Raw genomic sequence first — 288,358 nt, forward strand, 5'->3', positions numbered from 1 at the left:
TCATCTTCTCCCGCTTTTCCGTTACCGGGTCGCGGGGGCAGCAGCCTCAGCAAAGATGCCCAGACTTCCCTCACCCCAGACACTTCCTCCAGCTCTTCCGGGGGGAGTCCGAGGCGTTCCCAGGCCAGCCGAGAGACATAGTCTCTCCAGCGTGTCCTGGGTCTTCCCCGGGGTCTCCTCCCGGTGGGACATGCCTGGAACACCTCCCTAGGGAGGAGGGACATGCCTGGAACACCTCCCTAGGGAGGAGGGACATGCCTGGAACACCTCCCTAGGGAGGCGTCCAGGAGGCATCCGGTACAGATGCCCAAGCCACCTCAGCTGACTCCTCTCAATGTGGAGGAGTAGCGGCTCGACTCCGAGCTCCTCCCGGGTGACCGAACTCCTCACCCTATCTCTAAGGGAGCGTCCAGCCACCCTGCGGAGGAAACTCATCTCGGCCGCTTGTATCCGCGATCTTGTCCTTTCGGTCACTACCCAAAGTTCATGACCATAGGTGAGGGTAAGGGCGTAGATTGACCGGTAAATCGAGAGCTTCGCCTTTCGACTCAGCTCCCTCTTTACCACGACGGTCCAGTACATCGACCGCATTACTGCGGACGCTGCACCGATCCGCCTGTCAATCTCACGCTCCATTGTTCCCTCACTCGTGAACAAGACCCCGAGATACTTGAACTCCTCCACCTGAGGCAGGACTTCTCCACCCACCCGGAGAAGGCATGCCACCCTTTTCCGGTCGAGAACCATGGCCTCGGTCTTGGAGGTGCTGATTCTCATCCCTGCCGCGTCGCACTCGGCCGCAAACCGCCCCAGCACATGCTGGAGGTCTCGGTCTGATGAAGCCAACAGGACAACATCATCTGCAAAAAGCAGAGATGAAATCCTGAGGTTCCCAAACCGGATCCCCTCCGGCCCCTGGCTGCGCCTAGAAATCCTGTCCATAAAAATTATGAACAGGACCGGTGACAAAGGGCAGCCCTGCCGGAGTCCAACATGCACCGGGAACAAGTCTGACTTACTGCCGGCAATGCGAACCAGACTCCTGCTTCGATCATACAGAGACCGGACAGCCCTTAGTAGAGGGCCCCGGACTCCATACTCACTCAGCACCCCCCACAGAGTGGCACGAGGGACACGGTCAAATGCCTTCTCCAGATCCACAAAACACATGTAGACTGGTTGGGCAAATTCCCATGAACCCTCGAGCACCCTGCGGAGGGTATAGAGCTGGTCCAGTGTTCCACGACCGGGACGAAAACCGCATTGTTCCTCCTGAATCCGAGGTTCGACTATCGGCCATAATCTCCTCTCCAGTACCCTGGCGTAGACTTTCCCCGGGAGGCTGAGAAGTGTGATCCCCCTGTAGTTGGAACACACTCTCCGGTCCCCCTTTTTAAACAGAGGGACCACCACCCCGGTTTGCCACTCCAGCGGTACTGTCCCCTTCCTCCATGCAATGTCGCAGAGGCGTGTCAACCAAGACAGCCCTACGACATCCAGAGACTTGAGGTACTCAGGGCGAATCTCATCCACCCCCGGTGCCCGGCCACCGAGGAGCTTACGAACCACCTCGGTGACCTCGGCTTGGGTGATGGATGAGCACGCCTCCGAGCCCCAACCCTCTGCTTCCTCAGTGGAAGGCATGTCAGTCGGGTTAAGGAGATCCTCAAAGTATTCCTTCCACCGTCCGACAATGTCCCCAGTCGAGGTCAACAGCTCCCCACCAGCACCATAAATGGTGCCGGCAGAGTACTGCTTCCCCCTTCTGAGGCGCCGAACGGTCCTCCAGAATTTCCTCGAGGCCGACCGAAAGTCCTCCTCCATGGCCTCCCCGAACTCCTCCCAGACCCGAGTTTTTGCCTCCAAGACTGCCCGAGCCGCGGCCCGCTTGGCCTGCCGGTACCTATCTACTGCGTCAGGAGTCCCACCGGCCAACATAGCCCGGTAGGACTCCTTCTTCAGTCTGACGGCATCCTGTACTTCCGGTGTCCACCACCGGGTTCTAGGATTGCCGCCACGACAGGCACCGGAGACCTTGCGTCCACAACTTCGAGCCGCCGCGTCGACAGTGGAGGCAGAGAACATGGTCCACTCGGACTCGATGTCCCCCGCCTCCCCCGGGATCCGAGAGAAGCTCTCCCGGAGGTGGGAGTTGAAGATGTCCCTGACAGAGGGCTCAGCCAGACGTTCCCAACAGACCCTCACAATCCGTTTGGGTCTGCCCGGTCTGTCCAACCTCCTCCTCCGCCAGCGCATCCAACTCACCACCAGGTGGTGATCAGTTGACAGCTCAGCCCCTCTCTTCACCCGAGTGTCCAAGACATGCGGCCGAAGGTCAGATGAAACGACAACAAAGTCGATCATTGACCTCCGGCCTAGGGTGTCCTGGTGCCACGTGCACTGATGGACACCCTTATGCCTGAACATGGTGTTCGTGATGGACAAACTGTGACTCGCACAGAAGTCCAACAACAAAACACCGCTCGGGTTCAGATCGGGGAGGCCGTTCCTCCCAATTACACCTCTCCAGGTATCACTGTCATTGCCCACGTGAGCGTTGAAGTCCCCCAGTAGAACAATGGAGTCCCCAGTTGGAGCACTATCAAGTACTCCTCCCAGGGACTCCAAGAAGGCCGGGTACTCCCCACTGCTGTTCGAGCCGTCTGTAAGAAATGTCCAAAACTGGTACTGCAGTCACTTTCAAAATATTGTTGAGCGGCGTGTACCCTCCCCCTCCTCCCCCCGACCAGAGGTTGCCAGGTTTTTCATCCAACACGTTCGTAGCGGCTGCTGCCATAATTAGAGCCGAGCTGGCAACCCGGATGCCGAAACAATACTGACTTGGTGATTGGGAGATAGGTGGAGGGTGGAGCTTCAGAAACAATACTGACTTGGTGATTGGGAGATAGGTGGAGGGTGGAGCTTCAGAAACAATACTGACTTGGTGATTGGGAGATAGGTGGAGGGTGGAGCTTCAGGCCAAAACAAAAAATGACAACATAAACATCAGTTGAGGGCTGCAACTCCCCTTTTTAAACTGGAATATCCTGGCTTGAGTGCTGTTGTCAGTGACATAAGTATTTGAAATGAACATGATTTTTAAATGTCTGTTGACATATCAGGGTCATTTTATGATTCGTTTTATTATTGCTCTTACATACAGCTCCTTTAAGTATTCCAATACCTACTTTAAAAACTTTTGTCACACCCTTTGAGGTAGTGCATGGTCGCCCTCTCCAGCTCCCTTTATGGGAAGGGGAACCATGGCAAGAGAAAGCCGAAGTGGCGAATCCACTCTCAATGTGGATGAGTAAATTGTTTGCTGAAAAGATGTTCAAAGTTCTTGTAAGCTGCCGCTTTCTCCTCTCTCTCCTAAGCAGGAATTGCTAAAATCAGGTGACCAGATCCTGATTTGAGTGGTGAAACGAAAAACATGGTCATCACCCCGTTGGGACGGCCCCTTTGTGGTCCAGATTGCGACACCGACAGCAGTGAAGATTGCTGAACGATCTACGTGGGTCCACCAGTCACAGTGCAAGCTAGTAGAAAACTTTCCAGGCCCTGAGTAGGCCGGAAGTCGGACGTTATCAAAACCTTTGTCTGCTGAAGAACTCACCTGACGCCTACTCACCAGCCACGGGCCTGAAGAAGATGACTACCCCAAACTGACTGGCTACAACAGACTGGAGAGGAGTCCGAGAGATGGAGGAAACCTTTCCAATAATGAGTCATGCTGACATGTTAGGAATTGTTCCTCAAAACTCTTTACTTACATTGTTGCTGTAATTTAGGAACAACGTTCTCTGATTAAACTGGTGCTGAGGGTAATGTTACCAAAGCTATAGCCAAATTACGTCAGTTGGCCAAAGTCATGTCAGAAGACAGACGCTCAGCAGGCACCACTTTTTGGTCCTGGCTGACTTCCGGCCCCTGGACTGACATAATGACTAAAATTATGATTCCGATTATTACTGTCCTTGTACTGTTCTGTGTTTTCATTACCTATATCATGCCGTGTCTCCGTGCAATGGTCCAAAGAACCATCCAACTTCCTTAGTCCAGTATTCTGAAGTCTATTGCCGACAACTCCAACGAACTCTAACTGATGACAAGGATGTTTATGATGACACTGGAGTGTAGACTGTTTCATCTTGTTTACTGTGAAATGTTTTAAGCTTGTACGTGTCTTGGCCATGAGCGATCGCTCACTAGGATGGTCGGAGAGGAATTTTGCCCCATATAGCCTGGGCTTTTAGCCTCTCCCTTGACATATGATTACTCGTTAACAAGCTTGTATTAAGTGTGTTATATATATTATTCTAAGCCTAATGGACGGATATTAGTTGAAGTTTCAAAAGGACAACATGAGGGAATTGTGAAGTTAATCAACCTTTAAACTTGTTTTTGTCCTTCTGAAACTGTCACATGCTTTGTTAACAGATGTCACAATGCCACTTCCTGATCTACTCAGGGTCTTGGACTGTCCTGGTGACATCTGTCCACTGTAATGTCAGGAATCAATCACACATTATCACTTCCACCCATTGTCTGCTGTTCACTGTTCACTGTCCTTATTTGGTCAGCTCCTGTCAAGTTTCTCAATAAAACCATCATGTAGAGGGGAAGCATTTGCTGTCAGGGGCTCTGCCCCTGTTGCTGTGATCTCCCCCTTCTGCAGAAGTGTGTTAAAAGACCATTCCAAAGCAGTCTCTGTGTCTTTCCTCGTTACGAACTTATGTAATGTTGATTTAGACCTAACAATAGGCAGACCTTCGACTATCCTAAAAGTTCATGACCAGGGGTGGAAAGTAACAAATTACATTTACTCACGTTACTGTAATTGAGTACTTTTTATGAGTAATTTGTAATTTTCTAAGTAGTTTTTGAAATATGTAATTTTTACTTTTACTCGAGTACATTTTGACCCAAGTATTTTACTTGGAAAATCTTGTGGGCATTTTATTGGTTTATTGGTTTATTGTGAATAGCAGGATCCTGCGGGCATTGGGCACTTTATTTTGTGTTTGAATACTTTGATTCTGGTTTTACTGTTGTCGGTTGGACAATATGTTTGCACTTTACAGTACAGGTTGTGACTGTCCTTTTGGTCCTGTTCTGCGGAAGTAAAAGGATCATGTTACTGAGCTCAGCTGAGCTTTTACAAGTGTGGATGTGTACTTTAATACGCCTCGAAGTTAATTAAAACAACTTGTGCTGGATTTGATTCGTAACTCATCCTTTTTTTGCATTAAATAACTGAAAGTAACTTACTCAAATTACATTTTAAATGAAGTACTTTTGTACTTTTACTCGAGTAAATTTTTAGATGAGTACTTTTACTTTTACTTTGAGTAGGATTTAAGCAAAGTAAAGATACTTTTACTCAATTACAATTTTTCAGTACTTTTTCCACCTCTGTTCATGACAAACTGTCCGGGTCTTCCTCACCAGTTCCAGGATTTAACCACGACTGTTAATCATACCTGAAGTGAAGTGCGACTACGGTCGGCGCACGTGATCAAAAAGTTATCACTTTTATCATAATTATCACTTTCATACACAACCGGTCTCTCTTTTGTCTTTTGGACATTGGGTGGCGGAAAAAAGAGGTCATCTAATTTCATGCCTTTCCGGAAACAGGATCTCACATCCAGGTACCGGGACCGGCAAAGAGGGGACTGCAAGTCTGGATCCAGACCCTGGGGGTCATCAGAGGAACCCCAGGTCTGGATCTGGGGGGGTTGGGGGGGCGACTCCAGTCAGCTGGTGGCAGCTGTGAAACTGAGAACCAGAGCTTCACGTCTGTCTCTTTGTTCTCCAACGTTCCCTCCATCTCTGTCGAGTCTCAGACAAACAAAGACCCTGGTGTTGTTCCCCCCCCCTCCCTCATATCAGGGAACCAGACCACGCTCCATAAACCGGGGACTCCATCATGGCCTTTCCGAGCCATTACATGCTTTTTACTGTTAATTAAAACTCCATTTGCAGGAGTCGAGTCTGGAGGAGGAAACTGCAGCGTCAGCATCCGGGACGAGTGATGGACGAGTGACGGACGAGTGACGGACGCCTCGGAACCACAGAAGAAGAACGCCGTTCGGAGGCAGTTATGACAGAAACGGCGATTTACATCCCATAATTCACCGTTACGACAGAGATCTCAGCGTCTCGTATCCAGGCAGCTGTAAACACCTCAGACGGGACAAAACCCTCGTTTATGGATCAGGTTCAGGTCTCAGCCCCAGAGGACATGTCTGGTTTCAAGGTAGGGATGGGCGGTATGGACTAAAAATCAATCAATCAATCAATCAATCCTTCCTTCCGCTCTCTCCTTCCTTCTTCCCTTCCTCCTTTCCTTCCTTCCTTCCTTTCTTCCTTCTTTTTCCCCTTCCTTCCTTCTTTCCTCCTGCTCTCTCCTTCCTTCCTTCCTTCCTTCCTTCCTTCTTTCCTTGTTTTCTCCCTTCCTTCTCCCCTTTCCTTCCTTCCTTCTTTCCTTCCTCTTTTCTCCCTTCCTTCCTCCTTGTTTTCTCCCTTCCTTCTCCCCTTTCCTTCCTTCCTTTCTTCCCCCTTCCTTCCTTCCTTCCTTCCTTCCTTCCTTCCTTCCTTCCTTCCTTCCTTCCTTCCTTCCTTCCTTCCTTCCTCCTTTCCTTGTTTTCTCCCTTCTACCCTTTCCTTCCTTCCTTCCTCCTTTCCTTGTTTTCTCCCTTCTACCCTTTCCTTCCTTCCTTCCTTCCTTCTTTTTTCCCCTTCCTTCCTTCTTTCCTCCTGCTCTCTCCTTCCTTCTTTCCTCCTGCTCTCTCCTTCCTTCCTTCCTTCCTTCCTTCCTTCCTTCCTTCCTTCCTTCCTTCCTTCCTTCCTTCCTTCCTTCCTTCCTTCCTTCCTTCCTTCCTTCCTTCCTTCCTTCCTTCCTTCCTTCCTTCTCCCCTTTCCTTCCTTCCTTCTTTCCTTCCTCTTTTCTCCCTTCCTTCCTCCTTGTTTTCTCCCTTCCTTCTCCCCTTTCCTTCCTTCCTTCTTTCCTTCCTCTTTTCTCCCTTCCTTCCTCCTTGTTTTCTCCCTTCCTTCTCCCCTTTCCTTCCTCCTTGTTTTCTCCCTTCCTTCTCCCCTTTCCTTCCTCCTTGTTTTCTCCCTTCCTTCTCCCCTTTCCTTCCTCCTTGTTTTCTCCCTTCCTTCTCCCCTTTCCTTCCTCCTTGTTTTCTCCCTTCCTTCTCCCCTTTCCTTCCTCCTTGTTTTCTCCCTTCCTTCTCCCCTTTCCTTCCTCCTTGTTTTCTCCCTTCCTTCTCCCCTTTCCTTCCTCCTTGTTTTCTCCCTTCCTTCTCCCCTTTCCTTCCTCCTTGTTTTCTCCCTTCCTTCTCCCCCTTCCTTCCTTCCTTCCTTCCTTCCTTCCTTCCTTCCTTCCTTCCTTCCTTCCTTCCTTCCTTCCTTCCTTCCTTCCTTCCTTCCTTCCTTCCTTCCTTCCTTCCTTCCTTCCTTCCTTCCTTCCTTCCTTCCTTCCTTCCTTCCTTCCTTCCTTCCTTCCTTCCTTCCTTCCTTCCTTCCTTCCTTCCTTCCTTCCTTCCTTCCTTCCTTCACACACACAAAAACATCAACGGGAATTTATCGTTTTTACCGTGAGATACAAATTCTTACCGTAGGGAATTTTTTTGACGGTTTATCGTGAACGGTAAAATATCACCCATTCCTATTTCAAGGGTTCGGTTCGGTGCAGAAATAAGAAAAACTGCAGGTCCTTTACTGCGCGAAGTTATGGATAATCCCTGAATGCAAATTGGTTTAATTCACCGTACGAATCGGCACAGATTACTTTTGTAATCCTGTATTTGACTCGGTCTTTGTACGTTTTGACCGTTTAGAAACGTAATTCTCGTCAGTCTCGTCGTCTAATGACAATAAAGAGAATCTTGAAATAAGACCTGGAAACAGGCATTGTGGCAGAGAAATCTCTAATTGGTTTAATTCACCGTACGATTAGTTACAGATTCCGGTTCTTAGTCAGTGGAAACAGAAAACCCGGACCCAAACTCTGGCCCAGAACCAGAACCCGCTGGAATCGGTTTGGGGGGTGCAGAAGAACTGCAGCTTTTGGACCTTCCTGGATGAACGACAGAAACATTCCTCTTCTTCCTCCAAAAACTCCAGTATGGAGTTCTACCGGTTCCAATTTCACTACACGAATCCCAAAATAGTCCTCTTTAGGAAATAAAGCTGACTAGGAAAAGCAAATAAATAACTTGGCTTAGAGCTTAAACCTGAGTATTTTCTATTTCTGCCTGGTCTTGATCCGACCGCCCAAGACAAAGAATGAGCTGAGATAATCAGAGACGTGTAATCCTGGAACCCTCATCTCCGTCTCAGCAGAGCGGCTTACGGCAGGTTCTGGCAGATGTGGAGTCAAACTCCGGTCACGGCTCGTCAGCGGCTCGTCTGCAGAGCTGGGAGTGTAGCGGCTCGTCAGCAGAGCTGGGAGTGTGGCAGCAGCAGAATCCCATCGTCTCGTTTCATCTCTGGGAGGAGAGAGACGTGATGCTGCGACGGCGGGTTCATGTGGAGGCCACGATAACGAGGGGGGGGAGACGCTCTGATCCTCCGGCTCTGGATCTGGAGTCCTGGGAGACACAAACATCCGCCGGGGAGAAGCTGAGTTCACTGAGGCTGCCGCCCCCCCAGGTCTACTAGTCCTGGATTCAGTTCTACTAGTCCTGGTTTTGGGTCTGGTAGTCCTGGTTTTGGGTCTGGTAGTCCTGGATCCCCAGACCGGATCCCCGTCCACCTCTCAAACCGTTTTAGATCATTAAACCCTGGAACTAAAGCCGGTTTCTGCCCCCCCCAGAACTGGTTTCATTAAGACCATGAAGTTTACAAATGTTAATAAACCTCTTTATTGCTGCAGTTTCAGCAGCAGAGCTGAACTTCTTCCTCTGGTCCTACGGCGCCCCCCGGTGGCCGTGGTGGGAATCACACACACAAAGGTTGCGGACCCCCTAGTCCAGGGGTCTGCAACCTTTGTTATCAAAAGAGACATTTCTACAAAAAATATTGTCGGGAGCCCCAAGAAATAACAGAGATTGTAAAAGTTTTCCTCTTTTAGTTATTTTAGCTGTTACAACCAATAAATGTAACAGAAGTGCTGTGTGCATTTGTAGGCGTACTTTGAAATAAATTAAATTGTGAACTGTAGGCCTTTTTATAATAAAAAAAAATAAAAAAAATAAAAATTAATTCAGAATCCGGTGTCACAGGTGGAGGTAAAACTGGTCTGAGACCAGCAGAGACCAGTAGAGACCAGCTGGCGGAGTAATAAGGAGTTTTTTAAGATATTTTCTTTGGAGACGGGGGTGGGGGGGGGGGATCTGAAGTCTGAAATCACAGTCTCTGAATTATTGATGAGTCGGAGCATCAACGACATGAAAGGCTTCGTTGTCGAGAAACGGCAGGATTTACGACCGTCGGAGGAGAAAAGTGACAGGAAATTAGCAGAGGGGGGAACGAACCCCCACTGTGTATCCAGGTGTGCATGCCCGCCGATAGGGGGGGGACAAACGGGTCTGTTGTCCCGGGCCCAGGGTAGGGGGGGGCCAGAACTGACAAAAAAAAAAAAAAAAAATTCTCATTAAATTATGGAATCATTTTTCAAAATGTTTCAAAATATTTGTGGAAAAATATGTAGTATTTGAGTTACATAAAAGCTTGTTATTTGTTTTCTTCCTAATCGTCCTTGTGGTCAAGAACCCCCAACACAAAAATGGTTTGGCCGCTGATCAAAATTTGACGGTATCATTTAATTCAACCATTAGAATGGTCAAAATGTCCGGTCAGCACAAGTCCGGTGCTCAGAAAAGAAGAAGAAAATAGAGGCCTCAGAGATTCTCTACCCAAATATTTTAAAAAGGTGGTGACGGTGAAGCTGGAATTAATAAAGTCAGCGTAGAGCAAGGTAAGAAACCTTAGGAAGAGCAGAGGGAGAGGAGAGAAAGAGGAGAAGGAGAGATCCGGGCGCAGGGGGGCCCATCTTAGATTATTTTGTCCGGGGCCCCGGCAGGACTGTCAGCTGGCCTGCAGGTGTGTATCTGCAGATCTGATGGGATGAAAGTCCACTGAGAAGCAAGAAAAGAGCCTGAGAAATAAAGAGCAGCAGCACCTCCTGCTGTGGACACACGACGAAGTTCTGCTTCGTTACAGCTCCTCCTTTTAACACCCATCACTGTAACCTCGACTCACCTTAACCGGCTTCCACTTCCCTCCTGTAGACGATCCACTGGAATCACTTCATCTACAGAACCATCACTGGAAGATTCATATCTGGCTCATTACTGAATATCAACATCAGTAATCTGAACCTCCGTTCCAGCAGTTACATTAACTAATTACCTACTTTGGCCAGAATTCATTCCAGTTGCTGCTGGTGATTGGAATCATCTGCAAACACTTAAACTTCACACATTCATCCCATTCTCTTCCTTCAGAAACACACTCCAACATTCACCTGGGATCATTACACATGTTTGTAACTCTTCTGGACCAGCGCTCGCAGGCGGTGGGTTTCCTCCCTCCTACTTCTCCCCTCTGTGGGGTTGCTGGTGGCCTGGGTTGCGGGTTCTTCCGTGTCGGCCTCTGGTTTCGCGGGTGCCTCCCTCCCCCCCCACTATAGACACACTTCAGGTGGAGCTTTGATTGGATTATCACACACACACACACACACACACACACACACACACACACACACACACACACACACACACACACACACACACACACACACACACACACACACACACACACACACACACACACACACACACACACAAATAGCCACACAGACATGTAAATACACACGCACGTACACATATACATACACACTGGCTTGTTCACCTGCATGCTTGCTCTGTAGTTTTTGGGGTTAGTTAGCGGTAGCTTAGCCTAGCCTAGCCTAGCTTAGCTCAGACTGTGATTGGATCTGGAGATTTGGGTCGACTGCTGCTCGTGTTTTGGTCGGCTCCGTGTTGGTTTTGTGTTTTGTTTGTGGTTTTTGTTGCAGATTTCCAGTGCTTGACGTGAGGCCTCCGTGTGTTCCTGCTTCCTGGATTGGCGATATGTGTGTATGTGTATGTATGTATGTGTATGTATGCATATATATGTATATATACTAAATACAGTAATAAAGCACATATGTACGCCTCTGGTTTCTACCGGCATGGTATCAATCATTAATATGTGTGCAGACAAGGTTAAAGGAGCTGTATGTAAGAGGAATAATAAAACGAATCATAAAATGACCCCGATATGTCAACAGACATTTAAAAATCATGTTCATTTCAAATACTTATGTCACTGACAACAGCACTCAAGCCAGGATGTTCCAGTTTAAAAAGAGGAGTTGCAGCCCTCAACTGATGTTTATGTTGTCATTTTTTGTTTTGGCCTGAAGCTCCACCCTCCACCTATCTCCCAATCACCAAGTCAGTATTGTTTCTGAAGCTCCACCCTCCACCTATCTCCCAATCACCAAGTCAGTTTTGTTTCTGAAGCTCCACCCTCCACCTATCTCCCAATCACCAAGTCAGTTTTGTTTCTGAAGCTCCACCCTCCACCTATCTCCCAATCACCAAGTCAGTATTGTTTCTGAAGCTCCACCCTCCACCTATCTCCCAATCACCAAGTCAGTATTGTTTCTGAAGCTCCAAAGGAAATGAGAAACTGTTCTCAACTGACTTACCTGGTTAAATAAAGCTTTAAAAAATGGACCCTGGTTCTGGTGATAGACCTTTTAGCACCCTATAATGTAATAATTTCCTATAATGTAATAATGCCTGAAAATGTAATAAAATTTGCATTTAACTCAATCGAAAATGTAATAAAACCCAATAATGTAATAAAATATCCTGACGGATATTGTAATAACATTTTTACAGACAATGTAATACCTTATTACGTTATTGGGAGTCACTTCGAGCAGCTTTCCACCGAACGAAGAGGACCCAAGTGCTAATTTTCACGACTTATAGAACGGTGCGACTCTGGTTTGGTTTATTTTATTTCAAATGTCTTGCTGAAAGCCCCGCCCCCAAAGCGCTAAGCCCCGCCCCCAAAGATCTAAGCCCCGCCCCAAATTGGAGGCGGAGCTTAGAGCTGCTGAACCTTCATGTCGGCGGGTTTGATTGATGAAGTGAAGAAAGACAAAGTAGAACAGAGGCGATGCGTAGATAAAAAAACACTTTATTATTGTTGTAAAGTAAGAGAACAACAACATGCGTTTACCACAATAAAAAAGAAAAGATATTGCACTGGTTTTACTCTGAAACCTGCGGCGACCCTCGTCTTCCCCACAGACTCCGCCCTCGTCTCCCACGGTGATAAGCCCCGCCCCCTCAGTGGGGATAAGCCCCGCCCCCTCAGTGGTGATAAGCCCCGCCCCTGCAGTCAAGCACTCAGAGAAACTGAGGAAGAATTCATCGTAAAAACCTCCAGAACCCGACGGGGTTAAAACCTTCACCGACATCCGGTTCTGAGGATATTCAGTTAAAATGAGCCGGAGAAAAACGCTTATTTATTTACACTTGTTGTTTCTGAAATAACTGATTTTAAAGATGAAGATGTTTATATTTCCTATTTTTAACGAGAATGTTGCTGATTTCACTCAAACATTTAACAACGTTGCTGCAAAACCTGCAGAAAAGCTCGATAAGTTCTGCAGGAGAAGAAGAACCGGGAAAGAAAAACAGATGCTGGAGGTTTGTGGGGGTTCGACCCGGGGGGGTGGACCAGGATCCTGACTCAGAACTCAGGATTTTTCTAATTTTGGTGAAAAATATTTTTGAAATTTTTTAATTCTGGATTTAAAAAAAAAAAAGGGATTTTGAGGGAAATTTTTCCGGAATTTTACAATTCGGAAAAAAGAACCCGTGACCCAAAATTTGCGACTTGTGGATATCTAGAAATTGTTTTTTAGAATGTCGGAAAAAGACAAAATTCTGAAAAAATTTCGTAATTCTGACTTTAACCTCGAGTTTTAGGGGAAAAAAAACTTTTGGTGAATTTTTTTTTAGAAATTTGGGAGAATTTCAGAATTCTGGATTTTAAAAAAGGGATTCTGAAGAAAAGTTTATTTTTCGTGAATTCTACAATCCTGAAAAAAATAAATCGTGACCTAAAACGTGCAACTTGTCGACTAGTCGTTTCTAGAAATTCTTTTTTTGAATGTCGGAAAAAGTCAAAATTCTGAAATTCTGATTTTGATCTCGAGTTTCGGGGGAAAAACCGCCCTGAATCCCGACGTTTGTTCCCTGCTCTTCTCTTGTTCCCTGCAGCTTCAGTCTTCAATCGGAAGGAAAACGGAGTAAAAACCAGGTTATTTGATTAAAATCAAGCAGTTCTTTTCCTCTGATGGATGTTTGAACCTGGTTCCTCAGGAGAGAGGAGGTCCGGTTCTTCAGAACCGCTCTGGTTAAACTGGACTGCAGGAACCACGGCAAGTCCAGTTCTTGCGGTCAGAATCTACTCGGATCCACATGAAAACCTCAGGAGAACTTTCAGGAAGTCGGCGAAGCGCTCGACCGTCGGCCGTCGTCGTCCGGGACCATCGACGACCAGGTCCGGATCGACCCGTTAGGCGCCGTGGTCACTACGGGCGACGGGCTTAACGCCAGAACAGAAAGTCGTGTAAACGTAGAACCGGAAACGCGAACGAGGTCCGATCTGAGCTCAGGAACCGGATCCACGTCCTGGAACATTATCGGGTTCAGTCGGTTCCGGCGCGAGAGAAAAAATCTAATTTAAAGCAGAGATCCGGTTCCCCCCCTGAGGCCCGGTTCTCCCCCCCCAAGTCCCGGTTCTCCCCCCTGAAACCCGGTTCCGGCGCAGCTTAAAACCCGAAACACAAACACAACCGGTTCTGATTCTACACTAAAGTAACTGGAACTTCCGGGTCGGTCCAACACAGTGAGTCGGTCCAAAGTGAAGCGGCTGCAGAAGAACCGCTGGTCCGTGACGCCGCCTGCTGGTACCGGCCGGTACCGGGAGGAGTTCTGGAGAACCAGAACCGTCTCTCAGAACCACTGACCGGCCCGTTGGGCTGGGTTCTGACGGGTCACCGATGCGTTTCTCCGGGCCACAGCGACCCCTCACAACGCAGGTCTGCGTGGTCCAACAGAACCAGGGAACCCGGACCAGGTCTGGGTCTTCAGAACCAGGTCCGGGTCCTGGACTCTGGGACACGGTGGTTTAGACGTGACATCATCGCTTGCAGCTGCAGAACTTAATGATCAATAGATCAATAAACCTCTCCAGGTGATTTCTGCTAACCCGAGCGTTCGGACCTTTGACAGTTTGGGTTTAAGGTCGGATTTAAAAAAGGGATTTTGAGGGAAATTTTTCCGGAATTTTACAATTCGTAAAAAAGAAATCGTGACCCAAAACGTGCGACTCTTTTTAGAAAAAGACAAAATTCAGAAAAAATTTCGTAATTCTGATCTTAACCTCAAGTTTCGGGGGGAAAAACCAAAAATCCAGTCGGACGTGATACCGGGGTACTGGGGTACCGACACCGACCCGTCGTGAGTCGGGTCGGCACTATTAAGGCCCCAGCTGTCTCAGATTCAGGTGAGTAAAAATCAACGTTTGAGGTCGGAAAGGAAAAGAACCGGCAGCTGGAACCAACATCTGGACCGGAAACGTCTCGGAAAGAAGTTCTGCAGCTGCAAATGAGGAGTAAGTTTGATCCACCGCAGGAGCAGCTGCAGCTACAGGTGCACCTGCTGCTGCAGGTGCAGGAGCAGCTGCTGCAGGAAAAGCTGCAGGTGCAAAGGCAGCTGCAGCTGCAGGAGCAGCTGCAGCTGCAGTCCCCCCTCCAGCCCCCTCCGAGTGTCTCTCTGGGTCTACGCAGGTGGGCGTGTCCACGGACCAGCATGCTTCAGTGCAAACCCCTCGCACGTTGGGGAAACTCCTCGAGTTTAAAACTAAAAGCGGATCAGCAGAAACATGAAAAAGCACAGAACAGCTGGAATGCAGCTACGATTCACGCGTCCGTCGGCTCGTCTGCAGTCCCAACTCCGAACTCTGCGAGCGGCCGACGCGTCGCCTTCCCATCATGCAACATGTCCGTGTGAATCCTAAACCCCAAACACCTACATTATTGTAATCCTGTAATGCTGCTCGTCTGCTGCTACGTCTTCTTGCTGGTTCCTTTGCCTTGTTGGGGAGGGGGCGGGGCGTTAGTGGGCGTGGCGTTAGTGGGCGGGGCGTTAGCGGGCGGGGCAGCCGCTGCCGTCGGGGGGTCGGACCTCCGCCGTTGTGGCTCCACCGCTGCAGAGCTGGGTGGGTTGGTGCGGGGGATGGGCGGTGCACCGGCTGCAGGAGCAGGTGCAGGAGCAGCTGCAAGAGCAGGTGCAGGTGCAGGTGCACCTGGCGAGGGTCTCTCTGGGACGCGGGACGTCAGCGGTTTGCTCAGCGAGGCGCCACATTCAAGATTCTGCCCGCCGGAGGACAGGTGAGGGGATGGCGGGGCGACCGGGGCCGGGGCCGGGACCTGGGACCCTCCACCGGGTGGTTTCTGCTCTTTGGGGCTCACGTCTGCAGAGGTGCAGAGCTTGACGGGACCCAGGACGCTCTTGGTGACCGTTGCATGCTGGGAAACGGCTCCGTCCTCGGCGCAGAGCCTCCGGTTGTCGGCCTCCTTCTTCTGCTTGGGGACGCCCGGCGAATGGCAGGAGGGGCGGGGCGTTTCCTGGGGGTCGGAGGACCCGGAGGAACCGGAGGGACCGGAGGAACCGGAGGGCGTCGGGGCGGCGGCTCTCGGGGGTTCCGTCCCTTTAAGAGTCTTGGGCGGGGGAGGGGCCGGCTTGGGGAACGAGTCTTTGCTGACGGAGATGAAAGCACTTCCTGGGGTGGAGAAAAGGGGCGGGGCCGGACCGGGTTGGACCAGGTCCTTGGTCTTGGATGCGGCGAGGGCGGGGCTGGGCCCGGGCCGCCCCCCCGCGGCGGCGGCGAAGCTGGCGTGGCATGCGGAGGGCAGCGTCCCCCCGGGGCCCGTCCTCACCGTGGTGGGCCTCAGCAGGGGCGGGGGCATGAAGGGGGCCCCCCGCCGCCCGTCCTGGCTGTCCTCCGAGCCCTCGTCCGTCTCGTCCTCCGACGAGTCCACCTCGTGGATGGCGTCCTGCTTCTGCAGCGACTCGCGGCGCTCGGCGCGGTCCTGCCGGATGGCCGACAGCTTGTCCTTCAGCCGGGTCTTCCCCCCCGTGGGGAACACCGGGCCCAGGCCGCCGTCCCCCTCCTGCCGGCCCAGCTTCCTGGAGGACGGGGGGTGTTTCTGCAGCAGACCCTCGCTGGCCGACTCCTGGGGAAGAGAAGAGACTTAGGAAGACGCCCAGTGGGTCGCAGGGAGAGTACACATGCTTTCTTTTACAGTCCAGTTTCACTTTAATTAATGGGTAAATATCAGGTAATTATTTCTGTACTTAATGAGGAAGTACCAGGTAATATTATGGAAACAACACACGCTTTCTTTTACAGTCCAGTTTCACTTTAATTACTGAGTAAAAGCCAGGTAAAAATGTCTGTACTTATTGGGTAAATACTTAGGAAATAGAATTACTGGGCAAGTAACTACAAGGTAAGTACCTGGATTACCAGGTAAAACATGGTAACTATCAGGTTAATTACAAGGTCAATAGAGTCATTTACACCCTCGGGGGTTCCTGCACCAATCCATTGATAATACATAAATCAATAATGAATGGGTAATTACCCGGTAGTTATCCATGAAATGTAGAGTAAATACAAGGTAACTACATGGTCATTGAAGTGTAATTAGCTGGTAACTACCTCAAATATAGGTTATAATTTCCTGGTAGTTTGCAGAAAAATACTAGTAATTACCTGGTACTTACTTAGAAATAATTCCTGTAATTTCAGAGTAATTACATGGTAAATTGACTGGTAGTTACTAATATTAACCTAGTAAATACCTGTAATTTCCCTCATAGTTCCCATCTAATGTCTTTGTAATTACCTAGTAATGTTTAGTTTAAACAACCAGGTATTTACCATGTAATTACATGGTAAATACACATAATTACATGGTACAAGAAAATACCTAATAATTACCTAGTACTTACTGGGTAAATTACCCGGTAGTTACCATGTAATTACCTTGTAAATACAAGGTACTACTAGGTAATAACAGCGTAATTACCATTGTATTACCTGGTTATTACTGTACTGTAAAAGAAAGGGTTACCGAAACCTTTTCTGTATACTAATATAGATGTTTTTCCTCGTTTTTTCGGGTGTGTTTTATTTTTGGGGGATTTTCTTTTCCACATCAGAGCGGGGTCATGCTGTACACCCGCTGGTGTGACGTGGGACTTTTGCAACTTTAGCTTGTTAGCTAAATGCTAGCAACATTGCCCTTCAAGCCGTTTTGGACAATTGCAATATGGTCATGCCACTACTTGACATGACCATAATAAAAACTAGAAAATTTCTGGAAATTTTGATATGGGCATGCCCTACGGCCCATTCGTCCCCTCTCGCTGCTTTGGTTTGGGGCTGTAGTGTTTGTGTTCGGGGCGGTTCTATGTCAGTTTGAGGTGTTTATGGTTGTATTGCATTCATTCCTGTGCTCCCTATAGTTATTAATGGGGTGCGCTTTTTGGCATCCAGCGTCCCCACGGCAACGCTTTTGACTGAGGAAAGTAATGCCCATCGAGGCACGATGGAGAAGCATCTAACGATGTATGCCATGCATGGGTGCACGTTCCGGTTCAGACTATGTTAACGGATAGGGGTTTTTTTTCACCATGGTAAAAAACCCCATCCGAATGAATGGGACCACTTGGCATGGATTTTAACAAAAAATTTCCTTAAATCCCAGCTTCATGAAATTTGAATATGTTGAAGTCCACAGCGTGCCAAGTTAGCGAACATTTGTACGATGTCTCTATGATAACCTGTTGCCTAGCAACAAGCGTCCAAAGTCAAACGGAAATTAAAAAAAAACCTGAAAGGTAAATATCGCAAAACTGTAATACTTGGCATAATGAGCTTGTACGTACCTATAGGGACAATCGGGCTGAGTGTTTGAAAGTTTGAACGATGTCGCTACGACAAAGTTCGGCCGAGCAATAAGCGTCCAAATTTTTGCCTTTTTTTTTGCTTTTTGGCAACTAGCGTTGCCACGGTAAGCCCTATTACTGAGAAATGTAATGCCCATCGAGGCACGATGGAGACGCATCCAACGGTGTATGCCATGCATGGGTGCACGTTCCGATTCAGCCTACATTAACGGATAGGTCTTTTTTTCACCATGGTAAAAAACCCCATCCGAATGAATGGGGCCATTTGGCCTGGATTTTGACAAAAAATTTCCTTAAATCACAGCTTCATGAAATTTGAATATGTGGAAGTCCACAGCGTGCCGACTTAGGCAATATTTGTAAGATGTCTCTACGATCACCTGTTGCCTAGCAACAAGCGTCCAAAGTTAAACAGAAATAAAAAAAAACCTGAAAGGTAAATATCGCAAAATCTGTAATACTTGGCATAATGAGGTTGTACGTACTGTTAGGGACAATCGGGCCGAATGTTTGAAAGTTTGAACGATGTCTCTACGATAAAGTTCGGCCGAGCAATAAGTGTTCGAATTTTCGCCTTTTTTGTTTGCTTTTTGGCAACTAGCGTTGCCACGGTAACCCCTATTACTGAGAAAAGTAATGCCCATCGAGGCACGATGGAGACGCATCCAACGATGTATGGCATGCATGGGTGCACGTTGCGGTTCGGGCCGTATTAACGGACGAAAAAAGAGTGCGGAATAATTATAAAAAAAGGGAAACCTTTTCTGTATACTAATATATCGCCTTCATTTTTCAGGTTTTTCGGGCCGTGTTTCCCTTTTTGGGGATTTTTTTTTTCCACATCAGAGCGGGGTCATGCTTTACACCCGCTGGTGCGCTGTGGGACTTTTGCGACTTTAGCTTGTTAGCAAAATGCTAGCAACATTGCCTTTTGGGCCATTCTGGACGATTGCAATATGGTCATGCCACTACTTGGCATGCCCATAACTAGAATGATAGCTTGACTCAAAGACTTGACTAAAACTCAAATTGAAACTATGTTGTCATGGCCGCAGCAGAACCACCGAGGTTTCTGAAGTGTGTCTCACCTGGAGGCTCTGGAGACCCGGCTCCCGCTGCAGAATCTCCTTCTTGAAGTCCGAGTGCGAGACGTCCAGGCCGTGTTTGCGGCCCGGCCCGGCCCCGCCCACAGCTGAGGCTCCGCCCCCGACCGAGGCTCCGCCCCCGACCGAGGCCCCGCCCCCCCCGGCGGAGGGCGGCGCCGGGCCCGTCAGCGAGGCGGCCAGCTTCTCGGCGGACTGCACCCTCTTGAGCAGCGGGGAGCGCGGCGGCTCGGCGCTCTTGGGCCGGGCCACCTGGCGGGCCAGCGGGGGGGAGGAGTGCAGCTTGACGGGGGCGTGGCCCGGCAGCGGCGAGGGCGAGCGCTGCGGGGAGCTGCTCTGCGGTGTCGGGGAGGGCGTGCGCGCCAGCGGCGACAGCGGGATGTTGCTGGCAGACTTGCGGCGGGGGGAGCGGTACTGGCGCTGCAGCTTGGGGGCCAGGCCCTGCAGGGAACTGGGCCGGATGTGGCCCCCGCTGGCCGGGCTGTTGGGGGTGCTGGAGCTGGGGGAGCTGCTCTGGGACGAGGTGCCGCCCACTGGGGAGAGGGGGAAGAGAGAGACATCAGAGACCTGGACCTGGTCTAGACCTGAGACCTTAGACCTGAGACCCTAGACCTGGGGTGTCCGACCAGTCAGAGACTAAGAGCCAACCCCAATGTTCCCCCTACTTTCTACCACTGGCCTTAAAAATTAAGTCACAGACTTTAGGGTCCTTGTAATGTTCCCTAGGGATTGGGACACCACTTGCTACGTCACTGCGTGGTTTACGTTCGGGTACGTAAGCGACTGCGTAGTTACGTTTGCACATAACCCTAACCCTAACCCTAAGTGAATATAAAGTGAAATTTTCTCTGGCCCTCCAGAAGTTGCGAAGTTTTTTCAGATCTGTCCAGAATAAAGGCTGATTTAAGGTTCCGAGTTAAATTGACGCGTAACCTACGCCGTAGGCTCTGCGTTGGTGTTACGCGGAACCATAAATCAGCCTTTATTCTGGCGAGATCTGAAAAAACAACGCAACAACGAGCAAGCGAGTGATTATGTACATTCACTGAGTGAATTTTGGAAGTAATATGAAAGTAATTATGAAAGTAAAATATATATTTCTTGCTAGAAATGAAATCAAAATGCATTTTTATGCAGAAACTAACTCAAAATATTGATTTTATTCACTAAAAATGAGAAATGTCCATGTTTTTTGTGTTTGATTCAGTCTGCAAATGATGACGTAAAGCATTCTGGGAAATTTTTCTGGCCCTCGGTCAGCGAGTCAGAATCTGAAATCCCTCACTGTGAAGGGGCTAGATTCATACACACTAGCCCTGCATGCAAAGAGGAATTGGGACACCACTACCCTCACGGGAACGCTCAAAATTTAGGGGTAGGACTGAAAAGTAGGGGTAAGGGGGGATTGGGACTGGTCCTAAGAGCCACAATTGGTTCCTGTGTTACTTTAAAGAGCCACATCAACTACCCATGATCCCTCACTCCCTGCTCTCTCTGAGACATAAAAATACCATTAGAAAACGGTTGTTAACTGTGGTATAATGATCTTATACCACGGCTTCTATTCCAAAGCCATTGTGTCAGGGAAGCAACAATGTATCCAACAACCAAATGACAACAACCAACTGTTACATCTTTTTTGACGGTTACAGCAGGTTGCAAAAAGTAGCTGGTGTTAAAGTTTATTTTTTTATTTTCGTTAACAATTAATTAGGCATGTTCATGCTAAACGTTGATCTCCGGGGAGGAGCTAACGATGAACGAATGGATTGAGGAGTTCCTGTCTCCAAGAAAAAAGACAAGCAAAAGACGACATGCGGAGCTACATCTGGAGAGATGGGACTATTTTTTTCCCCAGTGGGGCTATTTTTACTGGATATTTATATGTATTTCTGATTAATTCAAAAGTACATAAAATAGATTGTGTATTCCTCTTTCATATTTACATTATTAACTGTTTTATAAAAGCAATACATCACTTGGCGTCGGGCCGGAGACGCCGCTCAGCTGCGATATAATGAGCGTGTACCACGGCCTGGCGTTTTTTCCCTGCCATTTTGAGAGTTAATTTTTTTCCCTCCAGGTTATTTCCGTCTAGGGTTGCAAAATTCCGGGAATTTTCAAAGTTGGAAACTTTCCATGGGAATTAACGGGAATATATGGGAATTAACGGGAATAAATAAGAAATTTACAGAATTGAAGGTTGGCCCTTAACAGGGAAGTTAAATATAGTTGGGGGAAATATATTGTAGCATAGTCTTGGCTAAAACAACCAGATTTAATGCAAGTACACTCCTCAATCACATGCACACAGCACATTGCTTACTGCAGGGCTATTGAGGCCACGCCCCCTACAGGCACTGTGCATTCCTCCATCACATGCACAGGTGATTTCTTGAAGCCTGGAGGCCACACATTTGAGCTCAAAGCACAAGACTATTGAAGCCACACATTTGAGCCCACGGACTATATAAAGTCAAGTAAGTTTTGATAATATTATGGGGTAAATATATTTGATCTATAATGGTATTAATGTTTAACTTGCAAATATTAAATAAATACATTCATGTTTTTGTTGTTCATTAAAATAATTGTTCATACAAGAATAAAAACTAAAGTTCTACTCAAATAAATCTGTTGAAATGTCATGTTTTTGTATTATCTTGCATGGATATCTGCTTATGACAAAATAAATATTTACATTCATGTTTGGATATGATACAGTTTGTTTAAATTACCCCCAATTTCCAGTTAATTCCCATAAATTCCCATACATTCCCAATAATTCCCATAAATTCCCATGGAAAATGTCCAATTTGGAATATTTCCAAAATTCCCCAGCTTAACTTCCCATGGAAAGTTTCCGGAAAGTTTCCGGAAATTTACCAGAAATTTTCCACCCCTTTGCAACCATATTTCCGTCACAAACACGAACGTGCGCCCGTATGGCTCAACGTGTTGAGCAGGCGACTTATGTAAACCTTCCCCTGTACAGCGACGCGGGTTCGATTCCCGTCGCGGCATATTTTGCCTCCACTTCCTACGTGTCCGTCTTTCACTGCACCATCAAATAAAGTCTCAAGAGCCGCATGACACCGAGCAAAGAGCTGTATGTGGCTCGCGAGCCGCGGGTTGGAGACCCCTGCCCTAAACCCTAGACCTGAAACCCTAGATCTGAAACCCTAGACCTGGTCTAGACCAGAGACCCTAGTCAGGTGTGAGGTCTCACCTGAGTGGGCAGGGTCTGACTGTAGCGTTAGGTCTAGGTGCGTCTCACCTGAGTGGGCGGGGTCCGGCAGGGCCCGGTATCCCTGCGTGGGGCTCCGTGGTGAAAGGTTGTGGGTCGGGGACCCGGGGCCGCTCTCCCCCGACGACAGGGACCGGTTCAGGGAGGACAGAGACCGGCTGGTGTGGAGCAGAGAGGCCTGTTTGGTGATCCTCCGGAACAGGGACGGCCTCTTCTTACTGGGGGAGAGATGCAGGTGAGACCGGCAGGTAAACCAGGTAAACCTCTGCAGGTAAACCTCTGCAGGTAAACCAGGTAAAACCCTGCAGGTAAACCAGGTAAACCTCTGCAGGTAAACCAGGTAAACCTCTGCAGGTAAACCAGGTAAACTCTGCAGGTAAACCTCTGCAGGTAAACCTCTGCACACCTAGACGGCTGCCGTCCGGCTCACGGACGAGTCCACCTACCTGTCCTGCCCGTCCTTGTTCCGGGACTTCTTGTTGCGTCTCGCCATCTTGGACTTGTGTCCCGTCTTGCGGGCGGGGCCGACTTTGATTGACGTGTTTTCGAACGGCGTGGCGGAGATGGAAACTTTGGTTCCGCTCTGAGGAGAGAACGACGGCGTTACTTTCATTTCCTATTATCTGATATCTGATTCGTAGTACTTGATTTGTGCGTATTATTAGATTTACGTAACGATAATTAAGAATTCAAAAAGCCATCCATCCATCCATTCGTCAATGAAAATTATGACTAAATATTGTCGTCAAATTAAATTTGTAATTTTGTCCGTAACTTCGAGCAAGTAACGCACAAATTTAATAATACGCACAAATCGGATAATATAAACACACAATTTTTGAGTCGATTTTCTCTCCATAATTTAACCACAAGGGTGTGTGTGTTTATACGCAGACGATACTCTGATTTACACCAATAAAGTTTAACATCACAACCGTGCTCTTTTCCACCCCCCAGCCCCCAGAGGATCTGGACTAGGAACAGAGAAAGGAGCCAGCGTGGAGTCGTCGGTGCGTCGGTACCTTCAGGATGAGCTCCACCACCTCGGTGTGGACCAGACCGTGCACCGCCTCCCCATTCACGTGGGTGATCAGGTCTCCCTCCCGGAGACCCGCCTCGTGGGCCGGGCCCCTGTCCTCCACATGCTGGGGGAAGAAAGACGGAGGGTCAGACACGACCTCAGGGGAACAGCAATGTTTAAGACAACAACAGTAAGAACAAATACAGAGGGCAGATGTATCTGTTTTAGGAGTGAAACTGTGGAACTCAACAGACAACGACCTTAAATTAACAAACTCAATAAAAGAATATACCGTATTTTCTGGACTATAAGCCGCTACTTTTTTCATAGGTTTTCAACCGTGCAGCTTATACAAAGGTTTCTATTCTGTGGATTTTTCTTCCACTGCTCGGGGCGCTCTAACCGGAATTAGAATCAAAACTAAGACAAAACAAATGCAAAGAAGAATACGCTACTTCTTCTTTAGCAGATAGAAGTAGGTAGAAGCAGATTTCAAACAGATGAATAGATAACTTTCTCGACATTTCGACTTTTTTCTCGACATTAAAAAATTTTTTCTCGACATTTTGACTTTTTTCTCGACATTGACTTTTTTCACAAAATGTTTACTTTTTTTCTCAAAATTTCGACTTTTTTCTCAACATTTTGACTTTTTTTTTCGACATTTCGACTTTTTGACTTTTTTCTCGCCATTTTGACTTTTTTTCTCGACATTTCGACTTTTTGACTTTTTTCTCGACATTTTGACTTTTTTCTCGACATTTCGGTAAATGCTCGGGGCGCTCTAACCGGAATTAGAATCAAAACTAAGACAAAATAAATGAGAATGAGTAAAGAAGAATACACTACTTCTTCTTTAGCAGATAGAAGTAGAAGCAGATTTCAAACAGATAAATAGATAAATAAATAGCGGTTATTTTCTCTTGGTTCTGTCCCGTTTTAATCAGCAAAGTTGCTGCCGTGTTAAAAGACACTGTTAGGAAAGATCTATTTAGGTACAAACATGTACATCATTTACAGTTCAAAATCCTGCTGTACATGTAGTAAATATCTAATCTAACAACAGAAATATCTGCGGCTGAAATATTTTTATTTTTTTTTTTTAAATAGAGCGGATGCGGGTTATAGTCCAGAAAATACGGTAAGATATTATTCAAAGCAAAGGTAATGGACACGTATATAGAAGCAGAATAAGCAAACAAAGAATAATGTACACATGTGTGCGTGTAGGTGTGTGTGTGCCGTATGAACATATGCATGTATAGTATGTAGGATTTGATGTATAGACACAACACACATGCATGAGATGAAATGACAACTTAAATTGGTTTTGTCGGTTTCTTTAGCATCTTTTTTACTTTCTGTTTTCAGAGCTATCATTATTATTATTATCATTATTATTACTATTGCTTACTATTATTATTATTACTATTATTATTACTATTATTATTATTATCATCATTATTATTATTATTACAGTTATTATTATTATTATTATTATTACAGTTATCATTGTCATTACTATTATAATTATTATTATAGTTATTACAGTTATTGTTATAGTTATTACAGTTATTATTATTATTATTATTATTATTATTATTATTTTGTGTAGCCTCATGATACTTCATTTGTTCTTTTTGTATATTCTATTATGTTAAAAGGCAAGATCAGCTTTATGCTTCAAGCCCAGACCTTTTCGGTCAAAATAATCACCATGTTGACCAAAGAAAAACCTGTAAATGTTTATTATTTTGCTTACTGATTTTCATGCTTAAAATTGACCAAAATAAAGATGAACTAACTAACCATCTGACTCCTGATTCGCTGCAGTTCCTCTACTGACCACTAGGGTCTGGATCCAGACCCCAGTGGTCAGCAGGGGAAATGCAGTTCCTGTAACTTCCTGGTAGTTTCAGTTTTCTCTAAAAGCCGGGCCGGTCCTCACTAGAGCTGGGGATCGATTCAAATATCAAGAATCGATTCGATTCCGATTCTTAAGATTCAGAATCGATTATCACGATTCGATCCGATATTGATTTGGGTTACTGTTAATAAAACTGTTTTTTCAGCTGTTGCATGAATTATGACTGTAGTTCTGCAACATATGAATACTAGTATTATATTGAGATTCAACAGCAAGTATTGCAGCTAATGATGCTGTAAGGACCAATCAGCTCCCAGAATGCTGATAGAACTGAAACAGAAACATCGTGGGTCAGAATTACCAAACAGATCCAGGGAGGAAACAGAGACGCATGAAATTGCTTTTAGTTTTTCCCATTTATGAGAATTTGGTTTTTAACATTTATGCAAATGTAACCCCAAGACAGTATATAAAGCAAAGAAATATAGACAATTTATGCAATTATAACTGAAAACTTTAATGTTTTCATACCTTTAAACATATTCAAAGGCAAAAACATGGCACCAGGTATTCTCGTGTCCAACAAAATATTCCTTTTTTGAGCATAAACAAAAAAGTACCAAACGTTGTAATGTAATGATGAAAAAAAAACATTTTTTTTTTTTTTTAAATCGATCTTTAGACATATGAATCGATTTTTAGGAATTAATATGAGAATCGATTTAAAATCGGAGAATCGATTTCTTTCAACACAGGCCTAGTCCTCACCCAGACCATGTGGTAGTTTCAGCTCTGGAGCCGGTACTCACCCAGACCATGTGGTAGTTTCAGCTCTAAACCCGGCTGGTACTCACCCAGACCATGTGGTAGTTTCAGCTCTAAACCCGGCTGGTACTCACCCAGACCATGTGGTAGTTTCAGCTCTAAACCCGGCTGGTACTCACCCAGACCATGTGGTAGTTTCAGCTCTAAACCCGGCTGGTACTCACCCAGACCATGTGGTGCAGTTTCAGCTCTAAAACGGGCCGGTACTCACCCAGACCATGTGGTGCAGTTTCAGCTCTAAAACGGGCCGGTACTCACCCAGACCATGTGGTGCACCGTGTAGATGTCCGAGTCGCCCATGTACACCCGGATGGCCCTCAGGGTGAAGCCGTACTTCTTCCCCGCGCGGTGGATGACGATGGCGGGCTTGACGTTGGTCACGGCGGGAGACAGGTCTCGGCTCGGGGACGAGTCCCGCGAGGACGGGTTGGACGACAGCGAGTGGGGAGACATGGGGCTGGCCAGGGGGGACGCCCCGTGGTGGTCTGGGGACACACGGGGAACACAGTTTATTCATTTAACCTTTATTTAACCAGGTTAGTCAGTTGAGAACAGTTTCTCATTTACAACGACGACCTGGACAAGAGGCAGCACCAAGAGTCAAACACATATAATCAAACACGATATATAAAACACACAACACATAAAAAATATGAGTAAAAAGTGTTAGCGCTGGTCGGGAAGAGTTACAAACATGTGCAATGATCCCAGATGAATGTTGGGAGTGTGTTTCTGAAGGAGGAGAATGGGATGAATGTGTGAAGTTTAAGTGTTTGCAGATGATTCCAGTCACCAGCAGCAGCAACTGGAATTAATTCTGGCCAAAGGAGGTAATTAGTTAATGTAACTGCCTGAACGGAGGTTCAGATTACTGATGATGATATTCAGTAGTGAGCCAGATATGAATCTTCCAGTGATGGTTTTGTAGATGAAGTGATACCAAATTTGATATTTAATGGTTTGCATTAATGGGCGTGGCCTAATGGCTCAACAGCGCCCCCTAGAAAACTGTGTACCTCAAGCCCCACGATACGGTTTGACGTACATGCACGAAAATCGGTACACACCTGTATCATGTCACAAATTAAAGAAAAGTCTCTTGGCGCCATGGCCCAAACCCAACAGGAAGTCGGCCATTTTGAATTAATTGTGTCATTTTGGCGCAATTTATGCCATCTCTTCGACAGTTAATGGGACCCGAACCGTAACGTGCATCCAGGTGTGTTATACATCAAAATGTGCGTCTCCATCCTGCGACGATGCACATTTTTCTCTTTCAAAAGTATTACCGTGGCAACGCTAGACGCCAAAAAGCGCGCCCACCCTTCATCTGATTGGTTCATATTTGATAGTTCCTACTTTCTGCCATAACTTTTGAATGGTTTGACATAAAGAGTCATGGTGGTTTCATCGGACTCGGTTTTGAGTCCTTGACTTTTATTGGTGAAAATTGCACACGTGAGGGCCCGTTCATCGCTGCTTGCAGCTTTAATTATTATTATTATGGTAGTTTATATTATTATTATTGTGGTAGATTATATTATTATTATTATTATTGTTATCGTGGTAGATGATGTTATTATTATTATTATTGTGGTAGATGATGTCAAGTTTATTGAGAAGGTTTTGAAGGCAGACTTATATCACCATAATCTAGAATTGGGAGGATTGTCATTTTAACCAGAGCTTTGCAGAGCGAGTGAAAGATGCTTTATTGCGGAACAAAAAAACAATTCTAGATCTGACTTTAGAAAGTAATGTATTAATGTGGACCAGATACCCAGATATTTATAGGAATTGACTAATTGGAGCAGTGATCCGTCCAGGGAGGAAGTGTTGAAAGGTGATGCGTGGTAGATTCTGGTTGAATATGATCACTTTGTGAAGTGAAGGCGAAGATTGGAGAAAGCGTGTTGGATATTGTTGAAGGTAGTTTGCAAGGAAGTCAAGGCAAAAATAAATAAGTTGTAAACTCAAATGAGAGTCTTCTGTATCTGGAATGAATGTATTCTTGAGTCTATAAGGTAACAATAATATAATAATAAGATAACCTTGTTTGAATTGTAAAATGTGTTTGGATAAATACAATCTTTGACTAAAACGAGACTAAAATGGTCCTGGACAATTCTGACTAAAATAAGACTCAGACTTTTAGTTGACTGAAACTTGACACGACTAAAAGGAGAATGAACGTGACTAAAACTAATAAAAACTAAAATGATAGCTGGACCCAAAGACTGGAATAAAACTAGAACTGAAACATTGACAGAAACCACACTGACCTGCAGGGATCATGAGCGACAGCGTGGTGGCCGATGCCGACTTGATGACCTTGTTGAGCGGCCTGGAGGTCGTGTGTTTGTCCGAGTCTCCGGACAGCAGGCGGTGTCGAGCCCGGCGAGCCGCCAGGTCGCTGATCGCCTTGGGAGTCGACGGAGACCCGGCGGTGGCGCCGCTCGCGGCCACGTTGCCGCCGTCGCCGGAGCTGCCGGCTGCATCGGGAGAGAAACACGGAGGTTTGCGGGTCAGAGGAAGGCGTGGTCTGAACGTGGTCTGGACACCACCGCGGCAGCGGGGAGCCTGTACTGACCTGTGGGCGTGTTCTTGCTGCTGCCGGAGCTCGGCGTGGCCGGAGACTCGTCCATCTTCAGTTCCCGCTCCAGCGGGAGTTCTGGGATGGAGACGGGGAGCTCGTCGCCCCGCGGGCCCCTCGGACCCCCCAGACCCGGACTCTTCCTGCTGCCGGCGGCTCCTGAGGGACCACAGGGGCGTTAGCGGGGGCGGAGCCTCAGTGGGCCCAACAGAACCCAACCCTTCTGGATGTTTCACTGATCTAAATCTGGCCTGAACACCTGCCGGGTTCATCAGTCTGAGCCGGTCGACCCAGGAGGAGCCTCACCAACATCAGCTCTTCATTGATCCGGTCATCGTGAGAGGTGAACGATCAATGAAGTACTGATCAGTTCTACCAGGAGCTTCCATCATTGATTGGTCATTCAAACCAGTAAAGCCTGGATTACATATACACACACGCGCGCGTGTGTGTATATGTAATATCTGCCCCCACTGCGCAAGAAACTGTGGATCAAGGATCGGCCTCCACAGCCACCTGAAGACCCACAGATGACCAGACTCACCGACAGGAGGACAATCATACTGGTTTTGAGTGATCGCCGATGATGATGGTGTGTGTATGTGTGTGTGTGTGTATATGTATATGTCTGAGTGGCTGTATGTGTGTGTGAGCATGCATATGTATGTGTGGCTATGTGTGTGTGTGTGTGTGTGTGTGTGTGTGTGTGTGTGTGTGTGTGTGTGTAGCTGTGTGTGTGTAGCTATGTGTGTGTATGTATGCATGTATGAATATATGTATATGTGTGTGTATATATCTATGTGGCTATGCGTATGTATGTGTGTGAATATGTGTGTGTGTGTGTGTGTGTGTGTGTGTGTGTGTGTGTGTGTGTGTGTGTGTGTGTGTGTGTGTGTGTGTGTGTGTGTGTGTGTGTGTGTGTGTGTGTGTGTGTAAAAATCCTATCAAAGCTCCACCTGAAGTGTATCTATAGTGGGGGAGCAACCCCGCCACCCGCGAGACCAGAGGCCGACACGGAAGAGCCCGGAACCCAGGCCACCGGCAACCCCACAGAGGGGAGAAGTAGGAGGGAGGCAACCCAGGCATCCCATTCATTCATCCATTCACCTATCCGATATCTATACTAATAATAATATGATATACTATACACAATAATAATAATAATAATAATAATAATAATAATAATGATAATAATAATATTAATAACCATCTTTGTATAGAAATAATATCAATAAATTATTAAAAATTTGTTGTCCTGCCGATGGAGGCCCAAATCCTCCATGGCAGGACCCTTCCATACCACATTCTCACCGACAAAGATGCACATTCATGCACCGTTTCCCCCTCCCCGGGGGGTCCAGCACCGCCAGAAGGCACCCCAGGCTGCACGGCGAGCCCCGCCAGGCCCGGGTATCCGACCCATCTATCCCAGGCCGGTGAGGGAACGCGGGTGATGTGGGACCCCCTCCCGCCCCTGGTGTTGAGTGCATGTGATTAATGCCATAAAAACAGGGAGGGGGAGGGCAAGGTATCAAGCTGACAATGATCCCACCCCCTCCAGAACTAAGTATCCTTGTTAAATGTATTAAATGTATTAAATGTAAATGTGTAAATGTGTAAATGTGTAAATGTGTTAAATGTATTTATTAAATGTTGAATGTGCAGTGTCTACAGTGTTATTAAAACCGTGAGGCGGGGAGTGCCGGGCCACGCGGGACAATGCCCCCCACGCCCCGGACCCACCGCCCCTTCGCCTATGTGCGTAAGAGTCATGTAAGGGGGGGAAGGAGGGGGAGCAGAGGCCGAAGCTAGGAGGCAGGACCAGCAGAGCCGGCCCTGGAAGGACGCCCACGCTCCCGCACCGGCCATCCAATTGACGGGGGCCAGATCCCCTCAAATATAGCTTGGTGGTAGATATGCTGCTATAGGCCTATGCTGCAGGGGGGCACCGACATGATCCACTGGGCGGTGCCTCTCACCCTTCTTCTCCTCTCCTCTTCCCTTCCTCTCTTCTCCATTTCCATTTTTATCTATTATAAATATCTCATAGCTATCATTTTTGTCCATCGTACCTGTAGTTTCTTGTGCCGGCCCCCCTTTTTTCTCTTTTGTGCATGATTGCAGGCTGGAGCCTCGGGAGCTGCGTTCTGGCCTGCGGTCCCGGTCCCCCCCCCCATCCCCGGTCATCCCGTTGCTGCTTCCACCTGCCTGCTGTGCTGTTGCCGTCCCTGACTCCCCCAGTCTGGCCTTCGGCAGGAGGGTCCCCCCTTATGAGCCTGGTCCTGCTCAAGGTTTCTTCCTCCTAAAGGGGAGTTTTTCTTGCCACTGTTTGGCTTAAGGTTTTTCTCCCACTAGGGGAGTTTTTACCTGCCATTGTTTATATAATAATTGCTCGGGGGTTTATGTTTATGTTTATGTTCATGTTTATGTTCTGGATCTCTGGAAAGCGTCTACATCTGTTGTATTAGACGCTATATAAATAAAATTGAATTGAATTGATTTGAATTGAATTGAATTGAATATACACAACTACATACACGATAGTTGTCCTCATCTCTTTGATTCACTGTGACCGGAAAAAAACGGAAGCTAAACAAAGTATCAGCTAGTGCTCTGGGGGGGTTTAGCACCGCGGAGAAATGGAATGATGGAGAAGTCCGGAGGGTTCACGACGGCGTCACAGTAACGGAGTAGGTTCTGCGTTGGTTTAACGCAGAACCTTAATCCAGGCTTAGGAGAGTCTGAGAGGGTTTCACAAAGGTAAACCGTGATTCGGACCTGGACCAGAAATGTGGACCATGTACCCGGGTCTGTGAGGCCTACGAACGGACTAACAAAGACCCGCAGACGGACCCGTCTGGGGCTGATTCTGCCTTCCACTTTCAACCCACAGATAAACTCTGGCAGGATCCAGCAAGATCCAGGATCCATCAGGGTCCAGTCTCACCTGGTCCCCCCTCCTCCTCCTCCTCCTCCTCACCTGGTCCCCCCTCCTCCTCCTCCTCCTCCTCACCTGGTCCCCCCTCCTCCCCCCCCTCCTCCTCCTCACCTGGTCCCCCCTCCTCCTCGGAGGAGATGGCGAAGCGCGGCATCTCGATGATGGCGGAGCAGCAGCGGCGCCGGACCGTCAGGGGGGGGCTGGAGTCGCTCTCCGTGTGGGACGACTCCGACACCGACAGACGCTTCCGGAGGCTGCGGGGGGAGAGGGAAGAGGTTTCACATCTTTCATTTTTTCACGGTTCCAGGGACGGCGGAGGAAACTAGCGGCCCACTCACATCTCCGGGGATCCCACCAGCCAGGACCGGTCCCTGGACTTGAGGCCCCCGAGGCCCCCGAGCCCGTCCAGGCGGTCTCCGGCCTCCTCGCTCAGGCTGCGTTTGGTGGGCGGGGGCGTCCTCTTCTCCTCGTGCAGAGACAGACGCTCCATGCTGCTGTACACCTGCAGACAGTCCTGCACGTTAGTGGACCTGCTGACCCGCTCAGACCGGGTTTATCTTTATTCTTTTTATTTTATTCTTTATTTCATTCATTAAAAGAAAAACAAAACAGTTCAATATAATTACAACAAATCTTCCTTGAATGAAAGGGAACAGAAAGAAGACTAAGCTTATTTTATTCGTCTCTTTTTCCTAAGAAATCAAATTTCAATTAATGTAATAATAAAAAAATTACAAATTACGCAAATAAAAAAAATCCCTTTCGAATCAACGTAATTTAAAAAAACAAAAACTACAACAAAGTTGTAGTTTTGTAGTCTTATTCTTTTTTGATTCAAAGAAAAAAAAATATGACAATGGTGCTAAAAAGAGAGAGAGAGAAAAAAAAACCCACCTAACTTAACAATTATATTTCTTCATCAAACCGGCTTTTATTATTCTTTTAAATGTAATGTTTGATTTGCATTCTTTGGCTTCTGTATCCAGATTGTTCCATAAACTGAAACCTTTTACAGAAACACAACGTTCCATTAATTTTGTCCTGAATTTTGTTTTTTTAAAGATCTCTGTTCTTTTTAAGTTATACTTATTTTCTCTTTTTTCAAAGTTTTTCTGTATATTGATTGGCAAAATGTTCTTATGATCTTTCCACATAATTAGCAGAATTCTGTGGTTCCACTAATTCAAGAAATGTCCACGGTTTTAACTGAAGGAATGATGGATTTGAAGGATGACTACCGTTTTCTACTAATTATTCTGATACAGGACGGATCAGAATTTCGTGGTGTGAAGTTTTCATTCCCACCTTGTTGAATCGCGGCGAGCAGGACGAGAACTGCCGGATCTCCACGTGCTCCTCGTCGTTGGTGTCGTCCTCGTCCTCCGAGTCCAGGTGGTGGTACCGATCGGACCGGGCTGAAACAGAGGAGAGGTGAGGCCCAACGGCACCGCGGCAGACAGAAAACACAGACTACGTTTCCATGCAGTCAAAATCCGGGTTACGGCCAATATTCCGGTTACTGAAACATTCGGATCAATGTGTTTCCATGCGTGAGCCATCAGGGTTATCCCTGTTTACATGGTGATTAATCATTTATCTGGATCAAACCAGCGACACACGGAGAACATCATGACGCAATTCCCGTAATTTCTGCTTCTTCTTCCTGTATCCAAATCCAAAACAACAGCAATAACCAGCGTGTTTTTGAGTCTTCCGGTCAAGTGTCTTCCAGTGAAGCTTGATCTGGTCTGGCGTTCCTACAAATGCTGCTTCACCCAACTTTCCTCTCTCCTTCTTGTAAATCTTCTATCCCGGTACTTTCTACCGTCTACAAATGCAGAAATGTTCATATCCTTCATTACATTTATGAAGTGATTAGTCTCCTCCTGGTCTTGGTTTCTCCGTGTTTAGAAGAACTTCCTGGACTCAAAAGACAAGGATTCCTTGTGAACAGAACATGTGCAGAAAACTAATTCCTGTTCCGTTTGATGGAGATATTCTGTTTGGCGTTTACATGACCCAATATACCTAGACTAAACAGGACCTGTTAGTCCAGGGGTCGGCAACCCAAAATGTTTTAGAGCCATATTGGACCAAAAATACAAAAAACAAATATGTCTGGAGCCGCAAAAAATGAAAAGTCTTGTATAAGCCTTAGAATGAAGGCAACACATGCTGCATGTTTCTATATTAGTTATAACCGGGGGGAGATTTTATTTTCATTATGCACTTCGAGAAAAAAGTCGAAATGTTGAGAAAAAAGTCAAAATGTCGAGATTAAAAAGGAAAGGAAAAAGGAAGAAAAAAAGAGAAAAAAAAGGTCAAACATTTTTGAAAAACCTCCAGGAGCCACTAGGGCGGCGCTAAACAGCCGCATGCAGCTCTAGAGCCGCGGGTTGCCGACCCCCGTGTTTGGTGTTTACATGACCAAATATTCAGGTTAGAAAAGGAGTAACCCAGGGGTCATATTCGGGTTTTTAAAAACCTGAATATGAATATGTTATTGGTGTTTACATGGCCGTGCAAAACCGGGATATTGCTAATATTCCGGTTAGAAAAGGGTTATTGATGCTGGAAACGCAGTCACAGCCGAGCATGAATCAAAAACACCTACTGTCGAAGTAGCTGGTGTCGTCCTCCGACTCCAGCTGGGGGATGAACTCGGCTTTCTGCCTCAGCAGCCCGTTCCAGTCCAGGTCTGTGAAGAACGAGTGCTGCTTCACCTCGTAGGCACTTCCTGGAGACACGAGGTCAGAGGTCAGAGGTCAGAGGTCTTCTGCAGGATTACAGCCGGACCGTGAGCAGGAACCGTCATAATACATCCTGAAAGCGGTTCTGGGTCTGGTACCTGTTCCCAGCCGTTCCAGAGGGTTCTGCCGGAGCAGTTTGGAGATCAGGTCCTGGGCGTCCTGAGGAAGAGCGTTGTCGTCCTCCGGCCACGCGATCTCATCTGAGAATCACGAGACAAACAGGAACAGGACGTCTACAGGTTAGACCAAGGTACATTTAAGACTTTTGTACAGTTTTCAAACCAAAGAAATCGAAGAAATCTAGTGCTGAGGTCGAGGTTGCCAGATCTGACCGGTTCCAGCCCAAACACGATGAAAAACCCACCGAAATAATTAAAAACCAGCCCAAATCATAGATTCTCTATGTTAAAACCGTAATTTATTGAATGCGAAATAAATTTCAAGTCATAAGCAAATGAAGCTTCACAACACCACTAAATAGCCCCAAAAAGTTCAGCCTCTAAACAAAGACTACAATTAAATTGAGCAGATTAAACCAAATATAATATTATTGTATCTATTGTATCTGTAGGAATTGTTATTTTTATTATTTTTATTTTTATTCTTCCGACGAAATGAGGGTCTTTTTTCCCCCTAAACGTGCCCCAAAAGTCACCAAATTTTGCACCAAGCCAGGCCTGGTGATAAATTTGATATTTTATGTTTTGCATTAATGGGCATGGCCTAACGGCTCAACAGCGCCCCCTAGAAAACTTTGTGCCTCAAGCCCCACAATACGGTTTGATGTACAATCAGTACACACCTGTATCAATTTATGCCATTTCTTCTGCAGTTAATACGGCCCGAACCGTAACGTGCACCCAGGTCTGTTATACATCAAAATTTGCGTCTCCATCCTGCGACGATGGGCATTACTTTTCTCGGTCAAAAGCGTTACCGTGGTGACGATAGACGCCAAAAAGTGCGCCCCCCCTTCATCTGATTGGTCGATATCTGATAGTTCCTATTTTCTGCCATAACTTTTGAATGGTTTGATATAGAAAGTCGTGGGTGGTTGCAAAAAACCCGAAACATACCCGAAAATAACCCGGAAAAACCCGAAACACACCCGGAAATAAACCCGAAAAAACCCGAAAAGCACCCGAAAAAAACCCGAAACACACCCAAAACAAAAACCGAAACTTACCCGAAAATAAACCCGAAAATAACCCGAAAAAGAACCGAAACACACCCGAAAAAAACCAGAAACTCACCCGAAACACACCCGAAAATAACCCGAAAATAAATGTCCTCTAAATGTCCAGTCCTGAAGAATCTACATCAAGTCATACAAGCTTCCACTGCAGCCTGAACGTGCACAAGGGTGGAGGAACGTTCATCGCTGCTTGCAGCTTTAATTATATTTATTTTTTGCTCTGTCTTATGATTGTATGTTGTATTTCTGTGTGTTTTATTCTGTAAAGCACTTTGTCTCACCTACAGGTGGCTGTAAAGGGGTATAGAAATAAAGTACATTTACATTTTACCAGAGCCACGTTTGAGCCGTTACCCGGTGACCAAACCGAGGAATGAAGCGGTAAAAACTGAAGGGATATCACTGCTCACCGCTGATGACCTGGCCGAACAGTTCCTCCGGCGTGTCTCCGAAGAACGGAGCGCAGCCCACCAGGAACTCGTACAGGATGACGCCCATGGCCCACCAGTCCACCGGCTTCCCGTAGCCCTGACGCAGGATCACCTCGGGGGCGATGTACTCCGGAGTCCCGCACACCTGCAGGAGAACCAGACAGGAAGTCAGTGGGACGGGTTAGAGAGAGAGCCCGGATCCACAGACGAGAGGCAGGACCTGCTTGTCCAGGAACTCTCTGGTGTCCTTCTCGATGTGTCCTTCGTACAGGTTCGTGGTTAAACTCATCAAACCGATCTTGGAGAGGCCAAAGTCGGTCAGCTTGATGTGTCCCAGGGACGTGATGAGGAGACTGCAGAGACACAAACAGACACTTAACACAAGTATTTCTGCAGGACCAAACAAACATGGCCGACTCCGATCACCAGAGCAACCCGGGGTCGAATGTCTTCATCTACAGCCGGTACCATTAAACCCTCGTAGTAGTAGACCCAACTTCCTGTTTTTATCTCAGTTTGTTCATGTAATAGTGACATGTGCAAGTTGTAGCGCCCCCTATGGATGGACTTTTATAGAAGCAGATTTGGTTGGAAAGAATGTCCCAGTGATTATCAATAACATTCATTAAGTTTGGATCAATACATCACAAGACACCAGCAAAGAACAACTTTGGGCCATGTCCAGATGGATGCCCAAAGGAATACAATGGCTGGGTTTTGTTAAGAACCTCACGATTCAATTTCGATTCTTTAGGTTTTGATTCGATATCGATTCAATTCAATATTGATTTAAATGCTTCGATATCGATTCAGTAAGACGTAGAAATACACAAATACCTGTTGGTAATGTTTCATTATTTTTATTTTCATGCCTATAACACGTGGCTTGTTACTTCACATAGAAATGAACTGAGCAATTAAACTTAGCAGCACCAGAACGGCTCACTTGTGCATTTGTACTGTAGTACAAAAGTTACAATAAAAAAAACATATGACAGTTCTGTGTCAACATGAAAAATAAAGTGCATGTAAACTTAAATAAAATGTCTTTCCTCTTGGACATTGTAATAGACCTCACAACATCTGATATAAAACATTACCAGTACCATAGTAACGCTTATGCATATGTAGAACAAAAGTAAAAACACAAAACAGTTTTGGGTTTTAGCCGTAGCTTGTTGCATCAGCATGGTGTCGGCTTAAGTGATTACGCAGGTTTGTCGTGTTGCTGTTGTGTTTCAGTTCTGCCTGGCAAAACTTACACACCTCCCTACTTTTGTCCGTTTCTCGTCTTCCTTCTTTAAATGGGAATTCAAAATGAGTCCAAACGTCTGATATAAAGATTTTCCACTTGCCATCGTCGCCATTTTATTGTTGTTTGGTCGCGGCAGACACGTCATAAGAAAATGTTGCCTACAGCGCCCCCACTGGCCAGGAGGGGAATCATTCAGAGGCTTTGATTAATCCATATTGAATTAGGGCGGGGATAAATGCGATGCATCAATTTTTTGATATTTTTACCCACCCCTAAGGAAAACCCTGATGAATACCCAGAGGAAAAACCAGGTTATGGTCGGGTACGTATGAACTGCAGTTGTTGCTGGCAAGATATCACTAAAATTACAACAAGCTGCTTGGATCCATCTCTTCATCATCCATCCATCCATCTTTCCATCCATCATCCATCCATCCCTTATCTACTTCCTCCAGTCAGTGCTTTGACTGGGTCACAGGTCTATCTTTAGATGGTGGTCTCTCGTCGGACTGCAGGTCCATAGTTAGTTTTATCATAAAAAGTGCAACTTCATTCTCATAAAAGTTCTAATTCTCTACTGGATGCATGGAAGTTGAAAGAAGGTGAAGAGTACAAATGACCATGATAATGGTTCCAATCGTGACTTACTTGTCTGGTTTGAGGTCTCTGTGGACGATGCCGTAGTTGTGCAGGTATTCCAGCGCCAGCACCGTCTCAGCGAAATACATCCGGGCCATGTCGACGGGCAGCGCTCCGATGTTCTTCAGCAGCGTGGCGCAGTCTCCCCCTGGAAAGACCGGTGAGACAACTCAGTCCCGCTGGCGCTGACGCCATAACGGGCCGAGGCCGGAGACTCCTTACCCTCCACGTACTCCATCACCATGCAGAGGTGTCTCCGGGTCTCAAACGAGCAGAACATGGACACCACGAACGGGTTCTCTGCAAACGTCAGGATGTCCCGCTCCACGAAGGCCTGCTGGATCTGGTTCCTCAGGATCAGGTTCTGCTTGTTGATCTTCTTCATGGCGAATCGCTGCCGGGTTTCCTTGTGACGTACGAGGTACACAGCCCTGGAAGAGAGGAAAGAGAAGAGGGAGGTTTATACTCCCAAACTAGAACATTCCTTCATCTATGGACAGTATGAGCACCAGATATTTTATGTCAACTTCGATTAATTTTTGTGATTGATTGTACAAACTCAGAGGCCCAAGTCTTAGGGTGCTACCTGTTCCTCATAGCACCTGACAGACCTGTAACCCACACCTGAACGAGACACCATGATCAGTAAGTGTGTGTGAGCGGTAAGTCTGTGAAAAACTTCGCCCCAGAGCTGCTCCTTAGCCATTGTCCTTGATGTTATCAGTCGGTTCGGTCAGTTCTGAAAACAGGTCCAAAGATGTTCCTGGGAGAGGGGGAGGGTTAGTGGGGGCAGGGCCCCTTGTTTACATTCCACCAGGGAGATTGTGACTGGAGCAGCAGGCCAAGCTGCCCTGTCAAGGCCAGATTATAGAATCAACAATTGTGAAAGAAAGGAAACAGGCAGACTCCAGTCATTTTCCGTCTGCCGTTAAGTCTCTGATTCCTCTATGGCGACTCCAAACAGACGAATTTGTGATCAATTCCCGGCAAGCTGAGCTTCCAACTTCTCCAAGGTCTTATCCATCTTGCCAATGAGCTCAAAGACGCCGCCAGCCTGCAATTCTGTTCAAGAATCACATCCAGCTTGCGGCTTTGCTCTCCCAGCGTTAAAGTTTGAGTGCTGATCCCCGTGCTTATTCCTTCAGCCACGTCCGGCAGCTCTGAAAGAGCCAAAACAACTGTCGACAACTTACGCGTTTGTCGGTAGGCCAGGAAAATCCCCACTCCAATTAGAAGAAATCCTGCTATCATAAATCCAATTATGAAGGCAACTTCAACGTCCTCGACAGACAGAATCACCAAACACAACGGTTTCCAATGTTTCCAGGAATCCATTGTGTATCCAGCAAAAAATGTCCCATCGGGGCAGGAGGGCTCCCTTACCCCCTGACTTCTTGTAGCAAAAATTTGGTCAATTGTGCTAAGAGACCAGTTAATCAATTCCATGATTGTAGAGTTTCGGAGGAGTGAAAATGAGAGGCTCTGAAAACATGACAGGACAAAAGCAGTAGCAGGGAAGATTGATAAGGGAGAGGAGCAGAAAAAGCGTCCGCCTTCGCCGAGAGCCGGAAGAAGTCTACACGATAACGATCCAGTGGCTTCTGGTCAATACAAATGTCAGTTTATATGCAGATGATGCTGAATTATGTTCCCAATCAGAATTCCAGAAGATCAGTATTGGAAGAAAAGATCACAGTGTCCTCTGGACCAAAGAGGAAAAGGATCATCTGGACTGTCTGGACTTTTATCAGGAACCAGAACCCAAACTCTGTGATGGTCTGGGGTTGGGAGACACATTTGCAAGGACAAGACTGAGGAAGAAGAGGCTGGAAGAACAGGACAAAACAAGAGGCTCCACATTGGCCACGGTTACATGATGTTTTTTAATACGGAATAAATTATTCAGAATTCAACTATTTTCCTTCGAGTTTACATGGAAATAGTAATTCTGAATTGAGGTTTACATGGAAAACATGTTTGATGGTCTTTCTCCAATTCCTCTCCAGGTCTGGGGGTTGGGAAGGTTCTGATTGGATAGGGGGGGGACCGGAAGTTAAACTACCGGGAGAAAAACTAACTTAGCCGCTACAACTTTGAAAAGCTCACAATTTTTGTTTCCTGCCATCTGTTCTTTTAATTATTTCCAGGTCCTCCAAGCTATTTATTAAATAAATGGTCTCTGCTCTTGACCAGCGTTTACTGCTGCTGCATCTTGAAACTTTGTTAGGAAAACCAGCCCAGTGGAATATAAGATCATGGAGACAGACGGGCGAGGGAACGAGCAGAAAGAAAGACCGGAATTAATTTAAAGAGGAATGAGTGTAAACATGATCTGGAATTATTCTATTCGGATTTAAAATCTGAATAAACCAGCCACTTACTTCAGAATTAAGTTTAATTCGGAATGGCCATTTTCATTCAGAATTAGGTGTTTACATGGTAATTTTTACTCATTTTAAATCGGATTTAATTTTAATTCTGAATTAAAGAGGAATCAAACTTCCCATGTAAACGCACTCAATGCTGGTTTCCTCAACACCAGAACACCTTTAGGATCCAGCGAACAGAAACTAAGTTTGACGGACGCGGCCGTACCCGTAGGCTCCGTTGCTGATGAGCTTGATGTTCTCAAAGTCTTCCTCTCGCGGGGTTTTGGGTTTGGTCTGGGCGGCTGCAGGAACCGCGGTTCCTCGGCCCTGAAACCACAGAAGAAGAAGAAGAAAGAGTGTTAACAGGAAACGGGTCTCAAACCGAGCAGTTAGTTATTCTACGGAACAGTATTAGGGCCATGCAGGAGAAAAAATATTTGAGAGGGGAAGATTTTTTTTTATTGTGCACTTCCAGAAAAAAGTCGAAATGTTGAGAAATAAGTTGAAATGTCGAGAACAAAGTCAAAATATCGAGAAAAAAAAAGTCGAAATGTCGAAAAAAAGTCCAAATGTCGAAATTAATGTTAAAATACAATTTCAAGAATAAAGTTGAAATTTTCGTGAATAAAGTTGAAATTTCGAGAAAAAAGTCGAAATTTTTCTCGACATTTCGACTTTTTTCTCAAAGTGCACAATAAAAAAAAATCTTTCCCTCTCAAACATTATTTGTATTTTTCTCTGATTCTCTTCTGTATTTATTCACACATCAAAAACACAGAAACTTCAGCCACTCACGTCCACAGAGTCGTCGGTTTCCGGGGTTTCTGGGTTCCCACTGTCGTAGCTGCTCAGCTGGGTCATTTCTGAAAGCCGACAGTATTGATCAGTATTGATGAGTATTGACCAGTATTGACCAGTATTGATCAGTATTGACCAGTAATGATCAGTACTGATCAGTATTGATCAGTATTGATCAGTACTGATCAGTACTGATCAGTATTGATCAGTATTGATCAGTACTAATCAGTATTGATCAGTACTGATCAGTATTGATCAGTATTGATCAGTATTGATCAGTGTTGATCAGTACGGATCAGTATTGATCAGACTGGGGGGAAGTGAAGCCTCACCCTCCAGGGGGTCCCTGGTGAGGCCCAGCTGGCTGATGATGTAGCGCGGGATGTCAGACTTGATTCCCTGGCCTTCCTTAGCGTGACCCTCGGCCGCCTCCAGCAGGTGGTAGAACTCCTCCGGGTCAAACTCCTGCAGGACGGGAGGTGTTACGTTAGTTACTAACTAGTTACTAACTAGTTACTCCTCCAGCAGGTGGTAGAACTCCTCCGGGTCAAACTCCTGCAGGAGAGGTGTTCAGTTAGTTACTAACTAGTTACTAACTAGTTACTCCTCCAGCAGGTGGTAGAACTCCTCCGGGTCAAACTCCTGCAGGACGGGAGGTGTTCAGTTAGTTACTAACTAGTTACTAACTAGTTACTAACTAGTTACTCCTCCAGCAGGTGGTAGAACTCCTCCGGGTCAAACTCCTGCAGGACGGGAGGTGTTCAGTTAGTTACTAACTAGTTACTAACTAGGACTAACTAGTTACTCCTTCAGCAGGTGGTAGAACTCCTCAAATTCGTCTGTTTGGAGTCGCCATTGAGGAACCAGAGACTTAAGGCAGACGGAAAATTACTGGAGTCTGCCTGTTTCTTTTCAATACAATTGTTGATTCTATAATCTGACCTTGACAGGGCAGCTTGGCCCACTGCTACAGTCACAATCTCCCTGGTGGAATGTAAACAAGGTGACTCTGCCCCCACTAGCCCTCCCCCTCCCAGGAACATCTGTGGACCTGGATCAGAACTGACCGGGCCGACTGATAACATCAAGGACAATGGCTGAGGAGCAGCTCTGGGGCGAAGTTCACAGACTTACCGCTCACACACACACACACTTACTGATAACCACCCCCCCTCATCTTCAACGCCTTCCCTGGCTCCAGCTCTCCTCTTATCAGCCCCCCTGACACGGTCGCCGGGTTCGAGCGCCACGAAGGCCGCGGCCCTCACTTGGATGAACTGTGCCGGGATCCCCCCCCCCGACTTGCCCACCCCCCAAACCCATGCAAGTTATGATGTTGTTTTGTTGTGTGTATGTTGCTTTCCTGTGCTGAGATGTTTTTTTGCACCTTGACACTAGGTATTAATACACAGTGTGAAGATGCCTTTTTTTCCCTCCTCCTCCATCCCAGTGTCATCCTTCCTCCAAGAAATGGCGTCCGTATAAATGGTGACATCGGTGTGAACCGGAGTCAAGTTCTCTCGTCTGATTTATGTCTGACTTGGCAATAAAGCTTTTTCTGATTCTGATTCTGGGGGTTCATCAGCATCTGGTTTATACACTAACTAGTTACTAACAAGGATTAATTAGCACTAACTAGTCACTAACCAGCACTAACTAGTCTCCTCACCAGCACTAACTAGTCACTAACCAGCACTAACTAGTCTCCTCACCAGACACTCCAGCAGCCGCGCCGGTCTGGCGATGATGATCATCAGTTTCCTGACGAGCTGCGTGACGAAGGTCAACTCCACGCTCTCGGAACGCTCGTGGGCCTGGAGACGGGAGACAGTTACCACCATGTTACCATGGCAACAGAGACAAGACAGGAGACAGTTACCATGACGACAGAGACAAAACACCAGGTAACCATGACGACAGAGACAAGACAGGAAACAGGTAACCATGAAAACAGAGACTTCATTAAACCATCACTTACAATCAACCACATCATCTTCCATATCATTTATCAGAGAAATAAGTTTATATTATAAGAAACTGAGCAGAAAACCTTCAGTCCGACCCAGAAAACCCCAGACGTTTCTGCAGAAACATCTGCAGAAACATCTGGAACAAACACCAGCACGTTCTCGTGTGTGAGTCAACGCGGGACGTTTAGACCCAGATGTTTGCAGATGTGAGTTAGCGCCCCCCCCCCAGGTCTCCCCAGGTTCCAGCAGGCCTGGCTGCAGGTTTCCATGGCGACAGCCAGCCGGGTCACTGGGAGAGGTGGACAGATGGATGGATGGATGAGGGTGGAGGTGGAGGAGAGATGAAAGACGAGAGGAGAGACGGGCTGGATCCTGCAGGGTCTGGAATGAGGTCCTGACCCCGGCAGGACAAATAAAACCTGCTGAAATCCCAAACCCAACAACCTTTAAAAGTCACTATTAATATCTGTTTTATTATTTATGTTTCAGGTTGACGGTTCTGAGACGAACCGTCACCAGAACCAGAACCAGTCACACCGGGTCATACCAGGTCAGCTTCCAGAGAGATGCCGTCTTCTTTGTGTAACAGAGTTGGAAAAAATAAATAAATAAATAAATAAATAGAAAAAAAAATAAATAAAAAATAAAAATAAAAAAATAAATAAAAAAATAAATAAAAAATAAATAAAAAAAAATAAATAGAAAAAAATAAAAATAAAAATAAAAATAAAAAAATAGAAATAAAAATAAAAAATACAAACAATAATAAAATAAAACAACTAATTGAGATAAAATTCAAAAATATTCAACAAAATCAATAAATGAGAAATAAAATCCGCAAATACAATTTGAAAAAAAAAAAAAAAAAATTATTAATGTGCATTTTCCAACTCTCTTCCATTTGTTCTGATTGATTGATTCCTGAACGGATCGTTGATTCCAGATCCATCATCCTTCCTGAGATACGTCCTCGTATATAAACACCCACAGATCAGCAGCTGCTGCACACGGAGCTTCAGTTTCGGCTGATTTCACCTGAGATCTGAATTAAAAGCTAATGAGAGAAAACAATCGCTGTGTTTTTAAATCGACGGCTTTCTGAGCTGTTAAGTTTAGTAACGGATCTGGAGACAAAGCTCAGCTTCTCCTGAGTCTCCAGGAACTGGTGGGTGACGTCACATAAACCCCTTTTCCACCAAACCGGATCCAGTTCTGGTTCTGGTTCTCAACTCGTTCCACTAGGAACCAGCTGAGAACCGGTTTGTGTTTCCACAGCTCGGGTTCTAAGAGGAGCCACGTCAGTTACGTCTCTGTAAACGTCAGTTACGTCTCTGCGTTGGCGTGAAAGTTGCAGCAACAACCAGGTATTTGCTCTAATGGCGCTTTTCCACCAGCACCTACTCGGCTCTCCTCTCCTCGGTTTGGTTCTTTCCTGGTGGATCTGGTGGTTCCTTATCTCCGTCTAGATCTTTTTAATTCTCTCCTGGACAAAAAAGTCAAAATTTTGTGAAAAAAGTCAAAATATCAAGAAAAAAAGTCAAAATTTTGTGAAAAAAGCCGAAATGTGCAGAGAAAAATCTCATTACACTTAAAACAAGACTCATCACTGGAAAAAAACTACAATTTTTACCTGTTTCAAGTAGATTTTCACTTGAAATAAGTAGAAAAATCTGCCAGTGGAACAAGATTTTTTTGCTTGTAATAAGAAGATAAATCTTGTTCCACTGGCAGATTTTTCTACTTATTTCAAGTGAAAATTTACTTGAAACAGGTCAAAATATCAAGAAAAAAAGTCAAAATGTCGAGAAAAAAGTCGAAATGTCGAGAAAAAAAGCCAAAATTTTGTGAAAAAAGTCAAAATGTCGAGAAAAAATTCAAAATATAGAAAAAGTCAAAATTTTGTGAAAAAAGATCTGGTGGTTCCTTATCTCCGTCTAGATCTTTTTAATTTTCTCCTCAGCACCAGGTTTATGAACATCTGCACCTCAGAGTTCGATCAGAACAGACTTCTGCTGCCGTTGCTGCTGGAATAAAATGAACCAGAATCTCCGTCAGAGTCTCTTTCTCTGATGTCACATCCTGACTCAGACGTCTGACTCCAACCCCCCGACCAATCGGTGGCCTGTAGTGTGATGACATCACAGCCCGACTCAGCAGCTTAGAACCTCGGCAGAATAGTTACAGGAAAAGTATCTACTGGTAGTTAGACCCTAGTGGAGAAAGAACCAAACCGAGTGGAGACAAGTCGAGCTGAGTAGGTAGTAGTGGAAAAGCTCCATAACTTTACTAATGTCGAGACGAATTGTCATGCAAGTTCCAGTTTCCTGAAAACCCTGCAGGGGAACGACGCCTTGCAGGGTGCCCCAGCCTCATACCCCGCTTGACCCATCGTCACACAAGTTCCGGCGTCCTGCATCCCTGCTGAGACGGCACCGTGGAAGTGTCTTTGACTTCCAGCTCCTGCAGAGACGAGGACTTGATCCACGGAGACGCCATATCATGGACTTCCTGACTCCTCAGGGGTCAGTTCCAAACAGAACGATCACACCTGACTGTAAATTACTTTTTGTCTCTCACTTGGCTTGTTTATTCCTACCTTTTGTTGATTGAACTTCTTGTATAAAAACCCTGTTGTAAAATCTCTCTGGGTTGGCACGCCAACTCAGACCTGATCTGTGCTGGTCCTGCTCACCGCCGGCTGAATAAAAACTCACTATACCACGAGCGGACTTATGAACTGATTTTAAATTCCTCAACACTAACATATGATTTTTTAAAGCCTGTAGACGAGGTTGAGGGCAACAACTCTGCTGTAAATCCTGACGTCGCCATGGCGACGGAGATGGAACCACTCGGGTACCAAACCGTCATCATCGACCCGGAAAACCCGACTGAATCAAACTGACTCAACTGCAAAGTCCCTCTCCTCTTCCTCCTCTTCCTTCTCTTCCTCCTCTTCCTCCCAGCGGTGGGTCGGCTCCTTCCAGGTCCTGGTCCTCCTCCTCGTCACCTGCTCCAGGACCTGGAGCAGGACCTGGACCTGCTCCTCCTCCAGGACTTCCTCCTCCTGCAGCCTCCGTTGCCAGGAGACGGGGTGCATGTCCGCCGCCGGAGACTCCCGGATCCTCCAGGATATTCCAGGAAAACCTCCACACCTCCGACCTCCGTCCACCTCCGTCCACACCTCCGTTTAGACCTCCGTCTCCACCTCGTCCACCTGCTCACGGTGATGTCATCACCATCACCAGCAGCTGCCCGGCGTCTGAGCCGACTGATCTGATCCGGGGGGGTCGTTTCCCTCCAGATGTGCCCAGGTTAGGCTCCTCCCCCTCGGCCCGGCAGCCAATCAGAGCAGAGGAATCCCCCCCCCCCCCCCACACACACACTCACACACACACACCTCGTCTGACGAGACTCATCCGTCAGCCGCCGGCGATCGCTGGGGCGTGAAATTAAAATCCAGGAGGTGTGTGTGGATGATTGAGACGTATTTAGTGAGGGGGTGACATTTTCAGAGTGTGTGTGTGTGTGTGTGTGTGTGTGTGTGTGTGTGTGTGTGTGTGTGTGTGTGTGTGTGAGACAGAAGGTCAACACGAGGCTGCTGGGAGTAAAGTCGCAATTGTTGGAAAACAGAGCTAATAGAGACGTCGCTGCTACTGCTCGTGTAATTGCGCGCGCGCGCACACACACACACACACACACACACACACACACACACACACACACACACACACACACACACACACACACACACACACACACACACACACACACACACACACACACACACACACACACACACACACACACAGGTGTGTGTAGGAATGCGTAGCTGCTCGGTGTTCTGGTGACATCACCGATGAGCCAGTGGGGGGGTTGTTGTCCCGCGGTAAACGGAGCGAGACTGACATCTCCATCAGCTCCGTTTCTCCAGACTAACAAGGAGATTCGGGATTAAATACACGCAGGAAGATCCCGGCGCTCCCAGCCGGGTCTGACCGGGTTTTTCTGGGTCTATTCAGGTTCTTCTGGGTCGGATTGACCCGGAACATCCTGGACAGACAAAGCCCCTCCAGTCTCCTCTGGATCACTGCAAAAACTCTAAATCTGAACAAGAATATTTGTCTTATTTCTAGTTAAAATGTCTCATTTTTAGTAAAAAAATCTCATTACACTTAAAACAAGACTCATCACTGGAAAAAACAACCATTTTCACCTGTTTCAAGTAGATTTTCACTTAAAATAAGTAGAAAAATCTGCCAGTGGAACAAGATTTTTTTGCTTGTAATAAGAAGATAAATCTTGTTCCACTGGCAGATTTTCTACTTATTTCAAGTGAAAATTTACTTGAAACAGGTCAAAATATCAAGAAAAAAAGACAAAATTTTGTGAAAAAAGTCGAAATGTCGAGAAAAAAGTCGAAATGTCGAGAAAAAAGTCGAAATGTCGATAAAAAAGTCGAAATGTTGAGAAAAAAGTCAAAATTTTGTGAAAAAAGTCAAAATATCAAGAAAAAAAGTCAAAATTTAGTGAAAAAATCCGAAATGTGCAGAGAAAAATCTCATTACACTTAAAACAAGGAAAAAATCACTGGAAAAATAACTTGTTATTTGACAATTTTCACCTGTTTCAAGTAGATTTTCACTTAAAATAAGTAGAAAAATCTGCCAGTGGAACAAGATTTTTTTGCTTGTAATGAGAAGATAAATCTTGTCCCACTGGCAGATTTTTCTACTTATTTTAAGTGAAAATCTACTTGAAACAGGTGAAAATTGTCAAATAAGTTATTTTTCTGGTAATGACTCTTGTTTTAAGTGAAATGAGATTTTTTGACTAAAATGAGACATTTTAACTAGAAATAAGACAAATATTCCTGGTAAGATGTTGAGTTTTTGCAGTGTGTCTGAGGGGAGTGGGGGGGCCCTGATCTCAGACTAGGAGGTCCGGATCCGGGACCACCGGTCCGGACCCGGTCCCCGTCTCATCCAGACCCACAGACCTGGTTCTGATCAACCAATAAGGGAGAGGGAGGGGAAAGTTCCCAGAACTGTTTGCTGGAAACATCCACTAATTAATCTAATTAATCAGAGTGTTAATTATTCCTAGAGGTCAGACTGCTGGACCAGGTCTGAGGACGGAGGACGATGGTTTTTCTGCTCGTTTCAGACCAAAGTTTCTGCTCAGGTTCTTCTCCATTTACCTAATTATTCATCATCTCTTCAACAGGGTTCCTACACATTTTTCAAGGTCAAATTCAAGCACTTTCAAGGGTCATTTTCTAAATCTTCAAGCTCCTCCTCCGACTCCTTTTCAGCCATGAAGGTTTATTTCCCTTTGATTTTGTTTAATGACTGTTTATTTGTATTCTTTTCTGATGTTTTGTGTAATTGTTTTTCTTTTTTATTTATAATATGCTCGAAATAAAGATTTCAATCAATCAATCAAAACCTTATCGCTGGGGTAAAATATCTACAGGATATACTCCTGTAGATATACTCAGAAATATTATCATTATTATTATTTTTTATTTCCGCTTTCTATCACAATTATGTTCATTGTATCGTGCTGTAAACATCTGGTCATGTTTCATCTTACTGATTTTATTTCTCCTTGTAATAACTAAACTATACAGTCTGGTCCCAATTTGGTGAAAGACACACTTATAATTTCAAGCACTTAAACTAAAATTAAAGCAATTTTCAGGCCTTGAAAACCCAACATTGAAATTCAAGTCCTTTCAAGGATTTCAAGCACCCGTAGGAACCTTGAAAAACATAACTAAATGTTTACAGCCGATACAATGTACATAATTGTGATAAAAAAAGCAGAAAAAAAATAATGAGTATAAATATTCCTGTAGATATTTTACCCCAGCGAAAAGGTGCTGGAAGATTTTTAAAATGACCCTTGAAAGTGCTTGAATTTGACCTTGAAAAATGTGTAGGAACCCTGGATTTATCGTACTGATTTTATTTCTCCTTGTAATAACTAAACTATACAGTCTGATCCCAATTTGGTGAAAGACACAGTTATAATTTCAAACACTTAAACTAAAATTAAAGCACTTTTCAGGCCTTGAAAAAACACAACATTGAAATTCAAGCAACTTTCAAGGATTTCAAGCCCCCGTAGGAACCCTGTATTTAATCAGAATGTTAATTATTCCTAGAGGTCAGACTGCTGGACCAGGTTTTTCTGCTCCTTTCAGACCAAAGTTTCTGCTCAGTTTCTCCTCCATTTACCTAATTATTTATCATCTTTTCAGATAATTAAGTCAGACTTTTGGCAGAGTTTGTGACTCACGTCCTGCAGCAGCTTCTCCAGGCTCTCCTGCAGCTCGTAGAAGTATCGGGAGGTGATCTGGTCGTCCCGGCTCTTGTCCAGACAGTCCCGGGACAGCTCGATGAGCTGGTGGTGGATGAAGCTCAGGACGCCGTCGGCCAGGACTTTCTCCGGGGCCGAGGAGGCCAGGAGCTCGGAGAGACGCTCCTCCATCTGGGCCGTCGCCTGCAGGGACGGGGGGGTGTAGAGACAATCACTGAATTATTGATCAGAACAGGAGATTATTAAACTGAAGTCGGGGAGAATGTTCTGTCTGTGGCGGCTGGTGCTGTATATTTCTGGGGGGGAACGAGGTGTAACGAGGTGTAACGGTACGCAGGAATCACGGTCAGGTACCAGCTTGGTACCATGGAGAAAAAAGGAATGTAGAAAATAATATTTGATATTTTATTTTATATATTATCATGATATATTGTTTTATAGGGTATAATTATATTATGAGATCTCATGGGATGTTATATTATAGTATTATTATATTGGTATATATTATAGTATGGTGATTTTGTTTTGTTATAATATTATATTATGTTATATTAGGCTATTATTATATGCTATTATAGTATTACATATATTACTTTATATTATATCGTGCCATATTATATCACTCTATATGACAATTATCTATTCATTTATTTATTCATTTTTCAAATTAATAGTCTTAATTTACTTATTTACGTTCATTATATTATTTACACACACAAAGATTTTTTTTATTGTGCACTTCCAGAAAAAATTCGAAATGTTGAGAAAAAAGTCGAAATGTCGAGATTAATGTTAAAATATAATTTCAACATTAATCTCGACATTTCGACTTTTTTCTCGAAGTGCATAATGAAAATAAAATCTTCCTTCTCTAAAATATTATTTTTATTTTTCTCGTACCTGGCCCTATCTTATTTTTGTGAGGGGGATACATATTGTTTTTTGCACTACCTTGTTCTCTACAGCTGATATAACATGAATTACTCCTATGTGGGATTGATAAAGTTCTTATTTTTACCATCTGAGAAAATTAAATATATTATATTTGGTGCCTAACTGTTTCCCAAGTATATTAGTGCGTGTGTGAATGAATAAATGAGACGTAAAACGTAGATTTCTTTGTAGAAAGATGCTTTATGAAAATAAGTCCATTTACTTGTATTAGTTTACAGCGCAGTCTTGAACATCCAATATGGCGGCGACGGTGACGTACGGCAGCAGCTCCATGGGGCGGATACGGATATATATATATGTCTATGGAAGAACCAGGGTGTGTGTGTGTGTGTGTGTGTGTGTGTGTGTGTGTGTGTGTGTGTGTGTGTGTGTGTGTGTGTGTGTGTGTGTGTGTGTGTGTGTGTGTGTGTGTGTGTTCACCTTGGGGAACCGTTCCTTGTAGACGTGGTTCATCATCATGATCTCGTGGTCGAAGGAGACGGGGGAACGACCGGGGCTGGAAGCAGAAAACAGGACAGATGTGAGAGGAGACCACATCTGGATGACATCACAACATCTGGATGACATCACAACATCTGGATGACATCACAACATCTGGATGACATCACAACATCTGGATGACATCACAACATCTATTCAATTCCATTTTATTTATATAGCGTCTAATACAGGGGTCTTCAACTAGATTATTCAGGGGCCACGTCTGCAAAAGGACTGTATGGAGAGGGCCGCACAATTTGAAAATGTGGGGGTTTTCAAAAGGTATTTTGCACTCAAAGACGAAGACGTATGTAAATATAATACATTTGTATTATACATTTGTATATATCTAGTTTACATATGAATTATGTATTAATTGTCTCCAGATTTAGTCATTGTGAATGTTAAATATAATATTCAGATAAAGAAATATTATTTTAAATGCAAGTTCATTTTGAAACCATGCATTGTGCAAACTTAATGAAGTTGATATTGACCTACTTTTAATAAAACACGCCATAATGACAAAGCACCACTTTCCACCAAGATTTCCTTATTGAGCATTGAGCACAACCATTTCAGACCATAGTACCCAGATTGATGTTATAAATAAGCAACCAAAATATCAACCATAAGCTCCTTATGACACAAAAAAAAATTTTAAAAATTAAAAAAGTTTTTTTTTGTTTTTATTTTTTAACAAACACCCCCTTTTTTGAAATATGACCAGGGGCCACATAAAAGCTCCTGGCGGGCCGCAAGTGGCCCGCGGGCCGCCAGTTGAATATCCCTGGTCTAATACAACAAAAGTTGTCTCTAGGATCTTTCCAGAGACCCAGAAAATGACCCCGAGCAATTATTACATAAACAATGGCAGGTAAAAACTCCCCTAGTGGGAGAAAAACCTGAAGCCAAACAGCCAACCGTTTACTGGACCGAGACGGTTTCGTTTGACGGGGTTCTGGAGAGGAACGTTGAGACTCTTCAGTTGTCAAACCTGTCATTGACGTTTTCCAGGAACCAAACTAAAAAAAAATCTGCTTTTTTTTTTTTATCTGTTATTCCTGTACCGTGACCTCTGTTTGACCTCTGGTAGTCCTGTCCATCATCTCCAATACTGTATTATAACTGCAATATCCATTAGTCACTTTATTGAATACTTATTGTCTTTATAATCAAAGAATATTTTAATATATACATGTTTCAGGGTTCTTACACATTTTTCAAGGTCAAACTCAAGTACTTTCAAGGGTCATTTTCAAAATTTTCAAGCACCTTATCGCTGGGGTAAAATATCTACAGGAATATATAAACTCATAATTAGTTTTTCCGCTTTTTATCACAGTTATGTACATTGTATCGTGCTTTAAACATCTAGTTATGTTTCATCTTACTGATTTTATTTCTCCTTGTAATAAAACTAAACTATACAGTCTGATCCCAATTTTGTAAAAGACAGAGTTATATTTTCAAGAACTTAAACTAAAATTCAAGCACTTTTTCAGGCCTTGAAAACACAACATTGAAATTCAAGCACTTTCAAGGATTTCAAGCACCCGTAGGAACCCTGATGTTTACTCTTTAATATTTTTTTTATTTCTTCTTTATCTTAGATATCTTAGTCATTTTTATCTCTTATTTTACATTTTCCACTTTTTCCCCACTGTGCAACAAAAAGGTTTTTCTTCTCCTTTAATAAATAAAGCCCACGACAACAAGTTAGACGTTCTTCGGAGGTTGGAGCTTCTACAATCATGTGATTTTTATTTGTTCTTTTCACAGAAAAATAAGCTTTTAAAAGAGAAACAGAGGCTGTTTATGATCAAATCAATCTAAATCAAGCTAAAAAAAAAGAAAAATAAATCAGTTTAGAGAATGGATCATCAGTATGAGTCATCCATGCACACACACACACACACACACACACACACACACACACACACACACACACACACACACGAACAACAACAACAACACACACAGATCATGTGACCTGGAGGATGAGGTAATGCTGATGTCATCGACACAGCTGAGAGTCCAATTACCAGGTTAATGTGTGACACACACACACACACACCTACACACGAACGTGCACACGCACACGCACACACACACACACACACACACACACACACACACACACACACACACACACACACACACACACACACACACACACACACGGCTCATGAGGTCAGAATATATTTTTACTCAGTTTTCTTTCTCTGTTTTAAAGTCAGAATTTGACTTTGATGAGGTCAGAATTTCTACATTTCTCTCCTAAAACATGAGAGAATGATGTTGACGCACCTGAAGGTGGCGCCGACACAATCCACGTATCTCCAGAACCACGTGGACGATCAGAAATGTTATAAAAGATGATATTATCGTCCTCTCGGAGACGAGAGACGAGGAACTCGGAAACTGTTCAGAGGACACGAGCCCTCCTTTTCGAAGGCTTTTATTGTGAAATATATAGAGGGAATGTTCATGACGTCACAGATGCGACTTCACAGCGGGTTATTCCCACTGAGTGTCAGAAAGACTGAGTGTCAGCATCAACTTTCAGTTTGAGCAACTGGAAAACATCTAAAATGGGAAAGAGCTGTTGTGCGATCGACTGTACTCATAGATTTAGCAAGAAATCTGAGTTATCGTTTAACAGACTGCCGAAAAATAAGCTTAAGAGAGACAAATGGATCACTGCAATTCACAGAAACAACTGGATTCCAGGAACCGAAACGTGGATTTGTGGTTCCCATTTTGTATCAGGTAATGTTGGATTTTTGGGTAGCTAACGTTAAACGGTCCAATCATAAAGTTCGGTGTCCTCATCACTTTAATTTCTACAACAAATCCTGCCTTGAAGTCGGACCAAGCGTCAAGACTTTTGTCTGTCTTCAAGCTTTGCTTCGTGTATTTCCCCGGCGTAGAAATTAAGTACATCTAAATATCAGGAAACTTGATTCGTGGCCAAATATTAATGTCCATGGACCACTGGTTCTTGGTAACTGTACCAAATATTAATGTCCATGGACCACTGGTTCTTGGTAACTGTACCAAATATTAATGTCCATGGACCACTGGTTCTTGGTAACTGTACCAAATATTAATGTCCATGGACCACTGGTTCTTGGTAACTGTACCAAATATTAATGTCCATGGACCACTGGTTCTTGGTAACTGTACCAAATATTAATGTCCATGGACCACTGGTTCTTGGTAACTGTACCAAATATTAATGTCCATGGACCACTGGTTCTTGGTAACTGTACCAAATATTAATGTCCATGGACCACTGGTTCTTGGTAACTGTACCAAATATTAATGTCCATGGACCACTGGTTCTTGGTAACTGTACCAAATATTAATGTCCATGGACCACTGGTTCTTGGTAACTGTACCAAATATTAATGTCCATGGACCACTGGTTCTTGGGGTAACTGTACCAAATATTAATGTCCATGGACCACTGGTTCTTGGGGTAACTGTACCAAATATTAATGTCCATGGACCACTGGTTCTTGGGGTAACTGTACCAAATATTAATGTCCATGGACCACTGGTTCTTGGGGTAACTGTACCAAATATTAATGTCCATGGACCACTGGTTCTTGGGGTAACTGTACCAAATATTAATGTCCATGGACCACTGGTTCTTGGGGTAACTGTACCAAATATTAATGTCCATGGACCACTGGTTCTTGGTAACTGTACCAAATATTAATGTCCATGGACCACTGGTTCTTGGTAACTGTACCAAATATTAATGTCCATGGACCACTGGTTCTTGGGGTAACTGTACCAAATATTAATGTCCATGGACCACTGGTTCTTGGGGTAACTGTACCAAATATTAATGTCCATGGACCACTGGTTCTTGGTAACTGTACCAAATATTAATGTCCATGGACCACTGGTTCTTGGGGTAACTGTACCAAATATTAATGTCCATGGACCACTGGTTCTTGGGGTAACTGTACCAAATATTAATGTCCATGGACCACTGGTTCTTGGGGTAACTGTACCAAATATCAATGTCCATGGACCACTGGTTCTTGGGGTAACTGTACCAAATATTAATGTCCATGGACCACTGGTTCTTGGTAACTGTACCAAATATTAATGTCCATGGACCACTGGTTCTTGGGGTAACTGTAACAAATATTAATGTCCATGGACCACTGGTTCTTGGTAACTGTACCAAATATTAATGTCCATGGACCACTGGTTCTTGGTAACTACCAAATATTAATGTCCATGGACCACTGGTTCTTGGGGTAACTGTAACAAATATTAATGTCCATGGACCACTGGTTCTTGGGGTAACTGTACCAAATATTAATGTCCATGGACCACTGGTTCTTGGTAACTGTACCAAATATTAATGTCCATGGACCACTGGTTCTTGGTAACTGTACCAAATATTAATGTCCATGGACCACTGGTTCTTGGTAACTGTACCAAATATTAATGTCCATGGACCAATGGTTCTTGGTAACTGTACCAAATATTAATGTCCATGGACCACTGGTTCTTGGGGTAACTGTACCAAATATTAATGTCCATGGACCACTGGTTCTTGGTAACTGTACGGGTCACTGTCAAGTCCAACTGACACTAATTTAAGCCGATAATCAGCTGTTATCCCGTCTTCTCGACTAGTTGCAGCCATTTTTGCTGATGTTTTGCCACTCAGTGAGAGTAAGGGGGCGTAAGTGGGGAAGTGACGTCAATGCAGACCCTCTATAGGGAGGAAGTTGATTCTGAGTGACAGCAGGAAGGAGGATTTGTGCAGCGATGGATCTGGTGCTGAAGCAGCTCCAGAACTTTCTTGTCTGAGAGGTTTGTTACACCTCAGACGACCTCGGATGTGCTGGGCGCCTCCGGCGGCCGTCTCTTCTTCTGCTTTGTTATTCCCGCGGTCTGGCTGCTATTAACATCCAGCTCAGACAAAGGCTCATTAGAAGACGGACATATTTCTGCGAAATGGGAAGCGAGAGCCGCCTGGAGGGCATCTCTGCGAGAAACATCTCGTCGTTACTGTGAGAAACAGCAGGAAGTTCTGGAGGATCAGACGTTGCAAAGGAAGAGCTGTGTTCATTAAAATGATGAGAGCGCTGGCAGCTGATTGGTGGAGAGAGTCGTGAATGTAAATCAGCAGAGGCGGCCGGCTGAAGTGTGTGTGTGTGATATTTAAATAAACATTTTTCATGGGGAGCAGAGCGATACCAGCAAGGACAGTAACACCAGTCCAACCTGGAACTATTTTATGTTTTATTATATTTGTGTGGCACACAAGTGATTAAATAAAATATGGATTTACACTGTCTCCCCCTCTTTTTATTTTGTTCTAAGTCATGATTGCCTCCCAACTGCTGTCAGATTATCTCTGGTAGGTATGTGTTATATGAATAATTTATCATACCATACATACTTTACAACAAGTCTTCAAATAAATGAAAGATCTGTACGACCACAGATCTACAGTCTTATAATGGTCAAGAGGTTTTTCCACTCCTACTAGTGTTTCCATGCGTGCTGTGATTGGAAGTGTTTTTAGCGTCAGTTGGTTCTCACTTGGACAGTTTTGTTGTAGCAGTTGGTTTTAAACAGATGTTCAGTTAAAACTGGTTAAACTGGCAAAGACACAAACAGTTTAAATTATAAAGTCAGAGAAGGGATATGTAGTAAATGTGAGATGAACTCCCAGGAAAACAATTTTGTTAAGACTTTACATCAACCAACCAAGAGAAAAAAAAGTGACTGACTTTCTTATGTCCTAGATTCTCTAAGGTAAATATGTTCCTAGAGCCTCTACGTTCCTAATGTATCTAAGGCAGTATGTTTCTAGTGTCTCTATGTTCCTAGTGTATTTATGTTCAGTATATCTAAGGTAGATATGTTCTTAGTGTCTTTTAAGGTAAATATGTTTTTAGTGTCTCTAAGGTAAATATGTTATTAGTGTCTCTTAAGGTAAATATGTCCCTAGTGTCTCTAAGTTAGATATGTTCCTAGTGAATCTAAGGTAGATATGTTCCTAGTGAATCTAAGGTAGATATGTTCCTAGTGAATCTAAGGCGGATATGTTCCTAGTAGTTAGAGAAATAACAGGCAGAAAACAGGTGAATCGTTCAGTTGCGGCTACAAGCACCAAAATTGGCACACATACTCCTTAGGGGTTGCTCTTTTGAAAAAACCATTGGGCCAAAAAAACCACACACAAAACCTCTAACAATACTAAAGTATACACTGCCATCCATTTTACCAGTGTCAATTATAACAAAAAAAAACTCAAATTTTGCAGACTATTAGGATTCTGGGACTGATATATGGTACAAAGAAGCCAAAGTGTAAGTCCATGGGTCCAAATTTAGATTCTACATAGTGAAAAGGTTATGATTTGACACCAAGATCATTCCAATAGGACAACTCTATTGGATTTTATTGCAAAATGCAATATTACTGTATATTCGATGGTGGCCATCTTGAAAAAAGGCCGCCATCTTTTTTTTTTGGCACAATGGTTTTATTAAAAGAGCAACCCCTAAGGAGTATGTGTGCCAATTTTGGTACTTGTAGCCACAACTGAACGATTATTCCTGTTATTTCTCTAACTATAGTGTCTCTATGTTCCTAGTGTATTTATGTTCAGTATCTCTAAAGGTAGATATGTTCTTAGTGTCTCTTAAAGGTAAATATGTCCCTAGTGTCTCTAAGTTAAATATGTTCCTAGTGTGTCTATGTATAGTGTCACTACGGTAAATATATTCTTAGTGACTCTAAGGTAGAAATGTTCCTATGAACCCAAGGTAGATATGTTCCTAGTGTCTCTATGTTCCTAATGTATCTAAGGTAGATACAGTATGTTCCTAGTGTCTCTATGTTCAGTATCTCTAAGGTAGATATGTTCTTAGTGTCTCTGAGGTGGATATGTTCCTCATGTCTCTATGTTCCTAGTGTCTCTATGTTCCTAGTGTCTCTATGTTCTTAGTGCAGGGGTAGGCAACCCTGGTCCTAGAGAGCCACAGTCCTGCATGTTTTAAATGTTTAAATGTTTCAGCTTCTCATCCAGGTCTGTACAAGTCTGTTAATGACCACCAGGGGGTGATGAAGCAAGGAAACACTTAAAAAATTCAGGACTGTGGCTTTGTAGGTCCAGGGTTACCTACCTCTGTTCTGTGTGTCTATGGTAGATGTGCTCCTCGTGTCTCTAAGATAGATGTGTTCCTCCTGTGTCTAAGGTAGATATGTTCCTCGTGTTTGTTTTTTTGTTGTTGTAGATTTTCCATTTTAAACGCATATACCCGTGCCATCCCACAACCTCCCAATAGACCTCAGAAAACCAGTTAAACAGGAAACCCTTAACAACATTGTGGGCATTCCAAACTACCCCCTTCAAGCTTCCATGGGATTTAAGAGTTGCAGCCAGGGACTGCTGGTCATCAGCAGGTGTACAGACCTTTATAAAAGCAGATGCTTTAACAGTTTGCTAGTCAGGTTTTAACCAACACCACCAGGGAAATATATCAGTAGCTGTGGCTGCACATGAATCTGGAAAGGGTTCTCCAACCCCGTGAAAGTAAACAGGCTTGTCAGGAGAGGTCAAAGGTTGTACCTGAGTGAGCGGGAGCGCGGCCTCATGGCGGGGGAGTGGCGGCCCTCCTCATCCGTGATGCTCTCTGAGCTGAAATGCTTGGTGAGGAAGTGCAGCTCGTCAGGAGTCGGCTGGAAGGGCAGCTGGTGCAGCTTCTCCTGGGATGAACAGGAGGACTGTGAGAGGAGGAGCACAAGATTACAACCAGCACCAGAGCTACCGCCGGGGATGCTGGGAAATCTGGGGCTGGAGATGGTTCTGGGGAACATTGGCACTGGGGCTACAGTTGGGGTTACTTTCATTGGGACTACAGTTGGGGTTACTGGGACTGGAACTACAGTTGGGGATACTGACATTGGAACTACAGTTGGGGTTACTGGGACTGGAACTACAGCTGGGGTTACTGGGACTGGAACTACAGTTGGGGTTACTATCATTGGAACTACAGCTGGGGTTACTGGGACTGGAACTACAGTTGGGGTTACTGGGACTTGAACTACAGTTGGGGTTACTGGGACTTGAACTACAGCTGGGGTTACTGGGACTACAGTTGGGGTTACTGGGACTGGGACTACAGCTGGGGTTACTGTAACTGGAACTATAGCTGGGGTTACCAAGACTGGAACTACAGTTGGGCTTACTGGGATTGGAACTACAGTTGGGCTTACTGGGATTGGAACTACAGCTGGGCTTATTGGGACTGGAACTACAGTCGGGGTTACTGGGACTGGAACTACAGCTGGGGTTACTGTCATTGGAACTACAGTTGGGGTTACCAAGACTGGAATTACAGTTGGGGTTATTGGGACTGGAACTACAGCTGGGGTTACTGTAACTGTAACTATAGCTGGGGTTACTGGGACTGGAACTACAGTTGGGGTTACTGGGACTGGAACTACAGTTGGGGTTACTATCATTGGAACTACAGCTGGGGTTACTGGGACTGGGACTACAGTTGGGGTTACTGGGAGTGGAACTACAGCTGGGGTTACTGGGACTGGAAATACAGCTGGAGTTAATGTCATTGGAACTACAGTTAGGGTTACTGGGACTGGAACTACAGTTGGAGTTAATGTCATTGGAACTACAGCTGGGGTTACTGGGACTGGAACTACAGTTGGGGTTACTAGGACTGGAACTACACTTGGGGTTACTATCATTGGAACTACATATGGGGCTACTGTCACTGGAACTTAAGTTGGGGTTACCAAGACTGGAACTACAGTTGGGTTTACTGGGACTGCAACTACAGTCGGGGTTACTGTCATTGGAACTAGAGTTAGGGTTATGGGACTGGAACTACAGTTGGGGTTACCAAGACTGGAACTACAGTTGGGGTTTTTGGGACTGGAACTACAGTTGGGGTTACTGGGACTGGAACTACAGCTGGGGGTACTGTCATTGGAACTACAGCTGGGGTTACTGGGACTGGAACTACAGTTGGGGTTACTGTCATTGGAACTACAGCTGGGGTTACTGTCATTGGAACTACAGCTGGGGTTACTGTCATTGGAACTACAGCTGGGGTTACTGGGACTGGAACTACAGCTGGGGTTACTGGGACTGGAACTACAGCAGGGGTTACTGGGACTGGAACTACAGTTGGGGTTACTGGGACTGGAATTACAGTTGGGGTTACTGGGACTGGAACTAGAGTTGGGGTTACTGTCGTTGGAACTACAGCTGGGGTTACTGTCGTTGGAACTACAGCTGGGGTTACTGGGACTGGAACAACAGCTGGGGTTACTGGGACTGGAACTAGAGTTGGGGTTACTGGGACTGGAACTACAGCTGGGGTTACTGTCGTTGGAACTACAGCTGGGGTTACTGGGACTGGAACTACAGCTGGGGTTACTGTCGTTGGAACTACAGCTGGGGTTACTGGGACTGGAACAACAGCTGGGGTTACTGTCGTTGGAACTACAGCTGGGGTTACTGGGACTGGAACTACAGCTGGGGTTACTGTCGTTGGAACTACAGCTGGGGTTACTGGGACTGGAACAACAGCTGGGGTTACTGGGACTGGAACTACAGCTGGGGTTACTGGGACTGGAACTACAGTTGGGGTTACTGGGACTGGAACTACAGCTGGGGTTACTGGGACTGGAACTACAGCAGGGGTTACTGGGACTGGAACTACAGCTGGGGTTACTGGGACTGGAACTACAGTTGGGGTTACTGGGACTGGAACTACAGTTGGGGTTACTGGGACTGGAACTAGAGTTGGGGTTACTGGGACTGGAACTACAGTTGGGGTTACTGGGACTGGAACTACAGTTGGAGTTACTGGGACTGGAACTACAGTTGGGGTTACTGTCGTTGTAACTACAGTTGGGGTTATTGGGACTGGAACTACAGTTGGGGTTAATAGAATTGGAACTACAGTTGGGGTTACTGGGACTGGAACTACAGTTGGGGTTAATAGAATTGGAACTACAGTTGGGGTTACTGGGACTGGAACTACAGTTGGGGTTACTGGGACTGGAACTACAGTTGGGGTTACCGGGACTGGAACTACAGTTGGGGTTACTGGGACTGGAACTACAGTTGGAATTACTGGGACTGGAACTACAGCTGGGGTTACTGGGACTGGAACTACAGTTGGGGTTACTGGGACTGGAACTACAGTTGGGGTTACTGGGACTGGAACTACAGTTGGGCTTACTGGGACTGGAACTACAGTTGGGGTTACTGGGACTGGAACTAGAGTTGGGGTTACTGGGACTGGAACTAGAGTTGGGGTTACTGGGACTGGAACTACAGCAGGGGTTACTGGGACTGGAACTACAGCTGGGGTTACTGGGACTGGAACTACAGCTGGGGTTACTGTCATTGGAACTACAGTTGGGGTTACTGTCATTGGAACTACAGTTGGGGTTAATGGAATTGGAACTACCGTTGGGGCTACTAAGACTGAAACTACAGTTGGGGTTACTGGGACTGGAACTAAAGTCTGGGTTACCGGGACTGCTGAGGGTACTGTGATTTGGCTGGAGCTGCAACTGGGACTGTAGACCAGTTCCTCTAGACGACCAGAGGAGCTACTACAACTACTACTAGTTTTATTTATCAGACATTTTCACCCAAAGTGACTCACATCTGATAGAACAACACAAGCAAGAAATCACATAGGAGGGTCCAGCATGGATAAGTGCTGGTCAGCCTAATGTGAGTCCAGTTGGACACAGGTGCTAGATTATTATCATTATTACTATTATTATTGTTTTGTTCCCTTCCCACCCAACACAACAGTGTTATTCAGTTATTCAGTTATTCAGCCTACGCCACCTTGGGTGCTACTGATTCTAAGAAGGGAGGAAAAGGATTCAGAAGAGCAGGAAGAAGTCGGAGGAGAGAGGAAATACTACAGAAGGATCTTATGTAATACAATACCCAGGCTCAGGAAGACATAAAGGTCTGTCAACATACATTTCATATGAATATATACAATAATATCTTACAGGTGGAACAAAAAACATTTCTTTATGGGATTCAGACATCACAGTAAAAGAAATTGAGGGACTATGTACCGAGACGGTGGAGCTGGGGGTGTTGGTTCCATACCCGGAGGAAGGTAGGGAGGCCAGAGACCAGCGTCGGCCATCCGTCCTGGAAAACAACCACAGACACCATTTCACTTCGGCTAAAGCTTCACGGAATCTTTAAAACTGAGAGCGAGGGTTCAAACATCCAGCAAGAACCGAACAGAGGCAGGAAGGGAAACACAAGGATCAGATGGAATCAACGATGCAGGAAAGGCTGAGTTCATCCGCGACGACTCTCGCCGATGGATGGATCAGTTTAACAGAAACCACTGTTCATCATTATGTTACGGTTAGCGAAAGCTGCGGCAGGATAGTTTGTGGTGGTTGAGCAGGACCCCCACGAACACAGAAACCCTCCTGGTCAGAGCGGAGAAGCTGCAGTTCAAAGAAACAGCCACATGGGCCTTCAGGACTCCACCAATGTGAAGCTGCATCTGAGATTTAGAGCTTAAATCACTACGTAGAGGTTGTTACTCCTGCTAGCACGACTTCCTGCTAGCACCACTTCCTGCTAGCACCACTTCCCGTCAGCACGACTTCCTGCTAGTAAGTAAGTAAGTACCGCATCACTTCCTGTTTGTACTGCTTCCTGTCACCACTACTTCCGGTGTGCTACTTGCTGCCAGCACTACTTCCTGTCAGCACTACTTCCTGTTAGCACTACTTCCTGTCAGCACTACTTCCTGTCAGCACTACTTCCTGTCAACACTACTTCCTGCTAGCACTACTTCCTGCTAGCACTACTTCCTGTCAGCACTACTTCCTGTCAGCACTACTTCCTGTCAGAACTACTTCCTGTCAGCGCTACTTCCTGTCAGCGCTACTTCCTGTCTGCACTACTTCCTGTCTGCACTACTTCCTGTCAGCGCTACTTCCTGTCAGCGCTACTTCCTGTCAGCGCTACTTCCTGTGTTCACTACTTCCTGTCAGCACTACTTCCTGTCAGCACTACTTCCTGCTAGCACTACTTCCTGTCAGCGCTACTTCCTGTCAGCACTACTTCCTGTCTGCACTACTTCCTGTCTGCACTACTTCCTGTCAGCGCTACTTCCTGTCAGCGCTACTTCCTGTCAGCGCTACTTCCTGTGTTCACTACTTCCTGTCAGCACTACTTCCTGTCAGCACTACTTCCTGCTAGCACTACTTCCTGTCAGCGCTACTTCCTGTCAGCGCTACTTCCTGTCAGCGCTACTTCCTGTCAGCATTACTTCCTGTCAGCACTACTTCCTGCTAGCACTACTTCCTGTCAGCACTACTTCCTGTCAGCGCTACTTCCTGTGTTCACTACTTCCTGTCAGCGCTACTTCCTGTCAGCGCTATTTCCTGTCAGCACTACTTCCTGTCAGCACTACTTCCTGTCAGCATTACTTCCTGTCAGCACTACTTCCTGTGTTCACTACTTCCTGCCAGCACTACTTCCTGTCAGCGCTACTTCCTGTGTTCACTACTTCCTGTCAGCGCTACTTCCTGTCAGCGCTATTTCCTGTCAGCACTACTTCCTGTCAGCACTACTTCCTGTCAACACTACTTCCTGTCAGCACTACTTCCTGTGTTCACTACTTCCTGCCAGCACTACTTCCTGTCATCACTACTTCCTGCTAGCGCTACTTCCCGTCCTGAAGTGTAAAATAGAAACGTTCATCCAGTTAAGTTTCCAGATTCGTAGTTGCAGTTATGGTTTCAGGATGTGTGTGTGTGTGTGTGTGTGTGTGTGTGTGTGTGTGTGTGTGTGTGTGTGTGTGTGTGTGTGTGTGTGTGTGTGTGTGTGTGTGTGTGTGTGTGTGTGCAGCCATGCAGGATAGGAAGGAAACAGGAAACAGGAAGTGGGTCAGAGCTGAACTGTTACCTGTCGGCCCGGTGTCCGTGACTGTGGAGGAAACAAGACAACGGTTTGATTTAGACCTTCGTTATGACACCGTAACAAATAAACTGATCTGATTGGCTCCCGGGACTTTAGGTCAACGTTAATGTTGCTCTGCAGGCGAGTTCTTCTTCTACACCTACAAATAAAAGCGTTTCCTAAGTTTAAATAAATCAATAAAACGGTTAAATTAATCCCCCGCAGAGCCGGCCGAGAACAAAGACCGGCGTGTACTTCCTCGCTCCGCCAGCAGGCGTCACTGTCGTCCCGGTGTTGGAGGGGGACCAGTTTCCAGCTGGTTGCCGTGGCGACGGCCCGACTGTTACCATGGAGACGACATCTCAATGAGGCTCAGGTCTGCTGGGGTTTGTTTTCATCGTCAGGAGTGAAGTTTAAATTAATACTCTGACACCAATCTGTCAAGTATGTGCACTAGTCCCCAACGCACACACACACACACACACACACACACACACACACACACACACACACACACACACACACACACACACACACACACACACACACACACACACACACACACACACACACACACACACACACACACACACACACACACACACACACACACACACACACACACACACACACACACACAGCCAGTAGCTGCTCAGGTGAGGGTTAATGGGTTAATGAATCCTGTTTGAACGTCGGCCTCAGTGCGATCGTCCCCCGTCGCCACGGCGACGGATCTTTGTAACGATGTTTCTAATGTCTCTAACGGTTTTATAAGATCCAGATCATCCAGACCTGAGCTTGTAATGTCATCAGTTTTCACTTCATGTCCCCGGATTCGGGTTCATCCCATCGTGTGTGTGTGTGTGTGTGTGTGTGTGTGTGTGTGTGTGTGTGTGTGTGTGTGTGTCTCTCACCTGCGGGCCGGGATGAAGGAGAAGTGTGCGGCGGCGTTGGGGGAGAAGTTGCGGGGACTGTCCAGGGGGCTGGTACCTGCAGACAGGAAGCAGAGAAGAAGAAGAAGGTTCAGCAGCTGCTCAGAACTCCCAGAATCCTCAGCACCAGTTTCCATGGTTACGTGAGGATGCCTCTTCAGTGATTCTGCTAACCAAAACTCCTCCAAGCTCCGGCACCAACACCTTTTTGTAGCCAATCATGTTAGCTAAATTGAAATGACAGGAAACGCAGGTTCAATGAGGAGTCCAATTCATATGAAAACCACAGACACAACTTAAGTTTGAAAATAATAATTTGTATTGCAATGCTTCACACAATAAGTAAACAAAATTCAAGTTAACACACAAGTCTCAAGTTCTGAGTTTTTGGAAGTTTCTCTTCCTTAAAGAGTTCTTTGTCCATTGAATCAAGGAACAAGAGTCAAGTAATGTTCAACAAGGTTTGATCCTGCCGCCAGTTGTGGAGGTTTAATTGAGTCCAAGGCAGCGCCATCAAGGATTGAAGAGGGATTGTTAGTCCAAACCCATTCAAAGGTTTCAACTAAAAAACCCTGACCGCTGATAGCTGAATATAAGCATTTTAAAGAGCCATTAAGGTCGCCGTCTGCCCACGTTGCTCCAGCCCAGCGTTGATCAGAGAAGTGGATGGAGGAAGAGGAAGTGACCCCAGGCTGACCCGGATATAAACACACTGATGTCCGGGTCGGGCTAATTTGTTCACAGGGCCAACCTTGGGTTACATTTTCCTTCATCTCCGGGTCTCAGAAGCTCCACACGGCGTCTTTGGATGAAAGGTTCTTGTGTCCAGACCGATTGCAGAACCAGAAATGAATCCGCTAGAACTACAGAGGTCCTGAGGAAGATGAAGGGAAGATGAAGCTTTTTCAGCTTTCGGGTCTGCAGGAGCTTCCTGCTGCTGCTCGCGTCTCCATGACGACGGCGTCCGGGTCAGAGACGACTGGACAGAAGCAGAGCGACGGGACGGCAGAGTTCGTCACGTCTGGAGCGCAGCAGACGGACGGATGGAGGCGTTACCATGGCAACACAGCAGCCACCGCAGGTTGGAGGACAGAGGGATGAGATGATGAGAGAAACCCTGGCAACACCTGTTCCAGATGTTGTTATTGGTCCACTTAATCCGTCTGGGGGGGGGGGGGGGGGGGGGGGGGTCCTAAAATCTGAGGGGAAGGTCCGGCTACTGTTAGAAGGACTGACCCTGGTCCACAGGAATAACTGTCCTTAACTCAGCTACACTTTTTGAGGAATGAAAGCTGATACAAGTCAAGAAAGAAAAGCAAAACATTTGATGTACATGGGTTCAAATGCTGGTAATCAAAACCCCCCAAGAGTCCCGTGATCGGGACCACAAAACGGTACAAGTTTCTTCTGAGTGGAGTCAGATTTTCGTCCCTGTGTCGAGTCGAGGTCGTCACGTGATCCCGCTGCACCAATAGGATGTTACTAGTAAACAATATATTCATATCAATAACCCAATATCAGCTACAGTTTGTCACCTCCACGACATGTATCGTGACGTTTTTGTATCGCGAAATTTCGTGGCACGGTATATTTCTACACCCCTAACATCCAGGGACAGGAGGACGCGTTCTGGACCTTGGTTGGTCCCAACCGTTCAGAAAGGTTTGGTAGGGACAGCGGCTCAAATACATTAAACACAGCTAAGAGCTTACGGCCGGATTAGTTCCTGGTAAGAGGTGGAGAAGAACCCGGACGGATGACCAGGCCGGTGAACTCTTCTTCCTTCTATAAACAAATCCCTAAGAGCCGTTTCAGCCGTCAGTCGCACAGGTGTGGTGTGTTTGGTGTTACCTGTGTGGTGTGTTTGGTGTTACCTGTGTGGTGTGTTTGGTGTTACCTGTGTGGTGTGTTTGGTGTTACCTGTGTGGTGTGTTTGGTGTTACCTGTGCGGTGTGTTTGGTGTTACCTGTGTGGTGTGTTTGGTGTTACCTGTGTGTTTGGTGTTACCTGTGTGGTGTGTTTGGTGTTACCTGTGTGGTGTGTTTGGTGTTACCTGTGTGGTGTGTTTGGTGTTACCTGTGCGGTGTGTTTGGTGTTACCTGTGTGGTGTGTTTGGTGTTACCTGTGTGTTTGGTGTTACCTGTGTGGTGTGTTTGGTGTTACCTGTGTGGTGTGTTTAGTGTTACCTGTGTGGTGTGTTTGGTGTTACCTGTGTGGTGTGTTTGGTGTTACCTGTGTGGTGTGTTTGGTGTTACCTGTGTGGTGTGTAAAATTCAGAATCCAATTTAAAATTGTATTACTTGCATATAAAGCCCAAAATGGCTGAGCTCTGCAGTATTTACAAGACCTGATAGTGCCTTATGTTCCTGGCAGAGCTCTCCGCTCTCAGAGTGCAGGTTTACTCGTAGTTCCTAGAGTATCTAAATGTAGATTTGGAGGGCGGGCGTTCTGCTATCAGGCGCCATTACTATGGAACCAACTTCCAATCTGGGTTAAGGAGGCTGACACCACCTCCACCTTTAAAACTAAACTTAAAACCTTTCTGTTTAGTAAAGCCTCTAGTTAGTGTTTAAACTCCTAGCTGGTGTTGGTAAATCTCTAGGTAGTGTAAACTCTAGTGTGTTAGAGTCAGTAGTCATAGTTGCAGCTATAGAACAAAACTATAATAGTTAGTTTCAAATATAGCTTGGTGGTAGATATGCTGCTATAGGCTTATGCTGTGTGGTGTGTTTGGTGTTACCTGTGTGGTGTGTTTGGTGTTACCTGTGTGGTGTGTTTGGTGTTACCTGTGTGGTGTGTTTGGTGTTACCTGTGTGTTTGGTGTTACCTGTGTGTTTGGTGTTACCCGTGTGGTGTGTGTGGTGTTACCTGTGTGGTGTGTTTGGTGTTACCTGTGTGTTTGGTGTTACCTGTGTGTTTGGTGTTACCTGTGTGTTTGGTGTTACCCGTGTGGTGTGTTTGGTGTTACCTGTGTGTTTGGTGTTACCTGTGTGTTTGGTGTTACCTGTGTGTTTGGTGTTACCTGTGTGTTTGGTGTTACCTGTGTGTTTGGTGTTACCCGTGTGGTGTGTTTGGTGTTACCTGTGTGGTGAGTTTGGTGTTACCTGTGTGTTTGGTGTTACCTGTGTGTTTGGTGTTACCTGTGTGTTTGGTGTTACCTGTGTGTTTGGTGTTACCTGTGTGTTTGGTGTTACCTGTGTGTTTGGTGTTACCCGTGTGGTGAGTTTGGTGTTACCTGTGTGTTTGGTGTTACCTGTGTGTTTGGTGTTACCCGTGTGGTGTGTTTGGTGTTACCTGTGTGTTTGGTGTTACCTGTGTGTTTGGTGTTACCTGTGTGTTTGGTGTTACCTGTGTGTTTGGTGTTACCTGTGTGTTTGGTGTTACCCGTGTGGTGTGTTTGGTGTTACCTGTGTGGTGAGTTTGGTGTTACCTGTGTGTTTGGTGTTACCTGTGTGTTTGGTGTTACCTGTGTGTTTGGTGTTACCTGTGTGTTTGGTGTTACCCGTGTGGTGAGTTTGGTGTTACCTGTGTGTTTGGTGTTACCTGTGTGTTTGGTGTTACCCGTGTGGTGTGTTTGGTGTTACCCGTGTGGTGTGTTTGGTGTTACCTGTGTGTTTGGTGTTACCTGTGTGGTGAGTTTGGTGTTACCTGTGTGTTTGGTGTTACCTGTGTGGTGAGTTTGGTGTTACCTGTGTGTTTGGTGTTACCTGTGTGTTTGGTGTTACCTGTGTGGTGTGTTTGGTGTTACCTGTGTGTTTGGTGTTACCTGTGTGTTTGGTGTTACCTGTGTGTCCATGCAGAGGTGAGTGCGGCCTCGGCAGGGTGGGGGAGGTGCTGGACGTCACGATCAGGCTCTTCCTGTTGCTGGCTCGACAGCTGAAGAAGAAACAGCTTCAGTTCAGCCCACGGAGACCAACACGTCCAACACGTCCAACACGTCCAACACGTCCAACACGTCCAACACGTCCACAGCAGCAGAGCAACGAGCCTCACACACCTACACTTTCCTTTCATCTAGGTTTTTATTTTCAGGATTTTGACCTCAACATGGTTTCCACAATTTCAGAACCATCAACGCCCAGCAGGAAACCTAGACACACTTTTGTCTAATCAAATCTTCTCTTTCTTCTTGTAAGTAAATAAATCTTGACGTCATCAGAAGAACAGTCAAAAGAAATATTATATTTACATTATATAAAACAGCAAGGATTGAAACCTGCATGGGGGCCGATACGGAGCCTTGAGGTACACCACACCACAAAGAGAAGGAACGGCCCTCTCGGTCCGGTCTGGCTGAAACCAGTCCAGAACTGAACTTCTGACCACAACAAGTTGTTCATGTCTCAAAAACATCATGATCAGATCTAAAAGCACAAACATTGGCAGAGCTGAAACCAAATCAAACCAAATCAATCTTTATTTATGTAGCGCTTTTCATGCATGTATAAAATGCAACACAAAGTGCTTTAAATAAAACGTTAAAAAAAAAACGTAAAACGTATTAATGCCCCCCCCCCCCCCCACACACACACACACACACACACACACACACACAGACGTAAGCACACTATAGTTCACACAAGTTACACACACTGACTATGTTTACATGCAGTCAAAATTCAGGTTATTGCTAATATTCCGGTTACTGAAACATTGGGAATATTCCGTTTACATGGTAATTAATCATTCAGGATATCTGGATCAAACCAGCGACGCACGGAGAAAATCATGACGCAATTCCCGTCATTTCCGCTTCTTCTTCCTGGATCCAAATTCAAAACAAATGCTGCTTCAACTTTTCTCTCACCTTCTTGTAAATCTTCTATCCCGGTACTTTCTACCATCTACAAATGCAGAAATGTTCATATCCTTCATTACATTTATGAAGTGATTAGTCTCCTCCTGGTCTTGGTTTCTCCGTGTTTATAAGAACTTCCTGGACTCAAAAGACCAGGATTCCTTGTGAACAGAGCATGTGCAGAAAACAGATTCCTGTTCCGTTTGATGGGGATATTCAGTTTGGTGTTTACATGACCCAATATTCAGTTTTAAAAGGAGTAACCCAGGGTTCGTATTCAGGTTTTTAAAAACCAGAATATGGGCAAATTCAGGTTATTCAAAGGGGTTATTGGTGTTTACATGGCTGTGCAAAACCAGGTTATTGCTAATATTCGGGATTTAAAAGGGTTATTGATGCTGGAAACACAGTCACAGACACACACACACGCATCTACCGGTATATAAATATGGGTGTAGACGTGGCTGAGCACAGAGGATCCAGGTGAGGAAACGGTATCAGGGATCCATCCACGCCAGGAGGTCCCACAAGGGGGGCCTCCACAGAGACCATCCATCCACAGAAACCACCCCCCACGGACGGATAGAGGAGTCCACACCACAGCGGTGAAGCCGTGGTGCAGAGCTCCACCACCATCCAGGCCAGAACCACCCCCAGGACGACCCCAGGATGACCCCCTGCAGGCCAGAGTTCACTCCCAGCATGGAGGCTCCCGATGTGGGTGGTCAACGGGAACCCCATATACAACAACAACAGGCATCATGTGGGTTATTGATTGGAGGCCCTCCAATGGAGGGTCTACAAAAACTCTGGTGTTCTTGCTCCTCACGTGGGTTTTTTGTAAGAAACCCAGAGGAAACAACCCACGTGGCGCTCCATAGGCAAACCCGACACTAGGGGCAGCAAGGGGTCCTGGAACAAGCCCTCAATAAGCTCTCAGAGACGGCCCAAACAACCCAGGCAGCCCTGTTGTTGGTTGGCAACACAGGGCCAACAACAACTCTGTCCCTGGTGGGTTTTCTGCAGACATCCCTCAGCAGGACTTAACACACCCCGTTTCCACCAAACCGGTTCCAGGGCTGGTTCTGGGCCAGTACCGGCTCAAAACTCGTTCAACTTGGGAACCAGCTGAGAACCGGTTTGTTTTTCCACAGCTCGGGTGCTAAGAGGAGCCACGTCAGTTACGTCTCTGCTAACGTCAGTTACGTCTCTAACGTCAGTTACGTCTCTGCTAACGTCAGTTACGTCTCTAACGTCAGTTACGTCTCTGCTAACGTCAGTTACGTCTCTGCTAACGTCAGTTACGTCTCTGCAAACGTCAGTTACGTCTCTGCAAACGTCAGTTACGTCTCTGCTAACGTCAGTTACGTCTCTGCTAACGTCAGTTACGTCTCTGCTAACGTCAGTTACGTCTCTGCAAACGTCAGTTACGTCGCTGCAAACGTCAGTTACGTCTCTGCAAACGTCAGTTACGTCTCTGCTAACGTCAGTTACGTCGCTGCAAACGTCAGTTACGTCTCTGCAAACGTCAGTTACGTCTCTGCTAACGTCAGTTACGTCTCTACTAACGTCAGTTACGTCTATGAAACGTCAGTTACGTCTCTGCTAACGTCAGTTACGTCTCTGCTAACGTCAGTTACGTCTCTGCTAACGTCAGTTACGTCTCTGCTAACGTCAGTTACGTCTCTGCTAACGTCAGTTACGTCTCTGCTAACGTCAGTTACGTCTCTGCTAACGTCAGTTACGTCTCTGCTAACGTCAGTTACGTCTCTGCTAACGTCAGTTACGTCTCTGCTAACGTCAGTTACGTCTCTGCAAACGTCAGTTACGTCGCTGCAAACGTCAGTTACGTCTCTGCAAACGTCAGTTACGTCTCTGCTAACGTCAGTTACGTCGCTGCAAACGTCAGTTACGTCTCTGCTAACGTCAGTTACGTCTCTACTAACGTCAGTTACGTCTATGAAACGTCAGTTACGTCTCTGCTAACGTCAGTTACGTCTCTGCTAACGTCAGTTACGTCTCTGCTAACGTCAGTTACGTCTCTGCTAACGTCAGTTACGTCTCTGCTAACGTCAGTTACGTCTCTGCTAACGTCAGTTACGTCTCTGCTAACGTCAGTTACGTCTCTGCAAACGTCAGTTACGTCTCTGCGTTTGCGTGAAAGTTGAAGCAACAACTATGAACGACCTCGCGATTGTACAGCTGCTGCTTCATTGGGATCAGAAAATGGCAGATCCAAAGTCTTTGTCATCATCGACAGGTTTTCTGAGCACAGCGTTTATTTGAAAATGTCTCCGTCTCCCAGTCTTGCTATTGCCGTTGGACTCAAGCCCGAGTTATGGTTCTGCGTCAAAACGACGCCGTGCCTACGCCGTAGCTGACGCGTACGTTCCAAAAATTGTAACTACGCGTCGAGGCGACACAGACCAAACGCAGACCGAGAGGGCTGTGGTTGGTTCACTTGGTAGCAACGCATTTCCGGTTTAAAGCAGTCGAGAACTTTCAGCCTCTTTTCTTCGTGTATGTGTGATTTTTTTTGTTTTGTTTTTTTGCACAATATTTGTCCTTATCTCTTTGATTCACTGTGACCGGAAAAGTCGGATAAACCATTCAGGAAAAGATCGCAAACTAGCGGTGGCGGGGGGTACTGCACCGCAGAGAAATGGAGTGACGGAGAAGTCTGAAGGTTCACCACGGCGTCACGGTGACGGCGTCACGGTGACGGCGTAGGCACGGCGTCGATTTGACGCAGAACCATAATTCAGCCTTTACTTGAATAACTCCGCCCCCTCTGCTTACATTAGCGGTTCTTTCCTGTAGCCCAGCAAAGAGTTGATGCTACCTTGGAACCGGTTCTTCTCACCCGGAGCCAGTTCTTTGTCAGTGGAAACAGAAATCCCAGTTCCAAACTGGCCCAGAACCAGCCCTGGAACTGGTCTGGTGGAAAAGGGGTATCAGTAAACAGTAACCACGGCCCTGAGTGGGTTGGCCCACACCAGGACCGAAACACCCCGGGTCATTCTGGACACCTCATGGGTTGTTTGTGGGGAACTTGCCCTAAGGAACCCACTTAGGCCACTTTTTCCATTTCGGGGCTTCATCAGGGGGTTCTGTAGGCAGTTCTGGCCCGTCCTACTGACACCTCTGGTTGGTCCGACCCAACGGCGGCTGCATGGACCCTCCGTCCCACACGGGACCGTGTTACTACGACTGTTTCCCAACATTTCACAAATGGAGATTCCTCTGATTCTGGTTGCAGCAGCAGGAGGACGGGAGCTTTTATCCAGGAGGTTCTGGAGGATTTATCAGACATGGAATTAATTTGATGAAACTTTAAAGAAATTAGGCCGGCGGTTGTCGGCACGTTAGTGCAAGCTCGGGTCTTTGTTCGGAGCCGGGACGTTAAGCTGACAGTGATGTCGTAGAAACGCTGGTTATCAAACGTGGAAACGGCCGAGCCGACAGCAGAGCCGACAGCAGAGCCGACAGCAGAGCCGACAGCAGAGCCGACAGCTCACCCACCGTCCAGATGAAAGTGAGGATCCGTTTCCAGACGGCCGTCGATGAACCGCGGCGGCTCATAAATATGGATTAAAGTCTGAGCCGATCAAACGCACCTGTCAGCAGACCTGACTACAGTTGACATACAGCCGTCCCCCAACCGTCCTCCAGCCGTCCAGCAGGACACCAGGTCCCAGCGGTTCTCTGCCTGACCCCCAAATCCAGCCCGGGAAACCCCGATGACCCAACAAGCTCCTATCTGGACTCTTTTCCATTTCTGGAAACATGAAAACTAGACTCACACTCAAACATTCAAGAGTCCACACCCGGTGAAACATCTGGTCAAATGGCACACTAGGACGTACTCTGGTTTACTCATCTCAACTCAGTCCCACATGATCTGTCCCCAACTCGGTCGGTTTTGGACGGTCGGTTTTGGACGTCATTTTTGGACGGTAATTTTTGGACGGTCGGTCTTGGACGGTCGTTTTTGGACAGTCGGTCTTGGACGGTCGGTCTTGGACGGTCGTTTTTGGACGGTCGGTCTTGGACGGTCGGTCTTGGACGGTCGGTCTTGGACGGTCGGTCTTGGACGGTCGGTCTTGGACGGTCGGGTTTGGACGGTCGGGTTTGGACGGTCGGTCTTGGACGGTCGGGTTTGGGCGGTTGTTTTTGGACGGTCGGTCTTGGACGGTCAGTTTGGGACGGTCGTTTTTGGACGGTCGGTCTTGAACGTCGTTTTTGGACGGCCGGTTTTGGACGGTCAGTCTTGAATGGCCGGTTTTGGACGGCCGTTTTTTGGACGTAGGTTTTGGACGGCCGGTTTTGAACGGTCGTTTTTGGACGGTCGGTCTTGAACGGTCGTTTTTGGACGGTCGGTCTTGGACGGCCGGTTTTGGACGGTCGGTCTTGAACGGTCGTTTTTTGGACGGTCGGTCTTGAACGGTCGTTCTTGGACGGTCGGTTTTGGACGGTCGGTTTTGGACGGTCTTTTTGGACGGTCGGTTTTGGACGGTCGGTTTTGGACGGTCGGTCTTGGACGGTCGTTTTTGGACGGTCGGTTTTGGACGGTCGGTTTTGGATGGTCGGTCTTGGACGGTCGGTCTTGAACAGTCGTTTTTGGACGGCCGGTTTTGGACGGTCAGTCTTGGACGGCCGGTTTTGGACGGTCGGTTTTGGACGGTCGTTTTTGGACGGTCGGTTTTGGACGGTCGGTCTTGGACGGCCGGTTTTGGACGGCCGGTTTTAGACGGCCGTTTTTGGACGGTCGGTTTTGGACGGTCGGGTTTGGACGGCCGGTTTTGGACGGTCAGTCTTGGACGGCCGGTTTTGGATGGTCGATTTTGGACGGTCGGTCTTGGACAGTCGGTCTTGGACACCAGCACATCTGGACCTACATCCTCCGACTGAACTTGATGTTTTTATATTTTAAATGATTCAAACGTTGAATATTGTCATGACGATTGATGGAGACAACGGATGGAGACGATCATCAGTCCATCTAGTACGTCCAGCTGGACTGAGATCGTCTCCAGGACCAGAACCTGACCCTGGACCTGGATCTAGAACTGGAACTGGACCTGGACCTTCTTTGTGAGGACCGTGACCTCCATATACAAAACGCTCTCTCATCCCGTTGAGGTAAACGATGAGTAGTACTACACCTTCAGTGAGGAGAACTACACCCAACCCTCACAGAGTACACAGTGGTACTGGACTCTCTGGGGAGGAGCCGGGCGGAGCTTGGAGGAAGTGGGCGGAGCTAGGGGGAGTGGGCGGAGCTAGCATGAGGTGGGCGGATCTAGCAGGAGTTGGGCGGCGGCTTACCTCCACAGGAAGGGGTTTCCTCGCTGGGACGCAGGGGCGGACAGGGGGCCGTCATGGCAACAGAGGGAGGGGGAGGAGCAGGAGGAGGACAGGGCGGGGGGGGCCTGGGGGGCCCAGGGGTGGAAGGAGGTGGGGGACAGCAGGTGCTGGAGGAGGAGGCTGTTGCCGTGGCAACGAGGCTGAGTCGGCGGCCAGATTCTGCCAAGAGAGGAGGGTAAAGAGAGGAGGAGAGTGGGGGGGTAAAGAGAGGAGAGTAAAGAGAGGAGGGTAAAGAGAGGAGGGGGGGATGATAGAGAGGAGGGTAAAGAGAGGAGAGGGGGGGGGTAAAGAGAGGAGGGGGGGGGTAAATGGTAAAGAGAGGAGGAGCAGGGGGGGTAAAGAGGGGGGTGAGGACAGGTGTGTGTCTGAAACCACCGAGGTCGTGATGTCATCGACCGAACCGGCGAGCAAACGTGACGAGAAACAGGACCTGGACTTGAAACTAGAACTAGAACTGGAACTAAGTGTACTTTCACACCTGTGGCCCGTTTGTTTTGTTCCGATTCAAGGGCTAAATCGATACAGTTGTTTTGTTTCTCGTTTGTGGGATTTGTGTTCACAAGGCAACTGTCTATAGCGGTTCAAAGCTGATAACAAATGCCATGAACGAACTGTTCTTTCATTGGTCAGAAATGAACGTGGAAAGAGTTTCCTCTTCCGTACCCCGGGATAAACAACAAGGCCATTTCACAGAGAGGGAGCAAAGCGGCGACCACCGCCGGCTTTCCCATTCATTTATGTGCTACCGGCGCAAGAGCCGACCGCTCTGCGGGCGAGCTCGGCGGCGGGCGAGAGGCCGCCTGCCGCCGCGTTTGGGCTGCGCAAACCCTGCCCGAATTAAAAATGTTTTAATTTCACTGTGGGGACGACATCTCGGCACGTCCAATAGGAGAGAAGGTGGTGGAGGCTGCGCCGACTCTTCTCCTTGTGCCGCAGTAGCACATAGGCTACATGATGAATTGAGTTGTGTCGATTGCTGTGTCGATTCTGTTCTCACTGCAAACAAACCGCTCCAGGTCTGGAATGGAAGCGAGCCGAGAAAACCTCTTCCAGGATCTCGGCTCGCTTGTTTTGTGCCACATCCGAGTGAGATTGCTGTGTTCACATGTACCAAACCAACCAATCTTTAGGGGGAAACGCTCCCTGTTTCGGAACAACTGCTCCAAACGGGACAGAGGTGAAAGCACCCTTAAACTAGAACTGGAACTAGAACTGGACCTGGAACTAGAACTAGAACTGGACCTGGAACTAAAACTAGAACTGGTCGTGATGTCATCGACCGAACCGACGAGCAAACCCAACAGGAAACAGGAAATGTCGTCGCTCGTTTATGAGACAAATCCAGATTAATCAACATGAAGTTAAACGTAAAGTCGTCGTGCGACCTCGGGAAGTTTGAGGTTCTTTTTCGCCCCCCCCCCCCCCCCCCCGAGTTAAACCCCCCCATGTCAGGTGTGTTTACACTAACGCCATGAGGGAACGACATCAGCACTGGTCTACGTCGGTAACCGATTACAAACAATCGTTGAAGTGAAACCCGTGAAGGACGAAAACCTCCAACACGGAACCAGGACCGAGGTCCAGAACCCAGCAGAACTCTGGACCAGGTCCTGGAACTAAAACTGGACCCGGAACTAGAACTGAAACTAGAACTGAAACTAGAACTGAAACTGGACCTGAAACTAAAACTGGACCCGGGTCATCTGGACACGTGAGACCCACATGGACATGTCTGGTCTCCGTGTCCAGAACCTTATCTGGAGGAAACTCCCACTGGACGCCACTCATCGGTTCGGTCCCCGCGACCTGCCCAGACCCGGGTCTGGATCAGACACCGACCCGGGTCTGGATCAGACCCTGATCCGGGTCTGGATCAGACCCCGGCCCGGTTTCAGACACAGAGACGTGAGGTCTTACTGCAGCCGGAGGTGCGGCGCCGCAGGGCGCTCCTTCCTCCTCTTCATGGCGTCCTGGACGGAGGCTCAGCCGTAATCTGTGGTAATCCCTCCTGAATCAGCTCATCTGTCCATCAGCCGGGCCCCAGGACCGGGTCAGGACCGGCCCGGGTCAGGACCGGCACCGGGTCAGGACCGGCCCGGGAAAGTGAGCTCAGGACCTGCTCTTGTCTCAGCTATGCCAGATATCCAAGTCCCTGCAGGACGTTTTCTTCCCTACGACCCGGGGAGGTTAAAACCAGAACCAGCCGGTCAGAGCAGCGGACGGCACCGATCCAGGACTCCCAGGACCGGTCCGGTTCTCAGGTCCGTCTGCCGGCGCCGCGGTAATCCCCCTCCGTCCCAGACCGAGGTCTGAGTGAGAGCAGGACGGAGAGACGAGGAGACGAGGAGGACGGGAGGGGACGGGGGAGGAGGAGCTGAAACCCGAGACTGCCCTTTGTTGGAACTCCCAGCCCCGTTTGTGTCACATTTACTACAAACTACTCACTAATTCTTTAAACTATTTAAACACATCCTGCTTTTCCTCACTTTTAAAAGTTTCATCATCTAAAACTCCAACTATTAAAAAGGTTCCTACACATTTTTCAAGGTCAAATTCAAGCACTTTCAAGGGTCATGTTCAAAACCTTCAAGCTCTTAATCACTGGGGTAAAATATCTACAGGAATATATTTATACACATAATTACTTTTTCTGCTTTTTATCACAATTATGTACATTGTATCGTGCTGTAAACATCTAGTTATGTTTCATCTTACTGATTTTATTTCTCCTTGTAAAAACTAAACTACAGTCTGATCCCCTTTGTTGTGAAAGACAGAGTTATAATTTCAAGCACTTTAACTAAAATTCAAGCACTTTTCAGGCCTTGAAAACACAACATTGAAATTCAAGCACTTTCAAGGATTTCAAGCTCCCGTAGGAAACCCTGGAATAAAACTGTCAAAACATCCAGGTTTCATTTTAACTGAACGACTGATTAATCAGTAAATCTAAAAGTTTTAAGGAGCTTTAACAAACTAACTCCTGCTGATTGGTTCTCTGGAGTCCAATCACAGAAGCCCCGCCCACATTTAATCCAACTATCTGTAAGCCCCGCCCCTTAGACACCTGCAGCTGTGATTGGACGAAATATTGAGCGGAGGGTGAGCAGGGTGAGTCAATCGATCGGAGATCCAATCACGGAGGTTTACGCATCATCGATCGAAGAAGCCGATCACGGAGGGTTTACGCATCAATTGATCGGTGATCTGATCTCGGAGGTTTATGCATAATTGATCGGAGAAGCAGAAGAAATCGATCGGAGATCCAATCACGGAGGGTTTACGTATCGATCGATCGGAGAAGGCAATCAAAGCGATGGGTGAGCTGATCAAATCGATGGATGAGCTGATCAAATCGATGGATGAGCTGATCAAATCGATGGATGAGCTGATCAGATCGATGGATGAGCTGATCAAATCGATGGATGAGCTGATCAGATCGATGGATGAGCTGATCAGATCGATGGGTGATCAGATCGATGGGTGATCCCAGGTTTACGTGAGCAGTTCAGGAGCAGCTGTTCTGTTTCTGGGAAACCTGAGGACACGACTGACCCTGATGCTAAATGCAGCTCACATGCCGCGCTGCTAATTCACCAACAATGGACCAACACACACACACACGGAGACACATATACACACACACACACACACACTCACACACACTTATACACACTCACACACACACACACAATACACAATACACACTTATACACCACACACACACACACACACACACACACACACACACACACACACACACACACACACACACACACACACACACACACACACACACACACACACACACACACACACACACACACACACACACAGCTAATATGAAGTGATTACTGAACTGACGTTGGAGCAGCTGCAGGACATGAGACTGCCATTACACACCGTATTATACACACTAGTACAACAAACACCAATACAACACACACCAGTGTGATACACACCAATAAAATACACACCAGTATAATACACACCAATACAACACACACCAATACTACACACACCAGTGTGATACACACCAATATAACACACACCAATACAACACACACCAGTGTGATACACACCAATACAACACACACCAGTGTGATACACACCAATACAACACACACCAGTGTGATACACACCAATACAACACACACCAGTGTGATACACACCAATATAACACACACCAGTGTGATACACACCAATATAACACACACCAGTGTGATACACACCAATATAACACACACCAGTGTGATACACACCAATACTACACACACCAGTGTGATACACACCAATACAACACACACCAATATAACACACACCAGTGTGATACACACCAATACTACACACACCAGTGTGATACAAACCAATACAACACACACCAATATAACACACACCAGTGTGATACACACCAATACAACACACACCAGTGTGATACACACCAATACAACACACACCAGTGTGATACACACCAATATAACACACACCAGTGTGATACACACCAATACAACACACACCAGTGTGATACACACCAATATAACACACACCAGTGTGATACACACCAATACAACACACACCAGTGTGATACACACCAATACAACACACACCAGTGTGATACACACCAATATAACACACACCAGTGTGATACACACCAATACTACACACACCAGTGTGACACAAACCAATACAACACACACCAGTGTGATACACACCAATATAACACACACCAGTGTGATACACACCAATACTACACACACCAGTGTGATACACACCAATACAACACACACCAGTGTGATACACACCAATATAACACACACCAGTGTGATACACACCAATACAACACACACCAGTGTGATACACACCAATATAACACACACCAGTGTGATACACACCAATACAACACACACCAGTGTGATACACACCAATATAACACACACCAGTGTGATACACACCAATACAACACACACCAGTGTGATACACACCAATACAACACACACCAGTGTGATACACACCAATATAACACACACCAGTGTGATACACACCAATACTACACACACCAGTGTGATACAAACCAATACAACACACACCAGTGTGATACACACCAATACAACACACACCAGTGTGATACACACCAATAAAATACACACCAGTATAATACACACCAATACAACACACACCAATACTACACACACCAATAAAATACACACCAGTATAATACACACCAATACAACACACACCAATACTACACACACCAGTGTGGTACACACCAATATAACACACACCAATACTACACACACCAGTGTGATACACACCAATATAACACACACCAATATAACACACACCAGTGTGATACACACCAATATAACACACACCAGTGTGATACACACCAATATAACACACACCAGTGTGATACACACCAATACAACACACACCAGTGTGATACAAACCAATACAACACACACCAATATAACACACACCAGTGTGATACACACCAATACAACACACACCAGTGTGATACAAACCAATACAACACACACCAATATAACACACACCAGTGTGATACACACCAATATAACACACACCAATATAACACACACCAGTGTGATACACACCAATATAACACACACCAGTGTGATACACACCAATATAACACACACCAGTGTGATACAAACCAATACAACACACACCAGTGTGATACAAACCAATACAACACACACCAATATAACACACACCAGTGTGATACACACCAATATAACACACACCAGTGTGATACACACCAATACAACACACACCAGTGTGATACACACCAATACTACACACACCAGTGTGATACACACCAATATAACACACACCAATATAACACACACCAGTGTGATACACACCAATATAACACACACCAGTGTGATACACACCAATATAACACACACCAGTGTGATACACACCAATATAACACACACCAGTGTGATACACACCAATACAACACACACCAGTGTGACACACACCAATACAACACACACCAGTGTGACACACACCAATACAACACACACCAGTGTGACACACACCAGTGTGATACACACCAATATAACACACACCAGTGTGATACACACCAATACAACACACGCTGGTAAAAGTATTTTTTCTTCTCAAATCAAACAGGTTGTGACCTCAGCTCTGCCAGACCAGTACCAGTATCAGACCAGTAAAACCAGTTCCAGACCAGTAAAACCAGTTTCAGGATGATGGGAAGACCAGGGTCCTTCAGAGCAGCTGAGGGTTTAGACGCTGGTGCTAAAATAAACTATCCATAAACTTTGTAGAGGAAAACTAAACTATCCATAAACTTTATAGAGAAAACTAAACTATCCATAAACTTTATAGAGGAAAACTAAACTATCCATAAACTTTATAGAGGAAAACTAAACTATCCATAAACTTCATTAACGAAAACTAAACTTTCCATAAACTTCCTCAAGGAAAACTAAACTATCCATAAACTTCATTAAGGAAAACTAAACTATCCATAAACTTAGATAAGGAAAACTAAACTATCCATAAACTTCCTTAACGAAAACTAAACTATCCATAAACTTTATTAAGGAAAACTAAACTATCCATAAACTTCCTTAAGGAAAACTAAACTATCCATAAACTTCATTAACAAAAAAACTAAACTATCCATAAACTTCCTCAAGGAAAACTAAACTATCCATAAACTTTATTAAGGAAAACTAAACTATCTATAAACTTCCTTAAGGAAAACTAAACTATCCATAAACTTCATTAACGAAAACTAAACTATCCATAAACTTCATTAACGAAAACTAAACTATCCATAAACTTCATTAAGGAAAACTAAACTATCCATAAACTTCATAAGGTAAAACTAAACTATCCATAAACTTCATTAAGGAAAACTAAACTATCCATAAACTTAATTTAGGAAAATTAAACTATCCATAAACTTCATTAAGGAAAACTAAACTATCCATAAACTTCACTAAAGAAAACTAAACTATCCATAAACTTAGATAAGGAAAACTAAACTATCCATAAACTTCATCAAAGAAAACTAAACTATCCATAAACTTTATTAAGGAAAACTAAACTATCCATAAACTTCATTAAGGAAAACTAACCAACCATAAACTTAATTAAGGAAAACTAAACTATCCATAAACTTCATTAAGGAAAACTAAACTATCCATAAACTTCATTAAGGAAAACTAAACTATCCATAAACTTAGATAAAGAAAACTAAACTATCCATAAACTTTATTAAGTAAAACTAAACTATCCATAAACTTCATTAACGAAAACTAAACTATCCATAAACTTAATTAAGGAAAACTAAACTATCCATAAACTTAGATAAAGAAAACTAAACTATCCATAAACTTCATTAACGAAAACTAAACTATCCATAAACTTTATTAAGGAAAACTAAACTATATATAAACTTCCTTAAGGAAAACTAAACTATCCATAAACTTCATTAACGAAAACTAAACTATCCATAAACTTCATTAAGGAAAACTAAACTATCCATAAACTTAATTAAGGAAAAGTAAACTATCCATAAACTTCATTAACGAAAAGTAAACTATCCATAAACTTCATTAACGAAAACTAAACTATCCATAAACTTCATTAACGAAAACTAAACTATCCATAAACTTCACTAAGGAAAACTAAACTATCTATAAACTTAGATAAGGAAAACTAAACTATCCATAAACTTCATCAAAGAAAACTAAACTATCCATAAACTTCATTAACGAAAACTAAACTATCCATAAACTTCATTAAGGAAAACTAACCAACCAATTGGTTGTGATTATAAAATTCTCACTAAGATTCTCTCACATCGGCTTGACACAGTGATCCCTAGGATTATTGCACCTGATCAGACTGGTTTTGTGCCTGGTAGACAATCTTTTTATAACATGCGTCGGCTTTTCAACGTGCTTTACTCTTCTCAGTCCACCCAGTGGCCAGAAGCGGTACTGTCGCTCGATGCGGAGAAGGCCTTCGATCGTATTGAATGAAGGTACCTTCTAACGGTCTTAGAAAAGTTTGGATTTGGCCCATCGTTTATCAATTGGATCACACTTCTTTATACGGCTCCTAAGGCTGCAGTTTTGACCAACTCTATATGTTCAGATTACTTCGGCCTTCAGCGTTCGGTCCGACAGGGTTGTAGTCTCTCTCCATATTTTTTTGATATCGCTATTGAGCCTTTAGCTATAACACTCAGAGAGGATGACAGAATAGCTGGCATTGAGAGTGGGGGGCTCCTTACACAAGGCCTCGCTTTACGCGGACGACCTGCTCATATACATATCAAATCCAATTCAATCTATCCCTCCGCTCATTGACACACTTACTCATTTCGGTAGGATCTCGGGCTATAAATTGAATTTTTCTGAAAGTCTTTTTTTTCCAATTAACCAGCTGGCCTTGGATCTTACTTATACTGACCTCCCGTTTAAATTGGAACTTCATTCATTTACTTACCTGGGAATCTCTGTTACTCGATCCTATAAGGATCTGTATGAGCATAACTTTAAGAAGCTTCTAGAGCGCACAAAACTGGATCTTGAGAGATGGGCTTCATTGCCCATCTCATTAGCAGGCAGGGTCAACTCAATGAAAATGACAGTCTTGCCTCGTTTTTTATATCTATTCCAAATGATTCCCTTATTCTTAACTAAAAGGGTCAAGGGTCTGATTTTCTTTAGTGACCTATATAAAGACGGCACATTTGCCTCTTTTGAAACCCTTCAAAATGTCCATGAGATACCTAGTCTTCACTTTTTCAGGTTCCTCCAAGTTCGTAGTTTTGGTAAAGAACATTTTTTATTCCCAACCATGCCAGACAAGAGCATAATAGACACTATACTAGACTGGAATCCATACAACAAGGGTAGTATTTCAAAGATATATATGACTATACAGGATATTGGCCTTCCTCTCTTGAACAAGACCAAATCAGCCTGGGAACAAGATCTAAATTTACAGCTGGAAGAAGGGATCTGGGAACGCTCTCTGGGGCGCATTCATACCACCTCTTTATGTCTTAGACATTGTTTGATTCAATTTAAAGTAATTCATCGTTTGCATTTCTCGAGAGAAAGACTGTCTAAAATTGATCCTGATGTTGATCCTACTTGTATAAGATGTCACCTGGAGGGCCGCTCGGTGGCGCAGTGGGTTAAGCAGCGGGCCATATACTGAGGCTACAGTCCTCCTCCTGCAGCGGTCGCGGGTTCGAATCCAGCCTGCGCACCCTTGCTGCATGTCTTCCCCGTTCTCTCTCTCTACCCCTTTCCAGTCTGCATCTCCAATAAAGGGCCACTAGAGCCCAAAAAAACCTTTTTTAAAAAAAAAAAAAAAAAAGATGTCACCTGGAGCCTGCCTCTGTTGGACATATGTCCTGGGGTTGCACGTCTCTGACGTCATTTTGGAAGAATATTTTCGATGCTTTCTCCACCGTTTGTCATATAATTATTGAACCCAACCCTATGACTGCTATATTTGGATTTCCCATGGATGATGCACCAGTTACCTCTCCTCAAGCCAATTTTGTTGCATTTTCTTCTCTCATAGCCCGGAGACTTATCCTCCGCAATTGGAAATCTGATAAACCCCCAACATTCACAGAATGGGTCAAAGATGTGATATCTTTTATGCCTTTAGAAAAGCTCAGATACAACAGATTCAAATCTCGCCAAAAGTTTATAAAGGCCTGGTCCCCTTTCTTAGACTTCGTCCATATGCTGTCTTTCGATGATGTAGGGATGTAGTATTATTTTTGTTATGTTTACAGTGTTACTCGGATGTGTGGAAACCCTCAATTGTACTACTGACAAATGTTTGGCCTAATGTGTAACCCTTAACCGTCCATGTGTTATTCATCTATTTATTTATTTTAACATCATTATTGCTGTTATTATTACTAATGTTATTTTATTTGTGTACTTTTTTTTTAATTTTTAATTTTATTTATTTGTTTTTTAATTTAATTTAATTTTTATTTTATTTCTTGTTTACATATTATGTTTTATTGCTATTATCTTCTTTGTATGTGGGAACTGGGGAGGGTGGGATATACTGTATGTGGGGTTGTTTGTCTTAAAAAATATTGAAAAACCTTATAAATAAAGTTATAAAAAAAAAGAAAACTAAGGTATCCATAAAATTCCTCAATGATAACTAAACTATCCATACAATTCCTCAAGGAAAAATAAACTATCCATAAAATTCCTCAAGGAAAAATAAACTATCCATAAACTTTATCAAGGAAAACTAAACATGTCCTGTGGCAGGGTGGAGAAGTTGATGGGACACGCACTTGTGTCCCATCCGCCTGAGTGGCTGGTTCTCTCCACCCTGCCTGCCTTATAAGGCGGAGCTGGACAGCAGAAGAGGGTCGGAGGAGCTGCTGTCATGCTGTGTGTTTGTGCACTGTGTGTGGTGTTTAAGTGACAAATAAAGGGTCTGCACGAAACTCTGTGTCTCTCCATCCTTCGGTCGGGCCCCCGTGGCACTCGCCCTGCCACACGTCCATAAACTTAAGGAAAACTAAACTATCCATGAACTTCATTAAGGAAAACTAAACTATCCATAAACTTCATTAAGGAACACTAAACTATCCATAAACTTCCTCAAGGAAAACTAGACTATCCATAAACTTCATTAAGGAACACTAAACAAATCCATAAACTTCATTAAGGAACACTAAACTATCCATAAACTTAGACAGACAAAAGTGAAAGGACGAAGTTAGTCCTGTCGCTCAGCGTACATTTACCGAAACGTCTGGTGCGTCAGTCCATCAGAAAGCTACAGTTCCAGATGTTCTGATGGTACCAGATGTTTAGGAATCACGCCGGCGCGTCTACGATCAAGGAAACGCTGGCATCAGACATGACCGGGATGAAACTGGAGGTTTCCCGGATAAAGATGCACCAAAGACTGAAAAACCTGTTCCATCCGTGACTTCCAGGAACTGGTCAGGATTAGTCGACCGAACCTTCCTGATTCATCCACAACCACATCCATGTAAACCCCCAGAGCTCAGGAAGGTCCTCCAGACCGGCTCTAAACACCATAAAACTCCTGCAAGTGTGTCGGGCTCGTTGCAAAGCTTCCCAAACATCTCCACATGACAACCGTAGAAGAACAGAGAGGATTCTGGGTACTTACAAGCTGCCTCTTCTGGGAAGACTCAGCTCCTTCTGAAACAGACAGAAAAAGACAGATTCAGTCGACCGGCCGGACGGGTGAAGACGGTGCTGCTAGCCATCAGTTCTCCTCAGCAGGTGTGCACACCTCTAAAACTCAGATGTTTTAGCAATTAACTAAGGCATTATCACAATGCCAAGAGGGAAAGACATCAGCAGTGGTCTTAGAAAAACAGCTGTCTGGTGAGAGTTATTAAGGGCCAATCCCAATGTTCACCCTACTTTCTACCACTAGCCCTTGTGATCTTCCCTAGGGATTGGGACACCACTTGCTATAACCTTTTCAAAGAATACATTTTAAGACAGGTCAAGTTTGTCTTAAAGTTAAGAAAAAAGTCAAGAACAAATTTGAGAACTTTTATTTCAAGAATACCATTTATTCTTAAGTTTTTTCTTAAGAAGAAACTGAAGAAGAAAGTTGAGAAAATACTTTTTTGGAGAATATGACTTCTTCTCTTTTTTCTTCTTAAGACTGAACTTAAGAACAAAATGACACTTAAGAAGATTTTTTTTCTTAAGAATGTTTTGTGAATCCGGCCCCAGGTCTTTAGAGGTCCTAGAAGAACCTCAGGCCTGGAGCCCCCAGGCGGTTTTATCTGGACAAAGAGCTTCTGTCCTGAGCATCAGGTCCACGTGGACTCTGGTTCTCTGGTTCTGCCCACCGGGACCCGGAGGACCACGGATCGGCTGGAGGACTAGGCCTGTGTTGAAAAAAATCGATTCTCCGATTTTATATCGATTCTCATATTAATTCCTAAAAATCGATTCATATGTCTGAAGATCGATTTAAAAAAAAAAAAAAACGTTTTTTTTTTTTTTTTCATTATTACAACTTTTGGTACTTTTTTGTTTATGCCCAAAAAAGGAATATTTTGTTGGACACGAGAATACCTGGTGCCAAGTTTTTGCCTTTAAATATGTTTAAAGGTATGAGAACATTAACGTTTTCAGTTATAATTGCATAAATTGTCTATATTTATTTGCTTTATATACTGTCTTGGGGTTACATTTGCATAAATGTTAAAAACCAAATTCTCAGCAAATGGGGAAAAAATAAAACTGATTTCATCCGTCTCTGTTTCCTCCCTGGATCTGTTTGGTAATTCTGACCCACGATGTTTCTGTTTCAGTTCTATCAGCATTCTGGGAGCTGATTGGTCCTTACAGCATCATTAGCTGCAATACTTGCTGTTGAATCTCAATATAATACTAGTATTCATATGTTGCAGAACTACAGTCATAATTCATGCAACAGCTGAAAAAACAGTTTTATTAACTCTAACCCAAATCAATATCGGATCGAATCAAATCTTGATAATCGATTCTGAATCTTAAGAATCGGAATCGAATCAATTCTTGACATTTGAATTGATCCCCAGCCCTAAGGAGGACCCCGAGGACCTGGTCCTGGTCCTGGTCCTGGGGTCCTCCCACCTCAGACCTCCGTCCTGCCGGACCACAACACCAGCTGGGGGGGATCACCGCTGAGCTGCTGCAAAGCAGCGTGGGTAACTAATCAGAGATTTGTGGTGCATTCCAGCAGAGAGAGTTACATAAACCCCTCATTCAGGTCAGAGACCAGGACCAGGACCTGGACGGGGTCCAGATCCAGACCTGCAGGTCCTCTACAGACCACTAGGGTCCAGATCCAGACCTGCAGGTCCTCTACAGACCACTAGGGTCCAGATCCAGACCTGCAGGTCCTCTACAGACCACTAGGGTCCAGATCCAGACCTGCAGGTCCTCTACAGACCACTAGGGTCCAGATCCAGACCTGCAGGTCCTCTACAGACCACTAGGGTCCAGATCCAGACCTGCAGGTCCTCTACAGACCACTAGGGTCCAGATCCAGACCTGCAGGTCCTCTACAGACCACTAGGGTCCAGATCCAGACCTGCAGGTCCTCCTCCCCCCGTCAGGTGCGTCCCCGTACCTGTCCGGGACCTGCAGGTCTCCCGTCCGTGTCCTGGATCAGGTTCAGCCTCAGACCAAACCTGAGCGAGACCCGGCAGGCCGGCCCCCGGTCCGGACCAGAGTCTCCGTCTCCGTCCTCCGCCATCGCAGCGCCGACCCCTGAACCTCCTCTAAGACCTGGACCAGCTCTAAACCTCCTAATCCTCCCCACCGGTCCTCCAGACCCCCCAACCCCCCCCCCACCGATCCCTCGCCAACAGACTGGATTACCCAGAATTCCTGGGGGGTGCGGCTCTGCAGAGGCCAGGTGGAAAAGTTTGTTCTTTTCCCCCTCGGCGTCAACAACTCAGTTATTAATATTTCAGAGCTGAACGAGGGAGGAGATGAGGAGAGGAAGAAGAGGGGGAGAGGAGGGGGAGAGGAGTGTGAGGAAACTGATGAAGATCATTAGAGAAGAAGAGGAGACGACTCAACAGTCACGCCTAGGAACCTGCGGCGGTTCGAGTCGGCATAAACGGTGCACAACTGCAGGGAGACTGATCAAGTTCTGATCAATTCAGATGCACCGACCAGGATTTTTAGGGCCGATAACGATCAAAGCGTGAAATCCATAAATTTAGGTATAAAAATAAGGAGATGAGAAAGTATCATGAATTGACTGTTTTATTGCAGGATGATAGGGCTGGGCGATATATCGAGATTTTAATATATATCGATATATTTTCAAACGCGATATGGTACGAGACAATATTGTTTATATCGATTATTAAAAAAATATATATATATATATTTTTTTTTTATGATTTTGATATAGCTTATTTTGTGACAAATTGACTTGAATGTTTTATTTGAGATTTGCACAAATGTTTTGTTATTTGCACAACTGTCAACCTCAGTGGAAAAGTCTCCCTGTTACTGTCTACATTGTATTAATTACACAGTGTATTTTAATTTAATTGTTATGCAGGAAAGGGATATTTGTTTTATTTTATTCAAGAAGCATTTTTATTCTATATATTCTATATTTTTATTCTATATATACAGGCAGTTTATTTTTATTTCATTTGTTTTATACATGTTGATATTGTGCAGACCTCTGTTAATAAAGGAACCTGTGTGACATTTGGCACGAGGCTTTGTATTAAAACTGACTGTTTTTTTAAGGGTTTGCCTCAGAAAAAATGAAGCTAACAGAGATGCTAACATATGCTAACAGAGATGCTATGCTATAATGCTTTGGGGGAAACCCCAATTATGGCACAGAAAAAATATGGATATATATCGAGTATCAACATTCAGCTAGAAAATATCGAGATATGACTTTTGGTCCATATCGCCCAGCCCTACCTGATCAGAACCTGAACCTGATCAGAACCTGAACCTGATCAGAGATGCACCAATCAGGATTTTGAGGGCCGATCACAGATCACAGTGTGAAATCCATAAATTTGTCAATATTGTTGTGTAATGTTCAACACTGACATTGTATTATTAGGTATGAAAATTCGGAGATGAGTATGTTTTATTGCAGCTGATGTGCAATATTTCACCCTATTTTAAATGAATTATGAAAGCTTTAGCGACAGCATCCGCCGCGTGTGAGGAAACTCTTCACACTAGAACTCCAGATGTCACTGGTGAAGAGACTGACGACTGTCGTCCTGCGTGAGGGTTTGTGAGGTTCAGGGGTTGGATGTGACTGTATATAGTCTGGTATAACTCAGACGGACGTTCATCAGTGAAATATTAACGTCTCTGCAGCGCGTACCGGGGATCCAAGCAGCTAACGACGGGTTTAAACCCGATGTCTTCTACAACAGAAATGATGATCAAAGTTTATGAATTCATTACTTTACGATGCAGTTCTTTATTTTTCTTGCTGTCGTTGTCGTTTAAACATCTGTTACGTTCCGCTGAGTTAGCGGTGTTGCTGCACCTCCTGTTCCTTATATGCTCCTTGATGTGAGAAACTTTCAAATGTCTTATCAGCTTCACTGTGTTGAAATTCTTTTATAACATTCCTCCTCGGGGTATCTCCTTTGCAAACTGTAAATTTGTTGTCCTTTTTGGACATTGTAAACCTCCCACACCGGCGACGCCATTTTCAGTGTTGATGCTTCTAGAGATGGCCACGCCCCCTCAGGACCGCTGGGTCTGGGAACGTAGCACGGGCGGAGGTTTGTTGTTGTAATCGTCATCGGATCGGCTGCTTTGAACTATTTACTATTTTTTTTTTTTTTTTATTATTAACTCCGATCAGGGCGTTATTGACTGATACCGATCGGTTCATCTCCAAACTTGATCAGACACCAGTTAATGGGACGTGAAGCATCCAGAGATTTATGTGCGAGATTTAGGGAGAGAACAACGCTGCTAACGCTCTGAGCGGCGCGCTAATCCCGCACACACACAGACTGATATATATATATACACACACAAGTTGCTCTCGGCATCACAGCCGCTTCACCGACGGTAAAAAGGCGATCAGACATCAGGATCCGGTGGATTCAGGAGACATCTCCATGGCAACGAGGGTTTCCTGAGTGACAGTTCTATTTATATCTCGATGTTCAGAGTTTCAACGTTCAGATTCACAACGACAACGATGGAGCATGAAGACGCTGAACCGTCGACTTCAGCTGGCGCCCGGACCTGTGACATCATCACGGGGGGGCGGAGCTCCACACTGTGTCTCTGAAACCGGACCTGAAGGACCACCGACCCTTGACCTTTGACCTCGGCCTCTCCTTCTGTCTAAACAACCCCAGTGTGAGTCTCAGGAGGAGCCGCTGCAGTTCCTCCACGGACCACTAGAGGCCGTAAAAGAGAGTTCACCTCCAGGTCGACTCGTAGTCAAGACGGCCTAAACCCAGACCAAGACCAAAGACTGTCAAGACCCAGACCAAGACCAAGACCACAAAAACTACCTCCAGGTGAAAATGTTCAGCTTGGAGCAGAAATAAAGATATTTACAGTCCGGTCCGTTACCACTTCCTCCGTCATCATCAAGCTACTACGCTTAGCAACCGGCTAAACACGATGGTCATGTGTTTAACGGTTTATCCCGCTGGAAACATCTGATCATAGGTTAGCATGAGCTAAGAAGCTACATAGTCGTAGTAAAGTGGGCATGTTTTGGGGGTTATGGGGTGAAGTGGGCGTGTTTTGGAGGTTATGGGGTGAAGTGGGCGTGTTTTGGAGGTTATGGGGTGAAGTGGGCGTGTTTTGGGGTTATGGGGTGAAGTGGGCGTGTTTTGGGGGTTATGGTGTGAAGTGGGCGTGTTTTGGGGGTTATGGGGTGAAGTGGGCGTGTTTTGGGGGTTATGGGGTGAAGTGGGCGTGTTTTGGGGGTTATGGTGTGAAGTGGGCGTGTTTTGGGGGTTATGGGGTGAAGTGGGCGTGTTTTGGGGGTTATGGGGTGAAGTGGGCGTGTTTTGGAGGTTATGGGGTGAAGTGGGCGTGTTTTGGGGGTTATGGTGTGAAGTGGGCATGTTTTGGGGGTTATGGTGTGAAGTGGGCGTGTTTTGGGGGTTATGGGGTGAAGTGGGCGTGTTTTGGGGGTTATGGTGTGAAGTGGGCGTGTTTTGGGGGTTATGGGGTGAAGTGGGCGTGTTTTGGGGGTTATGGTGTGAAGTGGGCGTGTTTTGGGGGTTATGGGGTGAAGTGGGCGTGTTTTGGGGGTTATGGGGTGAAGTGGGCGTGTTTTGGGGGTTATGGGGTGAAGTGGGCGTGTTTTGGGGGTTATGGGGTGAAGTGGGCGTGTTTTGGGGGTTATGGGGTGAAGTGGGCGTGTTTTGGGGGTTATGGGGTGAAGTGGGCGTGTTTTGGGGGTTATGGGGTGAAGTGGGCGTGTTTTGGGGGTTATGGGGTGAAGTGGGCGTGTTTTGGTGCATAGTGAGGTAAGGGGGGCGTGGCCTACTAAGTTGATTGTTTTACTGAACTCTTTTCTTCGGAGTTTGGAGTGAGGATTCCTATTTCAATGTTTAAGAATAAATAATAAATAAAATAAAAATAATAAATAATCTGCTGGGTATTTTTTCCGCAAACAACTAACTCCTGTCTTTGTTTGTTGTGAACGAGTCCTGGGATTGAAAATGTCCGGTGGAGTGCCGGACTCTACACCCCAGCCCAGAAAGTGCGGGTCATCCGGGTCATTTCAGAAACCAGAAATAGGTGCAGCTCAGCGACGGCAGAGGTTTGAATCCTGAAGGAACTGAGTTCATTTGATGCTGGACGCTAAAACTCACACCGGCATGAGAGTCTGTCCCTGACAGAAGACCAGGACACGCCCTGGAACCCCGACCGCACCCCTCAACATCCAGCTCATTTAAAACCCATCGGAAAGCCCATGTAAGCAATTCCATGACGTCCAGGCTTTGAATGTCAAAATTGCTCGCCGCCTTTACTGCCTTTTTCCCGGGATAATTTTTGTAATTGCGGTCCACAGTGTGACATCACAACTTCCGCCTGTAATCCACCCCCCATATAAGAGTAATGATCTGCTAACTTTAGATGATAATCATCAGCATCACAGGAGACCTTTGAAAAATAAAGTGCAGATCATCAGCATAACAAATGTGGCCGCGTCACGAAAACTCTGGTTACGTTACCGTAAAGTTTACTGTAACCACGGCAACTTAAAACATGGTCCCTGTGGCAGGGTGGAGGAGCTGCAGCCACTCAGGCTGACAGGACACAGGAGTGGCCCGTCAGCCTCTCCACCCTGCCAGCCTTATAAGTGAGAGACAGAGAAGCTGCAGGTCGGCTGGTCTGCTGCTGAGAGAAGGTGCTGCTTATGCACGTGTGGCGGTGATTGCAAATAAAAGGGTTCTGCACTAAACTCCGTGTCCTCTCTATCCTGTCGGTCGGGCCCCGTAGCACTCTGTGCTACAGTCCCATACGCCATTTTTATGTCTCTACAGCACTTTGAATCACCTTGTTGATTTTTGCTACATGAATAAAAACATAAATAAATGATTGACACATGGCCTACTTTTTCCTCGCCGGTCCGCGGCGTCGTGGACCAACAGATCGGACTTTTCTTACGGGGCACACGTTCTGCTTTCCCTAACTTTCAGGGGTCTTCATGAACATGAACATGAACATGATTGACTGAACAGAGCAGACGCACCAAGAGCTTCCAGAAACCACTTCCTGCCTCCACAAGCATTCATTCATTCATTCATTCATTCATTCATTCATTCATTCATTCATTCATTCATTCATTCATTCATTCATTCATTCCATCAGCTGATTGGTCGTCTAAACTCCAATCAGAGATCAGCCATGAATCTATCCCCACGTGGGACCAGATTCAGTTCAAACGGGAACGGCCTCCAATCATCTCAAACCAATAACAACGCTCACAACAGAGTGAGCGGGGAGCAGCGGGGTGGACTTGCATGGTGCTCACAACATCACACAGGAAATACAGGATTCAGTCTGCAGGATCCAACAGTCTCAGAGAGTAAAGTCGCCGCTTTGGTGCTGAACAATTTGAAAATATATCAATCCAGCAGGATCAGCTGCGATTATGACGTCACTTCAGTCCCCGCCACACGTGAACAAATACTGAACCTGCAAACCACAGGGGACTGAGGTTTAGACTCTTACCTGGAGTCCACGGCGCCTTAAAATACTAGAGTCATCCATGATAACACAAGGAGCTCAGATATCCGCTGCTGTCCGGACTTTAGGGTCAGGGCTGGAGGGTTGTGGGCGGGGTTGGAGGTTTTGGTCAGGGTTAGAGGTTTTGGTCAGGGTTGGAGGTTTTGGTCAGGGTTGTGGTCAGGGTTGGAGGTTTTGGTCAGGGTTGTGGTCAGGGTTGGAGGTTTTGGTCAGGGTTGTGGTCAGGGTTGGAGGTTGTGGTCAGGGTTGGAGGTTGTGGTCAGGGTTGGAGGTTGTGGTCAGGGTTTTGGTCAGGGTTGGAGGTTGTGGTCAGGGTTTTGGTCAGGGTTGGAGGTTTTGGTCAGGGTTGGAGGTTTTGGTCAGGGTTGGAGGTTGTGGTCAGGGTTGGAGGTTGTGGTCAGGGTTGGAGGTTGTGGTCAGGGTTGGAGGTTGTGGTCAGGGTAGAGGGTTGTGGTCAGGGTTGGCGGTTGTGGTCAGGGTTGGAGGTTGTGGTCAGGGTTGGAGGTTGTGGTCAGGGTAGAGGGTTGTGGTCAGGGTTGGCGGTTGTGGTCAGGGTTGGAGGTTGTGGTCAGGGTTGGAGGTTCTGGTCAGGGTTGGAGGTTGTGGTCAGGGTTGTGGTCAGGGTTGGAGGTTGTGGTCAGGGTTGGAGGTTTTGGTCAGGGTTGGAGGTTGTGGTCAGGGTTGTGGTCAGGGTTGGAGGTTTTGTTCAGGGTTGTGGTCAGGGTACAGGGTTCTTGTCAGGGTACAGGGTTCTTGTCAGGGTACAGGGTTCTTGTCAGGGTAGAGGGTTCTGGTCAGGGTAGAGGGTTCTGGTCAGGGTAGAGGGTTCTTGTCCGGGTAGAGGGTTCTTGTCAGGGTAGAGGGTTCTTGTCCGGGTAGAGGGTTCTTGTCCGGGTAGACGGTTCTTGTCCGGGTAGACGGTTCTTGTCCGGGTAGAGGGTTCTTGTCCGGGTAGAGGGTTCTTGTCAGGGTAGAAGGTTCTTGTCAGGGTAGAAGGTTCTTGTCAGGGTAGAAGGTTCTTGTCAGGGTAGAAGGTTCTTGTCAGGGTAGAGGGTTCTTGTCAGGGTAGAGGGTTCTTGTCCGGGTAGAGGGTTCTTGTCCGGGTAGACGGTTCTTGTCCGGGTAGACGGTTCTTGTCCGGGTAGACGGTTCTTGTCCGGGTAGACGGTTCTTGTCCGGGTAGAGGGTTCTCGTCCGGGTAGAGGGTTCTTGTCCGGGTAGAGGGTTCTTGTCAGGGTAGAAGGTTTCTGAAGATTCCAGGTCCAGATTTCTTTCTCATGGGAAGTTAAACAGCAGCTTATTTGTCCCTGGACTGGCAGACATGAAACCAGCCGTCCTCAGCTGAACAGACCATCTTCTCCAGACCATAACAAGCTCTTCCCTCTCCCCGTACGGACTCCCTGAGCCAGGCGGGTCAGAACCAGGACCGTCTGGTACGTACGGCCCGAGTTTCCAGGAGGATTCCCAGCATCCCTGTTGTCTGGACGTGGAAGCGTCCCGCGAGCGCGTCGGCCCGCCGGCCAGGACACACCCCTCCACTCAGATCCTCTCCTCTGTTTTCCCTCCCGTCTGGTTCTCCGGCGGCCTCCCGCCCCGAAGGCGCTAGTCCCGCGGACGCTCCGCTGCTTTCATTATTCATGGACGGCCCGCCGCAGAAATTAATGATGACAATGGGGCCTGAGGGGCCGGAGAGGGTTTGGTGGGGGGGGGGACGGGGGGACCGGCGGCTGCAGAAACCAGCGGGGAGTTTTTTCCGTCGGGGGCCGACGGCCGAGACGAGGGAAGTTGGCTCATAAACAGGAACACAGAAACAAACCGCCGCCGGACTCCTCAACAACGGGGGGGTCTGTTCGCCGGGGAGGGAGCGGTTCACCGAGCCGGGAGGCTCCTCACATCCGTCTCCATGGCAACGGGCCGGGGCCGGCTTCCATCTGGGCCTCCTAACCGACTAACCCATCACTCCAATCGTCCTCGCACTCCCGTCCTGCTTCATCTCTTTCAGATCCAGGGGGTCCAGGAGGATCTAGGGGGGTCCGGGAGGATCCGGGGGGGTCCGGGAGGATCCAGGGGGGTCCGGGAGGATCCAGGGAGGTCCAGGAAAGAGGGGATCCGCTCAAAAGCAGGAGAAAAGACGAGCAACGATGCTGTCTTTCATCTGACGGAGAACAGAAGCCTCCCTCCCTCCCTCCTCTCCAGACCTCCGTTGTTGCTGTTCTTCCTCGCTGTGATGTGTCAGAATGCTCACATGCTCCGACTCCTCCCCCGTCTTTCATCACTCTCTCTCGCTCCCTCCGTCTCTCCCTCCCTCCCTCCATCTCTCCCCGCCGAGCCGGCCAATCAGGCGCCGGCAGACGAGAGAGTCAATGAACGGGGGAGAAAAGGAGGGATCCGCCTCCCCTGTTTCAACACAGTGTGCCGTTCCTGTTTTTTTTTCGGACTGTTTCACAAATCTCAGAGGGTGTGAGGTTAAAAACCCGGAGACAGAACATCTGTCCCGGTCCAGATGTGGTTCTGATTAGCTACCAGCCCCACATGTGGCTCGTGTCTCAGCACCGAGGATGGATCGGGGTGATTGGCACCTCTGTAGGATCAATAGTCCACAACTCCACATCACTACAGAGAAAGGATTGTGAGACCTGGACGACCTGCTTTAATTTGATTTTACTGCAAACAGAATCAATGATGATCAATAATGAACCTGATTAATCTCAGAGTCTTGTGAGTCTCAGGTTCTCCTGTGGTGTCTGATTCCTCATGGTGAAACAGCAGAGATGAGACTGAACCGAATAAACGAGACTGAATCGAATAAACGAGACTGAACCGAATAAACAAGACTGAACCCAGAGATGAGATGAGAGAATAATTTGTTGTATTTAGTTAATTTCTACAGGAGAATATTTATTTTATTATTATTATTATTTTATATTAAATACATATTTTATATTACAAATAATTTTGTGGGGACCCCCTGGCACCATGGAGGAGCCCAAGGCTGGGGGCGTTTTGTTCAAGGATATAAAACAAAGTTGATGCTAATCGACCTGTTTGTTCTCCTTTTTTCCAAATGAGAATCGATTCGTTAAACAGAATTGAAAATGGAATCGGAAAAATCTTATCAATTCCCATCCCTACATGAGACTGAACCCAGAGATTAAACCAAATAAATGAGACTTGACCTCGGAGATGACATTGAACCTAGAGCTGAGACGTGTCCTGCTTTTGTATGATTTTACCGAGGTTTCTAACCCATGTAGGTCACGCTGGTCCCAGTAGTGGTCGGTAGTCGGTGGAGGAACCGCATGTCTGGATTTGGACCCTAGTGGTCGGTGGAGGAACCGCCGGTCTGAATCCGGACAACTCAGCAAAGAGAAGGTTCTGGAAGTTCTACCGGGCCGAGGGGAAACACAGACCCATTCAGACATCTGCAGGTGAAGGAGCAGCTCTGGAGGAAGAGGAGGAAGAGGAGGCTGCGTGGGCGACAGCTGGGACAGGTTCTGCTGGTTCTGCTGACGGGTCACCGGCTGGTTTTGTGCTGACGGAGATTCAGCCTCAGCACCGACACCAGGACCGGTAAATAAAACATGACGTGAAGACAAACCTCCTCAACTCTATCTGATGGTTTTACTGAGACTAGAACGCTGGACCTGGCCCGGGTTCAGAGTCCAGGACAGACCCGGAGGTCGACCCGGATCTAGAACCACCAGCCCTTTATCCCCCGAAGGTTCTGGTCCTGGTCCTGGTCCGGGTCCTGGTCCTGGTCCGGGTCCTGGTCCTGGTCCTGGTCTGGGTCATCACAAACCAACCGGGTTCAGTTTCAAGACGTCGTCACCAGGGTTGGGACGATACGGTAACTCACGATTCAATACTAGGGATGTGCAAAAATATCGATATGGCAATATATCGCAATACTTTTCCAGCTGATTCAAAATCGATATTCAAAATTTGAAAATTGATTTTTTTTAAAATATTTTTTATCCCCGATTTCACCCCGTGCTCCTACCTAAGGGACAGTCCTGGGCATTGCCACTCTCTACCAACCCTGGGAGGGCCCTGCACTGAGCTCAGGTTTTATTTCACGTTTTATTTCATTTTATAATTTATTTTTTATATAACACAATTGCCTGTCCTTAAAAAATGAAAAATAATGGACAGAGGTTTATTTATTTATGGATTTATATCTATACTGACTGATCACTGTGCCTGTCCTTGGTTTTAGTTCCATCTTTCTTGTGTTTATTATCATTTGCCACATAATTAAAGCAACCTCATACTAAACTTAATGTTAATTTCATATGATGTAAATAATATTAAAAACATATACAAATATGTTGTAACTTTAGCTTGTATAGTTATAATAAAACATTGTTTTGACTCAGTTTGTCCCATGAATTGTCACTATAATCTGATGAACGTGCAACTCGGATTATAAGATCCATAAAGCTTTTTACAGTTTTCAGCAAACTTTATATATCGCAATATATCGCAAAATTTGGATATCGCAATATCGTACCGTATCGTGACTCAGGTATCGTGATGTGTATTGTATCGTGAGGTCCTTGGCAATACCCACCCCTATTCAATACTGTGGCGATATGTGGCCCACGATAACCATAATATCACCATACAAATATTCGATATATTGTAAGAAATGTCATCAACGATATATCACAATTTATGTGACTGAAAAAGAAAAAATACCCATAAAAAGGAAACCATGTGAACATTAGGAATGGGCGATATTTTACCGTTCACGATAAACCGTCAAAAAAATTCCCCACGGTAAGAATTTGTATCTCACGGTAAAAACGATAAATTCCTGTTGATGAAGTTTTTGTGTAAAACTGATTTATGGTTCTGCGTTAAATCCATGCACAACGTACGTGAAGGAAGGAAGGAAGGAAGGAAGGAAGGAAGGAAGGAAGGAAGGAAGGAAGGAAGGAAGGAAGGAAGGAAGGAAGGAAGGAAAGGATGAAGGAAGGGAGAAAACAAGGAAAGGAGGAAGAAAACAAGGAAAGGAGGAAGGAAGGGAGAAAACAAGGAAAGGAGGAAGGAAGGGAGAAAACAAGGAAAGGAGGAAGAAAACAAGGAAAGGAGGAAGGAAGGGAGAAAAGAAGGAAGGAAGGAAGGAAGGAAGGAAGGAAGGAAGGAAGGAAAGGATGAAGGAAGGGAGAAAACAAGGAAAGGAGGAAGGAAGGGAGAAAACAAGGAAAGGAGGAAGGAAGGGAGAAAACAAGGAAAGGAGGAAGGAAGGGAGAAAACAAGGAAAGGAGGAAGAAAACAAGGAAAGGAGGAAGGAAGGGAGAAAACAAGGAAAGGAGGAAGAAAACAAGGAAAGGAGGAAGGAAGGGAGAAAACAAGGAAAGGAGGAAGAAAACAAGGAAAGGAGGAAGGAAGGGAGAAAACAAGGAAAGGAGGAAGAAAACAAGGAAAGGAGGAAGGAAGGGAGAAAACAAGGAAAGGAGGAAGAAAACAAGGAAAGGAGGAAGGAAGGGAGAAAACAAGGAAAGGAGGAAGAAAACAAGGAAAGGAGGAAGGAAGGGAGAAAACAAGGAAAGGAGGAAGAAAACAAGGAAAGGAGGAAGGAAGGGAGAAAGAAAGAAAGAAAGAAAGAAAGAAAGAAAGAAAGAAAGAAAGAAAGAAAGAAAGAAAGAAAGAAAGAAAGAAAGAAAGAAAGAAAGAAAGAAAGAAAGAAAGAAAGAAAGAAAGAAAGAAAGAAAGAAAGAAAGAAAGAAAGAAAGAAAGAAAGAAAGAAAGAAAGATTCCCGTTGATGACATTTTTGTGTAACAAACATGGTGGATCTGAGAGTGAGATAGATTTATACAAAGGTAGAGTTGAATTGGTATTTTTTTATCGTCATTTTTATCGTTATCGGGATAAATGCCAGAAATTATCGTGATACATTTTTTAGTCCATACTGCCCATCCCTAGTGAACATACAGTGCATGCAACAGTAATAAGAACATTGTTTTAAGCATTAAGGCTTGTAAGGCTTTCTTCAGCCTCAGTGGGCAGTGGTCTGAGGAGCAGCTGGGTCTGTTTTAACTGCGAAGTTCCCGAACCAGACGATTCACTATCCTCGCTGGCCGGAGTCCATGTCGACGGGTGGACCTGACAGAATGTTACCATAAATAAAATATTAGGCTACAATTGATGATTGATTCTATTTCATTGATATTTAATAGTCTACAACACAGCCTGATTTATAGGCTGAGCAGCTCCTTGCTAACCCTCGCCAAATGGTTTCCCATGGTTGTCCTTGCTGAATGGGAAGCAAATTCTTGCTCACACATCAAACACGGTACTTTTTTAGGCTCATCCTTCACAATAGGGCTGGGAATCGATTCAAATATTAAGAATCGATTCGATTCCGATTCTTAAGATTCAGAATCGATTATCACGATCCAATTTGATCCGATATTGATTTGGGTTACTGTTAATAAAACTATTTTTTCAGCTGTTGCATGAATGATATGACTGTAGTTCTGCAACATATTACTACTAGTATTATATTGAGATTAAACAGCAAGTATTGCAGCTAATGATGCTGTAAGGACCAATCAGCTCCCAGAATGCTGATAGAACTGAAACAGAAACATCGTGTAGAATTACCAAACAGATCCAGGGAGGAAACAGAGGACGAAATAAATCGCTTTTATTTTTTCCCCATTTATGAGAATTTGGTTTTTAACATTTATGCAAATGTAACCCCAAGAAAGTATAATAAAGCAAATAAATATAGACAATTTATGCAATTATAACCTAACACTTTAATGTTTTCATACCTTTAAACATATTTAAAGGCAAAAATATGGCACCAGTTATTCTCGTGTCCAACAAAATATTCCTTTTTTGGGCATAAACAAAAAAGTACCAAACGTTGTAATGTAATGATGAAAAAAAACAATTTCTTTTTTTTTTTTTTTTTAAATCGATCTTTAGACATACAGTATGAATCGATTTTTAGGAATTAATATGAGAATCGATTTAAAATCGGAGAATCGATCTTTTCAACTCAGGCCTAGTTCACAACTTCGAAATGTTTCCAAACCTTTGATTTCTTACTCGCCATGTTTTAGCCTGCTGCTTTCTTTCACCGCCTAACACACTTCTCATGCAGCTCCTGCTGATACCGCAGTTTGCACCACAAACTGCGCTGGAGGCGCTGGAGGCGCTGGAGGCGGGTCCGAACTGATCTCCATCTCAACCGGGTTTGTGGTTTTATCCAGACCGGCTCCGGGGCCCGGTCCAGCACCAGCTCATTGCTTTCACCCATTTATTTATTATTTTTAATTAACCAGGAGTGGGCAGAGCCAGTTCTCCAGAGGCCGTCAGAACTTGTGGGAGGAATCAAATCCAGATTCTGGACTCAGCTTTTCTTTTCTCATCATTTTATTTCATTTTGTTTGTTATTTAAGCGTACTCTTAAATTAAATACTTTTTGAAAACCGCGCAAAATTATGGATAAGCCCTAAATGCAGGCATTGTGATGTAGAATTGTCAAATTGGTTTAATTCACCGTTCGAATCGTTACAAATTACTTTTGTAATCCTGTATTTGACTCGGGTCTTTGTACGTTTTGACCGTATAATCAATCAAATGTTATTTGTATAGCACCTTTCATCCAGGTACATGAAATACAAAGTGCTTAACATTTTGACTGAAAAATAAGCGTAGTAAAAACTAAAATAAAAACTGGGAGACCAATGCACACTGACATACAATATAGTTAATTAAAATGAAATAATGATAAAAGTTCAAGAATTAAGGCTAAAAAATAATCAGTCGACAACAATAAAATAATAATAATAATAAAAACATTACAAGAAATAGATAAATAAATAAAACAAATACCTCTAAAAAATGTTAAACAGAATAAAACTATAAAATGTGATGCTACATAAAAGCCTAGTATAGAAGTATAGAAACTTAATTCTTGCCATTGTAAGAATGAGATGAACCTGCTGGATCTACTGCCCTTACTTTTAACAACTTTTTATTATTTTACCTCTTTTCTTATCATTTTATTTCATTTTATTTGTTATTTATGTTTTAATTGTGTCTTGCCGCTTTTAATGTTGATGTAAAGCACTTTGAATTACCTTGTGTTGAATTGTTCTGTATAAATAAACCTGCCTTGTCTCAGCTGGAGTCCTGAACCAGAACCAGCCGAGGCTGCAGGTCCAGACCCCGACCAGATCCAGATTTATTATCAGATTTGATCTAAGGACGTGTTTCTGGGCAGAGAGCAGGAGTTTGGGGGTCGGGGGGGTCAGGGGGGTAAATGCAAACATAATCACATTTCCTGTCCATCGTCCGAGCAGCAGATTGGTTTGAAACTGAATTACGTCAAAGTGAAACAGACCAGGACCCTGAATGTATCTGTTAATGTTGGAGAGGAGGATCCTGCAGCTGGTACTCTGGACCAGACCAGAACCAGGAGTCTGGACCGGACCGGCTACACTGCAAAAACTAAAAATCTTAACAAGAATATTTGTTTTATTTCTAGTTAAATGTCTCATCTTTAGTCAAAAAAAATCTCATTACACTTAAAACAAGACTCATCACTGGAAAAAAACTACAATTTTCACCTGTTTCAAGTAAATTTTCACTTAAAATAAGTAGAAAAATCTGCAAGTGGAACAAGATTTTTTTGCTTGTAATAAGAAGATAAATCTTGTTCCACTGGCAGATTTTTCTACTTATTTCAAGTGAACATTAACTTGAAACAGGTCAAAATATCAAAAAAAAAAGTCAAAACTGTGAGAAAAAAGTCGAAATGTCGAGAAAAAAAGTCGAAACTGTGAGAAAAAAGTCGAAATGTCGAGAAAAAAAGTCAAAATTTTGTGAAAAAAGTAAAAATATCAAGAAAAAGTCAAAATTTTGTGAAAAAAGCCGAAATGTGCAGAGAAAAATCTCATTACACTTCAAACAAGACTCATCACTGGAAAAAACAACAATTTTCACCTGTTTCAAGTTGATTTTCACTTGAAATAAGTAGGAAAATCTGCCAGTGGAACAAGATTTTTTTGCTTGTAATAAGAAGATAAATCTTGTTCCACTGGCAGATTTTTCTACTTATTTCGAGTGAAAATTTACTTAAAACAGGTGAAAATTGTCAAATAACAAGTTATTTTTCTGGTGATGAGTCTTGTTTTAAGTGTAATTTTTGGACTAAAAATGAGACATTTTAACTAGAAATAAGATTTTGAGTTTTTGCAGTGTAAAACCAGGAGTCTGGACCGGCCAGAACCAGAACCAGAACCAGGACCGGCCGGCAGCACAACAACCTGCCATTATTTCCTCCACTGGAATAACTGCAGATCACATTTTCCACCTCAGGACCGGCTCTGATTTCCTGTTGGCCGCTCCGGCCCGCCGGCACCAGACGACCACGGAAACAGGAGCAGCGGCCAGAACCAACCAGACACGGTCGACCCGGCTGGAGGAGCAGAACCAGAACTCTGCTGCCCCCTGCTGGCCGACGCTGGGGACTGCAGGACGGCTGGAGCCGACCGGTCCACCTTCTTCCAGATATTTCATGTGTTTTTCTCCTAAATATTTTATTTGTGAGCATCTTTCTCCATCTGTGACGTCATAGTTGTGAATTAGGACCTAAAAACATAATTATTCCTTCTGTAAAGATGTTCTGATCTGAGCTGGAGGTTCTGACTGGACCGGAAGAGACTGACAACAGTGACCAGGAGAAAATGCAGAAAAGCCAAAGTAATAAGAGGAAGAGAAAGAAGATGTTGAAGCTGTGGGATTATTTCAGATTAAAAATGAAGGACCCAAACCAATCAAACCAGTCATTTTTATGTATATAACTGGTATATATATAATTGGAGGTAAATATATATATATATATATATATATATATATATATATATATAGCAAATCTACTCTTATATAGTTATACCATTGCTGTCTATTGTCTAGTATTATAGTAAAGTAATGATAATGTAATACTATGCATTATAATTACTTCTATTAGTACATACATACATAGTAGCAACTAAATGCTGAGCATTTGTTTTGTTTTCTTTTGTTTGCTTTGATTTGTTTTGTTTTTGACTATATTTATACATACATATAATTGAGTATTATATCACTGTATTGAATAGTTATTAAAGTAGGTATGGGTGTTTTATAAGTAAGCTTATTGAAACTCGTCTTGTTATATGTAAGAATGTATGTAAGATTCAGGCGTAGGACTGGATATATATATATATATATATATATATATATATATATATATATATTTTTTTTTTTTTTTTTTTACTTTTCTGTATGTATATTTGTAAATGACTAATGCCCCTACTTCTCACCTTTTTTCTCATATTTTACTATAATTTACTCAGAGTTCTAAATCCAGCCTGGACTAGAGGTGGGTGCAATTCATCGATGTGTCGATGCGTCACGTGACGATTTGGAATCGATTAATTAATTTTTTTTTTTTGTTTTTTTTTTTTTTTAAGTTATCCTATCCAGATTCCAGACTGAATAAGCTGCTGAATCATTTCATTTTCAAGAATGCACATTTCTTATTGTTCACTTGAAATATGGAAGATATGTTTACACTAAGTTCATATCTAGTTTACTTGAATTAATGAACTCATTAAATCCAGGGCTTGACCGTTTTCAGTGTTTTCCACCAATAGAGGGCGCTCTCATGCAAGTGCAGCTTTCCCTGGTCAAAGTTAAGGAAGTCAAAGAGCAAATGTTTACATAGTCATAAAATACATTATTTTGTGTCTTTGAAAAATACATGTCAAATGTTCAAAAAACCTTGTTATTTACTTAATGAGTGTTGTTAGAGGAACTGAGTTCATTGATTGGCTATTTATTTACAAATGTAGCCACAGATGAAGACAAAATCATGTATGGAAAAAAGCATTAAAAATCACAATAATCCAAGAATCGTGGCACCAATAATCGGAATCGAATCGAAAGGTACCCTTGTTTGCACACCCCTAGCCTGGACCGACCCAGCGGTACCAGCGCCACGGTTCCCCCAGAAATGACATCATCAACTCTAACGTCACATGACCGGGTGTTTTCCACTGACCAGAGCGGTGAGCGACGGTGCCGACTGTCCCAGGGCCTGGTTCCTCATCCGGACCAGGTTGTTGGCGTCTCCGGCGGACGTCCCCGCCCCGGCCCCGAGCCCCGCCGGGTCTCCGGGCGGGCCCTGCCAGCCCAGCTGGCTGACCCCGGTGTGCAGACTGCTGGACAGAGGCAGCAGCTGTTTACCTGCAGGAGGAGGAAGAGAGGACTCTGAAACTGGTACCCACAATTTGAGTTTCAAGTTTAGTTCATTCATACATAGCCATTAAGATAAACGTATACAATTGAGACCAATTAGACATCTATAATGGCCCTTTGGCATGTATGAAAGTAAGATATTGAAAGCTATTGGGAGGGGGCCCAAAGTTCATGAAGGAAAAATGAAATTTACAATCCAATGTGGTACCGTGAAGAATATGAAAACAGTAGACATTACAATACAGACAATCAAACATACAAATACAATCATTCATACAGTCATCCCAATAACTCTGTCATGTAGCAAGGGGATTTTATAAATAGGTAGACAGTAGATTTACTTTTAGATTTGAGTGGCAAAACATCAGCAAAAATGTCTCCAACTAGTGGAGAAGACGGGATAAAAGCTGATTATCGGCTTAAATTAGCGTCAGTTGGACTTGACAGTGACCCGTACAGTTACCAAGAACCAGTGGTCCATGGACATTCATATTTGGTACAGTTACCCCAAGAACCAGTGGTCCATGGACATTAATATTTGGTACAGTTACCAAGAACCAGTGGTCCATGGACATTAATATTTGGTACAGTTACCAAGAACCAGTGGTCCATGGACATTAATATTTGGTACAGTTACCAAGAACCAGTGGTCCATGGACATTAATATTTGGTACAGTTACCCCAAGAACCAGTGGTCCATGGACATTAATATTTGGTACAGTTACCAAGAACCAGTGGTCCATGGACATTAATATTTGGTACAGTTACCAAGAACCAGTGGTCCATGGACATTAATATTTGGTACAGTTACCCCAAGAACCAGTGGTCCATGGACATTAATATTTGGTACAGTTACCAAGAACCAGTGGTCCATGGACATTAATATTTGGTACAGTTACCAAGAACCAGTGGTCCATGGACATTAATATTTGGTACAGTTACCCCAAGAACCAGTGGTCCATGGACATTAATATTTGGTACAGTTACCAAGAACCAGTGGTCCATGGACATTAATATTTGGTACAGTTACCAAGAACCAGTGGTCCATGGACATTAATATTTGGTACAGTTACCAAGAACCAGTGGTCCATGGACATTAATATTTGGTACAGTTACCAAGAACCAGTGGTCCATGGACATTAATATTTGGTACAGTTACCAAGAACCAGTGGTCCATGGACATTAATATTTGGTACAGTTACCAAGAACCAGTGGTCCATGGACATTAATATTTGGTACAGTTACCAAGAACCAGTGGTCCATGGACATTAATATTTGGTACAGTTACCAAGAACCAGTGGTCCATGGACATTAATATTTGGTACAGTTACCAAGAACCAGTGGTCCATGGACATTAATATTTGGTACAGTTACCCCAAGAACCAGTGGTCCATGGACATTAATATTTGGTACAGTTACCCCAAGAACCAGTGGTTCATGGACATTAATATTTGGTACAGTTACCAAGAACCAGTGGTCCATGGACATTAATATTTGGTACAGTTACCAAGAACCAGTGGTCCATGGACATTAATATTTGGTACAGTTACCAAGAACCAGTGGTCCATGGACATTAATATTTGGTACAGTTACCAAGAACCAGTGGTCCATGGACATTAATATTTGGTACAGTTACCAAGAACCAGTGGTCCATGGACATTAATATTTGGCCACTAATCCAGTTTCCTGATATTTATTTGTACTTAATTTCTACGCCGGGGAAATACACGAAGCAAAGCTGGAAGGCATACAAAAGCACTTAAAAGGTTAGGTGTTTTTCCCACGGCGACAGTAAGACGAAGCTCCTATATCATCCGTTACCACGGCGACAGTAAGATGAAGCTCCTGTATCATCCGTTACCACGGCGACAGTAAGATGAAGCTCCTGTACACCGTGACCTCGAGTTGACCCTGACCACCGACCGATCTATTCTTAGGGTGCGTCCCAATACTCCCCCTCGCCCTCCTTTTCTTCCCTAACCCTAACTTTTGCGCGTTCCCGTGAAGGTAGTGGTGTCCCAATTCCTCTTTTCACCTAGGGGGAGGGGGCATAACGAGGGCTAGGGGCTGAGAATAGCCCCTTCAAATCGAGGGTTTGCAGATGCTCACTTGGCGAGCGAGGGGGTATGAAGATTTCCCAGAATGCTTTTCGTCGTCATTTGCGGACTGAATCAAAAAAAAAAACATGGAGGACATTTCTGTTTTTTTTGGGAGTAAAATCAATATTTTGAGTTAGTTTCTGCATAAAAATGCATTTTGATTACATTTATCGGCGCAAACCGATATTTTACTTTCATAATATTCACTCAGTGAATGTACATCATCCCTTTTTTGTCCGTTGTTCGCTAAGATCGCGCCGGAATATGGTTACGTAAGCTACGTAAGCTACGCCGTAGGTTCCGTAAGCTACGCCGTAGGCTGCGTCTATTTAAAGGCTCGCCGACCGAGGAAAACATGCTTTACAGACTCGTCTCGATTTTGAGCAAGCAAGCATTTTTTCATTTTTTTGAGTCAAATGGCGAACTGCAAAGAGCAGGAGGATATTGAACCCACAAATGTAAGTATAATGTCCCATGGAATTAAAAAAATCACAGTGCTTTTGTATGTTTTAACAGTAGGCTACACAGAAATACCACATTGTTTATTGTTTATTTTTAATACCAAAGAGTGAAATTACCGGAGTCAAATTACTTGTTGGACAATGTTAGAACCTGGCCAATAAAGCTGATTCTGATTCTGAGTTAACGTAAGATATGTGGCTGTTCATGATGAGTCGGGTAGATAACATGCCGTGTCCTGTTAACTACTCGTTAACTCTCATATTTTCTACAAATTTGTTGTATATTTCACATTACTATAAGGCAGCAACGTTATTTGGGGGGGGGGGGGGGGGGGGTTACGAAGTAATAACGTCGCTTGCTGCCTTGTTATCATAGTTCAAACTTTTTTTTGTTGTTGTTTGTTTTTTTTTTTTACGAGGACGTTTGTGCATTGCAGTAATCACATTTCATTCCAGGGACTCCGGATCAGGTCCGACACCTAATAAGCTTTAGGACTACCAACGAGGAGAATTTTACAAAGAAGAAATATGCTGCTAAACCGCTGTGGGAGTGAGTGATCTAGCGATCTGCTTGCAGAATATCTGTGATGGGGTCCTTAACCATGGTATAACTACTATTCATCACTGTTTTCTGTTACAGGAAACTCATCAAAGAGCTGGAACTGGAGGGGAAGGAGACCACAGCACAAATTGGCAAAAAATGGGAAAATCTTAAAAAAAAATATAAGGTAAGCAATGGTTATGGTAAGTTATATTATCTGCTGAAGAGATGATGCTTAACAAAAAAAAATCCATGTAAAGTATTTATTAATAGCACAGAGGTAATTTTTATTTATACAGTGATAATGAACCTGGTATGATGTTGTGGGTGTGTATGATAGTCCAGTCATGTGTGTAATCAACATGTGTATCCATCTTTTTTTTTATCTCAGAACACTTTGGAAGACACCAGCACATCGGCCTCAAGCTCTGCCTCATCAGCTGGAAGAGGAAGCTGGAAGAGGAAGCTGGAAGAGGAAGCTGGAAGAGGAAGCTGGAGCTTCAGGCATCAGGTCCACTTTCCCCCCGATCCCCCCAAAAAAAGAAATTCTCTATGCAGGACTTCCTTCAAGCTGAGGCCGCCAAAGAAGACAGAAAATGTCAAAAGAATGAAGAACACATGGACAGGTTCCTGAACCTTTTAGAGAAAATGGTGGACCAGACACCTCATCAGCAGTAGCAGCACATACACTGCAATTTTTTTTTGTACATATTTCTGTGCAAATTTTTTTATATGGAACAGCACCTTTCTTTGTTCTGCGTGCAATGTTTACTTTTTTTCTTTTTAAAAATTGTATTTGAATATAGCAAATAAAGCCTTTTTTACTGCAGATTCTCTCACTATCCTTATTTTACTATTGATCTTGTTGTACAGTTTATAATTTGAGACATTACCTTACTTTGAGAAACCCCAGAAGAGAAAACTGTTGTGAAACAATTTTTATTAGACAATTTAAAAGTATTTCCAAGTGAGTAAAACCACACAAGTACAAAACTATATGAAGAACATATGGACAGGTTCCTAAACCTTTTAGAGAAAATGGTGGACAGGACACCTCATCAGCAGTAGCAGCACATACACTGCAAACTTTTTTTTTTGTAAATATTTCTGTGCACATTTTTTTATATGGAATATACGTGCCATATTAACAGAGCTACAGCTGAAATTAAAACAGCTTTTGGCTCTCAGCTTCCTGATCAGGGTAGGGATGGAAACGAGGGGTAGGGGGAGAATTGGGACAGGCACCTGGGCCAAGTGCCCTAGATCTCAAGTGCCCTAAAATCTCCCCCTTCTTTTTTAGGGCTTAGGGAAGAAAAGAAGTGCGAGTGGAGAAAAGAAGGGCGAGTGAAGGAGAATTGGGATTGGCCCTTAGAGTTTCTCCGTTTCCCTCCAGGACGCCTGTAAGTCAATCTGACTCTGTGAGTCCGACTGAAACCTCCGGGACGAATGTTTCACCGTGGTAACGCTGTAACAACGCCCCTAGCAACCGTAACTAGGGGGCGGGGCTTCATGACCGGTGCTGTGACCTCACAAACTGTGTCAGAGGGGCGGGCCGATGACGGCCGTCTGGTGACCTTTGACCCGGAGGAGCTCGGTGATCAGCAGCCCCGCTTTATTGATCGGTTTTAACGATCGCTTTATTGATCGGTTTTAACGATCGCTTTATTGATCGGTTTTAACGATCGCTTTATTGATCGGTTTTAACCATCGCTTTATTGATCGGTTTTAACGATCGCTTTATTGATCGGTTTTAACCATCGCTTTATTGATCGGTTTTAATGATCGCTTTATTGATCGGTTTTAACCATCGCTTTATTGATCGGTTTTAACGATCGCTTTATTGATCGGTTTTAACCATCGCTTTATTGATCGGTTTTAACGATCGCTTTATTGATCGGTTTTAACCATCGCTTTATTAAATCGGTTTTAATGATCGCTTTATTGATCGGTTTTAATGATCGCTTTATTGATCGGGTTTAACGATCGCTTTATTGATCGCTTTATTGATCGGTTTTAATGATCGCTTTATTGATCGGGTTTAACGATCGCTTTATTGATCGGTTTTAATGATCGCTTTATTGATCGCTTTTAATGATCGCTTTATTGATCGCTTTTAATGATCGCTTTATTGATCGGTTTTAATGATCGCCTTATTGACCGGTTTTAATGATCGCTTTATTGATCGGGTTTAACCATCGCTTTATTGATCGCTTTATTGATCGCTTTATTGATCGGTTTTAATGATCGCTTTATTGATCGCTTTTAATGATCGCTTTATTGATCGGGTTTAACGATCGCTTTATTGATCGCTTTATTGATCGGTTTTAATGGTCGCTTTATTGATCGGTTTTAATGATCGCTTTATTGATCGGTTTTAATGATCGCTTTATTGATCGGTTTTAACGATCGCTTTATTGATCAGTTTTAACGATCGCTTTATTGATCGCTTTATTGATCGGTTTTAATGGTCGCTTTATTGATCGGTTTTAATGATCGCTTTATTGATCGGGTTTAATGATCGCTTTATTGATCGGTTTTAATGGTCGCTTTATTGATCGGTTTTAATGATCGCTTTATTGATCGGGTTTAACGATCGCTTTATTGATCGCTTTATTGATCGGTTTTAATGATCGCTTTATTGATCGGGTTTAACGATCGCTTTATTGATCGCTTTATTGATCGGTTTTAATGATCGCTTTATTGATCGGGTTTAACAATCGCTTTATTGATCGGTTTTAATGGTCGCTTTATTGATCGGTTTTAATGATCGCTTTATTGATCGGTTTTAATGGTCGCTTTATTGATCGGTTTTAATGGTCGCTTTATTGATCGCTTTATTGATCGGTTTTAATGGTCGCTTTATTGATCGGTTTTAATGGTCGCTTTATTGATCGGTTTTAATGGTCGCTTTATTGATCGGTTTTAATGGTCGCTTTATTGATCGGTTTTAATGATCGCTTTATTGATCGGTTTTAATGGTCGCTTTATTGATCGGTTTTAATGGTCGCTTTATTGATCGCTTTATTGATCGGTTTTAATGGTCGCTTTATTGATCGGTTTTAATGGTCGCTTTATTGATCGGTTTTAATGGTCGCTTTATTGATCGGTTTTAATGATCGCTTTATTGATCGGTTTTAATGATCGCTTTATTGATCGGTTTTAATGGTCGCTTTATTGATCGGTTTTAATGGTCGCTTTATTGATCGGTTTTAATGGTCGCTTTATTGATCGCTTTATTGATCGGTTTTAATGATCGCTTTATTGATCGCTTTATTGATCAGTTGTATTGTACGGAAGAATATTAGGGCCATGCAGAAGAAAAAATATTTTAGGGGAAGATTTTTTTTCTTTCATTATGCGCTTAGAGAAAAAAGTCTAAATGTTGAGATTAATGTTGAAGAACAATTTCAAGAATAAAGTCGAAATTGACTTTTTTCTCGACATGCATAATGAAAGAAAAAAAATCTTCCTCCTCCTAAAAATATTTTTATTTTTCTGCTGCCTGGCCCTGGTTTTATTGATGGGGTGTATTGATCGGGTGTATCGGGTGGTGTGTGGTTGTATTGATCGGTTTTATTGTTGAGTTTTATTCAGTGGTGTGAGGGTTTTACCAGTCATGCTCAGGCCGGTCCGCCGGGCCCGGCCCTGGATTTATTGATGGGGTGTATTGATCGGTAGTATCAGGTGGCGTGTGGTTTTATTGATCGGTTGTATTGATCGGTAGTATCGGGTGGTGTGTGGTTGTATTGATGGGGTGTATTGATCGGTAGTATGGGGTGGATGTGTGGTGTTATTGATCGGGTGTATGGGGTCTTACCGGTCATGCTCAGGCCGGTCCGCCGGGCCCGGCCCTGGTTGTATTGATCGGGTGTATTGATGGGGTGTATTGATTGGTAGTATCGGGTGGTGTGTGGTGTTATTGATAGGGTGTATTGAGTTGTGTGAGGTTGTATTGATGGGGTGTATTGACGGGGTGTATTGATGGGTAGTATCGGGTGGTGTGAGGTGTTATTGATCGGTAGTATCGGGTCTTACCGGTCATGCTCAGGCCGGTCCGCCGGGCCCGGGCCTCGTCCTGGCTCAGCTGGCGCTGCAGCTTGGTCTTGGTGGCGCTGGTTGCCGCGGGCAACAGGTCGGGATTACTCAGCTTCCTGAAGAGCAGGGGAGGCGGAGCGGCAAAATCCTTCTGGGGAGACGGAGACGGGAGAGAGAAGAGACACGTCAGAGACGGTTCTGGAGGAGGACACGACCCGACACGTCGTCCCTCACCGGGTTTATCAACAAACGGCTGCAGAGACGCTTCACAACCTGGAACTCCACGTTTAAACCGGTTCAAACACGAACAGGGTTCCTACACATTTTACAAGGTCAAATTCAAGCACTTTCAAGGGTCATTTTCTAAATCTTCAAGCACCTTAATCTCTGGGGTAAAATATCTACAGGAATATATACACTCATAATTATTTTTTCTGCTTTTTATCACAATTATGTACATTGTATCGTGCTGTAAACATCTAATTATGTTTTACAGGGTTCCTACGGGTGCTGGAAATCCTTGAAAGTGCTTGAATTTCAATGTTAAAGGCCTGAAAAGTGCTTGAATTTTAGTTTAAGTGCTTGAAATTATAACTGTGTCTTTTACAAAATTGGTATCAGACTGTATAGTTTAGTTATTACAAGGAGAAATAAAATCAGTAAGATGAAACATAACTAGAGGTCTGGATCTGGACCCTAGTGGTCTGTAGAGGACCTGCAGGTCTGGATCTGGACCCTAGTGGTCTGTAGAGGACCTGCAGGTCTGGATCTGGACCCTAGTGGTCTGTAGAGGACCTGCAGGTCTGGATCTGGACCCTAGTGGTCTGTAGAGGACCTGCAGGTCTAGAACCGGATGAGCTTTTGTTCCAAATGAAGTGAAGGACAACAAGGAGGAAGTGAAACTCCGTTTCCTCCTCTACTTCCTCCCTCCCTGGAGTCTGAGGAATCAGACGGTCGCTGCATCGGGGGGGGGGGGGCGGGGGGTGACGGACAGTTGTGCCGGTCAGCGGAGCAGCAGAGCGGCTCGGCTGCAGTCGCCTATCAGCCTATCAGCTCATGAAGTTAAAACCCCCTTCAGAAAATTACATTTTAGATAGTGATGCACCGATTGTTCGGTAACCGAAATTGTTCGGCCAAAAATGGCAAAAAAACACTTTCTGTGTTCGGTGGAATAAGTGGGAAAAAAAAACGAACAATTAATAACGGCGTTGTAAAATAAGGAAATAGACTGGCCGCTCTGTCCCGTAACGTTGCGCACTACATAAATCATTGGCCAACCAAAAACTAACCACATAAGAATTTTACCAACATTCACCAGGAGGTGGAACCAAGACAACATAATGCTGGAAATTAAAACATGTTCAGTTTTTTATGTTCAGTAAATATTTTCTACCTTGTAATTTTGTAAAAGATTTTTTTTTTTTGAAAAGCCTAAATCAAATTTATTTGATTTATGCAATGGTGAAAAAATTGGCAAAATAAATGAAAAACTGCTGAAGAACCATGTTCGGTATTCGGCCAAGTCTTTATTATTATTATTTCGGCCACAAATTTTCATTTCGGTGCATCACTAATTTCAGATGCTGCTGCATATCCTGGTTTAGACTCATGTACAGGATTTCTGTCAATGTTTCACAATATTGTCTTTGGTATCATTTTAAAAGGAGACCTTTAAGCATTCATTCAAGCTAAGATGTGATACATTTCCTGAATCCTTATGGTCCTGTGAGTATTCCAGTTTTTGTATTTTGTGTCTCTGTTGTTCCTAGATGACACAGGGATAAAAGATAGTATATCATTTAGGCGAAAATGGTGTAAAAATGTGCATTGTTTATAGTTTAAAGAGCTGCAGTGACCTCTATGTTGGTCAGAAAGATTCACATCAAGTTTCCACTAAAGCAGAAAAACAACAGGAGCACGCAGCAACACCGCTAACTGTAACACGTCGTAAATATTTCACCGCCGGAGATTTACCAGACTATATACAGTCACATCCAAAGCCTCATGCAGGACGACAGTCGTGTCAGTCGCTTCACGAGGGACATTTGTAGTTCTAGTGTTTAGAGTTTTGCTTCACTCACAAGAGTTTCCTCACACGCGGCGGATGCTATCGCTAAAGCTTTCACAAATCCTAATAATTCATAATTCATTTTTATTTTAAGATTTAATTCCTCTCTCCACAGGAAAACTAAGGTTTATAGTTTACAATTTGTATCAACTTTTAGAGAGTGACATGTCTGCTGTTGTTGGTGTTGGTCACATGTACATAATTATTACCACAGGAAGATGAAGCTAGTTAGCTACACTTACTCTTTGTAAGCAAGTCTAAATCTCTAAGAGTCTCTAGAGTGAAATATTTCACATCAGCCTGCAACATTCATGATACTTTCTCTCTCTCTCATCTCCTAATTTTTATACCTAATAATACAATGTCATGTGTTGTACATGAGACAACACTATTGACCAATTTATGGATTTCACGCTGTGCCCTCAAAATCCTGTGCGGTGCATCTCTAGCGGATGCAGCTACAGTCCACGACTGACGTCCTCAGCGGACCAGAGGACGGCGGCTGCCAGATGTTTTCTGCTCTTAGCCTCGGAGAGGAAGCCCCAGATGTGGGACTCGCTTCTCTCTCACCGTCACTGAACCCTAAGTATCCCCTCACCGGTACCACAGGATTTAAGAGCTGCACCTGATCCAAACTAGGCCTGTGTTGAAAATAAAATTGATTTTCCGATTCTAAATCGATTCTCATATTAATTCCTAAGAATCGATTTGCATGTCTGAAGATCGATTTTTTTTCATCATTACATTACAACTTTTGGTATGTTTTTTTTGTTTATTCCCAAAAAAGGAATATTTAGTTGGACACAAGAATAACTGGTTCCATGTTTTTGCCTTTAAATATGTTTAAAGGAATGAAAACATTAAAGTTTTCAGTTATTATTGCATAAATTGTCTATATTTCATTACTATATATACTGTCTTGGGGTTACATTTGCATAAAATGCTAAAAACCAAATTCTCAAAAATTAAAAACTGAAATAGACTGAAAATGGTAAAAAAATAAAAGCGGAATGGGGGAAAAAAATAAAACCGATTTCATCCGTCTCTGTTTCCTCCTGGATCTGTTTGGTAATTCTACACGATGTTTCTGTTTCAGTTCTATCAGCATTCTGGGAGCTGATTGGTCCTTACAGCATCATTAGCTGCAATACTTGCTGTTGAATCTCAATATAATACTAGTATTAATATGTTGCAGAACTACAGTCATGTAATTCATGCAATATCTCAAAAAACAGTTTTATTAACAGTAACCCAAATCAATATCGGAATCAAATCAAAACATGATAATCGATTCTGAATCTTAAGAATCGAATCTTGACGTTTGAATCGATCCCCAGCCCTGATCCAAACCAGTTCTATTACAGTACTAGTTTAAATAAACGGTACCTGCAGGAAGTGATCCAGACCTGGTCCTACCAACGCTCGGACCTAAACCCTGCCGGGTCGGGGGCCGTCACCTCCTGGGACTAAACCACCAGCTGAAAACGTCCTCCGACCGGCTCCAACCACCAGTTTCTACAGAACCTCTCGGACCTCTGAGCTGCAGCCGGGCCGCCGGTCGTGTGAACCTCCGGTCTGCAGCACCGAGGAAGGGCTGCCCGGGAGAGATGAGCTCATGACCTCGGGGAGTCGGCTCGTCCAAGCAGAGCGTCATCGGGGTGGAGAACCGGAGAACAAGAGGCTGAACTCCCTGAACCCCCTGAATGTGGGTCAGAACTCTGCTGAGATCCAGTCAGGACCGGTTCTGTCCCCTTTAGTGAACCTCCTCGCCCCGATCAGGGGGTTGAGTTCGGACGGGTCGTCACAAACCCATCATAGACGCTGGTTACGTAACCCGGAACCACACGTTTCACCCAGATCTCCAGGCCGACCTCGTCTGTGGTCGTTTTGCTGTTGGTATTTTCATTTGTCTTTAGTTTCAGTCACACAGACGCATTCTTTCAGTCTAGTAACACGTTTTTTCCTTCCTGTGAAAACTTTGGACCACTCCCAATCCCTCCGTAGTCCTACTTTTCATCCCTACCCCTACATTTTTGCGTTCCCGTGAAGGTAGTGGGCTAGTGGACATAACGAGGGCTAGTGGACATAACGAGGGCTAGTGGACATAAAGAGGGCTAGTGGACATAACGAGGGCTAGTGGACATAACGAGGGCTAGTGGACATAACGAGGGCTAGTGGACATAACGAGGGCTAGTGGACATAACGAGGGCTAGTGGACGTAACGAGGGCTAGTGGACGTAACGAGGGCTAGTGGACATAACGAGGGCTAGTGGACATAACGAGGGCTAGTGGACATAACGAGGGCTAGTGGACATAACGAGGGCTAGTGGACATAACGAGGGCTAGTGGACATAACGAGGGCTAGTGGACATAACGAGGGCTAGTGGACGTAACGAGGGCTAGTGGACGTAACGAGGGCTAGTGGACGTAACGAGGGCTAGTGGACGTAACGAGGGCTAGTGGACGTAACGAGGGCTAGTGGACGTAACGAGGGCTAGTGGACGTAACGAGGGCTAGTGGACGTAACGAGGGCTAGTGGACGTAACGAGGGCTAGTGGACATAACGAGGGCTAGTGGACATAACGAGGGCTAGTGGACATAACGAGGGCTAGTGGACATAACGAGGGCTAGTGGACATAAAGAGGGCTAGTGGACATAACGAGGGGCTAGTGGACATAAAGAGGGCTAGATGACATAACGAGGGCTAGATGACATAACGAGGGCTAGTGGACATAACGAGGGCTAGTGGACATAACGAGGGCTAGTGGACATAACGAGGGCTAGTGGACATAACGAGGGCTAGTGGACATAACGAGGGCTAGTGGACATAAAGAGGGCTAGTGGACATAAAGAGGGCTAGTGGACATAAAGAGGGCTAGTGGACATAACGAGGGGCTAGTGGACATAACGAGGGGCTAGTGGACATAACGAGGGGCTAGTGGACATAACGAGGGGCTAGTGGACATAACGAGGGGCTAGTGGACATAAAGAGGGCTAGTGGACATAAAGAGGGCTAGTGGACATAAAGAGGGCTAGTGGACATAACGAGGGGCTAGTGGACATAACGAGGGGCTAGTGGACATAACGAGGGGCTAGTGGACATAACGAGGGCTAGTGGACATAACGAGGGCTAGTGGACATAACGAGGGCTAGTGGACGTAACGAGGGCTAGTGGACGTAACGAGGGCTAGTGGACGTAACGAGGGCTAGTGGACGTAACGAGGGCTAGTGGACATAACGAGGGCTAGTGGACATAACGAGGACTAGTGGACATAACGAGGGCTAGTGGACATAACGAGGGCTAGTGGACGTAACGAGGGCTAGTGGACGTAACGAGGGCTAGTGGACATAACGAGGGCTAGTGGACATAACGAGGGCTAGTGGGCATAACGAGGGCTAGTGGACGTAACGAGGGCTAGTGGACATAACGAGGGCTAGTGGACGTAACGAGGGCTAGTGGACATAACTAGGGCTAGTGTGTATGAATCTAGCCCTTCACAGTCAGAATGCTTTACGTCATCATTTGCAGACTGAATCAAACAAAAAAACATGGCGGACATTTCTAATTTTTAGTGAATAAAATCAATATTTTGAGTTAGTTTCTGCATAAAAATGCATTTTGATTACATTTCTAGCGAGAAATATTTATTTTACTTAATACATAATATATTAATATATAATATTCACTCAGTGAATGTACATAATCACTCGCTTGCTCGTTGTAGCTTCAGATCTCGCCAGAATAAAGGCTGATTTATGGTTCCGCGTTACACCAACGCAGAGCTACGGCGTAGGTTACGCGGCGCCACGCGCACGGTGCACGCGCACCGTGCGCCTGGCGCCGCGTAACCTACGCCGTAGCTCTGCGTCGATTTAACGCGGAACCATAAATCAGCTCCCGGTCCGGCGGCTCTTCTCATCCACCGAAAACATCGGATCAAATTTCTTAACAGGCGTTATTTGGATAAACTGAGCCCAGGTTGGGGATCTTAACGGTTACTTTTACGTATGAAAAAATATTAAAACTGAATAAAGTGGCATATTAACAGCGCTACAGCTGAAATTAAAACAGCTTTTAGCTCTCAGCTTCCTGATATGGTGTGACGTATGTGCAAACGTAACTACACAGTCGCTTACGTACCCGAACGTAAACCACGCTGCAACACCTTTACCCCTAACCAGTAACACCTTTATTCTACGTTGCGTAATTTTTTATTTTCCCTGTAACACCGTTGTAATGCCTTTATTCTCCACTGGAACATCTTCATTCCCTCCTGTGACACATTTGTCCTGAACTGCAACACCTGTATCCCCTCTTTCAACATTTTTATCCCTGTTTTAAAGCCTGAATTATGGCTCTGCGTTAAACCAACGCAGAGCCTACGCCGTTGCCGTGACGCCGTCGTGAACCCTTCGGATTTCTACGTCACTCCATTTCGCCAATGCCTCCAATGTGGCTGAATTACAACAATTTTATTGTTGTCGTCGTCTATAGTTGATTCTTTGTTTAGATTCCGGCTTTTCCGGTCACAGTGAACAATTGCGACCGAGAGAGAACCGGAACCAGAAATGTGTTGCTATCAAGCGAACCAATCCCAGACCTCTCGGTCTACGTTGGGTCTGCGTCGCCTCGACGCGTCGTTACATTTTTTGGGAGGTGCACGTTAGGCTACGGAGAGACTCTGGAACTGTTCAAGCCAAGAGAGGGCAAACACGACCTCAGGGGAACTGCAATGTTTGACACAACAACAATTAGAACAAATGCAAAGGGCAGATGTATCTGTTTTAGGAGTAAAACTGTGGAACTCATTAGATAATGACCTTAAACTAGCAAACTCAATAAAAGCATATACCGTAGATGACCATTTAGTAGCCCGGGCGTTTAATATGCTAAATACACTTGGACCCCAGGCGTTTATAAGAACCAGGCGGGTATTTGCACCAGGCTACAATTTATTTTTGCAATGAGCAGCACCAGACCATTACTTACAAAGAACATATGAGATCACCATAGTACCACTGGAACTAAAATTGTACACACTGTACACAACACAACACCTCACGACGAGCTCCCGATCACGAATCGTGAGGTCGCAAGAAAATCAAGCGTGAAATCCTGGTCGCTCCTCGTGAAGGAATCACAGTTGAAGCAGCTGCGACCCGATTTGACTCATCCTTTCACAGAGAGCATGCACAATCTCTGATGTTACGTCAAAAACTATTATTTGTAGTTTAAGTGTTGCAAATTCACATTACAAATCATGTTTTAATAGCAAAAAAAAAGCCTGCATTTCCACGTATGGTGCGGGTCGCCGCGTACCCTACGCCGTAGACTCTGCGTTGGTGTAACGCGGAACCATAAATCAGCCTTACGGCGTACCCTGCACCGTAGGCTCTGCGTTGGTGTAACGCGGAACCATAAATCAGCCTTCAGTGTGTGCGCTGTCTGCTGAACTCTTTTTTCTCTTCTCATTTTGCTGGGACGTCGGGTTCCTCCGCCGAGACACGACTTTTGCGGTACGCGTTCTTTGTTGTGTCTAAAAATGATTCGCAGTGCACACACCCAATCAGAAACGGTACAGATATTTTGGGATTTTAATATATAAAATTATAAATAATAAAGAATCCCCATAACTGATTAACTGGAGCTGATCAGAGCTGATCAGAGCAGTATGAACGATACTGTACACAATACAATGCAAATACAGTGTTATTACGCCCGGGCGTTTAATTGAACCGGCGTTTATTATGCCAAATGGGCTCGGACCCCGGCGGCTATTAGAGCACAGGCGCGTATTTGCGCGCGGGCAACTATTTGGTCATCTACGGTAAGATATTATTCAAAGCAAAGGTAATGGACACATATATAGAAACACAATAAGCAAACAAAGAAGAATGCACACATGCATGAGATAAATTGACAACTTAAATTGGTTTTGCCGGTTTCCTTAGCATCTTTTCACTTTCTGTTTTCAGAGCTATTATTATTATCATTATTATTATCATATTATTGCTATTATTATTATTATTGCTATTATTATCGTCGTCGTTATTATTATTATCATTATTATCACTATTATTACTATTTTGTGTAGACTTATGATACTTCATTTGTTTTTTTGTACACTATATTCAGTTAAAAGGTGGCCAAGATAATCTTTCTGCTTCAAGCCCAGACCTTTTCGGTCAAAATAATCACCATGTTGACCAAAGAAAAACCTGTGTTATCTTGTTTGTTGATTCTTGTTTGGGATTGACCGAAATAAATATTAAATAACTAACTAACTCCCGCGTAGCCGCGTACCCTTTAACGCGTAGGTTTAACGCAGAACCATAATTCAGCCTTAACACCTTTATCCCCTCGTTCATCACCTGTATCCCCTCCTTTGTTCTACTCTGCAACACCTCTAATCCACCTCGTTAACATTTGTTTTTGCTCAGCTGCACTGAAAACCACACCGAGCCTCAACAGTATCCCTTCTTACTCCCGGATTGTTCCACCTGAGTTTCAACCTGGTAGGTAATAATAGTGGCGTACCAGAGGTGAAATTAGTGCTGCGTAAATCAGCTATGATCGGCCCAGTGGCGCTCACGGCAGCTATCAGGAGACCTAGCTAACTGACAGGCGAGCTAAATACACAGCAAGGAGGAAAACAAACTAAAAAACAACAGGGTTTTTAACCACAGCGGTCGGAGAGGCAAAGATCAGCTGGACTGTGGTTTTTGCTGTTTTTAAATTATTATTTCTCTTCCAGGGGGAGCATCTCCTGTGGTTCTGCGGCTGCAACGGCCCGTACAGCTGAAGCCTGTCCGACCGGAACCAGAGGCCACGGAGGAGGAGAGCGAACAAGGACGAGGAGAAGGAGGCAGAACGACGGAGGGGGGGTGACATGAGCTCAGCGGGCCTCCAGCCCGGTAGATTTAATTTAGCTTCTCCGTGTGAGGTGACCTTCAGCGTCCTGCAGAGTCCCACCGGGGGGTCCGGCTCTAATAACCCACATTACCAGCCGGTTGCTGTGGATCCTTCATTACAGGGAGCAGTCAGGGACGGGGTGGGAGGGGGGTCTACAGGCTCAGAGAGGCCAAACCCCTCCCACCTCGTCCAGCGTTAAACGCTGCGTAAAGGTTGCAGGTCTGAGACTTTAGACCTTCGTCGGGCCTTTGGGAGGCAGGTCGCTACGACTTCCTGCAGGGCTGCAGAACCCGATCGCAGAGCCGCACTTCCTCCAACAACAGGATGTTCTGATCGGGTTTCCTCGATCTCGGTCTTTTAATAGCAGGTAGCTCCATCGGTGACACACACACACACACACACACACACACACACACACACACACACATTTAAACACACACCAGTAATCCCACCTGAGCAGAAACACTGCCAACAATCTCCACCTGAGCCCTGGGACTCCAAAACTGAGAGGCCTCGTGTGTGTGTGTGTGTGTGCACGTGAGTGAGTGTGCACGTGCATGAGCGTGCACGTGCATGAGCGTGCACATGAGCGTGAGCGTGCAGCAGGAAGACGGAGCTGCTGCACCAGTTCCTGAGCAGCAGCTCCGCTGCACCTGACGACGGTTCTCGTCTCTCACAGCTCTGTCTAGAACATCTCTGCAGGTGTTTGATTCCCTCAGTGACGGAAAGGCTTCCTTTACCCATTTTTACCGCCCGTCTTCTCCGTCCAAAATGTGTCCAGTATAGAGGGAATGCGCATGACGTCACAGATGCGAGTTCACAACGGGTTTCGCCCACTGAGTGTCAGAAAGACTGAGTGTCAGAAAGACTGAGTGTCAGAAAGACTGAGTGTCAGCGTAAACTTTCAGTTTAAGCAACTGGAAAACATCTAAAATGGGAAAGAGCTGTTGTGCGATCGACTGTACTCATAGATTTAGCAAGAAATCTGAGTTATCGTTTTACAGACTGCTGAAAAATAATCTTAAGAGAGACAAATGGATCGCTGCAATTCACAGAAACAACTGGATTCCAGACACCAAAACGTGGATTTGTGGTTCCCATTTAGTATCAGGTAATGTTGTATTTTTGGGTAGCTAACATTAAACGGTCAAATCATAAAGTTCGGTGTCCTCATCACTTTAATTTCACCAACAAATCCTGCCTTGAAGTCGGACCAAGCCCATAATCAGCTGTTATCCCGTCTTCTCCACTAGTTGCAGCTGTTTTTGCTGATGTTTTGCCACTCAGTAAGTGGTCCAGTGGGGAAGTGACGTCAATGCAGACCCTCTATTGTCCCTAAAATAATGTCCCTGGTCCTTGATTTGTACCGAGTCTGGACCCGGTGCTGAAAGTTTCCCCAATGGAGGGTCCGTAGACCCGTCACTGATCTGGACCACATCTCCTACATCTTTGTTTGGATGACTTGTCCATCAGGTGAACCGGTTTTAGGTCTCAAATGGGCCAGTTTCAGTCCAGGGGTGGTTTTAGGTCTGAAGTGGGCCAGTTTCAGTCCAGGGGTGGTTTTAGGTCTGAAGTGGGCCAGTTTCAGTCCAGGGGTGGTTTTAGGTCTGAAGTGGACCAGTTTCAGTTCTTTAGACTCCTGGTGATTGACAGGTCCAGAGGGTTGGGGTTGATGACGACGCTGGTATTGGTTCTGGTTCTGCCCCCCCCGGTCCCCGTTACAGATAACATTATTGACCTCGGAGCAGCAGAGTAAAGGGACAAAGTCCCGTTGGGGGGTTTGGTCTAAACGGGTCTGATCCGGTTCCGTCCGGCCCGGTTCATAGTTCCCCGGAGAGGAGGACCAGCGGGTCATAAACTGTAATCAGTAACTACATTACAGGTCCGGAGGTGAACTCTGCTGCAGTAAAAGCTCGTAAACCGGGTCGGTGCAACCACAGACCTGAACCGGCTTCTGTAGCGAGCAGGACACGCCTGGGTCAGAACAGGATCCGAGGTGAAGGACCCGACCAGACCAGAACCAGAACCAACGAGCTTCTTGTAAAATGGACCAATCAGGAACGAGCAGCAAACAAATCAGCAGCACGACAGTCTGGTGACCCTGGTGGTCGGTGGAGGAATTGCAGGTCTGGACCCCTGAGCCTCATGACGGATCTGCAGCGTTTCCACCAGGGAACCTCAGGACACAGAAACCGGGTTTCCAGGTCTAAACGGGTCCAGATCTCGTCTGCTGTGTTTGGACCGGAGTCCAGATCCTCCTGGATTTAATTCTGGGGGGTTCTTTATGCTTTTGTCACTTCTCAACTGGACTAGTGCAACGCCCCGTACACCGACATCGACCAATCTCAACGCCCCGTACACCGACATCGACCAATCTCAACGCCCCGTACACCGGCATCGACCAATCTCAACTCCGATACACCGGCATCGACCAATCTCAACTCCGATACACCGGCATCGACCAATCTCAACTCCGATACACCGGCATCGACCAATCTCAACTCCGATACACCGGCATCGACCAATCTCAACTCCGATACACCGGCATCGACCAATCTCAACGCCCCGTACACCGGCATCGACCAATCTCAACTCCGATACACCGGCATCGACCAATCTCAACGCCCCGTACACCGGCATCGACCAATCTCAACGCCCCGTACACCGGCATCGACCAATCTCAACGCCCCGTACACCGGTATCGACCAATCTCAACTCCCCGTACACCGGCATCGACCAATCTCAACTCCGATACACCGACATCGACCAATCTCAAAGCCCCGTACACCGGCATCGACCAATCTCAACTCTGATACACCGGCATCGGCCAATCTCAACGCCCCGTACACCGGCATCGACCAATCTCAACTCTGATACACCGGCATCGGCCAATCTCAACGCCCCTTACACCGGCATCGACCAATCTCAACGCCCCGTACACCGGCATCGGCCAATCTGAACTCCGATACACCGGCATCGACCAATCTCAACTCCGATACACCGGCATCGACCAATCTCAACGCCCCGTACACCGGCATCGGCCAATCTCAACTCCGATACACCGGCATCGACCAATCTCAACTCCGATACACCGGCATCGACCAATCTCAACTCCGATACACCTGCATCGTCCAATCTCAACTCCGATACACCTGCATCGTCCAATCTCAACTCCGATACACCGGCATCGACCAATCTCAACTCCGATACACCGGCATCGATCAATCTCAACTCCGATACACCGGCATCGACCAATCTCAACTCCAACGCCTGCAGTTAGTTCCAAACTCAGCCGCTCGACTCCTCACTTGTACAAAGAAGCGAGAACACCCCGGTTACAAATCCCTCCACATCAGGTTCTGATCAGGTTCAGGTTCTGATCAGGTAGGGCTGGGCGATATGGACCAAAAGTTATATCTCGATATTTTCTACCTGAATGTTGATACTCGATATATATCCATATTTTTTGTGTGCCATAATTGGGGTTTCCCCCAAAGCATTATAGCATAGCATCTCTGTTAGCATCTCTGTTAGCATCTCTGTTAGCATCTCTGTTAGCTTCATTTTTTCTGAGGCAAACCCTTAAAAAAACAGTCAGTTTTAATACAAATCCTCGTGCCAAATGTCACACAGGTTCCTTTATTAACAGAGGTCTGCACAATATCAACATGTATAAAACAAATGAAATACAAATAAACTGCCTGCATATATAGAATAAAAATGCTTCTTGAATAAAATAAAACAAATATCCCTTTCCTGCATAACAATTAAATTAAAATACACTGTGCAATTAATACAATGTAGACAGTAACAGGCAGACTTTTCCACTGAGGTTGACAGTTGCAAATAACAAAACATTTGTGCAAATCTCAAATAAAACATTCAAGTTAATTTGTCACAAAATAAGCTGTATCAAAATATTAAAAAAATAAAAAATAAAAAATGTTTTTATTTTTTTTTTTTAAATCAATATAAACGATATTGTCTCGTACCATATCGCGTTTGAAAATATATCGATATATATTAAAATCTCGATATATCGCCCAGCCCTAACTGGTACTATAACTTGTAATATGACTGGGGGCAGAGCCTTGGCTGTGACCCCCAGACTCTGGAACTACTGGTACTATAACTGGTACTACTGGTACTATAACTGGTACTACTGTTACTGTAACTGGGAACAGAGACTTGGCCGTGGCCCCCAGACTCTGGAACTCCCTCCTACACATCCGGGGGCCCAGTCTTTACATATTTTTAAATCTCAGTTAAAGACCCACCTTTTTTCCCTTGCTTTTAATTAGTGTCTTTTTATATTGTCTTATTCAGATTTAGTCTCTTAGCTCTTTTTTTGTCCCTTTTTATGTCTTCGCTTTTTAAGCACTTTCTGTGAAGCACTTTGTTTGCGGCTCAGCCGTTTGTTTATGTGCTATACAAATAAAGTTTGACTTGACATGCTGGTTTCTGGACTCATGTAGGCTGGAACTCTGGCTAATCAATACCAACCCCCCCCAGCGCTGGGCCGGCAGCAGCTGGAGTCTCAGAGGTCGCTCTGGCTCAACGGCTCCTCAGCAGCTCTTTAATTACCCTCAATGGTTCACAGGAGGGAGAACCAGTGACCCGGATCACCAGAACCAGAGACCCGGATCACCAGAACCAGTGACCCGGATCACCAGAACCAGTGACCCGGATCACCAGAACCAGGAGCTGTAATGGCTAACCGACCGGCTAACCGAGCAGCTAATGAGCAGGAGCAGAGACCCGGACCGCTGACCCGGCGCTGCTGCGCGGTGGAACGGGACAGGGAACAGAATCCAACCAGAAACCAGTCTTGGTCTCTTCTGGATCAACCAGAGGGTTCAGTATTCAGTTCCTGCCACAATGCCATCAACCCGAGCACCTACAAGACCTATTTTCTGTGTAGCTGGAGTCTGGAGAAGAAAAATAAAATCCAGCACAAATAAAACACGCCTGAAATTTTTTTTTTTTCCAAAACCTGAAAAATGCAGGTGATTTATTAGTATTCAGAAAAGGTTTCCCTTTTCTTCCGCTTATTAACATTCTTCTCATGCCGTTTTTTCACAGAACAAGACGCGTCGACTTCAAAATATCCTCTACAGCAGGGGTATTCAACTAGATTGGGCCGGGGGCCACATCTGCAAAAGGACTGTATGGAGAAGCCGCACAATTTGAAAATGTGGGGGTTTTCAAAATGTATTTTGCACTCAAAGACGAAGACTTATGTAAATATAATACATTTGTATTATACATTTGAATATATCTAGTTTACATATGAATGATGTATTAATTGTCTCCAGATTTAGTAATTGTGAATGTTAAATATAATATTCAGATAAAGAAATATTATTTTAAATGCAAGTTCATTTTGAAACCATGCATTGTGCAAACTTAATAAAGTTGATATTGACCTACTTTTAATAAAACACGCCATAATGACAAAGCACCACTTTCCACCAAGATTTCCTTATTTGAATATTATATTAAGCATTTTAGTCCATAGTAGCCAGTTTGATGTTATAAATAAGCAACCAAAATATTAACCATAAGCTCCTTTATTAATGACACATCTGTGCATTATATCAGCAAAACAAAACAATCACGAATTATAGGAGGCTTAGAAGTTCCATCTGAAATGCAAAGTCCTCATTTATTCAAATGAAAAAAATGTCAGGCCAATCCTAGAAGCCTAATGATGTAAACAAGTCCTCTATAAACGGAGGTTAATAATAATGTGACAAACATTAACACTGTGCAACACTGGCAAAAAATCCGAAGTAAAAAACATCTCCAACAGAGATTAACATGTACAAACACACTACGCATCGTTAACGCACTAAAAAAAGGCTACCAAGCATCTTAAACTTAAATGCGATATGCATTCTCTGCACACATTACAAATAAAAATGGCACCTTGTGTGAACGCATTCCTGGCATGTCATGTTTTTCCCCACTTATTCCACCGAACACCGAAAGTGTTTTTTTTTTGCTATTTTCGGCCGAACATTCGGTGCATCACTATTATAAAAAAAATAATATATATATTTTTTTTTTCAACAAACACCCCCTTTTTTGAAATATGACCAGGGGCCACATAAAAGCTCCTGGCGGGCCGCATGTGGCCCGCGGGCCGCCAATTGAATATCACTGCTCTACGTCATATTGTGGTCGACGCATCGCCACGTGGGTCACCAAAACAAACAGACCCCCTCACAGCGTTCTCAAAGTTCTGCAAAAAGCCCCAAAAAACATCAAAACTCATCAAAAGTCTGTGAAAACTTTAAATTTAGTCCCAAACACCTTCTGGAGTTGATACCAGATTCAGATTCAGACGACTTTATTAATCCTTTGGGAGTTTCCTCTGGGAAACTGACATCTCCATCTCACTCACTCAGCACAGTCGTATACAAGAACCAACAAAGGAGAAATAAAACACCCACAAACCAAACACCCATAAAAAAGATAAAAATGCAATAGAATTATATGATGAAAATATTCCACAAAGTTATTGGACAGTCCGGTTTGTTGTTGGTCAGACTGACTGACTGTTGGAGCATCTAAAGAGGAGTAAACAGGCCTTTTTATTCTGCATAATTTTACTATATATTTGTATTTTGCTGTGCAAAACTGTGTTTAATACTATATTATTAAAGATTCTTCATACTTAATTGATGCATTATGGTTTTTATTAATCGAGCAACAGAAAAAATAAAATAATCGTCCAATTATTCCTTAGATTAGTCGACTAATCGATAAAAAATTCGCCCGATTAATCGTTTTAAAAACAATCGTTTCCCCGTAGAACTACTGGGAAGAACAGCGGAGCTCTGGAGGAATTATGTGGCTAGAAAACGTGTAATATTTGCTAAATATTTGGCTGTTGCCGTGGCGACTGAAACGGCAGACGTCCCAGGGTTCACTGGGACTGTTCAAGCGCTCGTTGGGAAAACTGTTGATTCAGAACTGTTGCAGAACCTGAACCGGGATCAGAGGAGCGGGTTGGAATAATCCTGGACCGGAGTCTCCTGCACCTCTGACGTAGAGCCGCCGAGCAAGGCACGTCTTTTACACACAAAACACACACACAAACAATGACTAACGCCGCCAGCAGCGTGGCCTCCAGCGATCAGGCAGGATGTGATCTGCAGCAGCAGTTACCACACCTGGATCTGCTGCAACATGCAGATCCTGCAGCTCGTTTGTGGCGAGACGTTCGTGACGAGGCCTTTGCGAAGGGGCCTTTACGGCGGGGACTGGCTGTGTCACCAGACAGAGGATCCCCCCCAAACATGGCGGTCACCAGACCAGTTCCTGGTCCAACAACCATCTTTATTTCTGCTCGTGAGCAGAAATGCTTCGTCTCCGCCAGGTTGTGGCGACGTGTCTGGACCTGCAGAACCGCACCTGGAACGCCGAGGCCGGGCCTGATCTCTGCAGATCTGCAGGAGACGACGTGTTCTTCCCCGTCAGAACGCAGCCAACGCTACCAGATCACAACAAGGGTGGGAGGAGCAGCACGGAGACGGTTCGGTACCAACCCGTCTCTTAAAACATAAAAGATCCTCATCTGACCCGAGCAGCCAACGCTACCAGATCACAACAAGGCCGGGAGGAGGTGCAGCGCCCGCTGAGCGTCAGCACCAACAACAATAAAGTTTAAAACATTATATGGATCAGAGTTTAACTTTCAGACAACCTTCAGATCAAAACTGCACGGAAACACGTTTATCAAGAGGCGTTCATGGCGAGACGTTTGTGGCGAGGTGTTCGTGACGAAGAGTTTGTGGCGAGGCCTTCGTGACGAAGAGTTTGTGGCGAGGTGTTCGTGGCGAAGACTTCATGATGGCGCCTTCGTGGCGAGGCCTTCGTGGCGAGGAGTTTGTGATGAAGAGTTTGTGACGAAGGGTTCGTGACGAGGCGTTTGTGACGAGGAGTTTGTAGCGAGACTTTCGTGACGAGTCTTTTGTGACGAAGAGTTTGTGGCGAGACTTTCGTGACGAGGCTTTTGTGACGAAGAGTTTGTGGCGAGACTTAGTGGCGAGGCGTTCGTGACGAAGAGTTTGTGGCGAGACTTAGTGGCGAGGCCTTCGTGACGAAGAGTTTGTCGCAAGGCGTTCGTGACGGGGCGTTCGTGACGGGGCGTTCGTGACGAAGAGTTTGTCGAAAGGCGTTCGTGGCGGGGCTTTCGTGGCGAGGCGTTCGTGGCGGGGCGTTCGTGGCGGGACGTTCGTGACGAGGCGTTCGTGACGAGGCGTTCGTGACGAGGCGTTCGTGACGAGGCGTTCGTGACGAGGCGTTCGTGACTAGGCGTTCGTGACGAGGCGTTCGTGACGAGGCGTTCGTGGCGAGGCATTCGTGGCGAGGCGTTCGTGACAAGGCATTCGTGGCGAGGCGTTCGTGACTAGGCGTTCGTGACGAGGCGTTCGTGACAAGGCGTTCGTGACGAGGCGTTCGTGACGAGGCGTTCGTGACGAGGCGTTCGTGGCGAGGCCTTCGTGACGAAGAGTTTGTCGCAAGGCGTTCGTGACGGGGCGTTCGTGACGGGGCGTTCGTGACGAGGCGTTCGTGGCGGGGCGTTCGTGGCGAGGCGTTCGTGACGAGGCGTTCGTGACGAGGCGTTCGTGACGAGGCGTTCGTGACGGGGCGTTCGTGACGGGGCGTTCGTGACGAAGAGTTTGTCGCAAGGCGTTCGTGGCGGGGCTTTCGTGGCGAGGCGTTCGTGGCGGGGCGTTCGTGGCGGGACGTTCGTGACGAGGCGTTCGTGACGAGGCGTTCGTGACGAGGCGTTCGTGACGAGGCGTTCGTGGCGAGGCGTTCGTGACGAGGCATTCGTGGCGAGGCGTTCGTGGCGAGGCGTTCGTGACTAGGCGTTCGTGACGAGGCGTTCGTGACGAGGCGTTCGTGACTAGGCGTTCGTGACTAGGCGTTCGTGACTAGGCGTTCGTGACTAGGCGTTCGTGACGAGGCGTTCGTGACGAGGCGTTCGTGACTAGGCGTTCGTGGCGAGGCGTTTGTGACGAGGCCTTCGTGGCGAGGCGTTCGTGACGAGGCGTTCGTGACGAGGCGTTCGTGACGAGGCGTTCGTGACGAGGCGTTCGTGACTAGGCGTTCGTGGCGAGGCGTTCGTGGCGAGGCGTTCGTGGCGAGACATTCGTGGCGAGGCGTTCGTGACGAGGCCTTCGTGACGAAGAGTTTGTTACGAGACGTTCTTGACGAAGAGTTTGTGGCGAGGCGTTCGTGACGAAGAGTTTGTGGCGAGACTTAGTGGCGAGGCGTTCGTGACGAAGAGTTTGTGGCGAGACGTTCGTGGCGAGGCCTTTGTGACAGGGTGTTCGTGGCGAGGCCTTCGTGACGAAGAGTTTGTCGCAAGGCGTTCGTGGCGGGGCTTTCGTGGCGGGGCTTTCGTGGCGAGGCGTTCGTGGCGGGACGTTCGTGACGAGGCGTTCGTGACGAGGCGTTCGTGACGAGGCGTTCGTGACGAGGCGTTCGTGACGAGGCGTTCGTGACTAGGCGTTCGTGACTAGGCGTTCGTGACGAGGCGTTCGTGACGAGGCGTTCGTGGCGAGGCGTTCGTGGCGAGGCGTTCGTGACGAGGCGTTCGTGACGAGGCGTTCGTGACTAGGCGTTCGTGGCGAGGCGTTTGTGACGAGGCCTTCGTGGCGAGGCATTCGTGACTAGGCGTTCGTGGCGAGGCGTTCGTGGCGAGACATTCGTGGCGAGGCGTTCGTGACGAGGCCTTCGTGACGAAGAGTTTGTTACGAGACGTTCGTGACGAGGCGTTCTTGACGAAGAGTTTGTGGCGAGGCATTCGTGACGAAGAGTTTGTGACGTGGCGTTCGTGACGAGGCCTTCGTGGCGAGACATTCGTGGCGAGGCGTTCGTGACGAAGAGTTTGTTACGAGACGTTCGTGACGAGGCGTTCTTGACGAGGCGTTCGTGGCGAGGTGTTGGCGGCGAGGAGTGACCGTGTCACCGGGCAGAGGATCCCCCCCAAACATGGCGGTCACCAGAGCTGCTCCCGGTCCAACAACCATCATTATTTCAACTCTTCTTCTCTGAAAACAAACATCTGGAATCGTTTCCCTCTGAAACATCTGTCCTCCTTCCCAGGACGCCGGCGCTCCCGCCTCCGGCTTCCTGCCGGACCAGACGGAGAACCGGAGAACCAGAAACCCTGAAGCTAACGGGCCACCGGCTGGATGGGTCGTGGTCCTGGAGGACCGGGTTGGACCGGGTCGGACCTCCAGGACCGGGTCGGACCTCCAGGACCACGACCCAGGACTTCTCTCCGGTTCCGAGCCGCAGCGATGACGTCGTCTCCGGAGGTTTTACTCCACATGTGCGATCAATGATTCCATTCCTCTGATCCGACGTCACCGATCAGCCCAACAGAACCAGAACCAGAACCTCGTAGTTAAAACCAACATCTGGCCGGTAAACAGGAAGCAGCTCGGAGACGGTTCGGTACCAACCCGTCTCCTAAAACATCTGATCCTCATCTGACCCGATCAGCCAACGCTGACAGTTCTGTCTTCCAGTTAAAGCTGCTTTCATTAAAAATTTTGACTAAATATCATCGTCAACGAACCTTCATCACCTGAGGAAAACGAGACGAGACGCTACGGCTGGGCGATATATCGAGATTTTAATATATATCGATACATTTTCAAACGCGATATGGTACGAGACATTATCGTTTACTGTATATCGATTATTTAAAAAAAAAAAAACTATTTTGATATAGCTTATTTTGTGACAAATTGACTTGAATGTTTTATTTGAGATTGTCACAAATGTTTTGTTATTTGCACAACTGTCAACCTCAGTGGAAAAGTCTGCCTGTTACTGTCTACATTGTATTAATTACAGTGTATTTTAATTTAATTGTTATGCAGGAAAGGGATATTTGTTTTATTTTATTGAAGAAGCATTTTTATTCTATATATGCAGGCAGTTTATTTTTATTTCATTTGTTTTATACATGTTGATATTGTGCAGACCTCTGTTAATAAAGGAACCTGTGTGACATTTGGCACGAGGCTTTGTATTAAAACTGACTGTTTTTTTAAGGGTTTGCCTCAGAAAAAAATGAAGCTAACAGAGATGCTAACAGAGATGCTAACAGAGATGCTAACAGAGATGCTACGCTACGATGCTTTGGGGGAAACCCCAATTATGGCACAGAAAAAATATCGATATATATCGAGTATCGCCATTTAGCTAGAAAATATCGAGATGTGACTTTTGGTCCATATCGCCCAGCCCTACTTCCACCTAAAGTTGCTTTCATTAAAAATTATGAGGAAATATCGTCGTCAACGAACCTTTATCACCTGAGGAAAACGAGACGAGACGCAACGAATAATGGTCATGTGACGATAACGATAATTAAATATATAATGCAATATCGTAGAGGAATAAAAACCAGACTAAAATGTAGATTATTAAATAAAAACTACCACGCGGGGATCTGCTCTGGGGCTGCGAGAAGAAGAAGATCCATCTTTTGGATCCACTTTCCTACATAGACGTGGAAAAGAAAACCACAATGTGTCGTCGAAAAACAAAAAGATAAAAAATAAATATGTTGTAAACTCAAATTAGAGTCTTCTGTATCTGGAATGAATGTATTCTTTAGTTTATAAGGTAATGATAATATAATAATAAGATAACCTTGTTTGAATTGTAAAATGGGCCTTCAGTTTATGTCACTGTTGCAGATAAAGTTGCTTTTGTCAACGAAAATTATGACTAAAAATATATAATGCAATATCGAAGAGGAATAAAAACGAGACTAAAATGTAGATTACGAAATAAAAACTAATTTTCATTTCAGAGACTAAATGTTCTAACAAAGATCCTTAATCTCCATTTTTAAGTAGTTTCCTCTGGTTTAATCTTTAAACCAGTTTAGTCTTTAGATCTTTGGATCCACTTTCCTACGTAGACGTGGAAAAGAAAACCCAATGTGTCGTTGAAAAAGAAAAAGATGGAGAGAAATGCAGAAAAATAAACATGTTTTAAACTCAAATTAGAGTTTTCTGTATCTGGAATGAATATATTCTTGAGTCTATAGGGTAACAATAAAATAATAATAAGATAACCTTGTTTGAATTGTAAAATGGGTTTGAATAAATACAATCTTTGACTAAAAGAAGACTAAAATGGTCAGACTTTTATTCAACTAGAAACTTGACACGACTAAAAGGAGAATGAACGTGACTAAAACTCATAAAAACTAAAATGATAGCTTGACCCAAAGACTAAAACTAGAACTGAAACATTGACGGAAACAACACTTCCCCCCGTCAGCCTTCACATCGGAACTCTAATGAAATCTCCGGCTGATTCAGCGTCTAACAGCTGCTTTAAATAGTCTGAATGAGAACAACCCGGCGCTCCGTCATCTCCGGGGTAATTAACAGGTTATTAACAGTTTATTATCAGGATATGATCCGACGGCTCTGACCAATAAAAACACGGATTTACTGCCGGACCAGACGTGTTAAAGAGATTCCTGCAGCACAGACCGAATGACAGCGAGTCAGAGGAGACATTTCATGTCCGTTAACACCATTTCCTCAAGTGTTTATGTGTTTATGCTCCCTGTTCAACCATCACATCAGCCAGTTTTAGGGGGCGGAGTCACAACTCAACCACGCCCCCTTTTGGGGGCGTGTTCACCCAAAAAACAGCTGGTTAAAGACCATTACAGCATCATCAGGGTTTTCTTCTTGCCAATTTTTCTCCTGTAAATCTGTGAACTTATGAAGTTGATAAGTCTGACTTTTTGTGCAAATGTGAAAGTTTATAAAGTAGTGATGCACCGAAAATGAAAATTTGTGGCCGAAACAGAAAACGAAAATAATAATAAACACTTGGCCGAATAGCGAATAACATACGGAACATGGTTCTTCGCAGTTTTTCCATTTATTTTGCCAATTTTTTCACCATTGCATAAATCAAATAAATGTGCTTTAGGCTTTTCAAAGAAAAAAATCTTTTACAAAATTACAAGATAGAAATATTTTTTGAACATGAACAACTGAAATTTTTTTTATTTCCCAGCATTTTTAAGTATTCCAGCAGACATTATAACAACAAAGTACAATAACTTATTAGAAGCATTTTTTCGGCCATCTTTTGAGCTTACATTAGGCCTATAACTGACTGCTGAAAAATTGTAACATAGGCCTTAAAACAAAAGAATGCATTTAATGCATTAAAGTGCATTGTAAAAAAAAAAGTGCAAAAGAAGTGGCTAAAACAAAATAAAGAAAAAGAAAATCAATCCCTTTCCCATACAAGTATTAATATGGGAAAGGGATTGATTTTCTTTTTCTTTATTTTGTTTTATCCACTTCTTTTGTGTCATCTAAACATGCCGTTATTAATTGTTCAGTTTTTTCCCCACTTATTCCACCGAAAAAAAGTGTTTTTTTTGCTATTTCCGGCCGAACAATTTCGGTTACCGAACATTCGGTGCATCACTATTATAAAGTCAGGAATTCTGCCTGATCCCCCGTAGACTCATAGATTTTCCAGTGTTTCTTTTTTTATCACGCGAGACGTTCTGTTGTTTGTGTCTCGTGAATCTCGGCGTTGCCTCAGAAAACCACAAACAGCCTCTTTAGAACCGGTCCGACAGCTTCTTCGCATGGCTGGTTTGGGGGCGTGGCTAACGGAGGTGGGTGCTGGTTTGGGGGCGTGGCTAACGGAGGTGGGCGGAGATAAAGACAGGAAACCCACGCGTCTGGTCTGATCTGGAACTGTGACGTCACACTGCAGATCTGAACCGTTAATTTTTTTGTCCTTTTGGACCCTAAAAATATATATCAAGCATTAAATACATAATACAGGGTTCCTACACATTTTTCAAGGTCAAATTCAAGCACTTTTCAAGCACTTTCAAGTAGGGCTGCAACGATTCGTCGACGTTGTCGACAAAAATCGATTATCAAAAATTGTCGACAATGAATTCCATTGTGGACAATTGTCGCCAGACGTGTTTTTCTAACGGAGTGAGGCGTCTCACTTCAATACAATCTCTCCCGAGAGTCGCACATGCACCACAGCGTCTCAGCCGAGCGGTGGCGGGTTAACAAAAATGACGGCGTCCTGTTCAGCAGCTGCATGTAACAAAAGTTTGAGAGCATTTTAACCTGGATACGGCGAATAAAAAGATAACTCGCAAGACCTTATAATTAGAGCTGGGGATCGATTCAAATGTCAAGAATCGATTAGATTCCGATTCTTAAAATTCAGAATCAATTATCACCATTTGATTCGATATTGATTTGGGTTAGTGTTGCCTGGATTATATGACTAAAATAACTATTGAAATAATAATTTGACAATAATTATTGTGAAATAACTAAGAAATAAATAACTCAAATAGACATTTCAATATCCATTTAAAGTGCAAAAAAAGAAAGAAATTGCAACAGCTCAAGCAGTAAACAGATTATTTTAGATTGTGTGATTTATTCTGTCACCAGACACAGCTGGACATGAACCCGGCATTTTTCAGGTATTTCATGACAAACCGTATCCGATAACAGAGAAACCAAACAAGCTATAGTAAATATAGATAATATGAACTTCATTGAACTAACATTTAGAAATTTAAGCTGAAATGTCCAGCATTTTCTCTAAAGAAAAGTTAATTTAGTTTAGTAGTTTTCAAAACTACTGGGATTAAAGTTCACCAGGCAAAAATGTAATGATGGAAAAAAAAAAAAAAATGTAATCAAAAGAAAAAAATTTAAAGAAAATCGATCAATTAATATGAGAATCGATTTAGAATCAGAAAATCGATTTTTTTCAACACAGGCCTACTTATAATAAAATAACATAAACAACTCCCCCTCCCAACGGCAGGAAGTGAGTACGTCCCAATTAATGCACACTACTGATATTTACTCAAAAGTGTGCCGAATTAAGTATACTTTTTAGTATATACTGTTTAGTACGGCATTTCGGAACGCCCGAATATATGGAATATCATAGATACCGTGTATCGTGATATTATCGTTATCGTGGGCCACATATCGCCACATATTGAGTCGTGAGTTACCGTATCTTCCCACCACTAGTCCATATTTATCCGGGTTATTGGGACAGAAAAGTTAAAACGGTTCTAACTGGTTTTGCCCCGAGCCTTGCCTGCCAGGCTCCAAACTAGCAGGTTCCCTGAGCATTGCCTTCCTGCATGGTTACCGTGCCCTGAGCCTTGCCTGCCAGGGCCAAAATTATATTTTTCCCCGAGCTATGCCTGCCAGGCTCCAAACTAGCAGGTTCCCTGAGCCTTGCCTGCCATATGAAACTGAACTGAAACAAGCTTGTGAACATTGACTTTAACATACTGTACCACTGTATTATTTTAGTTTTCTGTCCTTATCTGGTTTGTGTTTTTGCTTCTTGTCTTTATTCTGTTCATTCTGTTTTGTAGCTCAATCTTCCATCTCGGGCTCACCTAACAGAGAACCATATGCTCAGCGTGGGATGATCCTGGTAGCCGACAGAGTACAGTTTCTTGCATTGATTTTGGTGTACAAGATACATTACACCTCCAAAATACCCTTGTACTTGTCTAAATACTTTCAAATGTAAAAGATGTTCACCAACATAACACTAGAGGCAGCTCCACAAATCACTTTCAGCCCAGGGTAAACTCCAAGAAAGGTTCAAACTCGTTTGCATCCTATTCTACCAACATGTGGAATTCCTTACAGACAGCCATAAAAGAGAGAAATCCCTAATCTCCTTCAAGTCTGCCCTAAAAAGCCCCTACAGGAGGTAAGGTAAGGCTGCTACTGTAACTGGGAATAATCAAAGCCTCTACTGCACATCCCGCTGTTCCTAATGATTATTGCTTCTTGTTTTTGTTTTGTATTACCTAGCTTATTCTATTTGTCTCATCACCTTTTTAGTCTCTCGGTGCAAAATAACAGTAATTCCCCCCTTTTCTTTTTATAATCTTCCCTACAAAGTACTGCTTCTTACCTGTTTGTCATTCAATGTTATATGAGTTTAAAAAGGTCTCCAATGTAAACTATGGAGGATTTTTTGTGCCAAAATTAAATAAATAAATACATCATTAATTAATTAAAATGGGAATGAAATATATCATTAATTAATTAAATGTGTCATTAATTAATTGAAATTAGAATGAAATATGTCATTAATTAATTAAAATACAATTCATTTTAAGTAAAAATATATATTTATTATTTCAGCATTTAATTAATTAATGACACATTTAATTAATGATTACGTGTTGCGTGTGAATCATGAAATGTAAAACCGCATTTAATTAATTAATGACACATTTAATTAATGATTTCGTGTTGCTGAATCATGAAATGTAAATGTAAAACTGTCAGTTTCACTCGTCAAACTCAGTGGGCGGATTGCAAACACCTCATTGGTTCCCCTGCACATCAAGTCAAGATGGGAAAGTGCAGAAATAACTCCAACGACTTTGAGCAGTTCCTCTGCTTTACACGCTACATGCTCGGGGTCAGCAGATCCTGCTTCCACATACTCTGCAAGGTCGAAGATATCGCTCACCAAATCTCTACAAAGTTCACGAAAATCCTCCAAACTCACAGCTGTCATGTTTAGAAAATCCAAAGCAGTGGATTCCACTAGATTTGCGTTAGCTCCGCCCACTGAGTTTGACGAGTGAAACTGACAGTTTTACATTTACATTTCATGATTCAGCAACACGAAATCATTAATTAAATGTGTCATTAATTAATTAAATGCAGTTTTACATTTCATGATTCACACGCAACACGAAATCATGTAATTAATTAATTAAATGCTGAAATAATAAATATATATTTTTACTTAAAATGAATTGTATTTTAATTAATTAATGACATATTTAATTCTAATTTTAATTAATTAATGACACATTTAATTAATTAATGATATATTTAATTCCCATTTTAATTAATTAATGATGTATTTATTTATTTAATTTTGGCACAAAAAATCCTCCATAGTAAACAAGTGTAATGCTTTCTTGGAATAATGCCTTTTAGTTGACTTTGTATAAGCGAATCTGTACTGTCATGAAACTGTACCTGATCCTATGCAATTCTCCTAATAAATTCTTGAATCAATCAATCATATTTGAATGGTGTTGTACTTTAAGTAAAGGCCTAACCAGGGACAGTGGTTGCAAATTAGCTCTGGCTAGAAACCTGTATGTACGACATCTGTTTTGTATTTTTTATGAAACAATGTTTGATAAACTTGTCCCTAAAATAAACGTAAAAAATAAATAAATAAACGTAATAATAATAAAAAAAAACGGGTGTTATGCCCCTAACCTTGCCTGCCAGGTTGATTTATTGCCCTGGGTCTTGTCTGCCAGGCTCAGACTAGCAGGTTCCCTGAGCCTTGTTTGCCAAGCCGGTTGTTTTGCCCCGAACCTTGCCTGTCAGCTGTTTTCGTGCCCTGAGTTTTGTCTGCCAGGCTCCGGGCCGGCAGGTACCGGCCCGGCTGCAGGTCCAGAACTCACCTGGTCCCGGTCCCGGTCCGGACCGTCCTGCTCGTCCTTCATCTTCCTCTTGTTCTTGTTCTCCCTGCTCATCCTGGTGGGTCGGAACCAGTGGAACCAGTGGGACCAGGTCTCTGGTACCGGGTTTACCTCCCCGAACCCATCCCTGTCGGCCCAGATCCGCACCGCTCAGAACCGGCTCGGTACCAGCTACACCTGTCAGGTCCCGGGAACCTCCATCCCGGGACGGTTCTGTTCTGCAGGACCCGGTTCTGCTGCTGCTTCAGGATCAGCTTCTTCTTCGTCTCTTTTTTAGCGGAGGTTTTGTTGATAAACGGAGAGACGGGGCGGAGCCGCCCCCTGGTGGTGGAAGCAGGTACTGCACCCACAAGTACACGTAGACAACAGTGGATTGGATTGGATTCAACTTTAATAATCCCCAAAGGCAGTACTCAAATTGTAAAAAGAAATCAGGGGGGATGGTGGATTTTATCATATGGGGACAGATAATTTGTGCTGATTACAAATAATATAATATATTACAAATAATATAATATATTACAAATAATAGCACTGACCAAAACAGCTGCAGAAATATACATCAAATACATCAAAACACAACAATAAAAAACACTTTTCTGAACTTATCAATATGACTCTGTCCTTCACAGGATAAGTAACATGGATCACTGCAAAAACTCACAATCTTAACAAGAATATTTGTCTTATTTCTAGTTAAAATATCTAATTTTAGTAAAAAAAAATCTTATTACACTTAAAACAAGACTCATCACTGGAAAAAACAAACAATTTTCACCTGTTTCAAGTAGATTTTGACTTGAAATAAGTAGAAAAATCTGCCAGTGGAACAAGATTTTTTTGCTTGTAATGAGAAGATAAATCTTGTTCCACTGGCAGATTTTTCTACTTATTTCAAGTGAAAATTTACTTGAAACAGGTGAAAATTGTTGTTTTTTCCAGTGATGAGTCTTGTTTTAAGTGTAATGAGATTTTTTTTACTAAAATGAGACATTTGAACTAGAAATAAGACAAATATTCTTGTTAAGATTGTGAGTTTTTGCAGTGATCCATGTTACTTATCCTGTGAAGGACAGAGTCATATTGATAAGTTCAGAAAAGTGTTTTTTATTGTTGTGTTTTGATGTATTTGATGTAAGCCCAGTGGATATTTAAAGCTTACAGAAGGCTGCATTTAACTGCTGCTATGTCATTCCTGCAGTATTTCTGCAGGTGTTTTGGTCACTGCTATTATTTGTAATATATTATATTATTTGTAATCAGCACAAATTATCTGTCCCCATATGATAAAATCCACCATCCCCCCTGATGTTTTTTACAACTCGAGTACTGAATACAACATAAGACAATCAACAATACACATTAACAATATCTCCACCTAGGGACAGCAGTGGATCAATACAACAGCAAAATAACCAGAAAATTACCCCCCAAAAAAGGGAGATAAAAGAAAAAAAAACAAAACATGCATGAAAGAATACAAATCCATTTAAAAGTGCAATGTGCAGTACAAGGATTAGTAAAGCAGCAAGACATGGAATTACATTGACTGGTTGAAACTAACTGAGCAAAGGTTGAAAGATCAATTTCTGCAAAAATGGCAAAGTGAACTCTATAAGATGAACATCATGTGATATTTATGTAGAGATTAAGCTAGAACAGTACTTATTATGTCAAAATCTAAAGTATAGACAGGCCATTTGTAATTTTAGGATGAATAACAGCAGAATCCCAAAAGTCACTGGAAGGTATAGAATAGAATAGAATAGAATAGAATAGAATAGAACAGAATAGAATAGAATAGAAGACTTTATTGATCTCCCAGAGGAGAAATTCAATCGTGCAGCCAAAACACACACACGCTTTATACAAAAAATGTAAAATAGAAATAACCAATAAATAGTTAAATAATATAAAAAGTAGAAAAAGAGTATGTACAAGAGAGAAAAAAAAATAGTAAACACCAAAAAAAACGGATAATATTTACAAAATATTTACAAATATTTTCAAAAATACGTGAGGTATTTAGTGGTTATTGCACTTACAAAGAGACAGGTTTATTGCACTCGGGTGGCTACAGGGTTATTATTATCATTATTATTATTATTATTATTATTATTATTATTATAATAAAGGTCTGGATAGAAGTCAGAGATTCTGTAACTCTGTAACGTCAACCGTTTTGGAGATGAGTTTCACGTTTTCTTTGAATGTAAAAATGTAAATATAATGAATCTCAGACAAAAATATTTACCAAAGTTTTATACAAACCGACCATCGTTGTTTAAATTGATTTTGTTACTACAATCTAATAAATTAAATGTTATTTATAAATAAGGCGCCTTTTTGAAGAATATCCTTCTTCTGTTCAAATGATATCTATTTTGCCAAATTGAGTATTTTAATTGAACATGTACAGCCGCCACTTGCTGTGAATGTACAATCATTTGTTTACTTGTGCTCCGTACCATGTGATAGATGATGATGATGATGATGATGATGATGATGACGATGATGATGATGATGATGATGATGGTGACGATGATGATGATGATGATGATGATGATGATGATGATGATGATGATGATAACCAGGACTAGTAGATCTGAAACTATGGAGACTGTAAATATTTGTATTACTGCAGAAAAGAAACTGCAGTTTTTCCAACTTCCTGTTTCCCTCAGCCCTGCAGTTGAATGTTGGTGGACTGGTCTGGATTCTGGACCGGTTCCTGATAACAGGGTGGAAGATCTTTTTCCTCTTTCGTCCAGAGCTCACGGAAACCATTTCTTCCAGAAAAAGAACTGGAAAACTGATCGGGAACATGAATTCGGCGTGCTTGCATCTAAAAATTAAAGAAGTCCACATACAGAGCCTTGCGGGACTCCTCTGTTAATAAAAGGCCCGTTTCCATGGTGACGGTCCATCCCAGATGGTCCAGAGATGCTAACATAAGATATATAAATAAATAAAACCACACAGCTGACAGTTTCTTTTCATTGAAAACTTTATTTTCCTTTTTACCCCCAAAAAGGTTTCTGAAGAAAGACAACATGCATAAAAACACACCAGGTCTCCCACGGCAATGTGAAACCGGCATTCACACTCTATTTAATATGTACAAACATGAGCTGTGCGTGTGTTGCACACCTGGAAAACCACAGTGGGGATTTCAGAAAGACAAACCTGAACCTGAACAGTTTACACCTGATTCTGTCGGCTTTGGTTCGTCTTATTGCTACAGAAGTACGAAGCTCCCGTTTCATCTGCACTGCAAAAACTCCAAATCTTAACAGGAATATTTGTCTTATTTCTAGTTAAAATGTCCCATTTTTAGTCCAAAAAAATCTCATTACACTTAAAACAAGACTCATCACTGGAAAAAACAACAATTTTCACCTGTTTCAAGTAGATTTTCACTTAAAATAAGTAGGAAAATCTGCCAGTGGAACAAGATTTTTTTGCTTGTAATGAGAAGATAAATCTTGTTCCACTGGCAGATTTTCCTACTTATTTCAAGTGAAAATTTACTTGAAACAGGTGAAAATTGTCAAATAACAAGTATTTTTTCTGGTAATGATATATTTGAGAGGGGAAGATTTTTTTTTATTGTTACTTCGAGTAAAAAGTGGAAATGTCGAGATTAATGTTGAAATACAATTTCAAGAATAAAGTCGAAATTTCGTTAATAAAGTCGAAATTTCGTCAATAAAATTGAAATACATTTCGACTTTATTCTAGAAATTGTACTTCAACATTAATCTCGACATTTTCTCGAAATTGTACTTCAAAATTATTCTCGACATTTCGACTTTTTTGCTTGTAATGAGAAGATAAATCTTGTTCCACTGGCAGATTTTTCTACTTATTTCAAGTGAAAATTTACTTAAAACAGGTGAAAATTGTCAAATAACAAGTTATTTTTCTGGTAATGACTCTTGTTTTAAGTGTAATGAGATTTTTTGACTAAAAATGGAGACATTTTAACTAGAAATAAGACAAATATTCCTGGTAAGATTGTGAGTTTTTGCAGTGTCTTCAGGTGGCTCAGATTCTCTAATAAGTTTCAATACGTTGAATCTGCCTGATGCTGATTGTTAAAAACTGGAAATCCAGCAGTTCATTCGGAGACCTGAGACCGACACCTCGGCCTGTAAAAGCTACAAGAAACCAACACGTAATATTGCACAGAAACCCTCCAGAAATTGCATATTTGAGTAAAGGTTTGGGAGGGCGGTGAAGCCACAGTTCATGCACGAAACCAAACAGGTAAACTACTGTACAGAAACCTCAGCGGGGTCAGGACGCCCCGAGAGGTTCGGGAGACAACGTTCTCCCAAGCGATTGTCATCGAAGATTTAAACCGACACACGAACGATTCTAATTGAAAAAGCTAAAAAAAATAAAATAAAATAATATTTTTAGAAACCGTCCAGTTTTGTGCTTTTCTTCTGGACCGTTGAGTAAAACTCATTGGTTTCATCAACTCTGTACGGAAGAGAATCAGGGCCATGCATGAGAAAAAATATTAGAGAGGGGAAGATTCTTTTTTTATTAAACACTTCGAGAAAAAAGTCGAAATGTCGGGAAAAAAGTCGAAATGTTGAGATTAATGTTGAAATACAATTTCAAGAATAAAGTCGAAATTTCGTTAATAAAGTCGAAATTTCGTAAATAAAGTTGAAATATATTTCGACTTTATTCTCGAAATTGTACTGCAACATTAATCTCGACATTTCGACTTTTTTTTTCTCGATATTTTGAATTTTTCTAAACATTTCGACTTTTTTCTCGACATTTCGACTTTTTTCTTGATATTTTGACTTTTTTCTAAACATTTCGACTTTTTTCTCGACATTTTGACTTCGAGAAAAAAGTCGAAATTTCGTGAATAAAGTTGAAATAAATTTAGACTTTTTTCTCGACATTTTGACTTTTTTATCGACATTTTGACTTTTTTCTCAAAATTATACTTCAACATTAATCTCGACATTTTGACTTTTTTCTCAACATTTTGAAATTTTTCTCAAAATTTCGACTTTTTTCTCGAAGTGCATAATAAAAAAAAAGATCTTCCTCCTCTAAATTATTATTTTTATTTTTCTCCTGCCTGACCCTGATACTCTTCCGTAACTCTGCTCAGATCAGAGCTACGATAAAACTTTCCAACGATGCACGTTGGCGCTTCAGCAGGAAACTCATCCGACTCTTTAACGTCTAACGAGAAACGTTCGTCGGCTACGATCGAAATCTGAGGAGCTTGAATCTCCAAATGCAGGAGAATAATCGTCCAGCAGCGACACAACCTCCATTTGTTGTGTTTTAAGTAGTTCCGCATGTTTACGAGATTCTCGCTGGAATCAGGACAACATTGAAACGCGGTTACACTGCAAAAACTCAAAATCTTAACAAGAATATTTGTCTTATTTCTAGTTAAAATGTCTCATTTTTAGTCAGAAAACTCTCATTACACTTAAAACAAGAGTCATTACCAGAACAATTACTTGTTATTTGACAATTTTCACCTGTTCCAAGTAAATTTTCACTAAAAATAAGTAGAAAATTCTGCCAGTGGAACAAGATTTATTTGCTTGTAATAAGAAGATAAATCTTGTCCAACTGGCAGATTTTTCTACTTATTTCAAGTGAAAATGTACTTGAAACAGGTGAAAATTGTCAAATAACACGTTATTTTTCTGGTAATGAGTCTTTTTTTAAATGTAATGAGATTTTTTGACTAAAAATGAGACATTTTAACTAGAAATAAGACAAATATTCTTGTTAAGATTTGGAGTTTTTGCAGTGCACTGTCAGGAAATATGGCTTTGTTTCCACAAAACGCTGCAATGACAAACACACTCTGAGCAAAACTACAACAGGAACAGGAAGCTCAGAGGTGTAAGACACCTTTATCGCTGGTATCGACCGGGTTTTACCGGTTTTTCCTCTGGAATCCCTGAAGTTCAGAGCTGAAGTCGGTTTCTGAATGGATTTACAAACGTATCTTTTATAAAACTGCGTTATGGTCATAAAACCCAGTTTAGTTCAAAACCATCGACGGCTCGAGGACTTTAAATCTGGTTTTATGTTTGTTCAACTTTGCTGTTATTTATTTAAAAAAACGAATGAAGAATAAATGATAGAAATCAGAAACCGACTTCAGCCAAACAGAGACGGGTCTCGTAAAAACGAGAGAGAACATTTCTCGTACAATCCTGAATCAGAAACAATTACAAAGACGTGGAAAATGAAGAAAAATAAACAGCAGTTGTTCTAAATTTTCCCAAACATTTCATGTTTTTTCATCAACTTCACTTAATTTATTAATTAACATCTTTTTTTTATACATTTCAGGTGTGAAACACATTCTGAAACAGTTGTACCGTAGATCTTTTACCACTTTGTAATGTTTTCATTCCTCCTGCGGCAAATATGAATCATTCTGACGTTGAGGAACAAGCGATGAAGAGTTTTAGTTTGTTTCTTGTTCTGGAAACTCGTCTTAACGTTTGCAAGTGTCTTTTCTTTTCTTTTCCTCCAGTCCAGAGCGCATGCAGAACATTTCCTCCAATAGTAAAACTGGAATAGTGATCGGGAAACTGACTTTACTAAATGACTAAATGACTAAAGCAGAAGTCCGGACACAGAGCCTTGTGGCGCTCCTCAGTCAATATAATCCACGTTTCCATGGTGATGTAGGATTAAAGAAGCAGAATCATGGAGGATTTTAAATCTGAAAATTCCCAAAACTCTTCATCACTTGGTTTCCTCAGTGCCAGGACGTATTTTTATTGTTTTCAGAAGGAACAGAAACATTAAAAGTGGTAAAATTTTTCATGTCTCAACATTCCAGGAATGTGTTGCAGGTCTGAAATGTAAAAATGGTTGTTTATTCACAAATAAAAGGAAGTTAAGGAGGAAAAACTTGTCTAAAAAGACATCAAATTCAAATAAATGTCACGATCCCCGGCTTTTTTTCTTCCATTTTCCACATACAGAGTTTTTTGGACTTGGGGTTGTGCAACCGCCGGCAAAAATATGGAACCACCACATCATGGAAACCTGCTTTTCCTCATTTTCTATTTTCAGGACATGTTGCTTTGCCTTTTCTGTCCTGATTCTTTGAGGTCGTCCCTGGTTTATCAGCTGAAGACGGTCTGCAAGTTCTCTCAACGGCAGTTTTCTGGGACATTTTTTAGGTATAGGTTCCAAAGGCTTCCATATTTTTAGCCGGCGGTTGCAACACCTGCACACGTCACATACCGCTAACGCAAGAGTTCCAGTAGTTCACATCCGTAAACCTCCGTAAACCTCCTCAGACAGAACAAACCTCCTCTAGTGGAGCACATTAATGAAAAATCGTTCACTTTGTGGTACAAGTGCTTGGACCTACTATCTCATAAAAGTACGTTGCCCACTTGAACAAACAAAGTGGCCACCATTTTTCAAGATGGCCGCCATTCAAAGTGGTTTGAAACAGCGTTTGAACTATATTTTGATTGAATAGTCTTATTCTGATGGTTTATACATTGAAATATGTGTTTTTGCACATGAGAAATACATCTCTGCATTTAGAAAATCAAAATTATTGAATATTATGATGATACAATGCGAGTTAAATGAAAAAAACACTCACAAACAAAGACATTAGTTTGCAGATTTTCACTTAAGATCATTGCAGAAAACTGAAGAAAAAACGTGAAAACGCTACTTTTTAGTAATTTAATAGCCATTATCTTGAAAATTGGTAGCCATATTGGAATTCAATTGACACCATCGAGTTATTCCAGTCATAATACATTCATTTTGATGCTTGGATCATTAACATTCTTCTGTTAATTCAAGTTCTACCTCGAAAACCTTTTTTTGGCGTTTGACGAGGCGGCCATCTTGAAAACTCTTGGATTTTCAGCTGGGCAACGTACTTTTATTACCAAATTTGGTGCTTGTACCATGAAGTGAACGATTCGGCTCAAAAATGGACTTAAGCAGCCCCACTACTCCGACAGAACAAACCTCCCCAGACAGTGATGCGACTGAAATGATTCTCTGAGACTTTTACAGCGTTTCCAGTCTGAACTGGTGGAGTTTGATGGAGACGTTCCGCCGTCGCCGCGCTACAGGAAGACGGCCTGCAGGGGGCGTTGCCGGGGAGACGGTTGCCGGGGAGACGGTTGCCGTGGAGACGGTCTCCGGGCGGCGGAGGAGGAAGAGGAGGAGGTGGATGTAGGTCGAGGCGTCACGACACGCCGACCAGAAGAGAAGGAGACGTCACGGACGCTTCCTGTGTTCTCACCTGGAACAGAGACGACGGGGGTTTAAACTTTTAAACTTTAGCAGGAACCCTCCCCCCCCCCCAACCAAAATCAGGCGGCGAGCTGAACCCACGACAACCCACGATGCTTAGCGACATTAGCTCATGCTGGTATTGACTCCTCAAAACCTTGAAACAACTGGATCTCCAGCTTCATTCAAGGTTTTGATTTGATTTGTTTTGATAGTTCTTGACTGAACTTGATCAGAACTTGAAGGCAGATGGAAAATTACTGAGTCTGTCTGTTCTTTGCAATATAATTGTTGATTCTATAATCTGGCCTTGACAGAGCGGTTTGGCCGTCCGCTCCAGTCACAATCTCCCTGGTGGAATGTAAACAAGGAACTCTGCCCCCACTAACCCTCCCCTCCCAGGAACATCTGTGGACCTGTTTTCAGAACTGTACCGGACCGTCTGATAACATCAAGGACATTGACTGAGGAGCAGCTCTGGGCGAAGTTCACGGACTCATCGCTCACACACACTTACTGATAACCACACCTCCCTCATTCTCAACGCCTACTGGCTATAAGTCTTGTGATGTTGATGTTAAATTTGTCATGTGCTTTCTGTGCTGAGGTGTTTTTTGCACTGTGTACTTATACACAGTGTGAAGATGCCTTTTTTCCTCTCCTCCCTCCCTCCCCCATCCCCAATGTCATCCTTTCTCAGCTTTGTTCCGGTTTCAGGTCGCTGCTCGTTGTGGTCGACCTGCCGGCAGCTGAGCGGATTTACTGTTCTTGTTTTGCTGCTTAGTTGTTAATTTTCTCTGTTTCTCTGAATCTGAATCTGAATCTGAATCCTCCATCCCTGGATCAGGTTTTTCTTTTGATTCTGACATGTGAAACAAGGGCTACTGGATCTGAAGCGAGGACTGTTGGACCTGAAACAAGAACTGGTTCCACCAGGACCCTCCTCTGCTGCACCAACCAAGGCTCGACTCTCGGCCGAGACCTGGACCCGCGGCTTTGACGCCTGGAACTGAATCAGAGTCAGGTCTCAGCTGAGATCTGGGCAAATGTTGTCCCCCAGCTGTTGGCAAGCAGACCAGTTGGTGAACCAGGACCAGTCTGGGCCAATTGGGACCAGTCTGGACCAACCAGGACCAGACTGGACCAACCAGGACCAGACTGGACCAGTCTGGATCAAGTCTAAACCTCAAACAAGTCCGATATTTGTAGAAACTGCGTTTAGTGTCTGTGGAGCATCTTGGAAGAGACGAGGGATTTGAACCAGCAGTCGGTCACCAGCTTCTCTTCCTCCACGGATATGGAATGGTCACATGATTCATTTGTTAAATGAATTAGTTTCATTTGTTAACTTTGTTTATTTTATGTTATTTTTAGTGTTATTTGATGAAGATAGAAAAAATATGTTTTATGTCCTGAAATGCCCTGAATTCCCAAAACACAGCCTGCACCTGCTGTTTAGTATTATTGTAACTGTGAGAGAGGCGCTTGTTCACACGGGAGAGCTCCCGTGTGAACCGAGGTCTTATTGTGAGAGCTTGCGGGCGGGCTTGAGTAAAAGGTATAAAGACGAGAAAGCCGGAAGTTCCAGTCGGAGTCAGCTGCGGGTCTAGTGCACGGACGCCCAGCAGGTTGATGGCTGCTCTGCCAGGACTGTCCGGCTCTCCAGTCCTTTGTGTGTCGAGGTAAGAGTTATTATAAGGCCTAGCTCTGTGTAATTGTTTGTTGCTCTGCCATTTGCGGGGGATAACCTGACACAGTTATCCTAGCAAAGGGCAGTTGTGTGTGAGTCTTTTTGTGTGCACTGCTTGCTAATAAATGTATTCATTATAGCAAAAGCGAATATGTGTGTGTGTGTGTGTGTGATTCATTTTTGCGCAGCCAACCACTCTAGAACCCTAAGTGAGATTTCTCCCAAAACATTTGATCTAGGACATTTCTCTTGTGGGACGAGAGAAGACACAAAATCAATGCATCTCTATTATTGATTATTGTGCAGCATGAATTCTCAGAGTTTTGCGGGAGCGGGCGGGAGTGGAACACACACGTGCGGGTGGTAATGGTCAGAAATGCAGCGGGGGCGGGATGAATGAAAACCTTCATTGTCCCCGTAGGGAGATTGGGTTTGTCAGCCAGCAACAGAACAGTTTAACAAGAGTTAAAATAAGTTAAAAAGAGTTAAGTTAAAAAGCTGAGTAGATTAGTTGGTAATAAAAACAGTTTAAGAGAATAAAAGTCCAGTACATGTGCAAGAGTGTGGCAGGGTGGAAGTGCAGCCACTCAGTTGATTGGACACAGGTGTGCCCAATCAACCTCTCCACCCTGCCTGCCTTCTTAAGGAGCAGCTGCACTCCGGAGAGTGTCTGCTGCTGGTGCACGTGTGGTGGTGTGATTAAATAAAGAGTTCTGGTGTCGTGCCAAAAAGTGATTGCCTGCCAGAATCTGATTTCTCTCCTGAAAATGGGTCTTTTTACCTGCCAAATATTGATTGAAGGCCAAATACAAATACAGTTAATGAAAGATTGTTTCTACCTAAATATGATTTGATCTCATTCTTGAGCTTCATTATATTAGAATCAGAATTAGAATCAGAATCAGAAAACGGTTTATTGCCAAGTTTGTTAACACACACCAGGAATTTGTTGTGGTGATTGGTGCAATACAATACAAATATAAAAGCAAATATATAAGCGATAAAATAAAATGTATAAACAGAAATGTACAATATGAGGTTTTTAAAGTGCCGGATATGAGTCTGTACAAAAGTTACTTAGGATGTGCGTTAATGTGATGCATAACGTCGGGATTGGAGTCTTTACGTTAATATAACGTAGAGTGAACACTAGAGCTCACAGGATTGCTTTTAACTCTCTGCCCAAAGCTCGGGAGGAGATGAAGTCAGTACGAGCGGAGGGGGCAAAGGCTGTGGCGGCTAGAGAGCCAGAGGACGGCGACTAATCAAAATCTGCATTGACACACGCACCTCCATTGCAAATTGGATTGCATGCAAAAAGAGGCTTGGACATAAAAATAACTGAACAGTGGACACAGTAGTAAATCACAGGAACGGTGATCAGGATGAGTGGACTGGACACGTGTACAAACATACATGCTATCTGGACTGTGAAGGATGAAATTAGACAAATTGCTATGTGGTAAACTACGTATCTTACTGAATTCTGTTGTTGATGTGATCATGAATCTTACATAGAACGGGGCGGGACTTTGATAAGCGTCAGCTTCTCCCGTACCCTTTTCGTCATGTGCTGAGTATGCAATGTATAATGAAATAAACGAAATAATAATAACTCTTTTAAAGAACCATTACAACACAAAATAGGGATTTTCACCTGCCAAAAATTGATTGAAGGCCAAATACAGTTAATGAAAAGTTGTTTCTCCCTAAATATGACTTGATCTCATTATTGAGCTTCATAATCTGAAAAACTGACGTTTTAGCGCTGTCGCTCAATGGGCTGCTGCGCGTTCCCGCGGCCACAAATCAGATTCAGGCAGGCAATCACTTTTTGGCACAACACCTGCACTAAAACCCTGTGTCCTCTGTCCTGTCGGTCGACCCCTGTAGCACTAGCCTTGACCCCTGTAGCACTAGCCTTGACCCCTGTAGCACTAGCCTTGACCCCTGTAGCACTAGCCTTGACCCCTGTAGCACTAGCCTTGTCCCCTGTAGCACTAGCCTTGACCCCTGTAGCACTAGCCTTGACCCCTGTAGCACTAGCCTTGACCCCTGTAGCACTAGCCTTGTCCCCTGTAGCACTAGCCTTGACCCCTGTAGCACTAGCCTTGACCCCTGTAGCACTAGCCTTGTCCCCTGTAGCACTAGCCTTGTCCCCTGTAGCACTAGCCTTGACCCCTGTAGCACTAGCCTTGTCCCCTGTAGCACTAGCCTTGTCCCCTGTAGCACTAGCCTTGACCCCTGTAGCACTAGCCTTGTCCCCTGTAGCACTAGCCTTGACCCCTGTAGCACTAGCCTTGTCCCCTGTAGCACTAGCCTTGTCCCCTGTAGCACTAGCCTTGTCCCCTGTAGCACTAGCCTTGTCCCCTGTAGCACTAGCCTTGTCCCCTGTAGCACTAGCCTTGTCCCCTGTATAGGGTCGCCACCTTTCAGAAATAGAAATAAGGGACGCCCTGATTTCAGCAGCGCAGGAGCCAAAAAAAAGCCCCTAAACTAAACTGAATAAAAATGTGTTTATTTTATATGAAAAAACAAAATGCTTTGATTTAAAGTTTAAAGTGCTTTAATAGCATTGAACTTGCATGACTGTACAGACAGACAACCATACTAGCAACTGAAATATCCTCCTATGCTACGTATGTAACATCAGCCCAGATGTAATATAGCCTACAGGTGAAGAATATGGTGTAAAAGTTAATTTATTTCAATAATTCAACTAGAATATGGTGTAAAAGTTAATTTATTTCAATAATTCAACTAGAATATGGTGTAAAAGTTAATTTATTTCAATAATTCAACTAGAATATGGTGTAAAAGTTAACTTATTTCAATAATTCAACTAGAATATGGTGTAAAAGTTAATTTATTTCAATAATTCAACTAGAATATGGTGTAAAAGTTCATTTATTTCAATAATTCAACTAGAATATGGTGTAAAAGTTAATTTATTTCAATAATTCAACTAGAATATGGTGTAAAAGTTAACTTATTTCAATAATTCAACTAGAATATGGTGTAAAAAAAAAAAAAAAAAAAAAAAAAGAATTTGGTGTAAAGGTTAATTTATTTCAATAATTCAACTAGAATATGGTGTAAAAGTTAATGAAAATACGGCACAAATCGGGTCCCGTATTAGTTCAATACGGGACGCAACATTTTTTTCTCAAATAAAGGACAATTCCGTATTTTACGGGACGGGTGGCGACCCTACCCCTGTAGCACTAGCCTTGCTACAAAGAGCAAGACAGAAGAAGACAGTAGGGCTCTAGTACCAGCACAGCAAACATGTTAAATTAAGAATGATTAAGTTCTGTTACAACCAACACACGGCGACGCCAGGAGACGGTACCTTCACCGGGCCAGAGGAGCGAGGAAGAGGAGGAGGAGGAGGAGGAAGAGGAGGAAGAGGGAGACAGGAGAGGAGCTTGGCGGAGGGAGGAGATCTTAACTTGGTTCTCCTGAGGAGACTCAGCCGGAGTGGAGAGGACAGAGAAGGAACCAGAGATGATCAGAACAGTCAGAACCGGTGACTGTGTTTCCATGCATCAATAACCCTTTTAAAACCAGAATATTAGCAATAACCTGGTTTTACACGGCCATGTAAACACCAATCACCCCTTTGAATAACCGGAATTTGCTCATATTCCGGTTTTTAAAAACCCCAATATGAGCCCTGGGTTCCTCCTTTTAAAACTGAATATTGGGTCATGTAAACACCAAACGGAATATCCCCATCAAACGGAACAGGAATCTGTTTTCTGCACATGTTCTGTTCACAAGGAATCCTGGTCTTTTGAGTCCAGGAAGTTCTTATAAACACGGAGAAACAAGACCAGGAGGAGACTAATCACTTCATAAATGTAATGAAGGATATGAACATTTCTGCATTTGTAGACGGTAGAAAGTACCGGGATAGAAGATTTACAAGAAGGTGAGAGAAAAGTTGAAGCAGCATTTGTTTTGAATTTGGAAACAGGAAGAAGAAGCAGAAATGACGGGAATTGCGTCATGATGTTCTCCGTGTGTCGCTGGTTTGATCCAGATATCCTGAATGATTAATCACCATGTAAACAGGGATAACCCTGTTAACTCACGCATGGATACAGATTATTCTGAATGTTTCAGTAACCAGAATATTAGCAATAACCTGAATTTTTACTGCACTGTCATTAGTGTTGTCCCGATCGATCGGCCCGATCACAGCATTTTCGAAACATCGGTATTGGTCAAAAAAGTATCAGGACATACCTATTTATTAATGTTTTTAATATATACTAAATCGTTTTATATATCGTTGCATTTAACGTCACTTCTGGCCGGTGTCAAGTAAAACTAACATGGTTTACATGTTTGAATTGTGAAATGTTCCGTCTGTTCATGTTGCATTAAGCTGCTGCCATTCATTCGTTCGTTCGTTCGTTCGTTCGTTCGTTCGTTCGTTCGTTCGTTCGTTCGTTCGTTCGTTCGTTCGTTCGTTCGTTCGTTCGTTCGTTCGTTCGTTCGTTCGTTCGTTCGTTCGTTCGTTCGTTCGTTCGTTCGTTCGTTCGTTCGTTCGTTCGTTCGTTCGTTCGTTCGTTCATTCGTTCATTCATTCATTCATTCAGAATGTTGCAATAAGGTTAAGCCAAAAAGTATTTTAATTTTCTACTGCCCTTATTTTTAACAGCTTGTGCTTTTTATTATTTTACTTCTTTTCTTATCATTTTATTTAATTTATTCGTTATTTAAGCGTACTCTTAAATTAGCAACCTGTGCTTTTATTATTTTACCTCTTTTCTCATAATTTTATTTCATTTTACCTGTTATTTACTGTTTAATTGTGTCTTTCCACTGTTAATGTTGATGTAAAGCACTTTGAATCACCTTGTGTTGAATTGTGCTACACAAATAAACTTGCCTTGCCTTAATTTTCTTGTGTTTGTGAGTTTGAAGTTACATGTATTTATTTTAGTTATTGCACTATTCTGCATTTTTTGTTTTAGTTTACAATTTCATGTTTTTACATTTTGTGGCACCAGAGCTGATAAGATTTGTTGAAATAAATGTCCATGTTGTTTCCAATGGAGGAGAAAAGAAACTTGGGATCATTTAGATTTAGTCCTCTTTTTTTTTTTTTTATTCATTGCCAAAATGTATCTGATCGAGAAAAAGTATCGGAAATGTATCGGGAGCCAAAAAAGTGATTGGATCTGGAAAAATCGGGATCTCGTCATCCTGAACTCACCTGCAGGTTGGTCTTGGCTTTCTTCAGGACGTCCCGCGTTCTGGACACTGTGGGCAGACAGACGGACAGACGGACACATGTGAGTCTCATCGACCTGGATCTCCTCCAGCGGTAGAACCCGGGCCCGTAGGGACCAGAACTCACGTTGGCCCAGGATGAAGTGCTCCATGCCGTCCCGGGCCAGGTTGGAGCTCTTCAGCCGCTCCGTGGCGTCCCTTAGAGCCTGCTCCCGCTGAGAGAGCTTCAGCCGGAGAGAAGACACTTCCTCCCTGAGAGACGGGTCCTGGAAACCAGACACATCCGGGTCAGACGAGGTCCGGTACCGGAAGAGGTCTGGTACTGGAGGAGCTGCCGGACCTCCCACACAGAGCCGGGTATTTACAAAAACTGATATTTCCCCCTCTACGTTTTGAAAAATACCATCATTTACACCGGGGTTCAGCACCGCGTCTCTAGAGCGCCGCCCTAGTGGCTGCTTGAGCTTTTTCAAAAACGTTTTTTTTCCTTTTTTTTCTTATTTTTTTCCTCTTTTTTTTACCTTTTTTTTCCTTTTTTTCTTCTTTTTTTCCTTCTTTCTTTCTTTTTTTCTTCTTTTTTTCCTTTTTTCTATTTTTTTCTTATTTTTACTTCTATTTTTTCTTTTTTTTTTCTTTTTTCCTTTTTTTTCTTTTTTTTCCTTTTTTTCCTCTTTTTTTCTTCCTTTTTCCTTTCCTTTTTAATCTCGACATTTTGACTTTTTTCTCGAAATTTCGACTTTTTTCTCAACATTTCGACTTTTTTCTCGAAATTTCGGCTTTTTTCTCAACATTTCGACTTTTTTCTCGACATTTCGACTTTTTTTCTCGACAGTTTGACTTTTTTCTCGAAGTGCATAATGAAAAAAAACTCTTCCCCCAGTTATAACTAATATAGAAACATGCACCATGTGTTGTCTTCATTTTAATGCTTAAACAAGACTTTTCATTTTTTGCGGCTCCAGACATTTTAGTTTTTTGTGTTTTTGGTCCAATACGGCTCTTTCAACATTTTAGGTTGCCGACCCCTGATTTCCAGGAACCTGCATAAATATCTGTTAAGGTGCTATGAGCAGCCAAACCTACAGGGGGCAGTGTAACGAGAAGATAAAGTCATGCTAGCCAATCAGAATCCTGGAAAAAAACATCAACAAATGACACGAGTAACTTCCAGTTACTTCCAAGATGAACGAGAGTGTTTGGTTTGGAGTGACAGAGAAGTGGAGTTACTTTTAAGTGTGACTTTAGAATATAAAACAGGTAAAATACCAGAAAATATTGACGGTTACAAACTAATTGTAACCACAGGTGTCACTCATGACGCTGGTGACGTTTCTGTCTCATAATGTGACGTTCTGAAGAATAAATGTCCGTTTCTCTCCGTTTACAAGCAAACGTGAAGACGGAGTTTTAAAAATCTACACTTTGGCCGGAGTTTTCAGAAATTATGTTTTTTGGAGACTTTGAGCTTCGTTTTCGTGTAAATGAACGGACAAAACGCATGAAAACACCAGCGTTTTAGCTACGTGGAAACGGGGCCTTAGGCCACACCCAGATCAAACAGAAACATCAGCTGTCTCTGTTGCCATGGCAACGTGACTGGAGGTAATATGTCTGATTGGTTTGGCAATGCGATCAATGACGTCATGTTCCCCTTTTCCACCAAACCGGTTCCAGCTGGTTCTGGTTCAAAACCAGTACTAATAAAGTATATTATCAAAAACATTCTAGAATATGAAACGTCAATTTTATATTTTGTCTTATTTATTTTTTGTCTTCTTTATGCATTTGTCGTCTGTTTTTCACGGATTAATGCTAATGTTTCAGATTTAAGTTGATCACAAGATAAAAAGGGAAGAAGCTTCGGCTTCAGCTGCAGCTTTTCAGCAAAAGCAAAGTTTATTTTACTTTTTTCATTTTGTTTTGTAAAATAACTTTTACATAAAGACTATTCTATTCTATTCTATTCTATTCTATTCTATTCTATTCTATTCTATTCTATTCTATTCTATTCTATTCTATTCTTCTATGACAGTTTAAGATGATTCTGAGGCTTCAACCATCAGAAAATCAGAACACTAGACCGGTCAGAGTAAATCCAGAATAAATCCAGAGTAAACCCGGTGTAAACCCGGTGTAAACCCGGTGTAAACCCGGTGTAAACCCGGGCGGCTCGGACCTGTTTGGGTTCCTCGGACTCGGGCCGGGCTGTTCTCCAGAACATCCGGAGCAGAGAATCGGCCTCCTGCAGGATCCGCTTCAGGGCTCTGGTGGCCGACAGCAGGTTCCTGAAAACCCCCGACTCCCCGGGCTGGGAAAGATAAAGTCCAATCAGAACCAATCAGAACCGATCAGAACTAATCAGAACCAATCAGAACCATCAGAACCATCAGAACCAATCAGAACCGATCAGAACCAATCAGAACCAATCAGAACCAATCAGGACCAATCAGAACCAATCAGGACCAATCAGAACCATCAGAACCAATCAGAACCAATCAGAACCGATCAGAACCAATCAGGACCAATCAGAACCATCAGAACCAATCAGAACCGATCACAAACATCTCTCTAACACAGAAACAAGTATTAGTATTAGTTATATCTGGGTGATCCGAGGACGCCGTGGACCCAAACCCTAACCCTCCACAATAATACTCATGAACGTGTCTCTTATTTTGAAAAGCCTTCGGTTTATGTCATTGTTGCAGATAAAGTTGCTTTCGTCAACGAAAATTATTACTAAAAAAACGATAATTAAATATATAATGCAATATCGTAGAGGAATAAAAACCAGACTAAAATGTAGATTACAGAATAAAAACTCCACTTGACCAAAACGAGACTAAATGTTCTAACAAAGATCCTTAATATCCATTTTTAAGTAGTTTCCTCTGGTTTAATCTTTAAACCAGTTTAGTCTTTAGATCTTTGGATCCACTTTCCTACAGAGACGTGGAAAAGAAAACCCAATGTATCGTTGAAAAAGAAAAAAACGGGGAGAAATGTGGAAAAATAAATATGTTGTAAACTCAAATGAGAGTCTTCTGTATCTGGAATGAATGTATTATTGAGTCTATAAGGTAACAATAATATAATAACAAGATAACCTTGTTTGAATTGTATAATGGGTTTGGATAAATACAATCTTTGACTAAAACTAGACTAAGGCCCTGTCCCAATCCCCCCCTACCCCTAGTTTTCATCCCTACCCCTAAATTTTGCACGTTCCCGTGAGGGTAGTGGTTCCCAATTCCTCTTTCCACCTAGGGGGGGTGGGGAAAACGAGGGCGAGGGGCTATGAATTGTCCGTTCAGAGTGAGGGATTTCAGATGCTGACTCGCTGATCTAGGGATCAAAAAATTTCCCAGAATGCTTTACGTCATCATTTGCAGACTGAATCAAAAAAAAAAACATGGCGGACATTTCTAATTTTTAGTGAATAAAATCAATATTTTGAGTTAGTTTCTGCATAAAAATGAGTTTTGATTACATTTCTAGTGAGAAATATATATTTTACTTTCATAATATTCACTCAGTGAATGTACATAATCACTTTTTTGCCCGTTGTTCACGAGGATCGCGCCGGAATAAAGGCTGTTAGGTTACGCCGTAGGCTACGTAAGCTACGCCGTAGGCTACGTAAGCTACGCCGTAGGCTACGTAAACTACGCCGTAGGCTACGTAAGCTACGCCGTAGGCTACGTAAGCTACGCCGTAGGCTACGTAAGCTACGCCGTAGGCTACGTAACCTACGCCGTAGGCTACGTAAGCTACGCCGTAGGCTACGTAACCTACGCCGTAGGCTACGTAACCTACGCCGTAGGCTACGTAAACTACGCCGTAGGCTACGTAAGCTACGCCGTAGGCTACGTAAGCTACGCCGTAGGCTACGTAACCTACGCCGTAGGCTACGTAAACTACGCCGTAGGCTACGTAAGCTACGCCGTAGGCTACGTAAGCTACGCCGTAGGCTACGTAACCTACGCCGTAGGCTACGTAAGCTACGCCGTAGGCTACGTAAGCTACGCCGTAGGCTACGTAAGCTACGCCGTAGGCTACGTAAACTACGCCGTAGGCTACGTAACCTACGCCGTAGGCTACGTAACCTACGCCGTAGGCTACGTAAGCTACGCCGTAGGCTACGTAAGCTACGCCGTAGGCTACGTAAGCTACGCCGTAGGCTACGTAAGCTACGCCGTAGGCTACGTAAGCTACGCCGTAGGCTACGTAAACTACGCCGTAGGCTACGTAACCTACGCCGTAGGCTACGTAAACTACGCCGTAGGCTACGTAAACTACGCCGTAGGCTACGTAAGCTACGCCGTAGGCTACGTAAGCTACGCCGTAGGCTACGTAAGCTACGCCGTAAGGCTCTGCATCGATTTGACTCGCCGACCGAGAAACAGGCAGAGTCGTCTCAGATTGTTACCGAGGGAGCAAGCATTTTTTTTGTGGGAAATAGAGAGAAATAATCCTGTGACTCGTCAGATTTGTTTTGGATGTTTCTGATATAATAGTTTTCAGAAACCACAAAGCTGTTATCTGGGTAATTTACACACTTTCAGATAAAGCTAAAGTGAAGATAGAGGAGCTGATTTATGGTTCTGCGTTAAATCAACGCAGAGCCTACGGTGTAGGTTACGCGGCGACGCGCGCCGTACGCCGTACCCTACGCCGTACCCTACGCCGTAGGCTCTGCGTCGATGTTACGCGGAACCATAAATCAGCTCCGGAGCCGGCAGTCAGGCAGAAATCCCGAAATTTTCGGATCAAATTTCTTAACAGGCGTTATTTGGATAAACTGAGCCCAGGTTGGGGATCTTAACGGTTACTTTTACGCCTGAAAAAATATTAAAACTTAATAAAGTGGCATATTAACAGCTACAGCTGAAATTAAAACAGCTCTTGGCTCTCAGCTTCCCAATTAGGAGTAGGGATGAAAACGAGGGGGAGTAGTGGGACAGACCCCTGGAAAGATCTCAAGTGCCCTAAAATCTGTCCCTTCTTTTTTAGGGGTAGTGAAGAAAAGTAGGGGGAGTATTGGGATTGGGCCTTAAATGGACAATTCTGACTAAAATAAGACTAAAATGCTCAGACTTTTAGTCGACTGAAACTTGACACGACTAAAAGGAAAATGAACGTGACTAAGACTAATAAAAACTAAAATGTGCTGACAGAAACAGTCTTGTTTTGGGTCATAAACCTGAAAAGGTCCCCAGCAGCCTCACCTGATGGGGCCGGGGCTCCTGCGTGGCCCCCAGAGAGTAGATAGTGGCCTCCATCTTCAGGAGGAGGGCGGTCCCCCCGAGGATCTGCTGCTGCAGCGCCTCAAAGTCGTTGCCGTGGGCGACCACATGCCGGTCATCGTCTGGGGCGGGTCCTGGGGCGGGTCCCGGAGGACCTGGGGGGCTGACGAGTCCCAGGTCCCTCACCGGGGGGGACGGGGCGTCGTCTACAGGTCCGGGTTCAGCCTGACGGCTGCAGGTCTGCTGGTGGGCGGGGTGGAGCTGGGCGGGGCCCCGCCCCCCCAGAACCCCCGTCACCCCCCCCAGACGCCGCTCCAGCTGCTGCTGCAGCTCTCGGGGGTTCAGGCTGGTGCTGCTGAGCTCTGATTGGTCCTCGTCCGTCACCTGACCTGCTCACGGACACACAAATGGTGATCAAAGGGGACCTATTATGGGTCCAATGTCTATTTTAAACAGGCCTTGAATGTCTTAAAAACAAGCTTTTGATTGTTTTTGCTAAATAAATGAGAAATTCAGCCTCTGATCCATGTCTTTATCTTCCCATTCTCTAACCTCATTATCTATGCAGGATTCTGAGTGGGCGGGGCTATGATAATGAGGCTCTGTGCTGATTGGCTGCCTGAATGACACGATACACCGCTACGAAAAAATGGCAGCCGGACCCTGCTGGTTCTGGTCAGACCTGCTGGTTCTACACGTCCTCTCACCTGGTCTCGAGTCACACTCCTGCAGCTGGTTCTGCAGGGACCGGACTAGAACCTGGTTCTCTCTCAGCTGCTGCTGCAGGACCACGACCTCGTGCTGCAGCCTGGAGACACAAGAGACAGTCGTTTAGGTTAGCAAAACGTTTTAAAACTCCCAGCATCCCTCGGGGGGGCGGGACCCGGGACCCGGGGCTCGTACCTGTTGACGGCCTCCTGCTTCCTCTGCCGGTCCAGTCTCAGCTGGTTGATCTCCTCAGCTTGAGCCTCGTTCTCCCCCAGCAGGATGCTGTTCTGCCCCGCCCACTTCTCTGCCATTAGCTCCGCCTCCTTCAGCCGGGACTGCTCCAGAAGCACCGCCTCCCTCAGTAGCTCCGCCTCTTTACTGCCCTCTGCAGGAGGAACAGAGACGAGGATTTCCCAGGTGTACAGATCATAGGGGTGTAACAATAGGGCTTGGTCGCCAAGGTGCATTATGGGACGCGGCGGCCATGTTGGCAGCCTTGTGAGTGTAAACAAACAGCAGTGTAGTAGCACCAAGTGAACAGACGGAACGCAAAAAAACAATGTTAAAATGCCGGAAAGGAACTGGAATTTACCGGAATACCTTAAACAAGGAAGCCAGGGAGCGGTATATGGAGAAAATAATGATTAACGGTTTAGGTTCAGATGAAATCCCTGCTAAAGAGTGGAGCTCCGACGAGGATTTACTGCCGCAGTTCTACAGAACCCACGTCTCCGGCTACCTTGTTTAGGAGCGTTTGGCAGCTGCTTTGGTAAATGTTTGACTCGCCATGTGTTTCAATAAATTAGTATAATAGTACAACATACAGTACATGTTTTGTATCCCTCTTACTTCTCTTTTCTTTTTTTTGACCGCTATATGATGCTGAAGAGGCTCCGAGGCGTGAGCAATATTTTTGTTTTCCTCGTGGGATTATTTTTTTCCTCTGCAGCTACAAATATAGTTAATATTTTTTCCTCAACAAACTAGTTTTATCTGAAGATTGGGGTTAATTGCACCGCAGAGAGCTGGCCAGCAACTGCGTTTATCTGGAGAAGTGGGGAATAAAACCCGTGTTTTGATCCGACCCGGTCTGTGTGAGTGTTTGTTTGTGGTTTACTGTGGAAGGTGTTTGGTCGTTACAGCCATGATCCAAGCGAGCCGACGACTCTTTCACTCTTTTACTTTGTTATATCAGATACTTGGCCTCCGTGGTTCTGCCTCCGAGCACGAAAGCGGTGAAAAGTTAAACCATTATCGATCTTTTCCCCACGTCTGTTATGTGTGGAGCTGCTGCAACCACAACGCAGCAACGGGTTACCATGGTTACAGAATAACGGAAAGTAACGATTACAAGTAAGACACAACGAAGAGGGAGCACGTCTGTACACCGAAGAGCAGCTAAGGTAGCTTCCAAAATGGCGGCTCCGCCAGTTGATGACGCCGAGACGACCAAGCCCTATATATCGTGCCACGAAATTTTGCGATACCAAAACGTCACGATACGTGTCCTAGAGGTGACGAACTGTAGCGCGATATCGGGACAAATTTATCCAGTCAATACAAGCAGACACTGATTTATTTTTCAATGTAGTGATTTTGTTTTAACACAAGAGGGCGCTCTGAGCTGGTGGGTGACTAATCTGCGCCGCACCGCCCTCTCCCATCTTTCCAAAGCTTGTTGTTTCAGACGAGTGTGTAGCACGTAGGATTTACGAGTAGAACGGAGAACAACGTAGCAATAGAAGCCACATTTAAGTCACCGGCATGGCGGCATTTTGGATTTCCAATTGTGGATAGAAACGGCGACCGAGTGGCTGACAAGGAGCAAACAATCTGCAAACATTGTAAGAGAACCCCTCTTAGCTCTTATATTTTTACTTGTATGAAACTGAAGATGCATAATGCAAACCTGACATTTACTTTTAGTTCAGTTTGTGGAAAATGGTTGGCCTGGCTTTCTCTTTAAAACTTAAACAGTTATAAAGCATTACAAACTGTAACAATAGGGCAAATGCACAGCATTGTTTTGTATTTTGTGTCTTTCAAATAAAAGACCATTTTTTCCAGTCATATGTTCCTCATTCAAGGTTGTTAAAAAATACTGCTATAATATCGTATCGTATCGTTGTCGTGACCTCAGTATCGTGTATCGTACCGTATCGTGAGATTAGTGTATCGTTACACCCCTAACACATGGGATGCCGTTGTTCCTCGGAGGTCGTGTTTGTCCCGTTTAAACATCAGCTGGGTTTTAATTCCTACCTCTGGTGGCCTCCTTCAGCCGGGTCTGCAGGTCCAGGTTCTCCTCCTTCAGGAGCTGGATCTGACCCGAGAGTTGGCCGGCCGAGTCCAGACTCTGGATGTAGATGTTGGTGGGAGCACCTGAGGGGGAGACGGGTCACTGGTCACTGGATTGGGTCGGTTGGGGGTGGAAATATGTGGAAACAGGTGTATCTATACATGTATGAACAGTAATAAGCACATGTGTACATGTTTGCTTTAATGTGTGTAGAAATATCTGAGTAAGAATGTTTGTGATGAATAAGTTTGTACACGGGTGGATATAAATACACATCGTAAATAATGTCGGCTTTTACGTATAGATGAATACAGGGACCATGGTACCCCTTTTCAGTAGTGTGTCAGTAGTGTCGTTATAGCGTCAGTAGAGCGTCAGTAGAGCGTCAGTAGAGCGTCAGTAGATCGTCAGTATAGCGTCAGTAGAGCGTCAGTAGAGCGTCAGTAGAGCGTCAGTAGATCGTCAGTATAGCGTCAGTAGAGCGTCAGTAGAGCGTCAGTAGATCGTCAGTAGAGCGTCAGTAGATCGTCAGTAGAGCGTTGATAGAGCGTCAGTAGATCGTCAGTAGAGCGACGGTAGTGCGTCAGTGGAGCGTTGATAGAGCGTCAGTAGAGCGTCAGTAGAGCGACGGTAGTGCGTCAGTAGAGCGTCAGTAGAGCGTCAGTAGATCGTCAGTAGAGCGTTGATAGAGCGTCAGTAGATCGTCAGTAGAGCGACGGTAGTGCGTCAGTAGAGCGTCAGTAGAGCGTCAGTAGAGCGTCAGTAGATCGTCAGTAGAGCGTCAGTAGATCGTCAGTAGAGCGTTGATAGAGCGTCAGTAGATCGTCAGTAGAGCGTCAGTAGATCGTCAGTAGAGCGTCAGTAGATCGTCAGTAGAGCGTTGATAGAGCGTCAGTAGAGCGTTGATAGAGCGTCAGTAGATCGTCAGTAGAGCGTCAGTAGATCGTCAGTAGAGCGTCAGTAGAGCGTCAGTAGAGCGTCAGTAGATCGTCAGTAGAGCGTCAGTAGATCGTCAGTAGAGCGTTGATAGAGCGTTGATAGAGCGTCAGTAGAGCGTCATTTGAGCGTTGTTTGAGTGTCAGTAGAGCGTCATTAGTACGTCAGAGCATCAGTAGAGCGTTGATAGAGCATCAGTCGAGCGTCCTCATTCTGCTCTCATTGACGTATTTTCTAAAGAGAAGTTTTCTCTCCTTTTATTTTGAAAGAAGTCACAGTTGTGTAATTTCCATAGTCGCCTGTAGGGGGGGCACCGCTCTGATCTCAGTCATTAAACTTAAGGACGGGACTTTTGGTTCTTAACCCCCTAATCAGACTCATTCATGAGGGAAAGGTTGCACTATTTGACTATTTTGGTTGTGATGCTTCCAGCTACATCGTTGTTCTTGTGCAGCAACAAACACGTGGAGCCGTTTCCACGTCTTTAGCGTGAGACGCGTTATCACCTTTTTCTGAGGCGGCGGAGGCCAGCCTGTCCTCCAGCTGCTGCCGCAGGCGGTCGTTGGTCTGGATGGAGTCCTCCAGCCTCTGTCTCAGGGTCCGGATCTCCCTCAGGTGCTCCTTCATCAGCTCCGACCCTTGAGCAGAACACAAGCGCGAGTCCAACAACCCGTTCAGAACTACGGTGGCTCGCGGAGGCGTGACGGAGCTCGTACTGTACCTGTGTGGTTGGTACCTGACTGGTACCCCGACGATCCCGACGACAGGTCGGCTCCCACTCTCGCCGGCCGGGCACCGAAAGTGGTGTCCCACAATGCACTGCTCTCCAGGAGCCCGGCCCCGGCCTTCATGGCCGAGCCGTGGTCCAGGCTGCCGGTCCCGACGCCCCTGAAGGGAGACGGCTGGAATCCTGAGTAGGAGAGAGGCAGGAAGTCCGCCGGCTGCTGGGGGGCGAAGGGGAACCCCTGAAGATGTCTGGATGTGGGCGTGGAGAAGCCTGCGGGGACGAGAAGATGAAACACGGAGAGGGTGAACAACGGAAAACGCTACGATGGAAGAAGACTGAGTTAGCGCGTTAGAAGCAGAAGACGTAGGCTGGAGACCCGACGCGATGTGCTTTCATATCGGGTTTGGGACGAGTCTGCTAATCAGAGGAGATCTGTCGGGTTCGGAGTCTCAGAGAGTCCTAATCAGTTAAGATCACAGCGAGTTTGCCCCCCTGGAGGACACGAGTTTGTTAGGAGCTGAAAAACCACTAATGACAACGAAGGTACCGATTAACGGAGTCGCAGAGACGTCGGACCTCACTGTGCCTACCGACCTGTCAGGAATGGTTATTGTACCGAGTGCTGGCCGCGTCTCCAGAAACCGTTGTGGTCACCGTGTCTCATAACGATCTTCTGGGAACTGATGTGAAACTCGTCGGTTGAGTGTTTAACTTTTTTTGATGAGGAGGATGATGTTGGAGGTGGAACAGCAAACGCTTTCATTGCAAATGTCGTAAACAAAAAGACGAGGTGGTCTGTAAGCCGTCTGCAGACCTCCTATCCTCTGCCTTGTTCCTATCCTGAGCCTTTCCTGCTACCCTCTGCCTTGCCTCCTACCTTTTGACTTGCCTCCTACCCTCTGCCTTGCCTTCTACCCTCTGCCTTACCTCCTAACTTTTTAACTTTTTAACTATCCTCTGCCTTTTCTCCTACCCTCGGACAGACTCTTACCCTCTGCCTTGCCTCCTACCCTCTGCTTTGTCTGCTACCCTTTGACTACCCTCCAACGTGCCTCTTACCCTTCAACTTGCCTCCTAACCCTCTGCATTCCCTCCTAGCCTCTGCCTTGCCTGCTACCCTCTGCCTTGCCTGCTACCCTCTGCCTTGCCTGCTACCCTCTGCCTTGCCTGCCCCCCTCTGCCTTGCCTTCTATCCTCTACCTTGCCTCCAAGCCTCTTCCTTGCCTCCTACCGTCCAATTTGCCTCTGACCCCCTGCCTTGCCTCCTTCCCTTCTGCCTTGCCTGCTACCTTTTGACTTGCCTCCTACCCCCTGCCTTGTTTCCTACCCTCTGCCTTGCCTGCTACCCACCGCCTTGCCTCCTACCCTCTGCCTTGCCTCCTAACTTTTTAACTTATCTCCTATCCTCTGCCTTTTCTCCTACCCTCTGCTTTGCCTTCTACCCACTACCTTGCCTGCTACCCTTCAACTTGCCTCCTGCCTTTTGACTTGCCTCCTACCCCCTGCCTTGCCTCCTACCCTCTGCCTTGCCTCCTACCCTCTGCCTTGCCTCCTACCCTCTGCCTTGCCTCCTACCCCCTGCCTTGTTTCCTACCCTCTGACTTTTTCCTACCCTCTGCCTTGCAGATGAGCCTGAGTGTCGCTCCACCTAGATCACATGCTTCCTTTCTCTGATTGGTTGTATGTGTATCCACTCAGTGACAGAATCTTTCAGGAGATCTTAGCAAACTCAGGGATTAATTTTCCTCCTCGTTATGGTTCATATTCATGGACCTCACCATGATACTCCCTCCCCCATGCTTCAACATTGTGGTGATGATATTTCTTCCTTATGGGCTCATTTGAAAGCATTCCATGCTGTTTTGCATGCACCGTGGGACTGAAACGTGTCATGCATCTAAGATGTTTCATTTTATTATTTTCTGTCAGGTCAGTTTCTTTCCAAACACACGTTTAGTTGGTTAAGATCATCACTCAGTTTAACAAAGACGACACGGAGACAGAGCAACGCACTGGAGCTGCCTCCCAGCTGCCGCTGCAACATCTGCAGCTCCTGCTGAACTTCAGCCAGGGAGAAGCCCGAACTCCCGTTGCCTTGGTAACGGGTTCGCAGGTTCGAGCCGTGAGGATGGAAGTGCAAGGGAGCCTTCTGATTGGAGGAAGGGGGGAGGTGATAGGAGGGGCAGACTGAGACTGGAGCTGGGAGAAGAGAAGAAGAAGGACAGGAGGGTTGAAGCGATGGATCAGAGGAACAGACGGGTGGAAGCCCCGGTTCCACTCCGGAGATGTTATGTTATGAATCTTTATTTCGGCTTGTACAGAACAAGATGAAAAGGAAAGAAAAAAAAAAAAAAACAACATTTCTTTTGCCGAAAAGGTGTAGCTGAAGCTGTAGCTTATCGTGCCGACCCTTTTTACTTATGATCAGTAAAAATATGAGACATTAGCTTTTACTCAGTGGAAACAAACAATACATAAAGAAGACAAAAATAAGTAAGACAAAATATAAAATTGACGTTTCACATCCTAGAATGTTTTTGATAGTATACTTTATAATTATCGTGTTTTTTATTTATTTACAGTATTTTCTTTAAACAATTTCTTAAACTTGACGATAGAGCGACACATTTTTAGGTTGTTATTACAACTATTCCAAATTTCTCTAGCCTTAACTGATCTCTTTTTAATATTAGTTCTTATATATAACGTCATAACGGGTTTCTTTTATCTGGAACAAATCCTGAATGCAGTTTGGAAGCAGTTTCTGCTGGGCTTTAAAGGCAATTAAAACAGTTTTCTGCTCTACTATATCATGGAATTTTAAGGTATTATATTTAATAAAAAGATTATTTGTTGGTTCATAATAGTCGGTTTTATTAATTATCCTTAAAGCTCTTTTCTGTAATAGAAAAATAGGGTTTGTATTTGTTTTATAGGTGTTACCCCATATCTCCACACAATAAGTCATGTATGGAACTATGAGTGAGTTATACATCAAAAACTGTTGCTCTTTGACAGAAAAAATTATTTGTTTTATTTACTATTGCTAGGGTTTTAGACATTCTTGATTTTACACTATTTATGTGTGATTTCCAGCTAAGTTTATCATCAACTATTACCCCCAGGAACTTAAATCCCTCCTACCTGTCTGAGCCGTGTGCGGCGAGCTCGGGCAATGCATGCTGGGACAGCTGAGGCACGACTGAGCTCCGTGGGATGAGGTGAAGGATGGAGGGGCGGATGAGAGCTGTGACATGTTGCCGTGGTGACAGTGGGCATCTAGAAATGAGAATGACACAATGAACAGAGCAGGTGACACATATCAGGGCTGGGGATCCATTCAAATGTCAAGAATCGATTTAATTCCGATTCTTAAAATTCAGAATCGATTATCAAGATTTGATTCGATTCTGATATTGATTTGGGTTAGTGTTATTAAAACAGTTTTTTGAGCTGTTGCATGAATGATATGACTGTAGTTCTGCAACATATTAATACTAGTATTATATTGAGATTCAACAGCAAGTGTTGCAGCTAATGATGCTGTAAGTAGTGCTGGGCGGTATACCGGTTCATACCGAATACCGGTGTTTATGTTTCTTATGATATGAATGTTTCATACACCGTAATACCGGTGAGTTTGTACAGTAGCTACACAGCGTTGGGAACGCTGCGCCGCTGGACACTGTTTGTGAGGGGACTGTTTAGCAGCAGTGATGCACCGATTGTTCGGTAACCGAAATTGTTCGGCCGAAAATGACAAAAAAACACTTTCGGTGTTCGGTGGAATAAGTGGGAAAAAACCAAACAATTAATAACGGCGTTGTAATATAAGGAAATAGACTGGCCGCTCCCGTAACGGTTGCACCACAAACATAAATCGTTGGCCAACCAAAAAGTAACCACATAAGAATTTTACCAACATTCACCAGGAGGTGGAACCAAAACAACAGAATGCTGGGAAATTAAAACATGTTCAGTTTTTTATGTTCAATAAATATTTTCTACCTTGTAATTTTGTAAAAGATCAGTCAGACAACACTTAAAGTCTTTAAGTGTTGTCAGACTGATTCTCTCACTTCATTAGAATCAGAAGTGCCGCCACCTCATTGCATCATTTTGTGAGGACATCCAACCTGTATTTATACTAGTGTGGACATTAATGTTTTTCTACAATATTTCCTCCTCAAGACAGTAAAATAGGCCATTCTAAGCCAATTTACTGCAGCAATTCCTTTCCAAATCATTAGAAAATGTGGTTAACACCCAGTTGTTCATGAAAAAAAAAAAACGTGATATACCGTGAAGCCGATATAATTTTGAAAAATACCGTGATATAAATTTTTGGTCATACCGCCCAGCACTAACTGTAAGGACCAATCACCTCCCAGACAGTACCTCCCTGATAGCACTGCTTTCAGAAACATTGTGGAGCAGAATTACCAAACAGATCCAGGGAGGAAACAGAGGAACTATAATCGGTTTTATTTTTTCCCACATTCCGTTTTAATTTTTTCAATTTTCGGTCTATTTCGTTTTTTTTTTTTGAGAATTTGGTTTTTAGCAAAAGAGCCATTTCGCCCCCACTTCTACAAAAAAAAATTGTCGGGAGCCGCAAGAAATAACAGATTTTAAAAGTTATTTTAAAATGTATTATTTTAGCTGTTACAACCACTAAATATAACAACAGAAGTGCAGTGTGCATTTGTAGGCGTACTTTGAAATAAATTAAACTGTGAACTGTAAGCCTATTTCAGTCTATATTTGTGTAAAAGTTAAAACTGCCCCACTTTAATATAAATACAAAATGTAGCTGCAGCTTAGCAGCTTTAAAAATAAATATAGAAATATAGAAATTAAAAATATTTCTTTTTTAGATGGCATCAACTCAAACTCCAAAATAACTGCCCAAGCTAATAATAGACTAAAAATGAATTCAGAAATATCATTTATTTATGTTTGGGTTTTTTTTCAAGGTCAAAGGGAGTCGCTATGATGAGGATGAAGAGCCGCATGTGGCTCCGGAGCCGCACGTTGCATACCCTTGATCTAAAGTAATGAAATATATACAATTTATGCAATTATAACTGAAAACTTTAATGTTTTCATACTTTTAAACATATGCTATAAACAAAGTTGTAATGTAATGATGAAAAAAAATCGATTTTAGGAATCAATATGAGAATCGATTTGGAATCAGAAGATGGATTTTTTTCAACACAGGCCTATTTGAAGCGTTGTGCAGCAGCGGTGAAGCTCCGCCCCCGGCGGTCTCCTCACCTGTACCGGTCCTAACCGACCCCTGATCTATTTGAAGCGTTGTGCAGCAGCGGTGAAGCTCCGCCCCCGGCGGTCTCTCACCTGTACCGGTCCTGGCCGACCCCTGGCCGTCGTCCTGGCCCGGCTCGCTGGCGTCCACGTCGGAGCAGAGCTCCAGGTCCTCGTGGGTGGAGCCGTGCTCGTCGGAGACGTAGGAGATGCGATCGGATTGGTCGCTGGTGTCGGAGAGGGCGTGGCTGCTGCAGGGCGTGTCCGAGCCGCGGTGGCTCAGCTTGGCCCGGAGAGACTCGATGAGTTTGTCCTTCTGCTGCAGCTCCTTACTGAGCCTGTGCAGAAGAAAACACACCATGAGTTGCTGGTTCCAGTTTCTCACAGGGTCACAGGGTTCAGGGATAACGAGGTTAACGAGCAGCACGGCGGCAGCAGCTGTGTGAGCCATCTGGTGGAGATGTAAAACCACCTGGTGGAGGAAGAACCACCTGGTGAAGATGTAAGAACCACCTGGTGAAGATGTAAGAACCAGAACCAGACCTGGAACCAGTTTGGTGGAAAAGGGGTACGATTAATACTCCAGTACACCGCAATTTATATTTATACAATTCTTATTAATTTAACAATGTCAAGTCTTTTCTTTTCTTTCTTATTTAGATGCTTATTGGAGGGTCCAACTGGAAAAAATAGTGTTGATTTCATACGTTTTTTACTTCTTCTTCCCTTCTTTTTTCGAGGCTTTTTGGAGGAAAAGAGTCTCAAAATAATTTGTGCGTATCTACAGTTTTGAGTGTGTGCATCAGGAGATTTGTGCACGTTTATTTAACGACTTGTGTGTGTAGGAAGCTTTTTGAAGCTTTTTGAATTCGTAATTATTTAAATTCTTTAAACATTTAAAATAATAAAAGCCAGTTTGATGAAGAAATATCATGATAATTGTTAAGTTAGGTGGGTTTTCTTTTTTTTCTCTCTCTCTTTTTTGCACCATAGTCATATTTTTTTCTTTGAATCAAAAAAAGAATACGACTATCTGTGTTTCACGACAGCTATTTTGTGTTATTTTATAACTTTGTTGTAGTTTTGATTTTTTTTTTTTTTTTTTTTTAAATTGCGTTTATTGGAAAGTGTTTTTTTTTAAATTGCGTTTATTGGAAAGTGTTTTTTTTTAAATTGCGTTTATTGGAAAGTGTTTTTTTTTAAATTGCGTAATTTGTAATTCGTTTTTTTTATTATTAGCTACATTAATTGAAATTTGATTTCTTAGGAAAAAGGGACAGATAAAATAAGCTTAGTCTTCTTTCTGTTCCCTTTCATTCAAGGAAAGAGATTTGTTGTAATTATATTGAACTGTTTTGTTTTTCTTTTAATGAATGAAATAAAGAATAAAAATGAAATAAATAAATAATTATCGTTTTGTCCGTAACTTTGAGCAAGTTACGCACAAATCTAATAATACGCACAAATCAGATAATACACACACAATTGTTATTTTTTTCTTTTCTTCTTTCAAAAACGTGCAAATAAATAAATCAAATCAAATCCGAACAGTTTGGAGTGGATGTTCTCCCCATATGTTTTCCTCCTGCTGCAGGTGTAGGAGCACCTGCTGCTCCCTGAGAGGATTTGCTGATCGCAGGAATCTTCTTAGAGACTTAGACGTCACCAGATCAACACGTGGGGAAAAGCTAACTCACGTTTTCATGACAACAACATAAGGAAGCAGGACGGGTGACGCGGCAGCAGCCGCGTTTCTGTCCGGCACCGACGTTCAGCCGAGGTGAAGGTCGTGCAGATCGATACCGACTGCTGCTCCGTCTGCTGTAAACCAGGAATGATCTGGAACTCTGGCCCGGTGACAGATGAGCTCAGCGGTTCTCCAGAACCACACAGACCCGTCTGCCAGCGTTAAACCACGTTAACAAATGTTATATCCCGGTCGAGGGTTGAGGATATCTACTAATGTACTTACATATTTCCATAGAATTATTAACACTCAGACTCCTACATGTCTCTATAATAATATAACCAGTACTGGAGTTGAGGGGGATGAGGGGGACGGCGTCCAAATAAAAACGGTCCAAATCATCCCCCCTGAAATAAAAACGGTCCAAATCACCCCCCTGTAAAACTGACATCCCTCCTTTCCATCCCTTATGTCATTTCATCAATGAATGTGGTTTTACTGCTATTTCAACATTTACAGTCATCACCAGAAAAATAACTTATTTGACCATTTTCACCTGTTTTAAGTAAATTTTCACTTGAAATAAGTAGAAAAATCTGCCAGTGGGACAAGATTTATCTTCTTATTACAACCAAAAAAATCTTGTTCCACTGGCAGATTTTTCTACTTATTTCAAGTGAAAATCTACTTGAAACAGGTGAAAATCTTAGTTTTTTCCAGTGATGAGTCTTGTTTTAAGTGTAATGAAAATTTTCTTTACTAAAATGAGACATTTTAACTAGAAATAAGACAAATATTCTTGTTAAGATTGTGAGTTTTTGCAGTGATCCATGTTACTTATCCTGTGAAGGACAGAGTCATATTGATAAGTTCAGAAAAGTGTTTTTTATTGTTGTGTTTTGATGTATTTGATGTAAGCCCAGTGGATATTTAAAGCTTACAGAAGGCTGCATTTAACTGCTGCTATGTCATTCCTGCAGTATTTCTGCAGGTGTTTTGGTCACTGCTATTATTTGTAATATATTATATTATTTGTAATCAGCACAAATTATCTGTCCCCATATGATAAAATCCACCATCCCCCCTGATTTCTTTTTACAACTCGAGTACTGGATATAACTTATTGTTCAAATATTCGTTCATTTAACACTGGAGGGGTGAATAGTGGTGGGAATATGTTCCCCTTTTCTGCTCCTCTCCCTTCTCTATCTTCCCTGCTACTGCCTTTTGTCCTGTCTCGTCTTCAGAGTCTCTCCTTTTCACTCCTCCGAACTCTACAATCATGTAATTTATTCACTGGTCTCTCAGCACAATTGACCAAATTTTTGCGACGAGAAGTCAGGGGGTAAGGGAGCCCCCTGCCCCGATGGGACATTTTTTGCTGGATACACAATGGATTCCTGGAAACATTGGAAACCGTTGTGTTTGGCGATCCTGTCTGTCGAGGACGTTCAAGATGCTTCATAATTGGATTTATGATAGGAGGATTTCTCCTAATTGGAGGGGGGGGGGGGGGTTCCTCGTCTACCGATAAACGCATAAGCCGTCAACAGCTGCTTTGGCCCTCTCCGAGCTGCCGGACGTGGCCGCAGCAATAAGCTCTGCGACCAACACTCTGACTTTAACGCTGGGGGAGCTAAGCCGCAAGCTGGATGCGATTCTCGAACAGAATCGCAGGCTGGCGGCGGTTTTTGAGCTCATTGGCAAGATGGATAAGACCTTGGAGAAGTTGGAAGCTCGGCTTGGCGGGAACTGATCACAAATTCGTCTGATTGGAGTCGCCATGAACCAGAGACTAAAGGCAGACGGAAAATTACTGAGTCTGTCTGTTTTCTTTTCAATACAATTGTTGATTCTATAATCTGGCCTTGACAGGGCGGTTTTTGGCCGATCGCTCTGGTCACAATCTTCCTGGTGGAATGTAAACAAGGGAACCTGCCCCCACTAACCCTCCCCTCTCCAGAACATCTGCGGACCTGTTTCAGAACTGACCGAGCCGTCTGATAACATCCAGGACATTGCCTGAGGAGCAGCTCTGAGCGAAGTTCACGGACTCATCGCTACACACACACTTGCTGATAACCACACCTCCCTCATCTCAACGCCTTCCTGGCTATAAGTCTTGTGATGATGATGTTAAATTTGTCATGTGCTTTCTGTGCTGAGGTGTTTTTTTTTTTTGCACTTTCTCACTGTGTACTTATACACAGTGAGAAGATGTCTTTTTTTCCCTCCTCCCTCCCTCCCCCCCAATGTCACCCTTTCTCTGCTTTGTTCCGGTTTCGGGTCGCTGCTCGTTTCGGTCGACCGGCCCGCAGCTGAGCGGATTTACTGTTCTTGTATTGCTGCTTAGTTGTCCTGAATTGCCCCTCGTCATGACGTTCTCCGTGCGTCGCTGGTTTGATCCAGATATCCCGAATGATTAATCACCATGTTTACGGGGATAACCCTATCCTATGGTTTCTTTTTTCCAGACAAAGTTCAGACTTCTTACCTTCCGTAAGAAGGTAAGAAGTCGGAACTTTGTCTGGAAAAAAGAAGCCTTAGGATATCTATCTGAAGACATAATGAACACAATACAACTATTAGGGCAGGGTTTCCGTTGTCCGGTAATTGCCGGACTTTGTCCGGTAAAATAAGTCCGGTATTTTATAATCTCTCTGGTCAAAATGTCCGGTGAAAATACTCACTGGTGCTGCGGGACTAGAGTCCCCGGGAGTACCGCGGAGGGACCCACCGAGCCTCGGTGCCGGGAGGAAGCGGAGCTGCGGCGCCGACATCCACGTGTGCGTTGATTTATGGTTCCGCGTAGCACCGACGCAGAGCCTACGGCGTAGAGTACGCGTCGCCGCGTACCTTACGCCGTAGGTTACGCGCAAGCTTCTGCAATATTTATTTATTTTTTAATAAGTTACGCTCGCGAGTCAATTTGACGGGACTTATTTTATTTTAAATACCTTGTTTTTCAATAAAAATACTATTAAATTGACTTGCATTGATATCGTACTACTGCATATGATTTATTTTTAACCTCAATAAATTCATATAGCCTATGTGACCGGAATTTCAAACATTTGTCCGGTAAATTGAAACCCTGCCGGTCACATTGTCCGGTGCCAATTTTTTCTAGCGGAAACACTGCTATTAGGGATAACCCTGTTTGCTCATGCATGGAAACACATTATTCCCAATGTTTCAAGTAACTGGAATATTGACCTTAACCCCAATGTTGACTGCACGTAAACGTAGTCAACGACCTCTGAACTCTCCAAATCGTGAGACCTGCAGGTCCTCTACAGACCACTAGGGTCCAAATCGTGAGACCTGCAGGTCCTCTACAGACCACTAGGGTCCAGATCCAGACCTGCAGGTCCTCTACAGACCACTAGGGTCCAGATCCAGACCTGCAGGTCCTCTACAGACCACTAGGGTCCAGATCCAGACCTGCAGGTCCTCTACAGACCACTAGGGTCCAGATCCAGACCTGCAGGTCCTCTACAGACCACTAGGGTCCAGATCCAGACCTGCAGGTCCTCTACAGACCACTAGGGTCCAGATCCAGACCTGCAGGTCCTCTACAGACCACTAGGGTCCAGATCCAGACCTGCAGGTCCTCTACAGACCACTACGGTCCAGATCCAGACCTGCAGGTCCTCTACAGACCACTAGGGTCCAGATCCAGACCTGCAGGTCCTCTACAGACCACTAGGGTCCAGATCCAGACCTGCAGGTCCTCTACAGACCACTAGGGTCCAGATCCAGACCTGCAGGTCCTCTACAGACCACTAGGGTCCAGATCCAGACCTGCAGGACCTCTACAGACCACTAGGGTCCAGATCCAGACCTGCAGGTCCTCTACAGACCACTAGGGTCCAGATCCAGACCTGCAGGTCCTCTACAGACCACTAGGGTCCAGATCCAGACCTGCAGGTCCTCTACAGACCACTAGGGTCCAGATCCAGACCTGCAGGTCCTCTACAGACCACTAGGGTCCAGATCCAGACCTGCAGGTCCTCTACAGACCACTAGGGTCCAGATCCAGACCTGCAGGTCCTCTACAGACCACTAGGGTCCAGATCCAGACCTGCAGGTCCTCTACAGACCACTAGGGTCCAGATCCAGACCTGCAGGTCCTCTACAGACCACTAGGGTCCAGATCCAGACCTGCAGGTCCTCTACAGACCACTAGGGTCCAGATCCAGACCTGCAGGTCCTCTACAGACCACTAGGGTCCAGATCCAGACCTGCAGGTCCTCTACAGACCACTAGGGTCCAGATCCAGACCTGTGTTACCTGTAAATACTGAATGTGACATCATCACCAGAGTTGTTGCCAGGCAACAGATACAGCATCATCACTGGACTCACGGAGGCTTCTCTCTCTCCACTTTACCTACGACAACAACTTTTAGACTAGTGAACATTTACTTTTCTATATACATTTACACTCCAACAGCGGATGATAGGGATGGGCTGTATGGACTAAAACATTTATCACGATAATTTCTGGCATTTATCCCGATAACGATAAAAATGACGATAAAAAAATACCAATTCAACTCCACCTTTGTAACTATATCTTTCTTTCTTTCTTTCTTTCTTTCTTTCTTTCTTTCTTTCTTTCTTTCTTTCTTTCTTTCTTTCTTTCTTTCTTTCTTTCTTTCTTTCTTTCTTTCTTTCTTTCTTTCTTTCTTTCTTTCTTTCTTCTTCTTTCAGGCTCATCTTCCTTCCTTCCTTCCTTCCTTCCTTCCTTCCTTCCTTCCTTCCTTCCTTCCTTCCTTCCTTCCTTCCTTCCTTCCTTCCTTCCTTCCTTCCTTCCTTCCTTCCTTCCTTCCTTCCTTCCTTCCTTAAATCAGTTTTACACAAAAACGTCACAAACAGGAATTTATTGTTTTTACCGCGAGATTAAAAATTCTTACCGTGGCGAATTTTTTTGACGGTTTATCGTGAACGGTAAAATATCACCCATTCTTAGCAGATGATGATAAACAAAACATCCCTCAGGTCGGTAAATCTGGTCCAAACCCATCAGAGAATCTCTCAGAGAATCAATCACCATCATCAATAAATATGCTGTAACAACGCACCAATAATCTATCATATCTACCTCAGTACTGCTGCACCTTTTTAAAACTTGTATATTTGTTATTAAGAGCCGTCATTACCATATCTACCCCAGTACTGCTGCACCTTTCACTTTTTTAATTGTATTGTACAGAACTGTCTCAGAAAATTAGAATATTGTGATAAAGTTCTTTATTTTCTGTAATGCAATTAAAAAAACAAAAATGTCATAAATTCTGGATTCATTACAAATTAACTGAAATATTGCAAAACTTTTATTATTTTAATATTGCTGATTATGGTTTACAGTTTAACATTAAGATTCCCAGAATATTCTAATTTTTTAAGATAGGATATTTGAGTTTTCTTAAACTGTAAGCCATGATCAGCAATATTAAAATAATAAAAGGCTTGTAATATTTCAGTTGATTTGTAATGAATCCAGAATGCATGACATTTTAGCATTACAGAAAATAAAGGACTTTATCACAATATTCTAATTTTCTGAGACAGTCCTGTATATATGTCAATAAGTGCAACATTTTTTTATTTACTGTTGCTACTTTTAAATCTGGGTACAATGAGCGAAATAAATCAAATTCCTTGTCGGGCTAAATGTTCAAACTTGGAGAATAAAGCTGATTCTCACTCTGATTCTGACTCTGATTCTGATTGTGATCCCGTCCCGGGACAGGGTCGTATGTATCCCGCGGTCTGGGTCTTACTTGTCGATCTGCGCCAGCGCCGCCCTCCTCTCTTGGTCGCCGTGGCGACGCAGCAGCAGCAGCTCCCTCTCCTGAGCCTTCCACTCCCACAGGGAGAAGGAGAACAGCGAGTCCCGGTACAGCGGGCTGCTCTTGGACAGCATGGCCTTCCACAGCGGCGCCATGGGCCCCCCGGCTGCAGAACTACAGAGCCGTCTCCATCCCCGTCGTCATGGCGACCTCCTCATCAAGCTCAGCCGTGGGGTCCTGACCCCGGAGCGTGAGCGAGGGATGAAGGGATGGAGGGATGGAGGGATGGAGGAGTGGCAGAGCGACAAGGCGATCAGCAAATCCCGATTAGGCTTCCCGGGGGGGGATGGACCGCCGGGGACGACGAGGTCGCCGGGGACGACGGGGTCGTGACCCTGATGCTCCGGAGGAAAAGTCCAGGTCCGCTCACGCTCCCCCGGAGTGATGGATCGCCCACAATGCACCACTTCCTCTTTCTCCTTCTTGTTTATGTTTGTCCGGCCACATGAACTTCCTCTTCGACTCAAAGACTCAAAACAAAACGGGATGTGAAGCCTCGGGCTTCTATCCGGACAAAAGCACTGAATAATTAAATAAAAAAGGCAGATAAAAGCACTTTAGATCCCCTTTAGCAGGAACAGCACCGGTCAGCGTCCTGCTCCGTCCTGCTCCGTCCTGCTCCGTCCAGATGAAACGGTCCGGGTTTGTGGTGAGGATTCTTACGTAACCGGCAGCATGTGCTGCTGTGGCCGCGCTGAAGCAGAGTGATGCTCCTGCTCACGTTCCTCTCCGTCGCTCTGCGTTTAGCTCCTCCTGACCCAGTTCCCCCCCCGTGTGAGGTCTTAATAACTTAACCTGATTAGAGCCAACATGCCCCGAGCTGCAGCACGATCAGCATCAGCGCCGTTTCCTCCTGCACGGCCAAGTGGGCGGAGCTAAAACCGCTAAACCCACCGCACACGCACAGGCCGGCCGTTAAAGGCAGGGTAAGGCATCTCTGGACCATGTCGTGACCGTTTAAGTCAGACGAAGAGTCAAACTTAGGCTGCCCTAAGTTTGAATTAGGGATGGGCGGTATGGACTAAAAAATGTATCACGATAATTTCTGGCATTTATCCCGATAACGATAAAAATTACGATAAAAAAAATACCAATTCAACTCCATCTTTGTAACTATAAATCTATCTCTCTCTCAGATCCGCCATGTTTGTTACACAAAAACCTCATCAACGGGAATTTATCCTTTTTTTTTCCTTCCTTCCTTCCTTCCTTCCTTCCTTCCTTCCTTCCTTCCTTCCTTCCTTCCTTCCTTCTTCCCTTGTTTTCTTTCTTTCTTTCTTTCTTTCTTTCTTTCTTTCTTTCTTTCTTTCTTTCTTTCTTTCTTTCTTTCTTTCTTTCTTTCTTTCTTTCTTTCTTTCTTTCTTTCTTTCTTTCTTTCTTTCTTTCTTTCTTTCTTTCTTTCCTTCCTTCCTTCCTTCCTTCCTTCCTTCCTTCCTTCCTTCCTTCCTTCCTTCCTTCCTTCCTTCCTTCCTTCCTTCCTTCCTTCCTTCCTTCCTTCCTTCCTTCCTTCCTTCCTTCCTTCCTTCCTTCCTTCCTTCCTTCCTTCTTCCCTTCCTCTTTTCTCCCTTCCTTCCTTCTTCCCTTCCTTCCTTCCTTCCTTCTTTCCTTCCTTCCTTCCTTCCTTCCTTCCATAAATCAGTTTTACACAAAAACGTCACAAACAGGAATTTATCGTTTTTACAGTGAGATACAAATTCTTATTGTGAGGAATTTTTTTGACGGTTTATCGTGAACGGTAAAATATCACCCATTCCTAGTTTGAATCTATCCATTTTTTTATTAAACGCCCCTTTTAAAAAAAGAGCCGGAGCAGCTCACATCCCTAAATCATCATTAAAGGCAGGGTAAGGCATTTCTGGACGACGTCAGACAATCAGACTAAGCGTCAAACTTAGGCTGCCTTTAACAAAATGACGGAGCCGTTTAACGTTTGAATCTATCCATTTTTGTGTGATACTGCTGGAGCAGCTCACATCCCTAACTCCACCCGTCATTAAAGGCAGGGTATGTGATTTTAAGTCATTCTTTTAACCCGACGCTGGCTGTTAGTCGGATAAGTTATATTAGATTCCACTGGTCCGTCTGGCATCATGTGTCTTATAAAGTACAATTTATGCTGTCCATTTGATGCCCAAATGCTCAAACCATCTATAACTACATTTAACTACCTCTAACTGTCTCTAACTGTCTTAAACTACCTTTAACGGTCTTTAACTGTCTCTAACTGTCTTAAACTACCTTTAACGGTCTTTAACTGTCTCTAACTGTCTTTAACTACCTTTAACTGTCTCTAACTGTCTCTAACTGTCTTAAACTACCTTTAACTGTCTCTAACTGTCTCTAACTGTCTCTAACTGTCTCTAACTACGTCTAACTACCTTTAACTGTCTCTAACTGTCTCTAACTGTCTTAAACTACCTCTACCTACCTTTTACTGTCTCTAACTACGTCTAACTAACTCAAACCATCTCTAACTACATTTAACTACCTCTAACTGTCTCTAACTGTCTCTAACTGTCTCTAACTGTCTCTAACTGTCTCTAACTGTCTCTAACTGTCTCTAACCGTATCTAACTGTCTCTAACTGTCTCTAACCGTATCTAACTGTCTCTAACTGTCTCTAACTACCTTTAACTGTCTCTAACTGTCTCTAACTTACTCTAACTGTCTCTAACTACCTTTAACTGTCTCTAACTGTCTCTAACTACCTCTAACTGTCTCTAACTACCTTTAACTGTCTCTAACTGTCTCTAAGTACCTCTAACTGTCTCTAACTGTCTCTAACTGTCTCTAACTGTCTCTAACTACCTCTAACTACCTTTAACTGTCTCTAACTGTCTCTAACTGTCTCTAACTACCTTTAACTGTCTCTAACTGTCTCTAACTGTCTCTAACTACCTTTAACTGTCTCTAACTGTCTCTAACTGTCTCTAACTGTCTCTAACTGTCTCTAACTGTCTCTAACTACCTTTAACTGTCTCTAACTGTCTCTAACTTACTCTAACTGTCTCTAACTACCTTTAACTGTCTCTAACTGTCTCTAACTACCTCTAACTGTCTCTAACTACCTTTAACTGTCTCTAACTGTCTCTAACCACCTCTAACTACCTCTAACCGTCTCTAACTGTCTCTAACTACCTCTAACTGTCTCTAACTACCTTTAACTGTCTCTAACTGTCTCTAAGTACCTCTAACTGTCTCTAACTGTCTCTAAATGTCTCTAAATGTCGGTAACTCCCTCTAAATGTCTGTAACTACGACTAACTGTCTTTAACTGTCTCTAACTTACTCTAACTGTCTTTAACTGTCTCTAACTACCTTTAACTGTCTCTAACTGTCTCTAACCTCTAGCACAGGGTCACCAATCCTGGTCCTCGAGGGCCGGTGTCCCTGCATGTTTTAGATGTTTCCCTGCTTCATTGCACCATGATACAAGTGACTGTGTCATCAAAAGAACTATCCAGACTTTGATGGCAAGCTGGTGACGATGATTAATTAGAATCAGGTGTGTTAAAGCAGTGAAACATCTAAAACATGCAGGACACCGGCCCTCGAGGACCAGATTGGTGACCCCTGCTCTAGCAGGTCAGTTTTCTGCAGTTGTGTCTGTTATGAGTGCTACAGCAGGACTCGTGTTGCTGTCTCTCTGTTCGTCCTTTCGTCATCCTTCTTTCAGCTAATTGATCGTGACTGACTGACCGGGCTGAACTCCACGGCCCGGTCGGTTCCCCGGCTCGGTCACGGCTTCGCCTGACAGCCCGGTGACAGGAGACAGTTATTTTAAATCCATCACCATCACAGCAGCTCCCTCAACCAAACAATTCCTAGAAGGTCCAGGCGTGGACTGACAGGAACTACGACCGGGGTCAAAGAGGAGGAGGGAATTAATAAAAAAACAGAAGCTTGGTGCTGCTTCCTCAAACGGAGACGACTGCTAGTGATGAGGCATTGTGACACCGTGGCTGACCTGAAACTCCAGCTTCCTATCCCCTGCAGGAGCGACACCTTGGAACTACTGTAGCTTCAACACAGACTTTAACCACAGGAATGCCATATGATGAAGTTCCTGACTGACTGATATGTTAATACCAACTCATTTGGCCACAGATCACATCTGACTGTAACTTGCTTTTTGTCTCTCACTTGGCTTGCCTTTTGTTACTTTGAACTTAGGGCCAAATCCACAAAGAATACATTGCGCCCGCAAATAGCGCTGTGAATTGCGCCACATTTGCGCCCGCAATTTGCCCCGCTTTAAGGTCCTATTCACAAAGATTTTGCTCTAATGATATGCCGGCGCAAACACGCCCATAAAGTTTTGCAGTAACTTCATTAACCGGATCGGGATCAGATAAGGATCTGATGGTAATTCATGTTCTGTGTTTTGCTACACACACCTACAGGTCAGCTGTTAAACACACATTCTAGATGTATATGTTTATATGGTGGAATTGTTTGTAATAAAGCAGCCCCTTACTGTATGGATGAATCCTGAGCTCCGTCCTGTTATTTTTATTTTTAAATCCGAGATAAGTCCACAACCCCACTTGATCTGACTGTTTACAGTCATGTCTGACTGTAGATTTCACCATTAATATCATTCAGTATCACACAGGCTTGAATGATATTGAAGAGAGAGAGAAACAGAGACAGACTGAATTATGGTTCTGCGTTAAATCGACGCAGAGCCTACGCCCTGGGGTATGGCGTACGGTGCGCGTCTCCGCATACCCTACGCCGTAATCTCTGCGTTGGTTTAACGCGGAACCATAAATCAGCCTTGAGGAGTGAGTTTGCGCGCAGTTAATACACGCTTCAAAAAGACGGTATTTGCTCCACTATTTTTGCGTGTGGCAAATAGCGCTGGCCTTTGTGAATTAGACGCTTTTTGCAATGAGGCTTATTTGCATAGAAAGGGGGCAATTTTGCGCCAAATGTATGAATATTACCTAATTTACATGCATGCAAATGGCACAGGCGCACCATGACACTATTTGCTTGGCAGCGCAGTTTGTGGAGCAATTCCCCCTTTGCGGGTGCTTTGTGAATTAGACGCTCTCTTTTTGTCTCATTTGCAATGCATTTCATTTGGTTTAGCGGCCGCAAAAGCCGCGCAATCCTTTTGTGGATTTGGCCCTTACTGTATAAAAGTCATGATTCCAACCACTCTGGGTCAGCACACCAACCCAGACACGCTCTGTGTAGGTCTGCTCACCGCCGGCTAACTGAATACAACTCACTACACCACAGCAGACTTCTGAACTGGATTTTATATTATTCTTCGACACTAGCAAGTAAATCTGATCCAGAACAAGAGACTAAAGTATTATGGGCCTTGGTTGAGAGTGGTTGAGGACGATTGGGGATGGGCAAGTGTGAAAGAAACCTCTTACCAAATCTTACCATCCTGCATGTCGGGGGATCCACTGGGGATTAGATGGAATCTGTGGCTGCTGTTTGTCCTACGTTAACTTTGGTGTGTATTTTATCTTCTATAGCCTGTTGGGCTTGTTCATTCGTTTGTTTTTGTTCTTTTTATTGGGTAACCAAACAGTCTTTAAACACAAGGTGGCGGCTGGAGGAACAGAATGGCGTGTTTTATATCTTGTTGTTTGTGACCACTACTGCTATTGTTTCCTTTTCTGGTTTGAAAGTAGAATATAAAAATGAAAAAGAGATTGTGTGACATCTGAAACGTGTGATATGTATGAAAATGTTGCTCAATAAACATAAAGTTGAAAAAAAAGAGACTAAACTATTGATGCATGCAACTAACATGCAAATATACAAATCTATCTTTACGTTAAACTTATGCTAATTGGTTGATTTCTACATTCAGCCTAATGATCATGGATTATGACTCATGAAGCTGGTTATTGAGGGGGGGTTGTCCGTTTTATGCTAGAATCATCATGACCCTTTCTTGTCACACGCTGCCCCCGTCTGGCCTGGAGTGGTATTGTTACATAGCGTGCCTTTAAGGAGATGGCACTTGTCTCTGTTTACACAGACTGTGTTTCCAGCATCAATAACCCTTTTCTAACCCGAATATTAGCAATAACTCGGTTTTGCACGGCCATGTAAACACCAATAACCCCTTTGAATAACCGGAATTTGCTCATATTCAGGTTTTTAAAAACCCCAATATGACCCCTGGGTTACTCCTTTTAAAACTGAATATTGGGTCATGTAAACATCAAACAGAATATCCCCATCAAACGGAACAGGAAGTTGTTTTCTGCACATGCTCTGTTCACAAGGAATCCTGGTCTTTTGAGTCCAGGAAGTTCTTATAAACACAGAGATTTTTTTTTCTCTTTTTTCATATTTCTTCCTCTTCTTTCCTTTCTTTTTTTCCTCTTTATCATTTTTCCTTTTTTTATTTTTTTCATCACTTTTTTCCTTTTTTTCGTCTCTTTTCTCTTTTTTCATCATTTTTTTTATCTTTTTTTCTCTTTTTTTCATCTTTCTTCTTTTTTTCATCTATTTTCCTCTTTTTTCCTCTGTCTTTTTTCATCGTTTTTCCTTTTTCTTCCTCTTTTTTGATCTTTTTCCTCTTTTTTTCCCTTTTTTTCCTTTTTTTCCTTTTTTTCATCTTTTTTCTTTCTTTTTTCCTCTTTTTCCCCCTCTTTTTTCATCTTTTTTTCATCTCTTTTTTTCCTTTTTTTCATCTTTTTTTCCCTTTTTTTCATCTCTTTTTTTCATCTTTTTTCTCTTGTTTTTCCCAAATGATCCCAAATGATTAATTACCATGTAAACAGAATATTCCCAATGTTTCAGTAACCTGAATATTAGCAATAATTTTATATTCTAATAATTTTGACTGTATGTAAACGTAGTCAATGATCAATAATAGAACCATCTATTTCCCAGTGATGTCCTATGAAAACGATTAAAGAGCCATCTAGTCTCTTTAAGACCCGCCTCCTGCAGTGAATACTCTGCCCTGATTGGTCACAGCAATATTATCCAAATATGTTTCATGTTTTAAAACAAAGGAACTATTTCAGGAGCAGAATCTTCTGTGGGAAAGAAGAGACTCTTCTGGGGAGGATTTTGTGTGAAGTGATACTGAAAAGAAGACAAGTATCTGTGTCCTGGTTGTTGCAGTTAATCAACTGACTCTGCAGTAAATCAACCAGCCGGACTCTTCGTGTCACGAGCGTCTCTGAGGATTCGGCCTCAGGAACAAACATCGGCCGGGCCGATACTCTGCTGATTAGCTTTGGTTCCGCGCCAGCAGCCCGGAGACTAAACATGCAAACGGAGACGTGATGAGCACTGACCGGATGGCGAGCAGCTCCGTCTTCTCCTCCGGATCCTCGGACCGGCCTCCTGCAGGAAAACACAGCTTTTAAAAGTGTGCTCTCACACATTATTTTGGTTAAAATTGCCATATATACATAATATATATATATATATATATATATATATGATTGAGAAAACTCCATTAACAGGCGATAATAATCTACTTTTGACCATAACCATTTAGTCTCCAACTCTACATAAATGATTCCCATGACGTAAATCATGTGACTAATCTCAACTTTAGAGCGGAAAAACGAGCTAGCTAGCTGTTTAAGAAAAGACAATTTGTTGTGAAATTGACTTGGCTATTTCCTATTTAACTAGTTAGACCTAAAGGATAAATTAGTGACAATAACGAAGCCTAAAGCTGGAGATTGTAACGTTCCAGCTCGGCCTAACGTTACTCCTTCCACGTCTGATGACGACAAAGTTTCATCAACCGTAAACACGTGTAGATAATAACCCAGTCAGGAACTGGTGAATAAGGTGATACAAGCAGAATAAAACACATTCAAAAGTTATTATAAGCCAGGATTAAAACTTGACACATTCAAAAAAAAAAGGGAAAAAATAAGAATTACAAGCGGGGGTCCCTGTAGCACCTATAATGTAATAATTTCCTATAATGTAATAATTTCCTGAAAATGTAATAACGCCTGAAAAAGTAATAAAATTGGCACTTAACTCAATCGAAAATGTAATAAAACCCAATAATATAATAACTTTCCCAATAATGTAATAAAATATCCTGACGGGTATTGTAATAACATTTTTACTGATAATGTAATACCATATTACATTATTGGGAATTTATTACATGGTACTCAAAGTCTCCAATTTAACCCAATAGTCATTCTGGTGTTTCAAATCCAGCGTATATAACATTCTTAGATACTTAAGACACAAAGTGTAGAACTCTGGACTGAAAATGAACATATATTTTACATTATTTGTCAAGTATTACATTATCAGTTTTGGAGAAAAAAAAAAAAAGACCCACTTGAAAATGTAATAAATTCCCAATAATGTAATAAGGTATTACATTATCGGTAAAAATGTTATTACAATATCAGTCAGGATATTTTATTACATTATTGGCGAAGTTATTACATTATTGGATTTTATTAGATTTTTATCAGATTTTTGAGTTAAATGAAAATTTGATTACATTTTCAGGAAATTATAACATTATAGGAAATTATAACATTATAGGAAATTATTACTACATTATTGCTACAGTCCTGCTCTGTTTTTCTCTCATCCAAGGGGCTAAAAAAGGTTGAAGACCTCTGCTCTAGATCAGGGATCAGAAACCCGCGGCTCTTTAGCGCCGTCCTAGTGGCTCCTGGAGCTTTTTCAAAAATGTTTGACCTTTTTTTTCCCTTTTTTTTCTTTTTTTCCTTCTTTCTTTCTTTTTTCTTCCTTTTCTTCCTTTTTTGTCGTTTTTTTTTCATTTTTTCTCTTTTTTCTTCTTTTTTCTTTTTTTATTTCTTTTTTTCCTTTTTTCTCCTTTTTTTCTCTTTTTTTTTCCTTTTTCCTTTCCTTTTTAATCTCGACATTTCAAATTTTTTCTTGAAATTTTGACTTTTTTCTCTGCATTTCGACATTTCACCATTTGCCTTCATTCTAAGGCTTATACAAGACTTTTCATTTTTGCGGCTCCAGACATATTTGTTTTTTGTGTTTTTGGTCCAATATGGATCTAAAACATTTTGGGTTGCCGACCCCAGCTCTAGAGCATCGGCCACTTCCTGTTTCCGGCGGGGACTCACGTCCGCTGATCTTGGCTCCGACCTGCTGGGCCAGCGCTCCACTCTGGGCCAGCAGGTCCCTGAAGCTCTGGCCCGTGTAGTAGTCCACGTCGTTGGCCCTCAGCAGCTCCTCGAAGGCCTTGGTGGTGTCGGCCAGCTGCTGCGTCAGCACGCTGCACACGCCCCGGCCCTCGCGCAGACGCTGACGCAGGTGAGACAGCTCCCGGGCCTGAGCCTGGATCAGCGTGTCGAACTTCCTGAGGAGGAAAATCAAGGATTCATTGATCTAGTGGCATTTCAATTAAGTAATGTTTAAAGCAAATTCAGAAATAATTCATTGGGAGGGAAGGGGGTTATAATTTAAGGACTAATACAAAGGGCAGATGTTTATCCGTTTTAGGAGTAAAACTGTGGAACTCCTTAGATAACAACCTTAAATCAGCAAACTCAATAAAAGCATATAAGCTATTATTCAAAGTAAAGGTAATGGACACATATATAGAAGCAGAATAAGCAAACAAAGAAGAATGTACACATGTACAAAAGAAGTTTTTGTATATCAGTTTTTTATCAGAATTAAACTGTGGAATGGTTTGAATTTGGAGTTAAAAGAATGTAGAAACATAAAACAATTTAAGAAGAAATATAAAGAATCGGTTTATTTGAGATATAAAAGTGAAGACTGTGTTTAAAGATCAGCAGCTGTGCGTGTTCTGCTATTTATCATGTTGTCTTTGTATGTTTGTATACTTAGATATACGTACTTATTATATTTATATCATAGTTATATTATATGTATGATAGAGCTTACATCTTGTATTAAACAGGTTATTTTTAGTAATTATACTTCAACATTAATCTCGACACAAATCAGAGATGGATGGATGTAACGAGAGAGAAGATATTTCTACCCAAAAAGTGAAGACTTCGTGGAAATAGCTCTAAAAATCGGAGCCAGAGAGCTGCATGAGTGAAAATGACAAATTAAAAGAAAATGTAAATGTTTCACTTGAATACAATCAATGTGTATTTAAACTGAAAATATTCAAAATAAATAAGTCTGCTTTAATTCCCCTTTGTGTTTTTGTTGAGGCTCTATTATAGGAATAAACAAACATAGGAATGTCCACAGCAACAAAGGTAGAATTATCATTTAGCATTTTATCCCTAAACAATGCTGTTGTTTTTTTTCCCTAGTTGCTTTTTTTTAAATAGTTTTATTCTCTTTTCTGCCACGTGTTGACTTTTTATCCCTTTTATCGCTTATCTTTATTTTATTATGTCTGTTTAATTATCAAACTGTAGCACTTTGAGATTATCAGTAATGTAAAGTGCATTAGAAATAAAATGTATTATTATTATTATTATCAGAATCTGAGCACATAATTGTAGTTTGCAAATGTTTGACAGGTAGATATTTTAGATTTATTTTAAATCTGTATTAAAATGTAACCTTGGTTGGGCTGGTGGGACAGCGGGTCCCTTATTATTAAATCTAAAACTTGACAGGTCTGACGGCACCACCTCCTCTCTGGGTTCAGAATATAAAATCACAGTAAATATCAGAGCCGGAGAGCTTTTTCACTGCAAAAACTCAAAATCTTAACAAGAATATTTGTTTTATTTCTAGTTAAAATGTCTCATTTTAGTCAAAAAATCTCATTCCACTTAAAACAAGACTCATCACCAGATAAATAACTTGTTATTTGACAATTTTCACCTGTTTCAAGTAGATTTTCACTTAAAATAAGTAGAAAAATCTGCCAGTGGAACAAGATTTTTTTGCTTGTAATGAGAAGATAAATCTTGTCCCACTGGCAGATTTTTCTACTTATTTCAATTGTAAGTGTAATGAGATTTTTTTGACTAAAAATGAGACATTTTAACTAGAAATAAGAGAAATATTCTTGTTAAGATTTTGAGTTTTTGCAGTGTTGCTTCACACTTCCCAACTTTTCCAGACTTCTCCTGATTCGGGGTGGCAAAGCCGTTCCGCCGCCCGGTCTCTCTAAACCCTGATTAAGCTTCATCATCATCGCTCTTATTCATACGAGGCAAATGGGACGCCGTGTTCCCGGGCCGGGTTGTCGGTTAATCTCTCCCCTGACTGTCAGCCGGCCGCATTTCCATAAAAAAAGCTGCAGTTATAATGAGGCGTGACGCTGAGCGAGGCTGACAGGCCGCTTCACGCCTGCAGCCATTAATGGATCCCATCAATCAGCTAACGTGACGCTAGGACCAAATCACCGTCCTGGCGTTCATCCACTCCATCCCAGTTTCAGCAGATTATGAGGTCGTGACACTTAATTTATTGCAGATTTAACCCCTTCCTACGTACTTTAAACTGACATGGCTAATTTAAAACCATGTTCGTCAGCCCTGGTCCTCGTTAGCGGCCGTCCTGCGTGTTTTTGGGTGTTTTAGATGTTGCTCTGAAAAAGGTTCCCTAATTTGAGACAGAGCAACATCTAACACGTGCAGCACAGAGTTCCTGAGAACCAGGACCCGGATCTGAACATGTGGTTGTAACAAGTGGCAGATGGGGACGGTTTGTGGTTTTCTGTTTTGTTGTTGTGGTTTTTTGTAACAATATGTTCTCTTCGCTCCATGATCTGTATCTCACTAAGGGTGTTCCTCAGGGACTGGTCCTGGGACCACTTCTGTTTTTACACTAAAACTGAGGGTGTTCCTCAGGGCCTGGTCCTGGGACCACTTCTGTTTTTACACTGAAACTGAGGGTGTTCCTCAGGGACTGGTCCTGGGGCCACTTCTGTTTTTACACTAAAACTGAGGGTGTTCCTCAGGGCCTGGTCCTGGGACCACTTCTGTTTTTACACTGAAACTGAGGGTGTTCCTCAGGGACTGGTCCTGGGGCCACTTCTGTTTTTACACTGATACTGAGGGAGTTCCTCAGGGACTGGTCCTGGGACCACTTCTGTTTGTTTTACTCAGAAACTGAGGGAGTTCCTCAGGGACTGGTATTGGGACCACTTCTGTTTTTACACTGAAACTGAGGGTGTTCCTCAGGGACTGATCCTGGGACCACGTGTTTGTTTTACACTGAAACTGAAGGTGTTCCTCAGGGACTGGTCCTGGGACCACTTCTGTTTGTTTTATACTGAAACTGAGGGTGTTCCTCAGGGACTGGTCCTGGGACCACTTCTGTTTTTACACTGAAACTGAGGGTGTTCCTCAGGGACTGGTACTGGGGCCACTTCTGTTTTTACACTGAAACTGAGGGTGTTCCTCAGGGACTGGTCCTGGGACCACATGTTTGTTTTACACTGAAACTGAGGGTGTTCCTCAGGGACTGGTACTGGGACCACGTCTGTTTTTACACTAAAACTGAGGGTGTTCCTCAGGGACTGGTTCTGGGACCACATGTTTGTTTTACACTGAAACTGAGGGTGTTCCTCAAGGACTGGTTCTGGGACCACATGTTTGTTTTACACTGAAACTGAGGGTGTTCCTCAGGGACTGGTCCTGGGACCACTTCTGTTTTTACACTGAAACTAAGGGTGTTCCTCAGGGACTGGTCCCGGGGCCACGTGTTTGTTTTACTCAGAAACTGAGGGAGTTCCTCAAGGCCTGGTCCTGGGACCACTTCTATTTTACCCTGAAACTGAGGGTGTTCCTCAGGGACTGGTCCTGGGACCACTTCTGTTTTTACACTGAAACTGAGGGTGTTCCTCAGGGACTGGTCCTGGGACCACATGTTTGTTTTACACTGAAACTGAGGGAGTTCCTCAAGGTGTGGTCCTGGGACCACTTCTGTTTTTACACTGAAACTGAGGGGGTGTTCCTCAGGGACTGGTACTAGCACCACTTCTGTTTGTTTCACACTAAAAGTGAAGGTGTTCCTCAGGGACGGGTACTGGGACCACTTTTGTTTTTACAGTGAAACTGAGGGTGTTCCTCTGGGACTGGTCCTGGAACCACTTGTTTGATTAATTTTTTTAACGTATCATTGTTGAGGTGGAAGTGGTTGAAAGGATTCAAGCATTTTCCCGGCCGTTTGTTCTACTGCATGTGGATATTTTTCATAATTTTGATAAAAAATGACAGTTGAATCTTTTATTAAACTCACGTTTATTAGTCATTTTATGTGTTTCAAAAGTGCATTTGCCGTTATTTCAAGGCAGAATCTCCAGGTTAGTTACCTGTTATTGTTTAAGATGAATTAGATGATGAAGATGATGTCAAATTTTCAGAATTACTTTGTAATACCGTATTTGACCCGGTCTTTGTACGTTTTGACCGTATAGAAACGCAATTCTCGTCAGTTGTGTGAAAACCGCTCGAAGTTATGAAAATAAGACATGTGCATTGTGCATTGTGACGTAGAATTGTCAAATTGGTTTAATTCACCGTACAAATTGTTACAGATTACTTTTGTAATCCTGTATTTGACCCGGTCTTTGTACGTTTTGACCGTATAGAAACATAATTCTTGCCATTGTAAGAATGAGATGAACCTGCTGGATCTACTGCCCTTACTTTTTAACAACTTGTGCTTTCTATTATTTTACCTCTTTTCTTATCATTTTACTTCATTTTATTTGTTATTTATGTTTTAATTGTGTCTTGCTGCTTTTAATGTTGATGTAAAGCACTTTCAATTACCTTGTGTTGAATTGTGCTGTACAAATAAACTTGCCTTGCCTAGACTTCACTTTCTCGAATAATCGAACTCAAAAACAATAAATAACTCAATAATTATGACTCTTATCTTGTACAGATTTGTACAGATTTTGCAGAGATATTTCATCTCTCTGACTCACCCCGGCCAGGTTCCAGACTTGTCCTTGTCCTCCTTCTTGTTTCCGTTCCTCAGCTGGTCCTCCAGAGCGTCCACGCGGGACACGAGCTCCTGCAGGCCGTTCCCCGGGTGACGGGGCGACGCCAGCGCTCCTCCGTCGGACGACTGCCAGCCCTCGTCGTCGTCCGTCCCCGTCTGGGAGGACGAGGCCTGGAAGGACCAGTTGACCTTGCGGGGCGTCGCGGGGGCGTTGTCGCTGGCGGTGGAGAGGGAGCGGAGCCGGCCCTGCAGGCCGCGGATCACCGCCTGGGCCCGGGACAGCTGGGACCGGAGCTCCTCCACCAGCCGCCGCAGAGACGGAGCGTCTTCTCCGGAGCTCTGGCCGCCGGACTTGCTGGGCCACCACGTGGAACCGCAGTCCAGGGACGTGCACATCTCCAGGTCATCGAACTCTGTCGGGAAACACACGTCAACAGGGTCATCACCCGACCTCCCCCCTCATTTAGGCCTGTGTTGAAAAAATCGATTCTCCGATTTTAAATCGATTCTCATATTAATTCCTAAAAATCGATTCATATGTCTAAAGATCGATTTAAAAAAAAAAAAAAACTTTTTTTTTTTTTTTCATCATTACATTACAACTTTTGGTACTTTTTTGTTTATGCCCAAAAAAGGAATATTTTGTTGGACAGGAGAATAACTGGTGCCACATTTTTGCCTTTAAATATGTTTAAAGGTATGAAAACATTAAAGTTTTAGGTTATAATTGCATACATTATAATTGTCTTTCTTTGCTTTATAAACTGTCTTGGGGTTACATTTGCATAAATGTTAAAAAACAAATTCTCATAAATGGGGAAAAAATAAAAGCGATTTCATCCGTCTCCGTTTCCTCCCTGGATCTGTTTGGTAATTCTGACCCACGATGTTTCTGAAAGCAGTTCTATCAGCATTCTGGGAGCTGATTGGTCCTTACAGCATCATTAGCTGCAATACTTGCTGTTTAATCTCAATATAATACTAGTATTAATATGTTGCAGAACTACAGTCATATCATTCATGCAACAGCTCAAAAAACTGTTTTATTAACACTAACACAAATCAATATCGGATCAAATCGGATCGTGATAATCGATTCTGAATCTTAAGAATCGATCCCCAGCCCTAATTGCAATATATATATTACCAATTCTACCTAATTCTAATAATTAGGGCCCGAGCACTTACAGTGTGAAGGCCCTATTGTATCTGTAGGAATTTTCCTTTTTCTTATTTTTCTTCTTCAGACGAAATGAGGGCCTTTTTGCCCCTAAACCTGCCCCAGAAGTCACCAAATTTTAATTATTCTTGGCATTATCATGCGAGGGCCGAAGAACATAACCTCCTATCTGAAAATGTCACTTTTTTGGGAAAACACAAAAAACTGTGTTGTTTTGTTGTAGAATGCTATTTTTTTAAGGATACCTCTATACATATGGGTGGAAATAACGTACAGACGGGCTGATTAGGTTCAGCCCACCTTGTGATGTCATCTAAAGTGAAAAACACCAGTCGGACAATTTTGCAGATAAGAGATTATGTTCTTCGGCCCTCGATATATTGTTTTATAGTGTATTTTTACCGTATTTTCCGCACTATAAGGCGCACCTAAAAGCCATTAATTTTCTCAAAAACCTGCAGTGCGCCTTATATATGATCATTACAGTAATTTCTGTTACTGTAGTCAGGGGGATTGTGGGTAATGTAGTCAGGGGGATTGTGGGTAATGTAGTCAGGGGGATTGTGGGTAATGTAGTTGGTGTCGCCGAAGTAACGGCACTAAAAGGAATCGTTACAGACATTAAAGATAACAGCAGCGACGCTGACTCGCATAATGGCGACTTTGACGAGACGGAGCAAAGCTGGTTTTTATTTTGTTAATAAAGTTTGACATATGGTACTTTTCTTCTTGTTTTTTTTTTTAATTTGCTGTAGGATTTTGTAGCATTTCCTGTAGCGCAGTTCCATCAGGTAGATACGTAACTCAACCCCAGACACTATAGTCGGTATTTTACCAGATATTCCATGCACCTTATAATGCGGTGGGCCTTATATATGAAGATGGTTTTAAAATATGCCATTTATTGAAGGTGCGCCTTATAGTACGATGCGCTTTATGGTGCAGCGGTATATTATGTTATGAGATCTCATGGGATGTTATATTATAATATTATTATATTGGTATATATTACAGTATATACGTTATATATGTTATAATATTATAATGTTATATTTGGATATTATTATATTATTATATGCTATTATAGTATTACATATATTACTTTATATTATATCGTGCTATATTATATCACTCTATATGATAATTATCTATGTATTTATTTATTTTTCAAATTAATATTTTCAATTTATTTATTTACTTTCATTATATTATTTACACACACACACACACCTGTGTATCTTGTATTTGTATTATGTCCACTTGGTGTAATAATTAAATTGCATAATTTGTGATTTGTTTTTTTTTACTATTACATTAATTGAAATTTGATTTCTCACAAAAAAGGAACAGATAAATTAAGCTTAGTCTTCTTTCTTTTCCCTTTCCTTCAAGGAAAGGTTGTAATTATATTGAACCGTTTTGTTTTTCTTTTAATGAATGAAATAAAGAATAAATAAAGAAAAGAACAACGTGACTAAAACTAATAAAAACTAAAACGATTGACCCAAAGACTAGACTAAAACTAAAACTGAAACAGGCTGACAGAAACAACACTACTGTGAGTGTCTGAGCTGTAAAACCTCCACCACTGTCCTATGTCGCCCTCTGGTGGATTTATGGCACTACTACAAGCGAGTTCAGCCAGACCTGCAGCAGCTGCTCTATGTCTCCCTCTGGTGGATTTACGACGCTACTACCAGTTCAGCCAGACCTGCAGCTTTAACCATGGATGTATTAAATTTAACCCACCGGGGCTGCTGGCGTCCTCCCTCTCCGCCTCGTTCTCGCTGCGGCCGCAGGTCTCGTAGCCCAAGTCCTGCAGGTCCACCTGGATCTGCTTGCTGTCCTGCTGCACCGTCGTCTCCGCTGCAGAAAGAATGAATGAATGAATGAATGAATGAAAGTTTACTCAAGTGTACTCCTAAATTAAATACTTACCTGCTGTACTCTACTGCACTTATTTTTAACAGCTTGTGCTTTTTTAAGTAAAATAATATTTTACTTCTTTTCTTATCATTTTATTTCATTTATTCGTTATTTAAGCGTACTCTTAAATTAGCAACCTATGCTTTTATTATTTTACCTTCTTTTCTCATAATTTTATTTCATTTTATTTGTTATTTACTGTCTAATTATGTCTTGCCGCTTTTAATGTCGATGTAAAGCACTTTGAATCACCTTGTGTTGAATTGTGCTATATAAATAAACTTGCCCTGCCTTGCCTTGAATGAATAAATGAATTGTCTTTATTTCGGTCTTGTACAAGTTATTTTACAAAACATATTGAAAAAAGTAAAATAAAACATTGCTTTTGCCGAAAAGATGCAGGCTGAAGACGTAGCTTCTACCCTTTTATCTTGTGATCAGGTTAAATCTGAAACATTAGCATTAATCCGTGAAAATAAACAATGCATAAAGAAGACAAAATATAAAATTGACATTTCACATTCTAGAATGTTTTTGATAATATACTTTATAGTTATAGTGTTTTATATCTATTTACAATATTTTCTTTAAACATTTTCTTAAACTTGTAGATAGAACTGCACATTTTTAGGTCGTTGTCACAACTATTCCATATTTCTCTTGCCTTAATTGATGTACATCTCTTTTTAATATTAGTTCTTACTGTCGTCGTCTCAAACATGAGTTTCCTCCTCAGATCATAGCGGGTTTCTTTTATCTGGAACAAATCCTGAATACAGTTTGGAAGCAGTTTCTGCTGGGCTTTAAAGGCAAATAAAACAGTTTTCTGCTTTACTATATCATGGAATTTTAGAGTATTATATTTAATAAAAAGATTATTTGTTGGTTCATAATAGTTAGAGAAGGAGAACGGTCATTTGCCGCCAGCCTGAGCAGGTCTTGGGGTTTTTGATTTTATTTATTTATTCAAACAGGTTAAAACGAAACAAAAAATAATCAGAATACATAAAATGTATATACCAACAAAAAAATATATATAAGCAAATTAAAGAGACAAATCTATATGTAGACAAATATTTCCTGTTTGAAAGGGTGTAGGATGAAGTTTCAAAAAACTTTTCTAGTCTTACCCCTTCCAATGTTCTGTTTTTACAATTTCTTCATTTCACAGAACTCCAACAGAAAAGCATGTGTGAACTCACTCAGCAGCTCCCGGTAGTCCTTGAGCTGCTCGGCCTGAGCCTGAACCGTGGCCTCGGACACCATGAGCCTCTCCTGCAGCTCCCGGCTGCTCTGCTGCTGCAGACGCACCGTCACGGCCGGAGACGCCGCGTCCTCCACGTCCTGGACACAAACACACCGCAGCCGTTACACACCAGATATGGAACCACCAGAAAGTTAATGTACGAAACCAAAAAAAAAACACATTTCTAGGAAAGTTGAGAAGCTTTCTAAATGCCACAAAAACATAAATCTGTTTCCATCACTCAGAATTAGGGAGCCGGTATTTTTTGGTACCGGTTCCTAAATGGTCGGTACCAGAGTACCGCTAAAAATTCTGGACAAATGATAGTGACTGTGTTTACATGCATCAATAACCCTTTTAAAACCAGAATATTAGCAATAACCCGGTTACACGGCCATGTAAACACCAATAACCCCTTTGAATAACCAGAATTTGCTCATATTCTGGTTTTTAAAACCCCAATATGACCCCTGGGTTACTCCTTTTAAACCTGAATATTGGGTCATGTAAACGCCTAACGGAATATCCCCATCAAACGGAACAGGAATCTGTTTTCTGCACATGCTCTGTTCACAAGGAATCCTGGTCTTTTGAGTCCAGGAAGTTCTTATAAACACGGAGAAACACAAGACCAGGAGGAGACTAATCACTTCATAAATGTAATGAAGGATATGAACATTTCTGCATTTGTAGACGGTAGAAAGTACCGGGATAGAAGATTTACAAGAAGGTGAGAGAAAAGTTGCGCGAAGCAGCATTTGTTTTGAATTTGGATACAGGAAGAAGAAGCAGAAATGACGGTAATTGTGTCATCACGTTCTCCGTGCGTCGCTGGTTTGATCCAGATATCCTGAATGATTAATTACCATGTAAACAGAATATTCCGAATGTTTCAGTAACCGGAATATTAGCTATAACCTGAATTTTGACTGCATGTAAATGTAGTCAGAGTTATTGGTGGGTTTTTTTGTACCCAGAGCAAGGGCAGGTTATGACGATGCGCCCCTGTTGTTTTCTCTAGCCAATAGGTGAATATGTCGGCCGTCAGAGCTCAGCGATCGAAGGTCTGGGCTCACTTTATCAAACGGAATGAAGCTTCGGCTCAATGCAATATATGCCAAAAAGTAGTTGCATCCAGGGGGTGGGGGTGGGGGGGGGGGTAACACCAGCAACATCATGAAACACTTGCAGTGCTCACGGTATAAAAATGAAGGAGTGCGGCGTGTTTGACTGCCTAAACAACGTGGCTAAAGCCAAGGCTGTAGACTCTGACACGGCTTCGTCATCATCACCAAGTCAAGTGATCTCAGTTCATGCCAGAGAAAGTAAATATGTTGCTTTTCCTTAAAGGGGACCTATTATGGATCTAATCCCTATTTTAAACAGGCCTTGAATGTCTTAAAAAAAAAGCTTTTGATTGTTTTTCTAAATAAATTAAAAATTCAGCCTCTAAACCATGTCTTTATCTTCCCATTCTCTAACCTCATTATCTATGCAGGATTCTGAGTGGGCGGGGCTATGATAATGAGGCTCTGTGCTGATTGGCTACCTGAATGACATGTAGCACAAAGCTTCCCTCTGGCAGAAGAGCAGCCGGCTGCGTACACTATTAAGGCTGATTTATGGTTCTGCGTTACACCGACGCAGAGCCTACGGCGTGGGCTCTGCGTCAATTTAATGCGGAACCATAAATCAGGCTTTTAAACCATGCGATGCGAGCGAGCGGTTTTCATAATATGTCCCCTTTAACAAAGACTGAGGGCTAAATGTGTCAGGAGCAGCGGCTCCTCTACTCTGTTCTGTTTACATGTATCACGGCCGAAACCGAACAGGAAGTCGAACATTTTGAATTAATCGTGTAATTTTGGCGCAATTTATGCCATTCCTTCGGCAGTTAATGCGGCCCGAACCGTAACGTGCACCCAGGTGTGTTATACATCAAAATGTGCGTCTCCATCCTGCGACGACGAGCATTACTTTTCTCAGTCAAAAGTGTTACCGTGGCGACGCTAGACGCCAAAAAGCTTGCCCACCCTTCATCTGATTGGTCCATATTTGATAGTTCCCCAAAACTCACCAAATTTTGCACCAAGGGAGGCCTGGAGATAAATGTGATATTTCATGGTTTGCATTAATGGGCGTGGCCTAATGGCTCAACAGCGCCCCCTAGAAAACTTTGTACCTCAAGCCCCACGATACGGTTTGACGTACATGCACGAAAATCGCTACACACCTGTATCATGTTGCAACTTAAAGAAAAGTCTCTTGGAGCCATGGCCCAAACCCAACAGGAAGTCGGCCATTTTCAATTAATCATGTAATTTTGGCACAATTTATGCCATTTCTTCGGCCGTTAATACGGCCCGAACCGTAACGTGCACCCAGGTGTGTTATACATCAAAATGTGCGTCTCCATCCTGTGACGACGCGCATTACTTTTCTCAGTCAAAAGCGTTACCGTGGCGACGATAGACGCCAAAAAGCGTGCCCACCCTTCATCTGATTGGTCGATATCTGATAGTTCCTACTTTCTGCTATAACTTTTGAATGGTTTGGTATAGAGAGTTGTGGGTGGTTTCATCTGCTAAATGTCCAACCTGAAGAATCTACATCAAGTCATACAAGCTTCCACTGCAGCCTGAACGTGCACAAGGGTGGAGGACCGTTCATCGCTGCTTGCAGCTTTAATTATTATTATTATTTTTCTACTGATGTTGAACTTCACTTGTGATTGAAAATTAAAGGCTCAAACTGTTCAAAAGCCTCTCAAATCTTGTAGAAACATGATTTGTAAACCCTGAGTTCTGTTTTCCATTAAAAGCAGACCCTGGTTGTGGTTCTGGTTCTTGTTTTAATATTTTTATTAGGGTTTAAGGCACAGTAGAACATTAATCAAAAAAAAGATATACAGTCTACCTCCGAAGATGTTTTTTTTTTTGATTTAAGAACAGAACATTAGAAAATGCAACGAAAATAATGATAAATAACTGAAAATTGTTTTCAGTAATATTTAAGTATTGAAGCTACACAGTATAAATAGAAAAAAAGATGAATAAAGAGGGAAGAAAAACAAAACAAAAGAAAAAAAGACCCAAAAAACAAATGAAAAGTAAACAAATAGATAAAAAGGAGGTAGAAAGAGAGAAAAGAGAGCTGGTTCTGGTAGTGACCTGGGCCGAGCTGCTGGCTGGATCCTGGATCTCTTCTCCGCCGGGTTGATTCCTCCTCTCCTCACCCTCCGTCTGGAAGTGTTGCTGAGACAGATTCATCCCTTCATCCCAGCCGTCCTCCTCCTCCTCCTCCTCCTCCTCCTCCTCCTCCTCCTCCTCCTCCTCCTCCTCCTCCTTCTCTCCACCGGGCTTCAGGTCTTGGTCCAGCTGCAGCTTCAGGTCGTGGTTTTCTGCTCTCAGGCTGAACAAAGCTCTCCTGCAGACGGAAGGCAAGTTTATTTATAAAGCACAATTCAACACAAGGTAATTCAAAGTGCTTTACATCAACATTAAAAACGGCAAAACACCCTTAAAACATAAATAACAAATAAAATGAAATAAAATGATAAGAAAAGAGGTAAAATAATAGAAAGCACAAGTTGTTAAAAAGTAAGTAAGTAAATTTGGTGACTTTTGGGGAACTATCAAATATGGACCAATCAGATGAAGGGGGGCGCGCTTTTTGGCGTCTAGCGTCGTCACGGTAACACTTTTGACTGAGAAAAGTAATGCGCGTCGTCGCAGGATGGAGACGCACATTTTGATGTATAACACACCTGGGTGCACGTTACGGTTCGGGCCGCATTAACTGCCGAAGAAATGGCATAAATTTCGCCAAAATGACAACGATTAATTCAAAATGTTCAAATGGCCGACTTCCTGTTGGGTTTCGGCCATGGCGTCAAGAGACTTTTCTTTAAGTTGTGACATGATACAGGTGTGTACCGATTTTCGTTCATGTACGTCAAACCGTATTGTGGGGCTTGAGGCACAAAGTTTTTTCTGTCTGAACCAACCAGATGATGGGTGGGCGCGTTTTTTGGCGTCTAGTGTCGCCAAGGTAACGCTTTTGAATGAGAAAAGTAATGCGCGTTGTTGCAGGTTGGAGACGCACATTTTGATGTATAACACACCTGGGTGCACGTTACGGTTCGGGCGAAAAAAGCGGCTGAAGAAATGGCATGAATTTCGCCAACATTACATGATTAATTCAAAATGGCCGACTTCCTGTTCGGTTTCGGCCATGGCGTCAAGAGACTTTTCTTTAAGTTGTGACATGATACAGGTGTGTACCAATTTTCGTGCATGTACGTCAAACCGTATTGTGGGGTTTGATGAACAAAGTTTTCTAGGGGGCGCTGTTGAGCCATTAGGCCACGCCCATTAATGCAAACCATTAAATATCAAATTTTTTGCCAGGCCTGGCTTGGTGCAAAATTTGGTGACTTTTGGGGCACGTTTAGGGGGAAAAAAGGCCCTCCTTTCGTCAGAAAAAAGATGAATAATAAAAATTCCTACAGATACAATAGGGCCTTCGCACTGTAAGTGCTCGGGCCCTAATGAAATAAAATGATAAGAAAAGAGGTAAAATAATAAAAAGCACAAGTTGTTAAAACAATCTGATCTCACAAAAATCTGTGAAATGCCCACGACCTCTCACCACTATTTTCCGTGGTATATACACGGAAAATGGTATAATTCCGTGAGAGCACCACGGATATTGTACCATGCAAAGTCAATGGGATCTGTGGTCGTGATATATACACGGATTATGACATTATTATTATTTTTTATATTATTCTTTGTTATAGTGGCTAAATTATGAGTTTTTGTCGCGCAAGGTACTGTTTGTTACTGTCAGTTTGTAAAAGCATGTTTTTAACGCTGTTTTAGCAGTGTTTTATTGAGGTTTTAATGGGAGCACCATGGATATAATACTATGCGAAGTCAATGGGATCCGTCACCCGATTTGACTGCTGTCATACCATTGAATGAAGGACAAAACGATAACAATCATGCCATAGATATGGGCCAGTAGGGCCCTACTCTACCTACTAGTAGGCGCAGGAGGCTGTTATCGCCCCTTTCTATGGCTAACCCCATGTTATTAATGCTTGCTATGGAGCTCACACCTCATTATCGCCCCTTTCTATGGCTAACCCCATGTTATTAATGCTCAGTAGGCACAGAAGTTTCGTTATGAAGCTCACACCTCACCTCCCTTTTTTATGTATTTAGGTAGAATTTTAAAACCTGAACAATAGAATTCAAGGTAAAATGCCGGATCTTGTCCATTAAAAACAATACTTTTTGGAACATAGTGTAACGACCACAGATAGATAAGGCCTTGCCCGCCTGGGCAACACATCAGCATTTGGCTGACTGGTTATTGCAGTTGACTGTGGTCTGGGAGACTGTGGTTCGAGACACGCTCTGGGCACAACTTGTTCGCCACATTATTTTCCTCATTGTGTTATGGGTTTCTTTTAATATCTTTAACATTTCTAAACACAAAAACACGAAAGTGTCCTTGATAATTCAATAATACAATAGGTTCATGTTAAGGACATCCATTTTAATTAGTTCTCCTTTGATTATGACATGTTATTAATGCTCAGTAGGCACAGGAGTTTTGTTATGTATTGTTATAGGTTTGCCTATGAGGCCTATTTTGTGTCTATTTTTGCACAGTTCACTAACGCTTTGAGCTAGGAGGCTGAAATTCTAGACTCTGTATCAGGAGGTGACTCTCATCCACTGTGCCGAGTTTCAGATCTGTGTGACCTTCGGAAGTGTCAAAGGTCACCGAGTGTGTTGCTTTTCGGGCCTGCGAAGCCTATTTCGTGTCTTTTTTTGCATAGTTCACTAACGCTTTGAGCTAAGAGGCTGAAATTCTAGACTTTGTATCAGGAGGTGACTGTCATCCACTGAGCCGAGGTCCAGACCCGTGCAACCTTCGGAAGTGCCAAAGGTCACCGTGTGTGGTGCCTTTTTCGGGCCTTTTTTGTGTGTTTTTTGAATAATTCACTAACGCTTTGAGCTGGGAGACTGATTTTTGACTATGTTGCAATGCAGAAGGCCTTTGCTAGGATCTTTTGGTCCCGTGGCTGTACGATTTCCACAGAGCTAGTTGGCGTTGCAGAGGATTCACAGAGTTGAGACTTGGCAAGCCCAATATAGGCCCCATATGGAGGCCACAGGTCAAGTTTTACTTGGTTTGGTCAAATGTTGTGGCAACGGCGTCCGTTCGAATGTTGGAAAAGGTGGAGTTTCAAAGCCCCGCCCATCGAAAAGTACAGGTCTGATCTGCACCAAACTAACGTCTGTCTGATCAGGGGATGCCCCCAAACAATATATAAAAGATTCAGACTCCTAGCTAAAAGCATTAGTGAACTATGCAAAATAAGACCCAAAATAGGCCCTGTTCCATTAGTCAGGAGGCTCTCAGAGCTATACGTTTCTATACTCTCCTAACCAGCCAGGACATTTTGGAGGAAACACTGTTGCAGAAGTCATAGAAGTCTGAAATGTATATGTTGTTTGGGGGCATCCCCTGAACAGACAGACGTTAGTTTGGTGCAGATCGGACCTGTACTTTTCGATGGGCAGTACTGGGGGTACTGCAGCCAACAGCGAAGCCGGCACGGGAGAACGGGGAGAACGCGCATGCAGGGTCATGTGACATCACATCCGCAGCCCAGCGCGGGAAATTCGGCCCCACAATTGCAGCACATTTTGCAGCACACAGCCTGTTCAAGGCAAAGGAGAGATACGCTAGAGGAAACATTCTTTTTGGTTTGGAACGCTTCATCTGACATTATTACTAGAAAACTTAAAACGTATATGAATTTTTTTCATAAATCCTGCCTCAATCCTGCCTCATGCTCCTTTAATAACATGGGGTTAGCCATAGAAAGGGGCGATAACAGCCTCCTGCGCCTACTAGTAGGTAGAGTAGGGCCCTACTGGCCCATATCTATGGGATGATTGTTATTGTTTTGTCCTTCATTCAATGGTATGACAGCAGTCAAATCGGGTGACGGGTCCCATTGACTTCGCATAGTACTATATCCGTGGTGCTCCCATTAAAACCTCAACAAAACACTGCTAAAACAGCGTTAAATAGCCACTATAACAAAGAATAATATAAAAATAATTATAATGTCATAATCCGTGTATATATCACGACCACGGATCCCATTGACTTCGCATGGTACAATATTCGTGGTGCTCACACGGAATTATACCATTTTCCGTGTATATACCACGGAAAATAGTGGTGAGAGGTCGTGGGCATTTCACAGATTTTTGTGAGATCAGGTTGTGTTAAAAATAGCAGAGTTTCATCATTTCTCCCGCCCCCTGCTGGCCGACCCAAAACTCGGGTCTCCTCTTAGTTCCGGTTCGGTTCCGGTTCAGTTCCGGTTCCGGGTACTGACCTCATCTGGGACAGGGAGGAGAATCCGGCCTTCTCCAGCTGCACCTTCAGCTCCACCAGCTCCTTCTCCACCTGCAGCTTCTGCTCCACCAGGTGTTTGACGCCCGTCAGGCTGCTCAGCTCCGGCTCTCCTCTCTGGAAGGAAAGGAGTTCTGGCTGTGAGGGCTGGTGGAAACGCTCTTCTCATCCTTTATAAAACTCTGTTTCAGCCACATTTAAATTACTGTAATTATATTATTTGGTGTAATACTTATCCTAGCCATCTAAAAAAATCAAAAAAAAATTATCCGTGCCATCTCCTGGACTGAATTTAATTCACACTGATACAAATATTGTGCTTGATCTACTTAAAAAAAATAAGTCAACTTTTTCCATGATATTATTATGTAGATCAAGAAAAACTAGTCTTTGTATAAACTACTTAATTTTATATATGTAAATAATACATTTTGCAAGTAGTCGACTTAATTGTGTTAAGTCAATTTATTTATCAAATTAATTTGACTTCAAAAAGAAAAAAAGAAGAAAAAAAGAAAAAAGAAGAAGAAAAAAAACAAAAAAAAAGGAAAAAAGAGAAGAAAAAAATGTTTTGCACATACTAAAAATTTAGTAATTTAATACAACGACTAGTCTTTCTTGATCTACATAAAAATCTCATGCGAAAAAGTCGCCTTAATTTTTTTAAAGTAGTATTTTTTACTGTGGTGTTCTACTACAAGATTTTTATGTAGATCAAGAAAGACTTGTCTTTGTATAAACCACTCCATTTTTAGTATGTACAAAATTCATTTGTAAGTAAAGTCAACTTAATTTTGATAAATAAAGTAAACTTAACACAAATTGACTGTACTTGCAAAATGTGTTATTCACATACAGAAAATTAAGTAGTTTATACAAAGACTAGTCTTTCTTGATCTACATAATAATCTCATGCAAAAAGTTGATTTTTTTTTTTAAATAGATCAAGCACAATATTTATATCAGTGTGTGTAAAGTGCATGTTGTATTGTTAAGTGTGTATAAGTGTAAGTGCATGTATGTATTCCTGTCTAATGGACTAATTGGCTCCAGAAAGTTTACTTTATTTATCAAAATTAAGTTTACTTTACTTGCAAATTAATGTTGTACCTGCTAAAAATTAAGTAGTTTATACAAAGACTAGTCCTCTTGATCTACATAAAAATCTTGTAGTAGAACACCAATGTAAAAAATATCTTGCTCGATCTACTTTAAAAAAATTAAGGCGACTTTTTCGCATGAGATTTTTATGTAGATCAAGAAAGACTAGTCTTTGTATGAAATTACTAAATTTTTAGTATGTGCAAAACATTTGCAAGTAAAGTCAACTTAATTTTTTTAATATTTTTTCTTTTTTTTCCTTTTTAAATTTTTTTTCTTCTCTTTTTTCCTTTTTTCTTCTTTTTTTTCTTTTTGAAGTCAAATTAATTTGATAAATAAAGTAAACTTAACACAAATTGACTGTACTTGCAAAATGTATTATTCACATACAGAAAATTAAGTCGTTTATACAAAGACTAGTCTTTCTTGATCTACATAAAAATCTCATGCAAAAAGTTGATTTTTTTTTTAAGTAGATCAAGCACAATATTTGCATGAGTGTGTGTAAAGTGCATGTTGTATTGTTAAGTGTATATAAGTGTAAGTGCATGTATGTATTCCTGTCTAATGGACTAATTGGCTCCAGAAAGTTTACTTTATTTATCAAAATTAAGTTGACTTTACTTGCAAATGAATTTTGTACCTGCTAAAAATTAAGTAGTTTATACAAAGACTAGTCTTTCTTGATGTACATAAAAATCTCGTAGTAGAACACCACAGTAAAAAATATTTTGCTCGATCTACTTTAAAAAAATGAAGGCGACTTTTTCGCATGAGATTTTTATGTAGATCAAGAAAGACTAGTCTTTGTATGAAATTACTAAATTTTTAGTATGTGCAAAACATTTGCAAGTAAAGTCAACTTAATTTTTTTAATATTTTTTCTTTTTTTTCCTTTTTAAATTTTTTTTCTTCTCTTTTTTCCTTTTTTCTTCTTTTTTTTCTTTTTGAAGTCAAATTAATTTGATAAATAAAGTAAACTTAACACAAATTGACTGTACTTGCAAAATGTATTATTCACATACAGAAAATTAAGTCGTTTATACAAAGACTAGTCTTTCTTGATCTACATAAAAATCTCATGCAAAAAGTTGATTTTTTTTTTAAGTAGATCAAGCACAATATTTGCATGAGTGTGTGTAAAGTGCATGTTGTATTGTTAAGTGTGTATATAAGTGTAAATGCATGTATGTATTCCTGTCTAATGGACTAATTGGCTCCATAAGCTTTTGATTCTCCAGGAGACCAATTCACATGTGGGAATGAATAAATAAATACATTTAAATAAAAATTTTAAAAAGGTTCTGGTTCTGGCGCCGCTCGTACCTGCGTGGTGGACTCGTCCTCCCCAGCGCTCTCCGTGGACTCGCTCTTCAGATCCTCCTCGTCCGAGCTCGGTTCTGCAGAAACACAGAACTTTAGAGAAGGAACCACAAACAAACGACCCACAACCGGGACCAGGAGGTTCAGTCTGGACTCTAGCGGGTTCTTCATGGGTCAGAACCTAAAGCTGGTTCTACACGGGTCAGAACCTGCTGATACATGCAGAAGTTGCAGGCCGGAGCTTCAGGAGCTGCGTGCTGGCCTGCGGTGCCCACCCCTGAATTAAAGTGCTCATTAAATAGAATAGAATAGAATAGAAGACTTTATTGATCTCCCAGAGGAGAAATTCAATCGTGCAGCAGCCAAATACACACACAATCAACGGTTTATACAAAAAATTAAATAGAAATAACCAATAAATAGCTAAATAATAAAAAAAAAGAGCAATATAAAATGTAGAAAAAGAGCTGAGGCTTTAGCTAGATGGAGAGTAGCTCTGGATGAAGGAGTGAATGTAGGGAGATCTGGATGAAGGAGTGAAGGTAGAGGGAGATCTGGATGAAGGAGTGAAGGTCTGGATCAGGGATCGGCAACCCGCGGCTCTACAGCCGCATGCAGCTCTTTAGCGCTGCCCTAGTGGCTCCTGGAGCTTTTTCAAAAATGTTTGACCTTTTTTTTTTTCTTTTTTTCTTCTTTTTTCCTTTTCTTTCTTCTTTTTTTCTATTTTTTTCTTCTTTTTTCCCTTTTTTTTCTCTTTTTTCTTACTTTTTCCTTTCCTTTTTAATCTCGATATTTCAACTTTTTTCTCAAAATTTCAACTTTTTTCTCAAAATTTTGACTTTTTTCTCAATATTTAGATTTCTTTCTCGACATTTTGACTTTTTTTCTCGACATTTTGACTTTTTTCTCAACATTTCAACTTTTTTCTCAACATTTCGACTTTTGTCTCAAGATTGTACTTCAACATTAATCTTGACATTTCGACTTTTTTCTCAATATTTAGATTTTTTTCTTGACATTTCTACTTTTTTCTCAAAATTTCGACTTTTTTCTCAATATTTCCACTTTTTTCTCGACATTTCGACTTTTTTTCTTGACATTTCGACTTTTGTCTAAAGATTGTACTTCAACATTAATCTTGACATTTCGACTTTTTTCTCGAAATTTCGACTTTTTTCTCGACATTTCGAATTTTTTCTCGAAGTGCATAATGAAAAAATAAATCTCCCCCCAGTTATAACTAATATAGAAACATGCAGCATGTGTTTCTTCATTCTAAGGCTTATACAAGACTTTACATTCTTTGCGGCTCCAGACATATTAGTTTTTTGTGTTTTTGGTCCAATATGGATCTAAAACATTTTGGGTTGCCGACCCCTGATCTGGATGAAGGAGTGAAGGTAGAGGGAGATCTGGATGAAGGAGTGAAGGTAGAGGGAGATCTGGATGAAGGAGTGAAGGTAGAGGGAGATCTGGATGAATGAGTGAAGGTAGAGGGAGATCTGGATGAATGAGTGAAGGTAGAGGGAGATCTGGATGAAGGAGTGAAGGTAGAGGGAGATCTGGATGAAGGAGTGAAGGTAGAGGGAGATCTGGATGAAGGAGTGAAGGTAGAGGGAGATCTGGATGAAGGAGTGAAGGTAGAGGGAGATCTGGATGAATGAGTGAAGGTAGAGGGAGATCTGGATGAATGAGTGAAGGTAGAGGGAGATCTGGATGAATGAGTGAAGGTAGAGGGAGATCTGGATGAATGAGTGAAGGTAGAGGGAGATCTGGATGAATGAGTGAAGGTAGAGGGAGATCTGGATGAAGGAGTGAAGGTAGAGGGAGATCTGGATGAATGAGTGAAGGTAGAGGGAGATCTGGATGAATGAGTGAAGGTAGAACGGTAGCGAGTCCCAAACCATCCGGAGAACTGGAACCAGGACGACGGGACTGGATCCATTTTGCAGCAGGAATCTTGATTCCTGAGAAGTGACGGGTTTCAAGCAGCCAGAGCTTCCTGATTGGTCGTCATTTATCGTGTTTATCATGTTTAAATGTGGCCGGTGACATTTAGACCTTATATTTGGTCTGTTTTACTCTCTGGAGGTTAAAACCTCAGCTGAGTGGGAGAAGCTGTAGCGGAGCCAGAGGGCGTTAGGGGGGCGGGCGCCCCGGGGCCCACAAGCTCATAGGGCCCAATGATAGGGCCCCGTTTTGTGTGATACGTTCATATATAATCGTAAATTGTAGGCTATTATAACGATAAAATGTGCATTGTGGGGCCAGTGTAGGCTAATTCTTACTTTACAACTGTCCTGAACGCATCGGGGCTGTGAGCCAACGCTGATTGGCTGTAAAGCCTGATTTATGGTTCCGCGTTACACCAACGCGGAACCATAAATCAGGCTTAACAGTTTCAGTCAATTTGCCGACTCGGCAAATTTGCGGCCATGAAGGAGACGAGCGCTAAAGTTTAAAAGAGGACTAAGCATGTACAAAGTTTTGAATGTTACCCTGTTTTCCACGTTACCTGGATTATTTTGGGTTATGGAAGAGTCAACTACCATTGGTGAGTCAGTGTAACCTTCATAAATAATTTATTTATTAGAATGTTGTGGTATTTGACCACCGGCCTATTAGAATGTGCTTTGTGTTGTTGTCAACTAGACTAGAGTCTATTCCAGAGTGCGAAATACGGGGGGGTTTGGGGGGGTCCGACCCCCCCGATCAACCCTTGAACCCCCCTGAAGGACTCAAAAGCCAAATTTAGGGGGGTCTCAATGTTTTCAAAAAATAAATAAATTAGGCTATATAATATAATATGATCATTTTATCGTCACTAATGGTCAATTAAATATGTTTAAGAGATCGCCATATCAAGTATTCACAATTCAAAACTTTTATTGGTTTAACACAAGTCCTGCACCTTTATGTATGCAAATTAGCCATGTGCGCCAGCACAGCGCAATGACTAGGCCGGCTGGTTGAGATGCCACAATAACACGGCTAAGCGGAAGCTAACTCAGAGTGTGTCACTTGCACACTTTGGGTTCACATCCAAAAAGGTGTCAGTGTCAGCCAGAGATGAGGAGAGAGACGATGTCACAACAGGGTCCCGTTCCTCTCCCCCCTCTGGTGAAGGAAGGTAAGTCGAGGCCGAGTGCTCCGGGGCAGATGCTACTGCACCGCTGCTAGCAGTGACTTGCTTTAACTTAAGGTAAGAGGCCAGCCTGCTTAATATGGCCTGCACCCACCTTTTTAATTATTGTTATTATTATTTTGCATTATGGCCTGTTATGAGTGTGATTTGTGAATGTGTAAGCTGCGTGAACCCACCTGTTGAGAGCCATCATGTTTTTTTTTTTTATTTTGCGTGATGACCTGTTATGAGTGGAATTTGTGAATGTGTTCACACAGCTGTGTTAAAACATAATTTCCTGGATGGTTACATAACGTTAAACAATCAGTCATCATTGTGCAGGCTGAGGATCTGTTTAAGTGCACTGATTGCACGTCTCCGATAGTGGCATTTGTTGTTATTACTGTTATTTGAATGCACAATTAATTTTCATTGTATTTTTTTTTATTTATCTAAAAAAAATACATTAGCCTATTTTATTTGTTTATTCGTTTCTGCAATGCACTGGTCGTGCACCAGTGTCTTATACATGGCATTTATTCATTAAGTGCCCTGTGCACCAGTGTGGTGCCAATTAGTCTTTTATTTATTTTAATTATCAGATTTAATTTGTAAATAACATTCTGCATCGTAATGCACAATTTTGCCTCCTGTTTGTAAAACAACGTGCATCTAAAATGGTTAAAAGTGTGCGTGTATTTGTCATAGGCTATAATAGGCTGATTGTATTGGTTTATTGCATAGGGCCACACTGTTAAAAAAAAAAAAAAAAACGAGTTAGGGACCCCCCGGAATATGGATGGGTATTTCGCACACTGGTCTATTCTCTGTCTGTTCTTCTGAACAAGTTTGTGACTTTACTCTGCTTTCTGCAGCATATGCCTATAGGCTTGTTTGGCTCAATAAAAGTGAGAATAAATGTTGTTTGATGGGTAGGATGATGTTGTTGAACGTTAAAATGACTAACATAAGGGCCCATGGAGAATGCTCCGCCCCCTCTGGACTGAGACCCGCGCTGCTCTGCCACTGGGGAGAAGTAACAGTGCCATGACACTATCAGGTGAGGAGGCGTCCGTGGATTCACCTGGAGTCCCGGAGGAGCCGTCAGGTAAGATCTGCCCCGCTGTGATTGGATCGGTACGTTCTGTACCGGTGGAACTAGCTGTAGGTGGGACGGGTAGAGGAGTGAAAGTAGAACCTGTTCATGGAAACCCCACCTTGTTTCAGGTGAACACCGAGACCCCTCCCATCTCCATCGCTGGTTACCATGGTAACGTTCCGGAGGAGGGCGGGGGGCGGGGCCCTCCCCCAAAGGAGCCCGTGTGAAAAATGTGGGTTTGGCATCCAAAAAAGGGAAGGGCCAAACGCCAAGAGAGGAGAGGAGGACAGAAGGAAGGAAGGAAGCAGGGTAGGATGAAAGGAAAGGAAAGGAAAGGAAAGGAAAGGAAAGGAAAGGAAAGGAAAGGAAAGGAAAGGAAAGGAAAGGAGGTGTGTGTTCTGGGGGTGAGTTTGTGTCAACTGTTGGGGAAGTTTCATTCTCAGGAAACAAACAAACGCTCCCGAAGCAGACGAGCGGCTCAGATACACGACAGGTTTATTATTTATTAGAAAGAGCTGCAGAAGCCCCGCCCCCAGAGGCGGCAGAGGCTCCGCCCCCGAGGAGAAGCCCCGCCCCCAGAGGCGGCATAGGCCCCGCCCCCAAAGCCAAGCAGGAACACGTCAAACTCACGAGACTCATCATTAAATCATCATTTCACAAATAAAAACATACATTTAACTAAATACACAAAAGCAGAGAAGATTTCAAACATGCAGTTAATCAAACGTCTAAAACTTCATGCTCACATTTGATATATTTGATCAGAAGTGAAAACCACTTTCATGGAGAACCAAGTGACCAGGTTTGAGCTGCTTTTGTGGTTCGAACTGTGAAACCTGAAGAAATATTACTCTCTGATTTAATTCTTTAAGGTTACAACTCAAGTTGGTGGAGTTGTGACCCCCCTGACCTGGATCTGGATCTGGGTCTAGATCTGGGTCTGCAGTTTTTGCCAGTAAAAGTTTAACTTGATGCTTCTGCTTCCTGTCAGGCCTCAGGACAGGAAGTCGAATATAAATTCTTTTTCAAAATTCTCATTTGAGGAAAACAAGGAAGTGATGTCACAGTTATCGGGGTTAAATCATCACACCTGTTAGTATTTCCAGCAAAACCAGAACCAGAGACCCAGCTGGGACGGAGAGGATGGATTAGAAGACCAGCGAGGCCCCATTGGAACTAGCGCCGCCCCATTGGAACCAGCGCCGCCCCATTGGAACTAGCGCCGCCCCATTGGAACTAGCGCCGCCCCATTGGAACCAGCACCGCCCCATTGGAACCAGCGCTGCCCCATTGGAACCAGCGCCGCCCCATTGGAACCAGCACCGCCCCACTAGGACCAGCGCCGCCCCATTGGAACTAGCGCCGCCCCATTGGAACTAGCGCCGCCCCATTGGAACTAGCACCGCCCCATTGGGACTAGCGCCGCCCCATTGGAACTAGCGCCGCCCCATTGGAACTAGCGCCGCCCCATTGGAACTAGCGCCGCCCCATTGGAACTAGCACCGCCCCATTGGGACTAGCGCCGCCCCATTGGAACTAGCGCCGCCCCATTGGAACTAGCGCCGCCCCATTGGAACCAGCGCCGCCCCATTGGAACTAGCGCCGCCCCATTGGAACTAGCGCCGCCCCATTGGAACTAGCACCGCCCCATTGGAACCAGCGCCGCCCCATTGGAACTAGCGCCGCCCCATTGGAACCAGCGCCGCCCCATTGGAACTAGCGCCGCCCCATTGGAACTAGCGCCGCCCCATTGGAACCAGCACCGCCCCATTGGAACCAGCGCTGCCCCATTGGAACCAGCGCCGCCCCATTGGAACCAGCACCGCCCCACTAGGACCAGCGCCGCCCCATTGGAACTAGCGCCGCCCCATTGGAACTAGCGCCGCCCCATTGGAACTAGCACCGCCCCATTGGGACTAGCGCCGCCCCATTGGAACTAGCGCCGCCCCATTGGAACTAGCGCCGCCCCATTGGAACCAGCACCGCCCCACTAGGACCAGCGCCGCCCCATTGGAACTAGCGCCGCCCCATTGGAACTAGCGCCGCCCCATTGGAACTAGCACCGCCCCATTGGGACTAGCGCCGCCCCATTGGAACTAGCGCCGCCCCATTGGAACTAGCACCGCCCCATTGGAACCAGCGCCGCCCCATTGGAACTAGCGCCGCCCCATTGGAACCAGCACCGCCCCATTGGGACTAGCACCACCCCATTGGAACCAGCACCGCCCCATTGGGACCAGCGCCGCCCCATTGGAACCAGCGCCGCCCCATTGGAACTAGCGCCACCCCATTGGAACTAGCGCCATCCCATTGGAACTAGCGCCACCCCATTGGAACTAGCGCCATCCCATTGGAACTAGCGCCGCCCCATTGGAACTAGCACCGCCCCATTGGAACTAGCGCCGCCCCATTGGAACTAGCGCCATCCCATTGGAACTAGCGCCATCCCATTGGAACTAGCGCCGCCCCATTGGAACTAGCGCCGCCCCATTGGAACTAGCGCCGCCCCATTGGGACCAGCGCCGCCCCATTGGAACTAGCGCCGCCCCATTGGAACTAGCGCCGCCCCATTGGAACTAGCACCACCCCATTGGAACTAGCGCCGCCCCATTGGGACCAGCGCCGCCCCATTGGAACTAGCGCCGCCCCATTGGAACTAGCGCCGCCCCATTGGAACTAGCACCACCCCATTGGAACTAGCGCCGCCCCATTGGGACCAGCGCCGCCCCATTGGGACCAGCGCCGCCCCATTGGAACCAGCGCCGCCCCATTGGAACTAGCGCCACCCCATTGGAACTAGCGCCATCCCATTGGAACCAGCGCCACCCCATTGGAACCAGCGCCGCCCCATTGGAACTAGCGCCACCTCATTGGAACTAGCGCCACCCCATTGGAACTAGCGCCGCCCCACTAGGACTAGCGACGCCCCATTGGAACTAGCGCCGCCCCATTGGAACCAGCGCCGCCCCATTGGAACCAGCGCCACCCCATTGGAACTAGCGCCACCCCAGTGGAACCAGCGCCGCCCCATTGGAACCAGCGCCGCCCCATTGGAACCAGCGCCGCCCCATTGGAACCAGCGCCGCCCCATTGGAACCAGCGCCATCCCATTGGAACCAGCGCCATCCCATTGGAACCAGCGCCGCCCCATTGGAACTAGCGCCACCCCAGTGGAACCAGCGCCACCCCATTGGAACCAGCGCCATCCCATTGGAACTAGCGCCGCCCCATTGGAACTAGCGCCGCCCCATTGGAACCAGCGCCGCCCCATTGGAACTAGCGCCGCCCCATTGGAACTAGCGCCGCCCCATTGGAACTAGCGCCGCCCCATTGGAACCAGCGCCGCCCCATTGGAACTAGCGCCACCCCATTGGAACCAGCGCCGCCCCATTGGAACTAGCACCGCCCCATTGGGACTAGTGCCGCCCCATTGGAACTAGTGCCGCCCCATTGGGACTAGCACCACCCCATTGGAACTAGCGCCGCCCCATTGGAACCAGCGCCATCTCATTGGACCAGCGTTGGGACTAGTACCAGGACCAGCTCCGCCCCATTTGGACCAGCATTTGGAGTCGCCGCTACAGAAACTGCGCCGTGCTCCCCTGATGCCCACCTCCAAACTCAGGGGGCCCGGTACCAGACCGGTGGTGGTCTGGCGTGGGGCCCTGCAGGAACAGGCTCTCCCTCAGATCCTGGACCTCCCGGGTCAGCTGCTCCACCAGCTGGAGTTCTGACGGGTCCACCAGCTGCCTCTGGAGGTCCTGCAGACACAGAAACAGTTTTACAACCGCTGCAGCCCTACTTGCAGTTCCCGAGAACCGCCACCCACCAACACCCACCCTGATGATGTCGTCCTTGGTGTGCAGACTCCTGCCCAGGGCGTCCAGCCGGACCGCCTGGCCCCGGCTCAGCTCCTGGTTCTCCTGGTCCCTCCTCAGGGCCACCTGCAGCTCCTCCTGGGCCACCTGCAGCTCCTCCTGGACCACCTGCAGCTCCCCGCTCAGGTCCGCTCCAGAATCCGTCCTTGACCCTGAGCTCAGCTGTCGGCGGAGCTCCTGGAGCCTCAACGTCTGCTCCGTCAGGACCTCGGAGAACCGGCTCGCCGAGTCCTGCCAGAAGATTCAGCACCAGTTCAGTGGATGAACAAGCTTCTAGAACCAGCTCCGTTCCAGCTCGGTTCCTCGGCCCTACCTGTATGTACCGGTCCCGGGAACCGATGGTTCCCAGCAGGTCCTGGACCTGGTCCTGGTGCTCCTGGGCCTGACGGGTCCGGTCTGCTAGAACGTCCTGGAAGAGCCGGTCTTTGAGATGGACCCGGACCCTCAGGTCCTCCAGGACGCCACCTGGACCGGACTGGATCTGAGCCAGCAGGGACCGGCGCAGGTCCTGAGAAGAGAGGCAAGAGAAGGTCAGGGACTGACAAAGATCAACATGCCGAGTCAACGTCCCGAGTCTCTCAACGTCCCCAACAAGCTGAATCTCTCAACGTCCCCAACAAGCTGAATCTCTCAACGTCCCCAACAAGCCGAATCCCTCAACGTCCCCAACACGCTGAATCTCTCAACGTCCCCAACAAGCTGAATCTCTCAACGTCCCCAACAAGCCGAATCCCTCAACGTCCCCAACACGCTGAGACCCTTAAGGCCCTGACACACCAAGCCGAGTGTCGGCCGTCGGGCCGTCGTTGAGCGTCGGTGCTCGTCTGTCGGCCTAGTTCCCCCGGTGTGTCCCGCACGTCGCCACAGGTCGGCCGCCCGTCGGCAGCTTTTCAGCCGATTCGACATGTCGAATCGGCGTCGGCTGTCGGTCAAACAGCTCACTCTGTGATTGGCTGTTCAGGTAGCGAAGAAACGGAAGTGACCAAAGCAAAGCTAAGCTAAGAAAGCAAAGCTAAGAAAGCAAAGCTCTTTTCTTCTTCCACAAGCTGAAGGCCGAGGGCTGACAACGCCAGTGCCGATTCTTTATTCTTACGCATTGTGGTAGCGAGAGTGGTGTGGAAATGTGGTGTGAATATGAAGCCTATTTGTTTTGTTTACGGCTTCCCAGAGCTTCCGGTTTTCCCTTGTTTTTGAGTGAATACAGACTACCGCTGCCTGCTGGTATGGAGGGGAATTACCTCTCACGCATGCGCAGAACGTACGTGCTAGTCATGCCGTCGGGTGTCGTCTTTGCGGTGTGTTAAAAGAGCCCGACACAGGCGACGCGAGACAACACAGCAGTCGGCCGACAGCGGGCGACGTCGGGTTGGTGTGTCCTCGGCTTTAACATCCCCAACAAGCGGAGTTCCTCAATGTCCCCAACACGCCGATTCCCTCAACATCCCCAACTATAGGTGTCCCTCATGTACTTGATTGGTTCACCTGAGCCTCCTGTGTCTGCACCTGCAGAGCCGACTGCAGCTGCTTGATAACCGAGTCTCTCTCTCCCAAGATACAGTTCTGCTTGTCCTCCACGTCCCGCTGCAGACGCTGGACGCTTCTCCAGGCGTCGGTCACCTGCTCCAGCTCCAGGGCCTTCCCTCGGACCAGAACCTCCAGACTCTGGAGACAGAACAGACGGCGGATGAGTGGACGCAACCAGAAACAGGGACAGTGCGGCGGTCGGAGCGTCCTTACGGTGATGGTCTCCTCGTTGTTGGACAGGACGCAGCGCTGCCTGTCCAGGTCCCGGTCTTTCTCCCGGAGCAGCAGGTGAACTCGACGGGTTTCCTCGTCCTTCTCCTTCATGAGGCAGAACTTCTCATCCACCGCTCGCTGGGGGACGACCGGAGAGACGGTCACTCATCACAAGACCTGACTTGTGGACATATCTGGACCAGATACGTCCAGACCATATTTGGACCAGATGTACCGTAACAGTGTCTGTCTGTTTTAGACCAGTCCCGTTTAGACCGGTCTCGTCTCACACCGTGTCCTAACTGCATGAGCGTCCGACTTTCGCGTCGCACTGCGTGACATCGAACACTCTCTGTCCTACTGAAACACTGAAACACTGAAAGCGTTAATATGCAGTTCTGTTACGTCACGTACCGTCAGCTGTGACTCGACAACATCAGACTGGACGACAGTTAAAGAGTAAAGAGTCAGTAAAAAATGGTGAGTACTTGTAATCTTCCTACGGTTGTACTTTCTAAACAGATTTAGATGTTTCTTTACCGGAAATTACATACAATGTAGCCAACAGCAAGTGGGTTACTAGCGATGTCAGAAGCGCTACGCTGTAACCATGGTAACACTGTAACCATGGTAACACCGTAACCATGGTAACACCGTAACCATGGTAACACTGTAACCATGGTAACACTGTAACCATGGTAACACCGTAACCATGGTAACACCGTAACCATGGTAACACTGTAACCATGGTAACACTGTAACCATGGACATCTGTGTATGTAACTAGCGGTGCGGCTCGCCGTCCACCAATCAAATGCTAAACTTCACCCAAAAAGACGATTTACAGTAGACTTTGTCTTTCTTTTCAAACAATACCCTTTTACAGACGGCAGGAGTTGAGGAAAAGGAAAGTGGCTGCTATTTTACTCCTCCAGCAGGACAAGGCAGTGGGTCCATCCTCTCAACCAGCATCAACTTTATTGAGGTTTTTGTAGTGAAATGAGGAGGAATCATAGAGATAACTTCTCATTTCAACTAACTGGATCAGCCGTTCCTCATCATGACTGTTTCCTACAGCGCTTTCAACCGGCTTTCAACGTGAGCGACAGGAAGAAAATAGAAGCAGGGTGTCCGACAAATATTCAGCTAAAAACGGCCCGTTAGGACAGTCCAATAGAAAATAAAGCAATGGAATTGATTTTGTCGCTGACGCTCGCTCGCATCACATGCAGTTAGGACACGGTGTTAGACCTGGACCGGTCCCGTCTTAAACGTGGACCGGGCCCGCGGGCCGGTCCGGGTCTACGTGGTTCTCACCTCCAGAGCTCGGTCTCTCTCTTTGATTCTCTGCCGGAGTTTCTGGACCAGAGCGTCTCTCTGGTCCTCCGGGTCCTCCGACGTGTCCCGGTAGTCCTGAAGACGGCAGAGGGAGAGACGGTTAACTGGACCAGAACAGCCCGGTTTGAGGATTGGACCGGGCCCAGCCTGGCCCGGGCTCTGGTTCTGGTTCTGGCTCTGGTTCTGACCTGCAGCAGCTGGTCTCTGCTCTGCAGCGCTGTCCTCAGGTCCCGGACGGTTCTCTCTCTCTCCTCCTGCTCCCTGTGTAGCTGCTGCTCGCTCGCCCCCAGCTGCTCCTCGCGGTCCTGCAGCGCCGACCGGACCTCCTGCAGAACCACCTGCAGCTCCTGACCCCCAAACCGGTCAGAACCGGAGTTACTTCATTAAAAAGTACACTGCAAAAACTCAAAATCTTACCAGGAATATGTGTCTTATTTCTAGTTAAAATGTCTAATTTTTAGTTAAAAAATCAACAAGATTTATCTTCTCATTACAAGCAAAAAAAATCTTGTTCCACTGGCAGATTTTTCTACTTAATTTAAGTGAAAATCTACTTGAAACTGGTGAAAATTGTCAAATAAGTTATTTTTCTGGTAATGACTCGAGAAAACCAGGTACCAGGTACTAGAAAAAAGACAAATATTCTTGTTAAAATTTTGACTTTTTGCAGTGTAACTCAGTTACTTAGACCAAAAAGTAATGCGTTACTATGAAAAGTAACTTTTCAGTTACTTTAAATAAAAACATTAAAACAGTAATTGCGTTACTGAATTTAAAAAGTAATGCGTTAGAGGCAGAGCAGAGGTTTTCAACTGGTTTTGTCCCAGTCCCACCATTATAACCAAGAAGCAACTCGGGGACCAACTGCTTTTGGGGATGTTTGTTTTATTTTGCACCTTGCTATAAAATAAGAGTATGGGCCTATATAGGCAGGGCTGCACATAAGTGGGCCGCCAGAGGGCATGCGCCGTCAAAATCCACAGTGCGCTGTCAATCTTGTGCTGCAAAGCGCTTTTGCGTACCAACAGCTGGGGCTCATATTATTGGTTGTGGCCAGACCAGAATTATAATATTAAAAAATCTATTGCGAGAGCTTTTCCCCAGAACTGCCACTCAAAGTTGGTACTGGCCAATCACAGCGCGTCCTTACTCCCCGTCCATGCTCGTTGGGCAGGAAGAGAGGTAAGGATCAGCTTTACTGAACAAACCCCGACACGTCTCCTCAAAATGTCCAAGAAGCAAGCGCCATTAAGTAATTATTTTGGCGTTCCACCAACTACAAAGAGACGCCAAACTGAACCACTACCCGAATCAAACAGAAAACGTGTGTTCGCCGAGAAGTGGCTGCATGATGTTACGCGGCGACGCGCACCGTACGTTCGCGCTCCCGCGTATCCTACCCCGTAAGCTCTGCGTTGGTGCAACGCGGAACCATAAATCAGCCAGTGTCCGTCACTGCGTGCAGCAGTTACCTGCGCCAGCTGCTGCTCTCTAATTATGGCTCACAGTTTATGAAAACCCCAAATAAAAAATAAATTAGAGAATATTTTATGAATTCAATAAACAATTCCATCATCAAAATTATAACAAATAAAGGTTCAACATATGTTGCTTTGCATGTAATAAGACTAGGTAATATATTAGTTTCACCTTTTAAGTTGAATTATTGAAATAGATTAACTTTTACACCATATTCTAGTTGAATTATTGAAATAAATTAACTTTTACACCATATTCTAGTTGAATTATTGAAATAAAGTAACTTTTACACCATATTCTAGTTGAATTATTGAAATAAATTAACTTTTACACCATATTCTAGTTGAATTATTGAAATAAGTTAACTTTTACACCATATTCTACACCTTGGCTGATGTGGACATACATATAGGAGGCTATTTCAGCTGCTATATGGGTGGCTGTCTGTACAGTCATGCAAGTTCAATGCTATTAAAGAACACGTTTTTTCATATAAAATAAACATTTTTATTCAGTTTAGAAGTTTTGGGCTTTTTTTTGGCTCCTGCGCTGCTGAAATCGGGGCGTCCTTTATTTCTATTTCTGAAAGTTGGCAACCCTAGGTGCAAAATATGCTTTTATACTGACTCTACAGACTAACACGCACCATAATTTGTTAATTCATCTTTATAAGTGAATAAATATCGTTTTGCCTATAACTTATTCCTGCATCCCTCTTTTATCGATCCGGCGAGACGGGTCACCGCGTTTTTGGAGCCCCAAGTCACATATCCAGGGGCTCCTCTGAGCACCAGACCAAAATAATTATGTGCAGCCCTGATTAAAGGCTATTTATTAGCATCAGTGTCTATTTTTATTTGCACCTTTTGCTATAAAAAAAAAAACAAAAAACTGAAAAATGAACAATAGGAAGCCAAGAGGCTTATAATATTACAAAGTTCACTCTCACTCATTTGACATCATTTGGATGGGTAAATTATTTACAAAGATTAATAGTAAATGGAAAATAAATTGAGTCTAAAGAATAAATATATATTTTTTAAATTATTATTGTTTTCCATTTACAATTTCACGGACGTCCTGCAATACCGCCACGGACCACCGGAGGGCCGCGGACCACCGGTTGACAATCCCTGCGTTAGAGTATTAGTTACCGCAAAACTAAAGGCTGGATTATGGTTCTGCAACAAATCAACGCCGTGCCTACGCCGCAGGTTGCGCCGCGTCGCGCACCCCACGTCGCACGCCATGCCGCATCCTGACGCCACCTCCCAAAAATTGTAACTATGCGTCGAGGCGACGCAGACCACACGCAGACGAGAGGGCTGTGATTGGTTCGCTTGGTAGCAACGCATTTCTGTTTCCCGTTTGAAGCAGTCGTGAACTTTCAGCGCTCTTTTCTTCATGTGTGTGATTTTTTTTTTTTGCACAATAGTTGTCCTTATCTCTTTGAATCACTGTGACCGGAAAAGACGGATAAACCATTCGGGAAAAGATTGCACAGATTGTGATCAGATCTCGAGATTTGGGTGATTGCTGCTCGTGTTTTGGTCGGCTCCGTGTCGGTTTTGTGTTTCGTTTGTGGTTTTTGTTGCAGATTTCCAGTGCTTGACGTAAGGCCTCCATGTGTTCCTGCTTCCTGGATTGGCAGTGAATGTCACCACCCCCCCCCCCCACCGCCGAGGGATATTTAATATATGTATATATATTAAATATAGTAACAATGCACATATATATGCCTTAGGTTTTTACCGGCATGGTATTAACCATTAATATTTGTGCAGACAAGGTAAAAAAAAAAATAAAAAAAAGAAAAGTTGGATAAACCATTCAGGAAAAGATCGCACCCCCTAGCGGTCTGGGGGGGTACTGCACCGCGGTGAAATGGAGTGACGGAGAAGTCCGAAGGTTCACGACGGCGTCACGGCAACAGCGTCACGGTGACGATGTGTGCTCTGCGTTGGTTTGATGCAGAACCTTAATCCAGGCTTAACGGCGTGACTGTAAGGCGTTACTAAATAACGCGTTAGTCCCAACACTGACGGGTTCCTGACCTGGTTGTGCTGCTCCGTCTCCCTCCGCTGCTGCAGCGCCCCCTGCAGGTCGTCCTCCAGCCGGTCCAGGGCCCGGTTCTGGTCCTCCCGGGCCCGGGTGCTGCGCTGCTGGGCCCGCTGGGCCGCCTGCAGCTCCAGCTGGGCCTGGAACAGCGAGGCCTGCAGGCCCAGGACCTCGCAGGGGCCCGGTTCTGCTCCGGAGACCTGGGGGAGGAACAGAACAGGTCTGGTTGGGTCAGGAAACACGGGGGGGTCCACGACCCGGTTCTGATCGGTCGAGGGACTAACCTGCAGTTGGCTGCGGTCGGCCAGCTGTTTCAGCGAACACAACATCTGGTTCTGCTCGTCCACGACCCGGTACAGCTCGGCGGCCTGCACACAGAACCGGGTTAGCGTGAGCTAAGCTAACGTGTGCGTGTCCCCAGTGAATGAAACATTGTCTACAGGACTGTCTCAGAAAATTAGAATATTGTGATAAAGTCCTTTATTTTCTGTAATGCAATAAAAAAAACAAAAAAGTCATACATTCTGGATTCATTACAAATCAACTGAAATATTGCAAGCCTTTTATTATTTTAATATTGCTGATTATGGTTTACATTTTAAGAAAACTCAAATATCCTATCTCAAAAAAGTTGAATATTCTGGGAATCTTAATCTTAAACTGTAAACCATAATCAGCAATATTAAAATAATAAAAGGCTTGCAATATTTCAGTTGATTTGTAATGAATCCAGAATGTGTGACATTTTAGTTTTTTTTAAATTGCATTACAGAAAATAAAGAACTTTATCACAATATTCTAATTTTCTGAGACAGTCCTGTATATCGAGCCATGATAGAATGGAACTCTCTTCCAGAACAGATTACTGAAGAAAAAACAAAAGCAAGCTTTAAAAGAAACTGAAACAACATCAAATAGCCCTACGACGGTAAACAATTCTGCACATGTGGATACACATGTAGACACAGTGACACACACATAGGATACTAACACACACGCGCGCGCGCGCACGCGCGCGCACGCACACACGCTTATAATTAGGTTTATTTATTCTATATTTTATTATTATTTTTACTTTTTAATCTCATTTGGTTATTCAGTTTACCTTGCATTATTACTATTACTGTTAATGTTGTTTTATTTGACTGTTAAGTGTTAACTTAAGCAGGAATATCAGTATGGATCATATTGTTTCTGCTTGTAAATGTATTATGTCTGTTTATTATGTGTGAAACCAGGAAGAGTAGCTGATGGGGATCCTAATAAATTCATAATCTCCTCTCACCTCGGCCTCCCTGGTACCGGCGGCGTCAGCCAGGTTCTGGTTGACCCGTTCCTGGTTCTGGGCCTGGTCCCGGGCCGAGCTCAGGTCCAGCTGGTTCTGGTCCAGCTGCTGCTGCAGATTCTGCACAAACAAACAAACAAACACATGTGGACCTTCCTGTGGCAGAACCGGGTCGGGGGGGAGAACCCAGCAGAACCCAGCAGAACCCAGCAGAACGTACCTGGTTCCGGGCCTCGCTCTGCCGGATCTGGTTCTGCAGGGACCGGACCTGGTTCTGGACCGCCTGCAGGTCGCTCTGGTACCGGTCCGGCTGCTCCATCGGCTGCTGGAAGAGACAAGTCTGTAAAACAACTGAAGACTCTGGTGTTTTTAACAGGAATTATTGATCCGAGCAGCTGATCCATCCATCGATCGATTGATTGATCGGTTGATTGATTGATCGATCAATTGAAGGCTGAAAGTTGCAGCAATAAACAGTTTCAAACGTCTGATCTGTTTCAAGGAAGGAGCTGAATTGTAAATTAAACTTGGCTTTAAAGGCACGATAAATAATTCTTCAGGTTCTAACGAGAACTTTTATTTAATCCAAAACTGGGTAAAAGGTTCTGGGTTGGTCTGGATCAGGGATCAGCAACCCGCGGCTCTAGAGCCGCCCTAGTGGCTCCTGGAGCTTTAAAAAAATGTTTGACCTTTTTTTCTTCTTTTTTTCCTTTTTCCTTTCCTTTTTAATCTCGACATTTCAACTTTTTTTCAAAAATGTTTGACCTTTTTTTTTCTTCTTTTCTTTCCCTTTTTTTCTTCTTTTTTCTTCTTTTTTTCCTTCTTTTCTTCATTTTTCCTTTCCTTTTTAATCTCGAAATTTTGAATTTTTTCTCGACATTTCAACTTTTTAATCTCGACATTTCAACTTTTTTTCAAAAATGTTTGACCTTTTTTTTCCTTTTTTTCCTTCCTTTTCTCTTTTTTTTCTTCCTTTTTCCTTTGCTCTTTAATCTTGACATTTTGACTTTTTTCACGAAATTTTGACTTTTTTCTCAACCTTTCAACTTTTTTTCTCAAAGTGCATAATGAAAAAATAAATTTCCCCCAGTTCTAACTAATATAGAAACATGCAGCATGTGTTTCTTCATTCTAATTCTGATACAAGACTTTTCATTTTTTGCGGCTCCAGACATATTAGTTTTTTGTGTTTTTGGTCCAATATGGATCTAAAACATTTTGGGTTACCGACTCCTGGTCTAAAGGTTCTGAATAAAAGGTTCTGGTTTGGTTTAGAAGGTTCTGGGTCAGAACTCTGAAACATCTGGACTTTTCTCTTTCCACCAGTCTGCTGTGTTTGGTTCTGTTCCTTCCCCGACCCGGCCCGGCCCGTCAGAACCACCGAGCTGTTCCACCGTCCTACAGACGGAGACGTCTCTGCTCGGTCCTGCTGGAACCGGATTGAACCGGGTCCTTATTACCACAACAAAGACCGGCTGCAGCGCCTGGAGACTGTTGCCACGGCGACCGGGGTCGCTAGGATACGGATGAAGAGGAGCATTCACGCTCTCTCTGGAGAGGGGTGTGTCTGCGAGGGAGACTGGACCCGGACAAGCAGGAAATAACTGGATTACCGGGTTCAGGACCGGAACCGGGACAGAACCGGTCCTGGTTCTGGTTCCCGGGAACACCGGACCCGACCTTTGACCTTCAACAGTGATGTTTCCGTCTCCGGGGCAACTAAACCAGGGCTGCAGCTGTTGAATATTTTAGTAATCGAGTATTCTACTGAAAATTCCATCTATTAATCAAGTAATCGGATAAAATATACAGGACTGTCTCAGAAAATTAGAATATTGTGATTTTCTGTAATGCAAATAAAAAAAAACAAAAATGGATTCATTATAAATCAACTGAAATTTTGCAAGCCTTTTATTATTTTAATATTGCTGATCATGGTTTACAGCTTAAGAAAACTCAAATATCCTATCTCAAAAAATTAGAATATTCTGGGAATCTTAATCTTAAACTGTAAGCCATAATCAGCAATATTAAAATAATAAAAGGCTTGCAATATTTCAGTTGATTTGTAATGAATCCAGAATGTATGACATTTTTGTTTTTTTTTAATTGCATTACAGAAAATAAAGAACTTTATCACAATATTCTAATTTTTTGAGACAGTCTTGTATGTGAAGTAACAGGCCACCTGTTATAGGCATGAAAATAAAAATAATGAAAAATTGCCAACAGGTATTTGTGTATTTCTATGTCTTACTGAATCAATATCGAAGCATTTAAATCAATATCGAATCGAAATCGAATCAAATCGAATCGTGAGGTTCTTAACAATACTCAGTCCCGTGTGGGCCAGGCCTTCCAGCGTGAGAACTGGCAGGCGGGGGTTGAAGGGGCAACCCCCTCCGCGAGAAAGGTATAAAGACGCGAGAGCCGGAAGTCCGGATGGAGAGTCTGCTGTGGGTCTAGTGCACAACGCCCAGCCGGGGTTTTTGATGGCTGCTCTTTGCCTGGACTGTCCGGCTCTCCCAGTCCTCTGTGTTAAGGTAAGAGTTTAGGCCAAGCCCCTTGTGTAATTGTCTGTTGCTCTGTCATTTGCGCGGGATAACTTGACACAGAGTTATCCTAGCAAAGGGCAGTTGTGTGTGAGTCTTTGGTTTGCACTGCTTGTTTGCTAATAAATGTATTCATTATAGCGAAAGCGAGTGTGTGTCTGATTCATTTTTGCACAGCCGACCGCTCTCGAACCTAATTGAGATTTCTCATAAAACACCAGCCCTAGTCAGCGCGTTGTTCCGCTTTAAACGTAGTCCGGGCGAAATACACTCACTTTTTGTAATCGCATTACTGGAATTATTCCTGGAATCGTTTCAGCTCTAAATTAAAGGCTCTAAAACCCGGGCCAACCCGGTTCTGCTGTACCTGCTCTTTAGCGCCGCCCTAGTGGCTCCTGGAGCTTTTTAAAAAATGTTTGAAATTTTCTTTTCTTTTTTCTTATTTTTTCCTTTTTCTTCTCTTTTTTTCTTCTTTTTTTCTTCCTTTTTCCTTTCCTTTTTAATCTCGAAATTTCGACTTTTTTCTCAACATTTCACATTTTTTCTCAACATTTTGACTTTTTTCTCGAAATTTTGACTTTTTTCCTTTTTTTCTCTTTTTTTCTTCCATTTTACTTTCCTTTTTAATGTCGACATTTTGACTTTTTTCTCAACATTTTGACTTTTTTCTCAACATTTCGACTTTTTTCTCGAAATTTTGACTTTTTTCTCTTTTTTTCCTCTTTTTTTTCTTCTTTTTTTCCTTTTTTTCTTCCTTTTTCCTTTCCTTTTTAATTTCGACATTTCAACTTTTTTCTCGAAATTTTGACTTTTTTCTATCAAATTCTTCGCCTGGTTTGGTGCAAATGTGGTGACTTTTGGGCACGTTTAGGGGAAAAAAGGTCCTCCTTTCAGGGGGTTCTGCTGTACCTGCTGGAACCGGACCGGGCCACACTGCACGTACTCGTCGGTCCACTGGTCCTGCAGGTCCTGCAGGTCCTGCAGGTCCGGCTGCACCAGAACCTCCGGGGTCTCCCGCTGGTCCCGGTACCGGCCCGGGTCCGGGTCGGGGGTTCCCCCCGACGGGTCCTTGACCAGAACCGGGATCCTGCTGCCCCGGCGGGCCTTGACGGGCCGGTACCGGCAGCCCCGCAGCAGAACCAGCGCGGTGTCCAGAACTCCGGACGGCTCGGGCGGGTCGGGCTCCCAGAGGACGACCCGCTCCCCCGGGCCCGGTTCTGGCTCCAGAGACTCCACGGACGAGGCCGGGCTGGGGGTCCGGTCCTCGCAGGTGGTTCTGTCCGGGTCCGGGCCCCGGGCCTCGGCGGTTCTGGCCGCCGGCCCGCAGGACGTGCTGCGTCTCCCGACCCGTCTGGGGACTTTACAAACCGCCTCGTAGTCCGAGTCGGCGACCCGGAGCCCCGCGCAGCCCCGGCACCGGCGGGGCCTCTGGCCCGGGCCCGGGGGCCCCGGGTCGCCTACACACTGGTGCTGGTTCTGGTCCCGGTCCGGGCCCGGGTCGTCCCTCCCGGCCCAGGACTCGTACACGGAGAAGGCCAGGTCGTCCCGGATCAGGGCGGAGTAGCGGGCGTCGTTGAGGGCGGAGAGTTCCAGCAGTGGGGCGTCCCCGGGGGGCCCGGGCCCCGGTACCAGCCCCGGGCCCGGGTTGCTGCGGCGGTACAGCCCGCCCACGCACTGGCGCAGCCGCTCCTTCTCCAGCAGCAGCCGCTGCAGCCGCTCCAGCGACAGCTGCTCCACGCGGGCCAGCACCGTGTCGAAGCGCCACATGCGCTCCAGCATGAAGCTGCACTTGGAGCAGCAGAACTCCCCCCCCCCGTCCCGGGTCAGGGCCCGGCCCAGCGCGTGGCTCAGCAGGACCTGCAGGTTCAGCCGGGCCGCCGGGTGGAAGATCCAGCGCCGCTGGTTCCCCAGCAGCTCGCGGCCGCAGACGCGGCACGACTCCCTCATCGACTCCTTCGTCGTCTCCTTTATCTCCTTCAGCTCCTTCATGTCCTTCAGCCGCGCCGCCTCCAGCATCACGTTGCCGTGGAAACCGCCTCCGGGTTCTGGCCTCGGACTGACCCGGATCTTCACCCGCCGGGTTTCAGAATCACAAACGTGACCCGGTTCCAGTTGATGAAGATGAGGAAGATGATGAAGCTCCAGCTGCACCAGAAAACGTCACATCTGCCAGGAAAAGCGTCCCGTTGCCGTGGAAACGGGCGGTTCCTCTGAGATCCTCCAGAGGTTCTGGCCCGGGACCGACCCGGATCTTCACCCGCCGGGTTTCAGAATCAGAAACGTGACCCGGTCCCAGTTGATGATGAAGATGAAGCTCCGGAAAATGTCACATCTGCCAGTAAAAGCATCCCGTTACCATGGAAACGGGCGGTTCCTCAGAGATCCTCCGAGTTCTACCTGGGACCTGCGACCCGGATCTTCACAAGCCGGGTTTTTCCAGAATCAGAACCAAAAACGTGACCCGGTTCCAGTTGATGATGATGATGATGAAGCTCCAGCTGCAGCGGAAAACGTCACATCTGCCAGTAAAAGCGTCACTTCCAGCATCCCGTTACCATGGAAACGGGCGGTTCCCAGGACCGAGGACCGAGGATCTTCACCCGCCGGGTTTCAGAATCAGAAACGTGTCCCGGTTCTGGGTGATGAAGATGATATTTATGATGATGAAGATGAAGCTCCGGAAAACGTCACATCTGCCAGTAAAAGTGTCACTTCCAGCATCCCGTTACCATGGAAACGGGCGGTTCCCAGGACCTTAGACCGAGGATCAACCCGGATCTCCACCCGCCGGGTTTCAGAATCAGAACCACAAAAACGTGACCTGGTCCCGGTTGATGATGAAGATGTTGATGATGATGATGAAGATGATGAAGATGAATCTCCGGAAAGCGTCACATCTGCAGTAAAAGCGTCGCTTCCAGTTTCAGTTCCTCCTTTCAGCCTCAGAGCTCCTTCATCGGTTCCAACAAACGTTTTCTACTAAAATACTTCTTTTAAAAAATAAAACGAAATAAAATAAATAAAGATTAAAGAGAGAGGCTTCACTCTCGGCGTCTCTTCCGTCTCTCTGATCTTAACGGGGTTTTTTTTTCACGTGGAAACGTCGCCGCTGATTCCGACACCGGGAAACATTTTAGACTCTAAAAACTAAAACACGGGGTCCTGGTCGGAGGTTCGGATCCCGGAGGAGCCTCGGTCCTGCTGCCCGTCTCTGTCCCCGGGTCTCCGGTCTCTGTCTCTCTGTCCCCGCAGCAGCAGCGGAGGAACCGGCGGTGAAGGGGCCGCGGAGATCGTCTATACATGGGAGGATGCTTCACTCCGACGATCAGGGTGGTTCAAGATTAAGCAAAAAACGACCTATATTTTTAAATTTGAGGTAGATCAATGTTCCTTCTGCAAAAAGGATGAAGAAACACTGGATCATTGGTTTTCATCAATGCCCTTTGTCTCATTGTCTCATGAGTGATATTATAATGATAATGTAAAATATATTTATTTACATAAGAATTAATACTGGAAGTACAGCAATAGTATAATATTTACATTAAAGTTAAAATACAATATTTTCTATTTTCGTTAAAGTTATTCCACATTGGGATAAGATTTTGTAAAAGTCAAGTGCTGATGATGATAATCTAAATAAGGGTTAGGATTACATAAATCTACGACTTCCTCCTAATCCTTTTGAACATGTTTTGGTTGATGTGAGGCTAGTTGATTTGTTTTTTTTTTTGTTTTTTATTTATAGATATTGCACTGTTTTCATTTGTTTTTACTTGTCTATCTTTTCATTCTTAGAGCTCCTTGTTTTCTGTTTTTTTGTATTCCTTCCAAGAGTTTGTATATTTTCAATAAAGTTTTGTTTAAAAACGATCTATTTTAAGGTGGTTTAAAATTAGTATTTATCATTTTTTTCTTCACTGGATGATAATATTTCACAAATTTGTTTTGGTGACAGCCCAAATAGCAGCATCCTATATTTTCCACAAAGTTCAGATTCCAAAGAGTAGAGAAATAAAAACGAACCAAAAGCCAAAAAAAGTAAAATTGAGGGAAAACTAAATAGAAAAGGAAAGGAAAACTAAATTAAAACAAATTAAAAAACATAAAATAAAATTTGAAATCATGTTAATTCATAATATCATTGTTATTTATATGTGTTTATGTGTTTATTTTGTACTATTCTGTTTTATTTATACTTATTCTACTTCTTTACTTTATTTTTACTTAATCTGTTTTTAAAGGAAAACACCACTCTGTACTGCCTTTAATTTCGTTGTGCCCTGTATAATGACAATAAAAATCTTCTATTTAATTTAATCTTTTATTTTCAAAATGTATGGATTATTTTTTTCTGTGAAATGTTATTTAATATTAATAAACATTTTATATGTAGAATTTATTTTTGAAACAGACGTTGCTTTAGATCAGAAAGATTTCGTGTTTTATTAAAAAACATGGTTCTGCTGGTTTTTATCACTGGATGTGCGAGTATGTGGTTTTTAGGTGTTAAATATTTTGTACATCTTTGTTAAGAACAAGCGTCGCCACCAGCAGACGCAGGAAGTCGGTGTAGAAATGTTTACTTGCAACTGTGTTGGCGAGCTGCACTTTTAGTGTTCTTGTTGGCCTCTCCTGCTTTAAACTAGTTTGTTGTGCTTGTCAGTGTTGATATCAGTGACAGAGTGAGACATCTTCTTCCTCTCGCAGCTTCCTGGACTGAACTATTTTTTTGGGGTGGGGGACCCAGCCCTTTATTAATAAACACTTGCTTCTTTTAAAAACAACTTTCCACATTTATGAATACACTTAATAATAATAATAATAATAATAATAATAATAATAATAATAATAATAATAATGATGACGATGATAATAATAATAATAATAATAATAATAATAATGATGACGATGATAATAATAATAATAATAATAATAATAATAATAATAATAATGATGACGATGATAATAATAATAATAATAATAATAATAATAATAATAATGATGACGATGATAATAATAATAATAATAATAATAATAATAATAATAATGATGACGATGATAATAATAATAATCTGGTGAGACTATGTTTTAAACAAAAATCCAACACTGGTTCGGATGCTGTCGTCCTCCATTGATTTCTCTTGTGTTTTGATGAGTTGCCATGACAACAAAGCTGTTCACATGAGAAGATGAAGCAGCGTTGCAAAAAAACATGATCAGAAGAAGAACCCAAACAGAGACGAGTTGAAGAGGAAAGACAGGAGGACTGATGATGTCATCGTTAGGCTCGTGTGGTCAGAACCAGAACTGCTGCAGAGAAACTGGTACCTCGTCTTCTTGTTCTCGCGTCCTCAGGGACGACGAAAGGTCGTGAACTTTGACCTCCAGCTCCTCCACGGGTCGTCCGGGCGGAGGGTTCTGATGCTCCCGGGTCACCCTGCGGCACAGAGACACTGGTGTCACCAGAGGTCCGGATCAGACCCGTAGGGACCGGATCAGGCCCAGATCAGGCCCGGTTCAGGTTCAGTTAGATCATTTTAAACTAATCCGACTAAAATTAGATAATTTTAACTTAATCTGACCAAAATGAGATCATTTAAACTTAATCTGACTAAAGTTAAATAAGTGTTTAATTCAGGATTAATATCCAGGGGGTGTGTTTACCCGTCAGCCTCGGCGGTGCCGGTTCCCTCCATCTCCATCTCCCTCTCCAGGGCCCGGCGACGCCGAGCCTCGGCGTCGGCCCGCTCAGCCATTCGCTGGGCCTCGTCCCTCGCCAGCTCCGCCTCCTGAGACCAGAGAAGAAGAAGAAGAAGAAGAAGAAGAGTCTGGTGATGATACTGTTTCCTCCGTCGCCACGGTAACCAGCATCGCCGCGGTAACCGCGGTGACCACCAGCAGCCTCACCTCCTGCAGCAGCTGCACTTTGGCCTCCAGGATCTCCTGCATGTGACTGATTTCCTGCTGTCGCTCCTCCAGCCGACGCTGCAGCTCCGCCTCATTCTGGTTGGTCAGGTTCTCCGCCGCCGACCTGCGGGTCATAGAGAGGTCGTTACCATGGTGATCATGCTGATGCTGGTTGGTCAATACTGACCTTCTTTATTTAGGTCAGATTAAGTCAAAATGATCCAATTTTGTTCAGATTAAATTAAAATAATCTAATTTTGGTCAGATTAAGTTTAAATGATCCAATTTTGTTCAGATTAAATTAAAATAATCTAATTTTGGTCAGATTAAGCTAAAATGTTCCAACTTTGATCAGATAAATTGATAAATTCAACAAATTACCAACAGGGAGAAAAACTGACACAAAAGTCCGAGCCGTGAACACTGAAAGGAAACCCATAATGCCGAGGGGAATGTTGCCGGATTCCTCTGAACGATGAGGGAGAGATTATTATGGTCTGTCAGGGCTGCAGCACTCAGAAACGTCAACAAGCAGAAGGTCACGCGGAGCGTTTCCTCCTCACATCCGTCAGCGGCGCTTCGGTAACAGCTCTGATGATAAACCGAGGCCACGGGGTTTATTTATGAATGGAAACCCTGCCAGGACCTCAGAGCCCCCGCCCCCATCGCAGGGTCCCATTTAGCCTCTTTCCATTACCCTGACGCAGCGCTGAGCCCTGATTGGTGCTGATGCTACATAATAATCACACAGCGCTAGAGAGCTAGGAGCCGTCCATGTGCTGGAGACGTCATCGGTCAAACAACGAACTGCTGCTGATTTCCTGCAGCGTTTCAGTTCCTACGCCTGATTTATGTCAAACATTCACTCGTCTTTTCTAACCTCGGCCTCCGCAGATGTTTCTGCACCAGAAAGTTAGTTATGTTAGTTCGGGTGTGGGTTTAGTCGACTCATATAAGTTGCTTTCGTCAACGAACATTATGACTAAATATTGCCGTCAACAAACCTTTATCACCTGAGAAAAACGAGTCGAGACTCATTGAAAAAATCACTAATTAGTGCCACGGCTGAGCCACGAGGCACTATGCCATAGCAATGGAGGAGGAGTGCCTCGTGCGCAGCACCGTATAAACTTCGGCGCGTAACTAGTCCCGCAGCTTTGAGAAAACGCGAAAAGTAAAACGTAGAAACGTGCGCCTTAAGCGGGAATTGAGTGGTATGACTTTTATTAGCGATTGGTGCGCACGTTTTTGCGCAACGTGCGAAAACGTGCGCTTTTTGGGCCATCCGGAATGCATTGGGAGAACCTTGGGGCCTCACCACTCGCACACCGTTACTCGAAAAATTCTGAACCAATTTAGAAAGTTGTAGGCCCTGAATTTAACTACAGTCCTGTAAATTTTCAGAGCGATCGCACAAATAGTTTTCGCACGAAGTGCAAAAACATTTCCAAATTTCCAAACTAATGGGGAGATTTTCCCATGTATGTGTGTGGCGCGGAATGTCAAAAAAGCCTCCTGTGGATGGGAGGAGGTAAAAAAAAAAGCCAAATTCTTTTTTCTTAGGAGTCACCTAGCTTTCTCATACCTGCACGTACAAATGTCATTCAAACTTCAAAACGGAGGAAAACTTCTCTTCTCTACAAAACACCAAACAGTTTTTTCCTAAGATGTAAACTTTTCAAGATATGAGCACACAAGCGAGGACTGGAAATCACTTTTTCGTCAAATCTAGAGTGCGGATGTCGGTTGATAGAGTGGGAGAAACAGTCAAAAATAACCCAAATTTTTATTTGTAACTCGAGCTCACGGCCAAACCGTGAGAAGGAGACAAATCATTTTTGGTCAGAATGTAGACATAGGTGTTGGGATTCATAAACGGCCCCCACCCCAGGACGCCCTCTCCACCTCTCTCCACCTCCCAGCCCTCATCCCTCCATCCTCGTCCCAGGACCGGAGCCAGAACCAGAACATCCCCCGGTTCACGTAGACATTCCTGGGAGATTAGTGTGTTGTGATGACTGGGAGCCGACAGGCGGGTGATGAGAAGCTCGGACTCGTGGGAAATCAACCCGACGAACCTCAGAAGAGCGACTTTCTGATTGTTTGTGAGGTTTTCAAGAAATCTGAGCAGCAAAAGCAGATTATTCCACTTTTATTTGGCCAAAATATGAACTCAGATCATTTTAGACCAAACAGACGAAGAAAGAGCCATGAAATCAATCAGCAATGTGAATTTATAAAAGGAGTAGAGGTCTAGAGAACAAGAGGACTAGAGGAGTAGAGGAACCAGGAACCAGGAACCAGGAACCTGGATGTTCTCGTCAGACTCACAGCGTTTTGTCCAGAAGCTCCTCCTTCTCTTCGAGATCCTTCTTCAGACTCTCGACCTGGACCTTCAGCTCAATGTTCTGGAAGAGACGGATGGAAGAGAGGGATGGAGGGAGGGATGGAGAGAGGGATGGAGAGAGGGTTGGAGGGAGGGATGGAGGGAGGGATGGAGAGAGGGATGGAGAGAGGGTTGGAGGGAGGGATCAAACAAGAATCAAACCACTCATGTTAGGGAAATGTGGCCGACGTGTGCGCGCCAGTATGAGTGTTGTTTGCAGGGGCCGCACATTTGGAACAGGATTGATGATGGTGTTGCCTTCTATCTCCAAGTTTAAAAGACAACTAAAAAATAATCTTTTACTAACCTATATATAATTTAAAATGCTTCTTCATGGACTGCTGGGATGTATGTGTGTGACTGTATGTGTATGTAATGTTAAGTATGTATGTTAAGTGTTTTTTTGTGTACTTTGTATGCATTTATCCATCACCACCTCTTTACGGATGGTAACTGCTTATTCCATTGTACCACTACCCTTATATGAACTATGGGCCCCCACCTAGAAGCTTTCCTAGCTTCCTTGGGGGACACATTCACTCTACCCACTTCATTTGATTGTATTATTATAACTATTATTATGGTATTGTGAATAAATTCAAACTTCAAGGGATGGAGAGAGGGATGAGGGAGGGATGGAGGGAACAGTTAGATGGAGGAGTTTCCTGCAGCATCAACCTACAGATGACTGAACTGAACCGTGAACGAGAGATAAAGATAATAGTCCCGTCGTGTTGTTGACCAGATCTTCTCTCTCATTCTGAGCTGGACAGACGTATCGATGACTAATCAATATCTGCAGTATTATTGACGAGGTGATCGATACATGCAGAGGTAGAACTTAACCCTCGACTGTTTCACGGGATCGAGGGATTGAAGTCGGATCGTTAACTTTTGAGACGACTCATCGACTTTAGAAGAGAATTAAACGAGTTCTTCATTAATGATTCTGCTGAGTCAGAGTTTAATTTCTAAATAAAGTCTCACACACACACACACACACACATGCACACACACACACACACACACACACACACACACACAGACATATATACACATGCACACACACACACGCACACACACATATATACACATGCACACACACACACACACACACACACACACACACCCTAACATCTGCTGCTAGATGAAGTGTTTATGTTGGCAAAAAGGTTGTTAATTGAGCCGCTAATTATTGACACACACGCACACACACACACACACACACACACACACACACACACACACACACACACACACACACACACACACACACACACACACACACACACACACACACACACACACACACACACACACACACACACACACACACACACACACACACACACACACACACACACACACACACGCACGCACGCACGCACGCACGCACACACACACACACACACATAAGGGGTCCAGCTACCTGAACTGACGCTAGAGGCTCCATCATCTCTAAAGTTTATCTGTACCAACGCTTCCCCCCAAACCCTTGTCTTTATTTGTGAAATGTGGTGTTGTTGTTTTTTTTTGTTTTTTTTGTCATTGTAATGTTTTTCTTTTTGTTATGTGAAATGTGGTGTTTGTTAACCTCTTTTTTTTGTCTTCATTTTGAAAAATAAAAATTATAAATGAGAAAAAAAGGGTCCAGGTGAGAAGTCCAACCAGGATCAACGAAGACCGTGGGGCTGTAAGGGGGCGGAGCCACACAGACCCAAACAGCCGGGTGTCACTGCCCCCCCCCCGACACACACACACACACACACACACACACACACACACACACACACACACACACACACACACACACACACACACTCCTCAGTCCTGCTTGACCCTGAACAGGAACAGGTCTGGAACGACCCGACCCGGATCTGCAGGTTCTATAAATACGTGGAGCGACACGAGCAGCTGGAGACGTTTGCAGCTCCCAGCAACACTTTTAACTGGGGGACCAGAGACACACACATATACATATATACATATATACACATATACACACATACATATACATATATACACATATACACACATACATATACATATATACACATACACAGACACAAAGGAGCATAAACAAACACAAACAGACATATATATATACATATACACATGCACACACACACACATATGTATATGTATGTATATATATATATATATATATACTCTGCAACGTATATATACTCTGCAACGTATATATACTCTGCAACGTGCATAAATAACATCTGTAAATATCCATCTGTTTTTCTTTTTTTGTATACTAGTATTTTTTATTTATTACTATTTTTATTCTCCTTCTTCTTATTATTATTATTATTATTGTATATACTGTTTATAGTGTTTATTATTATTATTATTATTATTATTATTATTGTGTAATATTGATGCCTCTTGTGTTTTGCACTATCCCCTTTGCTGCTGTAATCTGGAAATTTCCCCTCTGGGGGACTATTAAAGGATTTCTTATCTTATCTTATATATATATATATATATATATATATATATATATATATATATATATATATATATATATATATATATATATATATATATACATGATATAATGTACAGGTTTATCTGCCGGTTAAATTATTCTGATAATTATTCTGATAATCAAATTGTTGTGGTACTGGTGAACATTATGTACAGTGCCACACGCTGCACGTCTCAGTTTTGGGAGCATTGGTATAAGTGTCTTTTTAAAATGAGTCCGAATAAACCGAGTAAACTATTAGCCCATCAATTAAAAAAAGAACAAAATGAAAGAACTATCAAAGCTATTTACCTTGACAACAATGTCACATATCACCCAAAAGAAATCAATAAAGCTTTTTCTGAGTTTTATAATGAATTGTACACATCTCAAAGTGCCTTCTCTCAAGAGCAATTAGACCAATACTTAGAGAACAGGAAATTGCCAAAACTATTAGAATTAGATCAACAACACCTTAACGCTTCATTTACAAAAGAAGAAGTCCTCACTACAATAAAACTAATACCTACAAATAAAAGCCCTGGACCAGATGGATTTTCTGCCGACTTTTATAAAGAATTTTGGAACGAACTCCACCCTATTTTTATGGCAATGATGAATAACTTCTGTTATAACAAAGCACTCCTGCAATCAATTAATTTAGCACATATTACAGTATTGCATAAAGCTGGTAAAGATCCCTTATATTGTTCTTCATACAGACCTATTAGTCTTTTAGATCATGACTATAAGATCATTACTAAATTAATAGCTAAAAGACTTGAAGATATTTTGCCCAAACTAATTAATCCAGACCAATCAGGTTTCATAAAAGGGAGATATTCTGCTGACAACATAAGGAGACTTTTGAATGTAATAAACCACTTGGACACTAGGAGCCCTTCTCTGCTTTTAGCATTAGATGCGGAGAAGGCCTTCGATAGAGTGGAGTGGAGTTTCTTGTTCTCTATACTTGGTAAACTTAATATGGGACAGAATTTTGTAGCCTGGATTAAAGCAATTTATAAAAGCCCAAAAGCAGCTGTTATTACCAATGGGTCCACATCTGATTTCTTTGCACTAACAAGAGGTACAAGACAGGGGTGCCCATTGTCAAGCTCGCTTTTTGCAATTGTGGTAGAAGTATTAGCGTCATCTGTAAGAGACAATTGTAATATTCAAGGTCTCAAAATGAATAACAAAGAACACAAAATATCTTTATATGCAGACGATATAATTTTATACATTAAAGAACCAGAACAATCCTTAGTACATTTATAGAGTGAAATAGAGGAATTTGGAAAATACTCAGGATACAAGATACATTTTAATAAATCTAATGCTTGTCTTCTGCACATGACGCCAACAGATACAATGAGTAAACTTTATCCTTTTAAATGGTCCCCAGAAGGATTCAAATATCTAGGAATAAATATCACACCACGATTAGAGGACTTGTATAAGGAAAATTATGACTCTTTAATAGAAAAGATAAAAGGCGATCTGTGTAAATGGGCCACTCTTCCATTATCTCTTCTGGGAAGAATAAATGTAATAAAAATGAACTTCCTTCCAAGACTCAACTTTTTATTTCAAATGTTACCATGTTATCCACCACCAGAATTTTTTAATACCTTGAATAAGCCTATCTCAAAATTGAACTGAACCCATGGGAGGTCTAGGTCTTCCCAACCTCCAACATTACTTTTGGTCAGCTCAACTACGAAACATAATATCTTGGTTGTTGGGTAGACAGGACTCACAGTGGGTAGAAATGGAAGCTAAATTTGTTGAACCTTTACCATTGAACTCTCTTATATTTATTAAACAATTTAGTAAAATTAGAAATATAAATAGTTGCTTCACGATTGTGCACACATTACGAACTTGGAAGGACTGTTCAAAAAAACTGGGTATTACGAACTGGACATCCATATACTCTCCTATTTACTGTAACCCAGATTTAGATAAACATTTAGCCGCAGTTAATATACAAAACTGGGCACAATTGGGGATAAATCAATTTAAAGACCTGCTTCAAACAAACATGCAGCTAAAATCATTCATGGAGCTAAAAACAGAATACAGTATCCTAAACACAGATTTTTTTTAAATATTTACAAATGAGAAACATTATACAATCACTGAGAAAATAAAAGAAATTAAGATTAGAGCTGTATGAAATAGAGGAATTACTAATAACATCAACCACTATTAAGGGCAAAATAAGCTAAATATATGACATACTATCAAAAGAATGCCATTCATCTTTTTTACCTTTATTGGAGATCTGGGAAACTGACTTAGCAATTAAATTTGATGAAAACATTTGGCTTAATATCTGTGACAGAATACATTTTCCATTCACAAGTAACAAAATTAAAGAAACCAACTTTAAATTCATTCATAAATTTTATTTAACACCAGTAAAAATGAATAAAATTTCAAATGACAATTCACCAAACTGTCCCAGATGTAAAACCAATAAAGGTACCTTCGCGCATATGTTCTGGTATTGTGAAAAATTAAATGGTTTTTGGAACTCTATCCACTCATTTACAAAAGCTGCATTGACGACACAATTTGATTTATCCCCAGGTGCCTATTTATTAAAGGAACTGCCAGAAATACCAATGGACTCAAAAAAATACAGACTGCTAATTACGATAACATATTACGCAAAAAAATGTATTCTTTTATTTTGGAAAGGGGAACAGCTGCCCAACTTTGAAATGTTCAAAGAACAAATTATACAATTCCTCCCATTGGAGAGGTTAACTCTCAAAGGTTAGTGTTAGTGTTCCGTGAACTGTGGTCTCCACTCCTAAATCAATTAGGGGGAGAAAACATGGACTGACATGACTCACTAATTGAGTTGACCATTTGTCAAAAACGTAGCTGCTATTTCATGTATTCACTGTATTTATTAACCAAGCTGCGTCTATTTTTTGTCTATGTTTGGATGTTTTTTTTTCTTGTTTTTTTTTTCTTTTTTTCTTTTCTCTTGTTTTGTTTTGTCAACGCTTGTCGGGGCTCCTACTATAAAACAATAAAAAGATATTAAAAAAAAAAAAAAAAAAAGAGTCATTAAACTATTTTTTATTTCTGTGTTTTTTAATTACCGTAATCTTTTTGTATTGTGTGTTTTTGATTGTATTTGTGTACGGACCTTGAGTCTGGAATAAAGTATATCTGTCTATCTATCTATCTGTCTGTCTGTCTATTTATATACACACACACACACACACACACACACACACATATACATGCACACAAACGAGCATAAACACACACAGACACACACACACACAAACAAACAAAAAACAAACACAAACAAACAAACAAACAAACATAAACAAACAAACACAGCTGTGTACGGAGGTCAGATCACGTATTAACTTTTATTTTGGTCTGACCAGCTCCTGGAACCAGACTGTGGCTCCTGCTGCAGGAGCTGCACGTTCATGTTGGCACCGGAGTATAAATATCTGCAGCTGCTCCGTCTCTCTCTCCGGGTCGACCACCGGCTGGTTTTAGCAGGAGAGTCGGATGTTTACAGGGAGACCCGAGTCCATGGAGGATCACGGGGTCTGGACCTGGACCTGCAGGTCCTCCACGGACCACCGGGTCTGGACCTGGGGGTGGGTCTGGACCTGCAGGTCCTCTACAGACCACCGGGTCTGGACCTGGACCTGCAGGTCCTCTACAGACCTGCAGGTCCAGATAGCGTCGCCACCCGTCCCTTAAAATACGGAACTGTTACGTAATTGGGAATTAAAAGTTCTGTATTGAACCAATACAGACATTTATCATTATGCTCTTATATATTAATGTCATAATCTACAGGTGAAGGTCGGAAAATGTGAATATATTACAAAACTTCAACTAAAATTTTGGTGATTATGGCTCACAGTTTATGAAAACCCCAAATAAAAAAATCTCTATATTATAAAATCAATAAACAATTCCATCATCAAAATTATAACAAATAAAGGTTTAACACATCTTGCTTTGCCTGTAATGAGACTATGTCAAATTAGTTTCACCTTTTAAGTTGAATTATTGAAATAAATGAACTTTTACACCATATTCTAGTTGAATTATTGAAATAAATTAACTTTTACACCATATTCTAGTTGAATTATTGAAATAAATGAACTTTTACACCATATTCTAGTTGAATTATTGAAATAAATGAACTTTTACACCATATTCTAGTTGAATTATTGAAATAAATGAACTTTTGCACCATATTCTAATGTTCCGACCTTCACCTGAAGGATATTCTACATGTTGGCTGATGGACAAACATAGAATAGGAGCAGAGGTTATTTCAGTTGCTTTATGGTTGTCTGTACAGTCATGTAAGTTCAATGCTATTAAAGCACTTTAAACTTTAAATCAAAGTGTTTTGTTTTTTCATATAAAGTAAATACATTTCTATGCAGTTTAGAAGTTTTGGGGATGTCCCTTTTTTTTACACCTGCGCTGCTGAAATCCCTTATTTTTATTTCTGAAAGGTGGAAACCTTAGGTGACATTTTTATTAAAAAACAAAAGCACATCCAGGTCCCAGGTGACACCTGAAACGTCTTAAAATGTCCTAAATGCTCTTCACCACCTTCCATATTAACAAGTGTGTTGTTAAAGATTAAAGATTTACGGACCGGTCGTCTCGCCGTACCGACCGGGCGACCTTGTTGCTGTTAAAACTGTTTTTATGCTTCTGTTGGCGTTTAAACTGTTTTAATCAGTAAAGAGAGACGAGTCGACGCAGACGGACGAGCAGCTGGGGAAACTGGTAAACTTGAAAATAAACCTGTAAACCTAATAAACTTAAAAACAAACCAGTAAACCTGATGAATTTAAAAATAAACCGGTAAAACAAAGTGGTAAACCTAGTAAACTTAAAAATAAATCAGTAAACCGGATAAACTTAAAAATAAACAGATAAACTTGATAAACTTATAAATAAACCAGTAAACCGGATAAACACGTCTGCCAGAGGTGTGTGTGTCAGGTGTGTGTTTACCAGTTATGTGTCTCCAGGTGTGCATTAGCCAGGTGTGTTAGCCAGATGTGTGTCTGCCAGGTGTGTTTATCAGGTGTGTTTACCGCAGGGTTCATACACATTTTAACTAACAAATTTCCATGACTTTTCCATGACTTGGCAAGTTTCCATGACTATACATGACCTCTAAAACATCAATGTATGAATGAAATATAGGAATAAAACCTAGAGATCTAATGACAATTATGGTTTTATACTATATAATCTAATACAACTGTAATAACTGTAATAATAACCGATCTGCATGATGTGCAAGATGCTAGGCACGTCACATCAATTTTAAATCTACCTTATAGGCTGTTATTACTAAAGGTTATCATTAAGTGAGAGAAATAAATTCCATGACTTTTCCAAAACCTTTGGGGTGAACTTATGTTTCCAAAACTTTTCCAGGCCTTGAAAATGAAATGTTCAAATTCCATGACTTTTACAGGTTTTTTCAAAACGTATGAACCCTGGTATTAGTGTGTGTTAGCCAGGTGTGTTAGCCAGGTGTGTGTTAGCCAGGTGTGTGTTAGCCAGGTGTGTGTTTACCAGGTGTGTTAGCCAGGTGTGTTAGCCAGGTGTGTGTTTACCAGGTGTGTATTAGCCAGGTGTGTGTTTACCAGGTGTGTTAGCCAGGTGTGTGTTTACCAGGTGTGTTAGCCAGGTGTGTTAGCCAGGTGTGTGTTTACCAGGTGTGTTAGCCAGGTGTGTGTTAGACAGGTGTGTGTCTGCCAGGTGTCAGTCTCCAGGTGTGTGTTTACCAGGTGTGTTTACCGGGTGTGTGTTAGCCAGGTGTGTGTTTGCCAGGTGTGTATTAGCCAGGTGTGTGTTTACCAGGTGTGTTAGCCAGGTGTGTGTTTGCCAGGTGTGTATTAGCCAGGTGTGTGTTTACCAGGTGTGTTAGCCAGGTGTGTGTTAGACAGGTGTGTGTCTGCCAGGTGTCAGTCTCTAGGTGTGTGTTTACCAGGTGTGTTTACCGGGTGTGTGTTAGCCAGGTGTGTGTTTGCCAGGTGTGTATTAGCCAGGTGTGTGTTTACCAGGTGTGTTAGCCAGGTGTGTGTTTGCCAGGTGTGTATTAGCCAGGTGTGTGTTTACCAGGTGTGTGTTAGCCAGGTGTGTGTTTACCAGGTGTGTCTCCAGGTGTGTGTTGCGCATCACTCACCGTCTTGTGCACGGCGTCGCTGCTCTCCTCGAACTTCTGCTGGATCTTCTCCTCCAGGAAGTAGATCCGCAGCTTCAGGCTGAAGTTCTCCTTCTTCAGGTCGTTCAGGTGCTGCGAGATGGTGCGGTAACCGCGGAAACCGGAGTTAGACATGGCTGCAGGTGTGGCGGGGGGCCCGGCGGCCCCCCCATTCAGCACCACATAGCCTTGGTAAAGACCAGAACAACAACACGGATCCGAGCCGCTCCACATCTACTCGCTGCAGAACTGTTCTGCTGTCTGACGGCCCGGCGGGGGAACGGGCTGCAGCAGGGGATTATGGGAGAACCGGGGGGGCGGGGGTTTCCTTTTTTACCAGGAGCAACCATGCTAGGAATGTGAGCAGCTGCAGCAGAGGGGGGTGTCAGGTCCGGACCAGAGACCTGCAGGAACCTCTTACTGAGGGTCTGACACCGTTATTGATCCGTGACACTATCACTAACAGCTAAGCCCCGCCCCCACCGATCAGAGCCGGGGTCGGCTAATTAGTCACTTTCATTAAATAGATTGTAGTTCTTTAACTTTACATTACATTTCAGCTTTTCATTACATACTCTATATCAGGGGTGTCAAACTCATTTTTCTTGGCGGGACGGATTTGACCAATTTTTTTCTCGCGGGCTCAAAATAACAAAAACGCTGCAAATTTTTTTTTTCTAATTCTTTTTTTTTACTATTGTTATCTAATCCAATATCAGTTTAGTTAATTTTAAAGGAAATATGCACTTTATTTACACTCTAATTATGTAAAATATATTTCTTCAGGATCTTTTCTTGAAATTTCTCATTTTTTTTCAAATTATGTAAGATACTTTTAATATCATTTTACAAAGATAAACAGAAACAAGTATGTTTTTTTTATATTTCACTTTTTTGTAGGAAATTTAATTAAAAGCAAAATCTTTCTTATTACATCCGAGAGTGTTTCTTTGTGATTTAGAGATTTTTCCAGTACAATTAAGTGTAATTATTGTTAAAAATTGGCGCGGATATTTACGCCAGTGTGCCGAAAAAGTCAGCACTTCTCTTTTAACTGTTTTACTTTCTCACTATCCTCATATTCAAAACTGAAATTCTCCGTATGAATATCTTCTATCATCTTTTTTAGCAGTGATATTTTTCCTGCGAAAATATATAATAGTAGTCAGTTAATAAAAATAAACGACCGTCTACAAAGAAATAAAATCGGCAAATACATTCTAGAAAACTAAAAAAATGTCGAAAACTGCTCTCTTTGTGGAATAACGATGGATTTGTAGAAGAAATATATTATCGGATATGCTGCGATTCATCGCAATTATTTATGCCTTCCTTTTTAGTAAATTAACATTTAGTTTTTTTGCGTTGTAAACTTCTCAGGAGCTGCATGAAAACCTCTCTCGGACCACATGCGGCACATTTGACACCCCTGCTCTAGTGTTCACTGTTCTTACCAAACACCTACAGAAGCTTCTACAGCCGATATGCACTTCAGAAAAGAGCCATAAGGACAATAAACAATGCAGGATACAGAGAAAAACACAAAAACCCACTGTTTATAAAATCACACACACCGAAATTTATGGATCTGGTTAAATACAAAACAGCGCAAATAATGTTCAAAGCAAGGAATAATCTACTACTAATCTACTACCAAAAAAATCATAGGAATGTTCACAGAGACAGAAAGGGGCCTAATCTAAGGGAAGAACTAAATTTTAGAAAACATAAAGTAGGAACAACAATGTGCAGCATGAGCATATGGAATAATAATAATAATAATATGGAACTGTGGAGACTCTGTGGAACAGTTTGGAGCAGGAAATGAAACAAAGTACTAACATAAATCTGTTTAAAAAGAGATACAAAAAAAGATTTATAAACAGGTATATGGAAGAGGAAATGGCTTAACGAAGAGCGTGATAAACAAATAAAATATGGTATAAAAAGGTATATTATACTTGCTTAAGATATGTTTAGATATTTATGTGGATATTTATGTAATATATATTATATGTTGAGAGGGATAGTTGTAATTATGTAGTGTATGTTATGTTTTTTATGTGTGTAGCATATATATATATTTGTAGGGATATTTATGTGGTTTGTGTAGTGTATATTTGTATAGATTTATATGTTTGTGTTTTTCTGTATATTGATATAGTATTTGTGTAGTGTTTGTATTTTCTATATACTTATATGGATAAATATGTAGTAATAGGCATGTTTACGTAGTATTTATATAGACTATATTCATATGGATATTGTGTAGATATAATAATAGCAATAATGTAAATACATAGTTATAAAGGGGTGGGACCTAGGAAAAAGTGTAAACTTCTTCCTACTCCTTTTTCAAACCTATGTGGATATGATGATGTTACTGTTTATTTTTTTAATTTATTTATTTATTCTTTTATATACATGTTCAAAATAAATTCATTCATTCATAACTTCATTTTTTGTCTTAATGTGATTTAATTAGATTCATATAATACAATATAATTATAATAATTATAATTATTATATTATTTATTATCTTTATATTATTTATTATGATTTCTTATTTTTGTATTATTTATTATTATTTATTATATTATAATAAAATATAACTTAATTACATTCAGTATATTAATTTTTGATTTAATTATTTAATTTAATTATTTAATTATTTTTCTTTTTATTATGATAATTCTTTAATGTGATTTAATTAGATTCATATAATATAATATAATAATTATAATTATTATATAATGTATTATTTTTATATTATTTATTATTTATTATTTTCATAGTATTTATTATGATTTATTAAATTATAATATAATATAATTATATTCAGTTTATTAATTTTTGATTTAATTATTTAATTATTTTTTTATTTTACTTAATTTAATTCATATTGTATTTGACTTTTGAAATTAAGGGTTTTTTTTTCTTTAATTTAAAAAATATCAAATAGAATTTTTTTTATTTTAAGATAAATGTAGATTGATTTTATATGTTAATTTTATTGAATTTGTAGAAGAATAAAATCATTTAGTTATCCTCATAAAAACATCACATTGATCAGGATCACTGGTTCATTGATCGCCTGCAGCAGACGTCATTCTGACGGATCAATAACGCGGCCGTGAAGTTTGGAGGCAGACGATTGGAAGACCTTGATGATAAACAGCTGATAATAAATATAATTTAAAGTGACAACAGAGATGAAACCTGGGACGTCTCCTCGGGGCCGCTGAAGGTCGAGTCTGAAACCCGAGTTCCTCGTATAAATCTGGTACCGGCTGGTTCCAGATTTATATATATATATATATATATATATATATATATATATATATATATATAAATCTGGTACCGGCTGGTACCAGATTTATACGCTCAAGTTCTGCTGAAGGTGCTGGAGCCTCAGCTATGACTTTAACTGGACCTGAACTGGACTAGAGAGTAGAGGGCGCTGATCCGGACTCAGACCGGTCCGGTAAACAAACCAGTTTTACTGCTGTTTCAGCTTTTACCAGACTGATCTATCGTCTATGACCACAAGGTGGCGCTGCTGCTCCACCGGAGGTCTGCAGCCGTCTGCAGGGTTCTGCAGGGTTCTGGAGAGGCCGTGGTTCTGCAGAGGTCCAGACCTCCTGCAGGGTTCTGGAGAGGCCCTGGTTCCAGTGGCGTCAGTCAAAGCTAGGGTATGGCAAGGTTACGAAACACAGAACTTAACTAGAGTATCAATCAACACGTCCAGCAAATACTCATCACAGAAGTTTATGTATCTGATCTGTGTGGTCAAGAAAACTGGAACTTTTTCAAATGCAGTCTCGCTCACTGCAAAAACTCAAAACCTTACCAGGAATATTTGTCTTATTTCTAGTTAAAATGTCTCATTTTTAGTCAAAAAATCTCATTACACTTAAAACAAGACTCATCACCAGAAAAATAACTTGTTATTTGACAATTTTCACCTGTTTCAAGTAAATTTTCACTTGAAATAAGTAGAAAAATCTGCCAGGGGAACAAGATTTATCTTCTTATTACAAGCAAAACAATCTTGTTCCACTGGCAGATTCCACTTATTTTAAGTGAAAATCTAGTTGAAACAGGTGAAAATTGTTGTTTTTGAGTCTTGTCTTAAATGTAATGAGATTTTTTTTGACTAAAAATTAGACATTTTTACTAGAAATAAGACAAATATTCTTGTTAAGATTTTGAGGTTTTGCAGTTTAAAATAACTAGTGAAATCGATCATGTTGTTCTGATTTGCATTTGTAGTTATTCTATATGTATTAAGTAATAGAATAATCAATACAAATAGACACGGAGTAATTCCATAATGTATGTATTTAAAAAAACAAACATTTAAATTTTCCCTTGAAGCCAAGGTGTGGCGGCTGCCGTACCTTCATACCCAATTGACGCCCCTGCGTGGTTCTGCAGAGGCCCAGACCTCCTGCAGGTCTTTAAGAGGACGTGGTTCTGCAGAATCTGTCCATTCTTGCTGTTCCCCAGTTCCCCGTATAGCAGGACTGGCCACGCCCCCTGTGATGTCACCACGCCCCCTGTGATGTCACCACGCCCCCTGTGATGTCACCACACGGCAGGAAGTCACAACGCCCGGATCAGCCGCGGATCTATAATATTACTGGATAGAATACCAAAAATGGCCGCCCATTCATTTCAATGGAAGTTGCTCACCAGCACATACGCCGAAATGAGTTCCTGACTTCCGGGTAGGGATGGGCGATATATCGAGATTTTAATATATATCGATATATTTTCAAACGGGATATGATACGAGACAATATCGTTTATATCGATTTAAATTTTTTTTTTTTTTTTTTTTTACAATTTTGATATAGCTTATTTTTTTGACAAATTGACTTGAATGTTTTATTTGAGATTTGCACAAATGTTTTGTTATTTGCACAACTGTCAACCTCAGTGGAAAAGTCTGCCTGTTACTGTCTACATTGTGTTAATTACAGTGTATTTTAATTTAATTGTTATGCAGGAAAGGGATATTTGTTTTATTTTATTCAAGAAGCATTTTTATTCTATATATGCAGGCAGTTTATTTTTATTTCATTTATTTTATACATTTTGATATCGTGCAGACCTCTGTTAATAAAGGAACCTGTGTGACATTTGGCACGAGGCTTTGTATTAAAACTGACTGTTTTTTTAAGGGTTTGGCTCAGAAAAAGATGAAGCTAACAGAGATGCTAACAGAGATGCTAACAGAGATGCTAACAGAGATGCTAACAGAGATGCTATGCTATAATGCTTTGGGGGAAACCCCAATTATGTCACAGAAAAAATATCGATATATCGAGTATCACCTTTTAGCTAGAAAATATCGAGATATGACTTTTGGTCCATATCGCCCAGCCCTACTTCCGGGTTTACTTCCGCGTTAACGGGCCCATAGAGCATGCTCAGTTGAGTCACCTCCCATGATGCTCTGGGGCCTCCCATCATGCCCCGGGGCAACATCAACGGCACAGCAACGGGGTCACGTCAGCGGCGTCACGGCAGCGGCGTCGCGGCAACGGCGTCACGGCAACGGCGTCACGGCAACGGCGTCACGGCAACGGCGTCACGTCAACGGTCGCGGCAACGGCGTCACGGCAACGGCGTCACGGCAACGGCGTCACGGCAACGGCATCGCGGCAACGGCGTCACGGCAATGGCGTCACGGCAACGGAGCGGCGTCACGGCAACGGCGTCGCGTCAACGGCGTCGCGTCAACGGCGTCGCGGCAGCGGCGTCACGGCAACGGCGTCACGGCAATGGCGTCACGGCAACGGCGTCGCGTCAACGGCGTCGCGGCAGCGGCGTCACGGCAACAGCGTCACGGCGTCGCGGCAGCGGCGTAGGCTGCATTGTTTTGATGCAGAAGCTTAATCCAGACTTAATACTCCTCTGTACCGTCACAGGTTAACGGTTCGAGGCTGTTTGGTTAACGACAGCTGACAGGAAGCAGCAGTTTACCGAACCCCCGTCTAAACCCCCCCTGCAGGATCTGGTCTACGGGCCAGATCTCCCGACTCCCCTGACTCCCGGGACTGGCACGGCGCTGGGAGTTTTCCGTCTCTGCCGGTAACAGCAGCCGCTCGGTGCCAGGTAGCTCGTCATTTTCCAGCCCCCTCCGTTTCCCTCTCGCTGAGAGGCAGAAAGTTCCAGCTGGTTCTGCACCAGCTCGTCAGAACGGATCAGAACCTCCAGCAGATTTATCCTGAATATTAAAATCACGCAGGAAAATATTTCCATTTACTTGCTTAAAAACTGGAATCAGGCCTTGTGGCATAAAATTGTCAAATTGGTTTAATTCACTGTACGAATTGTTACAGATTACTTTGTAATCCTGTATTTGACCCGGTCTTTGTACGTTTTTAACTGTATAGAAACTTAATTCTTGCCAGTTTAAGAATGAGATGAACCTGCTGTACTCTACTGCCCTTACTGACTAACAACTTGTGCTTTTTACTATTTTACCTCTTCTCTTATCATTGTATTTCATTTTATTTGTTATTTACTGTTTAATTGTGTACTGTTTACTGAAGCGTACTCTTAAATTAAATACTTATGATTTGTGAAAACCGTGCGAAGTTACACTAGTGATGAATAAGCCCTGAATAATAATAATAATAATAATAATAATAAGCTTTATTTGTATAGCACCTTTCCAAACACAGTTACAAGGTGCTTTTACAAAGCAGAATTAAAAGGCAGAATCCAATAAAATGACAAAAATATAAAAACATAAGAGCAAAGAAATACAATAAAACATTAGAAAATAATAACATTGGATATTATAGAGTACATTATTAGATGTTAAGTAAAAGCACATTTAAAAAAGTGTGTAAAAGTGTGATTGCAGGAATTGTGACGTAGAATTGTCAAATTGGTTTAATTCACTGTACGAATTGTTACAGATTACTTTTGTAATCCTGTATTTGACCCGGTCTTTGTACGTTTGTTTTATTTGTTATTTACTGTTTAATTGTGTCTTGCCGCTTTTTAATGTTGATGTAAAGCACTTTGAATTACCTTGTGTCTAATTCTGCTATACAAATAAACGTGCCTTGCCTCAAAGGTTTTAAAATAGATGCTAGTAGCAGCGTTAAAGGCTGTCAGACCGAGGGAGACGGCTGAGCGGCGTCATTAATGCTCCGCGCCGCCGCCGCCACACGGACCCCGTCAGCCTCAGATTAACGAGCAGCGCGCTGCTGTTGTCACGCCGTTAACCCAAACCAGAGCTAAATATACCAGCAGCAGTTTCACAGGCGTGGAAAGTAGGTCGCTTGTTTGTTTTCCTTCCTCCTCCAGTGGAAAGAGATTTGTCCTGGAGCGGCCGGAGGAGAGGAGGCGGCTCACGGCTCGGGTTTGTTTGTTTACCAGTCAGACCTGCAGGCCGACCGCCGCCGCTACACCGCTAACTAACCCCTAACCCCAAACCAAAACAAGGACACGCCCCCTGTGATGTCAGCAGGGAGGAGCTCCTCAAGATGACGAGAAGAGACTCCACCCAACCGGAGGTCTTGTACAACCTGTGCTGCTAACTGATCCTAACCTGTGCTGCTAGCTGATGCTAACTGGTGCTACTAACTGATCCTAAAGGCCCTGACACACCAACCCGACGTCGCCCGCTCTCTGCCGACTGCTGTGTCGGCCTGTGTCGGGCTGTGTCGGGCTCACTAGACACACCGCAAATACGACACCCAACGGCGAACTAGCACGTACGTTCTGCGCATGCGTGAGCGGTAATTCCCCTCCATACCAGCAGGCAGCGCTAGTCTGTATTCAGGGGCTCAAGGAGGAGGACAGAGCTTTTTTTCAAAGCTTTATTGAGAAAACACAAGTGCAATACAAATCAGACAAACAAAACTCTGTGGAGAATTACTGCTACTGAAATAAATCATTTAGGAAGATAAATGTTGGTTTAATAGATGAAATCTAACAGTTGTAGCTACGCCTGTTAAGAAATTTGCTCCGAAAATTTCGGGATTTTCTGCCTGCCGGCTTCGGAGCTGATTTATGGTTCCGTGTTAAATCGACGCAGAGTCTACGGCGTAGGGTACGGCGTACGGCGCGCGTCGCCGCGTAACCTATGCCGTAGGCTCTGCGTTGGTGTAAACGCAGAACTATAAATCAGCCTTTATTCTGGCGCGGTTTGAAAAAGACAAGCGAGTGATTATATACATTCACTGAGTGAATATTATGAAAGTAAAATATAGGCCGACCTGTGGCAACGTGCGGGACACACCGGGGAAACTATGCCGACAGACGCACCGACGCTCACCGACGGTCAAAAATCGGCTTGGTATGTCAGGGCCTTAACCTGTGCTGCTAGCTGATGCTAACTGGTGCTGCTAGCTGATGCTAACCTGACCAGTCAGACGATCAGCTGATCACAGCTGACCACAGATGGACCAATCCCAGCAGGCCAGGGAACCGGACAAACGGGTTGGAAACATTCGGAAACCGACCAAACTTAAGGTCTCTGGAGAACCCAGAATCTAGTGATCTAGAGACGTCCAGCTGGTCAGTCCTGTTAGTCCTGGTTAGTCCTGGTTAGTCCTGTTAGTCCTGGTTAGTCCTGGTTAGTCCTGGTTAGTCCTGTTAGTCCTGGTTAGTCCTGGTTAGTCCTGTTAGTCCTGGTTAGTCCTGGTTAGAGACCAGCCGACGATGGATGCTTCAGGACTCTGCTCGGCTTCACCCTTGAAACCTTCCAGAACAACTCAGACCAACCGAAACCCCTTCCAGACCAACTCAGAACCTACCAGAACAACCCAAAACCCTTCCAGACCAACTCAGAACCTACCAGACCAACCGAAACCCCTTCCAGACCAACTCAGAACCTACCAGAACAACCCAAAACCCTTCCAGACCAACTCACAACCTACCAGAACAACCCAAACTCTTCCAGACCAACCCAAACTCTTCTAAACCAACCCAAAACCCTTCCATAAGAACTAAAAACCCTTCCAGACCAACCCAAACTCTTGCAGACCAATCCAAAGTCTCTAAACCAACCCAAAACCCTTCCAGACTAATTCGAACCCTTCCAGAACTTCCTAAAACCCTTCCAGAACAACCCAGAACCAGTCTCAGCAAGTCCTCTCTAACACCTTGTCCTAACTGCATGCGATGCGAGCGAGCGTCAGCGACAAAATCAATTCTATTGCTTTATTTTCGATTGGACTGTCCTAACTGTCCGCAGCGATGCCGCGCGCCGTTTTGAGCTGAACATTTGTCGGACGCCCTGCTTGTATTTTCTTCCTGCCGCTCGCGTTGAAAGCCGGTTGAAAGCGCTGTTAATCTCCAGGAGCGGGTCGCCAAAGTGGAAAAGTCAACAGCTTTATGTCTGAAGAACCTACAAATTAACGAAACCAAACTCATTGAAATGGAGGATAGGGCACGCAGGGATAACCTTCTCATATTCAACCTCAAAGAGGGAGCCGAGAGCCCGAATGCTCGTGCTTACCTGATGGAGATGATTCCTGAATGGTTCCCCGCCCTCGGACCCACCTCGCCGGAGCTGATGAGGTGTCATCGGCTCGGACATCTATCCAAGCCGGGTCCCGGTAAGGCACAACGCCCGCGCCCGCTGATCATCAAGTGCCTCCGCTACACTGATAGAGATCGCTTACTCAACGAAGCCAGGAAGAATCCTCCGGAGGTGGAGGGCATCCAGCTGAAGTTCACTGCCGACTACAGCGAGGCTACAACCAGGCGTCGGAGACCGTGCTACAAGCTGATGTACGAGGCCCGCACTCACGGATTTGAGGCTTTCCTTCTTTATCCTGCTACAATCAAGCTGTCCCGGGGGGGCAACATTTACACCTTCCAGGACCTGAGCGACGCCGAACAGTTCATTGCTTCCCTGGAGAAAGATCAAGCCTCGGTTGGTAAATAAGCGCCGACAATGGTAAGTCTGAACTGACTGGGGGCTGATTCGTGGTTCTGCGTTGCGCCGGCGCGGAGGCTACGGCGTAGGGTCCGCGGCGACGCGTACCTTGCGGCGTGGGCTCTGCGTCGGTCTGGCGCGGAGCCGCAACTCGGACTTTAGTTTCATCAAAGTAAATCTTTTTCGAACTCTTCAGACTACTAAACCATGATGTGTATTCCATATCTCCCTTTCTCTCTTCGTGGCGTTCTCTACAAAGTGACTTTAATATGATATTTTCTGTCTTTGATAAGCCTATGAGATGTAGTTAATCTCACTATTTAGTTTATTAAACCCTTTACTGACAGCTCTCTCTGTTGATTGTTGTTCCTCTAGGCTTAAGGAAACCTGATATTTTTTGTGATGCCCCATTTTGCGTGGTTTACTGTCCCATAGTTTAAATACAAGCCCTTATTTTTTATTTTTCAGTGGAGGGTGGAGGGGCTATGACTGTTCTGATTCCATGATGACTGGTATACTTTTTTTGGGGGGTGGGCTGTCTTCTCCTTTTTTCTGGAGAGGACTTTTGATGGTCAAGGCAGAGCTTTTTCTTTTCTTTTTTTTTTTTTTTTTTTTTTTCTTTCTTGTTTTTTGTGTGTGTGTATGTACGTATTGGCTCATGTGGGGGGTGGGTGGGGGGGTCCAGGTGTCCTTTGTATTTCCAACCCTACCAAACGGGATTTATTTATTGTATTCGTGGATCTGTATGCCAACCTTCAATCTAAATAAATATGAATAATATTAATATTCTGTCATGGAATTCACGGGGCCTTAATTCACCCCAGAAGCGTACTAGTACTCTGAAGCTCCTTTATAGGAAGAATATCCACTTTGCTTTTATACAGGAGTCACACCTTCTTGAAGTTGATGTACACAGATTTAAGAATAAATACTATCATGTGATTGCCTCCTCCTGTTACACCAAAAGGAGCAAAGGGGTTTTTATAGCTGCAAAACGTAACCTAAATTATACTAATTTGGGTACAGGAGGATCTGATGATGGTCGAATCACTTTTTGCAAAATAACTTATAATGGTATTAAGATTGCTCTGATCTGTGTTTATGCACCAAATTGTTTTGATCAGCATTTTTATGACTCACTAGCCTCTATATTAATAGATCTTCCAGAGTACCAGCTTTTGATAGGGGGTGATTTCAATGCTGTATGGCTCCATGACATTGATAGAACAGGAGTAACAGAAAGTAGAGATCAACAGCTGGCATCTATAGCATTACAGAAATTGTCTACAGATCATGGGGTGATTGATATTTGGCGCCTGATGAATCCTTCCACCAGAGAATTTTCTTTCTTCTCCGCTCGACATAAGACTTTTTCAAGAATTGACTATATTTTTGCATCCAAAACTCTTTTTAGTGATATTCACAGAACTGGAATGACTCCAATCTCATTATCTGATCATAGGGCTGTTTTATGTACTTTATCATTAAGAGCCAGTCAATCTAAGGCTGTCCGCTGGCGTTTTAACACGTCTCTACTTCAGAATGACACTTTTAGACGAGAGCTTGAGGCTGAATTGAACGAATTCATCACAATAAATAGTCCATCAGTTGATGATCCTCGTGTGTTATGGGATGCGGTTAAAGGTTGCATCAGAAACAAAGCGATTTCATTTGCATCAAATCTCAGTAAATCTAGAAAACATCGCATTGAATCTCTGGAATCTGAAATTGTAGCACTTGAGCAAGACATGATAAATAATATTTCTTGTGAAAATACCTGTAAGCGACGGAAATTACTTGGTGAACTAAATAGTCTGTTAAGAAGGGAAGCAGAATTTATTATCCACCGCACTAGGCAGAATTATTATATGAACAGTGCTCGACCTAGCCGATTGCTTGCACATAAAATACGAACAAATGATAATCTAGCAAATATATCAGCAATTAGGACGAATGAGGGGGACATAACATCTGATCCCATAAAGATTAATAGCACCTTTCAACTGTTTTACCAAAATCTTTATAAGTCAGAGGTGCTTCATGATGATAAACTCTGCTCTGAATTCCTTAGGCCATTGCATTTACCTACGCTAACTCAGGAGGCCACTTGTCAGTTAGAGGCACCTATCACTCTAGAAGAATTAAGGAAAGCCATCCAATCAATGAACAGAGGAAAATCTCCAGGCCTGGATGGATTACCACCAGAATTATATGATGCTTTCTGGCCTCAGCTTGGTCATTTGCTGTTAAATATGTTTAATTTTGCTATTAAAAGAGGCTCCTTCTCTGTTAGTTCTAATATTGCAATCATTTCTCTTTTACTAAAAAAGGACAAACCATCTGATGACTGCAGTTCCTACAGGCCTTTAAGTCTCCTGAACTGTGAAGTTAAGCTTTACGCTAAGGTTTTAGCTACCCGTTTAGAACAGCATATGCCCCGTTTGGTCCACCACGACCAAACTGGGTTTATTAAATCCAGATTAGCATCTGATAATGTCCGTCGCTTACTCCATATTATAGATTCAGCCTCAGATTCGGAAGATCAAAGTGGCATTCTCTCATTAGATGCCGAGAAGGCTTTTGACCGGTTGGAATGGTGTTATTTATGGTCTGTACTCCAACACATGGGCTTCAGTGATAGTTTTATTTCTATGATTAAATTATTGTATGTCAACCCTTCTGCAGTTGTTATAACGGGCAACACTTGCTCATCTAGGTTTCCAGTCTCCAGATCCTCTCGTCAGGGCTGCCCTTTATCTCCACTTCTATTTTCTTTATCTCTGGAACCGGTTGCTCAGGTGATACGACAGTCAGAGGTTCTTGAACCAATTATTATTCACAATACTCCACATTATATCTCTCTGTACGCAGATGATATTTTGATTTTTACAAAAAATCCATCTAAATCTCTCCCACATCTCTTTAAAATGTTTGATGTCTTTAGCAGTATATCAGGTTATAAAATAAATTGGACAAAATCAGCCTTAATGCTATTGGGAAGACCGGGTGATCAGACTCCCCTCTTTAATATTCCAGTTGTTTGTGAATTTAAATATTTAGGAGTGTCCATCCATCCCTCCCTTACCTCACTAACCTCTGCTAACTATAATAGAGTCCTAAGTGATATTGATGGTGACTTGAAAAGATGGGGTATGCTCCCAACCTCCTTTCAATCCAGACTTTCAGTCATCAAGATGAATATACTGCCTCGCATTAATTTTATCAGTTCCATGATCCCTCTAGCTCCACCGGGTGGTTACTGGAAGAAGCTCCAGTCCATTATTAGTACATACTTGTGGAACAAAAAGAAACCCAGAATCAAAGCTGCTACTCTGCAAAGGTATAGATCCTCAGGAGGTGTTAATTTGCCCAATTTTGAATGGTATTCATGGTGTTTTATTTTGCGTCCACTTACTACTTGGCTGAACTCAGAGACTCTAGTGTCATGGCGCCCTATCGAAGAGCATTTAATCTATCCACACAAACTGTCTAATCTGATATACTCCAATATACCCCAGAGGACAGTAAAACGCGATTTTGGGCCAATAATTTCGTATCTTTTTATAGTATGGCATAAAGTCCAGCGATTTGCCAAAATTCACAATCAATTCTTTGCTCAATCCCCTATTTTTCTTAATTATTCTCTTCTAATCGAGAAAAAACCAATTGTTTTCCCAAAATGGAGGGATAAAGGAGTCTGGGTTTTTAAAGACATCATAGGAAGAAGTGGGCTTCGTGAATTCCATGACTTAGATAGGTCTTACAACCTACCAGGTACTTTTTACTTTTATTTACAGTTACGTGCAGCAATGCGCGCTCAAGGTGTTCCGTGGGGCACTGAGTTGGAAAACCATCCTCTCCATGCTCTTTTTGACACTAAAGGCAAAAACAATGGTATTGTTTCTCATTTATATAAATTCATAACCAAGGCCTCATACAAACCTCTACTTCTTAATAGACTCTGGAAGACGGATATTAGTACTCCCTCAGATCTAGATTGGCAAACTATATGGTCAAATGTATCTTTGTCTTCCAGAAATCCTGATCATCAAATGATACACTACAAATTTATTCATAGATCTTACTTAACTCCTCGGAGACTACAACAAATGAAATTCAGAGATAATCCATACTGTGATTTTTGTCCAGACAATACCATTGCTACTTTCTATCATATGGTTTGGCAGTGTCCGGAGGTAAATAGTTTCTGGAATAATGTTTCGTGTATCATGTCTAACTTAACTGGAAAGGCCATTCCTCACTCACAAGCTTTGCTTTTACTTAATGACACCTCATCTCTAAAACTAACTATAAACAACAAGCGTTTATTGTTGGCTGGTGTTACAGCCGCTAAAAGAATGATAGCCTGTCGCTGGAAACCACCACATGCACTGTCAGTGAGGGAATGGCTTTTTGCTTACCGGGATATTGCACAGCTTGAGCTTTCTACAGCTCGCCTACATCATGCCAGATCACCAAATATCAATTGCTGGTCAAATCTATTAGAGAACATTTCTGAGAGGTTATGAATGTTTGTGGTCCAACTCGTCCATGGTTTACATGATCTTTGTCTGTTTGGTTTTATGTTTAGAATGGCTTATTTAGTGAATGGGAATGTCATGGGATTCCTGGATGGCAAGGGGAGGGGGTTGGGAGTGGTGTACGTGCTTTGTGTTTTGTTGCTGCTGTTGTTTTTGTTTTGTGTGTTCTGTTTTGTGCTTTTTTTTTTTTTTTTTTTTTTTTTTTTTTTTTTTTTTTTTTTTTTTTTTTTTTTTTTGCTCTCTGCATTTGGATTCATTATTTGGGGGGGTATGGGGTGGGGGTGGAGTGGGTTGGTGGGAGTGGGAGGGTGTGGGAAGGAAGGGGGAAGAAGCATCTGAGCAGGTGGTGTTTTGTTGTATTTTTTTTTTCTCTCCCTGGACTGTGGGGACGCTTCTCTATATATATAAATGAAAAATAAATAAAAAGTTGATCACAAAAAAGAAAGCGCTGTAGGAAACAGTCACGGTCTGGGCAGAAGAGCAGCCGGCTGCGTACACTATCAAGGCTGATTTATTGTTCCGTGTTACACCGACGCAGAGCCTACGTTGTAGGGTACGCGGCGACTGCGATTGAAAGCGCTGTAGGAAACGGTCATGGATGAGGAACGGCTGGTCCAGTTAGTTGAAATGAGAAGTTATCTCTATGATTCCTCCTCATTTCACTACAAAAACCTCAATAAAGTTCAGCTGCTGGAGGGAGATGGACAGAGAGCTGGAAGTTTCACAACTTATTATCTAAAGCAGGGGTGTCAAATGTGCGGCCCGTGGGCCGCATGTGGCCCGCGAGAAGTTTCCAACGCAAAAAAACGAAATGTTAATTTACTAAAAAGAAAGGCATAAATAATTGCCATGAATCACAGCATATCCGATAATATATTTCTTCTACAAATCCATCGTTATTCCACAAATAGAGCAGTTTTCCACATTTTTTTAGTTTTCTAGAATGCATTTGCCGATTTTATTTCTTTGTAGACGGTCGTTTATTTTTATTAATTGACTACTATTATATATTTTCGCAGTAAAAATATCACTGCTAAAAAAGATGATAGAAGATATTTATTCAGAGAATTTCAGTTTTGAATACGAGGATAGTGACAAAGTAAAACAGTTAAAAAAGAAGTGCTGACTTTTTCGGCACTGGCGTAAATATCTGCGCCAATTTTTAAAAATAAATACACTTAATTGTACTGGAAAAATCTCTAAATCACAAAGAAACACTCTCGGATGTAATAAGAAAGATTTAGCTTTTAATTAAATTTCCTATAAAAAAGCGAAATATAAAAAAAACATACTTGTTTCTGTTTATCTTTGTAAAATTATATTGAAAGTATCTTACATAATTTGAAAAAAAACGAGAAATTTCAAGAAAAGATCCTGAAGAAATATATTTTACATAATTAGAGTGTGAACAAAGTGCATATTTCCTTTAAAATTAACTAAACTGATATTGGATTAGATAACAATAGTAAAAAAAAATAACTAGAAAAAAAAATCTTCCGCACCGTTTTTGTTATTTTGAGCGTGCGGCCCGCGAGAAAAAAATTTGTCAAATCCGGCCCGCCAAGTAAAATGAGTTTGACACCCCTGGTCTAAAGCTTGTGTCTTTTTCATTTACCGTAATGTGATAGCCAGTCTCTGCTTAGCGAGAGACTGACCAATGGGAGTCTGGGAGTCGCGCTCGCTTCGTCTCGTCCGTCGACCTCTCTGAGCTGCGCAGATTTCGCGTCACGAGCTGCTGCCGCTTTAGGAACGCACGGGCGGGTCGTGTGGTGAGTAAAAGGCGAGTTTCAGCTGTCAATCAAAATAACGTGGGGTAGGGCTGGGCGATATGGACCAAAAGTCATATCTCGATATTTTCTAGCTGAATGGCGATAATCGATATATATCGATATTTTTTCTGTGCCATAATTGGGGTTTCCCCCAAAGCATTATAGCATAGCATCTCTGTTAGCATCTCTGTTAGCATCTCTGTTAGCATCTCTGTTAGCTTCATTTTTTCTGAGGCAAACCCTTAAAAAACAGTCAGTTTTAATACAAGCCTCGTGCCAAATGTCACACAGGTTCCTTTATTAACAGAGGTCTGCACAATATCAACATGTATAAAACAAATGAAATAAAAAATAAACTGCCTGCATATATAGAATAAAAATGCTTCTTGAATAAAATAAAACAAATATCCCTTTGCTGCATAACAATTAAATTAAAATACACTGCAATTAATACAATGTAGACAGTAACAGGCAGACTTTTCCACTGAGGTTGACTGTTGTGCAAATAACAAAACATTTGTGCAAATCTCAAATAAAACATTCAAATCAATTTGTCACAAAATAAGCTATATCAAAATCATAACAAAAAAACAAAAGAAAATGTTTTTTTTTTTTTTTTTAATAATCGATATAAACGATATTGTCTCGTATCATATCGCGTTTGAAAATATATCGATAAATATTAAAATCTCAATATATCGCCCAGCCCTAACGTGGGAGCCCATATTAACGGTTTCAGTGTTTCAGGACAGAGAGCGTCCAATGTCACGCAGTGCGACGTGATAGTCGGGCGCTCTCATGCAGTTAGGACACAGTGTGAGATACAAATGATTGTGTTCTGTTGGGTCTCATTGGGCCTTTATTACAGTGCTAAGTGGCTAAAGTGGTGACGGCTAGCCCCCCCCCCCACAGGCAGCTGTCAATCAAGAGACCACGCTCGTGATAAATTAGAAACCGTCCAACTGAGGCCGTTAGCTCCTTTTAAACCCTTTTCAGGTTCATTTCTGGTTATTTCTCCTCCTTGAACTCTGTGGTGTCACAACTTCACACGAGGCCGATAAAAGTTAAAAAACGTTCTCTCTGCCTGAAGTCGACCGACTGGGACAAAAGAGTTTTCTCAACTAAAATAAAGAGTTTTTCCAACATAACCGTCTGCGGTTAAAGTTAAATCCTAGTTGCAACCGTATAATCTGAGCGCCGGCTATGGGTGTCGTAAAACTGTCAGTCAGGAAGATTATAGCTGCAAGGGCTCATGGGAAACCGGCAGGACTCGACATGAAACTGAGCTGCGGAGCAGGTTCTAGTAAAGTCCGTCAATGGGAACCGGATCTGCAGAACTCAGTCCCGTCTGGTGGGGACCTGAGGACGCTGGGGGGGGCGGGTGCACCTCCCGGCCCGGCCCAGATGTGGAGGCTGCACACAAACTTCTAGGAATACTTCTAGACCAGGGGTCGGCAACCCAAAATGTTGAAAGAGCCATATTGGACCAAAAACACAAAAAACTAATATGTCTGGAGCCGCAAAAAATGAAAAGTCTTGTATCAGCCTTAGAATGAAGGAAACACATGCTGCATGTTTCTATATTAGTTATAACTGGGGGAGATTTATTTTTTCATTATGCACTTCGAGAAAAAAGTCGAAATGTTGAGAAAAAAGTCGAAATGTCAAGAAAAATGTCAAGATTTTGAGAAAAAAGTCCAAATGTCGAGATTAATGTTGAAGTACAATCTCGAGAAAAAAGTGGAAATGTCGAGAAAAAAGTCAAAATTTCGAGAAAAAAGTCAAAATTCTTAGACCCCGTCCACACGTAGCTGGGTATTTTTAAAAACGAATATTTCCCCCCTCCGTTTATAAAAAAATTTGCATCCACACATAACCGAAGATCTGCGTTTTCGACCACATTCATAAGCATTCTAACCTGTAGATCATCTGCGGCTCCCGGGAAGCTGCACCTCCGCGGTCCCTACGGCGTAGGGTGCGTGTCGCCGTGTACCCTACGGCGTAGCCTCTGCGTCGGTGTAACGGTGTCAAGACCAGAGACCATTTATTTAATAAATAGCTTGGAGAACAGATGCTGGATCATCTGTAGTTCTGTAGTGAACAAAAGTCGCACGTCAGAGCAGATTTGTTGTTGTTTTGGAGCATAATGTGACGTTCGAAAACGCAAAACTCCGGTTGTGTGTGTCTACACGCATCTAGTGTAGACACTAGATGCAAAAAAAATCTTCACTTTGCCCGGAGTTTTTTTAAACCTTCGTTTATTTGCGTTTTCGTGTGGATGACAGGTCCAAACGTAGGAAAATATCTCCGGTTTAGCAGATACCGGCTACGTGTGGACGGGGTCTAAATTGCTAATAAAATCCTGGAATATTCTGGAAGTTTTTAAAATGTTTCTTTAGTAGTTTAGTAGTTTTTGAAAACGAAGGTTTGAATTGAAACATGTATCAGGTCAACCAATGCACATGAAAGTTAGTATAAGTCAATACAGATTTATTTTGTATTGATCATTTAGCCTATCAATTAATTAGGTTCATATTCTTGACAAATGTAGCCCTGACCCGCGTTCACCCAATCTGTTTGGTCTTATTAATGTCCCGTCCCCAGCAAAAAGTACATGCAGGTTCTGCTGTTATATCGTCCCTACCAATGTTGAGACCAAACCTACGGCCTTGTCTGCAACACATATCCAGTCTAGCTGTTAAATGTTAAAACGGCTTGCCACAGCCGCCGTCATTTCCCCGAGTTCATCCCGTCTCCAGAAACATCTCGGTTTACGTGAACGTTTCTCAGAGGAACATACAGTAAACACGCAGGAACAGTCCCCGTTTGTCTCCGTGACGCGTCTGTCGGGGGTTAACGGCGTTGCCATGGGAACCAGGCGGCTGATAATCACCTTAAACGTGTGTTGTTGACGTCTCTGTAAATGAATCAGTAATTCTAGCGTCCCGCTCAGCACGTCCCTCCCCCCGCCGCAGATTTATGACTTTTTTACTATTTTAGACAAAAAAAGGAAAAGGTCAAACCACTAACTGGCAGTTAAAACCAGCAAATCCCCCTGCAGGGAATGTTGTTATGGAAATATAAATATATCAAACACACAATAACTGAATAATCCAGTTAAATAAGAATAAAAACCTTCCCACTAATTTTCACTTTTATTTGGGAATATAAATCTACAGATTTAAAAATGTATTTAGGTCTGAACTGCAGTGAAAAATAATATCCTCTAAGAAAAGAGAACAAAAAACTAAATAAACATTGAAAAATATATTTAAATAAACTAATACAATGAAAAATAATAAAAAAACGAACATAATAATTGTAATAATGTCGTTGTTTATATATAATATAATATAATATATATATATATATATATATATAAATTGATTATTATTATTATAAATACACATATATGTATGTGTGTATATATATATATATATGTACATATATATATATATACACACACATATACACACACACACACACACATATATATATATAAATATATATATATATATATAAATCATTATATATAACATTTAAAATTTTAGAAAAAATAATTTAAAGAATTAAAGTACTCAAATGGTATTACACACATTCAGGTTAATAAAAATAAATCTAAAAATAAATTGTTATGTTAAATGTGTAAATATTAAATATATATATGTAATAAATAAATTCAAATTTGGACATAACTCAATGAAACAATGAATCAAAATCATTTTAATTGCTCTGTTCTGTCTTCCAGCATTTATTTACTCATACTTTACTCTGACTCTTGTTATTTTCATTTTCTATCATTTCAATTTTTTTCAACCCAAACAACGAGAACCTGAACCTGGATGTTAGAAGAAGGTTCTGGCTGGACCTGAACCCGTTTGTGAACCCGGTTTACCAGATTTATCCTCCGACTCCTGCAGGTCGGTGATGGTTCGGCCCGGAGAAACCGGAGAAACCGGAGAACCCGGAGAAACCGGAGAAACCGGAGAAACCGTAGAAACCGGAGAAACCGGAGAAACCGTAGAAACCGGAGAAACCGGAGAAACCGGAGAAACCGGAGAACCCGGAGAAACCGGAGAAACCGGAGAAGCCGGAGAGACCGGAGAACCCGGAGAAACCGGAGAAACCGGAAAAACCGGAGAAACCGGAGAGACCGGAGAGACCGGAGAAACCGGAGAACCCGGAGAAACCGGAGAAACCAGAGAAGCCGGAGAGACCGGAGAAACCGGAGAAACCGGAGAAACCGGAAAAACCGGAGAAACCGGAGAAACCGGAGAAGCCGGAGAGACCGGAGAAACCGGAGAAACTGGAGAACCCAGAGAAACCTGAGAAACCGGAGAAACTGGAGAAACCGGAGAAACTGGAGAAAACGGAGAAACCGGAGAAACCGGAGAAAACGGAGAAACCAGAGAACCCAAAGAAACTGGAGAAACTGTAGAAACTGGAGAAACCGGAGAAACTGGAGAAAACGGAGAAACCGGAGAACCCGGAGAAACCGGAGAACCCAAAGAAACCGGAGAAACTGTAGAAACTGGAGAAACTGGAGAAACCGGAGAAACCGGAGAAACCGGAGAACCCAGAGAAACCGGAGAACCCAGAGAAACTGGAGAAACTGGAGAAACCGGAGAAACCGTAGAAACTGGAGAAACTGGAGAAACCGGAGAAACCGGAGAAACCAGAGAAACCGGAGAAACTGGAGAAACCGGAGAAACCGTAGAAACTGGTGAAACTGGAGAAACCGGAGAAACCAGAGAAACCGGAGAAACTGGAGAAACTGGAGAAATCGTAGAAACTGGAGAAACTGGAGAAACCGGGGAAACCGGTGAAACCGGAGAAACCGGAGAAACCGGAGAAACCGGAGAACCCGGAGAAACCGGGGAAACCGGTGAAACCGTAGAAACCGGAGAAACCGTAGAAACTGGAGAAACCGGAGAAACCGGAGAAACCGGAGAAACCGGAGAAACCAGAGGAACTGGAGAAAGAAGAGGAACCGGAGAGTGTTCCCCCTGATCAAAGCGTCTGCAGCGCTAACACTCTGCAGCGCTAACACGTCCTGTCGTGTAGGAACGAGGAGCACGGAGCGTAAATCCTGGTTCTGATTTCCTAACCGGGTCACTGAGGCCCGTCTGAAGGGCCATCTGGGGCCAATCAGCGCCGGCCGGGGCCCGTCCCCCGTCACAGAACCGGGGTTTCAGATCACAGACCCGTCTGGGCCGGGACCGCGGGGAACTGGAACCCGAGCCGGACGGGGCGGCGGGACGCTGAATTTACTGGAGTTAAACTGGAATGATGCCAACACACATTTAAAAACATGTCATTCTCTTTGGGTTTTTAAGAAAATGGTTTGTAAAGCTGTTTTTGAAGCTTATGTTAACTTGTTTATGTATTTTAGCTTAGTTTTTACCTCTTAATCTCTATTCTGATATAGCCTTTTTATTTGGAAATGTTTTATTGATTGTATCTAACAATTCTTTCTTTTAGGTTGACTATTTTTACACCAGTCCAGAGACAGCGGATGCAAAATAGCCTTTTGGCTAATTCCGGCACATTTTACATTGGTTTAAATGTGTTATTAATGTGCATTGTCCCTGTAATTTAAACCTTCAAATAAAAAATAAATAAAAAATAAATTGTAAGTGCAATTGACTCTCTGTTAATGTTTCTTTGCTTTTCTGTTGTCTCTTTGTTTTTCTGGAGGTCGGTAGCCAAAAAAAGAGGGTTAGGGTTAGGGTTAAAAAAGAAAGTTGATAATAAAGGACAGGCTTTTAGAAGCAGCAGCTTCTGCCTTTTCAGTCATTGTTCAACACATGATTATTGGTTTTGTGTGAAATGTCAATGCTGTGCACAATGTTTTTTTGGTGTTGTGTTGTTTTTGTGTTGTCGTGATTGAATAAACTTCATTCAAACTCCGGGTCAGCGGGACGACTCCGGCTGGCCCGGGATCAGATGTCCGCCCGACCCGATTGTCAGAGACCTGACCCCCCGAGAGCCATAAGTGCCGGTACTCTCCCCCTCCAGTCATACAAATATGGGACTATGTACATTTGTGTGTGTATATATATATATATATATATATATATATATATATATATATATATATATATATATATTAAACTCTCCCACTCTGTTAAAAACCTCCTGTGTTTACCTTCACATTTCCGTTTGGCCGTGCATTTTTTCCCTCCAAGTTATTCCCGTCACAACCACGAGCGCGCCCGTATAGCTCAACGGGATGAGCAGGTGACTTTCGTACAGCGAACGCGGGTTCGATTCCAGTCGTGGCATATGTTGCACCCACTTCCTACGAGTCCGTCTTTCACTGCACCTTCAAATAAAGGTCCAAGAGCTGCATGACACCGGCCAAAGAGCCGCATGCGGCTCGCGAGCCGCAGGTTGGCCAAGCGCGCCTTTACGTCTGTACGGCAAGCTTTGAGCATCAAAACACCTTAATCAACAAATCCAATCTGTAGACTTTACTGAGTTACTGAGAGTTACTGACTGATGGGGAATCTGGGAAGAACAGTACCGGTACGCGCCGCACACAATAAATAATTTCTGGTACGCTGATGGGTACAATTTATAAGTGCCGTTACTGCATACCGCTCCGTACCGGCCCACTTAAAGCACTGCATACTACTGATATTTACTCAAAAGTGTGCCGAACTTAAGTATACTTTTTGAGTATATACTGTTTAGTACTGCATTTCGGACGCACCACATGTCTTGTCTGACCTGACCTGGCCAGATAAACATGATTCTGATTCTGATTATGTTTGGCGGGTCACATGCACGTCTCTCCTCCAGACCTGGATATTAACGAGGCTTCGCTCCGCAGGACGAACCACATGGAGGAGAACTGAAACCTGAGCAGCAGCAGCTCTCTCTCCGCGACCCTCCATCGATCCGTCATCCCTCCATCCCTCCATCCCTCGCAGAGAGGGCTCAGGGGGCCAGACAGGAAGTGACCTCATCCAGGGACCAGAGGATCGCCCTTGGGAGGGGGGGCGGGTAGCAGAGCTCAGGGGGTCAGAGGTCAGGAGCGTCTCAATGCGCCTAAAGTGCTACGACGACAATGAAGAGGTGGAAACACGGAGCGTTATGTCCAGGGGTGCACACAAGCCGGGACTCCAGGGCTAGTCTACTGCAGGTAACCAGGTGTTACCAGGTGTTACCAGGTGTTACCAGGTAACCAGACGTTACCAGGTAACCAGACGTTACCAGGTGTTACCAGGTGTTACCAGGTAACCAGACGTTACCAGGTAACCAGACGTTACCAGACGTTACCAGGTGTTACCAGGTGTTACCAGGTAACCAGATGTTACCAGGTAACATCTGGTTACCTGGTAACGTCTGGTTACCTGGTAACGTCTGGTTACCAGGTGTTACCAGGTAACCAGATGTTACCAGGTAACATCTGGTTACCTGGTAACATCTGGTTACCTGGTAACACCTGGTAACGTCTGGTTACCTGGTAACCAGACGTTACCAGGTATGTTACCAGGTAACGTACCTGGTAACGTACCTGGTAAAAAGATGAATCAGATGAAGAGATGAAGATGATCAGTTTGAGATTTTGACTGTTTTGTTTTGTTTTGGTTCTGAGGTTCTGAGGTTTTAGTTTCGGGTTCTCAGCGCTTTGTCTGCTTTCTATTTGAGGAACGAACCAGAATAGACTGAAGAGAACGGCTGTCCCGGTTCTGGAGGTCTGTGTTTGCCGTCTCGGGTTTGCCCGGGTTTTCCCGGGTCTGCCCGCTCTCTCTCTCTCTGCCGTACATGAACCCGAGCCTCCAGTTCAAGGGCAGATCTGGTTTCAGAGCGGCCGCTCGGCCGTGGTGCCGGTCCGCTCCGGGAGAACCTGATACCGTCATTTAGTCCTGCCGTAAACACCCACAACCAGAACCAGACGTGTTTCTGCAGGAAAACTCCCACTGATTAGAGGGACGTGTTTATCGGCGCTGACGGGAACCAAGCAGGCTTTTAGCCTCGCCGGGCTGCATGGACGTACTGGGTCCAGGTACCGGGTCGGTCAGCGCCAGAACCTTCCAGTCACAACCAGAACTTCCAGACCGACCGAAGTTAACAGCACAATAAAACTCTAAATCTCTAAAATAAAAAGGAAGGTCAACAGAGCCGGTACCACCGGACCAGGAAGTGGACCTGCACTTCCGGGTCGGTTTCATGGAGGAAAACCGCGTTTCGGTCGCACACGGTGCGTCAGAAATGCCTCACTAAACAGTATATACTCAGAAAGTAAATATAGCAGAGTAAATATCATTAGTAGGGGTGGGCAAAAATATTGATACGGCAATATATCGCGATACATAGTCTCCCGATACGATATCGATATTCAATGTATGTATCGCGATATATTGCCGTATCAATATTTTTGCCCACCCCTAGTTGCACTTTATTTTGTGATTTCAGTGTGGGTGAGACACTGCATTTTATTTTGAGTATTTTGTATCTAAGAATAATGCACACACTGCACTTTTCATTGTGTGTTTTTTCATGCAAATATGTTGCTTGTTAAAATGGAAAGTTTGAATTACATTGTTTTGACTCAGTCTATCCAATGCATTATCACTATCAACAGATGTACATATATACAACTTGGAGGATTTTAAGATGTGTAATGCATTTTTAAATTTTTCGGTGAACTATGTAGAATATCGCGATATATCGGGAAATATCGCATAATCGGGATATCGAAATTTGTATCGTATCGTGGCTCAAGTATCGTGATGCGTATCGTATCGTGAGGTCCTTCCCAATACCCACCCCTAGTCAGTAGTCTGAATTAATTCGGACGTACTATTCAGAGCCACACGGCACTTCCTGCCGTTGGGAGGGGGAGTTGTTACCATGGTAAGCAATTGGAGCAATTTATGCCATTCCTTCGACAGTTAATACGGCCCGAACCGTAACGTGCACCCAGGTGTGTTATACATCAAAATGTGCGTCTCCATCCTGCGACTAGGCGCATTACTTTTCTCTTATAAAAGTGTTACAGTGGCGACGCTAGACGCCAAAAAGCGTGCCCCCCCTTCATCTGGTCCATATTTGATAGTTCCCCAAAAGTCACCAAATTTTTCATGCAAGCCAGACTTGGCGATACATTTGATATTTCATGGTTTGTATTAATGGGCGTCATTTCTGATATGCTTATGGGGGCAGTGGCCGTGAGTGCAAGGGCCCGTTCATCGCTGCTTGCAGCTTTAATTATACTTAATAATATACTTATGACATATACGTATCACTTAGCAACCAAACACCGCTGCATTGTGGGAAGTTTCTGCTCGGCTAGTGTCCATCAATCCACACTAATACATTTCTCCAGAATGAGTATGGATAGAAATACTATTGAGTACGTACTAATGTTTTGGACGTACTAAAAAACCTCACATACTTTTTACTCAGGGTGGAAGTTTGCAGTTTCGGACGCAGCTCTGGACTTTCCTCTCAGTTTCCACAGTGTGGATGAAATCAGAGAGAGGAGCCTGAAGGCCTCGCGGCAGTGAACCATCAACCCCATAATGAGAGTGTGTGTGTGTGTGTGTGTGTGTGTGTGTGTGTGTGTGTGTGTGCGTGCGTGCGTGCGTGCGTGCGTGCGTGCGTGCGTGCGTGCGTGCGTGCGTGCGTGCGTGCGTGCGTGCACACGGACGCGGCAGCGGCGTCTGGGAAACTAAAACCAGTTCCTGCACCGACGTTCGTCTCATCGTTTGTTGAGAAAAACAAACGAGATAAAAGTTGAGCTCAACAAAACGCTTTGAACAGAAACACAACGTTGTATTAGCTTTTTATTCACAGCTCAGAAGTTAAAGGAGACCTATTCTGAAAACCAGGTTTTTCTCTGTCTTTAACATTTATAAAGTGGTCTCCCCTCAGCAACTCAGAGAAGGAGGAAACAACCAGATTCTGCAGTGTCTGTACAGCCGTCCGGATGATCGTCCAGTGTGATGTGGATCTACGAGCCAATAAGATTCTGATCCCCAAAGTTACGGAATCAAAATGTGATTTACATCGGTTGGCCTCCGATGCGTGAAACCACTAACAACTAACTCCGCCGGCCGGAGCTTCCTCCATTTTTCCGTAGCGGTGTATCGCGTCATTCAGGCAGCCAATCAGCACAGAGCCTCATTATCATAGCCCCGCCCACTCAGAATCCTGCATAGATAATGAGGTTAGAGAATGAGATGATAAAGACATGGAGCAGAGCAGAGCGGTCGGCAACCCAAAATGTTTTAGATCCATATTGGACCAAAAACGCAAAAAACAAATATGTCTGGAGCCACAAAAAATGAAAAGTCTTGTATCAGAATTAGAATGAAGAAACACATGCTGCATGTTTCTATATTAGTTATAACTGGGGGAAGATTTGTTTTTCATTATGCACTTTGAGAAAAAAGTCGAAATGACGAGAAAAAAGTTGAAATGTCGAGATAAAAAAGGAAGAAAAAAAGGGAGAAAAAGAGAAAAAGAAGAAAAAAAAGAAAGAGAAAAGAAAAAAAGGAAAAAAAGGAAAAAAAAGGAAAAAGAGAAAAAAGGAAAAAGAGAAAAAAAAAGAAGAAAAAAAGGGAGAAAAAAAGAAAAAGAAGAAAAAAAAGTAAGAGAAAATAAGAAAAAAGGAAAAAAAAGGAAAAAGAGAAAAAAAAGAAAAAAGAGAAAAAAGGAAAAAGAGAAAAAAAAGAATAAAATAAGGAAAAAAAGGAAGAAAAAGTTCAAACATTTTTGAAAAAGCTCCAGGAGCCACTAAGGCGGCGCTAAAGAGCCGCAAGCGGCTCTAGACCCACGGGTTGCTGATCCCTGATTTAGAGGCTGAATTTCTAATTTATTTAGCAAAAACAATCAAAAGCTTGTTTTTAAGACATTCAAGGCCTGTTTAAAATAGAATGCCATAATAGGTCCCCTTTAAGTCAGTGATGAATACCTAAAGTAATGACAGCCAGATATCAGCTATGTCTGTCCAACCTGGAGGTCTCTACCTGGACCCTAGTGGTCTGTAGAGGACCTGCAGGTTTGGATGATTCAGGACTTTTTGAACAAGGCCTGGTCCAGATCAGCAGGTTTCTCTGCTCCTAGTTTCCCTCTCTGCTTCTAATTATTCTATTTTAAGGTTCCCTCCGTCAGCAGCAGGTTTGGGGGTTTTACCGAACACCACCTGTCCCCGAAGCCCCGCGGAGGAACCTCGGGTTCAACGCTCCGTCCTGAAGCGGCCGCTTCCACAAACATCTCCCTGGGAAATAAATCAGCACACATGGCAGCTCAGCCCGCTCCAAGTCCACTTCTCTTTTCTCAAACATCACTTTTTCTCCCCCTTTTCTCTGGCAGGAGGTGGACTTCTCTCTGGTATGTGGAGGGAAAGCGAGTCCCGAGGTCTGCTGAGCACATGTGTGCCTCTCCCAAGCTTTCAGAAGTGATCCCAGCAGAGAAGAGGAGAAGACGAGGGAACAGACACCGAGGGAGAAGCACGCTTGTGTGCAGAGATGGCTTTGATTACACGCGAGCTATTACCGACTCAATAAAACAATAACAAATGGGGAACATCAGTCATCCGTCAGGAAAAGCGCTACACCGACGGGCTGATGGGAAACACTCCCCCGCGCAGTCGGGGCCTCCAGATCCAAACGGTACAAAAGCAGCCTTGTAAAAACTTCTATCAAACTTCCTCCGCTAATGAAAAGTGTTTCTGACGGTACTCACGTAAAAGTACTGGTACTTCAGAATAATATGACTCAAGTAAAAGTACTGTTACTTCAGAATAATATTACTCAAGTAAAAGTACTGTTACTTCAGAATAATGTGACTCAAGTAGAAGTACTGTTACTTCAGAATAATAAGACTCAAGTAAAAGTACTGTTACTTCAGAATAATAAGACTCAAGTAAAAGTACTGTTACTTCAGAATAATAAGACTCAAGTAAAAGTACTGTTACTTCAGAATAATAAGACTCAAGTAAAAGTACTGTTACTTCAGAATAATATGACTCAAGTAAAAGTACTGTTACTTCAGAATAATATCAAAGTGGAAATGTCTAGAAAAAAGTCGAAATTTCGCGAAAAAAGTCAAAATGTTGAGAAAAAAGTTGAAATGTCAAGAAAAAAAAGTCGAAAAGTCGAGTAAAAAAGTCAAAATGACGAGAAAAAAAGTCGAAATGTCGAGAAAAAAAGTCGAAATGTTGAGAAAAAAGTAGAAATGTGGAGATTAAAGGGGACCTATTCTGAAAACCAGGTTTTAGACCAGGCTTCAGAATAATATGTAGAGAAAAAAAGTCAAAATGTGGAGAAAAAAGTGGAAATGTCTAGAAAAAAGTCGAAATTTCGCGAAAGAAGTCAAAATGTCGAGAAAAAAATGTTGAAATGTCAAGAAAAAAGTGGAAATGTCGAGAAAAAAGTCAAAATGTCGAGAAAAAAAAGTCGAAATGTTGAGAAAAAAGTAGAAATGTGGACATTAAAGGGGACCTATTCTGAAAACCAGGTTTTAGACCAGGCTTCAGAATAATATGACTCAAGTAGAAGTAAAAAGTATCATCCCAATAATTACTGGAGTAAAAGTAAAAAAGTACTTGGTGAAAAAAACTACTCAAGTACTGAGTAACTGTTGAGTAACGTCTGATTTATTTTTAACACAACCATTCAAACAGACAAAAGTACAAAATAATCATCTTCAGGCAAATTAAATCAATAAAATAAGAAAATAAATTAGAATGAATAAAAAATTAAAAAATAGCTTAAATTAAAATAATCTTAAAGTAAATTCAAGTACTTTAATAAATAATAAAATAAATAAAATAACAGAATAAAAAAATAAACTAAATTAAAATAATCTTAAAGTAAATTCAAGTACTTTAATAAATAATAAAATAGATAAAATAATAACAGAATAAAAAAATAAATTAAATTAAAATAATCTTAAAGTAAATTCAAGTACTTTAATACATAATAAAATAGATAAAATAATAACAGAATAAAAAAATAAATTAAGCACAAGTAGCACAACATGTCCAGCCTTTGTCCTTTTCTTTTTTAACCAGCAGAACTAGAACAAACATGAACTCATAGAAACTCTGTGTGTGTTTGAGTCTGTGTAAATGTGACAAAACATGCAAAAACTAACATTTTTCCCAAAGAATCACCCAGTGATGTCATGAGATTGACGCGTACGTGGATAAAAGGGATAAAAGAAAAGTAACAGCTCAACGTAGCCTAATGTAGCGGAGTAAGAGGAACAGTTTCTTCTTCACAAATCTACTCAAGTAAAAGTAAAAAGTATAGTGATCCAAAACTACTCCTAAAAGTACAACATTTCCCAAAACTTACTCAAGTAAATGTAACGGAGTAAATGTAACTCGTTACTACCACCTCTGGTTTTAACTAAACTTAGATAGCGAGGTAAGCAAAACATTAACAAGTGTGTCTGTTAGCGGCTAATTTTAATTACACTAGCAAAGATTTAGCTCGTGTAATTTATTTAGTGTAGCTAAAACTAGGTATTTTGGCTAAATCACATATACAGCTAAATTTAGCTACAGTAACATTGACAATTTAGTCTGTAAAAAGAAGCAAATATGGTGTATTTAGCCAGTTTTAGTTTAAAAGGGACCTATTATGGATCTAATACCTATTCTAAACAGGCCTTGAATGTCTTAAAAACAAGCTTTTGATGGTTTTTGCTAAATAAATTAGAGATTCAGCCTCTAAACCATGTCTTTATCTTCCCAGTTTCTAACCTCATTATCTATGCAGGATTCTGAGTGGGCGGGGCTATGATAATGAGGCTCTGTGCTGATTGGCTGCCTGAATGACGCGATACACCGCTACGAAAAAATGGAGGAAGCTCTGGCCGGTGGAGTTATTTACACCGTGTCCTAACTGCATGTGATGCGAGCGAGCGTGAACGACAAAATCAATTCCATGTATTTATTTTCTATTGGACTGTCCTAACTGTCCGCAGCGACGCAGCGCGACGTTTTAAGCTGGCCGTTTCCTGTTGCTTGCGTTGAAAGCCGGTTGAAAGCGCTGTAGGAAACAGTCATGATGAGGAACGGCTGGTCCAGTTAGTTGAAATGAGAAGTTATCTCTATGATTCCTCCTCATTTCACTACAAAAACCTCAATAAAGTGTCAGCTGGAGGACGTGTCGTCCTCCAGCTGACACGTCTCCACTTCCATGAACGTCTCAGCTGACGGGACGAGTCCCAAACCTCAGACTGAAAACACCCGGATGAGTCAGACACGGAGGAAAGAAACAACCAGGTTCTACTGGAATCTGTCTCATCGTTTCCAGGATCCTGGAAGAAAAACAACCTTAACCAGCTACAACAGAGAGAAACAACTACAGAACATACAAATCCATTGTTTATAAAATCCCATGTTATGAAATTGAATGATTTGGTTTATTATAAAATAATGCAAATAATGTATAAAGCTAAATTGAAGTTACTCTCTGTCTGTGTACAACGGTTTTTCCCAATACATGAGTATTGGGAATATAATTTGCGTGATGTTTGTAAATTTGTTGTACAAAAAGCTAGAAAAGAGACTAAAAGGAGACTTTAATCTGTTGTGGGAGTTAAACTATGGAATGCCGCTAACCTAGATTTACCAATGTACAGCTCATTTTCGGTTTACAAAAAAAAAGATTTGTAGAGCAGTCTTTCAAAGCTAAAAATGTTAATGTTTATTTATTTTTTTTATATTTTGTATTTGTTTTATATTGAAAGAATTCTGGATAGCTTATTTTGGTATGTAGGACAGGCATTAATATCAGCACTATGCTTCTGCCTTTTCAGTCACTATTTTGTCGATAATGTTTGTGTTGATAATGCTTATAGTGTGATGTGACTGAATAAAGAATTTCAAACAAAAAAAAAACTAACAACCCTAACGGACAGAGCTGAGGACAGTCATGAAGTTAATGAACCTAATGAAACTAATCATGCTAACAACCCTAATGATGCTAACAGGGCTGATGACAGTAATGAAGCTAATGTGGCTAATGAAACAAACATAAGTAATGAAGCTAATGAAACTTAATAAAGGTATGAATGCTAACGACCCTAAGAAGCTAACAGAGGTGAGGACAGTAAAGAAGCTAACACAGGTAATCATACTAAGAAACTTAATGAAGATAATGAGGCTAACAACCCTAACTATGCTAACAGGGCTGATGACAGTAATGAAGCTAACATGCTAACGACCCTAAAAAAGCTAACAGAGCTGATGACAGTAAAGAAGGTAAAGCAGCTAATGAAACGAAAACAGGTAATGAAGCTAACGAACCTAATGAAGCTAACAATGCTAACGACAGTAATGAAGCTAGAGGGTGATGACAGTAATGAAGCTAACACAGCTAATGAAGCTAAGTCATCTCATGAAGCTAACGACCATAACAAACCTAGTAGAGCTGATGAACGTAATTAAGCTAACAAGCTAACAACCCTAACAAAGCTAAAAGAGCTGATGACACTAAAGAAGCTAACACAGCTAATAAGGCTAACAAACCTAATGAAGCTAACAATGCTAACGAAGATACTAATGAACCTAATGTAGTTAATGGATCTTAGGATGCTAATTAAGCTAATAAAACTAATGAACCCAATGTAGCTAATAAAACTAATTAAGCTAATAATGCTAATTGTGCTAATGATGCTGACAAGGCTAAGGAACGTGATGAAGCTAATAAAACCAACAAAGCTATTGAAGCTAAAAAAAGTAATGAAGCTAACAAACCTAATGAAGCTTATGGTTGTCAACTTCCCCATAGTGGGATAAGTGAAGGAACATCTAATCTTATGATGCCGACCAAGCTACTGAACCTAATGAAGCTAATGAAGCAGGAAAACTCATGAGGTTTCCAAACATGCTAGACAATACGCCAGTACGATTCGCACAGGAAACAAACCGACATTTAGTTTTTACAGAATCGAGTTCAAGACAAAAAATCCAGACAGGAGAAGTTTGTGGATTCTTGCTATTAAACAAGCCCATAAATCTGAGGGGGGTTAGCAACAGCAGCCGAACAGCTTTTGATGGAGCACATGACACACACAACCCACAATTCCTTTCAGCAACAGATTAAGTGAAGTGTGATTAGCTAGTTCAGCTAAACTAGCTAGTTTATATAGCTAGTTTTAGCTATGGTGGCCTTGAAAAGTTCGTCTACTAGCTTTTGCAAAGAGTTTCTAGTTAACAATTTAAGTTGAAAATGGCTAGTTAGCCAGTTTTGAGCTAGTTCAGCTGGCTAGCTTTGTTAATTTAGTTTGTCAGCTCCTTTAAATCAGGCCTAAAAACATTACTGTATTACTGATGCGTACTGCTAAATTAAATACTTACCTGCTGTACTCTACTGCCCTTAGTTTTCAGCAACTTGTGCTTTTTATTATTTTACCTTCTTTTCTCATAATTTTATTTCATTTTATTACTGTTTAATTATGTTTTGCCGCTTTTAATGTTGATGTAAAGCACTTTGAATTACCTTGTGTTGAATTGTGCTACAGTATATAAATAAACTTGCCTTGCCTTGCCTTTAACTAAACTTAGCTAGCGAGGTAAATTTAGCAAAGATGGTATTAACAAGTTTTTCTGTTAGTGGCTAATTTTAGCTACACTAGTAAATTTAGCTAGTGAATTTTACTAGTGTAGCTAAGACTAGGTATTGTGGCTAAACCATGTAGATACAGCTAAATTTAACTACAATAACATTGTTTGTAAAAAGAAGCAAACATGGTGTATTTAGCCAGTTTTGGTTTAAATTAGCTGTTTGTCCAGTTTTATCTAGTTTAGCCAAACTAGCTAATTAATAATAAATAAGTAGTAACGTCCACATGCAGCCGAACAAACAGGAAACAGCTCAGCTGTTTTACTTCAAATGACGTCAGCTAAAACTGTCGCCAGCGGCCAGCTGCTACACGCTACTAAAATTAGCCCGTTAGCGGTTTCAAGCTCAGACTCCGTAGATTGTAAATTATGTAAACACGACCAATCGGAGTGAATCTGAGAGAATCAGCAGCTGAAAGACAATAACAAACAACTGTCCTTCCTCCAGACTTTCTCCATCACTCAGGTTCCCGTGGAAACCTCGTCCAGATCCATCACACGACTCTGAGGCTAAAGTCCGACGGTCTGCAGATGTTATTAATGTTTGTACAAGTGAAAGTCATCTTAGGGGGGTGAAACCTTTATCCTTGGATCAATAAATCATCCACAAAATGAAAGCTACGGCCCGACAACGATACGACGCTTAGGTCTGAACCTAAAGTCGCTGCTGGACGCCGACAAGAAAACGCTCAGGTTTGTTTTTAACCGGCTCCAGATGAGCGGCGAGCTCCGGGGTCAGACGTTGAAACACGACACACAAACACTTCCTAAGTGACAGCAAAATACACACTGGACTGAATAAAAAGAGAGTGTAAATGTCAGGGAAAGCAGGCGTATCTGCAGCTGCGAGATCACAGCGGCGCTGCTGAAGCTAATCGCCGGGCCGTTTCTGTCCAGGAACCAGAAAAAAGCCGTCAGGAATCAAAGCGCGTCTGTCGGCCGCTTGTTTTACCACGGGGGAGTGTGTTGGGAGCAGATTATTGTACACTTTAACTTAACAATTATCATCCATGACCGGCGCTGTGATCAAGTCAGTATGTCTTCTCTGACCCGCCGGAGAGGCGTGCAAATTTACTGCTGGCGTCTGGAACCAATTAACGAGTTAAGACGAGTTTCTGCTGAGTTTTTCTGCTGGTGTCAACGGGGCCGTTACCCCGCCGGGGCCAGAGGGGGGCGCTGGTGCAGCGCTGGTGCAGCGCGGCGCCGCCGGCCAGAGCCGGGCTGGAGCCGGTGTTCTGCCAATTTCTGCTGCTTTGCCTAAAAATGCTACCTAATGGTTTTCTACCTTTGTAGAGCTACAGTTTTACTGTGTTTTACTCCCTAAACCACTTCCTTGTCTCTTGCCAGGCCGTCATTTTAAATAAGAATGTTCTTAATGACCTGCCTGGTTAAATAAAGGCAAATTATATATATATATATATATATATATATACAGTATATATATATATATATATATATATATATATATATATACTGTATATATATATATATATATATACAGTATATATATATATATATATATATATATATATATATACAGTATATATATATATATATATATATATATATATATATATATATATATATATATACTGTATATATATACAGTATATATATATATATATATATATATATATATATATATATACAAATATATATATATATATATATAAATATATATATATATATATATATATATATAAATATATATATATATATTTGTATATATATATATATATATATATATATATATATATACATATACATATATATATATATATATATATATATATATATATATATATATATATATCTTTATTTAAACTCGAAAATCCTCATCATACAATGACGTCGAGCATACAAAAGTAAAAAAAAAAAACAAAAACAAAGACAAAAACAGAACAACAAAGAAGTCAATTAAACAAATATGAAGCTACAATTATTAAACAATGTAACAATAAAATCAATTAAAACAGATACAAACAGTGCTTAAAAGATTTAAGATCAGGGATTTAAAATGACCAAAAGGTACTAGTGAATTAATTTTTAGAGTGCTTTGTAATGAGTTCCATGACTAAATGAATATCAAATAAAGCGATAGAATTGTTTTTTTTCTCTCTTTATAGTATAATGTTCACAAAGTGTAATGCAATTCATGTCATGGGTCGTTTATTTTGAAGGGTTAAATACTCAACATCCCATATTATCCATTTTACATTGTGCAAGAAATGATGCAAACTTTGAAAATCGACTGTGCAGAAACACAAAGTAGCATTTCTGGACGGGGAGCAAGGATTGGCAGAACACCGGATCTCCAGATGTTCCAGTTCTCCGTCTGACGTCTTTACGCGGTTCGGACTGACGGGTACCGATGATGAAATCCACAGATTCCTGAAATCTGGATTTAAAGGGGACCTATTATAAAAAACAGGTTTTTTCTGTCTTTAACATATATAAAGTGGTCTCCCCTCAGCAACTCAGAGAAGGAGGAAACAACCAGATTCTGCAGTGTCTGTACAAAAATGAGTGAAATGAGGAGGAATCATAGAGAAACTTCTCATTTCAGTAACTGGATCAGCCGTTCCTCATCATGACTGTTTCCTACAGCGCTTTCAACCGGCTTTCAACGCGGGAAACAGGAAGAAAATAGAAGCAGGACGTCCGACAAATGTTCAGCTCAAAACGCTGCGTCTCTGCGTCCAGTTAGGACAGTCCAATAGAAAATTAAAGCTGCAAGCAGCGATGAACGGGCCCTCGCACTCACGGCCACCGCCCCCATTAGCATATCAGAAATGACACCACCCACGACTTCCTATGTCAAACCATTCAAAAGTTATAGCAGAAAAAAGGGACAACCAATCAGAAGAAGGGGCGGGGATAATTTTCATCATTTTAAATTGCGCCAAAATTACGCGATGAATTCAAAATGTTCAAAATGGCCGACTTCCTGTTTGGTTTAGGCCATGGCTCCAAGAGACTTTTCTTTAAGTTGTGACATGATACAGGTGTGTAGCGATTTTCGTGCATGTACGTCAAACCGTATTATGGGGCTTGAGGCACGAAGTTTTCTAGGGGGCGCTGTTGAGCCATTAGGCCACGCCCATTAATGCAAACCATTAAATATCACATTTATCACCAGGACTGGCTTGGTGAAAAATTTGGTGACTTTTGGGGCACGTTTAGGGGGAAAAAAGACCCTCATTTCGTCGGAAGAAAGAATAATAATGAAGAAAGAAAGAAAGAAAGAATAATTCCTACAGATACAGTAGGGCCTTCGCACTGTCAGTGCTCGGGCCCTAATAAAGACATGGAATTGATTTTGTCGCTGACGCTCGCATCGCATGCAGGTATTAGGACACGGTAACTCCACCGGCCGGAGCTTCCACCATTTATTCGTAGCGGTGTATCGTGTCATTCAGGCAGCCAATCAGCACACACTAGGGCTGGGTGATATATCGAGATTTTAATATATATCGATTTATTTTCAAACGCGATATGGTACGAGACAATATCGTTTATATCGATTTAAAAAAAAAAAAAAAAAAGAATTAATTTTTATTTTTTTATGATTTTGATATAGCTTATTTTGTGACAAATTGATTTGAATGTTTAATTTGAGATTTGCACAAATGTTTTGTTATTTGCACAACTGTCAACCTCAGTGGAAAAGTCTGCCTGTTACTGTCTACATTGTATTAATTACAGTGTATTTTAATTTAATTGTTATGCAGGAAAGGGATATTTGTTTTATTTTATTCATAAGCATTTTTATTCTATATATGCAGGCAGTTTATTTTTATTTCATTTGTTTTATACATGTTGATATTGTGCAGACCTCTGTTAATAAAGTCACCTGTGTGACATTTGGCACGAGGCTTTGTATTAAAACTGACTGTTTTTTTAAGGGTTTGATCAGAAAAAAATGAAGCTAACAGAGATGCTAACAGAGATGCTAACAGAGATGCTACGCTATGATGCTTTGGGGGAAACCCCAATTATGTCACAGAAAAAATATCGATATATATCGAGTATCAACATTCAGCTAGAAAATATCCAGATATGACTTTTGGTCCATATCGCCCAGCTCTAGCACAGAGCTTCATTATCATAGCCCCGCCCACTCAGAATCCTGCATAGATAATGAGGTTAGAGAATGGGAAGATAAAGACATGGATCAGAGGCTGAATTTCTCATTTATTTAGCAAAAACAATCAAAAGCTTGTTTTTAAGACATTCAAGGCCTGTTTAAAATAGGTATTAGATCCATAATAGGTCCCTTTAAATCTTCTAAAAACAGAACAACCCTGGTGGAGCTGGTGGAGAGAGCCGACCCTCTAACTGATTCCAGAATATTTAAAGTAGCATCAGCTGCTGTTAATCAGCAGATCATCAGCTGGTGTTGATACAACACCAGCAGGGAAAGACATCAGCAACGGCTGCAGAGAAGCAGCTAAGTGGAGCTGAACTGGTCTGGAAAAACCGGTTCCAGACTATTTATGTTCCAAAGTCAGGAAGATTTCTCACAAGTGGAAAACATTCAAGACGGCTGGAAATCTTCCCAGAAGTTTTTACTTTTCAGCAGATTTACTCAGAGGATGAGAAAAGCTCTTCTGTCCGAAAACATGTCAGCGCTGCTGAAGTCCACAAACCTGCATGTGAACCAACCAGGACATTCTACCAGAACACTCATGAATCACATCTTCAACCCTCAATGTCATTTACAACAGTCTGAAGGTTTGTCTTAAGGTGCCCAAACTGAACTCACCACTAAAGTATCGATCATTAAACTGGTTTAAACCGAACTCCCCACTGCTCCACGTATCAATCATTAAACTGGTTTAATCAGCTCAAGAAGACGACACCACTGGCTCCAACTCATTCAAATGTATCCTCTTTAGTTATCCATCTTACTCAGAACAATATTTGATTCCATATACATCCCCATATTCTCTCAGAAACACTCAGCAACCCTTTCTTTTCTTCCTTTGATGTTTAACCTTCGTCTGTTGTTAGGGTCGCCACCGACCCGTTCTTAGGTTTTAAATTCATAAAACTACCACAAAAATGCGTTTATTGCATCAAGGCTTTTTGAATTTGTCAGGAACCTTTATTTCAACAAAATAATATCCAACATTTTTTTTTTCACTAAATTATTAAATGCTCTGGTTGAAATTGTTACCTTTTACTTTTTTTCCATTTCCTTGAAGTAAATGGGTCGAAATTGACCCATAACACCATAGATGTTACTATAGTTAATAATATTAAAATGAAAAAATAAATGAAACAAATTTATTAAAGAGATATGTTCTAATACCTCTCAGTAATAGCCAGGTAACACAACAACCTTTTATTTATTCATATGATTCTCTTGAGGCTCATTTTACCAGTTTTTAAAATTGAAATTAAGGGCTATTCTGACAAAAAAAAGGCCCAGAGTCCCCACACCAAAAATATTAAAACCAATATTTTCATGGATAAGGAAGCCTAACAATGTAACCAAGAGATGAGAAACAAATTGGTGATGGATAATTGCTTTTAGTGTATTTTAGAGATGATTTAAAACACGGGTCAAAACCGACCCGTTAACATCGGAGATGGTAACAGAAAGCTAACACCAGACGAAGGTTAAAGAAATTGGCAGACGTGCTTTTAAGTTCAAAGCCCCATCAGATTGGAACAACTTACCCATTAATATAAGAAAACTCAATTCATTACATCTCTTTAAAAACAATTTCTTCATATATTGTATAATAATGATTTACTACACTCTTCGGCAGAGACCCCCGCTTGTAATTTTTATTTTTATGTCTGTGTGTATATATGTGTATATATGTGTGTGTGTGTGTGTGTGTGTGTGTGTGTGTGTGTGTGTGTGTGTGTGTGTGTGTGTGTGTGTGTGTGTGTGTGTGTGTGTGTGTGTGTGTGTGTGTGTGTGTGTATATCCGTGTGTGTGTGTGTGTGTGTGTGTGTGTGTGTGTGTGTGTGTGTGTGTGTGTGTGTGTGTGTGTGTGTGTGTGTGTGTGTGTGTATATATGTGTATATATGTGTGTGTGTGTGTGTGTGTGTGTGTGTGTGTGTGTGTGTGTGTGTGTGTGTGTGTGTGTGTGTGTGTGTGTGTGTGTGTGTGTGTGTGTGTGTGTATATCCGTGTGTGTGTGTGTGTGTGTGTGTGTGTGTGTGTGTGTGTGTGTGTGTGTGTGTGTGTGTGTGTGTGTGTGTGTGTATATCCGTGTGTGTGTGTGTGTGTGTGTGTGTGTGTGTGTGTGTGTGTGTGTGTGTGTATATCCGTGTGTGTGTGTGTGTGTGTGTGTATATCCGTGTGTGTGTGTGTGTGTGTGTGTGTGTGTGTGTGTGTGTGTGTGTGTGTGTGTGTGTGTGTGTGTGTGTGTGTGTGTGTATATCCGTGTGTGTGTGTGTGTGTGTGTGTGTGTGTGTGTGTGTGTGTGTGTGTGTGTATATCCGTGTGTGTGTGTGTGTGTGTGTGTGTGTGTGTGTGTGTGTGTGTGTGTGTGTGTGTGTGTGTGTGTGTGTGTGTGTGTGTGTGAAAGCTGAGATTGTGTGTATTGATCCAGATCTGGTCTGAAAGCTTTAACGGTGAAATCAGACCCTGATTCTGTCACCGCGTCCATTAGAGCCAGCAGCTCCAGATGATAAAAATACTCTAAAAAATACTCTAAAAAAATACTCTAAACATCGTCCTGAAAAACCGTCGTGGAGACGAGGACGATCACTTTTTGGATCTGAAACCAGGACTAGAACTGGAACCAGGACTAGTAGATCATCAGAGGACCTGCAGGTCTGGATCCAGATCTGGGTCTTTGGTTTCTGCCCTGAATATCAACAGAAAATTGAAAGTGACTGCAACCTGATCTGACTGGAGTTTTTTTGCAGCACTGCTGACGGAGGAAGTCCGTGAGCTTCGTCAGGATCATTGATCTGATGTAGAAGCTGATCATTGATCACTGTTTCCTGTAAGGGGAAACAGCTAAAACAGCTAAACGGGTGGATTGAGAGGTGATGGTTAGTTGTTGTTCGGGTCATTCTGTGGTTTTATAGTCGGACCTGATCAATAAGAGTCTGGCAGCAGCTTTTATTGACGTGTATGATGTTTATCTCCCACTTTTATTGAAGTATCTAAGTTAAAGGGAACCTATTATGGATCTAATACCTATTTTAAACAGGCCTTGAATGTCTTAAAAACAAGCTTTTGATTGTTTTTGCTAAATAAATTAGAAATTCATCCTCTGATCCATGTCTTTATCTTCCCATTCTCTAACCTCATTATCTATGCAGGATTCTGAGGGGGCGGGGCTATGATAATGAGGCTCTGTGCTGATTGGCTGCCTGAATGACGCGATACACCGCTACGGAAAAATGGAGGAAGCTCCGGCCGGTGGAGTTAGTTGTTAGTGGTTTCACACATCGGAGGTCAAACTATGTAAATCACTCCCGTCGTTACGTAACGACACAAGCAGAATCTGAATCTGAATCAGAATCTTGCTTACTTTCCTCCTTCTCTGAGTTGCTGAGGGGAGACCACTTTATATATGTTAAAGGAAGAGAAAACCTGTTTTTCATAATAGGTCCTCTTTAATTTATTGTTGGCGGTCATTGCAGTTTGTAAAGCTGATTACTGTCTTACTGGTGAGGATAAGAGCTGCTTTGTAAACAGCAGGTGGAGGTGAGGGTGGAGGAGACAGAGGTGGAGACGTCGTTGGGTTTCTCACCCAACGACGGTCCTGGATGTTTCTCTGTTTGACATCTTTGATCAGGAAATATTAACGGGGATTTCTGGCTTCAGAACTCAGAGCTGAAGATTTACTGAAGCCAATCAGAGACGGAAGCTGCAGGACACACACACACACGCACGCACGCACGCACGCACGCACACACACACACACACACACACACACACACACACACCATTCTGACCTATTTTCTAGCACCATAACAGAAAGGAGGAAGTGAAGAGGAGGAGAGATGTTCTGTAACGGATGGATGGATGGATGGATGATGGATGGATGGATGATGGATGGATGATGGATGAATGGATGGATGGATGATGGATGGGTGGATGGATGATGGATGAATGGATGAATGGATGGATGGATGGATGGATTGATGAATGGATGGATGATGGATGGATGATGGATGGATGGATGGATGATGGATGGATGGATGATGGATGGATGGATGGATGATGGATGATGGATGGATGGATGATGGATGGATGATGGATGAATGGATGAATGGATGGATGATGAATGGATGGATGATGGATGGATGGATGATGGATGGATGATGGATGGATGGATGATGGATGGATGGATGATGGATGATGGATGATGGATGGATGGATGATGGATGAATGGATGAATGGATGGATGATGAATGGATGGATGATGGATGATGGATGGATGGATGATGGATGATGGATGATGGATGGATGGATGATGGATGATGGATGGATGGATGATGGATGATGGATGGATGATGGATGAATGGATGATGGATGGATGGATGGATGGATGGATGGATTGATGAATGGATGGATGGATGAATGGATGATGAATGGATGGATGATGGATGATGGATGAATGGATGGATGGATGATGGATGGATGATGGATGGATGATGGATGGATGGATGATGGATGGATGGATGGATGGATGATGGATGAATGGATGGATGGATGGATGATGGATGGATGATGGATGGATGATGGATGGATGGATGGATGGATGATGAATGGATGGATGATGGATGGATGGATGGATGATGGATGATGGATGGATGGATGGATGGATGATGGATGGATGAATGGATGGATGGATGATGGATGGACGGATGGATGATGGATGGATGGATGGATGGATGGATGATGGATGGATGATGGATGGATGATGGATGGATGGATGATGGATGGATGGATTGATGAATGGTTGGATGGGTGATGGATGATGGATTTAAAATTTAAAATTGTATTACTTGCATATAAAGCCCAAAACGGCTTAGCTCTGCATTTTTTACAAGACCTGATAGTGCCTTATGTTCCTGGCAGAGCTCTCCGTTCTCAGAGTGCAGGTTTACTCGTAGTTCCTAGAGTATCTAAATGTAGATTTGGAGGGCGGGCGTTCTGCTATCAGGCACCATTACTATGGAACCAACTTCCAATCTGGGTTAAGGAGGCTGATACCACCTCCACCTTTAAAACTAAACTTAAAACCTTTCTGTTTAGTAAAGCCTATAGTTAGTGTTTAGTAAACCTCTAGCTGGTGTTGGTAAATCTCTAGGTAGTGTAAACTCTAGTGTGTTAGAGTCAGTAGTCATAGTTGCAGCTATAGAACAAGACTATAATAGTTAGTCTCAAATATAGCTTGGTGGTAGATATGCTGCTATAGGCCTATGCTGCAGGGGGGACCGACATGATCCGCTGGGCGGTGCCTCTCACCCTTCTTCTCCCCTCCTTTTCCCTGCCTCTCTTCTCCATTTCCATTTTTATTTATTATAAATATCTCATAGCTATCATTTTTGTCCATCGTTCCTGTAGTTTCTTCTGCCGGCCCTCCTTTTTTCTCTTTTGTGCATGTTTGCAGGCCGGAGCCTCTGGAGCTGCGTTCTGGCCTGCGGTTACCTCCCCTTTCATCCCGTTGCTGCTTCCACATAAATATATATTTATATTATTTATATTTCTTATATTCTTATATTTCTTATTTTTTTGCACTATTGTTTCTTATTTGTCTTGCACTGGAGAGGTGATGCTGCTTTCAATCTCACTGTACCAGGTACATTGACAATAAAGTATTCTATTCTAGATGGATCCCTCCGTCCCTCCATCCCTCCATCCCTCTTTATTATCCAGTCTCACAAGTTCTGCTCCGGTTTGTGGTTCCAGCTTCTCCCAGGATCTATTCCAGCAGCGCTGAGGTCATGTGACACTGAGGTCATGTGACACTGAGGTCATGTGACACGTGGAAACTCTGATTCCAGCAGTTTAGACTCAACACCATCATCACGTCTCCGGGGGAGATTCCTCATGACGGTGCAAATAAAGTTCCTACGGGAGGATTGTTACATCTGTAAAACAACCTGGTAAGATACAGGAACATGAGGATGCAGCCACCGGTCAGTAGGGGGCGCTAAGGCGCCGCTCCCATCAAATAAGAGAAGAAGAATAAAATAAAAAAACATGCTGTAAGATGCATATAATTATTAAAAGAATGTGTTATTTCAGTCTGTGGGTGACTGTCACTAGTAATTAAAAGTTGTTTAAATATTTATTTGGTTCCAAAATGTTTTTTATTTTATTTTACACTTGATAAGTGACCTGAGGATCTTTTAATTGGTTTGAATTAGATTCATAAAGTTTCGTCCCAGAAACTCAGTTATCAGCAACGAACTACGCTAAATCCTCAATGGACTCTCTTAGAAATGAAATCTCCTTATTTCAACAATGTCTAAAACACATAAATACTTATCCTGAACCCCTTGTACTTGTCAATATGATTTTCCTTCTTTATTTATTATTTAAGTACTCATTTTTCATTCATTCCTTTATTTCTTTTTTCCTCATTCTTTTTAATTTATTTATTTTTATATTCATTAATTTATTTTCTTCCTTTCCCTTTATACAATCTAAATTTAATAGGAGGTGTGATTGTTTTCTCAATGTGATGTGCTTATTTTTACATCTGAGTTTGTCATTGTTCTTGTTAAATAAAGTAATTAAAAAAAAGTTCAAAAACGAATCGTGACTCGTATGTTGTTTTAATCTAATGTGATTGGACAATTCATTTCCCGTCTTTTTTAGAAAATCAAACTGAACTACCGGTACACAAACCAGATTTTTATGTCTGTTTTAAATAGGTTGCTTGCTTTTGAAATAATATTTGTTGATCAATAATCTGAAAGAAAGGAACGTTATCTTTTCAAATAATATAAATTCCAGACAGAACAATGGAAATGTTAATGTTTTTCTTCTCTCTAATGTGTAAAATAAACTGAAACCAAACCAGGAAGAACAAAACAATATAAAACAACAGTGGACTTGTTGAAATGTTAAACTTTATGTTCAGTTTTCTGTTTCACTACAGCAGAACTGAACTGCTTCACTAAAACTTAGGACCAATAAGCCATCATTGTTGGATGGTGACATTTTTCAAAATAAAAGGATCAAAATATTATTTTCTACTTTCTTTTTTCCCCCATTGTACCAAGCTGGTACCTAACCGTGACTTCTGTGTACCGTTGTGTTTCTGTAAAAGTTTATGGAAAAATCTGGATACAGAAGCCAAAGAATGCAAATCAATTACATTTAAAAGAATAATAAAAGCCAGTTTGATGAAGAAATATCATGATAATTGTTAAGTTAGGTGGGTTTTCTTTTTTCTCTCTCTTTTTTGGCACCATTGTCATATTTTCTTTCATTGAATCAAAAAAAGAATACGACTATCTGTGTTTGACGACAGCTATTTTGTGTTATTTTATAACGTTGTTGTAGTTTTGTTTTTGTTTTTTGTTTGTGTGTTTTTTTGTTGTTTCTTTGTTTCTTAATTAGGGCCCGAGCACTGACTTTTTTTTTTTATTTATTATTATTTTTTTTTCCTCCTTCTGACGAAAGGAGGGCCTTTTTTCCCCCTAAACGTGCCCGAAAAGTCACAAAATTTTTCACGCAAGCCAGGCCTGGCGAAAAATGTGATATTTAATGGTTTGCATTAATGGGCGTGGCCTAACGGCTCAACAGTGCCCTCTTGAAAATGTATACAATTATACAATCGAGCGCAGAGCCGTCTGGGAGATTTGCGAGGCCCTGTGCGAAATGGCCGGGGGGGGGGGCCCTCGCGTGAAATTTTTGGGTTTTTCGTGTCGGATCGGGTGTTTATAAGCGCAATTTTAACTCTCCAATTAGCAAAATACTGGATACCTTCCCCTGCTCATCATCATCTCTTGCCTCGACGCGGGGCCCCACGGCTGCTTGAGACCCGGTCGGATCTGTGATTTTTGTAACAAATTTATCAAACGAGCCTTTCAGAGAGGCATTAAACTCTTCCATTTTCTTTAGTTTTTTTCTTTTTTCATCCCCTGATGGAAATTTCCTGAATCTGTCTCGTTCTCTCGACATTGTGTGACAGTTTGTTCCAACTCCACCCGTCTGGATCAGAGCAGCTTGTGTCTGCGCTTGGTCTGATCAGTTGTATTGAACAACAGACACGCGTCATCATTGCACATATATTTTATTGATATGCACAGACTAGTACACATTTAGGTCTGTAATGGAACGTGACTGTTGATATTTATAAGAGAAAGAAGGAAAAAAAAACGATAAAAAAAACAAAACAAAAAACGGCCCATAGCGCGAGGCCCCTTGGGGCGCGAGGCCCCGTGCGGTCGCATGGTTCGCACACCCCTTGCGGCGGCCCTGATCGAGCGCGTCGCCTCAGATTGACATAGAAAAACGAAATTCGCTACACATGTACAACATGTCAAGACGCACCAAAAAGTCTCTTGGACCAAAACCCTAACACCAACCGGAAGTCGGCCATCTTGAATCAAATGACCGATTGTTCGCCATTGTCACACATTTACGTTGTGTGATCTACACATGATACGCTTGATATAATAATGATATAATTATACCTCATTACAGCAACACGACGTATAATTAGTGAGTGATCCCTAACGCCACATACTGGACACCCAAAGTGATAGTTTACTCCTGTCCGCAACATCCGCTAAATGTCCAGTCCTGAAGAATCTACATCAAGGCATACAAGCTTCCACTGCAGCCTGAAGTTTGATTTGATTTCTTAGGAAAAAGGGACGGATAAAATAAGCTTAGTCTTCTTTCTGTTCCCTTTCATTCAAGGAAAGAGAATTGTTGTAATTATATTGATCTGTTTAGTTTTTCTTTTAATGAATGAAATAAAGAATAAAAACAGAAAACAAAACAGAAAAACACAAGGGCTCCCAGAATGCATTGTTGTCCCAGCAGCAGCAGCAGATCCTTCAGCTCGGCGGCTGATCTTAGAGGAGGGGACGACCTGCTGCACCTGCAGTCCTGCTGTTGTTAGGAAACCCCACATGAGTCAGGACTCAGACCTCAGACCTCAGACCTCAGACATCTGCAGCTTCCTCTTTATAGACACCAAGCAGGAACAACCAGAGGAAAGAGGAAGAGACTTCCTTCCTCCCAGAGACACCCGAGCGGTGATTAACGGGCCGCCGCGGTGAGGACGGCGCCTCCGCCGCACCGTTACACGTTACACCACCAGGCGAAGACGGCGCCTCCGCTACACCGTTACACCGTTACACTTTACACCGCCGCACCGTTACACCGTTACACCACCAGGCGAGGACGGCGCCTCCGCCGCACCGTTACACCGTTACACTTTACACCGTTACACCACCAGCTGGTCAGAAAGCAGAATCCCTCACCTGCTCGAACTCTCGCAGGCTGTGCGTCTGCACCGACGGGCTGCGGGCCGGGTCCTCGCCGTAATCTGAAACACAGAAAACTCACCGTCAGTGGCTAAACTGGTTAAACTCTGACCCCTTTCCCCAAACATTTTAAATTCTGGCAATTGGAGGAACAACACTGTTATCACTTAAACTGGTGTAGTTTGTCTTCATGTTAATTAGGGCCCGAGCACTGACAGTGCGAAGGCCCTAATGTATCTGTAGGAAATGTTCTCGTTCTTCTTTTTTTTCTTTTTCTGACGAAATGAGGGCCTTTTTTCCCCCTAAACGTGCCCCAAAAGTCACCAAATTTTGCACCAAGCCAGGCCTGGTGAAAAATGTGATATTTAATGGTTTGCATTAATGGGCGTGGCCTAACGGCTCAACAGCGCCCCCTAGAAAACTTTGTGCCTCAAGCCCCACAATACGGTTTGACGTACATGCACGAAAATCGGTACACACCTGTATCATGTCACAACTTAAAGAAAAGTCTCTTGGCGCCATGGCTGAAACCGAACCCGATGTCGGCCATTTTGAATTAATTGTGCAATTTTGGCGCAATTTATGCCATTTCTTCGTCCGTTAATGCGGCACGAACCGTAATGTGCACCCAGGTGTGTTATACATCAAAATGTGCGTCTACATCCTGCGACAACGCGCATTATTTTTCTCTTTCAAAAGCGTTACCGTGGCGACGCTAGACGCCAAAAAGCGCGCCCACCCTTCATCTGGTTGATCCATATCTGATATTTCCTATTTTCTGCCATAACTTTTGAATGGTTTAACATAAAGAGTCGTGGGTGGTGTCATTGGACTTAGTTTTGAGTCCTTGACCTTAATTGGTGAAAATTGCACGCGTGAAGGCCCGTTCATCGCTGCTTGCAGCTTTAATTATCTGTTTTAATTCGTACGTACAGGGCAATGTGCAATGCAACACGCATGTTGTATGTCACACAACTTGGATACTCTCAGTACCATAATATTACCATCGCTGCTATTTCATTATTGTAATATGCATTTTTTGCTCAAGTTACTTTAAACTCAAGTTATTTACCGTATTTTCTGGACTATAAGCCGCTACTTTTTTCATAGGTTTTGAACCGTGCAGCTTATACAAAGGTTTCTATTCTGTGGATTTTTCTTCCACCACTAGGGGGCGCTCTAACCGGAATTAGAATCAAAACTAAGACAAAATAAATGCAAAGAAGAATACGCTACTTCTTCTTTAGCAGATAGAAGTAGAAGCAGATTTGAAACAGATAAATAGATAAATAAATACGGGTTATTTTCTCTTGGTTCTGTCCCGTTTTAATCAGCAAAGTTGCTGCCGTGTTAAAAGACACTGTTAGGAAAGATCTATTTAGGTACAAACATGTACATCATTTACAGTTCAGAATCCTTCTGTACATGTAGTAAATATCTAATTTAACAACAGAAATATCTGCGGCTAAATATCTTTTTTTTTAAATAGAGCGGATGCGGCTTATATGCAGGTGCAGCTTATAGTCCAGAAAATACGGTACTATAAAATCCATACTGTTTTTAAATGCTGCTAAATCTATTTTGCTACTTTGTATGTTTTATGTTTGTAAATATCTGCAATGTTAATTCCGGATAGTCAAACTTAGCCATTAAATGTTAAACGGCTCGCCGTACCGGCCTCCTCACGAACACTCGCTGAAACACGTCCAGATCGCCGGAGTCTCCAGGAGGTCCGGCAGCGTTCCCAGAAACCGTACCGGAGCTTCACCCCCGAGGAACCGAGCCAGGGTGTTGGGGGGGAGACGGGGGAGTTACGGGGGAGTTACGGGGGGTTTCAGGGGGTCTGGGGGGGCCGGTGGAGCAGGGCGGAGCAGGGCGTCCCTCAGGACGTAA

The 288,358-nt window shown here is 43.3% G+C and overlaps 2 protein-coding genes across 15 annotated transcripts in view; both read right to left on the bottom strand.

The window, feature by feature from the left end:
* Positions 1-13,800: 13,800 nt before the first annotated feature.
* Positions 13,801-138,885, bottom strand: mast2 (microtubule associated serine/threonine kinase 2). Of its 7 annotated transcripts, none has more exons than XM_061738894.1 (32): positions 138,614-138,885; positions 112,085-112,232; positions 104,752-104,936; positions 86,106-86,137; positions 68,520-68,611; positions 64,718-64,793; positions 63,810-63,830; positions 61,949-62,027; positions 58,440-58,594; positions 50,762-50,837; positions 49,367-49,570; positions 42,806-42,907; positions 41,426-41,558; positions 41,091-41,158; positions 40,522-40,622; positions 38,149-38,357; positions 37,936-38,074; positions 36,253-36,385; positions 36,012-36,177; positions 34,505-34,606; positions 34,271-34,393; positions 32,962-33,071; positions 31,995-32,158; positions 31,768-31,910; positions 28,716-28,877; positions 28,408-28,617; positions 26,384-26,610; positions 23,435-23,557; positions 22,859-22,995; positions 22,443-22,630; positions 19,151-19,698; positions 13,801-16,321 (listed from the first exon to the last, which is right to left on the bottom strand). In XM_061738894.1, the coding sequence occupies exons 1-32, from the start codon at positions 138,683-138,685 to the stop codon at positions 15,152-15,154; spliced, it is 5,598 nt and encodes a 1,865-aa protein (XP_061594878.1). In that variant the 5' UTR covers positions 138,686-138,885; the 3' UTR covers positions 13,801-15,151. The 7 variants fall into 7 exon arrangements, with proteins under 7 accessions (XP_061594878.1, XP_061594877.1, XP_061594880.1 ...); XM_061738893.1 differs by having other exon boundaries at positions 112,085-112,235; XM_061738896.1 differs by lacking the exon at positions 63,810-63,830 and having other exon boundaries at positions 112,085-112,235.
* A 5,486-nt stretch (positions 138,886-144,371) lies between these two features.
* pde4dip (phosphodiesterase 4D interacting protein) overlaps positions 144,372-288,358 on the bottom strand; it is a 161,777-nt gene continuing 17,790 nt past the window's right edge. For 2 of the 8 annotated variants that reach the window (XM_061738892.1, XM_061738890.1), the window contains exons 3-41: positions 286,463-286,527; positions 240,198-240,308; positions 231,450-231,526; positions 229,119-229,242; positions 228,876-229,000; positions 228,540-228,648; positions 220,877-220,981; positions 220,657-220,776; positions 219,656-219,739; positions 219,368-219,571; positions 216,023-216,181; positions 215,814-215,909; positions 214,497-214,634; positions 214,242-214,421; positions 213,073-213,267; positions 212,721-212,990; positions 212,495-212,642; positions 204,662-204,735; positions 202,218-202,351; positions 197,959-198,214; positions 194,745-194,886; positions 193,366-193,482; positions 190,420-190,849; positions 185,660-185,895; positions 183,866-183,914; positions 169,129-169,373; positions 166,912-167,046; positions 165,781-165,966; positions 163,762-164,037; positions 163,547-163,678; positions 162,068-162,187; positions 160,001-160,190; positions 159,805-159,905; positions 159,080-159,486; positions 156,028-156,159; positions 153,979-154,117; positions 153,835-153,881; positions 151,960-152,068; positions 144,372-146,927 (exon numbers count right to left, since the gene is read on the bottom strand). In XM_061738892.1, the coding sequence (XP_061594876.1) occupies positions 146,749-146,927; positions 151,960-152,068; positions 153,835-153,881; positions 153,979-154,117; positions 156,028-156,159; positions 159,080-159,486; positions 159,805-159,905; positions 160,001-160,190; positions 162,068-162,187; positions 163,547-163,678; positions 163,762-164,037; positions 165,781-165,966; positions 166,912-167,046; positions 169,129-169,373; positions 183,866-183,914; positions 185,660-185,895; positions 190,420-190,849; positions 193,366-193,482; positions 194,745-194,886; positions 197,959-198,214; positions 202,218-202,351; positions 204,662-204,735; positions 212,495-212,642; positions 212,721-212,990; positions 213,073-213,267; positions 214,242-214,421; positions 214,497-214,634; positions 215,814-215,909; positions 216,023-216,181; positions 219,368-219,571; positions 219,656-219,739; positions 220,657-220,776; positions 220,877-220,981; positions 228,540-228,648; positions 228,876-229,000; positions 229,119-229,242; positions 231,450-231,526; positions 240,198-240,308; positions 286,463-286,527 (6,146 nt within the window). In that variant the 3' untranslated portion in view covers positions 144,372-146,748. Of the gene's footprint in view, positions 146,928-151,959; positions 152,069-153,834; positions 153,882-153,978; positions 154,118-156,027; positions 156,160-159,079; positions 159,487-159,804; positions 159,906-160,000; positions 160,191-162,067; positions 162,188-163,546; positions 163,679-163,761; positions 164,038-165,780; positions 165,967-166,911; positions 167,047-169,128; positions 169,374-183,865; positions 183,915-185,659; positions 185,896-190,419; positions 190,850-193,365; positions 193,483-194,744; positions 194,887-197,958; positions 198,215-202,217; positions 202,352-204,661; positions 204,736-212,494; positions 212,643-212,720; positions 212,991-213,072; positions 213,268-214,241; positions 214,422-214,496; positions 214,635-215,813; positions 215,910-216,022; positions 216,182-219,367; positions 219,572-219,655; positions 219,740-220,656; positions 220,777-220,876; positions 220,982-224,117; positions 225,644-228,539; positions 228,649-228,875; positions 229,001-229,118; positions 229,243-231,449; positions 231,527-240,197; positions 240,309-286,462; positions 286,528-288,358 lie in introns of those variants that run through there. The other 6 variants (XM_061738891.1, XM_061738886.1, XM_061738885.1 and 3 more) reach the window with 6 other exon arrangements.

Source organism: Cololabis saira, chromosome 13 (assembly GCF_033807715.1).
Source record: "Cololabis saira isolate AMF1-May2022 chromosome 13, fColSai1.1, whole genome shotgun sequence".
In the NCBI taxonomy this organism is placed as follows: Eukaryota; Metazoa; Chordata; class Actinopteri; order Beloniformes; family Belonidae; genus Cololabis; species Cololabis saira.

Bases quoted from the DNA above. Each gene is read 5' to 3' on its own strand.
- mast2 (XM_061738893.1), bottom strand. From the start codon at position 138,685: ATGAGCAGGGAGAACAAGAACAAGAGGAAGATGAAGGACGAGCAGGAC. The intron at 58,595-61,948 runs GTACATAGTCCC...CTCCTCTCACAG, and splicing joins CCCCCAGCTCCACCGTCTCG to TCCTCCTGTTCATCCCAGGA. The intron at 36,386-37,935 runs GTAAGTCACGAT...GTGTCTCTGCAG, and splicing joins AGAGACCTCAAACCAGACAA to TCTCCTCATCACGTCCCTGG.